The sequence below is a fragment of the Hydractinia symbiolongicarpus genome, chromosome 10, assembly GCF_029227915.1.
Source record: "Hydractinia symbiolongicarpus strain clone_291-10 chromosome 10, HSymV2.1, whole genome shotgun sequence".
Classification (NCBI taxonomy): Eukaryota; Metazoa; Cnidaria; class Hydrozoa; order Anthoathecata; family Hydractiniidae; genus Hydractinia; species Hydractinia symbiolongicarpus.
In genome coordinates this window covers 2,409,732-2,698,089 of record NC_079884.1, presented here as the reverse complement: position 1 = coordinate 2,698,089, position 288,358 = coordinate 2,409,732, and positions in this window count along the sequence as shown.

The window sequence follows — 288,358 nt, the reverse complement described above, 5'->3', positions numbered from 1 at the left end:
TGAAATGTAGTCTTTGGAACTGTTCCTATTTATTCAGCGCGTGCTAACGGCCAGGATTTGTCCCACAGTAAGAAAAGTCTTATTTATCTAAATTTTTAAATAAAGCGCTACCACAGAGCCTAATGTAATCGCTGAATTCCAGCAATCATGTCAAATTAAGAAGAATGTTTTTCCTTGGAGACCAATTGGCTCATTTATCACATTTTTAAGGTCACATTCCAGAGTCAGTTCAATTAATTCCCACAGTCAATCGTTTCACTGTTAAAAGCAATACAACTTAGTAATATCGGAAGAAAATCACTAAATACATGTTGGTACGAATATGTGACGCAACCGTTGTAACTCAAACGGATTGACACCGTTAGAAAGTCAATGAAATGCAGTTTTTGAAACTTTCTCTACTTCTTCAGCGCGTGATAACAGTTAGGATTGGTCCCACAGTGAAAAATGACTTATTTATCTTAATTTTCAAATAAAGCGCTGCCACACCGCCCAGTGTAATCGCTGAGTTCCAGAAATCATGTCAAATTAAGAAGAATGTTATTTCTTGTAGTCAAAATGGCTCATTCATCACATTCATAAAGTCAAAGTCCAAAATCAGTTCAAGTAAGTCCCACAGTTAATCATTTCAGTGTTAAAAGCAATATAACTTAGCAATATCAGAAAAATGTCACTAAATACATGTTGGTACGAATATGTGACGCAACCGTTGTAACTCAGACGGACTGATACCGTTAGAACGTCATTGAAATGTAGTTTTTGAAACAGTCTCTGCTTCTTCAACGCGCGCTAACGGCTGGGACTGGTCCCACAGTAAAAAATGACTTTTGTATCTTAATTTTTAAATGAAGCGCTGCTACAGCGCCCAGTGTAATCGCTGTATTGCAGCAATCATGTCAACTTAAGAAGAATGATATTCCTTGGAGTCCAATTCGCTCATTTATCACATTTATAAGGCCACAGTCCAGAATCAGTTCAATTAAGTCCCACAGTCAATCGTTTCACTGTTAAAAGCGACACAACTTAGTAATATCGGAAAAAAATCACTAAATACATGTTGGTACGAATGTGTGATGCAACCGTTGTAACATAAACGGATTGAGACCGTTAGAAAGTCAATGAAGTGGCGTTTTTGAAACTGTCTCTATATCTTCAGCGCGCGCTAACGGCTAGGATTGGTCACACAGTTAAAATGACCTATTTATCTAATTATTTAAATGAATCGCCACCACAGTGTCCCGTGTAATCGCTGAGTTCCGACAATCATGTCGAGTTAAGAAGAATGTTATTTCTTGGAGTTCAATTGTCTCATTTATCACATTCATAAAGTCAAAGTCCAAAATCAGTTCAAGTGAGTCCCACAGTCAATCGCTTCACTGTAAAAAGCAATACAACTTAGTTATATCGGAAGAAAATCACTAAATACATGTTGGTACGAATATGTGACGCAACCGTTGTAACTCAAACGGATTGATACCGCCACACAATCAATGAAATGTAGTTTTTGAAACTGCCTCTATGCCTTCAGCCCGAACTAACGGCTAGGAATGGTCCCACAGTAAAAAAAGACTTATTTATCTTAATTTTTTAATAAAGCGCTACCACAGCGCCCAGTGTAATCGCTGAGTTCCAGCAATCAAGTCATACTGAGAAGAATGTTATTTCTTGTAGTCAAAATGGCTCATTTATCACATTTGTAAGATCAAAGTCCAAAATCAATTCAATTAAGTCCCACAGTCAATCCATTCACTGTTGAAAGCGATACAACTTAGTAATATCAGAAAAAAATCACTAAATACATGTTGGTACGAATGTGTGACGCAACCGTTGTAACTCAAACGGATTGACACCGTTAGAAAGTCAATGAAATGGAGTTTTTGAAACTATCTCTATATCTTCAGCGCGCGCTAACGGCTAGGATTGTCCTACAGTAGAAATGACTTATTTATCTTAATTTTTTAATAAAGCGCTACCACAGAGCCTAATGTAATCACTGAATTCCAGCAATCATGTCAAATTAATAAGAATGTTATTGCTTGGAGACCAATTGGCTCATTTATCACATTCATAAGGTCACATTCCAGAGTCAGTTCATTTAATTCCCACAGTCAATCGTTTCACTGTTAAAAGTAATACAACTTAGTAATATTGGAAAAAAATCACTAAATACATGTTGGTACGAATATGTGACGCAATTGTTATAACTCAAACGGATTGACCCCGTTAGAAAATTAATGAAATGTAGTTTTTGAAACTGTCTCTATTTCTTCAGCCCGAACTAACGGCTAGGATTGGTCCCACAGTAAGAAAAGTCTTATTTATATAAAATTTTAAATAAAGCGCTACAACAGCGCTCAGTATAATCGCTGAGTTCCAGCAATCATCTCAAATTAAGAAGAATGTTATTTCTTGTAGTCAAACTGGCTCATTTATCACATTTATAAGGTCAAAGGCCAAAATCAGTTCAATTAAGTCCCACAGTCAAACCTTTCACTATTAAAAGCGATGCAACCTAGTAATATCCGAATACTATCGCTAAATACATGTTGGTACGAATATGTGACGCAACCGTTGTAACTCAAACGAATTTATACCGCTAGAAAGTCAATGAAATGTAGTCTTTGGAACTGTTCCTATTTATTCAGCGCGTGCTAACGGCCAGGATTTGTCCCACAGTAAGAAAAGTCTTATTTATCTAAATTTTTAAATAAAGCGCTACCACAGAGCCTAATGTAATCGCTGAATTCCAGCAATCATGTCAAATTAAGAAGAATGTTTTTCCTTGGAGACCAATTGGCTCATTTATCACATTTTTAAGGTCACATTCCAGAGTCAGTTCAATTAATTCCCACAGTCAATCGTTTCACTGTTAAAAGCAATACAACTTAGTAATATCGGAAGAAAATCACTAAATACATGTTGGTACGAATATGTGACGCAACCGTTGTAACTCAAACGGATTGACACCGTTAGAAAGTCAATGAAATGCAGTTTTTGAAACTTTCTCTACTTCTTCAGCGCGTGTAACAGTTAGGATTGGTCCCACAGTGAAAAATGACTTATTTATCTTAATTTTCAAATAAAGCGCTGCCACACCGCCCAGTGTAATCGCTGAGTTCCAGAAATCATGTCAAATTAAGAAGAATGTTATTTCTTGTAGTCAAAATGGCTCATTCATCACATTCATAAAGTCAAAGTCCAAAATCAGTTCAAGTAAGTCCCACAGTTAATCATTTCAGTGTTAAAAGCAATATAACTTAGCAATATCAGAAAAATGTCACTAAATACATGTTGGTACGAATATGTGACGCAACCGTTGTAACTCAGACGGACTGATACCGTTAGAACGTCATTGAAATGTAGTTTTTGAAACTGTCTCTGCTTCTTCAACGCGCGCTAACGGCTGGGACTGGTCCCACAGTAAAAAATGACTTTTGTATCTTAATTTTTAAATGAAGCGCTGCTACAGCGCCCAGTGTAATCGCTGAATTGCAGCAATCATGTCAACTTAAGAAGAATGATATTCCTTGGAGTCCAATTCGCTCATTTATCACATTTATAAGGCCACAGTCCAGAATCAGTTCAATTAAGTCCCACAGTCAATCGTTTCACTGTTAAAAGCGACACAACTTAGTAATATCGGAAAAAAATCACTAAATACATGTTGGTACGAATGTGTGATGCAACCGTTGTAACATAAACGGATTGAGACCGTTAGAAAGTCAATGAAGTGGCGTTTTTGAAACTGTCTCTATATCTTCAGCGCGCGCTAACGGCTAGGATTGGTCACACAGTTAAAATGACCTATTTATCTAAATATTTAAATGAATCGCCACCACAGTGTCCCGTGTAATCGCTGAGTTCCGACAATCATGTCGAGTTAAGAAGAATGTTATTTCTTGGAGTTCAATTGTCTCATTTATCACATTCATAAAGTCAAAGTCCAAAATCAGTTCAAGTGAGTCCCACAGTCAATCGCTTCACTGTAAAAAGCAATACAACTTAGTTATATCGGAAGAAAATCACTAAATACATGTTGGTACGAATATGTGACGCAACCGTTGTAACTCAAACGGATTGATACCGCCACACAATCAATGAAATGTAGTTTTTGAAACTGCCTCTATGCCTTCAGCCCGAACTAACGGCTAGGAATGGTCCCACAGTAAAAAAAGACTTATTTATCTTAATTTTTTAATAAAGCGCTACCACAGCGCCCAGTGTAATCGCTGAGTTCCAGCAATCAAGTCATACTGAGAAGAATGTTATTTCTTGTAGTCAAAATGGCTCATTTATCACATTTGTAAGATCAAAGTCCAAAATCAATTCAATTAAGTCCCACAGTCAATCCATTCACTGTTGAAAGCGATGCAACCTTGTAATATGAGAAAAATATCGCTACATACATGTTGGTACGAATAGGTGACGCAACCGTTGTAACTGAAGCGGATTAATACCGTTAGAAAGTCATTAAAATGTAGTTTTTGAAACTGTCTCTATTTCTTCAGCCCGAACTAACGGCTAGGATTGGTCCCACAGTAAGAAAAGTCTTATTTATATAAAATTTTAAATAAAGCGCTACAACAGAGCCGAATGTAATCGCTGAATTCCAGCAATCATGTCAAATTAAGAAGAATGTTGTTGCTTGGAGACCACTTGGCTCATTTATCACCTTTATGAGATCACAGTCCAAAGTTAGTTCAATTAAGTCCCACAGTCAACCGTTTCACTGTTAAAAGCGATGCAACCTTGTAATATGAGAAAAATATCGCTACATACATGTTGGTACGAATAGGTGACGCAACCGTTGTAACTGAAGCGGATTAATACCGTTAGAAAGTCATTAAAATGTAGTTTTTGAAACTGTCCCTATTTCTTCAGCGCGCAATAACGGTTAGGATTGGTCCCACAGTGAAGAATGAATTATTTATCAAAACTTTTAAATGACGCACTACCACAACGCCCAATGCAATTGCTAAGTTCCGGCAATCATGTCAAGTTAAGAAAATGTTATTTCTTGGATTCCATTTGTCTCATTTATCACATTTATCATGTCACAGTCCAAAGTTAGTTCAATTAATTCCCACAATCAATCGTTTCACTGTTAAAAGCGATGCAACCTAGTAATATCAGAAAAATATCGCTAAATACATGTTGATACGAATATGTGACGCAACCGTTGTAACTCAAACAGATTGACACCGTTAGAAAGTCAATGAAATGTAGTTTTTGAAACTGTCTCTATTTTCTCAATGCGCGATAACGGTTAGGATTGGTCCTACAGTAAAAATTACTTATTTATCTAAATATTTATATGAAGCGCTACCACAGGGTCCAGTGTATTCGCTGAGTTCCCACAATCATGTGAAATTAGGAAGAATGTTAATTCTTGGATTCCAATTGTCTCACTGATAACATTTATAAGGTCACAGTCCAAAATCAGTTCAACTAAGTCCCACAGTCAATCGTTTCACCGTTAAAAGCGATGCAACCTTGTAATATGAGAACAATATCGCTAAATACATGTTAGTACGAATATGTGACGCAACCGTTGTAACTGAAGCGGATTGATACCGTTAGAAAGTCATTGTATGTTGTCATATGTAGTTTTTGAAACTGTCTCTATTTCCTCAGCGCGCGATAACGGCTAGGATTTGTCCCGCAGTAAAAAATGACTTATTTATCTAAGTTTTCGAATAAAGCGCTACCACAGGGCCTAATGTAATCGCTGATTTCCAGCAATCATGTCAAATTAAAAAGAATGTTTTTCCTTGGAGAATAATTAGCTCATTTATCACCTTTATGAGGTCACAGTCCAAAGTTAGTTCAATTAAGTCCCACAGTCAACCGTTTCACTGTTAAAAGCGATGCAACCTTGTAATATGAGAAAAATATCGCTACATACATGTTGGTACGAATATGTGACGCAACCGTTGTAACTGAAGCGGATTGATACCGTTAGAAAGTCATTAAAATGTAGTTTTTGAAACTGTCGCTATTTCTTCAGCGCGCGATAACGGTTAGGATTGGTCCTACAGTGAAGAATGAATTATTTATCAAAACTTTTAAATGACGCACTACCACAGCGCCCAATGCAAATGCTGAGTTCCGGCAATCATGTCAAGTTAAGAAAATGTTATTTCTTGGAGTCCATTTGTCTCATTTATCACATTTATCATGTCACAGTCCAAAGTTAGTTCAATTAAGTCCCACAGTCAATCGTTTCACTGTTAAAAGCGATGCAACCTAGTAATATCAGAAAAATATCGCTAAATACATGTTGGTACGAATATGTGACGCAACCGTTGTAACTCAAACGGACTGATACCGCCAAGAACTTGATGAAATGTAGCTTTTGAGAATGTCTCTATTTCCTCAGCGCGAACCAACGGCTAGGATTGGTCCCACAGTAAAAAATGACTTATTTATCTTAATTTTTTAATAAAGTGCTGCTACAGCACCCAGTGTAATCGCTGATTTCCAGCAATCATATCAAATTAAAAAGAATGTTTTTCCTTGGAGAATAATTAGCTCATTTATCACATTTATAAGGTCACATTCCAGAGTCAGTTCAATTAATTCCCACAGTCAATCGCTTCACTGTTAAAAGCGATGCAACCTAGTAATGTCTGAATGCTATCGCTAAATACATGTTGGTACGAATATGTGACGCAACCGTTGTAACTGAAGCGGATTGATACCGTTAGAGAGTCATTGATATGTAGTTTTTGAAACTGTCTCTATTTCCTCAGCGCGCGATAACGGCTAGGATTTGTCCCGCAGTAAAAAATGACTTATTTATCTAAGTTTTCGAATAAAGCGCTACCACAGAGCCTAATGTAATCGCTGAATTCCAGCAATCAAGTCAAATTAAGAAGAATGTTATTTCTTTTAGTCAAAATGGCTCATTTATCTCATGTATTACGTGAAAGTCCAAATTCAGTTCAGTTAAGTCCCACAGTCAATCGTTTCACTGTTAAAAGCGATGCAACCTAGTAATATCAAAAAATATGGCTAAATACATGTTGGTACGAATATGTGAGACAACCGTTGTTATTCAAACGGATTTATAGCGCTACAAAGTCAATGAAATGTAGTCTTTGAAACTGTTCCTATTTATTCAGCGCGTGCTAACGGCCAGGATTGATCCCACAGTAAGAAAAGACTTATTTATCCAAGTTTTTAAATAAAGCGCTACCACAGGGCCTAATGTAATCGCTGATTTCCAGCAATCATGTCAAATTAAAAAGAATGTTTTTCCTTGGAGAATAATTAGCTCATTTATCACATTTATAAGGTCACATTCCAGAGTCAGTTCAATTAATTCCCACAGTCAATCGCTTCACTGTTAAAAGCGATGCAACCTAGTAATGTCTGAATGCTATCGCTAAATACATGTTAGTACGAATATGTGACGCAACCGTTGTAACTCAAACAGATTGACACCGTTAGAAAGTCAATGAAATGTAGTTTTTGGAACTGTCTCTATTTTCTCAATGCGCGATAACGGTTAGGATTGGTCCTACAGTAAAAATTACTTATTTATCTAAATATTTATATGAAGCGCTACCACAGGGTCCAGTGTATTCGCTGAGTTCCCACAATCATGTGAAATTAGGAAGAATGTTAATTCTTGGATTCCAATTGTCTCACTGATAACTTTTATAAGTTACAGTCCAAAATCAGTTGAATTAAGTCCCACAGTCAATCGTTTCACTGTTAAAAGCGATGCAACCTTGTAATATGAGAACAATATCGCTAAATACATGTTGGTACGAATATGTGACGCAACCGTTGTAACTGAAGCGGATTGATACCGTTAGAAAGTCATTGATATGTAGTTTTTGAAACTGTCTCTATTTCCTCAGCGCGCGATAACGGCTAGGATTTGTCCCGCAGTAAAAAATGACTTATTTATCTAAGTTTTCGAATAAAGCGCTACCACAGAGCCTAATGTAATCGCTGAATTCCAGCAATCAAGTCAAATTAAGAAGAATGTTATTTCTTGTAGTCAAAATGGCTCATTTATCTCATGTATTACGTGAAAGTCCAAATTCAGTTGAGTTAAGTCCCACAGTCAATCGTTTCACTGTTAAAAGCGATGCAACCTAGTAATATCAAAAAATATGGCTAAATACATGTTGGTACGAATATGTGACGCAACCGTTGTTATTCAAACGGATTTATAGCGCTACAAAGTCAATGAAATGTAGTCTTTGAAACTGTTCCTATTTATTCAGCGCGTGCTAACGGCCAGGATTGATCCCACAGTAAGAAAAGACTTATTTATCCAAGTTTTTAAATAAAGTGCTACTACAGCACCCAGTGTAATCGCTGATTTCCAGCAATCATATCAAATTAAAAAGAATGTTTTTCCTTGGAGAATAATTAGCTCATTTATCACATTTATAAGGTCACATTCCAGAGTCAGTTCAATTAATTCCCACAGTCAATCGCTTCACTGTTAAAAGCGATGCAACCTAGTAATGTCTGAATGCTATCGCTAAATACATGTTGGTACGAATATGTGACGCAACCGTTGTAACTCAAACAGATTGACACCGTTAGAAAGTCAATGAAATGTAGTTTTTGAAACTGTCTCTATTTTCTCAATGCGCGATAACGGTTAGGATTGGTCCTACAGTAAAAATTACTTATTTATCTAAATATTTATATGAAGCGCTACCACAGGGTCCAGTGTATTCGCTGAGTTCCCACAATCATGTGAAATTAGGAAGAATGTTAATTCTTGGATTCCAATTGTCTCACTGATAACATTTATAAGGTCACAGTCCAAAATCAGTTCAATTAAGTCCCACAGTCAATCGTTTCACTGTTAAAAGCGATGCAACCTTGTAATATGAGAACAATATCGCTAAATACATGTTGGTACGAATATGTGACGCAACCGTTGTAACTGAAGCGGATTGATACCGTTAGAGAGTCATTGATATGTAGTTTTTGAAACTGTCTCTATTTCCTCAGCGCGCGATAACGGCTAGGATTTGTCCCGCAGTAAAAAATGACTTATTTATCTAAGTTTTCGAATAAAGCGCTACCACAGAGCCTAATGTAATCGTTGAATTCCAGCAATCAAGTCAAATTAAGAAGAATGTTATTTCTTGTAGTCAAAATGGCTCATTTATCTCATGTATTACGTGAAAGTCCAAATTCAGTTCAGTTAAGTCCCACAGTCAATCGTTTCACTGTTAAAAGCGATGCAACCTAGTAATATCAAAAAATATGGCTAAATACATGTTGGTACGAATATGTGAGACAACCGTTGTTATTCAAACGGATTTATAGCGCTACAAAGTCAATGAAATGTAGTCTTTGAAACTGTTCCTATTTATTCAGCGCGTGCTAACGGCCAGGATTGATCCCACAGTAAGAAAAGACTTATTTATCCAAGTTTTTAAATAAAGCGCTACCACAGGGCCTAATGTAATCGCTGATTTCCAGCAATCATGTCAAATTAAAAAGAATGTTTTTCCTTGGAGAATAATTAGCTCCTTTATCACATTTATAAGGTCACATTCCAGAGTCAGTTCAATTAATTCCCACAGTCAATCGCTTCACTGTTAAAAGCGATGCAACCTAGTAATGTCTGAATGCTATCGCTAAATACATGTTAGTACGAATATGTGACGCAACCGTTGTAACTCAAACAGATTGACACCGTTAGAAAGTCAATGAAATGTAGTTTTTGGAACTGTCTCTATTTTCTCAATGCGCGATAACGGTTAGGATTGGTCCTACAGTAAAAATTACTTATTTATCTAAATATTTATATGAAGCGCTACCACAGGGTCCAGTGTATTCGCTGAGTTCCCACAATCATGTGAAATTAGGAAGAATGTTAATTCTTGGATTCCAATTGTCTCACTGATAACTTTTATAAGTTACAGTCCAAAATCAGTTGAATTAAGTCCCACAGTCAATCGTTTCACTGTTAAAAGCGATGCAACCTTGTAATATGAGAACAATATCGCTAAATACATGTTGATACGAATATGTGACGCAACCGTTGTAACTGAAGCGGATTGATACCGTTAAAAAGTCATTGATATGTAGTTTTTGAAACTGTCTCTATTTCCTCAGCGCGCGATAACGGCTAGGATTTGTCCCGCAGTAAAAAATGACTTATTTATCTAAGTTTTCGAATAAAGCGCTACCACAGAGCCTAATGTAATCGCTGAATTCAAGCAATCAAGTCAAATTAAGAAGAATGTTATTTCTTGTAGTCAAAATGGCTCATTTATCTCATGTATTACGTGAAAGTCCAAATTCAGTTCAGTTAAGTCCCACAGTCAATCGTTTCACTGTTAAAAGCGATGCAACCTAGTAATATCAAAAAATATGGCTAGATACATGTTGGTACGAATATGTGACGCAACCGTTGTTATTCAAACGGATTTATAGCGCTACAAAGTCAATGAAATGTAGTCTTTGAAACTGTTCCTATTTATTCAGCGCGTGCTAACGGCCAGGATTGATCCCACAGTAAGAAAAGACTTATTTATCCAAGTTTTTAAATAAAGCGCTACCACAGGGCCTAATGTAATCGCTGATTTCCAGTAATCATGTCAAATTAAAAAGAATGATTTTCCTTGGAGAATAATTAGCTCATTTATCACATTTATAAGGTCACAGTCCATAATCAGTTCAATTAATTCCCACAGTCAATCGTTTCACTGTTAAGAGCAATACAACTTAGTAATATCGGAAGAAAATCACTAAATACATGTTGGTACGAATATGTGACGCAACCGTTGTAACTCAAAGAGATTGACACCGTTAGAAAGTCAATAAAATGTAGTTTCTGAAACTGTCTCTATTTCCTCAATGCGCGATAACGGTTAGGATTGGTCCTACAGTAAAAATTACTTATTTATCTAAATATTTATATGAAGCGCTACCACAGGGTCCAGTGTATTCGCTGAGTTCCCACAATCATGTGAAATTAGGAAGAATGTTAATTCTTGGATTCCAATTGTCTCACTGATAACTTTTATAAGTTACAGTCCAAAATCAGTTGAATTAAGTCCCACAGTCAATCGTTTCACTGTTAAAAGCGATGCAACCTTGTAATATGAGAACAATATCGCTAAATACATGTTGGTACGAATATGTGACGCAACCGTTGTAACTGAAGCGGATTGATACCGTTAAAAAGTCATTGATATGTAGTTTTTGAAACTGTCTCTATTTCCTCAGCGCGCGATAACGGCTAGGATTTGTCCCGCAGTAAAAAATGACTTATTTATCTAAGTTTTCGAATAAAGCGCTACCACAGAGCCTAATGTAATCGCTGAATTCCAGCAATCAAGTCAAATTAAGAAGAATGTTATTTCTTGTAGTCAAAATGGCTCATTTATCTCATGTATTACGTGAAAGTCCAAATTCAGTTCAGTTAAGTCCCACAGTCAATCGTTTCACTGTTAAAAGCGATGCAACCTAGTAATATCAAAAAATATGGCTAAATACATGTTGGTACGAATATGTGACGCAACCGTTGTTATTCAAACGGATTTATAGCGCTACAAAGTCAATGAAATGTAGTCTTTGAAACTGTTCCTATTTATTCAGCGCGTGCTAACGGCCAGGATTGATTCCACAGTAAGAAAAGACTTATTTATCCAAGTTTTTAAATAAAGCGCTACCACAGGGCCTAATGTAATCGCTGATTTCCAGCAATCATGTCAAATTAAAAAGAATGTTTTTCCTTGGAGAATAATTAGCTCATTTATCACATTTATAAGGTCACAGTCCATAATCAGTTCAATTAATTCCCACAGTCAATCGTTTCACTGTTAAGAGCAATACAACTTAGTAATATCGGAAGAAAATCACTAAATACATGTTGGTACGAATATGTGACGCAACCGTTGTAACTCAAAGAGATTGACACCGTTAGAAAGTCAATAAAATGTAGTTTCTGAAACTGTCTCTATTTCCTCAATGCGCGATGACGGCTAGGATTGGTCCTACAGTAGAAATGACTTTTTGATCTAAATTTTTAAATGAAGCGCTACCACAGGGTCCAGTGTATTTGCTGAGTTCCCACAATCATGTGAAATTAGGAAGAATGTTAATTCTTGGAGTTCAATTGTCTCACTTATAACATTTATAAGGTCACAGCACAAAATCAGTTCAATTAAGTCCCACAGTCAATCTTTTCACTGTTAAAAGCGATGCAACCTTGTAATATGAGAAAAATATCGCTAAATACATGTTGGTACGAATATGTGACGCAACCGTTGTAACTGAAGCGGATTGATACCGTTAGAAAGTCATTGAAATGTAGTTTTTGAAACTGTCGCTATTTTTTCAGCGCGTGATAACGGCTAGGATTGGTCCCACAGTGAAGAATGAATTATTTATCTAAACTTTTAAATGACGCACTACCACAGAGCCCAATGCAATTGCTGAGTTCTGGCAATCACGTCAAGTTAATAAGAATGTTATTTCTTGGAGTCCAATTGTCTCATTTATCACATTTATCATGTCACAGTCCAAAGTTAGTTTAATTAAGTCCCACAGTCAATCGTTTCACTGTTAAAAGCGATGCAACCTAGTATTATCAGAAAAATATCGCTAAATACATGTTGGTACGAACATGTGACGCAACCGTTGTAACTCAAACGGACAGATATCGCCAAGAACTCAATGAAATGTAGCTTTTGAGAATGTCTCTATTTCCTCAGCGCGAACCAACGGCTAGGATTGCTCCCACAGTAAAAAATGACTTATTTATCTTAATTTTTTAATAAAGCGCTACCACAGCGGCCAGTGTAATCGCTGAGTTCCAGGAATCATGTCAAATTGAGAAGAATGTTATTCCTCGGAGACCAATTTGCTCATTTATCACATTTATAAGGTCACAGTCCAGAATCAGTTCAATTAATTCCCACAGTCAATAGTTTCACTGTTAAAAGCAATACAACTTTGTAATATTGGAAGAAAATCACTAAATACATGTTGGTATGAATATGTGACGCAACCGTTGTAACTCAAACGGATTGACACCGTTACAAAATCAATGAATTGTAGTTTTTGAAACAGTCTCTATATCATCAGCACGTGCTAACGGCTAGGATTGGTCCCACAGTAGCAATGACTTATTCATCTAAATTTTTAAATGAAGCGCTATCACAGGGTTCAGTGTATTCGCTGAGTTCCCACAATCATGTGAAATTAAGAAGAATGTTAATTCTTAGAGTCCAATTGTCTCACATATAGCATTTATAAGGTCACAGTCCAAAATCAGTTCAATTAAGTCCCACAGTCAATCGTTCCACTGTTAAAAGCGATGCAACCTTGTAAGATGAGAAAAATATCGCTAAATACATGTTGGTACGAATATGTGACGCAACCGTTGTAACTTAAGCGGATTTATACCGCTAGAAAGTCAATGAAATATAGTCATTGAAACTGTTCCTATTTATTCAGCGCGTGCTAACGGCCAGGATTGGTCCCACAGTAAGAAACGACTTATTTATCTATGTTTTTAAATAAAGCGCTACGACAGAGCCTAATGTAATCGCTGAATTCCGGCACTCACGTCAATATAAGAAGAAAGTTATTCCTTGGAGACCAATTGGCTCATTTATCACATTTATAAGGTCAAACTGGCTCATTTATCACATTTTTGAGGTCAAAGTCTAAAATCAGTTCAATTAAGTCCCACAGTCAAACGTTTCACTGTTAAAAGCGATGCAACTTAGTATTATTGGAAGAAAATCACTAAATCCATGTTGGTACAAATATGTGACCCAACCGTTGTAACTCAAACGGATTGACACCGTTAGAAAATAAATGAAATGTAGTTTTTGAAAATGTCTCTCTTTCTTCAGCGCGAACTAACGGCTACGACTGGTCCCACAGTAAAAAATGACTTATTTATACTAGTCTTTAAATATAACGCTACCACAGCGCCCAGTGAAATCGCTGAGTTCCAGCAATCATGTCAAATTAAGAAGAATGTTATTTCTTGTAGTCATATTGCCTCATTTATCACATTTAAAAGGTCAAAGTCCAAAATCAGTTCAATTAAGTCCCACTATCAAACGTTTCGCTGTTAAAAGCGATGCAACCTAGTAATATCCGAATACTAACGCTACATACATGTTGGTACAAATATGTGATGCAACTGTTGTAACTCAAACGGATTTATACCGCTAGAAAGTTCATTGAAATGTAGTCTTTGAAATTGTTCCTATTTATTCAGCGGCTGCTAAAAGCCAGGATTGGTCTCACAGTAAGAAAAGACTTATTTATCTAAGTTTTTAAATAAAACGCCACCACAGAGCCTGATGTAATCGTTGAATTCCAGCAATCATGTCAAATTAAAAAGAATGTTATTTGTTGTAGTCAAAATGGCTCATTTATCACATTTAGAAGGTCAAAGTTTAAAATCAGTCCAATTAAGTCCCACAGTCAATCGTTTCACTGTTAAAAGCGATGCAACCTTGTAATATGAGAAAAATATCGCTAAATACATGTTGGTACGAATATGTGACGCAACCGTTGTAACTGAAGCGAATTTATACGGTTAGAAATTCATTGAAATGTAGTTTCTGAAACTGTCGCTATTTCTTCAGCGCGCGATAACGGCTAGGATTGGTCCCACAGTAGAAATGACTTACTCATCTAAATTTTTAAATGAAGCGCTACCACAGGGCCTAATGTAATCGCTGAGTTCCAGCAATCATGTCAAATTAAGAAGAATGTTATTTCTTGTAATCAAAATGGCTCTTTTATCACATATATAAGGTGAAAGTCCAAAATCAATTCAGTTAAGTCCCACAGTCAATCGTTTTACTGTTGAAAGCGATACAACTTTGGAATATCGGAAAAAAATCACTAAATACATGTTGGTACGAATGTATGACGCAACTGTTGTAACTCAAACGGATTGACACCGTTAGAAAGTCATTAAATGGAGTTTTTGAAACTGTCTCTATATCATCAGCACGCGCTAACGGCTAGGATTGGTCCCACAGTAGAAACAACTTACTCATGTAAATTTTTAAATGAAGCGCTACCACAGGATCCAGTGTAATCGCTGAGTTCCAGCAGTCATGTCAAATTAAGAAAAATGTTATTTCTTGTAGTCAAAATGGCTCATTTATCACATTTATCAGGTCACAGTACAAAGTTAGTTCAATTAATCCCACAGTCAATCGATTCACTGTTACAAGCGATGCAACCTAGTAATATCTGAAAAATATCGCTACATACATGTTGGTACGAATATGTGACCCAACCGTTGTAGCTCATGCGGATTGACACTGTTAGAAAGTCAATGAAATGTAGTTTTGTAAACTGTCGCTCTTTCTTCAGCGCGCGATAACGGCTAGGATTGGTGCCACAGTAAAGACTGACTTATTTATCTAAATTTTTAAATGAAGCGCTACCACAACGCCCAATGTAATCGCTGAGTTCAGGCAATCACGTCAAATTAAGAAGAATGTTATTTCTTGTAGTCATAATGCCTCATTTATCACATTTAAAAGGTAAAAGTCCAAAATCAGTTCATATAAGTCCCACAATCAAACTTTTCGCTGTTAAAAGCGATGCAACCTAGTAATATCCGAATACTATCGCTACATACATGTTGGTACGAATATGTGACGCAACGGATTTATACCGCTAGATAGTTCATTGAAATGTAGTCTTTGAAATTGTTCCTATTTATTCAGCGGGTTCAAAAAGCCAGGATTGGTGTCACAGTAAGAAAAGACTTATTTATCTAAATTTGTAAATAAAACGCTACCACAGAGCCTGATGCAATCGCTGAGTTGCAGCAATCATGTCAAATTAAGAAGAATGTCATTTCTTGTAATCAAAATGGCTCATTTATCACATATATAAGGTGAAAGTCCAAAATCAGTTCAGTTAAGTCCCACAGTCAATCGTTTCACTGTTAGAAGCGATGCAACCTAGTAATATCTGAAAAATATCGCTACATACATGTTGGTACGAATATGTGACCCAACCGTTGTAGCTCATACGGATTGACACTGTTAGAAAGTCAATGAAATGTAGTTTTTGAAACTGTCGCTCTTTCTTCAGCGCGCGATAACGGCTAGGATTTGTCCTACAGTAGAAATGACTTATTCATCTAAATTTTTAAATGAAGCGCTACCATAGGGTCCAGTGTAATCGCTGAGTTCCAGCAATCATGTCAAATGAAGAAAAATGTTATTTCTTGTAGTCAAACTGGCTCATTTATCACATTTATGAGGTCAAAGTCTAAAATCAGTTCAATTAAGTCCCACAGTCAAACGTTTCACTGTTAAAAGCGATGCAACCTAGTAATATCTGAAAAACATCGCTAAATACATGTTGGTACAAATATGTGACCCAACCGTTGTAACTCAAACGGATTGACACCGTTAGAAAATAAATGAAATGTAGTTTTTGAAAATGTCTCTCTTTCTTCAGCGCGAACTAACGGCTAGGACTGGTCCCACAGTAAAAAATGACTTATTTATACTAGTCTTTAAATATAACGCTACCACAGCGCCCAGTATAATCGCTGAGTTCCAGCAATCATGTCAAATTAAGAAGAATGATATTTCTTGTACTCAAACTGGCTCATTTATCACATTTATGAGGTCAAAGTCTAAAATCAGTTCAATTAAGTCCCACTATCAAACGTTTCGCTGTTAAAAGCGATGCAACCTAGTAATATCCGAATACTAACGCTACACACATGTTGGTACGAATATGTGATGCAACTGTTGTAACTCAAACGGATTTATACCGCTAGAAAGTTCATTGAAATGTAGTCTTTGAAATTGTTCCTATTTATTCAGCGGCTGCTAAAAGCCAGGATTGGTCTCACAGTAAGAAAAGACTTATTTATCTAAGTTTTTAAATAAAACGCTACCACAGAGCCTGATGAAATCGTTGAATTCCAGCAATCATGTCAAATTAAAAAGAATGTTATTTCTTGTAGTCAAAATGGCTCATTTATCACACTTAGAAGGTCAAAGTTTAAAATCAGTTCAATTAAGTCCCACAGTCAATCGTTTCACTGTTAAAAGCGATGCAACCTTGTAATATGAGAAAAATATCGCTAAATACATGTTGGTACGAATATGTGACGCAACCGTTGTAACTGAAGCGGATTGATACGGTTAGAAATTCATTGAAATGTAGTTTCTGAAACTGTCGCTATTTCTTCAGCGCGCGATAACGGCTAGGATTGGTCCCACAGTAGAAATGACTTACTCATCTAAATTTTTAAATGAAGCGCTACCACAGGGCCTAATGTAATCGCTGAGTTCCAGCAATCATGTCAAATTAAGAAGAATGTTATTTCTTGTAATCAAAATGGCTCTTTTATCACATATATAAGGTGAAAGTCCAAAATCAGTTCAGTTAATCCCACAGTCAATCGATTCACTGTTAGAAGTGATGCAACCTAGTAATATCTGAAAAATATCGCTACATACATGTTGGTACGAATATGTGACCCAACCGTTGTGGCTCATACGGATTGACACTGTTAGAAAGTCAATGAAATGTAGTTTTTGAAACTGTCGCTCTTTCTTCAGCGCGCGATAACGGCTAGGATTGGTGCCACAGTAAAGACTGACTTATTTATCTAAATTTTTAAATGAAGCGCTACCACAACGCCCAATGTAATCGCTGAGTTCAGGCAATCACGTCAAATTAAGAAGAATGTTATTTCTTGTAGTCATATTGCCTCATTTCTCACATTTAAAAGGTCAAAGTCCAAAATCAGTTCAATTAAGTCCCACAATCAAACTTTTCGCTGTTAAAAGCGATGCAACCTAGTAATATCCGAATATTATCGCTACATACATGTTGGTACGAATATGTGACGCAACCGTTGTAACTCAAACGGATTTATACCGCTAAAAAGTTCATTGAAATGTAGTCTTTGAAATTGTTCCTATTTATTCAGCGGGTGCTAAAAGCCAGTATTGGTGTCACAGTAAGAAAAGACTTATTTATCTAAATTTGTAAATAAAACGCTACCACAGAGCCTGATGCAATCGCTGAGTTCCAGCAATCATGTCAAATTAAGAAGAATGTCATTTCTTCTAATCAAAATGGCTCATTTATCACATATATAAGGTGAAAGTCCAAAATCAGTTCAGTTAAGTCCCACAGTCAATCGTTTCACTGTTAGAAGCGATGCAACCTAGTAATATCTGAAAAATATCGCTACATACATGTTGGTACGAATATGTTGTTAAAAAAAGACTTATTTATCTAAATTTATAAATAAAGCGCTACCACAGAGACTAGTGTAATCGCTGAATTCCAGCAATCATGTCATATTAAGAAGAATGTTATTCCTTGGAGTCCAATTGGATCATTTATCACATTTATAAGGTCGCAGTCCAGAATCAGTTCAATTAAGACCCACAGTCAATCTTTTTACTGTTGAAATCGATGCAACCTGGTAATATCAGAAAAATATTGCTAAACACATGTTGGTACGAATATGTGACCCAACCGTTGTAGCTCATACGGATTGACACTGTTAGAAAGTCAATGAAATGTAGTTTTTGAAACTGTCGCTCTTTCTTCAGCGCGCGATAACGGCTAGGATTGGTGCCACAGTAAAGACTGACTTATTTTTCTAAATTTTTAAATGAAGCGCTACCACAACGCCCAATGTAATCGCTGAGTTCAGGCAATCACGTCAAATTAAGAAGAATGTTATTTCTTGTAGTCATATTGCCTCATTTATCACATTTAAAAGGTCAAAGTCCAAAATCAGTTCAATTAAGTCCCACAATCAAACTTTTCGCTGTTAAAAGCGATGCAACCTAGTAATATCCGAATACTATCGCTACATACATGTTGGTACGAATATGTGACGCAACGGATTTATACCGCTAGAAAGTTCATTGAAATGTAGTCTTTGAAATTGTTCCTATTTATTCAGCGGGTGCTAAAAGCCAGTATTGGTGTCACAGTAAGAAAAGACTTATTTATCTAAATTTGTAAATAAAACGCTACCACAGAGCCTGATGCAATCGCTGAGTTCCAGCAATCATGTCAAATTAAGAAGAATGTCATTTCTTGTAATCAAAATGGCTCATTTATCACATATATAAGGTGAAAGTCCAAAATCAGTTCAGTTAAGTCCCACAGTCAATCGTTTCACTGTTAGAAGCGATGCAACCTAGTAATATCTGAAAAATATCGCTACATACATGTTGGTACGAATATGTTGTTAAAAAAAGACTTATTTATCTAAATTTATAAATAAAGCGCTACCACAGAGACTAGTGTAATCGCTGAATTCCAGCAATCATGTCATATTAAGAAGAATGTTATTCCTTGGAGTCCAATTGGATCATTTATCACATTTATAAGGTCGCAGTCCAGAATCAGTTCAATTAAGACCCACAGTCAATCTTTTTACTGTTGAAATCGATGCAACCTGGTAATATCAGAAAAATATTGCTAAACACATGTTGGTACGAATATGTGACCCAACCGTTGTAGCTCATACGGATTGACACTGTTAGAAAGTCAATGAAATGTAGTTTTTGAAACTGTCGCTCTTTCTTCAGCGCGCGATAACGGCTAGGATTGGTGCCACAGTAAAGACTGACTTATTTTTCTAAATTTTTAAATGAAGCGCTACCACAACGCCCAATGTAATCGCTGAGTTCAGGCAATCACGTCAAATTAAGAAGAATGTTATTTCTTGTAGTCATATTGCCTCATTTATCACATTTAAAAGGTCAAAGTCCAAAATCAGTTCAATTAAGTCCCACAGTCAATTGTTTCACTGTTAAAAGCGATGCAACCTTGTAATATGAGAAAAATATCGCTAAATACATGTTGGTACGAATATGTGACGCAACCGTTGTAACTCAAGCGGATTGATACCGTTAAAAAGTCATTGAAATGTAGTTTTTGAAACTGTCGCTACTTCTTCAGCGCGCGATAACGGCTAGAATTGGTCCCGCAGTAAAAAAATGACTTATTTATCTACGTTTTCGAATAAAGCGCTACCACATGGCCTAATGTAATCGCTGAGTTCCAGCAATCATGTCAAATTAAGAAGAATGTCATTTCTTGTAATCAAAATGGCTCATTTATCACATATATAAGGTGAAAGTCCAAAATCAGTTCAGTTAAGTCCCACAGTCAGTCGTTTCACTGTTGAAAGCGTTACAACTTTGGAATATCGGAAAAAAATCACTAAATACATGTTGGTACGAATGTGTGACGCAACCGTTGTAACTCAAACGGATTGACACCGTTAGAAAGTCATTAAATGGAGTTTTTTAAACTGTCTCTATATCATCAGCACTCGCTAACGGCTAGGATTGGTCCCACAGTAGAAATGACTTACTCATCTAAATTTTTAAATGAAGCGCTACCACAGGGTCCAGTGTAATCGCTGAGTTCCAGCAGTCATGTCAAATTAAGAAAAATGTTTATTCTTGTAGTCAAAATGGCTCATTTATCACATTTAGAAGGTCAAAGTTCAAAATCAGTTCAATTAAGTCCCACAGTCAATCGTTTCACTATTAAAAGCGATGCAACCTAGTAATATCCGAATACTATCGCTAAATACATGTTGGTACGAATATGTGACGCAACCGTTGTAACTCAAACGGATTTATACCGCTAGAAAGTCAATGAAATGTAGTCTTTGGAACTGTTCCTATTTATTCAGCGCGTGCTAACGGCCAGGATTTGTCCCACAGTAAGAAAAGTCTTATTTATCTAAATTTTTAAATAAAGCGCTACCACAGAGCCTAATGTAATCGCTGAATTGCAGCAATCGTGTCAACTTAAAAAGAATGATATTCCTTGGAGTCCAATTCGCTCATTTATCACATTTATAAGGCCACAGTTCAGAATCAGTTCAATTAAGTCCCACAGTCAATCGTTTCACTGTTAAAAGCGACACAACTTAGTAATATCGGAAAAAAATCACTAAATACATGTTGGTACGATTAAGTGACGCAATCGTTGTAACTCAAACGGATTGATACCGCCACACAATCAATGAAAAGTAGTTTTTGAGAATGCCTCTATTTTTTCGGCGCGTGCTAACGGCCAGGATTGGTCCTACAGTAAAAAAAGACTTATTTATCTAAATTTTAAAAAACAGCGCTGCCACAGCGCCCAGTGTAATCGCTGAGTTTTGGCAATCATGTCAAATTAAGAAGAATGTTATTCCTTGGAGTCCAATTCGCTCATTTATCACATTTATAAGGTCACATTCCAGAGTCAGTTCAATTAATTCCCACAGTCAATCGTTTCACTGTTGGAAGCGATATAACTTAGTAATATCGGAAAAAAATCACTAAATACATGTTGGTACGAATGTGTGACGCAACCGTTGTAACTTAAACGGAGTGAGACCGTTAGAAAGTCAATGAAGTGGAGTTTTTGAAACTGTCTCTATATCTTCAGCGCGCGCTAATGGCTAGGATTGGTCCCACAGTAAAAATGACCTATTTATCTAAATATTAAAAGGAATCGCTACCACAGGGTCCCGTGTAATCGCTGAGTTCCGACAGTCATGTCTAGTTAAGAAGAATGTTATTTCTTAGAGTTCAATTGTCTCATTTATCACATTCATAAAGTCAAAGTCCAAAATCAGTTCAAGTAAGTCCCACAGTCAATCATTTCACTGTTAAAAGCGATGTAACTTAGCAATATCAGAAAAAAGTCACTAAATACATGTTGGTACGAATATGTGACGCAACCGTTGTAACTCAAACGGATTGATACCGCCACAAAATCAATGAAATGTAGTTTTTGAGAATGCCTCTATTTTTTCGGCGCGTGCTAACGGCCAGGATAGGTCCCACAGTAAAAAAAGACTTATTTATCTAAATTTTTAAAAACAGCGCTACCACAGAGCATAGTGTACTCGCTGAATTCCAGCAATCATGTCGAATTAAGAAGAATGTTATTTCTTGGAGTCCAATTGGCTCATTTATCGCATTTATTAGGTAACAGTCCAGAATCAGTTCAATTAAGTCCCACAGTCAATCGCTTCACTGTTGAAAGCGATACAACTCAGTAATATCGGAAAAAATCACAAAGTACATGTTGGTACGAATATGTGACGCAACCGTTGTAACTCAAACGGACTGATACTGTTAGAACGTCATTAAAATGTAGTTTTTAAAACTGTCTCTGCTTCTTCAACGCGCGCTAACGGCTAGGATTAGTCCCACAGAAAAAATGACTTTTTTATCTTAATTTTTAAATGAAGCGCTGCCACAGCGCCCAGTGTAATCGCTGAGTTTCGGCAATCATGTCAAATAAAGAAGAATGTTATTCCTTGGAGTCTAATTCGCTCATTTATCACATTTATAAGGTCACATTCCAGAGTCAGTTCAATTAATTCCCACAGTCAATCGCTTCACTGTTAAAAGCAATACAACTTAGTTATATCGGAAGAAAATCACTAAATACATGTTGGTACGAATATGTGAAGCAACCGTTGTAACTCAAACGGATTGACACCGTTAGAAAATCAATGAAATGTAGTTTTTGAAACTGCCTCTATGCCTTCAGCCCGAACTAAGGGCTAGGAATGGTCCCACAGTAAAAAAAGGCTTATTTATCTTAATTTTTTAATAAAGCGCTACCACAGCGCCCAGTGTAATCGCTGAGTTCCAGCGATCATGTCAAATTCAGAAGAATGTTATTTCTTGTAGTCAAACTGGCTCATTTATCACATTTATAAAGTCACAGTCCAGAATCAGTTCAATTAATTCCCAGAGTCAATCGTTTCACTGTTAAAAGCAATACAACTTAGTAATATTGCTAAAATATCACTAAATACATGTTGGTACGAATATGTGACGCAACCGTTGTAACTCAAACAGATTGACACCTTTAGAAAGTCAATGAAATGTAGTTTTTGAAACTGTCTCTCATTCTTCAATACGCAATAACGACTAGGATTGATCCCACAGCAAAAAATGACTTATTTTCCTAATTTTTAAATAAAGCGCTACCACAGCGCCCAGTGTAATCGCTGAGTTCCAGCAATCAAGTCATACTGAGAAGAATGTTATTTCTTGTAGTCAAAAATGGCTCATTTATCACATTTGTAAGATCAAAGTCCAAAATCAATTCAATTAAGTCCCACAGTCAATCCATTCACTGTTGAAAGCGATACAACTTAGTAATATCAAAAAAAAATCACTAAATACATGTTGGTACGAATGTGTGACACAACCGTTGTAACTTAAACGGATTGAGACCGTTAGAAAGTCAATGAAGTGGAGTTTTTGAAACTGTCTCTATATCTTCAGCGCGCGCTAACGGCTAGGATTGGTCCCACAGTTAAAATGACCTATTTATCTAAATATTTAAATGAAGCGCTGCCACAGCGCCCAGTGTAATCGCTGAGTTTCGGCAATCATGTCAAATTAAGAAGAATGTTATTCCTTGGAGTCTAATTCGCTCATTTATCACATTTATAAGGTCACATTCCAGAATCAGTGCAATTAATTCCCACAGTCAATCGCTTCACTGTTAAAAGCAATACAACTTAGTTATATCGGAAGAAAATCACTAAATACATGTTGGTACGAATATGTGACGCAACCGTTGTAACTCAAACGGATTGACACCGTTAGAAAATCAATGAAATGTAGTTTTTGAAACTGCCTCTATGCCTTCAGCCCGAACTAAGGGCTAGGAAAGGTCCCACAGTAAAAAAAGACTTATTTATCTTAATTTTTTAATAAAGCGCTACCACAGCGCCCAGTGTAATCGCTGAGTTCCAGCGATCATGTTAAATTAAGAAGAATGTTATTTCTTGTAGTCAAACTGGCTCATTTATCACATTTATAAAGTCACAGTCCAGAATCAGTTCAATTAATTCCCAGAGTCAATCGTTTCACTGTTAAAAGCAATACAACTTAGTAATATTGCTAAAATATCACTAAATACATGTTGGTACGAATATGTGACGCAACCGTTGTAACTCAAACAGATTGACACCTTTAGAAAGTCAATGAAATGTAGTTTTTGAAACTGTCTCTCATTCTTCAATGCGCAATAACGACTAGGATTGATCCCACAGCAAAAAATGATTTTTTTTCCTAATTTTTAAATAAAGCGCTACCACAGCGCCCAGTGTAATCGCTGAGTTCCAGCAATCAAGTCATACTGAGAAGAATGTTATTTCTTGTAGTCAAAAATGGCTCATTTATCACATTTGTAAGATCAAAGTCCAAAATCAATTCAATTAAGTCCCACAGTCAATCCATTCACTGTTGAAAGCGATACAACTTAGTAATATCAGAAAAAAATCACTAAATACATGTTGGTACGAATGTGTGACGCAACCGTTGTAACTCAAACGGATTGACACCTTTAGAAAGTCAATGAAATGGAGTTTTTGAAACTATCTCTATATCTTCAGCGCGCGCTAACGGCTAGGATTGGTCCTACAGTAGAAATGACTTAATTATCTTAATTTTTTAATAAAGCGCTACAACAGAGACTAATGTAATCGCTGAATTCCAGCAATCATGTCAAATTAAGAAGAATGTTATTGCTTGGAGACAAATTGGCTCATTAATCACATTCATAAGGTCACATTCCAGAGTCAGTTCATTTAATTCCCACAGTCAATCGTTTTACTGTTAAAAGTAATACAACTTAGTACTATTGGAAAAAAATCACTAAATACATGTTGGTACGAATATGTGACGCAATTGTTGTAACTCAAACGGATTGACCCCGTTAGAAAATCAATGAAATGTAGTTTTTGAAACTGTCTCTATTTCTTCAGCCCGAACTAACGGCTAGGATTGGTCCCACAGTAAGAAATGTCTTATTTATATAAAATTTTAAATAAAGCGCTACAACAGAGACTAATGTAATCGCTGAATTCCAGCAATCATGTCAAATTAAGAAGAATGTTGTTGCTTGGAGACCACTTAGCTCATTTATCACCTTTATGAGGTCACAGTCCAAAGTTAGTTCAATTAAGTCCCACAGTCAACCGTTTCACTGTTAAAAGCGATGCAACCTTGCAATATGAGAAAAATATCGCTACATACATGTTGGTACGAATATGTGACGCAACCGTTGTAACTGAAGCGGATTGATACCGTTAGAAAGTCATTAAAATGTAGTTTTTGAAACTGTCGCTATTTCTTCAGCGCGCGATAACGGTTAGGATTGGTCCCACAGTGAAGAATGAATTATTTCTCAAAACTTTTAAATGACGCACTACCACAGCGCCCAATGCAATTGCTGAGTTCCGGCAATCACGTCAAGTTAAGAAAATGTTATTTCTTGGAGTCCAATTGTCTCATTTATCACATTTATCATGTCACAGTCCAAAGTTAGTTCAATTAAGTCCCACAGTCAATCGTTTCACTGTTAAAAGCGATGCAACCTAGTAATATCAGAAAAATATCGCTAAATACATGTTGGTACGAATATGTGACGCAACCGTTGTAACTCAAACGGACTGATACCGCCAAGAACTTGATGAAAAGTAGCTTTTGAGAATGTCTCTATTTCCTCAGAGGGAACCAACGGCTAGGATTGGTCCCACAGTAAAAAATGACTTATTTGTCTTAATTTTTTAATAAAGTGCTACCAAAGCACCCAGTGTAATCGCTGAGTTCCAGCAATCATGCCAAATTAAGAAGAATGTTATTCCTTGGAGTCTAATTCGCTCATTTATCACATTTATAAGGTCACATTCCAGAGTCAGTTCAATTAATTCCCACAGTCAATCGCTTCACTGTTAAAAGCGATGCAACCTAGTAATGTCTGAATGCTATCGCTAAATACATGTTGGTACGAATATGTGACGCAACCGTTGTCACTCAAACAGATTGACACCGTTAGAAAGTCAATGAAATGTAGTTTTTGAAACTGTCTCTATTTTCTCAATGCGCGATAACGGTTAGGATTGGTCCTACAGTAAAAATTACTTATTTATCTAAATATTTATATGAAGCGCTACCGCAGGGTCCAGTGTATTCGCTGAGTTCCCACAAACATGTGAAATTGGGAAGAATGTTAATTCTTGGATTCCAATTGTCTCACTAATAACATTTATAAGGTCACAGTTCAAAATCAGTTCAATTAAGTCCCACAGTCAATCGTTTCACTGTTAAAAGCGATGCAACCTTGTAATATGAGAACAATATCGGTAAATACATGTTGGTACGAATATGTGACGCCACCGTCGTAACTGAAGCGGATTGATACCGTTGGAAAGTCATTGATATGTAGTTTTTGAAACTGTTCCTAATTATTCAGCGCGTGCTAACGGCCAGGATTGATCCTACAGTAAGAAAGGACTTATTTATCTAAGTTTTTAAATAAAGCGCTACCACAGGGCCTAATGTAATCGCTGATTTCCAGCAATCATGTCAAATTAAGAATAATATTTTTCCTTGGAGAATAATTAGCTCATTTATCACATTTATAAGGTCACAGTCCATAATCAGTTCAATTAATTCCCACAGTTAATCGTTTCACTGTTAAGAGCAATACAACTTAGTAATATCGGAAGAAAATCACTAAATACATGTTGGTACGAATATGTGACGCAACCATTGTAACTCAAAGAGATTGACACCGTTAAAAAGTCAATGAAATGTAGTTTCTGAAACTGTCTCTATTTCCTTAATGCGCGATGACGGCTAGGATTGGTCCTACAGTAGAAATGACTTTTTGATCTAAATTTTTAAATGAAGCGCTACCACAGGGTCCAGTGTATTCGCTGAGTTCCCACAATCATGTGAAATTAGGAAGAATGTTAATTCTTGGAGTTCAATTGTCTCACTTATAACATTTATAAGGTCACAGCCCAAAATCAGTTCAATTAAGTCCCACAGTCAATCTTTTCACTGTTAAAAGCGATGCAACCTTGTAATATGAGAAAAATATCGCTAAATACATGTTGGTACGAATATGTGACGCAACCGTTGTAACTGAAGCGGATTGATACCGTTAGAAAGTCATTGAAATGTAGTTTTTGAAACTGTCGCTATTTTTTCAGCTCGTGATAACGGCTAGGATTGGTCCTACAGTGAAGAATGAATTATTTATCTAAACTTTTAAATGAGGCACTACCACAGAGCCCAATGCAATTGCTGTTCTGGCAATCACGTCAAGTTAATAAGAATGTTATTTCTTGGAGTCCAATTGTCTTATTTATCACATTTATCATGTCACAGTCCAAATTCAGTTCAGTTAAGTCCCACAGTCAATCGTTTCACTGTTAAAAGCGATGCAACCTAGTAATATCAAAAAAATATCGCTAAATACATGTTGGTACGAATATGTGACGCAACCGTTGTTATTCAAACGGATTTATAGCGCTACAAAGTCAATGAAATGTAGTCTTTGAAACTGTTCCTAATTATTCAGCGCGTGCTAACGGCCAGGATTGATCCCACAGTAAGAAAAGACTTATTTATCTAAGTTTTTAAATAAAGCGCTACCACAGGGCCTAATGTAATCGCTGATTTCCAGCAATCATGTCAAATTAAGAATAATATTTTTCCTTGGAGAATAATTAGCTCATTTATCACATTTATAAGGTCACAGTCCATAATCAGTTCAATTAATTCCCACAGTCAATCGTTTCACTGTTAAGAGCAATACAACTTAGTAATATCGGAAGAAAATCACTAAATACATGTTGGTACGAATATGTGACGCAACCATTGTAACTCAAAGAGATTGACACCGTTAAAAAGTCAATGAAATGTAGTTTCTGAAACTGTCTCTATTTCCTTAATGCGCGATGACGGCTAGGATTGGTCCTACAGTAGAAATGACTTTTTGATCTAAATTTTTAAATGAAGAGCTACCACAGGGTCCAGTGTATTCGCTGAGTTCCCACAATCATGTGAAATTAGGAAGAATGTTAATTCTTGGAGTTCAATTGTCTCACTTATAACATTTATAAGGTCACAGCCCAAAATCAGTTCAATTAAGTCCCACAGTCAATCTTTTCACTGTTAAAAGCGATGCAACCTTGTAATATGAGAAAAATATCGCTAAATACATGTTGGTACGAATATGTGACGCAACCGTTGTAACTGATGCGGATTGATACCGTTAGAAAGTCATTGAAATGTAGTTTTTGAAACTGTCGCTATTTTTTCAGCTCGTGATAACGGCTAGGATAGGTCCCACAGTGAAGAATGAATTATTTATCTAAACTTTTAAATGAGGCACTACCACAGAGCCCAATGCAATTGCTGAGTTCTGGCAATCACGTCAAGTTAATAAGAATGTTATTTCTTGGAGTCCAATTGTCTTATTTATCACATTTATCATGTCACAGTCCAAAGTTAGTTTAATTAAGTCCCACAGTCAATCGTTTCACTGTTAAAAGCGATGCAACCTAGTATTATCAGAAAAATATCGCTAAATACATGTTGGTACGAATATGTGACGCAACTGTTGTAACTCAAACGGACTTATACCACTAGAAACTCAATGAAAAGTAGTCTGTGAAACTGTTCCTATTTATTCAGCGCGTTCTAACGGCCAGTATTGGTCCTACAGTAAGAAAAGTCTTATTTATCTAAATTTTTAAATGAAGCGCTACCAGAGAGCTTAATGAAATCGCTGAATTACAGCAATTACGTAAAATTAAGAAGAATGTTATTCCTTGGAGACCAATTTGCTCATTTATCACATTTATAAGGTCACAGTCCAGAATCAGTTCAATTAATTCCCACAGTCAATCGTTTCACTGTTAAAAGCAATACAACTTTGTAATATTGGAAGAAAATCACTAAATACATCTTGGTACGAATATGTGACGCAACCGTTTTAACTCAAACGGATTGACACCGTTACAAAATCAATGAATTGTAGTTTTTGAAACTGTCTCTATTTCCTAAGCGCGCGATAACGGCTAGGATTGGTCCCGCAGTAAAAAATGACTTACTTATCTAAGTTTTCGAATAAAGCGCTACCACAGAGCCTAATGTAATCGCTGAATTCCAGCAATCATGTCAAATTAAGAAGAATGTTACTTCTTGTAGTCAAAATGGCTTATTTATCACATATATAAGGTGAAAGCCCAAAATCAGTTCAGTTAGGTCCCACAGTCAATCGTTTCACTGTTAAAAGCGATGCAACCTAGTAATATCAAAAAAATATCGCTAAATACATGTTGGTACGAACATGTGACGCAACCGTTGTTATTCAAACGGATTTATAGCGCTACAAAGTCAATGAAATGTAGTCTTTGAAACTGTTCCTAATTATTCAGCGCGTGCTAACGGCCAGGATTGATCCCACAGTAAGAAAAGACTTATTTATCTAAGTTTTTAAATAAAGCGCTACCACAGGGCCTAATGTAATCGCTGATTTCCAGCAATCATGTCAAATTAAGAAGAATATTTTTCCTTGGAGAATAATTAGCTCATTTATCACATTTATAAGGTCACAGTCCATAATCAGTTCAATTAATTCCCACAGTCAATCGTTTCACTGTTAAGAGCAATACAACTTAGTAATATCGGAAGAAAATCACTAAATACATGTTGGTACGAATATGTGACGCCACCATTGTAACTCAAAGAGATTGACACCGTTAAAAATTCAATGAAATGTAGTTTCTGAAACTGTCTCTATTTCCTTAATGCGCGATGACGGCTAGGATTGGTCCCACAGTGAAGAATGAATTATTTATCTAAACTTTTAAATGACGCACTACCACAGAGCCCAATGCAATTGCTGAGTTCTGGCAATCACGTCAAGTTAAGAAGAATGTTATTTCTTGGAGTCCAATTGTCTCATTTATCACATTTATCATGTCACAGTCCAAAGTTAGTTCGATTAAGTCCCACAGTCAATCGTTTCACTGTTAAAAGCGATGCAACCTAGTAATATCAGAAAAATATCGCTAAATACATGTTGGTACGAACATGTGACGCAACCGTTGTAACTCAAACGGACAGATACCGCCAAGAACTCGATGAAATGTAGCTTTTGAGAATGTCTCTATTTCCTCAGCGCGAACCAACGGCTAGGATTGGTCCCACAGTAAAAAATGACTTATTTATCTTAATTTTTTAATAAAGCGCTATCACAGCGGCCAGTGTAATCGCTGAGTTCCAGGAATCATGTCAAATTGAGAAGAATGTTATTTCTTGCAGTGAAACTGGCTCATTTATCCCATTTATAAGGTCAAAGTCCAAAATCAGTTCAATTAAATCCCACAGTCAACCGTTTTACTATTAAAAGCGATGCAACCTAGTATTATCCGAATACTATCGCTAAATACATGTTGGTACGAATATGTGACGCAACTGTTGTAACTCAAACGGACTTATACCACTAGAAAGTCAATGAAATGTAGTCTGTGAAACTGTTCCTATTTATTCAGCGCGTGCTAACGGCCAGAATTGGTCCTACAGTAAGAAAAGACTTATTTATCTAAATTTTTAAATAAAGCGCTACCACAGAGTTTAATGAAATCGCTGAATTCCAGCAATCACGTAAAATTAAGAAGAATGTTATTCCTTGGAGACCAATTGGCTCATTTATCACATTTATAAGGTCACAGTCCAGAATCAGTTCAATTAATTCCTACAGTCAATCGTTTCACTGTTAAAAGCAATACAACTGAGTAATATTGGAAGAAAATCACTAAATACATGTTGGTACGAATATGTGACGCAACCATTGTAACTCAAAGAGATTGACACCGTTAAAAAGTCAATGAAATGTAGTTTCTGAAACTGTCTCTATTTCCTTAATGCGCGATGACGGCTAGGATTGGTCCTACAGTAGAAATGACTTTTTGATCTAAATTTTTAAATGAAGAGCTACCACAGGGTCCAGTGTATTCGCTGAGTTCCCACAATCATGTGAAATTAGGAAGAATGTTAATTCTTGGAGTTCAATTGTCTCACTTATAACATTTATAAGGTCACAGCCCAAAATCAGTTCAATTAAGTCCCACAGTCAATCTTTTCACTGTTAAAAGCGATGCAACCTTGTAATATGAGAAAAATATCGCTAAATACATGTTGGTACGAATATGTGACGCAACCGTTGTAACTGATGCGGATTGATACCGTTAGAAAGTCATTGAAATGTAGTTTTTGAAACTGTCGCTATTTTTTCAGCTCGTGATAACGGCTAGGATAGGTCCCACAGTGAAGAATGAATTATTTATCTAAACTTTTAAATGAGGCACTACCACAGAGCCCAATGCAATTGCTGAGTTCTGGCAATCACGTCAAGTTAATAAGAATGTTATTTCTTGGAGTCCAATTGTCTTATTTATCACATTTATCATGTCACAGTCCAAAGTTAGTTTAATTAAGTCCCACAGTCAATCGTTTCACTGTTAAAAGCGATGCAACCTAGTATTATCAGAAAAATATCGCTAAATACATGTTGGTACGAATATGTGACGCAACTGTTGTAACTCAAACGGACTTATACCACTAGAAACTCAATGAAAAGTAGTCTGTGAAACTGTTCCTATTTATTCAGCGCGTTCTAACGGCCAGTATTGGTCCTACAGTAAGAAAAGTCTTATTTATCTAAATTTTTAAATGAAGCGCTACCAGAGAGCTTAATGAAATCGCTGAATTACAGCAATTACGTAAAATTAAGAAGAATGTTATTCCTTGGAGACCAATTTGCTCATTTATCACATTTATAAGGTCACAGTCCAGAATCAGTTCAATTAATTCCCACAGTCAATCGTTTCACTGTTAAAAGCAATACAACTTTGTAATATTGGAAGAAAATCACTAAATACATCTTGGTACGAATATGTGACGCAACCGTTTTAACTCAAACGGATTGACACCGTTACAAAATCAATGAATTGTAGTTTTTGAAACTGTCTCTATTTCCTAAGCGCGCGATAACGGCTAGGATTGGTCCCGCAGTAAAAAATGACTTACTTATCTAAGTTTTCGAATAAAGCGCTACCACAGAGCCTAATGTAATCGCTGAATTCCAGCAATCATGTCAAATTAAGAAGAATGTTACTTCTTGTAGTCAAAATGGCTTATTTATCACATATATAAGGTGAAAGCCCAAAATCAGTTCAGTTAGGTCCCACAGTCAATCGTTTCACTGTTAAAAGCGATGCAACCTAGTAATATCAAAAAAATATCGCTAAATACATGTTGGTACGAACATGTGACGCAACCGTTGTTATTCAAACGGATTTATAGCGCTACAAAGTCAATGAAATGTAGTCTTTGAAACTGTTCCTAATTATTCAGCGCGTGCTAACGGCCAGGATTGATCCCACAGTAAGAAAAGACTTATTTATCTAAGTTTTTAAATAAAGCGCTACCACAGGGCCTAATGTAATCGCTGATTTCCAGCAATCATGTCAAATTAAGAAGAATATTTTTCCTTGGAGAATAATTAGCTCATTTATCACATTTATAAGGTCACAGTCCATAATCAGTTCAATTAATTCCCACAGTCAATCGTTTCACTGTTAAGAGCAATACAACTTAGTAATATCGGAAGAAAATCACTAAATACATGTTGGTACGAATATGTGACGCCACCATTGTAACTCAAAGAGATTGACACCGTTAAAAATTCAATGAAATGTAGTTTCTGAAACTGTCTCTATTTCCTTAATGCGCGATGACGGCTAGGATTGGTCCCACAGTGAAGAATGAATTATTTATCTAAACTTTTAAATGACGCACTACCACAGAGCCCAATGCAATTGCTGAGTTCTGGCAATCACGTCAAGTTAAGAAGAATGTTATTTCTTGGAGTCCAATTGTCTCATTTATCACATTTATCATGTCACAGTCCAAAGTTAGTTCGATTAAGTCCCACAGTCAATCGTTTCACTGTTAAAAGCGATGCAACCTAGTAATATCAGAAAAATATCGCTAAATACATGTTGGTACGAACATGTGACGCAACCGTTGTAACTCAAACGGACAGATACCGCCAAGAACTCGATGAAATGTAGCTTTTGAGAATGTCTCTATTTCCTCAGCGCGAACCAACGGCTAGGATTGGTCCCACAGTAAAAAATGACTTATTTATCTTAATTTTTTAATAAAGCGCTATCACAGCGGCCAGTGTAATCGCTGAGTTCCAGGAATCATGTCAAATTGAGAAGAATGTTATTTCTTGCAGTGAAACTGGCTCATTTATCCCATTTATAAGGTCAAAGTCCAAAATCAGTTCAATTAAATCCCACAGTCAACCGTTTTACTATTAAAAGCGATGCAACCTAGTATTATCCGAATACTATCGCTAAATACATGTTGGTACGAATATGTGACGCAACTGTTGTAACTCAAACGGACTTATACCACTAGAAAGTCAATGAAATGTAGTCTGTGAAACTGTTCCTATTTATTCAGCGCGTGCTAACGGCCAGAATTGGTCCTACAGTAAGAAAAGACTTATTTATCTAAATTTTTAAATAAAGCGCTACCACAGAGTTTAATGAAATCGCTGAATTCCAGCAATCACGTAAAATTAAGAAGAATGTTATTCCTTGGAGACCAATTGGCTCATTTATCACATTTATAAGGTCACAGTCCAGAATCAGTTCAATTAATTCCTACAGTCAATCGTTTCACTGTTAAAAGCAATACAACTGAGTAATATTGGAAGAAAATCACTAAATAAATGTTGGTACGAATATGTGACGCAACCGCTGTAACTCAAACGGATTGACACCGTTAGAAAGTCAATGAAATGTAGTTTTTGAAACTGTCTCTATTTTCTCAGCGCGCGATAACGGCTAGGATTGGTCCCGCAGTAAAAAATGACTTATTTATCTAAGTTTTCGAATAAAGCGCTACCACAAAAACTAATGTAATCGCTGAATTCCAGCAATCATGTCAAATTAAGAAGAATGTTATTTCTTGTAGTCAAAATGGCTCATTTATCACATATATAAGGTGAAAATCCAAAATCAGTTCGGTTAAGTCTCACAGTCAATCTTTTCACTGTTGAAACCGATACAACTTTGGAATATCGGAAAAAAATCACTAAAAACATGTTGGTACGAATGTGTGACGCAACCGTTGTAACTCAAACGGATTGACACCGTTACAAAGTCATTAAATGGAGTTTTTGAAACTGTCTCTATATGATCAGCACGCGCTAACGGCTAGGATTTGTCCTACAGTAGAAATGACTTATTCATCTAAATTTTTAAATGAAGCGCTACCATAGGGTCCAGTGTAACCGCTGAGTTCCAGCAATCATGTCAAATTAAGAAAAATGTTATTTCTTGTAGTCAAACTTGCTCATTTATCACATTTATGAGGTCAAAGTCTAAAATCAGTTCAATTAAGTCCCACAGTCAAACGTTTCACTGTTAAAAGCGATGCAACCTAGTAATATCTGAAAAACATCGCTAAATACATGTTAGTACATATATGTGACCCAACCGTTGTAACTCAAACGGATTCACACCGTTAGAAAGTAAATGAAATGTAGTTTTTGAAAATGTCTCTCTTTCTTCAGCGCGAACTAACGGCTAGGACTGGTCCCGCAGTAAAAAATGACTTACTTATCTAAGTTTTCGAATAAAGCGCTACCACAGAGCCTAATGTAATCGCTTAATTCCAGCAATCATGTCAATTTAAGAAGAATGTTACTTCTTGTAGTCAAAATGGCTTATTTATCACATATATAAGGTGAAAGTCCAAAATCGGTTCAGTTAAGTCCCACAGTCAATCGTTTCACTGTTGAAAGCGTTACAACTTTGGAATATCGGAAAAAAATCACTAAATACATGTTGGTACGAATGTGTGACGCAACCGTTGTAACTCAAACGGATTGACACCGTTAGAAAGTCATTAAATGGAGTTTTTGAAACTGTCTCTATATCATCAGCACGCGTTAACGGCTAGGATTGGTCCCACAGTAGAAATGACTTACTCATCTAAATTTTTAAATGAAGCGCTACCACAGGGTCCAGTGTAATCGCTGAGTTCAGGCAATCACGTCAAATTAAGAAGAATGTTATTTCTTGTAGTCATATTGCCTCATTTATCACATTTAAAAGGTCAAAGTCCAAAATCAGTTCAATTAAGTCCCACAATCAAACGTTTCGCTGTTAAAAGCGATGCAACCTAGTAATATCCGAATGCTATCGCTACATACATGTTGGTACGAATATGTGACGCAACCGTTGTAACTCAAACGGATTTATATCGCTAGAAAGTTCATTGAAATGCAGTCTTTGAAATTGTTCCTATTTATTCAGCGGGTGCTAAAAGCCAGGATTGGCCTCACAGTAAGAAAAGACTTATTTATCTAAATTTTTAAATAAAACGCTACCACGGAGCCTGATGTAATCGTTGAATTCCAGCAATCATGTCAAATTAAAAAGAATGTTATTTCTTGTAGTCAAAATGGCTCATTTATCACATTTAGAAGGTCAAAGTTCAAAATCAGTTCAATTAAGTCCCACAGTCAATCGTTTCACTGTTAAAAGCGATGCAACCTTGTAATATGAGAAAAATATCGCTAAATACATGTTGGTACGAATATGTGACGCAACCGTTGTAACTTAAGCGGATTGATACCGTTAGAAAGGCATTGAAATGTAGTTTTTGAAACTGTCGCTATTTTTTCAGCGCGCGATAACGGCTAGGATTGGTCCCACAGTGAAGAATGAATTATTTATCTAAACTTTTAAATGACGCACTACCACAGCGCCCTATGTAATTGCTGAGTTCCGGCAATCACGTCAAGTTAAGAAGAATGTTATTTCTTGCAGTCAAAATGGCTCATTTATCACATATATAAGGTGAAAGTCCAAAATCAGTTCAGTTAAGTCCCACAGTTAATCCTTTCACTGTTGAAAGCGATACAACTTTGGAATATCGGAAAAAAATCACTAAATACATGTTGGTACGAATGTGTGACGCAACTGTTGTAATTCAAACGGATTGACACCGTTAGAAAGTCATTAAATGGAGTTTTTGAAACTGTCTCTATATCATCAGCACGCGCTAACGGCTAGGATTGTTCCCACAGTAGAAATGACTTATTCATCTAAATTTTTAAATGAAGCGCTACCACAGAGTCTGATGTAATCGTTGAATTTCAGCAATCGTGTCAAATTAAAAAGAATGTTATTTCTAGTAGTCAAAAAGGCTCATTTATCACATTTAGAAGGTCAAAGTTCAAAATCAGTTCAATTAAGTCCCACAGTCAATCGTTTCACTGTTAAAAGCGATGCAACCTAGTAATATCCGAATACTATCGCTACATACATGTTGGTACGAATATGTGACGCAACCGTTGTGACTCAAACGGAATTATACCGCTAGAAAGTTCATTGAAATGTAGTTTTTGAAACTGTCGCTATTTCTTCAGCGCGCGATAACGGCTAGGATTGGTCCCGCAGTATAAAATGACTTATTTATCTAAGTTTTCGAATAAAGCGCTACCACAGGGCCTAATGTAATCGCTGAGTTCCAGCAGTCATGTCAAATTAAGAAAAATGTTATTTCTTGTAGTCAAACTGGCTCATTTATTACATTTATGAGGTCAAAGTCTAAAATCAGTTCAATTAAGTCCCACAGTCAAACGTTTCACTGTTAAAAGCGATGCAACCTAGTAATATCCGAATATTATCGCTACATAAATGTTGGTACGAATATGTGACGCAACCGTTGCAACTCAAACGGATTTATACCGCTAGAAAGTTCATTGAAATGTAGTCTTTGAAATTGTTCCTATTTATTCAGCGGGTGCTAAAAGCCAGGATTGGCGTCACAGTAAGAAAAGACTTATTTATCTAAATTTGTAAATAAAACGCTACCACAGAGCCTGATGTAATCGTTGAATTCCAGCAATCATGTCAAATTAAAAAGAATGTTATTTCTTGTAATCAAAATGGCTCATTTTTCACATATATAAGGTGAAAGTCCAAAATCAGTTCAGTTAATTCCCACAGTCAATCGTTTCACTGTTGAAAGCGATACAACTTTGAAATATCGGAAAAAAATCACTAAATACATGTTGGTACGAATGTGTGACGCAACCGTTGTAACTCAAACGGACTGACACCGTTAGAAAGTCAGTGAGAAGTAGTTTTTGAAGCTGTCGCTATTTCTTCAGCGCGCGATAACGGCTAGGATTGGTCCCACAATAAAGAATGACTTATCTATCTAATTTTTTAAATGAAGTGCTACCACACCGCCCAGTGTAATCGCTGAGTTCCGGCAATTATGTCAAATTAGGAAGAATTTTATTTTTTGGGGTCCAATTGTCTCATTTATCACATTTAGAAGGTCAAAGTTCAAACTCAGTCCAATTAAGTCCCACAGTCAATCGTTTCACTGTTAAAAGCGATGCAACCTTGTAATATGAGAAAAATATCGCTAAATACATGTTGGTACAAATATGTGACGCAACCGTTGTAACTGAAGCGGATTGATACGGTTAGAAATTCATTGAAATGTAGTTTTTAAAACTGTCGCTATTTCTTCAGCGCGCGATAACGGCTAGGATTGGTCCCGCAGTATAAAATGACTTATTTATCTAAGTTTTCGAATAAAGCGCTACCACAGGGCCTAATGTAATCGCTGAGTTCCAGCAATTATGTCAAATTAAGAAGAATTTTATTTTTTGGAGTCCAATTGTCTCATTTATCACATTTAGAAGGTCAAAGTTCAAAGTCAGTCCAATTAAGTCCCACAGTCAAACGTTTCACTGTTAAAAGCGATGCAACCTAGTAATATCCGAATATTATCGCTACATACATGTTGGTACGAATATGTGACTCAACCGTTGTAACTCGAACGGATTTATACCGCTAGAAAGTTCATTGAAATGTAGTCTTTGAAATTGTTCCTATTTATTCAGCGGGTGCTAACGGCCAGGATTGGTGTCACAGTAAGAAAAGACTTATTTATCTAAATTTGTAAATAAACCGCTACCACAGAGCCTGATGTAATCGTTGAATTCCAGCAATCATGTCAAATTAAAAAGAATGTTATTTCTTGTAGTCAAAATGGCACATTTATCACATTTATCAGGTCACAGTACAAAGTTAGTTCCACTAAGCCCCACAGTCAATCATTTCACTGTTAAAAGCTACGCAACCTAGTAATGTCAGAAAAAACATCGCTAAATACATGTTGGTACGAATATGTGACCCAACCGTTGTAACTCAAACGGACTGACACCGTTAGAAAGTCAGTGAGAAGTAGTTTTTGAAGCTGTCGCTCTTTCTTCAGCGCGCGATAGCGGCTAGGATTGGTACCACAATAAAGAATGACTTATTTATCTAATTTTTTAAATGAAGCGCTACCACAGCGCCCAGTGTAATCGCTGAGTTCCGGCAATTATGTCAAATTAAGAAGAATTTTATTTTTTGGAGTCCAATTGTCTCATTTATCACATTTATCAGGTCACAGTCCAAAGTTAGTTCAATTAATCCCACAGTCAATCGTTTCACTGTTAGAAGCGATGCAACCTATTAATATCTGAAAAACATCGCTAAATACATATTGGTACAAATATGTGACCCAAGCGTTGTAACTCAAACGGATTAACAGTGTTAGAAAGTGAATGAAATGCAGTTTTTGAAACTGTCGCTATTTCTTCAGCGCGCGATTACGGCTAGGATTGGTGCCACAGTAAAGACTGACTTATTTATCTAAATTTTTAAATAAAATGCTACCACAGAGCCCCATGTAATCGCTGAATTCCAGCAATCATGTCAAATTAAAAAGAATGTTATTTCTTGTAGTCAAAATGGCTCATTTATCACATTTAGAAGGTCAAAGTTCAAAATCAGTTCAGTTAATTCCCACAGTCAATCGTTGCACTGTTGAAAGCGATACAACTTTAGAATATCGGAAAAAAATCACTAAATACATGTTGGTACGAATGTGTGACGCAACCGTTGTAACTCAAACGGATTGACACCGTTAGAAAGTCATTAAATGGAGTTTTTGAAACTGTCTCTATATCATCAGCACGCGCTAACGGCTAGGATTGGTCCCACAGTAGAAAGAACTTACTCATCTAAATTTTTAAATGAAGCGCTACCACAGGGTCCAGTGTAATCGCTGAGTTCCAGAAGTCATGTCAAATTAAGAAAAATGTTATTTCTTGTAGTCAAACTGGCTCATTTATTACATTTATGAGGTCAAAGTCTAAAATCAGTTCAATTAAGTCCCACAGTCAAACGTTTCACTGTTAGAAGCGATGCAACCTATTAATATCTGAAAAACATCGCTAAATACATATTGGTACAAATATGTGACCCAAGCGTTGTAACTCAAACGGATTGACACCGTTAGAAAGAGAATGAAATGCAGTTTTTGAAACTGTCGCTATTTCTTCAGCGCGCGATTACGGCTAGGATTGGTGCCACTGTAAAGACTGACTTATTTATCTAAATTTTTAAATAAAACGCTACCACAGAGCCCCATGTAATCGCTGAATTCCAGCAATCATGTCAAAATAAAAAGAATGTTATTTCTTGTAGTCAAAATGGCTCATTTATCACATTTAAAAGGTCAAAGTTCAAAATCAGTTCAGTTAATTCCCACAGTCAATCGTTTCACTGTTGAAAGCGATACAACTTTAGAAAATCGGAAAAAAATCACTAAATACATGTTGGTACGAATGTGTCACGCAACCGTTGTAACTCAAAAGGATTGACACCGTTAAAAAGTCATTAAATGGAGTTTTTGAAACTGTCTCTATATCATCAGCACGCTCTAACGGCTAGGATTGGTCCCACAGTAAAGAATGACTTATGTATCTAAATTTTTTAATGAAGCGCTACCACAGCGCCCAGTGTAATCGCTGAGTTCCGGCAATTATGTCAAATTAAGAAGAATGTTATTTCTTGGAGTCCAATTGTCTCATTTATCACATTTATCAGGTCACAGTCCAAAGTTAGTTCAATTAAGTCCCACAGTCAATTGTTTCACTGTTAGAAGCGATGCAACCTAGTAATATCCGAATACTATCGCTACTTACATGTTGGTACGAATATGTGACGCAACCGTTGTAACTCAAACGGATTTATACCGCTAGAAAGTTCATTGAAATGTAGTCTTTGAAATTGTTCCTATTTATTCAGCGGGTGCTAAAAGCCAGGATTGGTCTCACAGTAAAGACTGACTTATTTATCTAAATTTTTAAATAAAACGCTACCACAGAGCCCCATGTAATCGCTGAATTCCAGCAATCATGTCAAATTAAAAAGAATGTTATTTCTTGTAGTCAAAATGGCTCATTTATCACATTTAGAAGGTCAAAGTTCAAAATCAGTTCAGTTAATTCCCACAGTCAATCGTTTCACTGTTGAAAGCGATACAACTTTAGAATATCGGAAAAAAATCACTAAATACATGTTGGTACGAATGTGTGACGCAACCGTTGTAACTCAAACGGATTGACACCGTTAGAAAGTCATTAAATGGAGTTTTTGAAACTGTCTCTATATCATCAGCACGCGCTAACGGCTAGGATTGGTCCCACAGTAGAAAGAACTTACTCATCTAAATTTTTAAATGAAGCGCTACCACAGGGTCCAGTGTAATCGCTGAGTTCCAGAAGTCATGTCAAATTAAGAAAAATGTTATTTCTTGTAGTCAAACTGGCTCATTTATTACATTTATGAGGTCAAAGTCTAAAATCAGTTCAATTAAGTCCCACAGTCAAACGTTTCACTGTTAGAAGCGATGCAACCTATTAATATCTGAAAAACATCGCTAAATACATATTGGTACAAATATGTGACCCAAGTGTTGTAACTCAAACGGATTGACACCGTTAGAAAGAGAATGAAATTCAGTTTTTGAAACTGTCGCTATTTCTTCAGCGCGCGATTACGGCTAGGATTGGTGCCACTGTAAAGACTGACTTATTTATCTAAATTTTTAAATAAAACGCTACCACAGAGCCCCATGTAATCGCTGAATTCCAGCAATCATGTCAAATTAAAAAGAATGTTATTTCTTGTAGTCAAGATGGCTCATTTATCACATTTAGAAGGTCAAAGTTCAAAATCAGTTCAGTTAATTCCCACAGTCAATCGTTTCACTGTTGAAAGCGATACAACTTTAGAAAATCGGAAAAAAATCACTAAATACATGTTGGTACGAATGTGTCACGCAACCGTTGTAACTCAAAAGGATTGACACCGTTAGAAAGTCATTAAATGGAGTTTTTGAAACTGTCTCTATATCATCAGCACGCTCTAACGGCTAGGATTGGTCCCACAGTAAAGAATGACTTATGTATCTAAATTTTTTAATGAAGCGCTACCACAGCGCCCAGTGTAATCGCTGAGTTCCGGCAATTATGTCAAATTAAGAAGAATGTTATTTCTTGGAGTCCAATTGTCTCATTTATCACATTTATCAGGTCACAGTCCAAAGTTAGTTCAATTAAGTCCCACAGTCAATTGTTTCACTGTTAGAAGCGATGCAACCTAGTAATATCCGAATACTATCGCTACTTACATGTTGGTACGAATATGTGACGCAACCGTTGTAACTCAAACGGATTTATACCGCTAGAAAGTTCATTGAAATGTAGTCTTTGAAATTGTTCCTATTTATTCAGCGGGTGCTAAAAGCCAGGATTGGTCTCACAGTAAAGACTGACTTATTTATCTAAATTTTTAAATAAAACGCTACCACAGAGCCCCATGTAATCGCTGAATTCCAGCAATCATGTCAAATTAAAAAGAATGTTATTTCTTGTAGTCAAAATGGCTCATTTATCACATTTAGAAGGTCAAAGTTCAAAATCAGTTCAGTTAATTCCCACAGTCAATCGTTTCACTGTTGAAAGCGATACAACTTTAGAATATCGGAAAAAAATCACTAAATACATGTTGGTACGAATGTGTGACGCAACCGTTGTAACTCAAACGGATTGACACCGTTAGAAAGTCATTAAATGGAGTTTTTGAAACTGTCTCTATATCATCAGCACGCGCTAACGGCTAGGATTGGTCCCACAGTAGAAAGAACTTACTCATCTAAATTTTTAAATGAAGCGCTACCACAGGGTCCAGTGTAATCGCTGAGTTCCAGAAGTCATGTCAAATTAAGAAAAATGTTATTTCTTGTAGTCAAACTGGCTCATTTATTACATTTATGAGGTCAAAGTCTAAAATCAGTTCAATTAAGTCCCACAGTCAAACGTTTCACTGTTAGAAGCGATGCAACCTATTAATATCTGAAAAACATCGCTAAATACATATTGGTACAAATATGTGACCCAAGCGTTGTAACTCAAACGGATTGACACCGTTAGAAAGAGAATGAAATGCAGTTTTTGAAACTGTCGCTTATTTCTTCAGCGCGCGATTACGGCTAGGATTGGTGCCACAGTAAAGACTGACTAATTTATCTAAATTTTTAAATAAAACGCTACCACAGAGCCCCATGTAATCGCTGAATTCCAGCAATCATGTCAAATTAAAAAGAATGTTATTTCTTGTAGTCAAAATGGCTCATTTATCACATTTAGAAGGTCAAAGTTCAAAATCAGTTCAGTTAATTCCCACAGTCAATCGTTTCACTGTTGAAAGCGATACAACTTTAGAAAATCGGAAAAAAATCACTAAATACATGTTGGTACGAATGTGTGACGCAACCGTTGTAACTCAAAAGGATTGACACCGTTAGAAAGTCATTAAATGGAGTTTTTGAAACTGTCTCTATATCATCAGCACGCTCTAACGGCTAGGATTGGTCCCACAGTAGAAATGACTTACTCATCTAAATTTTTAAATGAAGAGCTACCACAGGGTCCAGTGTAATCGCTGAGTTCCAGCAGTCATGTCAAATTAAGAAAAATGTTATTTCTTGTAGTCAAACTGGCTCATTTATTACATTTATGAGGTCAAAGTCTAAAATCAGTTCAATTAAGTCCCACAGTCAATCGTTTCTTCGTTAAAAGCGATGCAAGTTAGTAATATCGGAAGAAAATCACTAAGTACATGTTGGTACGAATATGTGACGCAACCGTTGTAACTCAAACGGATTTATACCGCTAGAAAGTTCATTGAAATGTAGCCTTTGAAATTGTTTCTATTTATTCAGCGGGTGCTAAAGGCCAGGATTGGTCTCACAGTAAGAAAAGACTTATTTATCTAAATTTTAAAATAAAACGCTACCATAGAGCCTGATGTAATCGTTAAATTCCAGCAATCATGTCAAATTAAAAAGAATGTTATTTCTTGTAGTCAAAATGGCTCATTTATCACATTTAGAAGGTCAAAGTTCAAAATCAGTTCAGTTAATTACCACAGTCAATCGTTTCACTGTTGAAAGCGATACAACTTAAGAATATCTGAGAAAAATCACTAAATACATGTTGGTACGAATGTGTGACGAACGGATGTAACTCAAACGGATTGACACCGTTAGAAAGTCAATCAAATGGAGTTTTTGAAACTGTCTCAATATCTTCAGCGCGCGATAACGGCTAGGAATGGTCCCACAGTAAAGAATGACTTATGTATCTAAATTTTTTAATGAAGCGCTACCACAGCGCCCAGTGTAATCGCTGAGTTCCGGCAATTATGTCAAATTAAGAAGAATGTTATTTCTTGGAGTCCAATTGTCTCATTTATCACATTTATCAGGTTACAGTCCAAAGTTAGTTCAATTAAGTCCCATAGTCAATTGTTTCACTGTTAGAAGCGATGCAACCTAGTAATATCCGAATACTATCGCTACATACATGTTGGTACGAATATGTGACGCAACCGTTGTAACTCAAACGGATTTATACCGCTAGAAAGTTCATTGAAATGTAGTCTTTGAAATTGTTCCTATTTATTCAGCGGGTGCTAAAAGCCAGGATTGGTCTCACAGTAAGAAAAGACTTATTTATCTAAATTTTTAAATAAAACGCTACCACCGAGCCTGATGTAATCGTTGAATTCCAGCAATCATGTCAAATTAAAAAGAATGTTATTTTTTGTAGTCAAAATGGCTCATTTATCACATTTAGAAGGTCAAAGTTCAAAATCAGTTCAATTAAGTCCCACTGTCAATCATTTCACTGTTAAAAGCTATGCAACGTTGTAATATGAGAAAAATATCGCTAAATACATGTTGGTACGAATATGTGACGCAACCGTTGTAACTTAAGCGGATTGATACCGTTAGAAAGTCATTGAACTGTAGTTTTTGAAACTGTCGCTATTGTTTCAGCGTGCGATAACGGCTAGGATTGGTACCACAGTGGAGAATGAATTATTTATCTAAACTTTTAAATGACGCACTACCACAGCGCACAATGCAATTGCTGAGTTCCGGCAATCACGTCAAGTTAAGAAGAATGTTATTTCTTGCAGTCAAAATGGCTCATTTATCACATATATAAGGTGAAAGTCCAAAATCAGTTCAGTTAAGTCCCACAGTCAATCCTTTCACTGTTGAAAGCGATACAACTTTGGAATATCGGAAAAAATCACTAAATACATGTAGGTATGAATGTGTGACGCAACCGTTGTAACTCAAACGGATTGACACCGTTAGAAAGTAATTAAATGGAGTTTTGGAAACTGTCTCTATATCATCAGCATGCGCTAACGACTAGGATTGGTCCCACAGTAGAAATGACTTACTCATCTAAATTTTTAAATGAAGCGCTACGACAGGGTCCAGTGTAATCGCTGAGTTCCAGCAGTCATGTCAAATTAAGAAAAATGTTACTTCTTGTAGTCAAACAGGCTCATTTATTACATTTATGAGGTCAAAGTCTAAAATCAGTTTAATTAAGTCCCACAGTCAAACGTTTCACTGTTAAATGCGATGCAACCTAGTAATATCCGAATACTATCGCTACATACATGTTGGTACGAACATGTGACGCAACCGTTGTAACTCAAACGGTTTTATACCGCTAGAAAGTTCATTGAAATGTAGACTTTGAAATTGTTCCTATTTATTCAGCGGGTGCTAAAAGCCAGGATTGGTCTCACAGTAAGAAAAGACTTATTTATCTAAATTTTTAAATAAAACGCTACCACAGAGCCCAGTGTAATCGCTGAATTCCAGCAATCATGTCTAATTAAAAAGAATGTTATTTCTTGTAGTCAAAATGGCTCATTTATCACATTTAGAAGGTCAAAGTTCAAAATCAGTTCAGTTAATTCCCACAGTCATTCGTTTCACTGTTGAAAGCGATACAACTTTGGAAAATCGGAAAAAAATCACTAAATACATGTTGGTACAAATGTGTGACGCAACCGTTTTAACTCAAACGGATTGACACTGTTAGAAAGTCATTAAATGGAGTTTTTGAAACTGTTTCTATATCATCAGCACGCGCTAACGGCTAGGATTGGTTCCACAGTAGAAATGACTTACTCATCTAAATTTTTAAATGAAGCGCTACCACAGGGTCCAGTGTAATCGCTGAGTTCCAGCAGTCATGTCAAATTAAGAAAAATGTTATTTCTTGTATTCAAACTGGCTCATTTATTATATTTATGAGGTCAAAGTCTAAAATCAGTTCAATTAAGTCCCACAGTCAAACGTTTCACTGTTAAAAGCGATGCAACCTAATAATATCCGAATATTATGGCTACATACATGTTGGTACGAATATGTGACGCAACTGTTGTAACTCAAACGGATTTATACCGCTAGAAAGTTCATGGAAATGTAGTCTTTGAAATTGTTCCTATTTATTCAGCGGGTGCTAACGGCCAGGATTGGTGTCAGAGTAAGAAAAGACTTATTTATCTAAATTTGTAAATAAAACGCTACCACAGAGCCTGATGTAATCGTTGAATTCCAGCAATCATGTCAAATTAAGAAGAATGTTATTTCTTGTAATCAAAATGGCTCATTTATCACATATATAAGGTGAAAGTCCAAAATCAGTTCAGTTAATTCCCACAGTCAATCGTTTCACTGTTGAAAGCGATACAACTTTGGAATATTGGAAAAAAATCACTAAATACATGTTGGTACGAATATGTGACGCAACCGTTGTAACTCAAACGGATTTATACCGCTAGAAAGTTCATTGAAATGTAGTCTTTGAAATTGTTCCTATTTATTCAGCGGGTGCTAAAAGCCAGCATTGGTCTCACAGTAAGAAAAGACCTATTTATCTAAATTTTTAAATAAAACGCTACCACAGAGCCTGATGTAATCGTTGAATTCCAGCAATCATGTCAAATTAAAAAGAATGTTATTTCTTGTAGTCAAAATGGCTCATTTATCACATTTAGAAGGTCAAAGTTTAAAATCAGTTCAATTAAGTCCCACAGTCAATCATTTCACTGTTGAAAGCGATACAACTTAAGAATATCTGAAAAAAATCACTAAATACATGTTAGTACGAATGTGTGACGCACGGTTGTAACTCAAACGGATTGACACCGTTAGAAAGTCAATCAAATGGAGTTTTTGAAACTGTCTCTATATCTTCAGCGCGCGATAAGGGCTAGGAATGGTCCCACAGTAAAGAATGACTTATGTATCTATATTTTTTAATGAAGGGCTACCACAGCGCCCAGTGTAATCGCTGAGTTCCGCAATTATGTCAAATTAAGAAGAATGTTATTTCTTGGAGTCCAATTGTCTCATTTATCACATTTATCAGGTCACAGTCCAACGTTAGTTCAATTAAGTCCCACAGTCAATTGTTTCACTGTTAGAAGCGATGTAACCTAGTAATATTCGAATACTATCGCTACATACATGTTGGTACGAATATGTGACGCAACCGTTGTAACTCAAACGGATTAATACCGCTAGAAAGTTCATTGAAATGTAGTCTTTGAAATTGTTCCTATTTATTCAGCGGGTGCTAAAAGCCAGGATTGGTCTCACAGTAAGAAAAGACTTATTTATCTAAATTTTTAAATAAAAAGCTACCACAGAGCCTGATGTAATCGTTGAATTCCAGCAATCATGTCGAATTAAAAGGAATGTTATTTCTTGTAGTCAAAATGGCTCAATTATCACATTTAGAAGGTCAAAGTTCAAAATCAGTTCAATTAAGTCCCACAGTCAATCGTTTCACTGTTAAAAGCGATGCAACCTTGTAATATGAGAAAAATATCGCTAAATACATGTTGGTACGAATATGTGACGCAAAACTGAAGCGGATTGATACGGTTATAAATTCATTGAAATGTAGTTTTTGAAACTGTCGCTATTTCTTCAGCGCGCGATAACGGCTAGGATTGGTCCCGCAGTAAAAAATGACTTATTTATCTAAGTTTTCAAATAAAGCGCTACCACAGGGCCTACTGTAATCGCTGAGTTGCTGCAATCATGTCAAATTAAGAAGAATGTTATTTCTTGTAGTCATATTGCCTCATTTATCACATTTAAAAGGTCAACGTCCAAAATCAGTTCAATTAAGTCCCACAATCAAACGTTTCGCTGTTAAAAGCGATGCAACCTAGTAATATCCGAACACTATCGCTACATAGATGTTGGTACGAATATGTGACGCAACCGTTGTAACTCAAACGGATTTATACCGCTAGAAAATTCATTGAAATGTAGTCTTTGAAATTGTTCCTATTTATTCAGCGGGTGCTAACGGCCAGGATTGGTCTCACAGTAAGAAAAGACTAATTTATCTAAATTTTTAAATCAAGCGCTACCACGGAGCCTGATGTAATCGTTGAATTCCAGCAATCATGTCAAATTAAAAAGAATGTTTTTTCTTGTAGTCAAAATGGCTCATTTATCACATTTAGAAGGTCAAAGTTCAAAATCAGTTCAAATAAGTCCCATAGTCAATCGTTTCACTGTTGAAAGCGATACAACTTAAGAATATCTCAAAAAAATCACTAAATACATGTTGGTACGAATGTGTGACGCACGGTTGTAACTCAAACGGATTGACACCGTTAGAAAGTCAATCAAATGGAGTTTTTGAAACTGTCTCTATATCTTCAGCGCGCGATAAGGGCTAGGAATGGTCCCACAGTAAAGAATGACTCATGTATCTAAATTTTTTAATGAAGGGCTACCACAGCGCCCAGTGTAATCGCTGAGTTCCGGCAATTATGTCAAATTAAGAAGAATGTTATTTCTTGGAGTCCAATTGTCTCATTTATCACATTTATCAGGTCACAGTCCAAAGTTAGTTCAATTAAGTCCCACAGTCAATTGTTTCACTGTTAGAAGCGATGCAACCTAGTAATATCCGAATACTATCGCTACATACATATTGGTACGAATATGTGACGCAACCGTTGTAACTCAAACGGATTTATACCGCTAGAAAGTTCATTGAAATGTAGTCTTTGAAATTGTTCCTATTTATTCAGCGGGTGCTAAAAGCCAGGATTGGTCTCACAGTAAGAAAAGACTTATTTATCTAAATTTTTAAATAAAAAGCTACCACAGAGCCTGATGTAATCGTTGAATTCCAGCAATCATGTCAAATTAAAAAGAATGTTTTTTCTTGTAGTCAAAATGGCTCATTTATCACATTTAGAAGGTCAAAGTTCAAAATCAGTTCAAATAAGTCCCATAGTCAATCGTTTCACTGTTGAAAGCGATACAACTTAAGAATATCTCAAAAAAATCACTAAATACATGTTGGTACGAATGTGTGACGCACGGTTGTAACTCAAACGGATTGACACCGTTAGAAAGTCAATAAAATGGAGTTTTTGAAACTGTCTCTATATTTTCAGCGCGCGATAAGGGCTAGGAATGGTCCCACAGTAAAGAATGACTTATGTATCTAAATTTTTTAATGAAGGGCTACCACAGCGCCCAGTGTAATCGCTGAGTTCCGGCAATTATGTCAAATTAAGAAGAATGTTATTTCTTGGAGTCCAATTGTCTCATTTATCACATTTATCAGGTCACAGTCCAAAGTTAGTTCAATTAAGTCCCACAGTCAATTGTTTCACTGTTAGAAGCGATGCAACCTAGTAATATCTGAAAAATATCGCTAAATACATGTGGGTACGAAAATGTGACACAACCGTTGTAACTCAAACGGATTGACACTGTTAGAAAGTCAATGAAATGTAGTTTTTGAAACTGTTTCTATTTCTTCAGCGCGCGATAAGGGCTAGGATTGGTGCCACAGTAAAAACTGACTTATTAATCTAAATTTTCAAATGAAGTGCTACCACAGCGCCCAATGTAATCCCTGAGTTTAGGCAATCAGGTCAAATTAAGAAGAATGTTATTTCTTGGAGTCAAATTGTCTCATTTATCACATTTATCAGTTCACAATTCAAAGTTAGTTCAATTAAGTCCCACAGTCAATCGTTTCACTGTTAAAAGCGAGTCAAGCTAGTAATATCTGAAAAACATCGCTAAATACATGTTGGTACAAATATGTGACCCAACCGTTGTAACTCAAACGGATTTATACCGCTAGAAAGTTCATTGAAATGTAGTCTTTGAAATTGTTCCTATCTATTCAGCGGTTGCTAACGGCCAGAATTGGTCTCACAGTAAGAAAAGACTTATTTATCTAAATTTTTAAATAAAACGCTACCACAGAGCCTGATGTAATCGTTGAATTCCAGCAATCATGTCAAGTTAAAAAGAGTGTTATTTCTTGTAGTCAAAATGGCTCATTTATCACATTTAGAAGGTTAAAGTTCAAAATCAGTTCAATAAAGTCCCACAGTCAATCGTTTCACTTTTGAAAGTGATACAACTTAGGAATATCTGAAAAAAAATCACTAAATACATGTTGGTACGAATATGTGACCCAACTGTTGTAACTCAAACGGATTGACACCGTTAGAAAGTCAATGAAATGTAGTTTTTGAAACTGTCTCTACTTGTTCAACGCAAACTAACGGCTAGGATTGGTCGCACAGTAAAAAATGACTTATTTATCTTAATTTTTAAATAAAGCGCTACCACAGCGCCCAGTGTAATCGCTGAGTTCCAGCAATCATGTCAAGTTAAGGAGAATGTTATTTCTTGTAGTCAAATTGGCTCACTTATTACATTTATAAGGTCAAAGTCAAAAATCAGTTCAATTAAGTCCCGCAGTCAAACGTTTCACTGTCAAAAGCGATGCAACCTAGTAATATCCGTATACTATCGATAAGTACATGTTGGTACGAATATGTGACGCAACTGGTGTAACTGAAGCGGATTGATACTTTTAGAAAAACAATGAAATGTAGTTTGTGAAACTGTCGCTATTTCTTCAGCGCGTGATAACGGCTAGGATTGGTCCCACAGTAAAAAATGACTTATTTATCTTAATTTTTAAATAAAGCGCTACCACAGCGCCCAGTGTAATCGCTGAGTTCCAGCAATCATGTCAGGTTAAGAAGATTGTTATTTCTTGTAGTCAAATTGGCTCATTTATTACATTTATAAGGTCAAAGTCCAAAATCAGTTCAATTAAGTCCCGCAGTCAAACGTTTCACTGTCAAAAGCGATGCAACCTAGTAATATCCGAATACTATCGATAAGTACATGTTGGTACGAATATGTGACGAAACTGGTGTAACTGAAGCGGATTGATACTTTTAGAAAAACAATGAAATGTAATTTGTTTAACTGTCGCTATTTCTTCAGCGCGTGATAACGGCTAGGATTGGTCCCACAGTAAAGAATGACTTATTTATCTAAATTTTTAAATGAAGCGCTACCACAGCGCCCAATGTAATCGCTGAGGTGAGGCAATCACGTCAAATTAAGAAGAATGTTATTTCTTGGAGTCCAATTGTCTCATTTATCACATTTAACAGGTCACAGTTCAAAATCAGTTCAAATAAGTCCCATAGTCAATTTTTCACTGTTGAAAGCGATACAACTTAAGAATATCTGAAAAAAATCACTAAATACATGTTGGTACGAATGTGTGACGCACGGTTGTAACTCAAACGGATTGACACCGTTAGAAAGTCAATCAAATGGAGGTTTTGAAACTGTCTCTATATCTTCAATGCGTGATAACGGCTAGGAATGGTCCCACAGTAAAGAATGACTTATGTATCTAAATTTTTTAATGAAGCGCTACCACAGCGCCCAATCTAATCGCTGAGTTCAGGCAATCAGGTCAAATTAAGAAGAATGTTATTTCTTGGAGTCAAATTTTCTCATTTATCACATTTATCAGGTCACAGTCCAAAGTTAGTTCAATTAAGTCCCACAGTCAATCGTTTCACTGTTAAGAGCGATGCAACCTAGTAATATCAGACAAAATATCGCTACATACATGTTGGTACGAATATGTGACCCAACCGTTGTAACTCAAACGGACTGACACCGTTAAAAAGTCAGTGAGATGTAGTTTTTGAAAATGTCTCTATTTCTTCAGCGCGAACTAACGGCTAGGACTTGTCCCACGGTATAAAATGACTTATTTATATTAGTTTTTAAATAAAGCTTTACCACAGCGCCCAGGGTAATCGCTGAGTTCCAGCAATCATGTCAAATTAAGAAGAATGTTATTTCTTGTAGTCATATTGCCTCATTTATCACATTTATAAGGTCAAAGTCCAAAATCAGTTCAATTAAGTCCCACAATCAAACGTTTCACTGTTAAAAGCGATGCAACCTAGTAATATCCGAATACTATCGCTAAATACATGTTGGTACGAATATGTGACGCAGCCGTTGTAACTCAAACGGATTTATACCGCTGGAAAGTTCATTGAAATGTAGTCTTTGAAATCGTTCCTATTTATTCAGCGGGTGCTAACGGCCAGAATTAGTCTCACAGTAAGAAAAGACTTATTTATCTAAATTTTTATATAAACCGCTACCACAGAGCCTGATGTAATCGTTGAATTCCAGCAATCATGTCAAATTAAAAAGAAAGTTATTTCTTGTAGTCAAAATGCCTCATCTATCACATTTTCAAGGTCAAAGTTCAAAATCAGTTCAATTAAGTCCCAAAGTCAATCGTTTCACTGTTGAAAGCGATACAACTTAGGAATATCTGAAAAAAATCACTAAATACATGTTGGTACAAATGTGTGACGCAACCGTTGTAACTCAAACGGATTGACATCGTTAGAAAGTCAATGAAATGGAGTTTTTGAAACTGTCTCTATGTATTCAGAGCGCGCTAACGGCTAAGATTGGTCCCACAGTAAAGAATGACTTATTTATCTAAATTTTTAAATGAAGCGCTACCACAGCGCCCAGTGTAATCGCTGAGTTCCTGCAATCATGTCAAATTAAGAAGAATGTTATTTCTTGGAGTTCAATTGTCTCACTTATAACATTTATAAAGTCACAGTCCAAAATCAGTTCAATTAAGTCCCAGAGTCAATCGTTTCACTGTTAAAAGCGATGCAACATAGTATTATCAGAAAAAATATCGCTAAATACATGTTGGTACGAATATGTGACACAACTGTTGTAACCTAAAGGGATTGACACCGTTAGAAAGTCAGTGAGATGTAGTTTTTGAAACTGTCTCTATTTCTTCAGCGCACCATAACGGATAGGATTGGTTCCACAGTAAAGAATGACTTATTTATCTAAATTTTTAAATGAAGCGCTACCACAGCGCCCAATGTAATCGCTGAGTTGAGGCAATCACGTCAAATTAAGAAGAATGTTATTTCTTGGAGTCCAATTGTCTCATTTATCACATTTAACAGGTCACAGTCCAAAGTTAGTTCAATTAAGTCCCACAGCCAAAAGTTTCACTGTTAAAAGCGATGCAACCTAGTAATATCCGAATACTATCGCTAAGTACATGTTGGTACGAATATGTCACCCAACCGTTGCAACTCAAACGGACTGACACCGTTAGACAGTCAGTGAGATGTAGTTTTTGAAACTGTCGCTATTTCTTCAGCGCGCCATAACGGCTAGGATTGGTGCCACAGTAAAGAATGATTTATTTATCTAAATTTTTAAATGAAGCGCTACCACCGCGACCAGTGTAATCGCTGAGTTCCTGCAATCATGTCGAATTAAGAAGAATGTTATTTCTTGGAGTCCAATTGTCTCACTTATAATATTTATAAGGTCACAGTCCAAAATCAGTTCAATGAAGTCCCAGAGTCAATCGTTTCACTGTCAAAAGCGATGCAACCTAGTAATATCAGAAAAAATATCGCTAAATACATGTTGGTACGAATATGTGACCCAACTGTTGTAACTCAAACGGATTGACACCGTTAGAAAGTCAATGAAATGTAGTTTTTGAAACTGTCTCTATTTCTTCAACGCGAACTAACGGCTAGGATTGGTCCCACAGTAAAAAATGACTTATTTATCTTAATTTTTAAATAAAGCGCTACCACAGCGCCCAGTATGATCGCTGAGTTCCAGCAATCATGTCAGGTTAAGAAGATTGTTATTTCTTGTAGTCAAATTGTCTCATTTATTACATTTATAAGGTCAAAGTCCAAAATCAGTTCAATTAAGTCCCGCAGTCAAACGATTCACTGTCAAAAGCGATGCAACCTAGTAATATCCGAATACTATCGGTAAGTTCATGTTGGTACGAATATGTGACGCAACTGTTGTAACTGAAGTGGATTGATACTGTTAGAAAAACAATGAAATGTAGTTTTTGAAACTGTCGCTATTTCTTCAGCGCGTGATAACGGCTAGGATTGGTCCCACAGTAAAGAATGACTTATTCATCTCATTTTTTAAATGAAGCGCTACCACAGCGCCAATGTAATCGCTGAGTTAATGCAATCATGTCAAGTTAAGAAGAATGTTATTTCTTGTAGTCAAACTGGCTCATTTATCACATTTATAAGGTCAAAGTCCAAAATCAGTTCAATTAAGTCCCACAGTCAAACGTTTCACTGTTATAAGAGAGGCAACCTAGTAATATCCGAATACAATCGCTAAATACATTTTGGTACGAATATGTGACGCAACCGTTGTAACTCAAACGGATTTATACCGCTAGAACGTTCATTGAAATGTAGTCTTTGAAATTGTTCCTATTTATTCAGCGGGTGCTAACGGCCAGAATTGGTCCCACAGTAAAGAATGACTTATTTATCTTAATTTTTAAATGAAGCGCTTCCACAGCGCCCAATGTAATCGCTGAGTTCAGGCAATCACGTGAAATTAAGAAGAATGTTATTTCTTGGAGTCCAATTGTCTCACTTATAACATTTATAAGGTCACAGTCCAAAATCAGTTCAATGAAGTCCCAGAGTCAATCGTTTCACTGTCAAAAGCGATGCGACCTAGTAATATCAGAAAAAATATCGCTAAATACATGTTGGTACGAATATGTGACCCAACTGTTGTAACTCAAACGGATTGACACCGTTAGAAAGTCAATGAAATGTAGTTTTTGAAACTGTCTCTATTTCTTCAACGCGAACTAACGGTTAGGATTGGTCCCACAGTAAAAAATGACTTATTTATCTTAATTTTTAAATAAAGCGCTACCACAGCGCCCAGTGTGATCGCTGAGTTCCAGCAATCATGTCAGGTTAAGAAGATTGTTATTTCTTGTAGTCAAACTGGCTCATTTATCTCATTTATAAGGTCAAAGTCCAAAATCAGTTCAATTAAGTCCCACAGTCAAACGTTTCACTGTTATAAGAGAGGCAACCTAGTAATATCCGAATACAATCGCTAAATACATTTTGGTACGAATATGTGACGCAACCGTTGTAACTCAAACGGATTTATACCGCTAGAACGTTCATTGAAATGTAGTCTTTGAAATTGTTCCTATTTATTCAGCGGGTGCTAACGGCCAGAATTGGTCCCACAGTAAAGAATGACTTATTTATCTTAATTTTTAAATGAAGCGCTGCCACAGCGCCCAATGTAATCGCTGAGTTCAGGCAATCACGTCAAATTAAGAAGAATGTTATTTCTTGGAGTCCAATTGTCTCACTTATAACATTTATAAGGTCACAGTCCAAAATCAGTTCAATGAAGTCCCAGAATCAATCGTTTCACTGTCAAAAGCGATGCGACCTAGTAATATCAGAAAAAATATCGCTAAATACATGTTGGTACGAATATGTGACGCCACTGTTGTAACTGAAGTGGATTGATACTGTTAGAAAAACAATGAAATGCAGTTTTTGAAACTGTCGCTATTTCTTCAGCGCGTGATAACGGCTAGGATTGGTCCCCCAGTAACGAATGACTTATTCATCTAATTTTTTAAATGAAGCGCTACCACAGCGCCAATGTAATCGCTGAGTTAAGGCAATCATGTCAAGTTAAGTAGAATGTTATTTCTTGTAGTCAAACTGGCTCATTTATCACATTTATAAGGTCAAAGTCCAAAATCAGTTCAATTAAGTCCCACAGTCAAACGTTTCACTGTTATAAGCGATGCAACCTAGTAATATCCAAATACAATCGCTAAATACATTTTGGTACGAATATGTGACGCAACCGTTGTAACTCAAACGGATTTATACCGCTAGAAAGTTCATTGAATTGTAGTCTTTGAAATTGTTCCTATTTATTCAGCGGGTTCTAACGGCCAGAATTGGTCTCACAGTAAAAAAAGACTGATTTATCTAAATTTTTAAATAAAACGCTACCACAGAGCCTGATGTAATCGTTGAATTCCAGCAATCATGTCAAATTAAAAAGAATGTTATTTCTTGTAGTCAAAATGGCTCATTTATCACATTTAGAAGGTCAAAGTTCAAAATCAGTTCAATTAAGTCCCACAGTCAATCGTTTAACTGTTGAAAGCGATACAACTGAGGAATATCTGAAAAAAATCACTAAATACATGTTGGTACGAATGTGTGACGCAACCGCTGTAACTCAAACGGATTGACACCGTTAGAAAGTCAATGAAATGGAGTTTTTGAAACTGTCTCTATTTCTTCAGCGCGCGATAACGGCTAGGATTGGTCCCACAGTAAAGAATGACTTATTTATCTTAATTTTTAAATGAAGCGCTGCCACAGCGCCCAATGTAAATGCTGAGTTCAGGCAATCACGTCAAATTAAGAAGAATGTTATTTCTTGGAGTCCAATTGTCTCATTTATCACATTTAGCACGTCACAGTCCAAAGTTAGTTCAATTAAGTCCCAGAGTCAATCGTTTCACTGTTAAAAGCGATGCAACATAGTAATATCAGAAAAAATATCGCTAAATACTTGTTGGTACGAATAAGTGACCCAACTGTTGTAACCTAAACGGATTGACACCGTTAGAAAGTCAGTGAGATGTAGTTTTTGAAACTGTCGCTATTTTTTCAGCGCGCAAAAACGGCTAGGATTGGTTCCACAGTAAAGAATGACTTATTTATCTAAATTTTTAAATGAAGCGCTACCACAGCGCCCAATGTAATCGCTGAGTTGAGGCAATCACGTCAAATTAAGAAGAATGTTATTTCTTGGAGTCCAATTGTCTCATTTATCACATTTAACACGTCACAGTCCAAAGTTAGTTCAATTAAGTCCCACAGTCAAACGTTTCACTGTCAAAAGCGATGCAACCTAGTAATATCCGATTACTATCGATAAGTTCATGTTGGTACGAATATGTGACGCAACTGTTGTAACTGAAGTGGATTGATACTGTTAGAAAAACAATGAAATGCAGTTTTTGAAACTGTCGCTATTTCTTCAGCGCGTGATAACGGCTAGGATTGGTCCCACAGTAAAGAATGACTTATTCATCTAATTTTTTAAATGAAGCGCTACCACAGCGCCAATGTAATCGCTGAGTTAAGGCAATCATGTCAAGTTAAGAAGAATGTTATTTCTAGTAGTCAAACTGGCTCATTTATCACATTTATAAGGTCAAAGTCCAAAATCAGTTCAATTAAGTCCCACAGTCAAACGTTGCACTGTTATAAGCGATGCAACCTAGTAATATCCGAATACAATCGCTAAATACATTTTGGTACGAATATGTGACGCAACCGTTGTAACTCAAACGGATTTATACCGCTAGAAAGTTCATTGAAATGTAGCCTTTGAAATTGTTCCTATTTATTCAGCGGGTTCTAACGGCCAGAATTGGTCTCACAGTAAAAAAAGACTTATTTATCTAATTTTTTAAATAAAACGCTACCACAGAGCCTGATGTAATCGTTGAATTCCAGCAATCATGTCAAATTAAAAAGAATGTTATTTCTTGTAGTCAAAATGGCTCATTTATCACATTTAGAAGGTCAAAGTTCAAAATCAGTTCAATTAAGTCCCACAGTCAATCGTTTAACTGTTGAAAGCGATACAACTGAGGAATATCTGAAAAAAATCACTAAATACATGTTGGTACGAATGTGTGACGCAACCGCTGTAACTCAAACGGATTGACACCGTTAGAAAGTCAATGAAATGTAGTTTTTGAAACTGTCTCTATTTCTTCAGTGCGCGATAACGTCTAGGATTGGTCCCACAGTAAAGAATGACTTATTTATCTTAATTTTTATATGAAGCGCTGCCACAGCGCCCAATGTAATCGCTGAGTTCAGGCAATCACGTCAAATTAAGAAGAATGTTATTTCTTGCAGTCCAATTGTCTCATTTATCACATTTAACACGTCACAGTCCAAAGTTAGTTCAATTAAGTCCCAGAGTCAATCGTTTCACTGTTAAAAGCGATGCAACATAGTAATATCAGAAAAAATATCGCTAAATACTTGTTGGTACGAATAAGTGACCCAACTGTTGTAACCTAAACGGGTTGACACCGTTAGAAAGTCAGTGAGATGTAGTTTTTGAAACTGTCGCTATTTCTTCAGCGCGCAAAAACGGCTAGGATTGGTTCCACAGTAAAGAATGACTTATTTATCTAAATTTTTAAATGAAGCGCTACCACAAAGCCTGATGTAATCGCTGATTTCCCACAATCATGTCAAATTAAAAAGATTGTTATTTCTTGGAGTCCAATTATCTCACTTATAACATTTATAAGGTCACAGATCAAAATCAGTTCAATTAATTCCCACAGTCAATTGTTTCAATGTTGAAAGCGAAACAACTTAGTAATCTCGGAAGAAAATCACTAAATACATGTTGGTACGAATGTGTGACGCAACCGTTGTAGCTCAAACGGACTGACACCGTTAGAAAGTCAGTGAGATGTAGTTTTCGAAACTGTCGCTATTTCTTCAGCGCACGATAACGGCTAGGATTGGTCCCACAGTAAAAAATGATTTATTTATCTAAATTTTTAAATGAAGCGCTACCACAGAGACCAGTGTAATTGCTGAGTTCCTGCAATCATGTCAAATTAAGAAGAATGTTATTTCTTGTAGTCAAATTGGCTCATTTATTACATTTATCAGGTCAAAGTCCAAAATCAGTTTAATTAAGTCCCGCAGTCAAACGTTTCACTGTCAAAAGCGATGCAATCTATTAATATCCGAATAATATCGATAAGTACGTGTTGGTACGAATATGTGACGCAACTGTTGTAACTGAAGCGGATTGATACTGTTAGAAAGTCAATGAAATGTAGTTTTTGAAACTGTCGCTATTTCTTCAGCGCGCGATAACGGCTAGGATTGGTCCCACTGTAAAGAATGACTTAATTATCTAAATTTTTAAATGAAGCGCTACTACATCGCCCAATGTAATCGCTGAGTTCAGGCAATCACGTCAAATTAAGAAGAATGTTATTTCTTGGAGTCCAATTGTCTCATTTATCACATTTAACACGTCACAGTCCAAAGTTATTTCAATTAAGTCCCACAGTCAAACGTTTCACTGTTAAAACCGATGCAACCTAGTAATATCCGAATACTATCGCTAAGTACATGTTGGTACGAATATGTGGCCCGACCGTGGTAACTCAAACGGATTTATACCGCTAGAATGTTCATTGAAATGTAGTCTTTGAAATTGTTCCTATCTATTCAGCGGGTGCTAACGGCCAGAATTAGTCTCACAGTAAGAAAAGACTTATTTATCTAAATTTTTTAAAAAAACGCTACCACAGAGTCTGATGTAATCGTTGAATTCCAGCAATCATGTCAAGTTAAAAAGAAAGTTATTTCTTGTAGTCAAAATGCCTCATTTATCACATTTACAAGGTCAAAGTTCAAAATCAGTTTAATTAAGTCCCACAGTCAATTGTTTCACTGTTGAAAGCGATACAACTTAGGAATATCTGAAAAAAATCTCTAAATACATGTTGGTACGAATGTGTGACGCAACTGTTGTAACTCAAACGGATTTATACCGCTAGAAAGTTCATCGAAATGTAGTCTTTGGAGCTGTTCCTATTTATTCAGCGGGTGCTAACGGCCAGGATGAATCCCACAGTAAGAAAATATTTATTTATCTAAATTTTTAAATAAAGCGCTACCACAGAGCCTGATGTAATCGCTGATTTCCCACAATCATGTCAAATTAAAAAGATTGTTATTTCTTGGAGTCCAATTATATCACTTATAACATTTATAAGGTCACAGATCAAAATCAGTTCAATTAATTCCCACAGTCAATTGTTTCACTGTTGAAAGCGAAACAACTTAGTAATATCGGAAGAAAATCACTAAATACATGTTGGTACGAATGTGTCACGCAACCGTTGTAGCTCAAACGGACTGACACCATTAGAAAGTCAGTGAGATGTAGTTTTTGAAACTGTCGCTATTTCGTCAGCGCGCGATAACGGCTATAATTGGTCCCACAGTAAAAAATGACTTATTTATCTAAATTTTTAAATGAAGCGCTGCCACAGCGCCCAATGTAATCGCTAAGTTCAGGCAATCACGTCAAATTAAGAAGAATTTTATTTCTTGGAGTCCAATTTTCTCATTTATCACATTTAACAGGTCACAGTCCAAAGTTAGTTCAATTAAGTCCCGCAATCAAACGTTTCACTGTCAAAAGCGATGCAACCTATTAATATCCGAATACTATCGATAAGTACATGTTGGTACGAATATGTGACGCAACTGTTGTAACTGAAGCGGATTAATACTGTTAGAAAGTCAATGAAATGTAGTTTTTGAAACTGTCGCTATTTCTTCAGCGCGCGATAACGGCTAGGATTGGTCCCACAGTAAAGAATGACTTAATTATCTGAATTTTTAAATGAAGCGCTACCACAGCGCCCAATGTAATCGCTGAGTTCAGGCAATCACGTCAAATTAAGAAGAATGTTATTTCTTGGAGTCCCATTGTCTCATTTATCACATTTAACAGGTCACAGTCCAAAGTTAGTTCAATTAAGTCCCACAGTCAATCGTTTCACTGTTAAAAGCGATGCAACATAGTAATATCAGAAAAAATATCACTAAATAAATGTTGGTACGAATATGTGACCCAACCGTTGTAATTCAAACGGACTGACACCGTTAGAAAGTCAGTAAGATGTAGTGTTTGAAACTGTCCCTATTTATTTAGCGGGTGCTAACGGCCAGGATGAATCCCACAGTAAGAAAAGATTTATTTATCTAAATTTTTAAATAAAGCGCTACCACAGAGCCTGATGTAATCGCTGATTTCCCACAATCATGTCAAATTAAAAAGATTGTTATTTCTTGGAGTCCAATTATCTTACTTATAACATTTATAAGGTCACAGATCAAAATCAGTTCAATTAATTCCCACAGTCAATTGTTTCACTGTTGAAAGCGAAACAACTTAGTAATATCGGAAGAAAATCACTAAATACATGTTGGTACGAATGTGTGACGCAACCGTTGTAGCTCAAACGGACTGACACCGTTAGAAAGTCAGTGAGATGTAGTTTTTGAAACTGTCGCTATTTCTTCAGCGCGCGATAACGGCTAGGATTGGTCCCACAGTAAAGAATGATTTATTTATCTAAATTTTTAAATGAAGCGCTACCACAGCGACCAGTGTAACCGCTGAGTTCCTGCAATCATGTCAAATTAAGAAGAATGTTATTTCTTGGAGTCCAATTGTCTCATTTATCACATTTAACACGTCACAGTCCAAAGTTAGTTCAATTAAGTCCCACAGTCAAACGTTTCACTGTTAAAAGCGATGCAACCTAGTAATATCCGAATACTATCGCTAAGTACATGTTGGTATGAATATGTCACGCAACCGTTGTAGCTCAAACGGACTGACACCGTTAGAAAGTCAGTGAGATGTAGTTTTTGAAACTGTCGCTATTTCGTCAGCGCGCGACAACGGCTCAGATTGGTCCCACAGTAAAGAATGACTTATTTATCTAAATTTTTAAATGAAGCGCTGCCACAGCGCCCAATGTAATCGCTAAGTTCAGGCAATCACGTCAATTTAAGAAGAATGTTATTTCTTGGAGTCCAATTTTCTCATTTATCACATTTAACAGGTCACAGTCCAAAGTTAGTTCAATTAAGTCCCGCAGTCAAACGTTTCACTGTCAAAAGCGATGCAAACTATTAATATCCGAATACTATCGATAAGTACATGTTGGTACGAATATGTTACGCAACTGTTGTAACTGAAGCGGATTGATACTGTTAGAAAGTCAATGAAATGTAGTTTTTGAAACTGTCGCTATTTCTTCAGCGCGCGATAACGGCTAGGATTGGTCCCACAGTAAAGAATGATTTAATTATCTGAATTTTTAAATGAAGCGCTACCACAGCGCCCAATGTAATCGCTGAGTTCAGGCAATCACGTCAAATTAAGAAGAATGTTATTTCTTGGAGTCCCATTGTCTCATTTATCACATTTAACAGGTCACAGTCCAAAGTTAGTTCAATTAAGTCCCACAGTCAATCGTTTCACTGTTAAAAGCGATGCAACATAGTAATATCAGAAAAAATATCGCTAAATAAATGTTGGTACGAATATGTGACCCAACCGTTGTAATTCAAACGGACTGACACCGTTAGAAAGTCAGTGAGATGTAGTGTTTGAAACTGTCCCTATTTATTCAGCGGGTGCTAACGGCCAGGATGAATCCCACAGTAAGAAAAGATTTATTTATCTAAATTTTTAAATAAAGCGCTACCACAGAGCCTGATGTAATCGCTGATTTCCCACAATCATGTCAAATTAAAAAGATTGTTATTTCTTGGAGTCCAATTATCTTACTTATAACATTTATAAGGTCACAGATCAAAATCAGTTCAATTAGTTCCCACAGTCAATTGTTTCACTGTTGAAAGCGAAACAACTTAGTAATATCGGAAGAAAATCACTAAATACATGTTGGTACGAATGTGTGACGCAACCGTTGTAGCTCAAACGGACTGACACCGTTAGAAAGTCAGTGAGATGTAGTTTTTGAAACTGTCGCTATTTCTTCAGCGCGCGATAACGGCTAGGATTGGTCCCACAGTAAAGAATGATTTATTTATCTAAATTTTTAAATGAAGCGCTACCACAGCGACCAGTGTAACCGCTGAGTTCCTGCAATCATGTCAAATTAAGAAGAATATTATTTCTTGGAGTCCAATTGTCTCACTTTTAACATTTATAAGGTCACAGTCCAAAATCAGTTCAATTAAGTCCCAGAGTCAATCGTTTCACTGTTAAAAGCGATGCAACCTAGTACTATCTGAAACGTATCGCAAATTACATGTTGGTAGGAATATGTGACCCAACCGTTGTAACTCGAACGGACTGACACCGTTAGAAAGTCAATGAAATGTAGTTTTTGAAACTGTCTCTATTTCCTCAGCGCAAACTAACGGCTAGGATTGGTCCCACAGTAAAAAATGACTTATTTATCTTAATTTTTTAATAAAGCGCTACCACAGCGCCCAGTGTAATCGCTGAGTTCCAGCAATCATGTCAAGTTAAGAAGAATGTTATTTCTTGTAGTCAAATTGGCTCATTTATTACATTTGACAGGTCAAAGTCCAAAATCAGTTCAATTAAGTCCCGCAGTCAAACGTTTCACTGTCAAAAGCGATGCAACCTATTAATATCCGAATACTATCGATAAGTACGTGTTGGTACGAATATGTGACGCAACTGTTGTAACTGAAGCGGATTGATACTGTTAGAAAGTCAATGAAATGTAGTTTTTGAAACTGTCGCTATTTCTTCAGCGCGCGATAACGGCTAGGATTGGTCCCACAGTAAAGAATGACTTAATTATCTAAACTTTTAAATGAAGCGCTACCACAGCGACCAATGTAATCGCTGAGTTCAGGCAATCACGTCAAATTAAGAAGAATGTTATTTCTTGGAGTCCAATTGTCTCATTTATCACATTTAACACGTCACAGTCCAAAGTTAGTTCAATTAAGTCCCACAGTCAAACGTTTCACTGTTAAAAGCGATGCAACCTAGTAATATCCGAATACTATCGCTAAGTACATGTTGGTACGAATATGTCACCCAACCGTTGTAACTCTAACGGACTGACACCGTTAGACAGTCAGTGAGATGTAGTTTTTGAAACTGTCGCTATTTCTTCAGCGCGCAATAACGGCTAGGATTGGTGCCACAGTAAAGAATGATTTATTTATCTAAATTTTTAAATGAAGCGCTACCACAGCGACCAGTGTAATCGCTGAGTTCCTGCAATCATGTCAAATCAAGAAGAATGTTATTTCTTGGAGTCCAATTGTCTCACTTATAACATTTATAAGGTCACAGATCAAAATCAGTTCAATTAATTCCCACAGTCAATTGTTTCACTGTTGAAAGCGAAACAACTTAGTAATATCGGAAGAAAATCACTAAGTACATGTTGGTACGAATGTGTCACGCAACCGTTGTAGCTCAAACGGACTGACACCGTTAGAAAGTCAGTGAGATGTAGTTTTTGAAACTGTCGCTATTTCGTCAGCGCGCGATAACGGCTCAGATTGGTCCCACAGTAAAGAATGACTTATTTATCTAAATTTTTAAATGAAGCGCTGCCACAGCGCCCAATGTAATCGCTAAGTTCAGGCAATCACGTCAATTTAAGAAGAATGTTATTTCTTGGAGTCCAATTTTCTCATTTATCACATTTAACAGGTCACAGTCCAAAGTTAGTTCAATTAAGTCCCGCAGTCAAACGTTTCACTGTCAAAAGCGATGCAACCTATTAATATCCGAATACTATCGATAAGTACATGTTGGTACGAATATGTTACGCAACTGTTGTAACTGAAGCGGATTGATACTGTTAGAAAGTCAATGAAATGTAGTTTTTGAAACTGTCGCTATTTCTTCAGCGCGCGATAACGGCTAGGATTGGTCCCACAGTAAAGAATGATTTAATTATCTGAATTTTTAAATGAAGCGCTACCACAGCGCCCATTGAAATCGCTGAGTTCAGGCAATCACGTCAAATTAAGAAGAATGTTATTTCTTGGAGTCCCATTGTCTCATTTATCACATTTAACAGGTCACAGTCCAAAGTTAGTTCAATTAAGTCCCACAGTCAATCGTTTCACTGTTAAAAGCGATGCAACATAGTAATATCAGAAAAAATATCGCTAAATAAATGTTGGTACGAATATGTGACCCAACCGTTGTAATTCAAACGGACTGACACCGTTAGAAAGTCAGTGAGATGTAGTGTTTGAAACTGTCCCTATTTATTCAGCGGGTGCTAACGGCCAGGATGAATCCCACAGTAAGAAAAGATTTATTTATCTAAATTTTTAAATAAAGCGCTACCACAGAGCCTGATGTAATCGCTGATTTCCCACAATCATGTCAAATTAAAAAGATTGTTATTTCTTGGAGTCCAATTGTCTCACTTATAACATTTATAAGGTCACAGTCCAAAATCAGTTCAATTAAGTCCCAGAGTCAATCGTTTCACTGTTAAAAGCGATGCAACCTAGTACTATCAGAAACGTATCGCAAATTACATGTTGGTACGAATGTGTGACGCAACCGTTGTAGCTCAAACGGACTGACACCATTAGAAAGTCAGTGAGATATAGTTTTTGAAACTGTCGCTATTTCGTCAGCGCGCGATAACGGCTAAGATTGGTCCCACAGTAAAGAATGACTTATTTATCTAAATTTTTAAATGAAGCGCTGCCACAGCGCCCAATGTAATCGCTAAGTTCAGGCAATCACGTCAAATTAAGAAGAATGTTATTTCTTGGAGTCCAATTGTCTCATTTATCACATTTAACAGGTCACAGTCCAAAGTTAGTTCAATTAAGTTCCACAGTCAATCGTTTCACTGTCAAAAGCGATGCAATCTATTAATATCCGAATACTATCGATAAGTACGTTTTGGTACGAATATGTGACGCAACTGTTGTAACTGAAGCGGATTGATACTGTTAGAAAGTCAATGAAATGTAGTTTTTGAAACTGTCGCTATTTCTTCAGCGCGCGATAACGGCTAGGATTGGTCCCACTGTAAAGAATGACTTAATTATCTAAATTTTTAAATGAAGCGCTACCACAGCGCCCAATGTAATCGCTGAGTTCAGGCAATCACGTCAAATTAAGAAGAATGTTATTTCTTGGAGTCCAATTGTCTCATTTATCACATTTAACACGTCACAGTCCAAAGTTAGTTCAATTAAGTCCCACAGTCAAACGTTTCACTGTTAAAAGCGATGCAACCTAGTAATATCCGAATACTATCGCTAAGTACATGTTGGTACGAATATGTCACCCAACCGTTGTAATTCAAACGGACTGACACCGTTAGACAGTCAGTGAGATGTAGTTTTTGAAACTGTCGCTATTTCTTCAGCGCGCGATAACGGCTAGGATTGGTGCCACAGTAAAGAATGATTTATTTATCTAAATTTTTAAATGAAGCGCTACCACAGCGACCAGTGTAATCGCTGAGTTCCTGCAATCATGTCAAATTAAGAAGAATGTTATTTCTTGGAGTCCAATTGTCTCACTTATAACATTTATAAGGTCACAGTCCAAAATCAGTTCAATTAAGTCCAAGAGTCAATCGTTTCACTGTTAAAAGCGATGCAACCTAGTACTATCAGAAACATATCGCAAAATACATGTTGGTATAAATATGTGGCCCGACCGTGGTAACTCAAACGGATTTATACCGCTAGAAAGTTCATTGAAATGTAGTCTTTGAAATTGTTCCTATCTATTCAGCGGGTGCTAACGGCCAGAATTAGTCTCACAGTAAGAAAAGACTTATTTATCTTAATTTTTAAAAAAAACGCTACCACAGAGTCTGATGTAATCGTTGAATTCCAGCAATCATGTCAAGTTAAAAAGAAAGTTATTTCTTGTAGTCAAAATGCCTCATTTATCACATTTACAAGGTCAAAGTTCAAAATCAGTTTAATTAAGTCCCACAGTCAATTGTTTCACTGTTGAAAGCGATACAACTTAGGAATATCTGAAAAAAATCTCTAAATACATGTTGGTACGAATGTGTGACGCAACTGTTGTAACTCAAACGGATTTATACCGCTAGAAAGTTCATCGAAATGTAGTCTTTGGAGCTGTTCCTATTTATTCAGCGGGTGCTAACGGCCAGGATGAATCCCACAGTAAGAAAATATTTATTTATCTAAATTTTTAAATAAAGCGCTACCACAGAGCCTGATGTAATCGCTGATTTCCCACAATCATGTCCAATTAAAAAGATTGTTATTTCTTGGAGTCCAATTATATCACTTATAACATTTATAAGGTCACAGATCAAAATCAGTTCAATTAATTCCCACAGTCAATTGTTTCACTGTTGAAAGCGAAACAACTCAGTAATATCGGAAGAAAATCACTAAATACATGTTGGTACGAATGTGTCACGCAACCGTTGTAGCTCAAACGGACTGACACCGTTAGAAAGTCAGTGAGATGTAGTTTTTGAAACTGTCGCTATTTCGTCAGCGCGCGATAACGGCTAAGATTGGTCCCACAGTAAAGAATGACTTATTTATCTAAATTTTTAAATGAAGCGCTGCAACAGCGCCCAATGTAATCGCTAAGTTCAGGCAATCACGTCAAATTAAAAAGATTGTTATTTCTTGGAGTCCAATTATCTTACTTATAACATTTATAAAGTCACTCATCAAAATCAGTTCAATTAATTCCCACAGTCAATTGTTTCACTGTTGAAAGCGAAACAATTTAGTAATATCGGAAGAAAATCACTAAATACATGTTGGTACGAATGTGTGACGCAACCGTTGTAGCTCAAACGGACTGACACCGTTAGAAAGTCAGTGAGATGTAGTTTTTGAAACTGTCGCTATTTCTTCAGCGCGCGATAACGGCTAGGATTGGTCCCACAGTAAAGAATGATTTATTTATCTAAATTTTTAAATGAAGCGCTACCACAGCGACCAGTGTAACCGCTGAGTTCCTACAATCATGTCAAATTAAGAAGAATGTTATTTCTTGGAGTCCAATTGTCTCACTTATAACATTTATAAGGTCACAGTCCAAAATCAGTTCAATTAAGTCCCAGAGTCAATCGTTTCACTGTTAAAAGCGATGCAACCTAGTACTATCAGAAACGTATCGCAAATTACATGTTGGTAGGAATATGTGACCCAACCGTTGTAACTCAAACGGACTGACACCGTTAGAAAGTCAATGAAATGTAGTTTTTGAAACTTTCTCTATTTCCTCAGCGCAAACTAACGGCTAGGATTGGTCCCACAGTAAAAAATGACTTATTTATCTTAATTTTTTAATAAAGCGCTACCACAGCGCCCAGTGTAATCGCTGAGTTCCAGCAATCATGTCAAGTTAAGAAGAATGTTATTTCTTGTAGTCAAATTGGCTCATTTATTACATTTGACAGGTCAAGGTCCAAAATCAGTTCAATTAAGTCCCGCAGTCAAACGTTTCACTGTCAAAAGCGATGCAACCTATTAATATCCGAATACTATCGATAAGTACGTGTTGGTACGAATATGAGACGCAACTGTTGTAACTGAAGCGGATTGATACTGTTAGAAAGTCAATGAAATGTAGTTTTTGAAACTGTCGCTATTTCTTCAGCGCGCGATAACGGCTAGGATTGGTCCCACAGTAAAGAATGATTTAATTATCTAAATTTTTAAATGAAGCGCTACCACAGCGACCAATGTAATCGCTGAGTTCAGGCAATCACGTCAAATTAAGAAGAATGTTATTTCTTGGAGTCCAATTGTCTCATTTATCACATTTAACACGTCACAGTCCAAAGTTAGTTCAATTAAGTCCCGCAGTCAAACGTTTCACTGTCAAAAGCGATGCAACCTATTAATATCCGAATACTATCGATAAGTACGTGTTGGTACGAATATGTCACCCAACCGTTGTAACTCTAACGGACTGACACCGTTAGACAGTCAGTGAGATGTAGTTTTTGAAACTGTCGCTATTTCTTCAGCGCGCAATAACGGCTAGGATTGGTGCCACAGTAAAGAATGATTTATTTATCTAAATTTTTAAATGAAGCGCTACCACAGCGACCAGTGTAATCGCTGAGTTCCTGCAATCATGTCAAATCAAGAAGAATGTTATTTCTTGGAGTCCAATTGTCTCACTTATAACATTTATAAGGTCACAGATCAAAATCAGTTCAATTAATTCCCACAGTCAATTGTTTCACTGTTGAAAGCGAAACAACTTAGTAATATCGGAATAAAATCACTAAATACATGTTGGTACGAATGTGTCACGCAACCGTTGTAGCTCAAACGGACTGACACCGTTAGAAAGTCAGTGAGATGTAGTTTTTGAAACTGTCGCTATTTCGTCAGCGCGCGATAACGGCTCAGATTGGTCCCACAGTAAAGAATGACTTATTTATCTAAATTTTTAAATGAAGCGCTGCCACAGCGCCCAATGTAATCGCTAAGTTCAGGCAATCACGTCAATTTAAGAAGAATGTTATTTCTTGGAGTCCAATTTTCTCATTTATCACATTTAACAGGTCACAGTCCAAAGTTAGTTCAATTAAGTCCCGCAGTCAAACGTTTCACTGTCAAAAGCGATGCAACCTATTAATATACGAATAATATCGATAAGTACATGTTGGTACGAATATGTTACGCAACTGTTGTAACTGAAGCGGATTGATACTGTTAGAAAGTCAATGAAATGTAGTTTTTGAAACTGTCGCTATTTCTTCAGCGCGCGATAACGGCTAGGATTGGTCCCACAGTAAAGAATGATTTAATTATCTGAATTTTTAAATGAAGCGCTACCACAGCGCCCAATGTAATCGCTGAGTTCAGGCAATCACGTCAAATTAAGAAGAATGTTATTTCTTGGAGTCCCATTGTCTCATTTATCACATTTAACAGGTCACAGTCCAAAGTTAGTTCAATTAAGTCCCACAGTCAATCGTTTCACTGTTAAAAGCGATGCAACATAGTAATATCAGAAAAAATATCGCTAAATAAATGTTGGTACGAATATGTGACCCAACCGTTGTAATTCAAACGGACTGACACCGTTAGAAAGTCAGTGAGATGTAGTGTTTGAAACTGTCCCTATTTATTCAGCGGGTGCTAACGGCCAGGATGAATCCCACAGTAAGAAAAGATTTATTTATCTAAATTTTTAAATAAAGCGCTACCACAGAGCCTGATGTAATCGCTGATTTCCCACAATCATGTCAAATTAAAAAGATTGTTTTTTCTTGGAGTCCAATTATCTTACTTATAACATTTATAAGGTCACAGATCAAAATCAGTTCAATTAATTCCCACAGTCAATTGTTTCACTGTTGAAAGCGAAACAACTTAGTAATATCGGAAGAAAATCACTAAATACATGTTGGTACGAATGTGTGACGCAACCGTTGTAGCTCAAACGGACTGACACCGTTAGAAAGTCAGTGAGATGTAGTTTTTGAAACTGTCGCTATTTCTTCAGCGCGCGATAACGGCTAGGATTGGTCCCACAGTAAAGAATGATTTATTTATCTAAATTTTTAAATGAAGCGCTACCACAGCGACCAGTGTAACCGCTGAGTTCCTGCAATCATGTCAAATTAAGAAGAATGTTATTTCTTGGAGTCCAATTGTCTCACTTATAACATTTATAAGGTCACAGTCCAAAATCAGTTCAATTAAGTCCCAGAGTCAATCGTTTCACTGTTAAAAGTGATGCAACCTAGTACTATCAGAAACGTATCGCAAATTACATGTTGGTAGGAATATGTGACCCAACCGTTGTAACTCAAACGGACTGACACAGTTAGAAAGTCAATGAAATGTAGTTTTTGAAACTGTCTCTATTTCCTCAGCGCAAACTAACGGCTAGGATTGGTCCCACAGTAAAAAATGACTTATTTATCTTAATTTTTTAATAAAGCGCTAGCACAGCGCCCAGTGTAATCGCTGAGTTCCAGCAATCATGTCAAGTTAAGAAGAATGTTATTTCTTGTAGTCAAATTGGCTCATTTATTACATTTGACAGGTCAAAGTCCAAAATCAGTTCAATTAAGTCCCGCAGTCAAACGTTTCACTGTCAAAAGCGTTGCAACCTATTAATATCCGAATACTATCGATAAGTACGTGTTGGTACGAATATGTGACGCAACTGTTGTAACTGAAGCGGATTGATACTGTTAGAAAGTCAATGAAATGTAGTTTTTGAAACTGTCGCTATTTGTTCAGCGCGCGATAACGGCTAGGATTGGTCCCACAGTAAAGAATGACTTAATTATCTAAATTTTTAAATGAAGCGCTACCACAGCGACCAATGTAATCGCTGAGTTCAGGCAATCACGTCAAATTAAGAAGAATGTTATTTCTTGGAGTCCAATTGTCTCATTTATCACATTTAACACGTCACAGTCCAAAGTTAGTTCAATTAAGTCCCACAGTCAAACGTTTCACTGTTAAAAGCGATGCAACCTAGTAATATCCGAATACTTTCGCTAAGTACATGTTGGTACGAATATGTCACCCAACCGTTGTAACTCTAACGGACTGACACCGTTAGACAGTCAGTGAGATGTAGTTTTTGAAACTGTCGCTATTTCTTCAGCGCGCAATAACGGCTAGGATTGGTGCCACAGTAAAGAATGATTTATTTATCTAAATTTTTAAATGAAGCGCTACCACAGCGACCAGTGTAATCGCTGAGTTCCTGCAATCATGTCAAATCAAGAAGAATGTTATTTCTTGGAGTCCAATTGTCTCACTTATAACATTTATAAGGTCACAGTCCAAAATCAGTTCAATTAAGTCCCAGAGTCAATCGTTTCACTGTTAAAAGCGATGCAACCTAGTACTATCAGAAACATATCGCAAAATACATGTTGGTATAAATATGTGACCCAACCGTGGTAACTCAAACGGATTTATACCGCTAGAAAGTTCATTGAAATGTAGTCTTTGAAATTGTTCCTATCTATTCAGCGGGTGCTAACGGCCAGAATTAGTCTCACAGTAAGAAAAGACTTATTTATCTAAATTTTTAAATAAAACGCTACCACAGAGCCTGATGTAATCGTTGAATTCCAGCAATCATGTCAAGTTAAAAAGAAAGTTATTTCTTGTAGTCAAAATGCCTCATTTATCACATTTACAAGATCAAAGTTCAAAATCTGTTTAATTAAGTCCCACAGTCAATTGTTTCACTGTTGAAAGCGATACAACTTAGGAATATCTGAAAAAAATCTCTAAATATATGTAGGTACGAATGTGTGACGCAACTGTTGTAACTCAAACGGATTTATACCGCTAGAAAGTTCATCGAAATGTAGTCTTTGGAGCTGTTCCTATTTATTCAGCGGGTGCTAACGGCCAGGATGAATCCCACAGTAAGAAAAGATTTATTTATCTAAATTTTTAAATAAAGCGCTACCACAGAGCCTGATGTAATCGCTGATTTCCCACAATCATGTCAAATTAAAAAGATTGTTATTTCTTGGAGTCCAATTATCTCACTTATAACATATATAAGGTCACAGATCAAAATCAGTTCAATTAATTCCCACAGTCAATTGTTTCACTGTTGAAAGCGAAACAACTTAGTAATATCGGAAGAAAATCACTAAATACATGTTGGTACGAATGTGTGACGCAACCGTTGTAGCTCAAACGGACTGACACCGTTAGAAAGCCAGTGAGATGTAGTTTTTGAAACTGTCGCTATTTCGTCAGCGCGCGATAACGGCTAAGATTGGTCCCACAGTAAAGAATGATTTATTTATCTAAATTTTTAAATGAAGCGCTGCCACAGCGCCCAATGTAATCGCTAAGTTCAGGCAATCACGTCAAATTAAGAAGAATGTTATTTCTTGGAGTCCAATTGTCTCATTTATCACATTTAACAGGTCACAGTCCAAAGTTAGTTCAATTAAGTCCCACAGTCAATCGTTTCACTGTTAAAAGCGATGCAACATAGTAATATCAGAAAAAATATCGCTAAATAAATGTTGGTACGAATATGTGACCCAACCGTTGTAATTCAAACGGACTGACACCGTTAGAAAGTCAGTGAGATGTAGTGTTTGAAACTGTCCCTATTTATTCAGCGGGTGCTAACGGCCAGGATGAATCCCACAGTAAGAAAAGATTTATTTATCTAAATTTTTAAATAAAGCGCTACCACAGAGCCTGATGTAATCGCTGATTTCCCACAATCATGTCAAATTAAAAAGATTGTTTTTTCTTGGAGTCCAATTATCTTACTTATAACATTTATAAGGTCACAGATCAAAATCAGTTCAATTAATTCCCACAGTCAATTGTTTCACTGTTGAAAGCGAAACAACTTAGTAATATCGGAAGAAAATCACTAAATACATGTTGGTACGAATGTGTGACGCAACCGTTGTAGCTCAAACGGACTGACACCGTTAGAAAGTCAGTGAGATGTAGTTTTTGAAACTGTCGCTATTTCTTCAGCGCGCGATAACGGCTAGGATTGGTCCCACAGTAAAGAATGATTTATTTATCTAAATTTTTAAATGAAGCGCTACCACAGCGACCAGTGTAACCGCTGAGTTCCTGCAATCATGTCAAATTAAGAAGAATGTTATTTCTTGGAGTCCAATTGTCTCACTTATAACATTTATAAGGTCACAGTCCAAAATCAGTTCAATTAAGTCCCAGAGTCAATCGTTTCACTGTTAAAAGTGATGCAACCTAGTACTATCAGAAACGTATCGCAAATTACATGTTGGTAGGAATATGTGACCCAACCGTTGTAACTCAAACGGACTGACACCGTTAGAAAGTCAATGAAATGTAGTTTTTGAAACTGTCTCTATTTCCTCAGCGCAAACTAACGGCTAGGATTGGTCCCACAGTAAAAAATGACTTATTTATCTTAATTTTTTAATAAAGCGCTAGCACAGCGCCCAGTGTAATCGCTGAGTTCCAGCAATCATGTCAAGTTAAGAAGAATGTTATTTCTTGTAGTCAAATTGGCTCATTTATTACATTTGACAGGTCAAAGTCCAAAATCAGTTCAATTAAGTCCCGCAGTCAAACGTTTCACTGTCAAAAGCGTTGCAACCTATTAATATCCGAATACTATCGATAAGTACGTGTTGGTACGAATATGTGACGCAACTGTTGTAACTGAAGCGGATTGATACTGTTAGAAAGTCAATGAAATGTAGTTTTTGAAACTGTCGCTATTTGTTCAGCGCGCGATAACGGCTAGGATTGGTCCCACAGTAAAGAATGACTTAATTATCTAAATTTTTAAATGAAGCGCTACCACAGCGACCAATGTAATCGCTGAGTTCAGGCAATCACGTCAAATTAAGAAGAATGTTATTTCTTGGAGTCCAATTGTCTCATTTATCACATTTAACACGTCACAGTCCAAAGTTAGTTCAATTAAGTCCCACAGTCAAACGTTTCACTGTTAAAAGCGATGCAACCTAGTAATATCCGAATACTTTCGCTAAGTACATGTTGGTACGAATATGTCACCCAACCGTTGTAACTCTAACGGACTGACACCGTTAGACAGTCAGTGAGATGTAGTTTTTGAAACTGTCGCTATTTCTTCAGCGCGCAATAACGGCTAGGATTGGTGCCACAGTAAAGAATGATTTATTTATCTAAATTTTTAAATGAAGCGCTACCACAGCGACCAGTGTAATCGCTGAGTTCCTGCAATCATGTCAAATCAAGAAGAATGTTATTTCTTGGAGTCCAATTGTCTCACTTATAACATTTATAAGGTCACAGTCCAAAATCAGTTCAATTAAGTCCCAGAGTCAATCGTTTCACTGTTAAAAGCGATGCAACCTAGTACTATCAGAAACATATCGCAAAATACATGTTGGTATAAATATGTGACCCAACCGTGGTAACTCAAACGGATTTATACCGCTAGAAAGTTCATTGAAATGTAGTCTTTGAAATTGTTCCTATCTATTCAGCGGGTGCTAACGGCCAGAATTAGTCTCACAGTAAGAAAAGACTTATTTATCTAAATTTTTAAATAAAACGCTACCACAGAGCCTGATGTAATCGTTGAATTCCAGCAATCATGTCAAGTTAAAAAGAAAGTTATTTCTTGTAGTCAAAATGCCTCATTTATCACATTTACAAGATCAAAGTTCAAAATCTGTTTAATTAAGTCCCACAGTCAATTGTTTCACTGTTGAAAGCGATACAACTTAGGAATATCTGAAAAAAATCTCTAAATATATGTAGGTACGAATGTGTGACGCAACTGTTGTAACTCAAACGGATTTATACCGCTAGAAAGTTCATCGAAATGTAGTCTTTGGAGCTGTTCCTATTTATTCAGCGGGTGCTAACGGCCAGGATGAATCCCACAGTAAGAAAAGATTTATTTATCTAAATTTTTAAATAAAGCGCTACCACAGAGCCTGATGTAATCGCTGATTTCCCACAATCATGTCAAATTAAAAAGATTGTTATTTCTTGGAGTCCAATTATCTCACTTATAACATATATAAGGTCACAGATCAAAATCAGTTCAATTAATTCCCACAGTCAATTGTTTCACTGTTGAAAGCGAAACAACTTAGTAATATCGGAAGAAAATCACTAAATACATGTTGGTACGAATGTGTGACGCAACCGTTGTAGCTCAAACGGACTGACACCGTTAGAAAGTCAGTGAGATGTAGTTTTTGAAACTGTCGCTATTTCGTCAGCGCGCGATAACGGCTAAGATTGGTCCCACAGTAAAGAATGATTTATTTATCTAAATTTTTAAATGAAGCGCTGCCACAGCGCCCAATGTAATCGCTAAGTTCAGGCAATCACGTCAAATTAAGAAGAATGTTATTTCTTGGAGTCCAATTGTCTCATTTATCACATTTAACAGGTCACAGTCCAAAGTTAGTTCAATTAAGTTCCACAGTCAATCGTTTCACTGTTAAGAGCGATGCAACCTAGTAACATCAGAAAAAAAATCTCTAAATACATGTTGGTACAAATGTGTGACGCAACTGTTGTAACTCAAACGGATTTATACCGCTAGAAAGTTCATCGAAATGTAGTCTTTGGAGCTGTTCCTATTTATTCAGCGGGTGCTAACGGCCAGGATGAATCCCACAGTAAGAAAAGATTTAATTATCTAAATTTTTAAATAAAGCGCTACCACAGAGCCTGATGTAATCGCTGATTTCCCACAATCATGTCAAATTAAAAAGATTGTTATTTCTTGGAGTCCAATTATCTCACTTATAACATTTATAAGGTCACAGATCAAAATCAGTTCAATTAATTCCCACAGTCAATTGTTTCACTGTTGAAAGCGAAACAACTTAGTAATATCGGAAGAAAATCACTAAATACATGTTGGTACGAATGTGTGACGCAACCGTTGTAGCTCAAACGGACTGACACCGTTAGAAAGTCAGTGAGATGTAGTTTTTGAAACTGTCGCTATTTCGTCAGCGCGCGATAACGGCTAAGATTGGTCCCACAGTAAAGAATGACTTATTTATCTAAATTTTTGAATGAAGCGCTGCCACAGCGCCTAGTGTAATTGCTCAGTTCCAGCAATCATGTCAAGTTAAGAAGAATGTTATTTCTTGTAGTCAAATTGGCTCATTTATTACATTTATCAGGTAAAAGTCCAAAATCAGTTCAATTAAGTCCCGCAGTCAAACGTTTCACTGTCAAAAGCGATGGAACCTTTTAATATCCGAATACTATCGATAAGTACATGTTGGTACGAATATGTGACGCAACTGTTGTAACTGAAGCGGATTGATACTGTTAGAAAGTCAATGAAATGTAGTTTTTGAAACTGTCGCTATTTCTTCAGCGCGCGATAACGGCTAGGATTGGTCCCACAGTAAAGAATGACTTAATTATCTGAATTTTTAAATGAAGCGCTACCACAGTGCCCAATGTAATCGCTGAGTTCAGGCAATCACGTCAAATTAAGAAGAATGTTATTTCTTGGAGTCCCATTGTCTTCATTATCACATTTAACAGGTCACAGTCCAAAGTTAGTTCAATTAAGTCCCACAGTCAATCGTTTCACTGTTAAGAGCGATGCAACATAGTAATATCAGAAAAAATATCGCTAAATACATGTTGGTACGAATATGTGACCCAACCGTTGTAATTCAAACGGACTGACACCGTTAGAAAGTCAGTGAGATGTAGTGTTTGAAACTGTCCCTATTTCTTCAGCGGGTGCTAACGGCCAGGATTAATTCCACAGTAGTAAAAGATTTATTTATCTAAATTTTTAAATAAAGCGCTACCACAGAGCCTGATGTAATCGCTGATTTCCCACAATCATGTCAAATTAAAAAGATTGTTATTTCTTGGAGTCCAATTATCTCACTTATAACATTTATAAGGTCACAGATCAAAATCAGTTCAATTAATTCCCACAGTCAATTGTTTCACTGTTGAAAGCGAAACAACTTAGTAATATCGGAAGAAAATAACTAAATACATGTTGGTACGAATGTGTGACGCAACCGTTGTAGCTCAAACGGACTGACACCGTTAGAAAGTCAGTGAGATGTAGTTTTTGAAACTGTCGCTATTTCGTCAGCGCGCGATAACGGCTAAGATTGGTCCCACAGTAAAGGATGACTTATTTATCTAAATTTTTAAATGAAGCGCTGCCACAGCGCCCAATGTAATCGCTAAGTTCAGGCAATCACGTCAAACTAAGAAGAATGTTATTTCTTGGAGTCCAATTGTCTCATTGAGCCTGATGTAATCGCTAATTTCCCACATTCATGTCAAATTAAAAAGAATGTTATTTCTTGGAGTCCAATTGTCTCACTTATAACACTTATAAGGTCACAGATCAAAATCAGTTCAATTAAATCCCACAGTCAATTGTGTCACTGTTGAAAGCGATACAACTTAGTAATATCGGAAGAAACTCACTAAATATATGTTGGTACGAATGTGTGACGCAACCGTTGTAACTCAAACGGACTGACACCGTTAGAAAGTCAGTGAGATGTAGTTTTTGAAACTGTCGCTATTTCTTCAGTGCGCAATAACGGCTAGGATTGGTCCCACAGTAAAGAATGACTTTTTTATCTAAATTTTTAAATGAAGCGCTACCACAGCGCCCCGAGTAATCGCTGAGTTCCGGCAATTATGTCAAATTAAGAAGAATGTTATTTCTTGGAGTCCAATTGTCTCATTTATCACATTTAACAGGTCACAGTACAAAGTGAGTTCAATTAAGTCCCACAGTCAATCGTTTCACTGTTAAAAGCGATGCAACATAGTAATATCGGAAGAAAATCACTAAATACATGTTGGTACGAATGTGTGACGCAACCGTTGTAGCTCAAACGGACTGACACCGTTAGAAAGTCAGTGAGATGTAGTTTTTGAAACTGTCGCTATTTCGTCAGCGCGCGATAACGGCTAAGATTGGTCCTACAGTAAAGAATGACTTATTTATCTAAATTTTTAAATGAAGCGCTGCCACAGCGCCCAATGTAATCGCTAAGTTCAGGCAATCACGTCAAATTAAGAAGAATGTTATTTCTTGGAGTCCAATTGTCTCATTTATCACATTTAACAGGTCACAGTCCAAAGTTAGTTCAATTAAGTTCCACAGTCAATCGTTTCACTGTTAAAAGCGATGCAACCTAGTAACATCAGAAAAAAAATCTCTAAATACATGTTGGTACAAATGTGTGACGCAACTGTTGTAACTCAAACGGATTTATACCGCTAGAAAGTTCATCGAAATGTAGACTTTGGAGCTGTTCCTATTTATTCAGCGGGTGCTAACGGCCAGGATGAATCCCACAGTAAGAAAAGATTTATTTATCTAAATTTTTAAATAAAGCGCTACCACAGAGCCTGATGTAATCGCTGATTTCCCACAATCATGTCAAATTAAAAAGATTGTTATTTCTTGGAGTCCAATTATCTCACTTATAACATTTATAAGGTCACAGATCAAAATCAGTTCAATTAATTCCCACAGTCAATTGTTTCACTGTTGAAAGCGAAACAACTTAGTAATATCGGAAGAAAATCACTAAATACATGTTGGTACGAATGTGTGACGCAACCGTTGTAGCTCAAACGGACTGACACCGTTAGAAAGTCAGTGAGATGTAGTTTTTGAAACTGACGCTATTTCGTCAGCGCGCGATAACGGCTAAGATTGGTCCCACAGTAAAGAATGACTTATTTATCTAAATTTTTAAATGAAGCGCTGCCACAGCGCCCAGTGTAATCGCTCAGTTCCAGCAATCATGTCAAGTTAAGAAGAATGTTATTTCTTGTAGTCAAATTGGCTCATTTATTACATTTATCAGGTAAAAGTCCAAAATCAGTTCAATTAAGTCCCGCAGTCAAACGTTTCACTGTCAAAAGCGATGGAACCTATTAATATCCGAATACTATCGATAAGTACATGTTGGTACGAATATGTGACGCAACTGTTGTAACTGAAGCGGATTGATACTGTTAGAAAGTCAATGAAATGTAGTTTTTGAAACTGTCGCTATTTCTTCAGCGCGCGATAACGGCTAGGATTGGTCCCACAGTAAAGAATGACTTAATTATCTGAATTTTTAAATGAAGCGCTACCCCAGCGCCCAATGTAATCGCTGAGTTCAGGCAATCACGTCAAATTAAGAAGAATGTTATTTCTTGGAGTCCCATTGTCTCATTTATCACATTTAACAGGTCACAGTCCAAAGGTAGTTCAATTAAGTCCCACAGTCAATCGTTTCACTGTTAAAAGCGATGCAACATAGTAATATCAGAAAAAATATCGCTAAATACATGTTGGTACGAATATGTGACCCAACCGTTGTAATTCAAACGGACTGACACCGTTAGAAAGTCAGTGAGATGTAGTGTTTGAAACTGTCCCTATTTCTTCAGCGGGTGCTAACGGCCAGGATTAATCCCACAGTAGGAAAAGATTTATTTATCTAAATTTTTAAATAAAGCGCTACCACAGAGCCTGATGTAATTGCTAATTTCCCACATTCATGTCAAATTAAAAAGAATGTTATTTCTTGGAGTCCAATTGTCTCACTTATAACACTTATAAGGTCACAGATCAAAATCAGTTCAATTAAATCCCACAGTCAATTGTTTCACTGTTGAAAGCGATACAACTTAGTAATATCGGAAGAAAATCACTAAATACATGTTGGTACGAATGTGTGACGCAACCGTTGTAACTCAAACGGACTGACACCGTTAGAAAGTCAGTGAGATGTAGTTTTTGAAACTGTCGCTATTTCTTCAGTGCGCAATAACGGCTAGGATTGGTCCCACAGTAAAGAATGACTTTTTTATCTAAATTTTTAAATGAAGCGCTACCACAGCGCCCCGAGTAATCGCTGAGTTCCGGCAATTATGTCAAATTAAGAAGAATGTTATTTCTTGGAGTCCAATTGTCTCATTTATCACATTTAACAGGTCACAGTCCAAAGTTAGTTCAATTAAGTCCCACAGTCAATCGTTTCACTGTTAAAAGCGATGCAACATAGTAATATCAGAAAAAATATCGCTAAATGCATGTTGGTACGAATATGTGACCCAACCGTTGTAATTCAAAAGGACTGACACCGTTAGAAAGTCAGTGAGATGTAGGTTTTGAAACTGTCGCTATTTCTTCAGCGCGCACTAACGGCTAGGATTGGTCCCACAGTAAAAAATGATTTATTTATCTAAATTTTTAAATGAAGCGCTGCCACAGCGCCCAATGTAATCGCTGAGATCAGGCAATCACGTCAAATTAAGAAGAGTGTTATTTCTTGGAGTCCAATTGTCTCACTTATAACATTTATAAGGTCACAGTCCAAAATCAGTTCAATTAAGTCCCAGAGTCAATCGTTTTACTGTTAAAAGCGATGCAACATAGTAATATCAGAAAAAATATCGCTAAATATTTGTTGGTACGAATATGTGACCCAACTGTTGTAACCTATACGGATTGACACCGTTAGAAAGTCATTGAGATGTAGTTTTTGAAACTGTCGCTATTTCTTCAGCGCGCAATAACGGCTAGGATTTGTTCCACAGTAAAGAATGACTTATTTATCTAAATTTTTAAATGAAGCGCTACCACAGCGCCCAATGTAATCGCTGAGTTGAGGCAATCAGGTCAAATTAAGAAGAATGTTATTTCTTGGAGTCCAATTGTCTCATTTATCACATTTAACACGTCACAGTCCAAAGTTAGTTCAATTAAGTCCCACAGTCAAACGTTTCACTGTTAAAAGCGATGCGACCTAGTAATATCCGAATACTATCGCTAAGTATATGTTGGTACGAATATGTCACCCAACCGTTGTAACTCAAACGGACTGACACCGTTAGACAGTCAGTGAAATGTAGTTTTTGAAACTGTCGCTATTTCTTCAGCGCGCGATAACGGCTAGGATTGGTGCCACAGTAAAGAATGATTTATTTATCTAAATTTTTAAATGAAGCGCTACCACAGCGACCAGTGTAATCGCTAAGTTCCTGCAATCATGTCAAATTAAGAAGAATGTTATTTCTTGGAGTCCAATTGTCTCACTTATAACATTTATAAGGTCACAGTCCAAAATCAGTTCAATTAAGTCCCAGAGTCAATCGTTTCACTGTTAAAAGCGATGCAACCTAGTACTACCAGAAACATATCGCAAAATACATGTTGGTATAAATATGTGACCCAACCGTGGTAACTCAAACGGATTTATACCGCTAGAAAGTTCATTGAAATGTAGTCTTTGAAATTGTTCCTATCTATTCAGCGGGTGCTAACGGCCAGAATTGGTCTCACAGTAAGAAAAGACTTATTTATCTAAATTTTTAAATAAAACGCTACCACAGAGCCTGATGTAATCGTTGAATTCCAGCAATCATGTCAAGTTAAAAAGAAAGTTATTTCTTGTAGTTAAAATGCCTCATTTATCACATTTACAAGGTCAAAGTTCACAATCAGTTTAATTAAGTCCCACAGTCAATTGTTTCACTGTGGAAAGCGATACAACTTAGTAATATTTGAAAAAAATCTCTAAATACATGTTGGTACGAATGTGTGACGCAACTGTTGTAACTCAAACGGATTTATACCGCTAGAAAGTTCATCGAAATGTAGTCTTTGGAGCTGTTCCTATTTATTCAGCGGGTGCTAACGGCCAGGATGAATCCCACAGTAAGAAAAGATTTATTTATCTAAATTTTTAAATAAAGCGCTACCACAGAGCCTGATGTAATCGCTGATTTCCCACAATCATGTCAAATTAAAAAGATTGTTATTTCTTGGAGTCCAATTATCTCACTTATAACATTTATAAGGTCACAGATCAAAATCAGTTCAATTAATTCCCACAGTCAATTGTTTCACTGTTGAAAGCGAAACAACTTAGTAATATCGGAAGAAAATCACTAAATACATGTTGGTACGAATGTGTGACGCAACCGTTGTAGCTCAAACGGACTGACACCGTTAGAAAGTCAGTGAGATGTAGTTTTTGAAACTGTCGCTATTTTTTCGGCGCGCGATAACGGCTAGGATTGGTCCCACAGTAAAGAATGATTTATTTATCTAAATTTTTAAATGAAGCGCTACCACAGCGACCAGTGTAATCGCTGAGTTCCTGCAATCATGTCAAATTAAGAAGAATGTTATTTCTTGGAGTCCAATTGTCTCACTTATAACATTTATAAGGTCACAGTCCAAAATCAGTTCAATTAAGTCCCAGAGTCAATCGTTTCACTGTTAAAGCGATGCAACCTAGTACTATCAGAAACGTATCGCAAATTACATGTTGGTAGGAATATGTGACCCAACCGTTGTAACTCAAACGGACTGACACCGTTAGAAAGTCAATGAAATGTAGTTTTTGAAACTGTCTCTATTTCTTCAACGCAAGCTAACGGCTAGGATTGGTCCCACAATAAAAAATGAATTATTTATCTTAATTTTTTAATAAAGCGCTACCACAGCGCCCAGTGTAATCGCTGAGTTCCAGCAATCATGTCAAGTTAAGAAGAATGTTATTTCTTGTAGTCACATTGGCTCATTTATTACATTTATCAGGTCAAAGTCCAAAATCAGTTCAATTAAGTCCCGCAGTCAAACGTTTCACTGTCAAAAGCGATGCAACCTATTAATATCCGAATACTATCGATAAGTACGTGTTGGTACGAATGTGTGACGCAACCGTTGTAGCTCAAACGGACTGACACCGTTAGAAAGTCAGTGAGATGTAGTTTTTGAAACTGTCGCTATTTCGTCAGCGCGCGATAACGGCTAAGATTGGTCCCACAGTAAAGAATGACTTATTTATCTAAATTTTTAAATGAAGCGCTGCCACAGCGCCCAATGTAATCGCTAAGTTCAGGCAATCACGTCAAATTAAGAAGAATGTTATTTCTTGGAGTCCAATTGTCTCATTTATCACATTTAACAGGTCACAGTCCAAAGTTAGTTTAATTAAGTCCCACAGTCAATCGTTTCACTGTTAAGAGCGATGCAACCTAGTAACATCAGAAAAAATATCGCTACATACATGTTGGTACGAATATGTCACCCAACCGTTGTAACTCAAACGGACTGACACCGTTAGACAGTTAGTGAGATGCAGTTTTTGAAACTGTCGCTATTTCTTCAGCGCGCGATAACGGCTAGGATTGGTCCCACAGTAAAGAATGATTTATTTATCTAAATTTTTAAATGAAGCGCTACCACAGCGACCAGTGTAATCGCTGAGTTCCTGCAATCATGTCAAATTAAGAAGAATGTTACTTCTTGGAGTCCAATTGTCTCACTTATAACATTTATAAGGTCACAGTCCAAAATCAGTTCAATTAAGTCCCAGAGTCAATCGTTTCACTGTTAAAAGCGATGCAACCTAGTACTATCAGAAACGTATCGCAAATTTCATGTTGGTATAAATATGTGACCCAACCGTTGTAACTCAAACGGACTGACACCGTTAAAAAGACAATGAAATGTAGTCTTTGAAATTGTTCCTATCTCTTCAGCGGGTGCTAACTGCCAGAATTAGTCTCACAGTAAGAAAAGACTTATTTATCTTAATTTTTTAATAAAGCGCTACCACAGCGCCCAGTGTAATCGCTCAGTTCCCGCAATCATGTCAAGTTAAGAAGAATGTTATTTCTTGTAGTCAAATTGGCTCATTTATTACATTTATCAGGTAAAAGTCCAAAATCAGTTCAATTAAGTCCCGCAGTCAAACGTTTCACTGTCAAAAGCGATGCAACCTATTAATATCCGAATACTATCGATAAGTACATGTTGGTACGAATATGTGACGCAAGTGTTGTAACTGAAGCGGATTGATACTGTTAGAAAGTCAATGAAATGTAGTTTTTGAAATGTCGCTATTTCTTCAGCGCGCGATAACGGCTAGGATTGGTCCCACAGTAAAGAATGACTTAATTATCTAAATTTTTAAATGAAGCGCTACCACAGCGCCCAATGTAATCGCTGAGTTCAGGCAATCACGTCAATATAAGAAGAATGTTATTTCTTGGAGTCCCATTGTCTTATTTATCACATTTAACAGGTCACAGTCCAAAGTTAGTTCAATTAAGTCCCACAGTAAAATCGTTTCACTGTTAAAAGCGATGCAACATAGTAATATCAGAAAAAATATCGCTGAATACATGTTGGTACGAATATGTGACCCAACCGTTGTAATTCAAACGGACTGACACCGTTAGAAAGTCAGTGACATGTAGTGTTTGAAACTGTCGCTATTTCTTCAGCGCGCAATAACGGCTAGGATTGGTCCCACAGTAAAGAATGACTTATTTATCTAAATTTTTAAATGAAGCGCTACCACAGCGCCCAATGTAATCGCTGAGTTGAGGCAATCACGTCAAATTAAGAAGAATGTTATTTCTTGGAGTCCAATTGTCTCATTTATCACATTTAACACGTCACAGTCCAAAGTTAGTTCAATTAAGTCCCACAGTCAAACGTTTCACTGTCAAAAGCGATGCAACCTATTAATATCCGAATACTATCGATAAGTACATGTTGGTACGAATATGTGACGCAACTGTTGTAACTGAAGCGGATTGATACTGTTAGAAAGTCAATGAAATGTAGTTTTTGAAACTGTCGCTATTTCTTCAGCGCGCGATAACGGCTAGGATTGGTCCCACAGTAAAGAATGACTTAATTATCTAAATTTTTAAATGAAGCGCTACCACAGCGCCCAATGTAATCGCTGAGTTCAGGCAATCACGTCAATAAAAGAAGAATGTTATTTCTTGGAGTCCCAATGTCTTATTTATCACATTTAACAGGTCAAAGTCCAAAGTTAGTTCAATTAAGTCCCACAGTCAATCGTTTCACTGTTAAAAGCGATGCAACATAGTAATATCAGAAAAAATATCGCTGAATACATGTTGGTACGAATATGTGACGCAACCGTTGTAATTCAAACGGACTGACACCGTTAGAAAGTCAGTGACATGTAGTGTTTGAAACTGTCGCTATTTCTTCAGCGCGCAATAACGGCTAGGATTGGTCCCACAGTAAAGAATGACTTATTTATCTAAATTTTTAAATGAAGCGCTACCACAGCGCCCAATGTAATCGCTGAGTTCAGGCAATCACGTCAATATAAGAAGAATGTTATTTCTTGGAGTCCCATTGTCTTATTTATCACATTTAACAGGTCACAGTCCAAAGTTAGTTCAATTAAGTCCCACAGTAAAATCGTTTCACTGTTAAAAGCGATGCAACATAGTAATATCAGAAAAAATATCGCTGAATACATGTTGGTACGAATATGTGACCCAACCGTTGTAATTCAAACGGACTGACACCGTTAGAAAGTCAGTGACATGTAGTGTTTGAAACTGTCGCTATTTCTTCAGCGCGCAATAACGGCTAGGATTGGTCCCACAGTAAAGAATGACTTATTTATCTAAATTTTTAAATGAAGCGCTACCACAGCGCCCAATGTAATCGCTGAGTTGAGGCAATCACGTCAAATTAAGAAGAATGTTATTTCTTGGAGTCCAATTGTCTCATTTATCACATTTAACACGTCACAGTCCAAAGTTAGTTCAATTAAGTCCCACAGTCAAACGTTTCACTGTCAAAAGCGATGCAACCTATTAATATCCGAATACTATCGATAAGTACATGTTGGTACGAATATGTGACGCAACTGTTGTAACTGAAGCGGATTGATACTGTTAGAAAGTCAATGAAATGTAGTTTTTGAAACTGTCGCTATTTCTTCAGCGCGCGATAACGGCTAGGATTGGTCCCACAGTAAAGAATGACTTAATTATCTAAATTTTTAAATGAAGCGCTACCACAGCGCCCAATGTAATCGCTGAGTTCAGGCAATCACGTCAATAAAAGAAGAATGTTATTTCTTGGAGTCCCAATGTCTTATTTATCACATTTAACAGGTCAAAGTCCAAAGTTAGTTCAATTAAGTCCCACAGTCAATCGTTTCACTGTTAAAAGCGATGCAACATAGTAATATCAGAAAAAATATCGCTGAATACATGTTGGTACGAATATGTGACGCAACCGTTGTAATTCAAACGGACTGACACCGTTAGAAAGTCAGTGACATGTAGTGTTTGAAACTGTCGCTATTTCTTCAGCGCGCAATAACGGCTAGGATTGGTCCCACAGTAAAGAATGACTTATTTATCTAAATTTTTAAATGAAGCGCTACCACAGCGCCCAATGTAATCGCTGAGTTGAGGCAATCACGTCAAATTAAGAAGAATGTTATTTCTTGGAGTCCAATTGTCTCATTTATCACATTTAACACGTCACAGTCCAAAGTTAGTTCAATTAAGTCCCACAGTCAAACGTTTCACTGTTAAAAGCGATGCGACCTAGTAATATCCGAATACTATCGCTAAGTACATGTTGGTACGAATATGTCACCCAACCGTTGTAACTCAAACGGACTGACAACGTTAGACAGTCAGTGAAATGTAGTTTTTGAAACTGTCGCTATTCCTTCAGCGCGCGATAACGGCTAGGATTGGTGCCACAGTAAAGAATGATTTATTTATCTAAATTTTTAAATGAAGCGCTACCACAGCAACCAGTGTAATCGCTGAGTTCCTGCAATCATGTCAAATTAAGAAGAATGTTATTTCTTGGAGTCCAATTGTCTCACTTATAACATTTATAAGGTCACAGTCCAAAATCAGTTCAATTAAGTCCCAGAGTCAATCGTTTCACTGTTAAAAGCGATGCAACCTAGTACTACCAGAAACATATCGCAAAATACATGTTGGTATAAATATGTGACCCAACCGTGGTAACTCAAACGGATTTATACCGCTAGAAAGTTCATTGAAATGTAGTCTTTGAAATTGTTCCTATCTATTCAGCGGGTGCTAACGGCCAGAATTGGTCTCACAGTAAGAAAAGACTTATTTATCTAAATTTTTAAATAAAACGCTACCACAGAGCCTGATGTAATCGTTGAATTCCAGCAATCATGTCAAGTTAAAAAGAAAGTTATTTCTTGTAGTCAAAATGCCTCATTTATCACATTTACAAGGTCAAAGTTCAAAATCAGTTTAATTAAGTCCCACAGTCAATTGTTTCACTGTTGAAAGCGATACAACTTAGTAATATTTGAAAAAAATCTCTAAGTACATGTTGGTACAAATGTGTGACGCAACTGTTGTAACTCAAACGGATTTATACCGCTAGAAAGTTCATCGAAATGTAGTCTTTGGAGCTGTTCCTATTTATTCAGCGGATGCTAACGGCCAGGATGAATCCCACAGTAAGAAAAGATTTATTTATCTAAAATTTAAATAAAGCGCTACCACAGAGCCTGATGTAATCGCTGATTTCCCACAATCATGTCAAATTAAAAAGATTGTTATTTCTTGGAGTCCAATTATCTCACTTATAACATTTATAAGGTCACAGATCAAAATCAGTTCAATTAATTCCCACAGTCAATTGTTTCACTGTTGAAAGCGAAACAACTTAGTAATATCGGAAGAAAATCACTAAATACATGTTGGTACGAATGTGTGACGCAACCGTTGTAGCTCAAACGGACTGACACCGTTAGAAAGTCAGTGAGATGTAGTTTTTGAAACTGTCGCTATTTTTTCGGCGCGCGATAACGGCTAGGATTGGTCCCACAGTAAAGAATGATTTATTCATCTAAATTTTTAAATGAAGCGCTACCACAGCGACCAGTGTAATCGCTGAGTTCCTGCAATCATGTGAAATTAAGAAGAATGTTATTTCTTGGAGTCCAATTGTCTCACTTATAACATTTATAAGGTCACAGTCCAAAATCAGTTCAATTAAGTCCCAGAGTCAATCGTTTCACTGTTAAAAGCGATGCAACCTAGTACTATCAGAAACGTATCGCAAATTACATGTTGGTAGGAATATGTGACCCAACCGTTGTAACTCAAACGGACTGACACCGTTAGAAAGTCAATGAAATGTAGTTTTTGAAACTGTCTCTATTTCTTCAACGCAAGCTAACGGCTAGGATTGGTCCCACAATAAAAAATGACTTATTTATCTTAATTTTTTAATAAAGCGCTACCACAGCGCCCAGTGTAATCGCTGAGTTCCAGCAATCATGTCAAGTTAAGAAGAATGTTATTTCTTGTAGTCAAATTGGCTCATTTATTACATTTATCAGGTCAAAGTCTAAAATCAGTTCAATTAAGTCCCGCAGTCAAACGTTTCACTGTCAAAAGCGATGCAACCTATTAATATCCGAATACTATCGATAAGTACGTGTTGGTACGAATGTGTGACGCAACCGTTGTAGCTCAAACGGACTGACAGCGTTAGAAAGTCAGTGAGATGTAGTTTTTGAAACTGTCGCTATTTCGTCAGCGCGCGATAACGGCTAAGATTGGTCCCACAGTAAAGAATGACTTATTTATCTAAATTTTTAAATGAAGCGCTGCCACAGCGCCCAATGTAATCGCTAAGTTCAGGCAATCACGTCAAATTAAGAAGAATGTTATTTCTTGGAGTCCAATTGTCTCAATTATCACATTTAACAGGTCACAGTCCAAAGTTAGTTTAATTAAGTCCCACAGTCAATTGTTTCACTGTTAAGAGCGATGCAACCTAGTAACATCAGAAAAAATATCGCTACATACATGTTGGTACGAATATGTCACCCAACCGTTGTAACTCAAACGGACTGACACCGTTAGACAGTTAGTGAGATGTAGTTTTTGAAACTGTCGCTATTTCTTCAGCGCGCGATAACGGCTAGGATTGGTCCCACAGTAAAGAATGATTTATTTATCTAAATTTTTAAATGAAGCGCTACCACAGCGACCAGTGTGATCGCTGAGTTCCTGCAATCATGTCAAATTAAGAAGAATGTTACTTCTTGGATTTCAATTTTCTCACTTATAACATTTATAAGGTCACAGTCCAAAATCAGTTCAATTAAGTCCCAGAGTCAATAGTTTCACTGTTAAAAGCGATGCAACCTAGCACTATCAGAAACGTATCGCAAATTACATGTTGGTATAAATAAGTGACCCAACCGTTGTAACTCAAACGGACTGACACCGTTAAAAAGTCAATGAAATGTAGTCTTTGGAATTGTTCCTATCTATTCAGCGGGTGCTAACGGCCAGAATTAGTCTCACAGTAAGAAAAGACTTATTTATCTTAATTTTTTAATAAAGCGCTACCACAGCGCCCAGTGTAATCGCTCAGTTCCAGCAATCATGTCAAGTTAAGAAGAATGTTATTTCTTGTAGTTAAATTGGCTCAATTATTACATTTATCAGGTAAAAGTCCAAAATCAGTTCAATTAAGTCCCGCAGTCAAACGTTTCACTGTCAAAAGCGATGCAACCTACTAATATCCGAATACTATCGATAAGTACATGTTGGTACGAATATGTGACGCAACTGTTGTAACTGAAGCGGATTGATACTGTTAGAAAGTCAATGAAATGTAGTTTTTGAAACTGTCGCTATTTCTTCAGCGCGCGATAACGGCTAGGATTGGTCCCACAGTAAAGAATGACTTAATTATCTGAATTTTTAAATGAAGCGCTACCACAGCGCCCAATGTAATCGCTGAGTTCAGGCAATCACGTCAATATAAGAAGAATGTTATTTCTTGGAGTCCAATTGTCTCAATTATCACATTTAACAGGTCACAGTCCAAAGTTAGTTTAATTAAGTCCCACAGTCAATTGTTTCACTGTTAAGAGCGATGCAACCTAGTAACATCAGAAAAAATATCGCTACATACATGTTGGTACGAATATGTCACCCAACCGTTGTAACTCAAACGGACTGACACCGTTAGACAGTTAGTGAGATGTAGTTTTTGAAACTGTCGCTATTTCTTCAGCGCGCGATAACGGCTAGGATTGGTCCCACAGTAAAGAATGATTTATTTATCTAAATTTTTAAATGAAGCGCTACCACAGCGACCAGTGTGATCGCTGAGTTCCTGCAATCATGTCAAATTAAGAAGAATGTTACTTCTTGGATTTCAATTTTCTCACTTATAACATTTATAAGGTCACAGTCCAAAATCAGTTCAATTAAGTCCCAGAGTCAATAGTTTCACTGTTAAAAGCGATGCAACCTAGCACTATCAGAAACGTATCGCAAATTACATGTTGGTATAAATAAGTGACCCAACCGTTGTAACTCAAACGGACTGACACCGTTAAAAAGTCAATGAAATGTAGTCTTTGGAATTGTTCCTATCTATTCAGCGGGTGCTAACGGCCAGAATTAGTCTCACAGTAAGAAAAGACTTATTTATCTTAATTTTTTAATAAAGCGCTACCACAGCGCCCAGTGTAATCGCTCAGTTCCAGCAATCATGTCAAGTTAAGAAGAATGTTATTTCTTGTAGTTAAATTGGCTCAATTATTACATTTATCAGGTAAAAGTCCAAAATCAGTTCAATTAAGTCCCGCAGTCAAACGTTTCACTGTCAAAAGCGATGCAACCTACTAATATCCGAATACTATCGATAAGTACATGTTGGTACGAATATGTGACGCAACTGTTGTAACTGAAGCGGATTGATACTGTTAGAAAGTCAATGAAATGTAGTTTTTGAAACTGTCGCTATTTCTTCAGCGCGCGATAACGGCTAGGATTGGTCCCACAGTAAAGAATGACTTAATTATCTGAATTTTTAAATGAAGCGCTACCACAGCGCCCAATGTAATCGCTGAGTTCAGGCAATCACGTCAATATAAGAAGAATGTTATTTCTTGGAGTCCCATTGTCTTATTTATCACATTTAACAGGTCACAGTCCAAAGTTAGTTCAATTAAGTCCCACAGTCAATCGTTTCACTGTTAAAAGCGATGCAACATAGTAATATCAGAAAAAATATCGCTGAATACATGTTGGTACGAATATGTGACCCAACCGTTGTAATTCAAACGGACTGACACCGTTAGAAAGTCAGTGAGATGTAGTGTTTGAAACTGTCCCTATTTCTTCAGCGGGTGCTAACGACCAGGATTAATCCCACAGTAGGAAAAGATTTATTTATCTAAATTTTTAAATAAAGCGCTACCACAGAGCCTGATGTAATCGCTAATTTCCCACATTCATGTCAAATTAAAAAGAATGTTATTTCTTGGAGTCCAATTGTCTCACTTATAACACTTATAAGGTCACAGATCAAAATCAGTTCAATTAAATCCCACAGTCAATTGTTTCACTGTTGAAAGCGATACAACTTAGTAATATTGGAAGAAAATCACTAAATACATGTTGGTACGAATGTGTGACGCAACCGTTGTAACTCAAACGGACTGACACCGTTAGAAAGTCAGTGAGATGTAGTTTTTGAAACTGTCGCTAATTCTTCAGCGCGCAATAACGGCTAGGATTGGTCCCACAGTAAAGAATGACTTTTTTATCTAAATTTTTAAATGAAGCGCTACCACAGCGCCCCAAGTAATTGCTGAGTTCCGGCAATTATGTCAAATTAAGAAGAATGTTATTTCTTGGAGTCCAATTGTCTCATTTATCACATTTAACAGGTCACAGTCCAAAGTTAGTTCAATTAAGTCCCACAGTCAATCGTTTCACTGTTAAAAGCGATGCAACATAGTAATATCAGAAAAAATATCGCTAAATGCATGTTGGTACAAAAATGTGACCCAACCGTTGTAATTCAAAAGGACTGACACCGTTAGAAAGTCAGTGAGATGTAGTTTTTGAAACTGTCGCTATTTCTTCAGCGCGCACTAACGGCTAGGATTGGTCCCACAGTAAAAAATGATTTATTTATCTAAATTTTTAAATGAAGCGCTACCACAGCGACCAGTGTAATCGCTGAGTTCCTGCAATCATGCCAAATTAAGAAGAATGTTATTTCTTGGAGTCCAATTGTCTCACTTATAACATTTATAAGGTCACAGTCCAAAATCAGTTCAATTAAGTCCCAGAGTCAATCGTTTCACTGTTAAAAGCGATGCAACCTAGTACTATCAGAAACATATCGCAAATTACATGTTAATAGAAACATGTGACCCAACCGTTGTAACTTAAACGGACTGATACTGTTAGAAAGTCAATGAAATGTAGTTTTTGAAACTGTTGCTATTTCTTCAGCGCGCGATAACGACTAGGATTGGTCCCACAGTAAAGAACGACTTAATTATCTAAATTTTTAAATGAAGCGCTACTACAGCGCCCAATGTAATCGATGAGTTCAGGCAATCACGTCAAATTAAGAAAAATGTTATTTCTTGGACTCCCATTGTCTCATTTATCACATTTAACAGGTCACAGTCCAAAGTTAGTTCAATTAAGTCCCACAGTCAAACGCTTCACTGTTAAAAGCGATGCAACATAGTAATATCATAAAAAATATCGGTAAATACATGTTGGTACGAATAGGTGACGCAACTGTTGAAACTTAAACGGACTGATACTGTTAGAAAGGCAATGAAATGTAGTTTTTGAAACTGTTGCTATTTCTTCAGCGCGCGATAACGACTAGGATTGGTCCCACAGTAAAGAACGACTTAAATTATCTAAATTTTTAAATGAAGCGCTACTACAGCGCCCAATGTAATCGATGAGTTCAGGCAATCACGTCAAATTAAGAAGAATGTTATTTCTTGGAGTCCCATTGTCTCATTTATCACATTTAACAGGTCACAGTCAAAAGTTAGTTCAATTAAGTCCCGCAGTCAAACGTTTCACTGTCAAAAGCGATGCAACATAGTAATATCATAAAAAATATCGGTAAATACATGTTGGTACGAATAGGTGACGCAACTGTTGAAACTTAAACGGACTGATACTGTTAGAAAGGCAATGAAATGTAGTTTTTGAAACTGTTGCTATTTCTTCAGCGCGCGATAACGACTAGGATTGGTCCCACAGTAAAGAACGACTTAAATTATCTAAATTTTTAAATGAAGCGCTACTACAGCGCCCAATGTAATCGATGAGTTCAGGCAATCACGTCAAATTAAGAAGAATGTTATTTCTTGGACTCCCATTGTCTCATTTATCACATTTAACAGGTCACAGTCCAAAGTTAGTTCAATTAAGTCCCACAGTCAAACGCTTCACTGTTAAAAGCGATGCAACATAGTAATATCATAAAAAATATCGGTAAATACATGTTGGTAGGAATATGTGACCCAACCGTTGTAATTCAAACGGACGGACACCGTTGGAAAGTCAGTGAGATGTAGTTTTTGAAACTGTCCCTATTTCTTCAGCGCGAAGTAACGGCTAGGATTGGTCCCACAGTAAAAAATGACTTATTTATCTAAATTTTTAAATGAAGCGCTACCACAGCGCCCAATGTAATCGCTGAGTTCAGGCAATCACGTCAAATTAAGAAGAATGTTATTTCTTGGAGTCCCATTGTCTCATTTATCACATTTAACAGGTCACAGTCAAAAGTTAGTTCAATTAAGTCCCGCAGTCAAACGTTTCACTGTCAAAAGCGATGCAACCTATTAATATCCGAATACTATCGATAAGTACATGTTGGTACGAATAGGTGACGCAACTGTTGAAACTGAAGCGGATTGATACTGTTAGAAAGTCAATGAAATGTAGTTTTTGAAACTGTCGCAATTTCTTCAGCGCGCGATAACGGGTAGGATTGGTCCCACAGTAAAAAATGACTTATTTATCTTAATTTTTAAATAAAGCGCTACCACAGCACCCAGTGCAATCGCTGAGTTCCGGCAATCATGTCAAGTTAAGAAGAATGTTATTTCTTGTAGTCAAACTGGCTCATTTATCACATTTATAAGGTCAAAGTCCAAAATCAGTTCAATTAAGTCCCACAGTCAAACGTTTTACTGTTAAAAGCGATGCAACCTAGTAATACCCGAATGCTATCGCTAAGTACATGTTGGTATGAATATGTGACGCAACTGTTGTAACTCACACGGATTTATACCGCTAGAAAGTTCATCGAAATGTAGTCTTTGGAGCTTTCCTATTTATTCAGCGGATGCTAACGGCCAGGATTAATCCCACAGTAGGAAAAGATTTATTTATCTAAATTTTTAAATAAAGCGCTACCACAGAGCCTGATGTAATCGCTAATTTCCCACATTCATGTCAAATTAAAAAGAATGTTACTTCTTGGAGTCCAATTGTCTCACTTATAACATTTATCAGGTCAAAGTCCAAAGTTACTTCAATTAAGTACCACAGTCAATCGTTTCACTGTTAGAAGCGATGCAACCTAGTATTATCTGACAAATATCGCTAAATTTATGTTGGTACGAATATGTGACCCAACCGTTGTAACTCAAACTGATTGACACTGTTAGAAAGTCATTGAAACGTAGTTTTTGAGACTGTCTCTATTTCTTCAGCGCGCACTAACGGCTAGGATTGGCCCCACAGTAAAGAATGACTTATTCATCTAAACTTTTAAATGAAGCGCTACCACAGCGCCCAGTGTAATCGCTGAGTTCTGGCAATCATGTCAAATTAAGAAGAATGTTATACCTTGGAGTCCAATTGGCTCTTTTATCACATTTATAAGGTCAAAGTCCAAAATCAGTACAATTAAGTCACACAATCAAACGTTTCACTTTTAGAAGCGATGCAACCTAGTAATATCCGAATACTATCGCTAAATACATGTTGGTACGAATATGTGACGCAACCGTTGTAACTCAAACGAACTGACACCGTTAGAAAGTCAATGAAATGTAGTTTTTGAAACTGTCGCTATTTCTTCAGCGCGCGATAACGGCAAGGATTGGTCCCACAGTAAAGAATGACTTATTCATCTAAATTTGTAAATAAGCGCTACCACAGAGCCTGATGTAATCGCTGAATTCCAGCAATCATGTCAAATTAAAAAGAATGTTTTTCCTTGGAGACCAATTGGCTCATTTATCACATTTATAAGCTCACAGTCCAGAATCAGTTCAATTAAGTCCCACAGTCAATCGTTTTACTCTTGAAAGCGATACAACTTAGTAATGTCGAAAAAAAGTCACTAAATACATGTTGGTACGAATGTTTGGCGCAACCGTTGTAACTCAAACGGATTGACACCGTTAGAAATTCAATGAAATGGAGTTTTTGAAACTGTCTCTATATTTTCAGCGCGCGCTAACGGCTAGCATTGGTTCCACAGTAAGAAAAGACCTATGTATCTAAATTTTTAAATAAAGCGCTACCACAGAGTCTAATGTAATCGCTGAGTTCAGGCAATCACGTCAAATTAAGAAGAATGTTATTTCTTGGAGTCCCATTGTCTCATTTATCACATTTAACAGGTCACAGTCAAAAGTTAGTTCAATTAAGTCCCGCAGTCAAACGTTTCACTGTCAAAAGCGATGCAACCTATTAATATCCGAATACTATTGATAAGTACATGTTGGTACGAATAGGTGACGCAACTGTTGAAACTGAAGCGGATTGATACTGTTAGAAAGTCAATGAAATGTAGTTTTTGAAACTGTCGCAATTTCTTCAGCGCGCGATAACGGCTAAGATTGGTCCCACAGTAAAAAATGACTTATTTATCTTAATTTTTAAATAAAGCGCTACCACAGCACCCAGTGCAATCGCTGAGTTCCGGCAATCATGTCAAGTTAAGAAGAATGTTATTTCTTGTAGTCAAACTGGCTCATTTATCACATTTATAAGGTCAAAGTCCAAAATCAGTTCAATTAAGTCCCACAGTCAAACGTTTTACTGTTAAAAGCGATGCAACCTAGTAATACCCGAATGCTATCGCTAAGTACATGTTGGTATGAATATGTGACGCAACTGTTGTAACTCACACGGATTTATACCGCTAGAAAGTTCATCGAAATGTAGTCTTTGGAGCTTTCCTATTTATTCAGCGGGTGCTAACGGCCAGGATTAATCCCACAGTAGGAAAAGATTTATTTATCTAAATTTTTAAATAAAGCGCTACCACAGAGCCTGATGTAATCGCTAATTTCCCACATTCATGTCAAATTAAAAAGAATGTTACTTCTTGGAGTCCAATTGTCTCACTTATAACATTTATCAGGTCAAAGTCCAAAGTTAGTTCAATTAAGTCCCACAGTCAATCGTTTCACTGTTAGAAGCGATGCAACCTAGTATTATCTGACAAATATCGCTAAATTTATGTTGGTACGAATATGTGACCCAACCGTTGTAACTCAAACTGATTGACACTGTTAGAAACTCATTGAAACGTAGTTTTTGAGACTGTCTCTATTTCTTCAGCGCGCACTAACGGCTAGGATTGGCCCCACAGTAAAGAATGACTTATTCATCTAAACTTTTAAATGAAGCGCTACCACAGCGCCCAGTGTAATCGCTGAGTTCTGGCAATCATGTCAAATTAAGAAGAATGTTATACCTTGGAGTCCAATTGGCTCTTTTATCACATTTATAAGGTCAAAGTCCAAAATCAGTACAATTAAGTCAAACAATCAAACGTTTCACTTTTAGAAGCGATGCAACCTAGTAATATCCGAATACTATCGCTAAATACATGTTGGTACGAATATGTGACGCAACCGTTGTAACTCAAACGAATTGACACCGTTAGAAAGTCAATGAAATGTAGTTTTTGAAACTGTCGCTATTTCTTCAGCGCGCGATAACGGCAAGGATTGGTCCCACAGTAAAGAATGACTTATTCATCTAAATTTGTAAATAAGCGCTACCACAGAGCCTGATGTAATCGCTGAATTCCAGCAATCATGTCAAATTAAAAAGAATGTTTTTCCTTGGAGACCAATTGGCTCATTTATCACATTTATAAGCTCACAGTCCAGAATCAGTTCAATTAAGTCCCACAGTCAATCGTTTTACTCTTGAAAGCGATACAACTTAGTAATGTCGAAAAAAAGTCACTAAATACATGTTGGTACGAATGTTTGGCGCAACCGTTGTAACTCAAACGGATTGACACCGTTAGAAATTCAATGAAATGGAGTTTTTGAAACTGTCTCTATATTTTCAGCGCGCGCTAACGGCTAGCATTGGTTCCACAGTAAGAAAAGACCTATGTATCTAAATTTTTAAATAAAGCGCTACCACAGAGTCTAATGTAATCGCTGAATTCCAGCAATCATGTCAAATTAAGAAGAATATTATTCCTTGGAGACTTGGCTCATTTATCATATTATAAGGTCACAGTCCAGAATCAGTTCAATCTATTCCCACCGTCAATCGCTTCACAGTTGAAAGCGATAAAACTTAGTAATATCGGAAGAAAATCACTAAATACATGTTGGTACGAATGTGGGACGCAACCGTTGTAACGCAAACGGAATGACACCGTTAAAAAGTCAATGAAATGGATTTTTGAAACTGTCTCTATATTTTCAGCGCCCGCTAACGGCTAGGATTGGTCCCACAGTAAAGAATGACTTATTCATCTAAATTTTTAAATGAATCGCTACCACAGGGTCCAGTGTAATCGCTGAATTCCAGCAATCATGTCAAATTAAAAAGAATGTTATTTCTTGTAGTCAAAATGGCTCATTTATCACATTTATAAGGTCAAAGTCCAAAATCAGTTCAATTAAGTCCCGCAGTCAAACGTTTCACTTTTAGAAGCGATGCAACCTAGTAATATCCGAATACTATCGCTAAATACATGTTGGTACGAATATGTGACGCAACCGTTGTAACTCAAACGAATTGACACCGTTAGAAAGTCAGTGAGATGTATTTTTGGATACTGTCCCTATTTCGTCAGGGCGAAGTAACGGCTAGGATTGGTCCCACAGTAGGAAAAGATTTATTTATCTAAATGTTTAAATAAAGCGCTACCACAGACCCTAATATAATCGTTGAATTCCAGCAATCATGTCAAATTAAAAAGAATGTTTTTCCTTGGAGACCAATTGGCTCATTTATCACATTTATAAGCTCACAGTCCAGAATCAGTTCAATTAAGTCCCACAGTCAATCGTTTTACTCTTGAAAGCGATACAACTTAGTAATGTCGAAAAAAAGTCACTAAATACATGTTGGTACGAATGTTTGGCGCAACCGTTGTAACTCAAACGGATTGACACCGTTAGAAATTCAATGAAATGGAGTTTTTGAAACTGTCTCTAAATTTTCAGCGCGCGCTAACGGCTAGCATTGGTTCCACAGTAAGAAAAGACCTATGTATCTAAATTTTTAAATAAAGCGCTACCACAGAGTCTAATGTAATCGCTGAATTCCAGCAATCATGTCAAATTAAGAAGAATATTATTCCTTGGAGACTTGGCTCATTTATCATATTATAAGGTCACAGTCCAGAATCAGTTCAATCTATTCCCACCGTCAATCGCTTCACAGTTGAAAGCGATAAAACTTAGTAATATCGGAAGAAAATCACTAAATACATGTTGGTACGAATGTGGGACGCAACCGTTGTAACGCAAACGGAATGACACCGTTAAAAAGTCAATGAAATGGATTTTTGAAACTGTCTCTATATTTTCAGCGCCCGCTAACGGCTAGGATTGGTCCCACAGTAAAGAATGACTTATTCATCTAAATTTTTAAATGAATCGCTACCACAGGGTCCAGTGTAATCGCTGAATTCCAGCAATCATGTCAAATTAAAAAGAATGTTATTTCTTGTAGTCAAAATGGCTCATTTATCACATTTATAAGGTCAAAGTCCAAAATCAGTTCAATTAAGTCCCGCAGTCAAACGTTTCACTTTTAGAAGCGATGCAACCTAGTAATATCCGAATACTATCGCTAAATACATGTTGGTACGAATATGTGACGCAACCGTTGTAACTCAAACGAATTGACACCGTTAGAAAGTCAGTGAGATGTATTTTTGGATACTGTCCCTATTTCGTCAGGGCGAAGTAACGGCTAGGATTGGTCCCACAGTAGGAAAAGATTTATTTATCTAAATGTTTAAATAAAGCGCTACCACAGACCCTAATATAATCGTTGAATTCCAGCAATCATGTCAAATTAAAAAGAATGTTATTTCTTGTAGTCAAAATGGCTCATTTATCACATTTAGAAGGTCAAAGTTCAAAATCAGTTCAATTAAATCCCACAGTCAATCGTTTTACTGTTGAAAGCGATACAACTTAGGAATATCTGAAAAAAATCACTAAATACATGTTGGTACGAATGTGTGACGCAACCGTTGTAACTCAAACGGATTGACACCGTTAGGAAGTCAATGAAATAGAGTTATTGAAACTGTCTCTATATCTTCAGCGCGCGCTAACGGCTAAGATTGGTCCCACAGTAAAGAATGACTTATTTATCTAAATTTTTAAATGAAGCGCTACCACAGCGCCCAGTGTAATCGCTGAGTTCCTGCAATCATGTCAAATTAAGAAGAATGTTATTTCGTGGAGTCCAATTGTCTCACTTATAACATTTATAAGGTCACAGTCCAAAATCAGTTCAATTAAGTCCCAGAGTCAGTCGTTTCACTGTTAAAATCGATGCAACCTAGTAATATCAGAAAAATATCGCTAAATACATGTTGGTATGAATATGTGACCCAACTGTTGTAACCTAAACGGATTGACACCGTTAGAAAGTCAGTGAGATGTAGTTTTTGAAACTGTCGCTATTTCTTCAGCGCGTTATAACGGGTAGGATTGGTCCCACAGTAAAGAATGACTTTTTTATCTAAATTTTTAAATGAAGCGCTCCCACAGCGCCCAATGTAATCGCTGAGTTCAGGCAATCACGTGAAATTAAGAAGAATGTTATTTCTTGGAGTCCAATTGTCTCATTTATCACATTTAACAGGTCAAAGTCCAAAATCAGTTCAATTAAGTCCCACAATCAAACGTTTCCCTGTTAAAAGCGATGCAACCTAGTAATATCCGAATACTATCGCTAAATACATGTTGGTACGAATATGTGACGCAGCTGTTGCAACTCAAACGGATTTATACCGCTGGAAAGTTCATTGAAATGTAGTCTTTGAAATTGTTCCTATTTATTTAGCGGGTGCTAAAAGCCAGAATTGGTCTCACAGTAAGAAAAGACTTATTTATCTAAATTTTTAAATAAAACGCTACCACAGAGCCTGATGTAATTGTTGAATTCCAGCAATCATGTCAAATTAAAAAGAATGTTATTTCTTGTAGTCAAAATGGCTCATTTATCACATTTAGAAGGTCAAAGTTCAAAATCAGTTCAATTAAATCCCACAGTCAATCGTTTTACTGTTGAAAGCGATACAACTTAGGAATATCTGAAAAAAATCACTAAATACATGTTGGTACGAATGTGTGACGCAACCGTTGTAACCCAAACGGATTGACACCGTTAGGAAGTCAATGAAATAGAGTTATTGAAACTGTCTCTATATCTTCAGCGCGCGCTAACGGCTAAGATTGGTCCCACAGTAAAGAATGACTTATTTATCTAAATTTTTAAATGAAGCGCTACCACAGCGCCCAGTGTAATCGCTGAGTTCCTGCAATCATGTCAAATTAAGAAGAATGTTATTTCGTGGAGTCCAATTGTCTCACTTATAACATTTATAAGGTCACAGTCCAAAATCAGTTCAATTAAGTCCCAGAGTCAGTCGTTTCACTGTTAAAATCGATGCAACCTAGTAATATCAGAAAAATATCGCTAAATACATGTTGGTATGAATATGTGACCCGACTGTTGTAACCTAAACGGATTGACACCGTTAGAAAGTCAGTGAGATGTAGTTTTTGAAACTGTCGCTATTTCTTCAGCGCGTTATAACGGGTAGGATTGGTCCCACAGTAAAGAATGACTTTTTTATCTAAATTTTTAAATGAAGCGCTCCCACAGCGCCCAATGTAATCGCTGAGTTCAGGCAATCACGTCAAATTAAGAAGAATGTTATTTCTTGGAGTCCAATTGTCTCATTTATCACATTTAACAGGTCAAAGTCCAAAATCAGTTCAATTAAGTCCCGCAGTCAAACGTTTCACTGTCAAAAGCGATGCTACCTATTAATATCCGAATACTATCGATAAGTACATGTTGGTACGAATATGTGACGCAACTGTTGTAACTGAAGCGGATTGATAATGTTAGAAAGTCAATGAAATGTAGTTTTTGAAACTGTCGCTATTTCTTCAGCGCGCGATAAGGGCTAGGATTGGTCCCACAGTAAAGAATGACTTAATTATCTAAATTTTTAAATGAAGAGCTACCACAGCGCCCAATGTAATCGCTGAGTTCAGGCAATCACGTCAAATTAAAAAGAATGTTATTTCTTCTAGTCCCTTTGTCTCATTTATCACATTTAACAGGTCACAGTCCAAAGTTAGTTCAATTAAATCCCACAGTCAATCGTTTTACTGTTAAAAGCGATGCAACATAGTAATATCAGAAAAAATATCGCTAAATACAGGTTGGTACGAATATGTGACCCAACCGTTGTAATTCAAACGGACTGACACCGTTAGAAAGTCAGTGAGATGTATTTTTGGATACTGTCCCTATTTCGTCAGCGCGAAGTAACGGCTAGGATTGGTCCCACAGTAGGAAAAGATTTATTTATCTAAATTTTTAAATAAAGCGCTACCACAGACCGTGATGTAATCGTTAATTTCCCACAATCATGTCAAATTAAAAAGAATGTTATATCTTGGAGTCCAATTGTCTCACTTATAACATTTATAAGGTCACAGTCTAAAGTTTGTTCAATTAAGTCCCACAGTCAATCGTTTCACTGTTAAAAGCGATGCATCATAGTAATATCAGAAAAAATATCGCTAAATACATGTTGGTACGAATATGTGACCCAACTGTTGTAATTCAAATGGACTGACACCGTTAGAAAGACAGTGAGATGTAGTTTTTGAGACTGTCTCTATTTCTTCAGCGCGCACTAACGGCTAGGATTGGTCCCACAGTAAAGAATGATATATTCATCTAAATTTTTAAATGAAGCGCTACCACAGCGCCCAGTGTAATCGCTGAGTTCCTGCAATCATGTCAAATTAAGAAGAATGTTATTTCGTGGAGTCCAATTGTCTCACTTATAACATTTATAAGGTCACAGTCCAAAATCAGTTCAATTAAGTCCCAGAGTCAGTCGTTTCACTGTTAAAATCGATGCAACCTAGTAATATCAGAAAAATATCGCTAAATACATGTTGGTATGAATATGTGACCCGACTGTTGTAACCTAAACGGATTGACACCGTTAGAAAGTCAGTGAGATGTAGTTTTTGAAACTGTCGCTATTTCTTCAGCGCGTTATAACGGGTAGGATTGGTCCCACAGTAAAAAATGACTTTTTTATCTAAATTTTTAAATGAAGCGCTCCCACAGCGCCCAATGTAATCGCTGAGTTCAGGCAATCACGTCAAATTAAGAAGAATGTTATTTCTTGGAGTCCAATTGTCTCATTTATCACATTTAACAGGTCAAAGTCCAAAATCAGTTCAATTAAGTCCCGCAGTCAAACGTTTCACTGTCAAAAGCGATGCTACCTATTAATATCCGAATACTATCGATAAGTACATGTTGGTACGAATATGTGACCCAACCGTTGTAATTCATACGGACTGACACCGTTAGAAAGTCAGTGAGATGTATTTTTGGATACTGTCCCTATTTCGTCAGCGCGAAGTAACGGCTAGGATTGGTCCCACAGTAGGAAAAGATTTATTTATCTAAATTTTTAAATAAAGCGCTACCACAGACCCTGATGTAATCGTTAATTTCCCACAATCATGTCAAATTAAAAAGAATGTTATATCTTGGAGTCCAATTGTCTCACTTATAACATTTATAAGGTCACAGTCTAAAGTTTGTTCAATTAAGTCCCACAGTCAATCGTTTCACTGTTAAAAGCGATGCATCATAGTAATATCAGAAAAAATATCGCTAAATACATGTTGGTACGAATATGTGACCCAACTGTTGTAATTCAAATGGACTGACACCGTTAGAAAGACAGTGAGATGTAGTTTTTGAGACTGTCTCTATTTCTTCAGCGCGCACTAACGGCTAGGATTGGTCCCACAGTAAAGAATGATATATTCATCTAAATTTTTAAATGAAGCGCTACCACAGCGCCCAGTGTAATCGCTGAGTTCCGGCAATCATGTCAAATTAAGAAGAATGTTATACCTTGGAGTCCAATTGGCTCTTTTATCACATTTATAAGGTCAAAGTCCAAAATCAGTACAATTAAGTCCCACAGTCAAACGTTTCACTTTTAGAAGCGATGCAACCTAGTAATATCGAAAGAAAATCACTAAACACATGTTGGTACGAATGTGTGACGCGACCGTTGTAACTCAAACGGACTGACACCGTTAGAAAGTCAGTGAGATGTAGTTTTTGAAACTGTCGCTATTTCTTCAGCGCGCGATAACGGCTAGGATTGGTCCCACAGTAAAGAATGACTTTTTATCTAAATTTTTAAATGAAGCGCTACCACAGCGCCCCGTGTAATCGCTGATTTCCCACAATCATGTCAAACTAAAAAGAATGTTATTTCTTGGAGTCAAACTTGCTCATTTATCACATTTATAATGTCAAAGTTCAAAACCAGTTCAATTAAGTCCCACAGTCAAACGTTTCACTGTTAGAAGCGATGCAGCATAGTAATATCCGAATACTATCGCTAAATACATGTTGGTACGAATATGTGACGGAACCGTTCTAACTCAAACGGATTTGCACCGCTAGAACGTTCCTTGAAATGTAGTCTTTGAAACTGTTCTTATTTATTCAGCGCGTGCTAACGGCCAGGATTGGTCCCACAGTAAGAAAAGACTTATTTATCTAAGCTTGTAAATAAAGCGCTACCCCAGAGCCTGATGTAATCGCTAATTTCCCACATTCATGTCAAATTAAAAAGAATGTTATTTCTTGGAGTCCAATTGTCTCATTTATCACATTTAACAGGTCACTGTCCAAAATCAGTTCAATTAAGTCCCACAGTCAAACGTTTCACTGTTAAAAGCGATGCAACTTAGTAATGTCGAAAAAAAGTCACTAAATACATGTTGGTACGAATGTGTGACGCAACCGTTGTAACTCAAACGGATTGACACTGTTAGAAATTCAATGAAATGGAGTTTTTGAAACTGTCTCTATATTTTCAGCGCGCGCTAACGGCTAGCATTGGTCCCACAGTAAGAAAAGACCTATGTATCTAAATTTTTAAATAAAGCGCTACCACAGAATCTAATGTAATCGCTGAATTCCAGCAATCATGTCAAATTAAGAAGAATGTTATTCCTTGGAGACTTGGCTCATTTATCATATTTTAAGGTCACAGTCCAGAATCAGTTCAATCTATTCCCACCGTCAATCGTTTCACAGTTGAAAGCGATAAAACTTAGTAATATCGGAAGAAAATCACTAAATACATGTTGGTACGAATGTGGGACGCAACCGTTGTAACGCAAACGGAATGACACCGTTAGAAATTCAATGAAATGGATTTTTGAAACTGTCTCTATATTTTCAGCGCGCGCTAACGGCTAGGATTGGTCCCACCGTAAAAATGACTTATTTATCTAAATTTTTAAATGAATCGCTACCACAGGGTCCAGTGTAATCGCTGAATTCCAGCAATCATGTCAAATTAAAAAGAATGTTATTTCTTGTAGTCAAAATGGCTCATTTATCACATTTATAAGGTCAAAGTCCAAAATCAGTTCAATTAAGTCCCGCAGTCAAACGTTTCACTGTCAAAAGCGATGCAACCTAGTAATATCCGAATACTATCGATAAGTACATGTTGGTACGAATATGTGACGCAACTGTTGTAACTGAAGCGGATTGATACTGTTCGAAAAACAATAAAATGTAGTTTTTGGAACTGTCGCCATTTCTTCAGCGCGTGATAACGGCTAGGATTGGTCCCACAGTAAAGAATGACTTATTCATCTAATTTTTTAAATGAAGCGCTACCACAGCGCCCAATGTAATCGCTGAGTTGAGGCAATCATGTCAAGTTAAGAAGAATGTTATTTCTTGTAGTCAAACTGGCTCATTTATCACATTTATAAGGTCACAGTCCAAAATCAGTTCAATTAAGTCCCAGAGTCAGTCATTTCACTGTTAAAATCGATGCAACCTAGTAATATCAGAAAAATATCGCTAAATACATGTTGGTATGAATATGTGACCCAACTGTTGTAACCTAAACGGATTGACACAGTTAGAAAGTCAGTGAGATGTAGTTTTTGAAACTGTCGCTATTTCTTCAGCGCGCGATAAGGGCTAGGATTGGTCCCACAGTAAAGAATGACTTAATTATCTAAATTTTTAAATGAAGAGCTACCACAGCGCCCAATGTAATCGCTGAGTTCAGGCAATCACGTCAAATTAAGAAGAATGTTATTTCTTCTAGTCCCATTGTCTCATTTATCACATTTAACAGGTCACAGTCCAAAGTTAGTTCAATTAAATCCCACAGTCAATCGTTTTACTGTTAAAAGCGATGCAACATAGTAATATCAGAAAAAATATCGCTAAATGCATGTTGGTACGAATATGTGACCCAACCGTTGTAATTCAAAAGGACTGACACCGTTAGAAAGTCAGTGAGATGTAGGTTTTGAAACTGTCGCTATTTCTTCAGCGCGCACTAACGGCTAGGATTGGTCCCACAGTAAAAAATGATTTATTTATCTAAATTTTTAAATGAAGCGCTACCACAGCGACCAGTGTAATCGCTGAGTTCCTGCAATCATGCCAAATTAAGAAGAATGTTTTTTCTTGGAGTCCAATTGTCTCACTTATAACATTTATAAGGTCACAGTCCAAAATCAGTTCAATTAAGTCCCAGAGTCAATCGTTTCACTGTTAAAAGCGATGCAACCTAGTACTATCAGAAACATATCGCAAATTACATGTTGGTAGGAACATGTGACCCAATCGTTGTAACTCAAACGGACTGACACCGTTAGAAAGTCAATGAAATGTAGTTTTTAAAACTGTCTCTATTTCTTCAACGCAAACTAACGGCTAGGATTGGTCCCACAGTAAAAAATGACTTATTTATCTTAATTTTTAAATAAAGCGCTACCACAGCGCCCAGTGTAATCGCTCAGTTCCAGCAATCATGTCAAGTTAAGAAGAATGTTATTTCTTGTAGTCAAATTGGCTCATTTATTACATTTATCTGGTCAAAGTCCAAAATCAGTTCAATTAAGTCCCGCAGTCAAACGTTTCACTGTCAAAAGCGATGCAACCTATTAATATCCGAATACTATCGATAAGTACATGTTGGTACGAATATGTGACGCAACTGTTGTAACTGAAGCGGATTGATACTGTTCGAAAAACAATAAAATGTAGTTTTTGGAACTGTCGCCATTTCTTCAGCGCGTGATAACGGCTAGGATTGGTCCCACAGTAAAGAATGACTTATTCATCTAATTTTTTAAATGAAGCGCTACCACAGCGCCCAATGTAATCGCTGAGTTGAGGCAATCATGTCAAGTTAAGAAGAATGTTATTTCTTGTAGTCAAACTGGCTCATTTATCACATTTATAAGGTCACAGTCCAAAATCAGTTCAATTAAGTCCCAGAGTCAGTCATTTCACTGTTAAAATCGATGCAACCTAGTAATATCAGAAAAATATCGCTAAATACATGTTGGTATGAATATGTGACCCAACTGTTGTAACCTAAACGGATTGACACAGTTAGAAAGTCAGTGAGATGTAGTTTTTGAAACTGTCCCTATTTCTTCAGCGCGCGATAAGGGCTAGGATTGGTCCCACAGTAAAAAATGACTTATTTATCTTAATTTTTAAATAAAGCGCTACCACAGCGCCCAATGTAATCGCTGAGTTCAGGCAATCACGTCAAATTAAGAAGAATGTTATTTCTTGGAGTCCCATTGTCTCATTTATCACATTTAACAGGTCACAGTCAAAAGTTAGTTCAATTAAGTCCCGCAGTCAAACGTTTCACTGTCAAAAGCGATGCAACCTATTAATATCCGAATACTATCGATAAGTACATGTTGGTACGAATAGGTGACGCAACTGTTGAAACTGAAGCGGATTGATACTGTTAGAAAGTCAATGAAATGTAGTTTTTGAAATTGTCGCAATTTCTTCAGCGCGCGATAACGGCTAGGATTGGTCCTACAGTAAAAAATGACTTATTTATCTTAATTTTTAAATAAAGCGCTACCACAGCACCCAGTGTAATCGCTGAGTTCCGGCAATCATGTCAAGTTAAGAAGAATGTTATTTCTTGTAGTCAAACTGGCTCATTTATCACATTTATAAGGTCAAAGTCCAAAATCAGTTCAATTAAGTCCCACAGTCAAACGTTTCACTGTTAAAAGCGATGCAACCTAGTAATATCCGAATGCTATCGCTAAGTACATGTTGGTATGAATATGTGACGCAACTGTTGTAACTCAAACGGATTTATACCGCTAGAAAGTTCATCGAAATGTAGTCTTTGGAGCTTTCCTATTTATTCAGCGGGTGCTAACGGCCAGGATTAATCTCACAGTAGGAAAAGATTTATTTATCTAAATTTTTAAATAAAGCGCTACCACAGAGCCTGATGTAATCGCTAATTTCCCACATTCATGTCAAATTAAAAAGAATGTTACTTCTTGGAGTCCAATTGTCTCACTTATAACATTTATCAGGTCAAAGTCCAAAGTTACTTCAATTAAGTCCCACAGTCAATCGTTTCACTGTTAGAAGCGATGCAACCTAGTATTATCTGACAAATATCGCTAAATTTATGTTGGTACGAATATGTGACCCAACCGTTGTAACTCAAACTGATTGACACTGTTAGAAAGTCATTGAAACGTAGTTTTTGAGACTGTCTTCTTCTTCTTCTTAATTTATTTAACGTCGGAGAAATAACTATGTACATATAGCTTCCTGATATAAAAAAATAAATAAATACATACTTATAAATATACAGGAAACTAATCAAATCCGACAAAAATTTGTTTATGGTTTTATGAAAAATGTATAAAAATTAAGAAAAAATATTTAAATAGACCGAGTGACTGAAATCATACTCCTTTAGTTTCGTTTTAAATTTTTTAAGGCTGTTACAACTTTTCAATTCGGAAGGTAAAGTATTCCAAATTTTAGGCCCCAATGAGCGAAGACATTTTTCCCCAAAATTTTTTGTATTAAAGTTCAATGTTTTAAGATTATTTAAATATTGACTTCGTACTGGCCTGTTTGTTTCGCTGCGTTGAAAGATGTCTAACATAAATGGCGGATTTAAATTATTAAGAGATTTAAAAATCTCTATACATAGATTTCGTATTCGCATAATTTTCATGTAGTTACTTTTGTTCTTGGTAGAAATGTACCTTTCTTTTCTCTCTGAATATCCGCTATCTACAAATTTTAGGGCTCGCTTATGGAGTTTTTCGACCCTAGAAAGTGATTTTGAAGATGAGAAATTCCAAATAAGTGGACAGTAGTTAAAGTTTGAATACACAAAACTTTCTGCTAAGACACTCTTAGCTTTAAAAGGAAGTATGTTTTTAAATCTATACAAAGCATTTAGTTGCGCAGATGCTTTCTTGCAAACCTCATTTAAGTGCTGATCAAATCTAAGGTTATTGTCAATTTTAACTCCTAACAGTTTGACTGTGTCTTGCGAATATATGTTTTTATCTCCGATTCTTATCAGTTTACTACTTGTGTTTTCTATCCTATCTTTGCTGATTATAATGCATTGAAATTTGTCAGGGTTAGCAATCATTTTATTTTCATGTAGCCATGCTAACGCCTGCTCAGACTCACCTTCTAAAATTTTAATGAGGTTTGGAATTGAATTGGAAAAGCTTGACAATGTATTATCATCAGCATAGTTGTGTAGGTCACTTCTGGTTATAAAAAGAAAAATATCGTTAAGAAAAATATTAAAAATTATCGGGCCTAAGATTGATCCTTGCGGCACGCCTGAAAGAATCATTTGGAAAAGACTGTAGTGTCCGTTTATACGAGTAGATTGTTCTCTATTTGTTAGGTATGACAGGACAAATTTCAGGGCATTAATTTCAAATCCATATGCCTCAAGTTTAGCGATTAGTAAATCATGTGGCACACAATCGAATGCTTTTGATAGATCCATTAAGACTGCACCAACCACGTAATTCTTATCAAGTTTTTTTTTCCATTCTTCTAGTAAACGAATTAAGACATGCTGTGTGTTATAGTTTTTCCGATAGGCTGACAAAAATATTGAAAGTTTCGATTCTATGAAAGACATGATTTGATCCTTCATTATGTTTTCATAGAATTTTGAAAATACATTCAACACACTGACAGGTCTAAAATTTTTAATGCTATGTTTGTCTTTGCCTCCTTTGTCAAGAGGTGCTACCGTTGCACGTTTGGCTCCATCGGGAAAAATATTCAATTTTATGCTGCTGTTTATAGCATTTTTCAATGGGCCAATCAGATATTCACTAGCTAACTTCACAAGCTTTGGGTGTATTTTGTCTCTACCTGGAGAGGAATTTATGTTTAAATTAGTAAAAAGTTTTTTGATTGTGTTGTCATCTACCTCCTCAAAGTTAAAAAAATTTATATTTTCGTTGCAGGCTTTAATTTTGACAATACTCGGATGACTCTCGTATGTTTTAATTATCTCATTAATTAGTCTCTCTTTGTCTAAGGAATTTCGATAATCAATTGATATTGGCTTGGTTCCACTACTTTTTTCTACAATGTTAATATAGTGTTCATTAAATAATTCAGCAAGCTCACTGTCATTGGTTATCTGAGCACCATCTTTGATAATCATAATGTTATCATTGTTCAAACCACTTTTATTGGTTATAAACGGCTTAATAGTTTTCCAAAAAGTTTTATTTTCTACAATCCCAGAATCTATAACATTTTTAAAATACATTTTTATGGCTTTCTTTCTGAGTCCAACACACTTATTTCGTTGTTTTTTATAGTTAATCTTGTTTTCTTCAGTAGGATCTTTATTGTATCGGTTTTTAAATCTTGACCTGGTATAAATGGCTTGCCTAAGTTCTTTATTCATAAAAGGTGCTTCATTTCCCCTGAGCAGTTTCTGTTTTAACGGGGCATGCTTTTCAATAATAGAACTAAACGTTTTTGTCAAGTGGTCGTAATTTGAAGCAGGGTCATTTTCATTAAAATCAAAACGTGTATTCCTAACATCAGAAAGAAACTTTCTCTTATCAAACTTTCTGTTACTTCTATAAACAATTAGTTTTGGTTTCAATCTTACCAGATGAGATCTTAGGAAAGTTGTAATCATCAGATGATGGTCACTGAGTCCAGTCTCAGTAACCATAGTGTTTTGAAAAGACCTTTGTTTATTTGTTAAAATAACATCAATTGATGTTCCTTGTTCACTTGCAAAACATGTTTTGTCTTTGACTAAGTTTTTTAGGTCTCTATTTCTTCAGCGCGCACTAACGGCTAGGATTGTCCCCACAGTAAAGAATGACTTATTCATCTAAACTTTTAAATGAAGCGCTACCCCAGCGCCCAGTGTAATCGCTGAGTTCTGGCAATCATGTCAAATTAAGAAGAATGTTATACCTTGGAGTCCAATTGGCTCTTTTATCACATTTATATGGTCAAAGTCCAAAATCAGTACAATTAAGTCCCACAATCAAACGTTTCATTTTTTAGAAGCGATGCAACCTAGTAATATCCGAATACTATCGCTAAATACATGTTGGTACGAATATGTGACGCAACCGTTGTAACTCAAACGAATTGACACCGTTAGAAAGTCAATGAAATGTAGTTTCTGAAACTGTCGCTATTTCTTCAGCGCGCGATAACGGCAAGGATTGGTCCCACAGTAAAGAATGACTTATTCATCTAAACTTGTAAATAAGCGCTACCACAGAGCCTGATGTAATCGCTGATTTCCCACAATCATGTCAAACTAAAAAGAATGTTATTTCTTGGAGTCAAACTTGCTCATTTATCACATTTATAAGGTCAAAGTTCAAAACCAGTTCAATTAAGTCCCACAGTCAAACGTTTCACTGTTAGAAGCGATGCAGCATAGTAATATCCGAATACTATCGCTAAATACATGTTGGTACGAATATGTGACGCAACCGTTGTAACTCAAACGAATTGACAACGTTAGAAAGTCAATGAAATGTAGCTTTTGAAACTGTCGCTATTTCTTCAGCGCGCGATAACGGCAAGGATTGGTCCCACAGTAAAGAATGACTTATTCATCTAAACTTGTAAATAAGCGCTACCACAGAGCCTGATGTAATCGCTGATTTCCCACAATCATGTCAAACTAAAAAGAATGTTATTTCTTGGAGTCAAACTTGCTCATTTATCACATTTATAAGGTCAAAGTTCAAAACCAGTTCAATTAAGTCCCACAGTCAAACGTTTCACTGTTAGAAGCGATGCAGCATAGTAATATCCGAATACTATCGCTAAATACATGTTGGTACGAATATGTGACGGAACCGTTCTAACTCAAACGAATTTGCACCGCTAGAACGCTCCTTGAAATGTAGTCTTTGAAACTGTTCTTATTTATTCAGCGCGTGCTAACGGCCAGGATTGGCCCCACAGTAAAGAATGACTTATTCATCTAAATTTTTAAATGAAGCGCTACCACAGCGCCCAGTGTAATCGCTGAGTTCTGGCCATCATATCAAATTAAGAAGAATGTTATACCTTGGAGTCCAATTGGCTCTTTAATCACATTTATAAGGTCAAAGTCCAAAATCAGTACAATTAAGTCCCACAATCAAACGTTTCACATTTAGAAGCGATGCAACCTAGTAATATCCGAATACTATCGCTAAATACATGTTGGTACGAATATGTGACGCAACCGTTGTAACTCGAAAGAATTGACACCGTTAGAAAGTCAATGAAATGTAGTTTTTGAAACTGTCGCTATTTCTTCAGCGCGCAATAACGGCAAGGATTGGTCCCACAGTAAAGAATGACTTATTCATCTAAATTTGTAAATAAGCGCTACCACAGAGCCTGATGTAATCGCTGAATTCCAGCAATCATGTCAAATTAAAAAGGAAGTTTTTTCCTTGGAGACCAATTGGCTCATTTATCACATTTATAAGCTCACAGTCCAGAATCAGTTCAATTAAGACCCACAGTCAATCGTTTTACTCTTGAAAGCGATACAACTTAGTAATGTCGAAAAAAAGTCACTAAATACATGTTGGTACGAATGTGTGGCGCAACCGTTGTAACTCAAACGGATTGACACCGTTAGAAATTCAATGAAATGGAGTTTTTGAAACTGTCTCTATATTTTCAGCGCGCGCTAACGGCTAGCATTGGTCCCACAGTAAGAAAAGACCTATGTATCTAAATTTTTAAATAAAGCGCTACCACAGAGTCTAATGTAATCGCTGAATTCCAGCAATCATGTCAAATTAAGAAGAATGTTATTCCTTGGAGACTTGGCTCATTTATCATATTATAAGGTCACAGGCCAGAATCAGTTCAATCTATTCCCACCGTCAATCGCTTCACAGTTGAAAGCGATAAAACTTAGTAATATCGGAAGAAAATCACTAAATACATGTTGGTACGAATGTGGGACGCAACCGTTGTAACGCAAACGGAATGACACCGTTAGAAAGTCAATGAAATGGATTTTTGAAACTGTCTCTATATTTTCAGCGCCCGCTAACGGCTAGGATTGGTCCCACAGTAAAAATAACTTATTTATCTAAATTTTTAAATTAATCGCTTCCACAGGGTCCAGTGTAATCGCTGAATTCCAGCAATCATGTCAAATTAAAAAGAATGTTATTTGTTGTAGTCAAAATGGCTCATTTATCACATTTATAAGGTCAAAGTCCAAAATCAGTTCAATTAAGTCCCGCAGTCAAACGTTTCACTGTCAAAAGCGATGCAACCTAGTAATATCCGAATACTATCGATAAGTACATGTTGGTACGAATATGTGACGCAACTGTTGTAACTGAAGCGGATTGATACTGTTCGAAAAACAATGAAATGTAGTTTTTGGAACTGTCGCCATTTCTTCAGCGCGTGATAACGGCTAGGATTGGTCCCACAGTAAAGAATGTTTTATTCATCTAATTTTTTAAATGAAACGCTACCACCGCGCCCAATGTAATCGCTGAGTTGAGGCAATCATGTCAAGTTAAGAAGAATGTTATTTCTTGTAGTCAAACTGGCTCATTTATCACATTTATAAGGTCACAGTCCAAAATCAGTTCAATTAAGTCCCAGAGTCAGTCGTTTCACTGTTAAAATCGATGCAACCTAGTAATATCAGAAAATTATCGCTAAATACATGTTGGTATGAATATGTGACCCAACTGTTGTAACCTAAACGGATTGACACCGTTAGAAAGTCAGTGAGATGTAGTTTTGGAAACTGTCGCTATTTCTTCAGCGCGTAATAACGGGTAGGATTGGTCCCACAGTAAAGAATGACTTTTTTTATCTAAATTTTTAAATGAAGCGCTCCCACAGCGCCCAATGTAATCGCTGAGTTCAGGCAATCACGTCAAATTAAGAAGAATGTTATTTCTTCTAGTCCCATTGTGTCATTTATCACATTTAACAGGTCACAGTCCGAAGTTAGTTCAATTAAATCCCACAGTCAATCGTTTTACTGTTAAAAGCGATGCAACATAGTAATATCAGAAAAAATATCGCTAAATACATGTTGGTACGAATATGTGACCCAACCGTTGTAATTCAAACGGACTGACACCGTTAGAAAGTCAGTGAGATGTATTTTTGGATACTGTCCCTATTTCGTCAGCGCGAAGTAACGGCTAGGATTGGTCCCACAGTAGGAAAAGATTTATTTGTCTAAATTTTTAAATAAAGCGCTACCACAGAGCCTGATGTAATCGTTAATTTCCCACAATCATGTCAAATTAAAAAGAATGTTATATCTTGGAGTCCAATAGTCTCACTTATAACATTTATAAGGTCACAGTCTAAAGTTTGTTCAATTAAGTCCCACAGTCAATCGTTTCACTGTTAGAAGCGATGCAACCTAGTATTGTCTGACAAATATCGCTAAATTTATGTTGGTACGAATATGTGACCCAACCGTTGTAACTCAAACTGATTGACACTGTTAGAAAGTCATTGAAACGTAGTTTTTGAGACTGTCTCTATTTCTTCAGCGCGCACTAACGGCTAGGATTGGTCCCACAGTAAAGAATGACTTATTCATCTAAATTTTAAATGAAGCGCTACCACAGCGCCCAGTGTAATCGCTGAGTTCCGGCAATCATGTCAAATTAAGAAGAATGTTATACCTTGGAGTCCAATTGGCCCTTTTATCACATTTATAAGGTCAAAGTCCAAAATCAGTACAATTAAGTCCCACAGTCAAGCGTTTCACTTTTAGAAGCGATGCAACCTAGTAATATCGGGAGAAAATCACTAAACACATGTTGGTACAAATGTGTGGCGCAACCGTTGTAACTCAAACGGATTGACACCGTTAGAAAGTCAATGAAATGGAGTTTTTGAAACTGTCTCTATTTCTTCAGCGCTCAATAACGGCAAGGATTGGTCCCACAGTAAAGAATGACTTATTCATCTAAATTTGTAAATAAGCGCTACCACAGAGCCTGATGTAATCGCTGAATTCCAGCAATCATGTCAAATTAAAAAGAATGTTTTTCCTTGGAGACCAATTGGCTCATTTATCACATTTATAAGCTCACAGTCCAGAATCAGTTCAATTAAGACCCACAGTCAATCGTTTTACTCTTGAAAGCGATACAACTTAGTAATGTCGAAAAAAAGTCACTAAATACATGTTGGTACGAATGTGTGGCGCAACCGTTGTAACTCAAACGGATTGACACCGTTAGAAATTCAATGAAATGGAGTTTTTGAAACTGTCTCTATATTTTCAGCGCGCTCTAACGGCTAGCATTGGTCCCACAGTAAGAAAAGACCTATGTATCTAAATTTTTAAATAAAGCGCTACCACAGAGTCTAATGTAATCGCTGAATTCCAGCAATCATGTCAAATTAAGAAGAATGTTATTCCTTGGAGACTTGGCTCATTTATCATATTATAAGGTCACAGTCCAGAATCAGTTCAATCTATTCCCACCGTCAATCGCTTCACAGTTGAAAGCGATAAAACTTAGTAATATCGGAAGAAAATCACTAAATACATGTTGGTACGAATGTGGGACGCACCGTTGTAACGCAAACGGAATGACACCGTTAGAAAGTCAATGAAATGGATTTTTGAAACTGTCTCTATATTTTCAGCGCCCGCTAACGGCTAGGATTGGTCCCACAGTAAAAATAACTTATTTATCTAAATTTTTAAATGAATCGCTTCCACAGGGTCCAGTGTAATCGCTGAATTCCAGCAATCATGTCAAATTAAAAAGAATGTTATTTCTTGTAGTCAAAATGGCTCATTTATCACATTTATAAGGTCAAAGTCCAAAATCAGTTCAATTAAGTCCCGCAGTCAAACGTTTCACTGTCAAAAGCGATGCAACCTAGTAATATCCGAATACTTTCGATAAGTACATGTTGGTACGAATATGTGACGCAACTGTTGTAACTGAAGCGGATTGATACTGTTCGAAAAACAATGAAATGTAGTTTTTGGAACTGTCGCCATTTCTTCAGCGCGTGATAACGGCTAGGATTGGTCCCACAGTAAAGAATGACTTATTCATCTAATTTTTTAAATGAAACGCTACCACCGCGCCCAATGTAATCGTTGAGTTGAGGCAATCATGTCAAGTTAAGAAGAATGTTATTTCTTGTAGTCAAACTGGCTCATTTATCACATTTATAAGGTCACAGTCCAAAATCAGTTCAATTAAGTCCCAGAGTCAGTCGTTTCACTGTTAAAATCGATGCAACCTAGTAATATCAGAAAATTCTCGCTAAATACATGTTGGTATGAATATGTGACCCAACTGTTGTAACCTAAACGGATTGACACCGTTTGAAAGTCAGTGAGATGTAGTTTTTGAAACTGTCGCTATTTCTTCAGCGCGTAATAACGGGTAGGATTGGTCCCACAGTAAAGAATGACTTTTTTATCTAAATTTTTAAATGAAGCGCTCCAACAGCGCCCAATGTAATCGCTGAGTTCAGGCAATCACGTCAAATTAAAAAGAATGTTATTTCTTGGAGTCCAATTGTCTCATTTATCACATTTAACAGGTCAAAGTCCAAAATCAGTTCAATTAAGTCCCGCAGTCAAACGTTTCACTGTCAAAAGCGATGCTACCTATTAATATCCGAATACTATCGATAAGTACATGTTGGTACGAATATGTGACGCAACTGTTGTAACTGAAGCGGATTGATACTGTTAGAAAGTCAATGAAATGTAGTTTTTGAAACTGTCGCTATTTCTTCAGCGCGCGATAAGGGCTAGGATTGGTCCCACAGTAAAGAATGACTTAATTATCTAAATTTTTAAATGAAGAGCTACCACAGCGCCCAATGTAATCGCTGAGTTCAGGCAATCACGTCAAATTAAGAAGAATGTTATTTCTTCTAGTCCCATTGTCTCATTTATCACATTTAACAGGTCACAGTCCGAAGTTAAATCAATTAAATCCCACAGTCAATCGTTTTACTGTTAAAAGCGATGCAACATAGTAATATCAGAAAAAATATCGCTAAATACATGTTGGTACGAATATGTGACCCAACCGTTGTAATTCAAACGGACTGACACCGTTAGAAAGTCAGTGAGATGTATTTTTGGATACTGTCCCTATTTCGTCAGCGCGAAGTAACGGCTAGGATTGGTCCCACAGTAGGAAAAGATTTATTTGTCTAAATTTTTAAATAAAGCGCTACCACAGAGCCTGATGTAATCGTTAATTTCCCACAATCATGTCAAATTAAAAAGAATGTTATATCTTGGAGTCCAATAGTCTCACTTATAACATTTATAAGGTCACAGTCTAAAGTTTGTTCAATTAAGTCCCACAGTCAATCGTTTCACTGTTAAAAGCGATGCATCATAGTAATATCAGAAAAAATATCGCTAAATACATGTTGGTACGAATATGCGACCCAACTGTTGTAATTCAAATGGACTGACACCGTTAGAAAGACAGTGAGATGTAGTTTTTGGAACTATCGCTATTTTTTTAGCGCGCGATAACGGCTAGGATTGGTCCCACAGTAAAGAATGACTTATTCATCTAAATTTTTAAATGAAGCACTACCACAGCGCCCAGTGTAATCGCTGAGCTCCGGCAATCATGTCAAGTTAAGAAGAATGTTATTTCTTGGAGTCCAATTGTCTCATTTATCACATTTATCAGGTCAAAGTCCAAAGTTACTTCAATTAAGTCCCACAGTCAATCGTTTCACTGTTAGAAGCGATGCAACCTAGTATTATCTGACAAATATCGCTAAATTTATGTTGGTACGAATATGTGACCCAACCGTTGTAACTCAAACTGATTGACACTGTTAGAAAGTCATTGAAACGTAGTTTTTGAGACTGTCTCTATTTCTTCAGCGCGCACTAACGGCTAGGATTGGTCCCACAGTAAAGAATGACTTATTCATCTAAATTTTTAAATGAAGCGCTACCACAGCGCCCAGTGTAATCGCTGAGTTCCGGCAATCATGTCAAATTAAGAAGAATGTTATACCTTGGAGTCCAATTGGCCCTTTTATCACATTTATAAGGTCAAAGTCCAAAATCAGTACAATTAAGTCCCACAGTCAAGCGTTTCACTTTTAGAAGCGATGCAACCTAGTAATATCGGGAGAAAATCACTAAACACATGTTGGTACGAATGTGTGACGCAACCGTTGTAACTCAAAACGGACTGACACCGTTAGAAAGTCAGTGAGATGTAGTTTTTGAAACTGTCGCTATTTCTACAGCGCGCGATGACGCCTAGGATTGGTCCCACAGTAAAGAATGACTTATTCATCTAAATTTTTAAATGAAGCGCTACCACAGCGCCCAGTGTAATCGCTGAGTTCCGGCAATCATGTCAAATTAAGAAGAATGTTATACCTTGGAGTCCAATTGGCTCTTTTATCACATTTATAAGGTCAAAGTCCAAAATCAGTACAATTAAGTCCCACAGTCAAACGTTTCACTTTTAGAAGCGATGCAACCTAGTAATATCGGAAGAAAATCACTAAACACATGTTGGTACGAATGTGTGACGCAACCCTTGTAACTCAAACGGACTGACACCGTTAGAAAGTCAGTGAGATGTAGTTTTTGAAACTGTCGCTATTTCTTCAGCGCGCGATAACGGCTAGGATTGGTCCCACAGTAAAGAATGACTTTTTATCTAAATTTTTAAATGAAGCGCTTCCACAGCGCCCCGTGTAATCGCTGAGTTCCGGCAATTATGTCAAATTAAGAAGAATGTTATTTCTTGGAGTCCAATTGGCTCATTTATCACATTTAACAGGTCACAGTCTAAAGTTTGTTCAATTAAGTCCCACAGTCAATCGTTTCACTGTTAAAAGCGATGCATCATAGTAATATCAGAAAAAATATCGCTAAATACATGTTGGTACGAATATGTGACCCAACTGTTGTAATTCAAACGGACTGACACTGTTAGAAAGACAGTGAGATGTAGTTTTTGAAACTTTCGCTATTTGTTCAGCGCGCGATAACGGCTAGGATTGGTCCCACAGTAAAGATTGACTTATTCATCTAAATTTTTAAATGAAGCGCTACCACAGCGCCCAGTGTAATCGCTGAGCTCCGGCAATCATGCAAAGTTAAGAAGAATGTTATTTCTTGGAGTCCAATTGTCTCATTTATCACATTTATCAGGTCAAAGTCCAAAGTTACTTCAATTAAGTCCCACAGTCAATCGTTTCACTGTTAGAAGCGATGCAACCTAGTATTATCTGACAAATATCGCTAAATTTTATGTTGGTACGAATATGTGACCCAACCGTTGTAACTCAAACTGATTGACACTGTTAAAAAGTCATTGAAACGTAGTTTTTGAGACTGTCTCTATTTCTTCAGCGCGCACTAACGGCTAGGATTTGTCCCACAGTAAAGAATGAATTATTCATCTAAATTTTTAAATGAAGCGCTACCACAGCGCCCAGTGTAATCGCTGAGTTCCGGCAATCATGTCAAATTAAGAAGAATGTTATACCTTGGAGTCCAATTGGCCCTTTTATCACATTTATAAGGTCAAAGTCCAAAATCAGTACAATTAAGTCCCACAGTCAAGCGTTTCACTTTTAGAAGCGATGCAACCTAGTAATATCGGGAGAAAGTCACTAAACACATTTTGGTACGAATGTGTGACGCAACCGTTGTAACTCAAAACGGACTGACACCGTTAGAAAGTCAGTGAGATGTAGTTTTTGAAACTGTCGCTATTTCTTCAGCGCGCGATGACGCCTAGGATTGGTCCCACAGTAAAGAATGACTTATTCATCTAAATTTTTAAATGAAGCGCTACCACAGCGCACAGTGTAATCGCTGAGTTCCGGCAATTATGTCAAATTAAGAAGAATGTTATTTCTTGGAGTCCAATTGGCTCATTTATCACATTTAACAGGTCACAGTCTAAAGTTTGTTCAATTAAGTCCCACAGTCAATCGTTTCACTGTTAAAAGCGATGCATCATAGTAATATCAGAAAAAATATCGCTAAATACATGTTGGTACGAATATGTGACCCAACTGTTGTAATTCAAACGGACTGACACCGTTAGAAAGACAGTGAGATGTAGTTTTTGAAACTGTCGCTATTTTTTCAGCGCGCGATAACGGCTAGGATTGGTCCCACAGTAAAGATTGACTTATTCATCTAAATTTTTAAATGAAGCGCTACCACAGCGCCCAGTGTAATCGCTGAGCTCTGGCAATCATGCAAAGTTAAGAAGAATGTTATTTCTTGGAGTCCAATTGTCTCATTTATCACATTTATCAGGTCAAAGTCCAAAGTTACTTCAATTAAGTCCCACAGTCAATCGTTTCACTGTTAGAAGCGATGCAACCTAGTATTATCTGACAAATATCGCTAAATTTTATGTTGGTACGAATATGTGACCCAACCGTTGTAACTCAAACTGATTGACACTGTTAGAAAGTCATTGAAACGTAGTTTTTGAGACTGTCTCTATTTCTTCAGCGCGCACTAACGGCTAGGATTTGTCCCACAGTAAAGAATGAATTATTCATCTAAATTTTTAAATGAAGCGCTACCACAGCGCCCAGTGTAATCGCTGAGTTCCGGCAATCATGTCAAATTAAGAAGAATGTTATACCTTGGAGTCCAATTGGCTCTTTTATCACATTTATAAGGTCAAAGTCCAAAATCAGTACAATTAAGTCCCACAGTCAAACGTTTCACTTTTAGAAGCGATGCAACCTAGTAATATCCGAATACTATCGCTAAATACATGTTGGTACGAATATGTGACGCAACCGTTGTAACTCAAACGAATTGACACCGTTAGAAAGTCAATGAAATGTAGTTTTTGAAACTGTCGCTATTTCTTCAGCGCGCGATAACGGCAAGGATTGGTCCCACAGTAAAGAATGACTTATTCATCTAAATTTGTAAATAAGCGCTACCACAGAGCCTGATGTAATCGCTGATTTCCCACAATCTTGTCAAACTAAAAAGAATGTTATTTCTTGGAGTCAAACTTGCTCATTTATCACATTTATAATGTCAAAGTTCAAAATTAGTTCAATTAAGTCCCACAGTGAAACGTTTCACTGTTAGAAGCGATGCAGCATAGTAATATCCGAATACTATCGCTAAATACATGTTGGTACGAATATGTGACGGAACCGTTCTAACTCAAACGGATTTGCAACGCTAGAACGTTCCTTGAAATGTAGTCTTTGAAACTGTTCTTATTTATTCAGCGCGTGCTAACGGCCAGGATTGGTCCCACAGTAAGAAAAGACTTATTTATCTAAGCTTGTAAATAAAGCGCTACCCCAGAGCCTGATGTAATCGCTGAATTCCGGCAATCATGTCTAATTAAAAAGAATGTTATTCCTTGGAGACCAATTGGCTCATTTATCACATTTATAAGCTCACAGTCCAGAATCAGTTCAATTAAGTCCCACAGTCAATCGTTTTACTCTTGAAAGCGATACAACTTAGCAATGTCGAAAAAAAGTCATTAAATACATGTTGGTACGAATGTGTGGCGCAACCGTTGTAACTCAAACGGATTGACACCGTTAGAAATTCAACAAAATGGAGTTTTTGAAACTGTCTCTATATTTTCAGCGCGCGCTAACGGCTAGGATTGGTCCCACAGTAAAAATAACTTATTTATCTAAATTTTTAAATGAATCGCTACCACAGGGTCCAGTGTAATCGCTGAATTCCAGCAATCATGTCAAATTAAAAAGAATGTTATTTCTTGTAGTCAAAATGGCTCATTTATCACATTTATAAGGTCAAAGTCCAAAATCAGTTCAATTAAGTCCCGCAGTCAAACGTTTCACTGTCAAAAGCGATGCAACCTAGTAATATCCGAATACTATCGATAAGTACATGTTGGTACGAATATGTGACGCAACTGTTGTAACTGAAGCGGATTGATACTGTTAGAAAAACAATGAAATGTAGTTTTTGGAACTGTCGCCATTTCTTCAGCGCGTGATAACGGCTAGGATTGGTCCCACAGTAAAGAATGACTTATTCATCTAATTTTTTAAATGAAGTGCTACCACAGCGCCCAATGTAATCGCTGAGTTGAGGCAATCATGTCAAGTTAAGAAGAATGTTATTTCTTGTAGTCAAACTGGCTCATTTATCACATTTATAAGGTCAAAGTCCAAAATTAGTTCAATTAAGTCCAACAATCAAACGTTTCCCTGTTAAAAGCGATGCAACCTAGAAATATCCGAATACTATCGCTAAATACATGTTGGTACGAATATGTGACGCAGCCGTTGCAACTCAAACGGATTTATACCGCTGGAAAGTTCATTGAAATGTAGTCTTTGAAATTGTTCCTATTTATTTAGCGGGTGCTAACGGCCAGAATTGGTCTCACAGTAAGAAAAGACTTATTTATCTAAATTTTTAAATAAAACCATACCACAGAGCCTGATGTAATCGTTGAATTCCAGCAATCATGTCAAATTAAAAAGAATGTTATTTCTTGGAGTCCAATTGTCTCATTTATCACATTTAACTGGTCAAAGTCAAAAATCAGTTCAATTAAGTCCCACAGTCAATCGTTTTACTGTTAAAAGCGATGCAACATAGTAATATCAGGAAAAATATCGCTAAAAACATGTTGGTACGAATATGTGACCCAACCGTTGTAATTCAAACGGACTGACACCGTTAGAAAGTCAGTGAGATGTATTTTTGGATACTGTCCCTATTTCGTCAGCGCGAAGTAACGGCTAGGATTGGTCCCACAGTAGGAAAAGATTTATTTATCTAAATTTTTAAATAAAGCGCTACCACAGAGCCTGATGTAATCGTTATTTTCCCACAATCATGTCAAATTAAATAGAATGTTATTTCTTGGAGTCTAATTGTCTCACTTATAACATTTATAAGGTCGCAGATCAAAATCAGTTCAATTAATTCCCATAGTCAATTGTTTCACTGTTGAAAGCGATACAACTTAGTAATATCGGAAGAAAATCACTAAACACATGTTGGTACGAATGTGTGACGCAACCGTTGTAATTCAAACGGACTGACACCGTTAGAAAGTCAGTGACATGTAGTTTTTGAAACTGTCGCTATTTCTTCAGCGCGCGATAACGGCTAGGATTGGTCCCACAGTAAAGAATGACTTTTTATCTAAATTTTTAAATGAAGCGCTACCACAGCGCCCCGTGTAATCGCTGAGTTCCGGCAATTACGTCAAATTAAGAAGAATGTTATACCTTGGAGTCCAATTGGCTCTTTTATCACATTTATAAGGTCAAAGTCCAAAGTTACTTCAATTAAGTCCCACAGTCAAACGTTTCACTTTTAGAAGCGATGCAACCTAGTAATATCCGAATACTATCGCTAAATACATGTTGGTACGAATGTGTGGCGCAACCGTTGTAACTCAAACAGATTGACACCGTTAGAAATTCAACGAAATGGAGTTTTTGAAACTGTCTCTATATTTTCAGCGCGCGCTAACGGCTAGGATTGGTCCCACAGTAAAAATAACTTATTTATCTAAATTTTTAAATGAATCACTACCACAGGGTCCAGTGTAATAGCTGAATTCCAGCAATCATGTCAAATTAAAAAGAATGTTATTTCTTGTAGTCAAAATGGCTCATTTATCACATTTATAAGGTCAAAGTCCAAAATCAGTTCAATTAAGTCCCGCAGTCAAACGTTTCACTGTCAAAAGCGATGCAACCTAGTAATATCCGAATACTATCGATAAGTACATGTTGGTACGAATATGTGACGCAACTGTTGTAACTGAAGCGGATTGATACTGTTAGAAAAACAATGAAATGTAGTTTTTGGAACTGTCGCCATTTCTTCAGCGCGTGATAACGGCTAGGATTGGTCCCACAGTAAAGAATGACTTATTCATCTAATTTTTTAAATGAAGTCCTACCACAGCGCCCAATGTAATCGCTGAGTTGAGGCAATCATGTCAAGTTAAGAAGAATGTTATTTCTTGTAGTCAAACTGGCTCATTTATCACATTTATAAGGTCAAAGTCCAAAATCAGTTCAATTAAGTCCAACAATCAAACGTTTCCCTGTTAAAAGCGATGCAACCTAGTAATATCCGAATACTATCGCTAAATACATGTTGATACGAATATGTGACGCAGCCATTGCAACTCAAACGGATTTATACCGCTGGAAAGTTCATTGAAATGTAGTCTTTGAATATGTTCCTATTTATTTAGCGGGTGCTAACGGCCAGAATTGGTCTCACAGTAAGAAAAGACTTATTTATCTAAATTTTTAAATAAAACGCTACCACATAGCCTGATGTAATCGTTGAATTCCAGCAATCATGTCAAATTAAAAAGAATGTTATTTCTTGTAGTCAAAATGGCTCATTTATCACATTTAGAAGGTCAAAATTCAAAATCAGTTCAATTAAATCCCACAGTCAATCGTTTTACTGTTGAAAGCGATACAACTTAGGAATATCTGAAAAAAATCACTAAATACATGTTGGTACGAATGTGTGACGCAACCGTTGTAACTCAAACGGATTGACACCGTTAGGAAGTCAATGAAATGGAGTTATTGAAACTGTCTCTATATCTTCAGCGCGCGCCAACGGCTAAGATTGGTCCCACAGTAAAGAATGACTTATTTATCTAAATTTTTAAATGAAGCGCTACCACAGCGCCCAGTGTAATCGCTGAGTTCCTGCAATCATGTCAAATTAAGAAGAATGTTATTTCTTGGAGTCCAATTGTCTCACTTATAACATTTATAAGGTCACAGTCCAAAATCAGTTCAATTAAGTCCCAGAGTCAATCGTTTCACTGTTAAAATCGATGCAACCTAGTAATATCAGAAAAATATCGCTAAATACATGTTGGTATGAATATGTGACCCAACTGTTGTAACCTAAACGGATTGACACCGTTAGAAAGTCAGTGAGATGTAGTTTTTGAAACTGTCGCTATTTCTTCAGCGCGTAATAACGGGTAGGATTGGTCCCACAGTAAAGAATGACTTTTTTATCTAAATTTTCAAATGAAGCGCTCCCACAGCGCCCAATGTAATTGCTGAGTTCAGGCAATCACGTCAAATTAAGAAGAATGTTATTTCTTGGAGTCCAATTGTCTCATTTATCACATTTAACAGGTCAAAGTCCAAAATCAGTTCAATTAAGTCCCACAGTCAATCGTTTTACTGTTAAAAGCGATGCAACATAGTAATATCAGAAAAAATATCGCAAAATACATGTTGGTACGAATATGTGACCCAACCGTTGTAATTCAAACGGACTGACACCGTTAGAAAGTCAGTGAGATGTATTTTTGGATACTGTCCCTATTTCGTCAGCGCGAAGTAACGGCTAGGATTGGTCCCACAGTAGGAAAAGATTTATTTATCTAATTTTTTAAATAAAGCGCTACCACAGAGCCTGATGTAATCGTTATTTTCCCACAATCATGTCAAATTAAAAAGAATGTTATTTCTTGGAGTCCAATTGTCTCACTTATAACATTTATAAGGTCGCAGATCAAAATCAGTTCAATTAATTCCCACAGTCAATTGTTTCACTGTTGAAAGCGATACAACTTAGTAATATCGGAAGAAAATCACTAAACACATGTTGGTACGATTGTGTGACGCAACCGTTGTAACTCAAACGGACTGACACCGTTAGAAAGTCAGTGACATGTAGTTTTTGAAACTGTCGCTATTTCTTCAGCGCGCGATAACGGCTAGGATTGGTCCCACAGTAAAGAATGACTTTTTATCTAAATTTTTAAATGAAGCGCTACCACAGCGCCCAGTGTAATCGCTGAGTTCCGGCAATCATGTCAAATTAAGAAGAATGTTATACCTTGGAGTCCAATTGGCTCTTTTATCACATTTATAAGGTCAAAGTCCAAAATCAGTACAATTAAGTCCCACAGTCAAACGTTTCACTTTTAGAAGCGATGCAACCTAGTAATATCCGAATACTATCGCTAAATACATGTTGGTACGAATATGTGACGCAACCGTTGTAACTCAAACGAATTGACACCGTTAGAAAGTCAATGAAATGTAGTTTTTGAAACTGTCGCTATTTCTTCAGCGCGCGATAACGGCAAGGATTGGTCCCACAGTAAAGAATGACTTATTCATCTAAATTTGTAAATAAGCGCTACCACAGAGCCTGATGTAATCGCTGATTTCCCACAATCATGTCAAACTAAAAAGAATGTTATTTCTTGGAGTCAAACTTGCTCATTTATCACATTTATAATGTCAAAGTTCAAAACCAGTTCAATTAAGTCCCACAGTCAAACGTTTCACTGTTAGAAGCGATGCAGCATAGTAATATCCGAATACTATCGCTAAATACATGTTGGTACGAATATGTGACGGAACCGTTCTAACTCAAACGGATTTGCACCGCTAGAACGTTCCTTGAAATGTAGTCTTTGAAACTGTTCTTATTTATTCAGCGCGTGCTAACGGCCAGGATTAGCCCACAGTAAGAAAAGACTTATTTATCTAAGCTTGTAAATAAAGCGCTACCCCAGAGCCTGATGCAATCGCTGAATTCCGGCAATCATGTCTAATTAAAAAGAATGTTATTCCTTGGAGACCAATTGGCTCATTTATCACATTTATAAGCTCACAGTCCAGAATCTGTTCAATTAAGTCCCACAGTCAATCGTTTTACTCTTGAAAGCGATACAACTTAGCAATGTCGAAAAAAAGTCATTAAATACATGTTGGTACGAATGTGTGGTGCAACCGTTGTAACTCAAACGGATTGACACCGTTAGAAATTCAATGAAATGGAGTTTTTGAAACTGTCTCTATATTTTCAGCGCGCGCTAACGGCTAGCATTGGCCCCACAGTTAGAAAAGACCTATGTATCTAAATTTTTAAATAAAGCGCTACCACAGAGTCTAATGTAATCGCTGAATTCCAGCAATCATGTCAAATTAAGAAGAATGTTATTCCTTGGAGACTTGGCTCATTTATCATATTATAAGGTCACAGTCCAGAATCAGTTCAATCTATTCCCACCGTCAATCGCTTCACAGTTGAAAGCGATAAAACTTAGTAATATCGGAAGAAAATCACTAAATACATGTTGGTACGAATGTGGGACGCAACTGTTGTAACGCAAACGAATTGACACCGTTAGAAAGTCAATGAAATGTAGTTTTTGAAACTGTCGCTATTTCTTCAGCGCGCGATAACGGCAAGGATTGGTCCCACAGTAAAGAATGACTTATTTATCTAAATTTTTAAATGAAGCGCTACCACAGCGCCCAATGTAATCGCTGAGTTGAGGCAATCACGTCAAATTAAGAAGAATGTTATTTCTTGGAGTCCAATTGTCTCATTTATCATATTTAACAGGTCAAAGTCCAAAGTTAGTTCAATTAAGTCCCACAGTCAATCGTTTCACTGTTAAAAGCGATGCAACCTAGTAATATCCGAATACTATCGATAAGTACATGTTGGTACGAATATGTGACGCAACTGTTGTAACTGAAGCGGATTGATACTGTTAGAAAAACAATGAAATGTAGTTTTTGGAACTGTCGCCATTTCTTCAGCGCGTGATAACGGCTAGGATTGGTCCCACAGTAAAGAATGACTTATTCATCTAATTTTTTAAATGAAGTCCTACCACAGCGCCCAATGTAATCGCTGAGTTGAGGCAATCATGTCAAGTTAAGAAGAATGTTATTTCTTGTAGTCAAACTGGCTCATTTATCACATTTATAAGGTCAAAGTCCAAAATCAGTTCAATTAAGTCCAACAATCAAACGTTTCCCTGTTAAAAGCGATGCAACCTAGTAATATCCGAATACTATCGCTAAATACATGTTGATACGAATATGTGACGCAGCCATTGCAACTCAAACGGATTTATACCGCTGGAAAGTTCATTGAAATGTAGTCTTTGAATATGTTCCTATTTATTTAGCGGGTGCTAACGGCCAGAATTGGTCTCACAGTAAGAAAAGACTTATTTATCTAAATTTTTAAATAAAACGCTACCACAGAGCCTGATGTAATCGTTGAATTCCAGCAATCATGTCAAATTAAAAAGAATGTTATTTCTTGTAGTCAAAATGGCTCATTTATCACATTTAGAAGGTCAAAATTCAAAATCAGTTCAATTAAATCCCACAGTCAATCGTTTTACTGTTGAAAGCGATACAACTTAGGAATATCTGAAAAAAATCACTAAATACATGTTGGTACGAATGTGTGACGCAACCGTTGTAACTCAAACGGATTGACACCGTTAGGAAGTCAATGAAATGGAGTTATTGAAACTGTCTCTATATCTTCAGCGCGCGCTAACGGCTAAGATTGGTCCCACAGTAAAGAATGACTTATTTATCTAAATTTTTAAATGAAGCGCTACCACAGCGCCCAGTGTAATCGCTGAGTTCCTGCAATCATGTCAAATTAAGAAGAATGTTATTTCTTGGAGTCCAATTGTCTCACTTATAACATTTATAAGGTCACAGTCCAAAATCAGTTCAATTAAGTCCCAGAGTCAATCGTTTCACTGTTAAAATCGATGCAACCTAGTAATATCAGAAAAATATCGCTAAATACATGTTGGTATGAATATGTGACCCAACTGTTGTAACCTAAACGGATTGACACCGTTAGAAAGTCAGTGAGATGTAGTTTTTGAAACTGTCGCTATTTCTTCAGCGCGTAATAACGGGTAGGATTGGTCCCACAGTAAAGAATGACTTTTTTATCTAAATTTTCAAATGAAGCGCTCCCACAGCGCCCAATGTAATTGCTGAGTTCAGGCAATCACGTCAAATTAAGAAGAATGTTATTTCTTGGAGTCCAATTGTCTCATTTATCACATTTAACAGGTCAAAGTCCAAAATCAGTTCAATTAAGTCCCACAGTCAATCGTTTTACTGTTAAAAGCGATGCAACATAGTAATATCAGAAAAAATATCGCAAAATACATGTTGGTACGAATATGTGACCCAACCGTTGTAATTCAAACGGACTGACACCGTTAGAAAGTCAGTGAGATGTATTTTTGGATACTGTCCCTATTTCGTCAGCGCGAAGTAACGGCTAGGATTGGTCCCACAGTAGGAAAAGATTTATTTATCTAATTTTTTAAATAAAGCGCTACCACAGAGCCTGATGTAATCGTTATTTTCCCACAATCATGTCAAATTAAAAAGAATGTTATTTCTTGGAGTCCAATTGTCTCACTTATAACATTTATAAGGTCGCAGATCAAAATCAGTTCAATTAATTCCCACAGTCAATTGTTTCACTGTTGAAAGCGATACAACTTAGTAATATCGGAAGAAAATCACTAAACACATGTTGGTACGATTGTGTGACGCAACCGTTGTAACTCAAACGGACTGACACCGTTAGAAAGTCAGTGACATGTAGTTTTTGAAACTGTCGCTATTTCTTCAGCGCGCGATAACGGCTAGGATTGGTCCCACAGTAAAGAATGACTTTTTATCTAAATTTTTAAATGAAGCGCTACCACAGCGCCCAGTGTAATCGCTGAGTTCCGGCAATCATGTCAAATTAAGAAGAATGTTATACCTTGGAGTCCAATTGGCTCTTTTATCACATTTATAAGGTCAAAGTCCAAAATCAGTACAATTAAGTCCCACAGTCAAACGTTTCACTTTTAGAAGCGATGCAACCTAGTAATATCCGAATACTATCGCTAAATACATGTTGGTACGAATATGTGACGCAACCGTTGTAACTCAAACGAATTGACACCGTTAGAAAGTCAATGAAATGTAGTTTTTGAAACTGTCGCTATTTCTTCAGCGCGCGATAACGGCAAGGATTGGTCCCACAGTAAAGAATGACTTATTCATCTAAATTTGTAAATAAGCGCTACCACAGAGCCTGATGTAATCGCTGATTTCCCACAATCATGTCAAACTAAAAAGAATGTTATTTCTTGGAGTCAAACTTGCTCATTTATCACATTTATAATGTCAAAGTTCAAAACCAGTTCAATTAAGTCCCACAGTCAAACGTTTCACTGTTAGAAGCGATGCAGCATAGTAATATCCGAATACTATCGCTAAATACATGTTGGTACGAATATGTGACGGAACCGTTCTAACTCAAACGGATTTGCACCGCTAGAACGTTCCTTGAAATGTAGTCTTTGAAACTGTTCTTATTTATTCAGCGCGTGCTAACGGCCAGGATTAGCCCACAGTAAGAAAAGACTTATTTATCTAAGCTTGTAAATAAAGCGCTACCCCAGAGCCTGATGCAATCGCTGAATTCCGGCAATCATGTCTAATTAAAAAGAATGTTATTCCTTGGAGACCAATTGGCTCATTTATCACATTTATAAGCTCACAGTCCAGAATCTGTTCAATTAAGTCCCACAGTCAATCGTTTTACTCTTGAAAGCGATACAACTTAGCAATGTCGAAAAAAAGTCATTAAATACATGTTGGTACGAATGTGTGGTGCAACCGTTGTAACTCAAACGGATTGACACCGTTAGAAATTCAATGAAATGGAGTTTTTGAAACTGTCTCTATATTTTCAGCGCGCGCTAACGGCTAGCATTGGCCCCACAGTTAGAAAAGACCTATGTATCTAAATTTTTAAATAAAGCGCTACCACAGAGTCTAATGTAATCGCTGAATTCCAGCAATCATGTCAAATTAAGAAGAATGTTATTCCTTGGAGACTTGGCTCATTTATCATATTATAAGGTCACAGTCCAGAATCAGTTCAATCTATTCCCACCGTCAATCGCTTCACAGTTGAAAGCGATAAAACTTAGTAATATCGGAAGAAAATCACTAAATACATGTTGGTACGAATGTGGGACGCAACTGTTGTAACGCAAACGAATTGACACCGTTAGAAAGTCAATGAAATGTAGTTTTTGAAACTGTCGCTATTTCTTCAGCGCGCGATAACGGCAAGGATTGGTCCCACAGTAAAGAATGACTTATTTATCTAAATTTTTAAATGAAGCGCTACCACAGCGCCCAATGTAATCGCTGAGTTGAGGCAATCACGTCAAATTAAGAAGAATGTTATTTCTTGGAGTCCAATTGTCTCATTTATCATATTTAACAGGTCAAAGTCCAAAGTTAGTTCAATTAAGTCCCACAGTCAATCGTTTCACTGTTAAAAGCGATGCAACATAGTAATATCAGAAAAAAATATTGCTAAATACATGTTGGTACGAATATGTGACCCAACCGTTGTAATTCAAACGGTCTGATACCGTTAGAAATTCAGTGAAATGTAGTTTTTGAAACTGTCCCTATTTCTTTAGCGCGAAGTAACGGCTAGGATTGGTCCCACAGTAAAAAATGTCTTATTTATCTTAATTTTTAAATAAAGCGCTACCACAGCGCCCAGTGTAATCGCTGAGTTCCGGCAATCATGTCAAGTTAAGAAGAATGTTATTTCTTGTAGTCAAACTGGCTCATTTATCACATTTACAAGGTCAAAGTCCAAAATCAGTTCAATTAAGTCCCACAGTCAAACGTTTCACTGTTAAAAGCGATGAAACCTAGTAATATCCGAATACTATCGATAAGTACATGTTGGTACGAATATGTGACGCAACTGTTGTAACTGAAGCGGATTGATACTGTTAGAAAGTCAATGAAATGTAGTTTTTGAAACTGTCGCTATTTCTTCAGCGCGCGATAACGGCTAGGATTGGTCCCACAGTAAAGAATGACTTAATTATCTAAATTTTTGAATGAAGCGCTACCACAGCGCCCAATGTAATCGCTGAGTTCAGGCAATCACGTCAAATTAAGAAGAATGTTATTTCTTGAAGTCCCATTGTCTCATTTATCACATTTAACAGGTCACAGTCAAAAGTTAGTTCAATTAAGTCCCACAGTCAATCGTTTCACTGTTAAAAGCGATGCAACATAGTAATATCAGAAAAAATGTCGCTAAATACATGTTGGTACGAATATGTGACCCAACCGTTGTAATTCAAACGGACTGACACCGTTAGAAAGTCAGTGAGATGTAGTTTTTGAAACTGTCGCTATTTCTTCAGCGCGCACTAACGGCTAGGATTGGTCCCACATTAAAATGAAGCGCTACCACAGCGCCCAGTGTAATTGCTGAGTTCCGGCAATCATGTCAAATTAAGAAGAATGTTATACCTTGGAGTCCAATTGGCTGATTTATCACATTTATAAGGTCAAATCCAAAATCAGTACAATTAAGTCCCACAGTCAAACGTTTCACTGTCAAAAGCGATGCAACCTAGTAATATCCGAATACTATCGATAAGTACATGTTGGTACGAATATGTGACGCAACTGTTGTAACTGAAGCGGATTGATACTGTTAGAAAGTCAATGAAATGTAGTTTTTGAAACTGTCGCTATTTCTTCAGCGCGCAATAACGGCTAGGATTGGTCCCACAGTAAAGAATGACTTAATTATCTAAATTTTTAAATGAAGCGCTACCACAGCGCCCAATGTAATCGCTGAGTTCAGGCAAATACGTCAAATTAAGAAGAATGTTATTTCTTGAAGTCCCATTGTCTCATTTATCACATTTAACAGGTCACAGTCAAAAGTTAGTTCAATTAAGTCCCACAGTCAATCGTTTCACTGTTAAAAGCGATGCAACATAGTAATATCAGAAAAAATGTCGCTAAATACATGTTGGTACGAATATGTGACCCAACCGTTGTAATTCAAACGGACTGACACCGTTAGAAAGTCAGTGAGATGTAGTTTTTGAAACTGTCCCTATTTCTTCAGCGCGAAGTAACGGCTAGGATTGGTCCCACAGTAAAAAATGACTTATTTATCTTAACTTTTAAATTAAGCGCTACCACAGCGCCCAGTGTAATCGCTGAGTTCCGGCAATCATGTCAAGTTAAGAAGAATGTCATTTCTTGTAGTCAAACTGGCTCATTTATCACATTTATAAGGTCAAAGTTCAAAATCAGTTCAATTAAGTCCCACAGTCAAACGTTTCACTGTTAAAAGCGATGCAACCTAGTAATATCCGAATGCTATCGCTAAGTACATGTTGGTATGAATATGTGACGCAACTGTTGTAGTTCAAACGGATTTATACCGCTAGAAAGTTCATCGAAATGTAGTCTTTGAAGCTTTCCTATTTATTCAGCGGGTGCTAACGGCCAGGATTAATCCCACAGTAGGAAAAGAGTTATTTATCTAAATTTTTAAATAAAGCGCTACCACAGAGCCTGATGTAATCGCTAATTTCCCACATTCATGTCAAATTAAAAAGAATGTTATTTCTAGAAGTCCAATTGTCTCACTTATAACATTTATAAGGTCACAGATCAAAATCAGTTCAATTAAATCCCACAGTCAATTGTTTCACTGTTGAAAGCGATACAACTTAGTAATATCGGAAGAAAATCACTAAATACATGTTGGTACGAATGTGTGACGCAACCGTTGTAACTCAAACGGACTGACACCGTTAGAAAGTCAGTGAGATGTAGTTTTTGAAAATGTCGCTACTTCTTCAGCGCGCAATAACGGCTAGGATTGGTCCCACAGTAAAGAATGACTTTTTTATCTAAATTTTTAAATGAAGCGCTACCACAGCGTCCCGAGTAATCGCTGAGTTCCGGCAATTATGTCAAATTAAGAAGAATGTTATTTCTTGGAGTCCAATTGTCTCATTTATCACATTTAACAGGTCACAGTCCAAAGTTAGTTCAATTAAGTCCCACAGTCAATCGTTTCACTGTTAAAAGCGATGCAACATAGTAATATCAGAAAAAATATCGCTAAATACATGTTGGTACGAATATGTGACCCAAACGTTGTAATTCAAACGGACTGACACCGTTAGAAAGTCAGTGAGATGTAGTTTTTGAAACTGTCGCTATTTCTTCAGCGCGCACTAACGGCTAGGATTGGTCCCACATTAAAATGAAGCGCTACCACAGCGCCCAGTGTAATTGCTGAGTTCCGGCAATCATGTCAAATTAAGAAGAATGTTATACCTTGGAGTCCAATTGGCTGATTTATCACATTTATAAGGTCAAATCCAAAATCAGTACAATTAAGTCACGCAGTCAAACGTTTCACTTTTAGAAGCGATGCAACCTGGTAATATCCGAATACTATCACTAAATACATGTTGGTACGAATATGTAACGCAACCGTTGTAACTCAAACGGATTGACACCGTTAGAAAGTCAATGAAATGTAGTTTTTGAAACTGTCGCTATTTCTTCAGCGCGCGATATTGGCTAGGAGTGGTCCCACAGTAAAGAATGACTTATTCATCTAAATTTGTAAATAAAGCGCTACCACAGCGCCCAATGTAATCGCTGAGTTCAGGCAATCACGTCAAATTAAGAAGAATGTTATTTCTTGGAGTCCAATTGTCTCATTTATCATATTTAACAGGTCAAAGTCCAAAATCAGTTCAATTAAGTCCCGCAGTCAAACGTTTCACTGTCAAAGGCGATGCTACCTATTAATATTCGAATACTATCGATAAGTACATGTTGGTACGAATAATTTGACGCAACTGTTGTAACTGAAGCGGATTGAAACTGTTAGAAAGTCAATGAAATGTTGTTTTTGAAACTGTCGCTATTTCTTCAGCGCGCGATAACGGCTAGGATTGGTCCCACAGTAAAGAATGACTTAATTATCTAAATTCTTAAATGAAGCGCTACCACAGCGCCCAATGTAATCGCTGAGTTCAGGCAATCACGTCAAATTAAGAAGAATGTTATTTCTTCTAGTCCCATTGTCTCATTTATCACATTTAACAGGTCACAGTCCAAAGTTGGTTCAATTAAGTCCCACAGTCAATCGTTTCACTGTTAAAAGCGATGCAACATAGTAATATCAGAAAAAATATCGCTAAATACATGTTGGTACGAATATGTGACCCAACCGCTGTAATTCAAACGGACTGACACCGTTAGAAAGTCAGTGAGATGTATTTTTGGATACTGTCCCTATTTCGTCAGCGCGAAGTAACAGCTAGGATTGGTCCCACAGTAGGAAAAGATTTATTTATCTAAATTTTTAAATAAAGCGCTACCACAGAGCCTGACGTAATCGTTAATTTCCCACAATCATGTCAAACTAAAAAGAATGTTATTTCTTGGAGTCCAATTGTCTTACTTATAACATTTATAAGGTCACAGTGCAAAATCAGTTCAATTATCTCCCACAGTCAATTGTTTCACTGTTGAAAGCGATACAACTTAGTACTATCGGAAGGAAATCACTAAATACATGTTGGTACGAATGTGTGACGCAACCGTTGTAACTCAAACAGATTGACACCGTTGGAAAGTGAATGAAATGTAGTTTTTAAAACTGTCGCCATTTCCTCAGCGCGCGATAACGGCTAGGATTGGTCCCACAGTAAAGAATGACTTATTTATCTAAATTTTTAAATGAAGCGCTCCCACAGCGCCCAATGTAATTGCTGAGTTCAGGCAATCACGTCAAATTAAGAAGAATGTTATTTCTTGGAGTCCAATTGCCTCATTTATCACATTTAACAGGTCAAAGTCCAAAATCAGTTCAATTAAGTCCCGCAGTCAAACGTTTCACTGTCAAAGGCGATGCTACCTATTAATATCCGAATATAATCGATAAGTACATGTTGGTACGAATGTGTGACGCAACCGTTGTAACTCAAACGGACTGACACCGTTAGAAAGTCAGTGAGATGTAGTTTTTGAAACTGTCGCTATTTCTTCAGCGCGGGATAACGGCTAGGATTTGTCCCACAGTAAAAAATGACTTTTTATCTAAATTTTTAAATGAAGCGCTACCACAGCGCCCCGTGTAATCGCTGAGTTCCGGCAATTATGTCAAATTAAGAAGAATGTTATTTCTTGGAGTCCAATTGTCTCATTTATCACATTTAACAGGTCACAGTCTAAAGTTAGTTCAATTAAGTCCCACAGTCAATCGTTTCACTGTTAAAAGCGATGCATCATAGTAATATCAGAAAAAATATCGCTAAATACATGTTGGTACGAATATGTGACCCAACTGTTGTAATTCAAACAGACTGGCACCGTTAGAAAGTCAGTGAGATGTAGGTTGTGAAACTGTCACTATTTATTCAGCGCGCGATAACGGCTAGGATTGGTCCCACCGTAAAAATGACTTATTTATCTAAATTTTTAAATGAATCGCTACCACAGGGTCCAGTGTAATCGCTGAATTCCAGCAATCATGTCAAATTAAAAAGAATGTTATTTCTTGTAGTCAAAATGGCTCATTTATCACATTTATAAGGTCAAAGTCCAAAATCAGTTCAATTAAGTCCCGCAGTCAAACGTTTCACTGTGAAAAGCGATGCAACCTAGTAATATCCGAATACTATGGATAAGTACATGTTGGTACGAATATGTGACGCAACTGTTGTAACTGAAGCGGATTGATACTGTTAGAAAAACAATGAAATGTAGTTTTTGAAACTGTCGCTATTTCTTCAGCGCGTGATAACGGCTAGGATTGGTCCTTCAGTAAAGAATAACTTATTCATCTAATTTTTTAAATGAAGCGCTACCACAGCGCCCACTGTAATCGCTGAGTTGAGGCAATCATGTCAAGTTAAGAAGAATGTTAGTTCTTGTAGTCAAACTGGCTCATTTATCACATTTATAAGGTCAAAGTCCAAAATCAGTTCAATTAAGTTTCACAATCAAACGTTTCCCTGTTAAAAGCGATGCAACCTAGTAATATCCGAATGCTATCGCTAAATACATGTTGGTACGAATATGTGACGCAGCCGTTGCAACTGAAACGGATTTATACCGCTGGAAAGTTCATTGAAATGTAGTCTTTGAAATTGTTCCTATTTATTTAGCGGGTGCTAACGGCCAGCATTGGTCTCACAGTAAGAAAAGACCTATTTATCTAAGTTTTTAAATAAAACGCTACCACAGAGCCTGATGTAATCGTTGAATTCCAGCAATCATGTCAAATTAAAAAGAATGTTATTCCTTGGAGACCAATTGGCGCATTTATCACATTTATAAGCTCACAGTCCAGAATCAGTTCAATCTATTCCCACCGTCAATCGTTTCACAGTTGAAAGCGATAAAACTTAGTAATATCGGAAGAAAATCACTAAATACATGTTGGTACGAATGTGGGACGCAACCGTTGTAACGCAAACGGAATGACACCGTTAGAAAGTCAATGAAATGGATTTTTGAAACTGTCTCTATATTTTCAGCGCGCGCTAACGGCTAGGATTGGTCCCACCGTAAAAATGACTTATTTATCTAAATTTTTATATGAATCGCTACCACAGGGTCCAGTGTAATCGCTGAATTCCAGCAATCATGTCAAATTAAAAAGAATGTTATTTCTTGTAGTCAAAATGGCTCATTTATCACATTTATAAGGTCAAAGTCCAAAATCAGTTCAATTAAGACCCGCAGTCAAACGTTTCACTGTGAAAAGCGATGCAACCTAGTAATATCCGAATACTATCGCTAAATACATGTTGGTACGAATATGTGACGCAGCCGTTGCAACTCAAACGGATTTATACCGCTGGAAAGTTCATTGAAATGTAGTCTTTGAAATTGTTTCTATTTATTTAGCGGGTTCTAACGGCCAGAATTGGTCTCACAGTAAGAAAAGACTTATTTATCTAAATTTTTAAATAAAACGCTACCACAGAGCCTGATGTAATCGTTGAATTCCAGCAATCATGTCAAATTAAAAAGAATGTTATTTCTTGTAGTCAAGATGGCTCATTTATCACATTTAGAAGGTCAAAGTTCAAAATCAGTTCAATTAAGTCCCACAGTCAATCGTTTAACTGTTGAAAGCGATACAACTTAGGAATATCTGAAAAAAATCACTAAATACATGTCGGTACGAATGTGTGACGCAAGCGTTGTAACTCAAACGGATTGACACCGTTAGCAAGTCAATGAAATGGAGTTTGTGAAACTGTCTCTATTTCTTCAGCGAGCGATAACGGCTAGGATTGGTCCCACAGTAAAGAATGACTTATTTATCTAAATTTTTAAATGAAGCGCTGCCACAGCGCCCAGTGTAATCGCTGAGTTCAGGCAATTACGTCAAATTAAGAAGAATGTTATTTCTTGGAGTCCAATTGTCTCATTTATCACATTTAACAGGTCACAGTCCAAAGTTAGTTCAATTAAGTCCCACAGTCAATCGTTTCACTGTTAAGATCGATGCAACCTAGTAATATCAGAAAAAATTTCGCTACATACATGTTGATACGAATATGTGACCCAACCGTTGTAACTCAAACGGACTGACACCGTTAAAAAGTCAGTGAGATGTAGTTTTTGAAAATGTCTCTATTTCTTCAGCGCGAACTAACGGCTAGGACTGGTCCCACGGTATAAAATGACTTATTTATATTAGTTTTTAAATAAAGCGCTACCACAGCGCCCAGGGTAATCGCTGAGTTCCAGCAATCATGTCAAATTACGAAGAATGTTATTTCTTGTAGTCATATTGCCTCATTTATCACATTCATAAGGTCAAAGTCCAAAATCAGTTCAATTAAGTCCCACAATCAAACGTTTCACTGTTAAAAGCGATGCAACCTAGTAATATCCGAATACTATCGCTAAATACATGTTGGTACGAATATGTGACGCAGCCGTTGCAACTCAAACGGATTTATACCGCTGGAAAGTTCATTGAAATGTAGTCTTTGAAATTGTTCCTATTTATTCAGTGGTTGCTAATGGCCAGAATTGGTCTCACAGTAAGAAAAGACTTATTTATCTAAATTTTTAAATAAAACGCTACCACAGCGCCCAATGTAATCGCTGAGTTGAGGCAATCACGTCAAATTAAGAAGAATGTTATTTCTTGGAGTCCAATTATCTCATTTATCACATTTAACAGGTCAAAGTCCAAAGTTAGTTCAATTAAGTCCCACAGTCAAACGTTTAACTGTTGAAAGCGATACAACTTAGGAATATCCGAATACTATCGCTAAATACATGTTGGTACGAATATGTGACGCAACTCTTGTAACTCAAACGGATTTATACCGCTAGAAAGTTCATCGAAATGTAGTCTTTGGAGCTGTTCCTATTTATTCAGCGGGTGCTAACGGCCAGGATTAATCCCACAGTAAGAAAAGATTTATTTATCTAAATTTTTAAATAAAGCGCTACCACAGAGCCTGATGTAATCGTTGAATTCCAGCAATCATGTCAAATTAAAAAGATTGTTATTTCTTGGAGTCCAATTATCTCACTTATAACATTTATAAGGTCACAGATCAAAATCAGTTCAATTAATTCCCACAGTCAATTTTTTCACTGTTGAAAGCGACACAACTTAGTAATATCGGAAGAAAATCACTAAATACATGTTGGTACGAATGTGTGACGCAACCGTTGTAGCTCAAACGGACTGACACCGTTAGAAAGTCAGTGAGATGTAGTTTTTGAAACTTTCGCTATTTCGTCATCTCGCGATAACGGCTAAGATTGGTCCCACAGTAAAGAATGACATATTTATCTAAATTTTTAAATGAAGCGCTGCCACAGCGCCCAATGTAATCGCTAAGTTCAGGCAATCACGTCAAATTAAAAAGAATGTTATTTCTTGGAGTCCAATTGTCTCATTTATCACATTTAACAGGTCACAGTCCAAAGTTAGTTTAATTAAGTCCCACAGTCAATCGTTTCACTGTTAACAGCGATGCAACCTAGTAACATCAGAAAAAATATCGCTACATACATGTTGGTACGAATATGTCACCCAACCGTTGTAACTCAAACGGATTTATACCGCTGGAAAGTTCATTGAAATGTAGTCTTTGAAATTGTTCCTATTTATTCAGCGGGTGCTTACGGCCAGAATTGGTCTCACAGTAAGAAAAGACTTATTTATCTAAATTTTTAAATAAAACGCTACCACAGAACCTGATGTAATCGTTGAATTCCAGCAATCATGTCAAATTAAAAAGAAAGTTATTTCTTGTAGTCAAAATGCCTCATTTATCACATTTACAAGGTCAAAGTTCAAAATCAGTTCAATTAATTCGAACAGTCAATTGTTTCAGTGTTGAAAGCGATACAACTTAGTAATATCTGAAAAAAATTACTAAATACATGTTGGTACGAATGTGTGACGCAACCGTTGTAACTCAAACGGATTGACACCGTTAGGAAGTCATTGAAATGTAGTCTTTGAAATTGTTCCTATTTATTCCGCGGGTGCTAACGGCCAGAATTGGTCTCACAGTAAGAAAAGACTTATTTATCTAAATTTTTAAATAAAACGCTACCACAGAGCCTAATGTAATCGTTGAATTCCAGCAATCATGTCAAATTAAAAAGAAAGTTATTTCTTGTAGTCAAAATTCCTCATTTATCACATTTACAAGGTCAAAGTTCAAAATCAGTTCAATTAGGTCCCACAGTCAATCGTTTCACTGTTGAAAGCGATACAACTTAGGAATATCTGAAAAAAATCACTAAATACATGTTGGTACGAATGTGTGACGCAACCGTTGTAACTCAAACGGATTGACACCGTTAGGAAGTCAATGAAATGGAGTTTTTGAAACTGTCTCTATATCTTCAGCGCGCGCTAACGGCTAAGATTGGTCCCACAGTAAAGAATGACATATTTATCTAAATTTTTAAATGAAGCGCTACCACAGCGCCCAGTGTAATCGCTGAGTTCCTGCAATCATGTCAAGTTAAGAAGAATCTTATTTCTTGGAGTCCAATTGTCTCACTTATAACATTTATAAGGTCACAGTCCAAAATCAGTTCAATTAAGTCCCAGAGTCAATCGTTTCACTGTTAAAATCGATGCAACCTAGTAATATCAGAAAAATATCGCTAAATACATGTTGGTACGAATATGTGACCCAACTGTTGTAACCTAAACGGATTGACACCGTTAGAAAGTCAGTGAGATGTAGTTGTTGAAACTCTCGCTATTTCTTCAGCGCCAAATAAAGGCTAGGATTGGTCCCACAGTAAAGAATGACTTATTTATCTAAATCTTTAAATGAAGCGCTACCACAGCGCCCAATGTAATCGCTGAGTTGAGGCAATCACGTCAAATTAAGAAGAATGTTATTTCTTGGAGTCCAATTATCTCATTTGTCACATTTAACAGGTCAAAGTCCAAAGTTAGTTCAATTAAGTCCCACAGTCAAACGTTTCACTGTTAAAAGCGAGGCAACCTAGTAATATCCGAATACTCTCGCTAAGTACATGTTGGTACGAATATGTGACGCAACTCTTGTAACTCAAACGGATTTATACCACTAGAAAGTTCATCGAAATGTAGTCTTTGGAGTTGTTCCTATTTATTCAGCGGGTGCTAACGGCCAGGATTAATCCCACAGTAAGAAAAGATTTATTTATCTAAATTTTTAAATAAAGCGCTACCACAGAGCCTGATGTAATCGCTGATTTCCCACAATCATGTCAAATTAAAAAGATTGTTATTTCTTGGAGTCCAATTATCTCACTTATAACATTTATAAGGTCACAGATCAAAATCAGTTCAATTAATTCCCACAGTCAATTGTTTCACTGTTGAAAGCGACACAACTTAGTAATATCGGAAGAAAATCACTAAATACATGTTGGTACGAATGTGTGACGCAACCGTTGTAGCTCAATCGGTCTGACACCGTTAGAAAGTCAGTGAGATGTAGTTTTTGAAACTTTCGCTATTTCGTCATTTCGCGATAACGGCTAGGATTGGTCCCACAGTAAATAATGACTTATTTATCTAAATTTTTAAATGAGGCGCTGCCACAGCGCCCAATGTAATCGCTAAGTTCAGGCAATCACGTCAAATTAAGAAGAATGTTATTTCTTGGAGTCCAATTGTCTCATTTATCACATTTAACAGGTCACAGTCCAAAGTTAGTTTAATTAAGTCCCACAGTCAATCTTTTCACTGTTAACAGCGATGCAACCTAGTAACATCAGAAAAAATATCGCTACATACATGTTGGTACGAATATGTCACCCAACCGTTGTAACTCAAACGGATTTATACCGTTGGAAAGTTCATTGAAATGTAGTCTTTGAAACTGTTCCTATTTATTCAGCGGGTGCTAACGGCCAGAATTGGTCTCACAGTAAGAAAAGACTTATTTATCTAAATTTTTAAATAAAACGCTACCACAGAGCCTGATGTAATCGTTGAATTCCAGCAATCATGTCAAATTAAAAAGAAAGTTATTTCTTGTAGTCAAAATGCCTCATTTATCACATTTACAAGGTCAAAGTTCAAAATCAGTTCAATTAATTCGAACAGTCAATTGTTTCACTGTTGAAAGCGATACAACTTAGTAATATCTGAAAAAAATCACTAAATACATGTTGGTACGAATGTGTGACGCAACCGTTGTAACTCAAACGGATTGACACCGTTAGGAAGTCATTGAAATGTAGTCTTTGAAATTGTTCCTATTTATTCAGCGGGTGCTAACGGCCAGAATTGGTCTCACAGTAAGAAAAGACTTATTTATCTAAATTTTTAAATAGAACGCTACCACAGAGCCTAATGTAATCGTTGAATTCCAGCAATCATGTCAAATTAAAAAGAAAGTTATTTCTTGCAGTCAAAATTCCTCATTTATCACATTTACAAGGTCAAAGTTCAAAATCAGTTCAATTAGGTCCCACAGTCAATCGTTTCACTGTTGAAAGCGATACAACTTAGGAATATCTGAAAAAAATCACTAAATACATGTTGGTACGAATGTGTGACGCAACCGTTGTAACTCAAACGGATTGACACCGTTAGGAAGTCAATGAAATGGAGTTTTTGAAACTGTCTCTATATCTTCAGCGCGCGCTAACGGCTAAGATTGGTCCCACAGTGAAGAATGACATATTTATCTAAATTTTTAAATGAAGCGCTACCACAGCGCCCCGTGTAATCGCTGAGTTCCTGCAATCATGTCAAGTTAAGAAGAATCTTATTTCTTGGAGTCCAATTGTCTCACTTATAACATTTATAAGGTCACAGTCCAAAATCAGTCCAATTAAGTCCCAGAGTTAATCGTTTCACTGTTAAAATCGATGCAACCTAGTAATATCAGAAAAATATCGCTAAATACATGTTGGTACGAATATGTGACCCAACTGTTGTAACCTAAACGGATTGACACCGTTAGAAAGTCAGTGAGATGTAGTTGTTGAAACTCTCGCTGTTTCTTCAGCGCGAAATAAAGGCTAGGATTGGTCCCACAGTAAAGAATGACTTATTTATCTAAATTTTTAAATGAAGCGCTACCACAGCGCCCAATGTAATCGCTGAGTTGAGGCAATCACGTCAAATTAAGAAGAATGTTATTTCTTGGAGTCCAATTATCTCATTTGTCACATTTAACAGGTCAAAGTCCAAAGTTAGTTCAATTAAGTCCCACAGTCAAACGTTTCACTGTTAAAAGCGAGGCAACCTAGTAATATCCGAATAATCTCGCTAAGTACATGTTGGTACGAATATGTGACGCAACTCTTGTAACTCAAACGGATATATACCGCTAGAAAGTTCATCGAAATGTAGATTTTGGAGCTGTTCCTATTTATTCAGCGGGTGCTAACGGCCAGGATTAATCCCACAGTAAGAAAAGATTTATTTATCTAAATTTTTAAATAAAGCGCTACCACAGAGCCTGATGTAATCGCTGATTTCCCACAATCATGTCAAATTAAAAAGATTGTTATTTCTTGGAGTCCAATTATCTCACTTATAACATTTATAAGGTCACAGATCAAAATCAGTTCAATTAATTCCCACAGTCAATTGTTTCACTGTTGAAAGCGACACAACTTAGTAATATCGGAAGAAAATCACTAAATACATGTTGGTACGAATGTGTGACGCAACCGTTGTAGCTCAAACGGTCTGACACCGTTAGAAAGTCAGTGAGATGTAGTTTTTGAAACTTTCGCTATTTCGTCATTTCGCGATAACGGCTAGGATTGGTCCCACAGTAAATAATGACTTATTTATCTAAATTTTTAAATGAGGCGCTGCCACAGCGCCCAATGTAATCGCTAAGTTCAGGCAATCACGTCAAATTAAGAAGAATGTTATTTCTTGGAGTCCAATTGTCTCATTTATCACATTTTACAGGTCACAGTCCAAAGTTAGTTTAATTAAGTCCCACAGTCAATCGTTTTACTGTTAACAGCGATGCAACCTAGTAACATCAGAAAAAATATCGCTACATACATGTTGGTACGAATATGTCACCCAACCGTTGTAACTCAAACGGACTGACACCGTTAGACAGTCAGTGAGATGTAGTTTTTGAAACTGTCCCTATTTCTTCAGCGCGCAATAACGGCTAGGATTGGTCCCACAGTAAAGAATGATTTATTTATCTAAATTTTTAAATAAAGCGCTACCAAAGAGCCTGATGTAATCGCTGATTTGCCACAATCATGTCAAACTAAAAAGAATGTTATTTCTTGGAGTCCAATTTTCTTACTTATAACATTTATAAGGTCACAGTGCAAAATCAGTTCAATTAATTCGAACAGTCAATTGTTTCACTGTTGAAAGCGATACAACTTAGTAATATCGGAAGGAAATCACTAAATACATGTTGGTACGAATGTGTGACGAAACTGTTGTAACTCAAACAGATTGACACCGTTAGGAAGTCAATGAAATGGAGTTTTTGAAACTGTCTCCATATCTTCAGCGCGCGCTAACGGCTAAGATTGGTCCCACAGTGAAGAATGACATATTTATCTAAATTTTTAAATGAAGCGCTACCACAGCGCCCCGTGTAATCGCTGAGTTCCTGCAATCATGTCAAGTTAAGAAGAATCTTATTTCTTGGAGTCCAATTGTCTCACTTATAACATTTATAAGGTCACAGTCCAAAATCAGTTCAATTAAGTCCCAGAGTCAATCGTTTCACTGTTAAAATCGATGCAACCTAGTAATATCAGAAAAATATCGCTAAATACATGTTGGTACGAATATGTGACCCAACTGTTGTAACCTAAACGGATTGACACCGTTAGAAAGTCAGTGAGATGTAGTTGTTGAAACTCTCGCTATTTCTTCAGCGCGAAATAAAGGCTAGGATTGGTCCCACAGTAAAGAATGACTTATTTATCTAAATTTTTAAATGAAGCGCTCCCACAGCGCCCAATGTAATCGCTGAGTTCAGGCAATCACGTCAAATTAAGAAGAATGTTATTTCTTGGAGTCCAATTGTCTCATTTATCACATTTAACAGGTCAAAGTCCAAAATCAGTTCAATTAAGTCCCGCAGTCAAACGTTTCACTGTCAAAAGCGATGCAACCTATTAATATCCGAATACTATCGATAAGTACATGTTGGTACGAATATGTGATGCAACTGTTGTAACTGAAGCGGATTGATACTGTTAGAAAGTCAATGAAATGTAGTTTTTGAAACTGTCCCTATTTCTTCAGCGCGAAGTAACGGCTAGGATTGGTCCCACAGTAAAAAATGACTTATTTATCTAAATTTTTAAATGAAGCGCTACCACAGCGCCCAATGTAATCGCTGAGTTCCAGCAATCACGTCAAATTAAGAAGAATGTTATTTCTTGTAGTCCAATTATCTCATTTGTCACATTTAACAGGTCAAAGTCCAAAGTTAGTTCAATTAAGTCCCACAGTCAAACGTTTCACTGTTAAAAGCGAGGCAACCTAGTAATATCCGAATACTCTCGCTAAGTACATGTTGGTACGAATATGTGACGCAACTGTTGTAACTGAAGCGGATTGATACTGTTAGAAAGTCAATGAAATGGAGTTTTTTAAACTGTCCCTATTTTTTCAGCGCGAAGTAACGGCTAGGATTGGTCCCACAGTAAAAAATGACTTATTTATCTAAATTTTTAAATGAAGCGCTACCACAGCGCCCAATGTAATCGCTGAGTTCCAGCAATCACGTCAAATTAAGAAGAATGTTATTTCTTGGAGTCCAATTATCTCATTTGTCACATTTAACAGGTCAAAGTCCAAAGTTAGTTCAATTAAGTCCCACAGTCAAACGTTTCACTGTTAAAAGCGAGGCAACCTAGTAATATCCGAATACTCTCGCTAAGTACATGTTGGTACGAATATGTGACGCAACTCTTGTAACTCAAACGGATTTATACCGCTAGAAAGTTCATCGAAATGTAGTCTTTGGAGCTGTTCCTATTTATTCAGCGGGTGCTAACGGCCAGGATTAATCCCACAGTAAGAAAAGATTTATTTATCTAAATTTTGAAATAAAGCGCTACCACAGAGCCTGATGTAATCGCTGATTTCCCACAATCATGTCAAATTAAAAAGATTGTTATTTCTTGGAGTCCAATTATCTCACTTATAACATTTATAAGGTCACAGATCAAAATCAGTTCAATTAATTCCCACTGTCAATTGTTTCACTGTTGAAAGCGACACAACTTAGTAATATCGGAGGAAAATCACTAAATACATGTTGGTACGAATGTGTGCCGCAACCGTTGTAGCTCAAACGGTCTGACACCGTTAGAAAGTCAGTGAGATGTAGTTTTTGAAACTTTCGCTATTTCGTCATTTCGCGATAACGGCTAGGATTGGTCCCACAGTAAATAATGACTTATTTATCTAAATTTTTAAATGGATGCTGCCACAGCGCCCAATGTAATCGCTAAGTTCAGGCAATCACGTCAAATTAAGAAGAATGTTATTTCTTGGAGTCCAATTGTCTCATTTATCACATTTAACAGGTCACAGTCCAAAGTTAGTTTAATTAAGTCCCACAGTCAATCGTTTTACTGTTAACAGCGATGCAACCTAGTAACATCAGAAAAAATATCGCTACATACATGTTGGTACGAATATGTCACCCAACCGTTGTAACTCAAACGGACTGACACCGTTAGACAGTCAGTGAGATGTAGTTTTTGAAACTGTCCCTATTTCTTCAGCGCGCAATAACGGCTAGGATTGGTCCCACAGTAAAGAATGATTTATTTATCTAAATTTTTAAATAAAGCGCTACCAAAGAGCCTGATGTAATCGCTGATTTCCCACAATCATGTCAAACTAAAAAGAATGTTATTTCTTGGAGTCCAATTTTCTTACTTATAACATTTATAAGGTCACAGTGCAAAATCAGTTCAATTAATTCGAACAGTCAATTGTTTCACTGTTGAAAGCGATACAACTTAGTAATATCGGAAGGAATCACTAAATACATGTTGGTACGAATGTGTGACGAAACTGTTGTAACTCAAACAGATTGACACCGTTGGAAAGTCAATGAAATGTAGTTTTTAAAACTGTCGCCATTTCCTCAGCGCGCGATAACGGCTAGGATTGGTCCCACAGTAAAAAATGACTTATTTATATTAATTTTTAAATAAAGCGCTACCACAGCGCCCAGTGTAATCGCTGAGTTCCAGCAATCATGTCAAGTTAAGAAGAATGTTATTTCTTGTAGTCAAACTGGCTCATTTATCACATTTATAAGGTCAAAGTCCAAAATCAGTTCAATTAAGTCCCACAGTCAAACGTTTCACTGTTAAAAGCGATGCAACCTAGTATTATCCGAATACTATCGCTAAGTACATGTTGGTACGAATATGTGACGCAACTGTTGTAACTGAAGCGGATTGATACTGTTAGAAAGTCAATGAAATGTAGTTTTTTAAACTGTCCCTATTTCTTCAGCGCGAAGTAACGGCTAGGATTGGTCCCACAGTAAAAAATGACTTATTTATATTAATTTTTAAATAAAGCGCTACCACAGCGCCCAGTGTAATCGCTGAGTTCCAGCAATCATGTCAAGTTAAGAAGAATGTTATTTCTTGTAGTCAAACTGGCTCATTTATCACATTTATAAGGTCAAAGTCCAAAATCAGTTCAATTAAGTCCCACAGTCAAACGTTTCACTGTTAAAAGCGATGCAACCTAGTAATATCCGAATACTATCGCTAAGTACATGTTGGTATGAATATGTTACGCAACAGTTGTAACTCAAACGGATTTATACCGCTAGAAAGTTCACCGAAATGTAGTCTTTGGAGCTTTCCTATTTATTGAGCGGGTGCTAACGGCCAGGATTAATCCCACAGTAGGAAAAGATTTATTTATCTAAATTTTTAAATAAAGCGCTACCAAAGAGCCTGATGTAATCGCTGATTTCCCACAATCATGTCAAACTAAAAAGAATGTTATTTCTTGGAGTCCAATTTTCTTAATTATAACATTTATAAGGTCACAGTGCAAAATCAGTTCAATTAATTCGAACAGTCAATTGTTTCACCGTTGAAAGCGATACAACTTAGTAATATCGGAAGGAAATCACTAAATACATGTTGGTACGAATGTGTGACGAAACTGTTGTAACTTAAACAGATTGACACCGTTGGAAAGTCAATGAAATGTAGTTTTTAAAACTGTCGCCATTTCCTCAGCGCGCGATAACGGCTAGGATTGGTCCGACAGTAAAGAATGACTTATTTATCTAAATTTTTAAATGAAACGCTCCAACAGCGCCCAATGTAATCGCTGAGTTCAGGCAATCACGTCAAATTAAGAAGAATGTTATTTCTTGGAGTCCAATTGTCTCATTTATCAAATTTACCAGGTCAAAGTCCAAAATCAGTTCAATTAAGTCCCGCATTCAAACGTTTCACCGTCAAAAGCGATGCAACCTATTAATATCCGAATACTATCGATAAGTAAATGTTGGTACGAATATGTGACGCAACTGTTGTAACTGAAGCGGATTGATACTGTTAGAAAGTCAATGAAATGTAGTTTTTGAAACTGTCGCTATTACTTCAGCGCGCGATAACGGCTAGGATTGGTCCCACAGTAAAGAATGACTTAATTATCTAAATTTTTAAATGAAGCGCTACCACAGAGCCTGATGTAATCGCTAATTTCCCACAATCATGTCAACTTAAAAAATATGTTATTTCTTGGAGTCCAATTGTCTCACTTATAAACATTTATAATGTCACAGATCAAAATCAGTTCAATTAATTCCCACAGTCAATTGTTTCACTGTTGAAAGCGATACAACTTAGTAATATCGGAAGAAAATCACTAAATACATTTTGGTACGAATTTGTGACGCAACCGTTGTAACTCAAACTGACTGACACCGTTAGAAAGTCAGTGAGATGTAGTTTTTGAAACTGTCGCTATTTCTTCAGCGCGCGATAAAGGCTAGGATTGGTCCCACAGTAAAGAATGACTTTTTTATCTAAATTTTTAAATGAAGCGCTACCACAGCGCCCCGTGTAATCGCTGAGTTCCGGCAATTATGTTAAATTATGAAGAATGTTACTTCTTGGAGTCCAATTGTCTCATTTATCACATTTAACAGGTCACAGTCCAAAGTAAGTTCAATTAAGTCCCACAGTCAATCGTTTCACTGTTATAAGCGTTGCATCATAGTAATATCAGAAAAAATATCGCTAAATACATGTTGGTACGAATATGTGACCCAACCGTTGTAATTCAAACGGACTGACACCGTTAGAAAGTCAGTGTGATGTAGTTTTTGAAACTGTCGCTATTTCTTCAGCGCGCGATAACGGCTAGGATTGGTCCCACAGTAAAGAATGACTTATTTATCTAAATTTTTAAATGAAGTGCTACCACAGCGCCCAGTGTAATCGCTGAGCTCGGGCAATCATGTCAAGTTAAGAAGAATGATATTTTTTGGAGTCCAATTGTCTCATTTATCACATTTATCAGGTCAAAGTCCAAAGTTACTTCAATTAAGTCCCACAGTCAATCGTTTCACTGTTAGAAGCGATGCAACCTAGTATTATCTGACAAATATCGATAAATACATGTTGGTACGAATATGTGACCCAACCGTTGTAACTCAAACTGATTGACACTGTTAGAAAGTAAATGAAATGCAGTTTTTGAAACTGTCGCTATTTCTTCAGCGCGCGATAACGGCTAGGATTGGTGCCACAGTAAAGGATGACTTAATTATCTAAATTTTTGAATGAAGCGCTACCACAGCGCCCAATGTAATCGCTGAGTTCAGGCAATCACGTGAAATTAAAAAGAATGTTATTTCTTCTAGTCCCATTGTCTCATTTATCACATTTAAGAGGTCACAGTCCAAAGTTAGTTCAATTAAGTCCCACAGTCAAACATTTCACTGTTAAAAGCGATACAACTTAGTAATATCGGAACAAAATCACTAAATACATGTTGGTACGAATGTGTGACGCAACCGTTGTAACTCAAACGGACTGACACCGTTAGAAAGTCAGTGAGATGTAGTTTTTGAAACTGTCGCTATTTCTTCAGCGCGCGATAACGGCTAGGATTGGTCCCACAGTAAAGAATGACTTTTTTATCTAAATGTTTAAATGAAGCGCTACCACAGCGCCCCGTGTAATCGCTCAGTTGCGGCAATTATGTCAAATTAAGAAGAATGTTATTTCTTGGAGTCCAATTGACTCATTTATCACATTTAACAGGTCACAGTCCAAAGTTAGTTCAATTAAGTCCCACAGTCAATCGTTTCACTGTTAAATGCGATGCATCATAGTAATATCAGAAAAAATATCGCTAAATACATGTTGGTACGAGTTTGTGACCCAACCGTTGTAATTCAAACGGACTGACACCGTTAGAAAGTCAGTGAGATGTAGTTTTTGAAACTGTCGCTATTTCTTCAGCGCGCGAAAACGGCTAAGATTGGTCCCACAGTAAAGAATGACTTATTTATATAAATTTTTAAATGAAGCGCTGCCACAGCGCCCAGTATAATCGCTGAGCTCCGGAAATCATGTCAAGTTAAGAAGAATGTTATTTCTTGGAGTCCAATTGTCTCATTTATCACATTTATCAGGTCAAAGTCCAAAGTTACTTCAATTAAGTCCCACAGTCAATCGTTTCACTGTTAGAAGCGATGCAACCTAGTATTATCTGACAAATATCGCTAAATACATGTTGGTACGAATATGTGACCCAACCGTTGTAACTCAAACTGATTGACACTGTTAGAAAGTCAATGAAACGTAGTTTTTGAGACTGTCTCTATTTCTTCAGCGCGCACTAACGGCCAGGATTGGTCCCACAGTAAAGAATGATTATTCATCTAAATTTGTAAATAAGCGCTACCACAGAGCCTGAAGTAATCGCTGATTTCCCACAATCATGTCAAACTAAAAAGAATGTTATTTCTTGGAGTCAAACTGGCTCATTTATCACATTTATAAGGTCAAAGTCCAAAACCAGTTCAATTAAGTCCCACAGTCAAACGTTTCACTGTTAGAAGCGATGCAGCATAGTAATATCCGAATACTATCGCTAAATACATGTTGGTACGAATGTGTGACGCAACCGTTGTAACTCAAACGGATTGACACCGTTAGAAATTCAATGAAATGGAGTTTTTGAAACTGTCTCTATATTTTCAGCGCGCGCTAACGGCTAGCATTGGTCCCACAGTAAGAAAACACCTATGTATCTAAATTTTTAAATACAGCGCTACCACAGAGCCTAATGTAATCGCTGAGTTCCAGCAATCATGTCAAATTAAAAAGAATGTTTTTTTTGTAGTCAAAATGGCTCATTTATCACATTTAAAAGGTCAAAGTCCAAAATCAGCTCAATTAAGTACCACCGTCAGTCGTTTCACTGTTAAAAGAGATGCAATCTCGTAATATGAGAAAAAATATCGCTAAACACATGTTGGTACAAATATGTGACCCAACCGTTGTAACTCAACGGACTTACACCGTTAGAAAATCAGTGAGATGTAGTTTTTGAAACTGTCGCTATTTTTTCAGCGAGCGATAACGGCTAGAATTGGTACCACAGTAAAGAATGACTTATTCATCTAATTTTTTAAATGAAGCGCTACCACAGCGCCCATTGTAATCGCTGAGCTCCGGCAATCCTGTCAAGTTAAGAAGAATGTGATTTCTTGGAGTCCAATTGGCTCATTTATCACATTTATAAGGTCAAAGTCCAAAACCAGTTCAATTAAGTCCCACAGTCAAACGTTTCACTGTTAGAAGCGATGCAGCATAGTAATATCCGAATACTATCGCTAAATACATGTTGGTACGAATATGTGACGGAACCGTTCTAACTCAAACGGACTTGCACAGCTAGAGCGTTCCTTGAAATGTAGTCTTTAAAACTGTTCCTATTTATTCAGCGCGTGCAAACGGCTAGGATTGGTCCCACAGTAAGAAAAGACTTATTTATCTAAGCTTGTAAATAAAGCGCTACCCCAGAGCCTGATGTAATCGCTGAATTCCAGCAATCATGTCAAATTAAAAAGAATGTTATTCTTTAGAGACCAATTGGCTCATTTATCACATTTATAAGCTCACCGTCCAGAATTAGTTCAATTAAGTCCCACAGTCAATCGTTTCACTCTTGAAAGCGATACAACTTAGTAATGTCGAAAAAAAGTCACTAAATACATGTTGGTACAAATGTGTGACGCAACCGTTGGAACTCAAACGGATTGACACCGTTAGAAATTCAATGAAATGGAGTTTCTGAAACTGTCTCTATATTTTCAGCGCGCTCTAACGGCTAGCATTGGTCCCACAGTAGGAAAAGACCTATGTATCTAAATTTTTAAATAAAGCGCTACCACAGAGTCTAATGTTATCGCTGAATTCCAGCAATCATGTCAAATTAAGAAGAATGTTATTCTTTGGAGACTTGGCTCATTTATCATATTATAAGGTCACAGTCCAGAATCAGTTCAATCTATTCCCACCGTCAATCGTTTCACTGTTGAAAGCGATAGAACTTAGTAATATCGGAAGAAAATCACTAAATGCATGTTGGTACGAATGTGGGACGCAACCGTTGTAACTCAAACGGATTGACACCGTTAGAAAGTCAATGAAATCGATTTTTGAAACTGTCTCTATATTTTCAGCGCGCGCTAACAGCTAGGATTAGTCCCACAGTAAAAATGTCTTATTTATCTAAATTTTTAAATGAATCGCTACCACAGGGTCCAGTGTAATCGCTGAATTCCAGCAATCATGTCAAATTAAAAAGAATGTTATGTCTTGTAGTTAAAATGGCTCATTTATCACATTTATAAGGTCAAAGTCCAAAATCAGTTCAATTAAGTCCCGCAGTCAAACGTTTCACTGTCAAAAGCGATGGAACCCTAGTAATATCCGAATACTATCGATAAGTACATGTTGGTACGAATATGTGACGTAACTGTTGTAACTGAAGCGGATTGATACTGTTAGAAAAACAATGAAATGTAGTTTTTGAAACTGTCGCTATTTCTTCAGCGCGTGATAACGGCTAGGATTGGTCCCACAGTAAAGAATGACTTATTCATCTAATTTTTTAAATGAAGCGCTACCACAGCGCCCAATGTAATCGCTGAGTTGAGGCAATCATGTCAAGTTAAGAAGAATGTTATTTCTTGTAGTCAAACTGGCTCATTTATCACATTTATCAGGTCAAAGTCCAAAGTTACTTCAATTAAGTCCCACAGTCAATCGTTTCACTGTTAGAAGCGATGCAACCTAGTATTATCTGACAAATATCGCTAAATACATGTTGGTACGAATATGTGACCCAACCGTTGTAACTCAAACTGGTTGACACTGTTAGAAAGTCAATGAAACGTAGTTTTTGAGACTGTCTCTATTTCTTCAGCGCGCACTAACGGCTAGGATTGGTCCCACAGTAAAGAATGACTTATTCATCTAAATTTTTAAATGAAACGCTACCACAGCGCCCAGTGTAATGGCTGCGTACCGGCAATCATGTCAAATTAAAAAGAATGTTATGTCTTGTAGTTAAAATGGCTCATTTATCACATTTATAAGGTCAAAGTCCAAAATCAGTTCAATTAAGTCCCGCAGTCAAACGTTTCACTGTCAAAAGCGATGCAACCTAGTAATATCCGAATACTATCGATAAGTACATGTTGGTACGAATATGTGACGTAACTGTTGTAACTGAAGCGGATTGATACTGTTAGATAAACAATAAAATGTAGTTTTTGAAACTGTCGCTATTTCTTAAGCGCATGATAACGGCTAGGATTAGTCCCACAGTAAAGAATGACTTATTCATCTAATTTTTTAAATGAAGCGCTACCACAGCGCCCAATGTAATCGCTGAGTTGAGGCAATCATGTCAAGTTAAGAAGAATGTTATTTCTTGTAGTCAAACTGGCTCATTTATCACATTTATCAGGTCAAAGTCCGAAGTTACTTCAATTAAGTCCCACAGTCAATCGTTTCACTGTTAGAAGCGATGCAACCTAGTATTATCTGACAAATATCGCTAAATACATGTTGGTACGAATATGTGACCCAACCGTTGTAACTCAAACTGGTTGACACTGTTAGAAAGTCAATGAAACGTAGTTTTTGAGACTGTTTCTATTTCTTCAGCGCGCACTAACGGCTAGGATTGGTCCCACAGTAAGGGATGACTTATTCATCTAAATTTTTAAATGAAGCGCTACCACAGCGCCAATGTAATGGCTGCGTACCGGCAATCATGTCAAATTAAGAAGAATGTTATACTTTGGAGTCCAATTGGCTCATTTATCACATTTATAAGGTCAAAGTTCAAAATCAGTACAATTAAGTCCCACAATCAAACGTTTCACATTTAGAAGCGATGCAACCTAGTGATATCCGAATACTATCGCTAAATACATGTTGGTACGAATATGTGACGCAACCGTTGTAACTGAAACGGATTGACACCGTTAGAAAGTCAATGAAATGTAGTTTTTGAAACTGTTGCTATCTTTTCAGCGCGCGATAACGGCTAGCATTGGTCCCACAGTAAAGAATGACTTATTCATCTAACTTTGTAAATAAGCGCTACAACAGAGCCTGATGTAATCGCTGATTTCCCACAATCATGTTAAACTGAAAAGAATGTTATTTCTTGGAGTCAAACTGGCTCATTTATCACATTTATAAGGTCAAAGTCCAAAACCAGTTCAATTAAGTCCCACAGTCAAACGTTTCACTGTTAGAAGCGATGCAGCATAGTAATATCCGAAAACTATCGCTAAATACATGTTGGTACGAATATGTGACGGAACCGTTCTAACTCAAACGGATTTGCACCGCTAGAACGTTCCTTGAAATGTAGTCTTTGAAACTGTCGCTATTTCTTCAGCGCGTGATAACGGCTAGGATTGGTCCCACAGTAAAGAATTACTTATTCATCTAATTTTTTAAATGAAGCGCTACCACAGCGCCCAATGTAATCGCTGAATTGAGGCAATCATGTCAAGTTAAGAAGAATGTTATTTCTTGTAGTCAAACTGGCTCATTTATCACATTTATCAGGTCAAAGTCCAAAGTTACTTCAATTAAGTCCCACAGTCAATCGTTTCACTGTTAGAAGCGATGCAACCTAGTATTATCTGACAAATATCGCTAAATACATGTTGGTACGAATATGTGACCCAACCGTTGTAACTCAAACTGGTTGACACTGTTAGAAAGTCAATGAAACGTAGTTTTTGAGACTGTCTCTATTTCTTCAGCGCGCACTAACGGCTAGGATTGGTCCCACAGTAAAGAATGACTTATTCATCTAAATTTTTAAATGAAGCGCTACCACAGCGCCCAGTGTAATGGCTGCGTACCGGCAATCATGTCCAATTAAGAAGAATGTTATACCTTGGAGTCCAATTGGCTCATTTATCACATTTTTAAGGTCAAAGTCCAAAATCGGTACAATTAAGTCCCACAGTCAAACGTTTCACATTTAGAAGCGAAGCAACCTAGTAATATCCGAATGCTATCGCTAAATACATTTTGGTACGAATATGTGACGCAACCATTGTAACTCAACCGGATTTATACCGCTAGAAAGTTCATTGAAATGTAGTCTTTGAAATTGTTCCTATTTATTCAGCGGGTGCTAACGGCCAGAATTGGTCTCACAGTAAGAAAAGACTTATTTATCTAAATTTTTAAATAAAACGCTACCACAGAGCCTGATGTAATCGTTGAGTTCAGGCAATCACGTCAAATTAAGAAGAATGTTATTTCTTGGAGTCCAATTATCTCACTTATAACATTTATAAGGTCACAGATCAAAATCAGTTCAATTAAGTCCCACAGTCAATTGTTTCACTGTTGAAAGCGATACAACTTAGTAATATCGGAAGAAAATCACTAAATACATGTTGGTACGAATGTGTGACGCAACTGTTGTAACTCAAACGGATTGACACCGTTAGAAAGTCAATGAAATGGATTTTTTGAAACTGTCTCTATTTCTTCAGCGCGCGATAACGGCTAGGATTGGTCCCACAGTAAAGAATGACTTATTCATCTAACTTTGTAAATAAGCGCTACAACAGAGCCTGATGTAATCGCTGATTTCCCACAATCATGTTAAACTGAAAAGAATGTTATTTCTTGGAGTCAAACTGGCTCATTTATCACATTTATAAGGTCAAAGTCCAAAACCAGTTCAATTAAGTCCCACAGTCAAACGTTTCACTGTTAGAAGCGATGCAGCATAGTAATATCCGAAAACTATCGCTAAATACATGTTGGTACGAATATGTGACGGAACCGTTCTAACTCAAACGGATTTGCACCGCTAGAACGTTCCTTGAAATGTAGTCTTTGAAACTGTTTCTATTTATTCAGCGCGTGCTAACGGCCAGGATTGGTCCCACAGTAAGAAAAGACTTATTTATCTAAGCTTGTAAATAAAGCGCTACCCCAGAGCCTGATGTAATCGCTGAATTCCAGCAATCATGTCAAATTAAAAAGAATGTTATTCCTTGGAGACCAATTGGCTCATTTATCACATTTATAAGCTCACAGTCCAGAATCAGTTCAATTAAGTCCCACAGTCAATCGTTTCACTCTTGAAAGCGATACAACTTAGTAATGTCGAAAAAAAGTCACTAAATACATGTTGGTACGAATGCGTGACGCAACCGTTGTAACTCAAACTGGTTGACACTGTTAGAAAGTCAATGAAACGTAGTTTTTGAGACTGTCTCTATTTCTTCAGCGCGCACTAACGGCTAGGATTGGTCCCACAGTAAGGAATGACTTATTCATCTAAATTTTTAAATGAAGCGCTACCACAGCGCCCAGTGTAATGGCTGCGTACCGGCAATCATGTCAAATTAAGAAGAATGTTATACTTTGGAGTCCAATTGGCTCATTTATCACATTTATAAGGTCAAAGTCCAAAATCAGTACAATTAAGTCCCACAGTCAAACGTTTCACAGTTAGAAGCGATGCAACCTAGTAATATCCGAATACTATCGCTAAATACATGTTGGTACGAATATGTGACGCAACCGTTGTAACTGAAACGGATTGACACCGTTAGAAAGTCAATGAAACGTAGTTTTTGAAACTGTCGCTATCTTTTCAGCGCGCGATAACGGCTAGCATTGGTCCCACAGTAAAGAATGACTTATTCATCTAACTTTGTAAATAAGCGCTACAACAGAGCCTGATGTAATCGCTGATTTCCCACAATCATGTTAAACTGAAAAGAATGTTATTTCTTGGAGTCAAACTGGCTCATTTATCACATTTATAAGGTCAAAGTCCAAAACCAGTTCAATTAAGTCCCACAGTCAAACGTTTCACTGTTAGAAGCGATGCAGCATAGTAATATCCGAATACTATCGCTAAATACATGTTGGTACGAATATGTGACGGAACCGTTCTAACTCAAACGGATTTGCACCGCTAGAACGTTCCTTGAAATGTAGTCTTTGAAACTGTTTCTATTTATTCAGCGCGCGCTAACGGCCAGGATTGGTCCCACAGTAAGAAAAGACTTATTTATCTAAGCTTGTAAATAAAGCGCTACCCCAGAGCCTGATGTAATCGCTGAATTCCAGCAATCATGTCAAATTAAAAAGAATGTTATTCCTTGGAGACCAATTGGCTCATTTATCACATTTATAAGCTCACAGTCCAGAATCAGTTCAATTAAGTCCCACAGTCAATCGTTTCACTCTTGAAAGCGATACAACTTAGTAATGTCGAAAAAAAGTCACTAAATACATGTTGGTACGAATGCGTGACGCAACCGTTGTAACTTAAACGGATTGACACCGTTAGAAATTCAATGAAATGGAGTTTTTGAAACTGTCTCTATATTTTCAGCGCGCGCTAACGGCTAGCATTGGTCCCACAGTAAGAAAAGACCTATGTATCTAAATTTTTAAATAAAGCGCTACCACAGAGTCTAATGTAATCGCTGAATTCCAGCAATCATGTCAAATTAAGAAGAATGTTATTCCTTGGAGACTTGGCTCATTTATCATATTATAAGGTCACAGTCCAGAATCAGTTCAATCTATTCCCACCGTCAATCGTTTCACTGTTGAAAGCGATAGAACTTAGTAATATCCGAATACTATCGATAAGTACATGTTGGTACGAATATGTGACGTAACTGTTGTAACTGAAGCGGATTGATACTGTTAGAAAAACAATGAAATTTAGTTTTTGAAACTGTCGCTATTTCTTCAGCGCGTGATAACGGCTAGGATTGGTCCCACAGTAAAGAATTACTTATTCATCTAATTTTTTAAATGAAGCGCTACCACAGCGCCCAATGTAATCGCTGAATTGAGGCAATCATGTCAAGTTAAGAAGAATGTTATTTCTTGTAGTCAAACTGGCTCATTTATCACATTTATCAGGTCAAAGTCCAAAGTTACTTCAATTAAGTCCCACAGTCAATCGTTTCACTGTTAGAAGCGATGCAACCTAGTATTATCTGACAAATATCGCTAAATACATGTTGGTACGAATATGTGACCCAACCGTTGTAACTCAAACTGGTTGACACTGTTAGAAAGTCAATGAAACGTAGTTTTTGAGACTGTCTCTATTTCTTCAGCGCGCACTAACGGCTAGGATTGGTCCCACAGTAAAGAATGACTTATTCATCTAAATTTTTAAATGAAGCGCTACCACAGCGCCCAGTGTAATGGCTGTGTACCGGCAATCATGTCAAATTAAGAAGAATGTTATACCTTGGAGTCCAATTGGCTCATTTATCACATTTTTAAGGTCAAAGTCCAAAATCGGTACAATTAAGTCCCACAGTCAAACGTTTCACATTTAGAAGCGAAGCAACCTAGTAATATCCGAATACTATCGCTAAATACATTTTGGTACGAATATGTGACGCAACCATTGTAACTCAACCGGATTTATACCGCTAGAAAGTTCATTGAAATGTAGTCTTTGAAATTGTTCCTATTTATTCAGCGGGTGCTAACGGCCAGAATTGGTCTCACAGTAAGAAAAGACTTATTTATCTAAATTTTTAAATAAAACGCTACCACAGAGCCTGATGTAATCGTTGAGTTCAGGCAATCACGTCAAATTAAGAAGAATGTTATTTCTTGGAGTCCAATTATCTCACTTATAACATTTATAAGGTCACAGATCAAAATCAGTTCAATTAAGTCCCACAGTCAATTGTTTCACTGTTGAAAGCGATACAACTTAGTAATATCGGAAGAAAATCACTAAATACATGTTGGTACGAATGTGTGACGCAACTGTTGTAACTCAAACGGATTGACACCGTTAGAAAGTCAATGAAATGGATTTTTTGAAACTGTCTCTATTTCTTCAGCGCGCGATAACGGCTAGGATTGGTCCCACAGTAAAGAATGACTTATTTATCTAAATTTTTAAATGAAGCGCTGCCACAGCGCCCAATGTAATCGCTGAGTTCAGGCAATCCCGTCAAATTAAGAAGAATGTTATTTCTTGGAGTCCAATTGTCTCATTTATCACATTTAACAGGTCACAGTCCAAAGTTAGTTCAATTAATTCCCACAGTCAATCGTTTCACTGTTAAGAGCGATGCAACCTAGTAATATCAGAAAAAATATAGCTACATACATGTTGGTACGAATATGTGACCCAACCGTTGTAACTCAAACGGACTGACACCGTTAAAAAGTCAGTGAGATGTAGTTTTTGAAAATGTCTCTATTTCTTCAGCGCGAACTAACGGCTAGGATTGGTCCCACGGTATAGAATGACTTATTTTTATTAGTTTTTAAATAAAGCGCTACCACAGCGCTCAGGGTAATCGCTGAGTTCCAGCAATCATGTCAAATTAAGAAGAATGTTATTTCTTGTAGTTATATTGCCTCATTTATCACATTTATTAGGTCAAAGTCCAAACTCAGTTCAATTAAGTCCCACAATCAAACGTTTCACTGTTAAAAGCGATGCAACCTAGTAATATCCGAATACTATCGCTAAATACATGTTGGTACGAATATGTGACGCAGCCGTTGCAACTCAAACGGATTTATACCGCTGGAAAGTTCATTGAAATGTAGTCTTTGAAATTGTTCCTATTTATTCAGCGGGTGCTAACGGCCAGAATTGATCTCACAGTAAGAAAATACTTATTTATCTAAATCTTTAATAAAAACGCTACCACAGAGCCTGATGTAATCGTTGAATTCAAGCAATCATGTCAAATTAAAAAGAAAGTTATTTCTTGTAGTCAAAATGCCTCATTTATCACATTTACAAGGTCAAAGTTCAAAATCAGTTCAATTAAGTCCCACAGTCAATCGTTTCACTGTTGAAAGCGATACAACTTAGGAATATCTGAAAAAAATCACTAAATACATGTTGGTACGAATGTGTGACGCAACCGTTGTAACTCAAACGGATTGACACCGTTAGAAAGTCAATGAAATGGAGTTTTTGAAACTGTCTCTATATCTTCAGCGCGCGCTAACGGCTAAGATTAGTCACACAGTAAAGAATGACTTATTCATCTAAATTTTTAAATGAAGCACTACCACAGCGCCCAGTGTAATGGCTGAGTTCCTGCAATCATGTCAAATTAAGAAGAATGTTATTTCATGGAGTCCAATTGTCTCACTTATAACATTTATAAGGTCACAGTCCAAAATCAGTTCAATTAAGTACCAGAGTCAATCGTTTCACTGTTAAAATCGATGCAACCTAGTAATATCAGAAAAATATCGCTTAATACATGTTGGTACGAATATGTGACGCAACTGTTGTAACTCAAACGCGTTTATACCGCTAGAAAGTTCATCAAAATGTAGTCTTTGGAGCTGTTCCTATTTATTCAGCGGGTGCTAACGGCCAGGATTATTCCCACAGTAAGAAAAGATTTATTTATCTAAATTTTTAAATAAAGCGCTACCACAGAGCCTGATGTAATCGCTGATTTCCCACAATCATGTCAAATTAAAAAGATTGTTATTTCTTGGAGTCCAATTATCTCACTTATAACATTTATAAGGTCAAAGTTCAAAATCAGTTCAATTAAGTCCCACAGTCAATCGTTTAACTGTTGAAAGCGATACAACTTAGGAATATCTGAAAAAAATCACTAAATACATGTTGGTACGAATGTGTGACGCAACCGTTGTAACTCAAACGGATTGACACCGTTAGAAAGTCAATGAAATGGAGTTTTTGAAACTGTCTCTATTTCTTCAGCGCGCGATAACGGCTAGGATTGGTCCCACAGTAAAGAATGACTTATTTATCTAAATTTTTAAATGAAGCGCTGCCACAGCGCCCAATGTAATCGCTGAGTTCCAGCAATCATGTCAAATTAAGAAGAATGTTATTTCTTGTAGTCATATTGCCTCATTTATCACATTTATAAGGTCAAAGTCCAAACTCTGTTCAATTAAGTCCCACAATCAAACGTTTCACTGTTAAAAGCGATGCAACCTAGTATTATCTGACAAATATCGATAAATACATGTTGGTACGAATATGTGACCCAACCGTTGTAACTCAAACTGATTGACACTGTTAGAAAGTCAATGAAATGTAGTTTTTGAAACTGTCGCTATATCTTCAACGCGCGATAACGGCTAGGATTGGTGCCACAGTAAAGAATGACTTAATTATCTAAATTTTTAAATGAAGCGCTACCACAGCGCCCAATGTAATCGCTGAGTTCAGGCAATCACGTGAAATTAAGAAGAATGTGATTTCTTCTAGTCCCATTGTCTCATTTATCACATTTAACAGGTCACAGTCCAAAGTTAGTTCAATTAAGTCCCACAGTCAATCGTTTCACTGTTAAAAGCGATACAACTTAGTAAAATCGGAACAAAATCACTAAATACATGTTGGTACGAATGTGTGACGCAACCGTTGTAACTCAAACGGACTGACACCGTTAGAAAGTCAGTGAGATGTAGTTTTTGAAACTGTCGCTATTTCTTCAGCGCGCGATAACGGCTAGGATTGGTCCCACAGTAAAAAATGACTTTTTTATCTAAATTTTTAAATGAAGCGCTACCACAGCGCCCCGTGTAATCGCTGAGTTCCGGCAATTATGTCAAATTAAGAAGAATGTTATTTCTTGGAGTCCAATTGTCTCATTTATCACATTTAACAGGTCACAGTCCAAAGTTAGTTCAATTAAGTCCCACAGTCAATCGTTTCACTGTTAAATGCAATGCATCATAGTAATATCAGAAAAAATATCGCTAAATACATGTTGGTACGAATTTGTGACCCAACCGTTGTAATTCAAACGGACTGACACCGTTAGAAAGTCAGTGAGATGTAGTTTTTGAAACTGTCGCTATTTCTTCAACGCGCGAAAACGGCTAGGACTGGTCCCACAGTAAAGAATGACTTATTTATCTAAATTTTTAAATGAAGCGCTACCACAGCGCCCAGTGTAATCGCTGAGCTTCGGAAATCATGTCAAGTTAAGAAGAATGTTATTTCTTGGAGTCCAATTGTCTCATTTATCACATTTATCAGGTCAAAGTCCAAAGTTACTTCAATTAAGTCCCACAGTCAATCGTTTCACTGTTAGAAGCGATGCAACCTAGTATTATCTGACAAATATCGCTAAATACATGTTCGTACGAATATTTGACCCAACCGTTGTAACTCAAACTGATTGACACTGTTAGAAAGTCAATGAAACGTAGTTTTTGAGACTGTCTCTATTTCTTCAGCGCACACTAACGGCTAGGATTGGTCCCACAGTAAAGAATGACTTATTCATCTAAATTTGTAAATAAGCGCTACCACAGAGCCTGATGTAATCGCTGATTTCCCACAATCATGTTAAACTAAAAAGAATGTTATTTCTTGGAGTCAAACTGGCTCATTTATCACATTTATAAGGTCAAAGTCCAAAACCAGTTCAATTAAGTCCCACAGTCAAACGTTTCACTGTTAGAAGCGATGCAGCATAGTAATATCCGAATACTATCGCTAAATACATGTTGGTACGAATATGTGACGGAACAGTTCTAACTCAAACGGATTTGCACCGCTAGAACGTTCCTTGAAATGTAGTCTTTGAAACTGTTCCTATTTATTCAGCGCGTGCTAACAGCCAGGATTGGTCCCACAGTAAGAAAAGACTTATTTATCTAAGCTTGTAAATAAAGCGCTACCACAGACCCTGATGTAATCGCTGAATTCCAGCAATCATGTCAAATTAAAAAGAATGTTATTCCTTGGAGAACAATTGGCTCATTTATCACATTTATAAGCTCACAGTCCAGAATCAGTTCAATTAACTCCCACAGTCAATTGTTTCACTCTTGAAAGCGATACAACTTAGTAATGTCGAAAAAAAGTCACTAAATACATGTTGGTACGAATGTGTGACGCAACCGTTGTAACTCAAACGGATTAACACCGTTAGGATTTTAATGAAATGGAGTTTTTGTAACTGTCTCTATATTTTCAGCGCGCGCTAACGGCTAGCATTGGTCCCACAGTAAGAAAAGACCTATGTATCTAAATTTTTAAATAAAGCGCTACCACAGAGCCTAATGTAATTGCTGAATTCCAGCAATCATGTCAAATTAGAAAGAATGTTATTCCTTGGAGACTTGGCTCATTGATCATATTATAAGGTCACACTCCAGAATCAGTTCAATCTATTCCCACAGTCAATCGTTTCACTGTTGAAAGCGATAGAACTTAGTAATATCGGATGAAAATCACTAAATACATGTTGGTACGAATGTGGGACGCAACCGTTGTAACTGAAACGGATTGACACCGTTAGAAAGTCAATGAAACGTAGTTTTTGAAACTGTCGCTATCTTTTCAGCGCGCGATAACGGCTAGCATTGGTCCCACAGTAAAGAATGACTTATTCATCTAACTTTGTAAATAAGCGCTACAACAGAGCCTGATGTAATCGCTGATTTCCCACAATCATGTTAAACTGAAAAGAATGTTATTTCTTGGAGTCAAACTGGCTCATTTATCACATTTATAAGGTCAAAGTCAAAAACCAGTTCAATTAAGTCCCACAGTCAAACGTTTCACTGTTAGAAGCGATGCAGCATAGTAATGTCGAAAAAAAGTCACTAAATACATGTTGGTACGAATGCGTGACGCAACCGTTGTAACTTAAACGGATTGACACCGTTAGAAATTCAATGAAATGGAGTTTTTGAAACTGTCTCTATATTTTCAGAGCGCGCTAACGGCTAGCATTGGTCCCACAGTAAGAAATGACCTATGTATCTAAATTTTTAAATAAAGCGCTACCACAGAGTCTAATGTAATCGCTGAATTCCAGCAATCATGTCAAATTAAGAAGAATGTTACTTCTTGTAGTCAAAATGTCTCATTTATCATACTTATAAGGTCAAAGTCCAGAATCAGTTCAATCTATTCCCACCGTCAATCGTTTCACTGTTGAAAGCGATAGAACTTAGTAATATCCGAATACTATCAATAAGTACATGTTGGTACGAATATGTGACGTAACTGTTGTAACTGAAGCGGATTGATACTGTTAGAAAAACAATGAAATGTAGTTTTTGAAACTGTCGCTATTTCTTCAGCGCGTGATAACGGCTAGGATTGGTCCCACAGTAAAGAATTACTTATTCATCTAATTTTTTAAATGAAGCGCTACCACAGCGCCCAATGTAATCGCTGAATTGAGGCAATCATGTCAAGTTAAGAAGAATGTTATTTCTTGTAGTCAAACTGGCTCATTTATCACATTTATCAGGTCAAAGTCCAAAGTTACTTCAATTAAGTCCCACAGTCAATCGTTTCACTGTTAGAAGCGATGCAACCTAGTATTATCTGACAAATATCGCTAAATACATGTTGGTACGAATATGTGACCCAACCGTTGTAACTCAAACTGGTTGACACTGTTAGAAAGTCAATGAAACGTAGTTTTTGAGACTGTCTCTATTTCTTCAGCGCGCACAAACGGCTAGGATTGGTCCCACAGTAAAGAATGACTTATTCATCTAAATTTTTAAATGAAGCGCTACCACAGCGCCCAGTGTAATGGCTGCGTACCGGCAATCATGTCAAATTAAGAAGAATGTTATACCTTGGAGTCCAATTGGCTCATTTATCACATTTTTAAGGTCAAAGTCCAAAATCAGTACAATTAAGTCCCACAGTCAAACGTTTCACATTTAGAAGCGAAGCAACCTAGTAATATCCGAATACTATCGCTAAATACATTTTGGTACGAATATGTGACGCAACCATTGTAACTCAACCGGATTTATACCGCTAGAAAGTTCATTGAAATGTAGTCTTTGAAATTGTTCCTATTTATTCAGCGGGTGCTAACGGCCAGAATTGGTCTCACAGTAAGAAAAGACTTATTTATCTAAATTTTTAAATAAAACGCTACCACAGAGCCTGATGTAATCGTTGAGTTCAGGCAATCACGTCAAATTAAGAAGAATGTTATTTCTTGGAGTCCAATTATCTCACTTATAACATTTATAAGGTCACAGATCAAAATCAGTTCAATTAAGTCCCACAGTCAATTGTTTCACTGTTGAAAGCGATACAACTTAGTAATATCGGAAGAAAATCACTAAATACATGTTGGTACGAATGTGTGACGCAACCGTTGTAACTCAAACGGATTGACACCGTTAGAAAGTCAATGAAATGGATTTTTTGAAACTGTCTCTATTTCTTCAGCGCGCGATAACGGCTAGGATTGGTCCCACAGTAAAGAATGACTTATTTATCTAAATTTTTAAATGAAGCGCTGCCACAGCGCCCAATGTAATCGCTGAGTTCAGGCAATCACGTCAAATTAAGAAGAATGTTATTTCTTGTAGTCATATTGCCTCATTTATCACATTTATAAGGTCAAAGTCCAAACTCAGTTCAATTAAGTCCCACAATCAAACGTTTCACTGTTAAAAGCGATGCAACCTAGTAATATCCGAATACTATCGCTAAATACATGTTGGTACGAATATGTGACGCAGCCGTTGCAACTCAAACGGATTTATACCGCTGGAAAGTTCATTGAAATGTAGTCTTTGAAATTGTTCCTATTTATTCAGCGGGTGCTAACGGCCAGAATTGATCTCACAGTAAGAAAATACTTATTTATCTAAATCTTTAATAAAAACGCTACCACAGAGCCTGATGTAATCGTTGAATTCCAGCAATCATGTCAAATTAAAAAGAAAGTTATTTCTTGTAGTCAAAATGCCTCATTTATCACATTTACAAGGTCAAAGTTCAAAATCAGTTCAATTAAGTCCCACAGTCAATCGTTTCACTGTTGAAAGCGATACAACTTAGGAATATCTGAAAAAAATCACTAAATACATGTTGGTACGAATGTGTAACGCAACCGTTGTAACTCAAACGGATTGACACCGTTAGAAAGTCAATGAAATGGAGTTTTTGAAACTGTCTCTATATCTTCAGCGCGCGCTAACGGCTAAGATTGGTCCCACAGTAAAGAATGACTTATTCATCTAAATTTTTAAATGAAGCACTACCACAGCGCCCAGTGTAATCGCTGAGTTCCTGCAATCATGTCAAATTAAGAAGAATGTTATTTCATGGAGTCCAATTGTCTCACTTATAACATTTATAAGGTCACAGTCCAAAATCAGTTCAATTAAGTCCCAGAGTCAATCGTTTCACTGTTAAAATCGATGCAACCTAGTAATATCAGAAAAATATCGCTTAATACATGTTGGTACGAATATGTGACGCAACTGTTGTAACTCAAACGGATTTATACCGCTAGAAAGTTCATCAAAATGTAGTCTTTGGAGCTGTTCCTATTTATTCAGCGGGTGCTAACGGCCAGGATTATTCCCACAGTAAGAAAAGATTTATTTATCTAAATTTTTAAATAAAGCGCTACCACAGAGCCTGATGTAATCGCTGATTTCCCACAATCATGTCAAATTAAAAAGATTGTTATTTCTTGGAGTCCAATTATCTCACTTATAACATTTATAAGGTCAAAGTTCAAAATCAGTTCAATTAAGTCCCACAGTCAATCGTTTAACTGTTGAAAGCGATACAACTTAGGAATATCTGAAAAAAATCACTAAATACATGTTGGTACGAATGTGTGACGCAACCGTTGTAACTCAAACGGATTGACACCGTTAGAAAGTCAATGAAATGGAGTTTTTGAAACTGTCTCTATTTCTTCAGCGCGCGATAACGGCTAGGATTGGTCCCACAGTAAAGAATGACTTATTTATCTAAATTTTTAAATGAAGCGCTGCCACAGCGCCCAATGTAATCGCTGAGTTCAGGCAATCACGTCAAATTAAGAAGAATGTTATTTCTTGGAGTCCAATTGTCTCATTTATCACATTTAACAGGTCACAGTCCAAAGTTAGTTCAATTAATTCCCACAGTCAATCGTTTCACTGTTAAGAGCGATGCAACCTAGTAATATCAGAAAAAATATAGCTACATACATGTTGGTACGAATATGTGACCCAACCGTTGTAACTCAAACGGACTGACACCGTTAAAAAGTCAGTGAGATGTAGTTTTTGAAAATGTCTCTATTTCCTCAGCGCGAACTAACGGCTAGGATTGGTCCCACGGTATAGAATGACTTATTTTTATTAGTTTTTAAATAAAGCGCTACCACAGCGCTCAGGGTAATCGCTGAGTTCCAGCAATCATGTCAAATTAAGAAGAATGTTATTTCTTGTAGTCATATTGCCTCATTTATCACATTTATAAGGTCAAAGTCCAAACTCAGTTCAATTAAGTCCCACAATCAAACGTTTCACTGTTAAAAGCGATGCAACCTAGTAATATCCGAATACTATCGCTAAATACATGTTGGTACGAATATGTGACGCAGCCGTTGCAACTCAAACGGATTTATACCGCTGGAAAGTTCATTGAAATGTAGTCTTTGAAATTGTTCCTATTTATTCAGCGGGTGCTAACGGCCAGAATTGATCTCACAGTAAGAAAATACTTATTTATCTAAATCTTTAATAAAAACGCTACCACAGAGCCTGATGTAATCGTTGAATTCCAGCAATCATGTCAAATTAAAAAGAAAGTTATTTCTTGTAGTCAAAATGCCTCATTTATCACATTTACAAGGTCAAAGTTCAAAATCAGTTCAATTAAGTCCCACAGTCAATCGTTTCACTGTTGAAAGCGATACAACTTAGGAATATCTGAAAAAAATCACTAAATACATGTTGGTACGAATGTGTAACGCAACCGTTGTAACTCAAACGGATTGACACCGTTAGAAAGTCAATGAAATGGAGTTTTTGAAACTGTCTCTATATCTTCAGCGCGCGCTAACGGCTAAGATTGGTCCCACAGTAAAGAATGACTTATTCATCTAAATTTTTAAATGAAGCACTACCACAGCGCCCAGTGTAATCGCTGAGTTCCTGCAATCATGTCAAATTAAGAAGAATGTTATTTCATGGAGTCCAATTGTCTCACTTATAACATTTATAAGGTCACAGTCCAAAATCAGTTCAATTAAGTCCCAGAGTCAATCGTTTCACTGTTAAAATCGATGCAACCTAGTAATATCAGAAAAATATCGCTTAATACATGTTGGTACGAATATGTGACGCAACTGTTGTAACTCAAACGGATTTATACCGCTAGAAAGTTCATCAAAATGTAGTCTTTGGAGCTGTTCCTATTTATTCAGCGGGTGCTAACGGCCAGGATTATTCCCACAGTAAGAAAAGATTTATTTATCTAAATTTTTAAATAAAGCGCTACCACAGAGCCTGATGTAATCGCTGATTTCCCACAATCATGTCAAATTAAAAAGATTGTTATTTCTTGGAGTCCAATTATCTCACTTATAACATTTATAAGGTCAAAGTTCAAAATCAGTTCAATTAAGTCCCACAGTCAATCGTTTAACTGTTGAAAGCGATACAACTTAGGAATATCTGAAAAAAATCACTAAATACATGTTGGTACGAATGTGTGACGCAACCGTTGTAACTCAAACGGATTGACACCGTTAGAAAGTCAATGAAATGGAGTTTTTGAAACTGTCTCTATTTCTTCAGCGCGCGATAACGGCTAGGATTGGTCCCACAGTAAAGAATGACTTATTTATCTAAATTTTTAAATGAAGCGCTGCCACAGCGCCCAATGTAATCGCTGAGTTCAGGCAATCACGTCAAATTAAGAAGAATGTTATTTCTTGGAGTCCAATTGTCTCATTTATCACATTTAACAGGTCACAGTCCAAAGTTAGTTCAATTAATTCCCACAGTCAATCGTTTCACTGTTAAGAGCGATGCAACCTAGTAATATCAGAAAAAATATAGCTACATACATGTTGGTACGAATATGTGACCCAACCGTTGTAACTCAAACGGACTGACACCGTTAAAAAGTCAGTGAGATGTAGTTTTTGAAAATGTCTCTATTTCCTCAGCGCGAACTAATGGCTAGGATTGGTCCCACGGTATAGAATGACTTATTTTTATTAGTTTTTAAATAAAGCGCTACCACAGCGCTCAGGGTAATCGCTGAGTTCCAGCAATCATGTCAAATTAAGAAGAATGTTATTTCTTGTAGTCATATTGCCTCATTTATCACATTTATAAGGTCAAAGTCCAAACTCAGTTCAATTAAGTCCCACAATCAAACGTTTCACTGTTAAAAGCGATGCAACCTAGTAATATCCGAATACTATCGCTAAATACATGTTGGTACGAATATGTGACGCAGCCGTTGCAACTCAAACGGATTTATACCGCTGGAAAGTTCATTGAAATGTAGTCTTTGAAATTGTTCCTATTTATTCAGCGGGTGCTAACGGCCAGAATTGATCTCACAGTAAGAAAATACTTATTTATCTAAATCTTTAATAAAAACGCTACCACAGAGCCTGATGTAATCGTTGAATTCCAGCAATCATGTCAAATTAAAAAGAAAGTTATTTCTTGTAGTCAAAATGCCTCATTTATCACATTTACAAGGTCAAAGTTCAAAATCAGTTCAATTAAGTCCCACAGTCAATCGTTTCACTGTTGAAAGCGATACAACTTAGGAATATCTGAAAAAAATCACTAAATATATGTTGGTACGAATGTGTGACGCAACCGTTGTAACTCAAACGGATTGACACCGTTAGAAAGTCAATGAAATGGAGTTTTTGAAACTGTCTCTATTTCTTCAGCGCGCGATAACGGCTAGGATTGGTCCCACAGTAAAGAATGACTTATTTATCTAAATTTTGAAATGAAGCGCTGCCACAGCGCCCAATGTAATCGCTGAGTTCAGGCAATCACGTCAAATTAAGAAGAATGTTATTTCTTGGAGTCCAATTGTCTCATTTATCACATTTAACAGGTCACAGTCCAAAGTTAGTTCAATTAATTCCCACAGTCAATCGTTTCACTGTTAAGAGGGATGCAACCTAGTAATATCAGAAGAAATATAGCTACATACATGTTGGTACGAATATGTGACCCAATCGTTGTAACTCAAACGGACTGACACCGTTAAAAAGTCATTGAGATGTAGTTTTTGAAAATGCCTCTATTTCTTCAGCGCGAACTAACGGCTAGGATTGGTCCCACGGTATAGAATGACTTATTTTTATTAGTTTTTAAATAAAGCGCTACCACAGCGCTCAGGGTAATCGCTGAGTTCCAGCAATCATGTCAAATTAAGAAGAATGTTATTTCTTGTAGTCATATTGCCTCATTTATCACATTTATAAGGTCAAAGTCCAAACTCAGTTCAATTAAGTCCCACAATCAAACGTTTCACTGTTAAAAGCGATGCAACCTAGTATTATCTGACAAATATCGATAAATACATGTTGGTACGAATATGTGACCCAACCGTTGTAACTCAAACTGATTGACACTGTTAGAAAGTCAATGAAATGTAGTTTTTGAAACTGTCGCTATATCTTCAACGCGCGATAACGGCTAGGATTGGTGCCACAGTAAAGAATGACTTAATTATCTAAATTTTTAAATGAAGCGCTACCACAGCGCCCAATGTAATCGCTGAGTTCAGGCAATCACGTGAAATTAAGAAGAATGTGATTTCTTCTAGTCCCATTGTCTCATTTATCACATTTAACAGGTCACAGTCCAAAGTTAGTTCAATTAAGTCCCACAGTCAATCGTTTCACTGTTAAAAGCGATACAACTTAGTAAAATCGGAACAAAATCACTAAATACATGTTGGTACGAATGTGTGACGCAACCGTTGTAACTCAAACGGACTGACACCGTTAGAAAGTCAGTGAGATGTAGTTTTTGAAACTGTCGCTATTTCTTCAGCGCGCGATAACGGCTAGGATTGGTCCCACAGTAAAGAATGACTTTTTTATCTAAATTTTTAAATGAAGCGCTACCACAGCGCCCCGTGTAATCGCTGAGTTCCGGCAATTATGTCAAATTAAGAAGAATGTTATTTCTTGGAGTCCAATTGTCTCATTTATCACATTTAACAGGTCACAGTCCAAAGTTAGTTCAATTAAGTCCCACAGTCAATCGTTTCACTGTTAAATGCAATGCATCATAGTAATATCAGAAAAAATATCGCTAAATACATGTTGGTACGAATTTGTGACCCAACCGTTGTAATTCAAACGGACTGACACCGTTAGAAAGTCAGTGAGATGTAGTTTTTGAAACTGTCGCTATTTCTTCAGCGCGCGAAAACGGCTAGGACTGGTCCCACAGTAAAGAATGACTTATTTATCTAAATTTTTAAATGAAGCGCTACCACAGCGCCCAGTGTAATCGCTGAGCTTCGGAAATCATGTCAAGTTAAGAAGAATGTTATTTCTTGGAGTCCAATTGTCTCATTTATCACATTTATCAGGTCAAAGTCCAAAGTTACTTCAATTAAGTCCCACAGTCAATCGTTTCACTGTTAGAAGCGATGCAACCTAGTATTATCTGACAAATATTGCTAAATACATGTTCGTACGAATATGTGACCCAACCGTTGTAACTCAAACTGATTGACACTGTTAGAAAGTCAATGAAACGTAGTTTTTGAGACTGTCTCTATTTCTTCAGCGCACACTAACGGCAAGGATTTGTCCCACAGTAAAGAATGACTTATTCATCTAAATTTGTAAATAAGCGCTACCACAGAGCCTGATGTAATCGCTGAATTCCAGCAATCATGTCAAATTAAAAAGAATGTTATTCCTTGGAGACCAATTGGCTCATTTATCACATTTATAAGCTCACAGTTCAGAATCAGTTCAATTAACTCCCACAGTCAATCGTTTCACTCTTGAAAGCGATACAACTTAGTAATGTCGAAAAAAAGTCACTAAATACATGTTGGTACGAATGTGTGACGCAACCGTTGTAACTCAAACGGATTAACACCGTTAGGATTTTAATGAAATGGAGTTTTTGTAACTGTCTCTATATTTTCAGCGCGCGCTAACGGCTAGCATTGGTCCCACAGTAAGAAAAGACCTATGTATCTAAATTTTTAAATAAAGCGCTACCACAGAGCCTTATGTAATTGCTGAATTCCAGCAATCATGTAAAATTAGAAAGAATGTTATTCCTTGGAGACTTGGCTCATTGATCACATTATAAGGTCACACTCCAGAATCAGTTCAATCTATTCCCACAGTCAATCGTTTCACTGTTGAAAGCGATAGAACTTAGTAATATCGGATGAAAATCACTAAATACATGTTGGTACGAATGTGGGACGCAACCGTTGTAACGCAAACGGATAGACACCGTTAGAAAGTCAATGAAATGGATTTTTGAAACTGTCTCTATATTTTCAGCGCGGGCTAACGGCTAGGATTGGTCCCACAGTAAAAATGACTTATTTATCTAAATTTTTAAATGAATCGCTACCACAGGGTGCAGTGTTATCGCTGAATTCCAGCAATCATGTCAAATTAAAAAGAATGTTTTTTTTGTAGTCAAAATGGCTCATTTATCACATTTATAAGGTCAAAGTCCAAAATCAGTTCAATTAAGTCCCGCAATCAGTCGTTTCACTGTTAAAAGAGATGCAACCTAGTAATATGAGAAAAAATATCGCTAAACACATGTTGGTACGAACATGTGACCCAACCGTTGTAACTCAAACGGACTTACACCGTTAGAAAATCAGTGAGATGTAGTTTTTGAAACTGTCGCTATTTTTTCAGCTAGCGATAACGGCTAGGATTGGTACCACAGTAAAGAATGACTTATTCATCTAAATTTTTAAATGAAGCGCTACCACAGCGCCCATTGTAATCGCTGAGCTCCGGCAATCCTGTCAAGTTAAGAAGAATGTGATTTCTTGGAGTCCAATTGTCTCATTTATCACATTTATCAGGTCAAAGTCCAAAGTTACTTCAATTAAGTCCCACAGTCAATCGTTTCACTGTTAGAAGCGATGCAACCTAGTATTATCTGACAAATATTGCTAAATACATGTTCGTACGAATATGTGACCCAACCGTTGTAACTCAAACTGATTGACACTGTTAGAAAGTCAATGACACGTAGTTTTTGAGACTGTCTCTATTTCTTCAGCGCACACTAACGGCAAGGATTGGTCCCACAGTAAAGAATGACTTATTCATCTAAATTTGTAAATAAGCGCTACCACAGAGCCTGATGTAATCGCTGATTTCCCACAATCATGTTAAACTAAAAAGAATGTTATTTCTTGGAGTCAAACTGGCTCATTTATCACATTTATAAGGTCAAAGTCCAAAACCAGTTCAATTAAGTCCCACAGTCAAACGTTTCACTGTTAGAAGCGATGCAGCATAGTAATATCCGAATACTATCGCTAAATACATGTTGGTACGAATATGTGACGGAACAGTTCTAACTCAAACGGATTTGCACCGCTAGAACGTTCCTTGAAATGTAGTCTTTGAAACTGTTCCTATTTATTCAGCGCGTGCTAACAGCCAGGATTGGTCCCACAGTAAGAAAAGACTTATTTATCTAAGCTTGTAAATAAAGCGCTACCACAGACCCTGATGTAATCGCTGAATTCCAGCAATCATGTCAAATTAAAAAGAATGTTATTCCTTGGAGACCAATTGGCTCATTTATCACATTTATAAGCTCACAGTCCAGAATCAGTTCAATTAACTCCCACAGTCAATCGTTTCACTCTTGAAAGCGATACAACTTAGTAATGTCGAAAAAAAGTCACTAAATACATGTTGGTACGAATGTGTGACGCAACCGTTGTAACTCAAACGGATTAACACCGTTAGGATTTTAATGAAATGGAGTTTTTGTAACTGTCTCTATATTTTCAGCGCGCGCTAACGGCTAGCATTGGTCCCACAGTAAGAAAAGACCTATGTATCTAAATTTTTAAATAAAGCGCTACCACAGAGCCTAATGTAATTGCTGAATTCCAGCAATCATGTAAAATTAGAAAGAATGTTATTCCTTGGAGACTTGGCTCATTGATCACATTATAAGGTCACACTCCAGGATCAGTTCAATCTATTCCCACAGTCAATCGTTTCACTGTTGAAAGCGATAGAACTTAGCAATATCGGATGAAAATCACTAAATACATGTTGGTACGAATGTGGGACGCAACCGTTGTAACGCAAACGGATAGACACCGTTAGAAAGTCAATGAAATGGATTTTTGAAACTGTCTCTATATTTTCAGCGCGCGCTAACGGCTAGGATTGGTCCCACAGTAAAAATGACTTATTTATCTAAATTTTTAAATGAATCGCTACCACAGGGTGCAGTGTTATCGCTGAATTCCAGCAATCATGTCAAATTAAAAAGAATGTTTTTTTTGTAGTCAAAATGGCTCATTTATCACATTTATAAGGTCAAAGTCCAAAATCAGTTCAATTAAGTCCCGCAATCAGTCGTTTCACTGTTAAAAGAGATGCAACCTAGTAATATGAGAAAAAATATCGCTAAACACATATTGGTACGAACATGTGACCCAACCGTTGTAACTCAAACGGACTTACACCGTTAGAAAATCAGTGAGATGTAGTTTTTGAAACTGTCGCTATTTTTTCAGCTAGCGATAACGGCTAGGATTGGTCCAACAGTGAGAAAAGACTTATTTATCTAAGCTTGTAAATAAAGCGCTACCCCAGAGCCTGATGTAATCGCTGAATTCCAGCAATCATGTCAAACTAAAAAGAATGTTATTCCTTGGAGACTTGGCTCATTTATCATATTATAACCTCACAGTCCAGAATCAGTTCAATCTATTCCCACCGTCAATCGTTTGACTGTTGAAAGCGATAGAACTTAGTAATATCGGAAGAAAATCACTAAATGCATGTTGGTACGAATGTGGGACGCAACCGTTGTAACTCAAACGGATTGACACCGTTAGAAAGTCAATGAAATGGATTTTTGAAACTGTTTCTATATTTTCAGCGTGCGCTAACGGCTAGGATTGGTCCCACAGTAAAGAATGACTTTTTGATCTAATTTTTTAAATGAAGCGCTACCACAGCGCCCAATGTAATCGCTGAGTTGAGGCAATCATGTCAAGTTAAGAAGAATGTTATTTTTTGTAGTCAAACTGGCTCATTTATCACATTTATCAGGTCAAAGTCCAAAGTTACTTCAATTAAGTCCCACAGTCAATCGTTTCACTGTTAGAAGAGATGCAACCTAGTATTATCTGACAAATATCGCTAAATACATGTTGGTACGAATATGTGACCCAACCGTTGTAACTCAAACTGGTTGACACTGTTAGAAATTCAATGAAATGTAGTTTTTGAAACTGTCGCTATTTTTTCAGCGCGCGATAACGGCTAGGATTGATCCCACAGTAAAGAATGACTTATTCATCTAACTTTGTAAATAAGCGCTACCACAGAGCCTGATGTAATCGCTGATTTCCCACAATCATGTCAAACTAAAAAGAATGTTATTTCTTGGAGTCAAACTGGCTCATTTATCACATTTATAAGGTCAAAGTCCAAAACCAGTTCAATTAAGTCCCACAGTCAAACGTTTCACTGTTAGAAGCGATGCAGCATAGTAATGTCGAAAAAAAGTCACTAAATACATGTTGGTACGAATGTGTGACGCAACCGTTATAACTCAAACGGATTGACACCGTTAGAAATTCAATGAAATGGAGTTTTTGAAACTTTCTCTATATTTTCAGCGCGCGCTAACGGCTAGCATTGGTCCCACAGTAAGAAAAGACCTATGTATCTAAATTTTTAAATAAAGCGCTACCACAGAGTCTAATGTAATCGCTGAATTCCAGCAATCATGTCAAATTAAGAAGAATGTTATTCCTTGGAGACTTGGCTCATTTATCATATTATAAGGTCACAGTCCAGAATCAGTTCAATCTAATCCCACCGTCAATCGTTTCACTGTTGAAAGCAATAGAACTTAGTAATATCGAAGGAAAATCACTAATTACATGTTGGTACGAATGTGGGACGCAACCGTTGTAACGCAAACGGATTGACACCGTTAGAAAGTTAATGAAATGGATTTTTGAAACTGTGTCTATATTTTCAGCGCGCGCTAACGGCTAGGATTGGTCCCACAGTAAAAATGACTTACTTATCTAAATCTTTAAATGAATCGCTACCACAGGGTCCAGTGTAATCGCTGAATTCCAGCAATCATGTCAAATTGAAAAGAATGTTATTTCTTGTAGTCAAAATGGCACATTTATCACATTTATAAGGTCAAAGTCCAAAATCAGTTCGTTTAAGTCCCGCAGTCAAACGTTTCACTGTCAAAAGCGATGCAACCTAGTAATATCCGAATACTATCGATAAGTACATGTTGGTACGAATATGTGACGCAACTGTTGTAACTGAAGCGGATTGATACTGTTAGAAAAACAATGAAATGTAGTTTTTGAAACTGTCGCTATTTCTTCAGCGCGTGATAACGGCTAGGATTGGTCCCACAGTAAAGAATGACTTATTCATCTAATTTTTTAAATGAAGCGCTACCACAGCGCCCAATGTAATCGCTGAGTTGAGGCAATCATGTCAAGTTCAGAAGAATGTTATTTCTTGTAGTCAAACTGGCTCATTTATCACATTTACCAGGTCAACGTCCAAAATCTGTTCAATTAAGTCTCACAGGCAAATGTTTCACTGTTATAAGCGATGCAGCCTAGTAATATCCAAATACAATCGCTAAATACATTTTGGTACGAATATGTGACGCAACCGTTGTAACTCAAACGGATTTATACCGCTAGAAAATTCATTGAAATGTAGTCTTTGAAATTGTTCCTATTTATTCAGCGGGTGCTAACGGCCAGAATTGGTCTCACAGAAAGAAAAGACTTATTTATCTAAATTTTTAAATAAAACGCTACCACAGAGCCTGATGTAATCGTTGAAATCCAGCAATCATGTCAAATTAAAAAGAATGTTATTTCTTGTAGTCAAAATGGCTCATTCATCACATTTAGAAGGTCAAAGTTCAAAATCAGTTCAATTAAATCCCACAGTCAATCGTTTAACTGTTGAAAGCGATACAACTTAGGAATATCTGAAAAAAATCACTAAATACATGTTGGTACGAATGTGTGACGCAACCGTTGTAACTCAAACGGATTGACACCGTTAGAAAGTCAATGAAATGGCGTTTTTGAAACTGTCTCTATTACTTCAGCGCGCGATAACGGCTAGGATTGGTCCCACAGTAAAGAATGACTTATTTATCTAAATTTTTAAATGAAGCGCTGCCACAGCGCCCAAAGTAATCGCTGAGTTCAGGCAATCACGTCAAATTAAGAAGAATGTTGTTTCTTGGAGTCCAATTGTCTCATTTATCACATTTAACAGGTCACAGTCCAAAGTTAGATCAATTAAGTCCCACAGTCAATCGTTTCACTGTTAAGAGCGATGCAACCTAGTATTATCAGAAAAAATATCGCTACATACATGTTGGTACGAATATGTGACCCAACCGTTGTAACACAAACGGACTGACACCGTTAAAAAGTCAGTGAGATGTAGTTTTTGAAAATGTCTCTATTTCTTCAGCGCGAACTAACGGCTAGGACTGGTCCCACGGTATAAAATGACTTATTTATATTAGTTTTTAAATAAAGCGCTACCACAGCGCCCAGGGTAATCGCTGAGTTCCAGCAATCATGTCAAATTAAGAAGAGTGTTATTTCTTGTAGTCATATTGCCTCATTCATGACATTTATAAGGTCAAAGTCCAAAATCAGTTCAATTAAGTCCCACAATCAAACGTTTCACTGTTAAAAGCGATGCAGCAGAGTAATATCCGAATACTATCGCTAAATACATGTTGGTACGAATATGTGACGCAGCCGTTGCAACTCAAACGGATTTATACCGCTGGAAAGTTCATTGAAATGTAGTCTTTGAAATTGTTCCTATTTATTCAGCGGGTGCTAACGGCCAGAATTGATCTCACAGTAAGAAAAGACTTATTTATCTAAATTTTTAAATAAAACGCTACCACAGAGCCTGATGTAATCGTTGAGTTCAGGCAATCACGTCAAATTAAGAAGAATGTTATTTCTTGGAGTCCAATTATCTTACTTATAACATTTATAAGGTCACAGATCAAAATCAGTTCAATTAAGTCCCACAGTCAAATTGTTTCACTGTTGAAAGCGATACAACTTAGTAATATCGGAAGAAAATCACTAAATACATGTTGGTACGAATGTGTGACGCAACCGTTGTAACTCAAACGGATTGACACCGTTAGAAAATCAATGAAATGGATTTTTTGAAACTTTCTCTATTTCTTCAGCGTGCGATAACGGCTAGGATTGGTCCCACAGTAAAGAATGACTTATTTATCTAAATTTTTAAATGAAGCGCTGCCACAGCGCCCAATGTAATCGCTGAGTTCAGGCAATCACGTAAAATTAAGAAGAATGTTATTTCTTGGAGTCTAATTGTCCCATTTATCACATTTAACAGGTCACAGTCCAAAGTTAGTTCAATTAATTCCCACAGTCAATCGTTTCACTGTTAAGAGCGATGCAACCTAGTATTATCAGAAAAAATATTGCTACATACATGTTCGTACGAATATGTGACCCAACCGTTGTAACTCAAACGGACTGACACCGTTAAAAAGTCAGTGAGATGTAGTTTTTGAAAATGTCTCTATTTCTTCAGCGCGAACTAACGGCTAGGACTGGTCCCACGGTATAAAATGACTTATTTTTATTAGTTTTTAAATAAAGCGCTACCTCAGCGCCCAGGGTAGTCGCTGAGTTCCAGCAATCATGTCAAATTAAGAAGAATGTTATTTCTTGCAGTCATATTGCCTCATTTATCACATTTATAAGGTCAAAGTCCAAACTCAGTTCAATTAAGTCCCACAATCAAACGTTTCACTGTTAAAAGCGATGCAACCTAGTAATATCCGAATACTATCGCTAAATACATGTTGGTACGAATATGTGACGCAGTCGTTGCAACTCAAACGGATTTATACCACTGGAAAGTTCCTTGAAATGTAGTCTTTGAAATTGTTCCTATTTATTCAGCGGGTGCTAACGGTTAGAATTGATCTCACAGTAAGAAAATACTTATTTATCTAAATTTTTAAATAAAACGCTACCACAGAGCCTGATGTAATCGTTGAATTCCAGCAATCATGTCAAATTAAAAAGAAAGTTATTTCTTGTAGTCAAAATGCCTCATTTATCACATTTACAAGGTCAAAGTTCAAAATCAGTTCAATTAAGTCCCACAGTCAATCGTTTAACTGTTGAAAGCGATACAACTTAGGAATATTTAAAAAAATAACTAAATACATGTTGGTATGAAAGTGTGACGCAACCGTTGTAACTCAAACGGATTGACAACGTTAGAAAGTCAATGAAATGGAGTTTTTAAAACTGTCTCTATATCTTCAGCGCGCACTCACGGCTAAGATTGGTCCCACAGTAAAGAATGACTTACTCATCTAAATTTTTAAATGAAGCACTACCACAGCGCCCAGTGTAATCGCTGAGTTCCTGCAATCATGTCAAATTAAGAAGAATGTTATTCCTTGGAGACTTGGCTCATTTATCATATTATAAGGTCACAGTCCAGAATCAGTTCAATCTATTCCCACCGTCAATCGTTTCACTGTTGAAAGCGATAGAACTTAGTAATATCGAAGGAAAATCACTAATTACATGTTGGTACGAAAGTGTGGAGTTTTTGAAACTGTCTCTATATCTTTAGCGCGCGCTAACGGCTAAGATTGGTCCCACGGTAAAGAATGACTTATTTATCTAAATTTTTAAATGAAGCGCTACCACAGCGCCCAGTGTAATCGCTGAGTTCCTGCAATCATGTCAAATTAAGAAGAATGTTATTTCTTGGAGTCCAATTGTCTCACTTATAAATTTATAAGGTCACAGTCCAAAATCAGTTCAATTAAGTCCCAGAGTCAATCGTTTCACTGTTAAAAGCGATGCAACCTAGTACTATCAGAAACATATCGCAAAATACATGTTGGTACGAATAAGTGACGCAGCCGTTGCAACTCAAACGGATTTATACCGCTGGAAAGTTCATTGAAATGTAGTCTTTGAAATTGTTCCTATTTATTCAGCGGGTGCTAACGGCCAGAATTGGTCTCACAGTAAGAAAAGACTTATTTATCTAAATTTTTAATAAAACGCTACCACAGAGCCTGATGTAATCGTTGAATTCCAGCAATCATGTCAAATTAAAAAGAAAGTTATTTCTTGTAGTCAAAATGCCTCATTTATCACATTTACAAGGTCAATGTTCAAAATCAGTTCAATTAAGTCCCACAGTCAATCGTTTCACTGTTGAAAGCGATACAACTTTGGAATATCTGAAAAAAATCACTAAATACATGTTGGTACGAAAGTGTGATGCAGCCGTTGTAACTTAAACGGATTGACACCGTTAGGAACTCAATGAAATGGAGTTTTTGAAACTGTCTCTATATCTTTAGCGCGCGCTAACGGCTAAGATTGGTCCCACGGTAAAGAATGACTTATTTATCTAAATTTTCACATGAAGCGCTACAACAGCGCCCAGTGTAATCGCTGAGTTCCTGCAATTATGTCAAATTAAGAAGAATGTTATTTCTTGGAGTCCAATTGTCTCACTTATAAATTTATAAGGTCACAGTCCAAAATCAGTTCAATTAAGTCCCAGAGTCAATCGTTTCACTGTTAAAAGCGATGCAACCTAGTACTATCAGAAACATATCGCAAAATACATGTTGGTACGAATATGTGACGCAGCCGTTGCAACTCAAACGGATTTATACCGCTGGAAAGTTCATTGAAATGTAGTCTTTGAAATTGTTCCTATTTATTCAGCGGGTGCTAACGGCCAGAATTGGTCTCACAGTAAGAAAAGACTTATTTATCTAAATTTTTAAATAAAACGCTACCACAGAGCCTGATGTAATCGTTGAATTCCAGCAATCATGTCAAATTAAAAAGAAAGTTATTTCTTGTAGTCAAAATGCCTAATTTATCACATTTACAAGGTCAAAGTTCAAAATCAGTTCAATTAAGTCCCACAGTCAATCGTTTCACTGTTGAAAGCGATACAACTTTGGAATATCTGAAAAAAATTACTAAATACATGTTGGTACGAATGTGTGACGCAACCGTTGTAACTTAAACGGATTGACACCGTTAGGAAGTCAATGAAACGGAGTTTTTGAAACTGTCTCTATATCTTTAGCGCGCGCTAACGGCTAAGATTGGTCCCACGGTAAAAAATGACTTATTTATCTAAATTTTTAAATGAAGCGCTACCACAGCGCCCAGTGTAATCGCTGAGTTCCTGCAATCATGTCAAATTAAGAAGAATGTTATTTCTTGGGGTCCAATTGTCTCACTTATAAATTTATAAGGTCACAGTCCAAAATCAGTTCAATTAAGTCCCAGAGTCAATCGTTTCACTGTTAAATGCGATGCAACCTAGTACTATCAGAAACATATCGCAAAATACATGTTGGTACGAATAAGTGACGCAGCCGTTGCAACTCAAACGGATTTAAACCGCTAGAAAGTTCATTGAAATGTAGTCTTTGAAATTGTTCCTATTTATTTCAGCGGGTGCTAACGGCCAGAATTGGTCTCACAGTAAGAAAAGACTTATTTATCTAAATTTTTAAATAAAACGCTACCACCGAGCCTGATGTAATCGTTGAATTCCAGCAATCATGTCAAATTAAAAAGAAAGTTATTTCTTGTAGTCAAAATGCCTCATTTATCACATTTACAAGGTCAAAGTTCAAAATCAGTTCAATTAAGTCCCACAGTCAATCGTTTCACTGTTGAAAGCGATACAACTTTGGAATATCTGAAAAAAATCACTAAATACATGTTGGTGCGAATGTGTGACGCAACCGTTGTAACTTAAACGGATTGACACCGTTAGGAAGTCAATGAAACGGAGTTTTTGAAACTGTCTCTATATCTTTAGCGCGCGCCTACGGCTAAGATTGGTCCCACGGTAAAAAATGACTTATTTATCTAAATTTTTAAATGAAGCGCTACCACAGCGCCCAGTGTAATCGCTGAGTTCCTGCAATCATGTCAAATTAAGAAGAATGTTATTTCTTGGAGTCCAATTGTCTCACTTATAAATTTATAAGGTCACAGTCCAAAATCAGTTCAATTAAGTCCCAGAGTCAATCGTTTCACTGTTAAAAGCGATGCAACCTAGTACTATCAGAAACATATCGCAAAATACATGTTGGTACGAATAAGTGACGCAGCCGTTGCAACTCAAACGAATTTATACCGCTGGAAAGTTCATTGAAATGTAGTCTTTGAAATTGTTCCTATTTATTCAGCGGGTGCTAACGGCCAGAATTGGTCTCACAGTAAGAAAAGACTTATTTATCTAAATTTTTAAATAAAACGCTACCACAGAGCCTGATGTAACCGTTGAATTCCAGCAATCATGTCAAATTAAAAAGAAAGTTATTTCTTATAGTCAAAATGCCTCATTTATCACATTTACAAGGTCAAAGTTCAAAATCAGTTCAATTAAGTCCCACAGTCAATCGTTTCACTGTTGAAAGCGATACAACTTTGGAATATCTGAAAAAAATCACTAAATACATGTTGGTACGAATGTGTGACGCAACCGTTGTAACTTAAACGGATTGACACCGTTAGGAAGTCAATGAAATGGAGTTTTTGAAACTGTCTCTATATCTTTAGCGCGCGCTAACGGCTAAGATTGGTCCCACGGTAAAGAATGACTTATTTATCTAAATTTTTAAATGAAGCGCTACCACAGCGCCCAGTGTAATCGCTGAGTTCCAGCAATCATGTCAAGTTAAGAAGAATGTTATTTCTTGTAGTCAGACTGGCTCATTTATTACATTTATCAGGTCAAAGTCGAAAATCAGTTCAATTAAGTCCCGCAGTCAAACGTTTCACTGTCAAAAGCGATGCATCCTATTAATATCCGAATACTATCGATAAGTACATGTTGGTACGAATATGTGACGCAACTGTTGTAACTGAAGTGAATTGATACTGTTAGAAAGTCAATGAAATGTAGTTTTTGAAACTGTCGCTATTTATTCAGCGCACGATAACGGCTAGGATTGGTTCCACAGTAAAAAATGACCTAATTATCTAAATTTTTAAATGAAGCGCTACCACAGCGCCCAATGTAATCGCTAAGTTCAGGCAATCACGTCAAATTAAGAACAATGTTATTTCTTGGAGTCCCATTGTCTCATTTATCACATTTAACAGGTCACAGTCCAAAGTTAGTTCAATTAAGTCCCACAGTCAATCGTTTCACTGTTAAAAGCGATGCAACATTATCAGAAAAAATATCGCTAAATACATGTTGGTACGAATATGTGACCCAACCGTTGTATTTCAAACGGACTGACACCGTTAGAAAGTCAGTGAGATGTAGTTTTTGAAACTGTCCCTATTTCTTCAGCGCGAAGTAACGGCTAGGATTGGTCCCACATTAAAAAATAACTTATTTATCTTAATTTTTAAATAAAGTGCTACCACAGCGCCCAGTGTAATCGCTGAGTTCCAGCAATCATGTCAAGTTAAGAAGAATGTTATTTCTTGTAGTCAAACTGGCTCATTTATCACATTTATAAGGTCAAAGTCCAAAATCAGTTCAATTAATTCCCACAGTCAAACGTTTCACTGTTAAAAGCGATGCAACCTAGTAATATCCGAATACTATCGCTAAGAACATGTTGGTATGAATATGTGACGCAACTGTTGTAACTCAAACGGATTTATACCGCTAGAAAGTTCATCGAAATGTAGTCTTTGGAGCTTTCCTATTTATTCAGCGGGTGCTAACGACCAGGATTAATCCCACAGTAGGAAAAGATTTATTTATCTAAATTTTTAAATAAAGCGCTACCACAGAGCCTGATGTAATCGCTGATTTCCCACAATCATGTCAAACTAAAAAGAATGTTATTTCTTGGAGTCCAATTGTCTTACTTATAACATTTATAAGGTCACAGTGCAAAATCAGTTCAATTAATTCCTACAGTCAATTGTTTCACTGTTGAAAGCGATACAACTTAGTAATATCGGAAGGAAGTCACTAAATACATGTTGGTACGAATGTGTGACGCAACTGTTGTAACTCAAACGGATTGACACCGTTGGAAAGTCAATGAAATGTAGTTTTTAAAACTGTCGCCATTTCCTCAGCGCGCGATAACGGCTAGGATTGGTCCCACAGTAAAGAATGACTTAATTATCTAAATTTTTAAATGAAGCGCTACCACAGCGCCCAATGTAATCGCTGAGTTCAGGCAATCACGTCAAATTAAGAAGAATGTTATTTCTTGGAGTCCAATTGTCTCACTTATAACATTTATAAGGTCACAGTCCAAAATCAGTTCAATTAAGTCCCAGAGTCATTTCACTGTTAAAATCGATGCAACCTAGTAATATCAGAAAAAATATCGCTACATACATGTTGGTACGAATATGTCACCCAACCGTTGTAACTCAAACGGACTGACACCGTTAGACAGTCAGTGAGATGTAGTTTTTGAAACTGTCGCTATTTCTTCAGCGCGCGATAACGGCTAGGATTGGTCCCACAGTAAAGAATGACTTAATTATCTAAATTTTTAAATGAAGCGCTACCACAGCGCCCAATGTAATCGCTGAGTTCAGGCAATCACGTCAAATTAAGAAGAATGTTATTTCTTGGAGTCCAATTGTCTCATTTATAACATTTATAAGGTCCCAGTCCAAAATCAGTTCAATTAAGTCCCAGAGTCAATCGTTTCACTGTTAAAAGCGATGCAACCTAGTACTATCAGAAACATATCGCAAAATACATGTTAGTAGGAATATGTGACCCAACCGTTGTATTTCAAACGGACTGACACCGTTAGAAAGTCAGTGAGATGTAGTTTTTGAAACTGTCCCTATTTCTTCAGCGCGAAGTAACGGCTAGGATTGGTCCCACATTAAAAAATAACTTATTTATCTTAATTTTTAAATAAAGCGCTACCACAGCGCCCAGTGTAATCGCTGAGTTCCAGCAATCATGTCAAGTTAAGAAGAATGTTATTTCTTGTAGTCAAACTGGCTCATTTATCACATTTATAAGGTCAAAGTCCAAAATCAGTTCAATTAAGTCCCACAGTCAAACGTTTCACTGTTAAAAGCGATGCAACCTAGTAATATCCGAATACTATCGCTAAGAACATGTTGGTATGAATATGTGACGCAACTGTTGTAACTCAAACGGATTTATACCGCTAGAAAGTTCATCGAAATGTAGTCTTTGGAGCTTTCCTATTTATTCAGCGGGTGCTAACGACCAGGATTAATCCCACAGTAGGAAAAGATTTATTTATCTAAATTTTTAAATAAAGCGCTATCACAGAGCCTGATGTAATCGCTGATTTCCCACAATCATGTCAAAGTAAAAAGAATGTTATTTCTTGGAGTCCAATTGTCTTACTTATAACATTTATAAGGTCACAGTGCAAAATCAGTTCAATTAATTCCTACAGTCAATTGTTTCACTGTTGAAAGCGATACAACTTAGTAATATCGGAAGGAAGTCACTAAATACATGTTGGTACGAATGTGTGACGCAACTGTTGTAACTCAAACGGATTGACACCGTTGGAAAGTCAATGAAATGTAGTTTTTAAAACTGTCGCCATTTCCTCAGCGCGCGATAACGGCTAGGATTGGTCCCACAGTAAAGAATGACTTAATTATCTAAATTTTTAAATGAAGCGCTACCACAGCGCCCAATGTAATCGCTGAGTTCAGGCAATCACGTCAAATTAAGAAGAATGTTATTTCTTGGAGTCCAATTGTCTCACTTATAACATTTATAAGGTCACAGTCCAAAATCAGTTCAATTAAGTCCCAGAGTCATTTCACTGTTAAAATCGATGCAACCTAGTAATATCAGAAAAAATATCGCTACATACATGTTGGTACGAATATGTCACCCAACCGTTGTAACTCAAACGGACTGACACCGTTAGACAGTCAGTGAGATGTAGTTTTTGAAACTGTCGCTATTTCTTCAGCGCGCGATAACGGCTAGGATTGGTCCCACAGTAAAGAATGACTTAATTATCTAAATTTTTAAATGAAGCGCTACCACAGCGCCCAATGTAATCGCTGAGTTCAGGCAATCACGTCAAATTAAGAAGAATGTTATTTCTTGGAGTCCAATTGTCTCACTTATAACATTTATAAGGTCACAGTCCAAAATCAGTTCAATTAAGTCCCAGAGTCAATCGTTTCACTGTTAAAAGCGATGCAACCTAGTACTATCAGAAACATATCGCAAAATACATGTTAGTAGGAATATGTGACCCAACCGTTGTAACTCAAACGGATTGACACTGTTAGAAAGTCAATGATATGTAGTTTTTGAAACTGTCTCTATTTCTTCAACGCTAACTAACGGCTAGGATTGGTCCCACAGTAAAAAATGACTTATTTATCTTAATTTTTAAATAAAGCGCTACCACAGCGCCCAGTGTAATCGCTGAGTTCCAGCAATCATGTCAAGTTAAGAAGAATGTTATTTCTTGTAGTCAGACTGGCTCATTTATTACATTTATCAGGTCAAAGTCGAAAATCAGTTCAATTAAGTCCCGCAGTCAAACGTTTCACTGTCAAAATCGATGCATCCTATTAATATCCGAATACTATCGATCAGTACATGTTGGTACGAATATGTGACGCAACTGTTGTAACTGAAGTGAATTGATACTGTTAGAAAGTCAATGAAATGTAGTTGTTGAAACTGTCGCTATTTATTCAGCGCGCGATAACGGCTAGGATTGGTCCCACAGTAAAAAATGACCTAATTATCTAAATTTTTAAATGAAGCGCTACCACAGCGCCCAATGTAATCGCTAAGTTCAGGCAATCACGTCAAATTAAAAAGAATGTTATTTCTTGGAGTCCCATTGTCTCATTTATCACATTTAACAGGTCACAGTCCAAAGTTAGTTCAATTAAGTCCCACAGTCAATCGTTTCACTGTTAAAAGCGATGCAACATTATCAGAAAAAATATCGCTAAATACATGTTGGTACGAATATGTGACCCAACCGTTGTATTTCAAACGGACTGACACCGTTAGAAAGTCAGTGAGATGTAGTTTTTGAAACTGTCCCTATTTCTTCAGCGCGAAGTAACGGCTAGGATTGGTCCCACATTAAAAAATAACTTATTTATCTTAATTTTTAAATAAAGCGCTACCACAGCGCCCAGTGTAATCGCTGAGTTCCAGCAATCATGTCAAGTTAAGAAGAATGTTATTTCTTGTAGTCAAACTGGCTCATTTATCACATTTATAAGGTCAAAGTCCAAAATCAGTTCAATTAAGTCCCACAGTCAAACGTTTCACTGTTAAAAGCGATGCAACCTAGTAATATCCGAATACTATCGCTAAGAACATGTTGGTATGAATATGTGACGCAACTGTTGTAACTCAAACGGATTTATACCGCTAGAAAGTTCATCGAAATGTAGTCTTTGGAGCTTTCCTATTTATTCAGCGGGTGCTAACGACCAGGATTAATCCCACAGTAGGAAAAGATTTATTTATCTAAATTTTTAAATAAAGCGCTATCACAGAGCCTGATGTAATCGCTGATTTCCCACAATCATGTCAAAGTAAAAAGAATGTTATTTCTTGGAGTCCAATTGTCTTACTTATAACATTTATAAGGTCACAGTGCAAAATCAGTTCAATTAATTCCTACAGTCAATTGTTTCACTGTTGAAAGCGATACAACTTAGTAATATCGGAAGGAAGTCACTAAATACATGTTGGTACGAATGTGTGACGCAACTGTTGTAACTCAAACGGATTGACACCGTTGGAAAGTCAATGAAATGTAGTTTTTAAAACTGTCGCCATTTCCTCAGCGCGCGATAACGGCTAGGATTGGTCCCACAGTAAAGAATGACTTAATTATCTAAATTTTTAAATGAAGCGCTACCACAGCGCCCAATGTAATCGCTGAGTTCAGGCAATCACGTCAAATTAAGAAGAATGTTATTTCTTCTAGTCCCATTGTCTCATTTATCACATTTAACAGGTCAACGTCCAAAGTTAGTTCAATTAAGTCCCAGAGTCAATCGTTTCACTGTTAAAAGCGATGCAACATAGTAATATCAGAAAAAATATCGCTAAATACATGTTGGTACCAATATGTGACCCAACCGTTTTAATTCACACGGACTGACACCGTTAGAAAGTCAGTGAGATGTATTTTTGGAAACTGTCCCTATTTCTTCAGCGCGAAGTAACGGCTAGGATTGGTCCCACAGTAGAAAAAGATTTATTTTTCTAAATTTTTAAATAAAGCACTGCCACAGAGCCTGATGTAATCGCTAATTTCCCACAATCATGTCAAATTAAAAAGAATGTTATTTCTTGGAGTCCCATTGTCTCATTTATCACATTTAACAGGTCACAGTCCAAAGTTAGTTCAATTAAGTCCCACAGTCAATCGTTTCACTGTTAAAAGCGTTGCATCATAGTAATATCAGAAAAAATATCGCTAAATATATGTTGGTACGAATATGTGACCCAACCGTTGTAATTCAAACGGACTGACACCGTTAGAAAGTCAGTGAGATGTAGTTTTTGAAACTGTTGCTATTTCTTCAGCGCGCGATAACGGCTAGGATTGGTCCCACAGTAAAGAATGACTTATTTATCTAAATTTTTAAATGAAGCGCTACCACAGCGCCCAATGTAATCGCTGAGTTCAGGCAATCATGTAAAATTAAGAAGAATGTTATTTCTTCTAGTCCCATTGTCTCATTTATCACAATTAACAGGTCAACGTCCAAAGTTAGTTCAATTAAGTCCCAGAGTCAATCGTTTCACTGTTAAAAGCGATGCAACATAGTAATATCAGAAAAAATATCGCTAAATACATGTTGGTACCAATATGTGACCCAACCGTTTTAATTTACACGGACTGACACCGTTAGAAAGTCAGTGAGATGTATTTTTGGAAACTGTCCCTATTTCTTCAGCGCGAAGAAACAGCTAGGATTGGTCCCACAGTAGAAAAAGATTTATTTTTCAAAATTTTTAAATAAAGCACTGCCACAGAGCCTGATGTAATCGCTAATTTCCCACAATCATGTCAAATTAAAAAGAATGTTATTTCTTGGAGTCCAATTGTCTCACTTATAACATTTATAAGGTCACAGATCAAAATCAGTTCAATTAATTCCCACAGTCAATTGTTTCACTGTTGAAAGCGATACAACTTAGTAATATCGGAAGAAAATCACTAAATACATGTTGGTACGAATGTGTGACGCAACCATTGTAACTCAAGCGGACTGACACCGTTAGAAAGTCAGTGAGATGTAGTTTTTGAAACTGTCGCTATTTCTTCAGCGCGCGATAACGGCTAGGATTGGTCCCACAGTAAAGAATGACTTATTTATCTAAATTTTTAAATGAAGCGCTACCACAGCGCCCAGTGTAATCGCTGAGTTCCGGCAATCATGTCAAGTTAAGAAGAATGTTATTTTTTGGAGTCCAATTGTTTTATTTATCACATTTATCAGGTCAAAGTACAAAGTTACTTCAATTAAGTCCCACAGTCAATCGTTTCACTGTTAGAAGCGATGCAACCTAGTATTATCTGACAAATATCGCTAAATACATGTTGGTACGAATATGTGACCCAACCGTTGTAACTCAAACTGATTGACACTGTTAGAAAGTCAATGAAATGTAGTTTTTGAAACTGTCGCTATTTCTTCAGCGCGCGATAACGGCTAGGATTGGTCCCACAGTAAAGAATGACTTAGTTATCTAAATTTTTAAATGAAGCGCTGCCACAGCGCCCAATGTAATCGCTGAGTTCAGGCAATCACGTCAAATTAAGAGGAATGTTATTTCTTCAAGTCCCATTGTCTCATTTATCACATTTAACAGGTCACAATCCAAAGTTAGTTCAATTAAGTCCCACAGTCAATCGTTTCACTGTTAAAAGCGATACAACTTAGTAATATCGGAAGAAAATCACTAAATACATGTTGATACGAATGTGTGACGCAAACGTTGTAACTCAAACGGACTGACACCGTTAGAAAATCAGTGAGAGGTAGTTTTTGAAATTGTCGCTATTTCTTCAGCGCGCGATAACGGCTAGGATTGGTCCCACAGTAAAGAATGACTTTTTTATGTAATTTTTTAAATGAAGCGCTACCACAGCGCCCCGTGTAATCGCTGAGTTCCGGCATTTATGTCAAATTAAGAAGAATGTTATTTCTTGGTGTCCAATTGTCTCATTTATCACATTTAACAGGTCACAGTCCAAAGTTAGTTCAATTAAGTCCCACAGTCAATCGTTTCACTGTTAAAAGCGTTACATCATAGTAATATCAGAAAAAATATCGCTAAATACATGTTGGTACGAATATGTTACCCAGCCGTTGTAATTCAAACGGGGTGACACCGTTAGAAAGTCAGTGAGATGTAGTTTTTGAAACTGTTGCTATTTCTTCATGGCGCGATAACGGCTAGGATTGGTCCCACAGTAAAGAATGACTTATTTATCTAAATTTTTAAATGAAGCGCTACCACAGCGCCCAGTGTAATCGCTGAGTTCCGGCAATCATGTCAAGTTAAGAAGAATGTTATTTTTTGGAGTCCAATTGTTTTATTTATCACATTTATCAGGTCAAAGTACAAAGTTACTTCAATTAAGTCCCACAGTCAATCGTTTCACTGTTAGAAGCGATGCAACCTAGTATTATCTGACAAATATCGCTAAATACATGTTGGTACGAATATGTGACCCAACCGTTGTAACTCAAACTGATTGACACTGTTAGAAAGTCAATGAAATGTAGTTTTTGAAACTGTCGCTATTTCTTCAGCGCGCGATAACGGCTAGGATTGGTCCCACAGTAAAGAATGACTTAATTATCTAAATTTTTAAATGAAGCGCTGCCACAGCGCCCAATGTAATCGCTGAGTTCAGGCAATCACGTCAAATTAAGAAGAATGTTATTTCTTCAAGTCCCATTGTCTCATTTATCACATTTAACAGGTCACAATCCAAAGTTAGTTCAATTAAGTCCCGCAGTCAATCGTTTCACTGTTAAAAGCGATACAACTTAGTAATATCGGAAGAAAATCACTAAATACATGTTGGTACGAATGTGTGACGCAAACGTTGTAACTCAAACGGACTGACACCGTTAGAAAATCAGTGAGAGGTAGTTTTTGAAACTGTCGCTATTTCTTCAGCGCGCGATAACGGCTAGGATTGGTCCCACAGTAAAGAATGACTTTTTTATGTAAATTTTTAAATGAAGCGCTACCACAGCGCCCCGTGTAATCGCTGAGCTCCGGCAATTATGTCAAATTAAGAAGAATGTTATTTCTTGGTGTCCAATTGTCTCATTTATCACATTTAACAGGTCACAGTCCAAAGTTAGTTCAATTAAGTCCCACAGTCAATCGTTTCACTGTTAAATGCGATGCATCATAGTAATATCAGAAAAAATATCGCTAAATACATGTTGGTACGAATATGTTACCCAACCGTTGTAATTCAAACGGACTGACACCGTTAGAAAGTCAGTGAGATGTAGTTTTTGAAACTGTTGCTATTTCTTCATGGCGCGAAAACGGCTAGGATTGGTCCCACAGTAAAGAATGACTTATTTATCTAAATTTTTAAATGAAGCGCTACCACAGCGCCCAGTGTAATCGCTGAGTTCCGGCAATCATGTCAAGTTAAGAAGAATGTTATTTTTTGGAGTCCAATTGTTTCATTTATCACATTTATCAGGTCAAAGTCCAAAGTTACTTCAATTAAGTCCCACAGTCAATCGTTTCACTGTTAGAAGCGATGCAACCTAGTAATATCTGACAAATATCGCTAAATACATGTTGGTACGAATATGTGACCCAACCGTTGTAACTCAAACTGATTGACACTGTTAGAAAGTCAATGAAATGTAGTTTTTAAAACTGTCGCTATTTCTTTAGCGCGCGATAATGGCTAGGATTGGTCCCACAGTAAAGAATGACTTAATTATCTAAATTTTTAAATGAAGCGCCACCACAGCGCCCAATGTAATCGCTGAGTTCAGGCAATCACGTCAAATTAAGAAGAATGTTATTTCTTCTAGTCCCATTGTCTCATTTATCACATTTAACAGGTCACAATCCAAAGTTAGTTCAATTAAGTCCCACAGCCAATCGTTTCACTGTTAAAAGCGATACAACTTAGTAATATCGGAAGAAAATCACTAAATACATGTTGGTACGAATGTGTGACGCAACCGTTGTAATTCAAACGGACTGACACCGTTAGAAAGTCAGTGAGATGTAGTTTTTGAAACTGTTGCTATTTCTTCAGCGCGCGATAACGGCTAGGATTGGTCCCACAGTAAAGAATGACTTATTTAACTAAATTTTTAAATGAAGCGCTACCACAGCGCCCCGTGTAGTCGCTGAGTTCCGGCAATTATGTCAAATTAAGAAGAATGTTAGTTCTTGGAGTCCAATTGTCTCATTTATCCCATTTAACAGGTCACAGTCCAAAGTTAGTTCAATTAAGTCCCACAGTCAATCGTTTTACTGTTTGAAGCGATGCAACCTAGTATTATCTGACAAATATCGCTAAATACATGTTGGTACAAATATGTGACCCAACCGTTGTAACTCAAACTGATTGACACTGTTAGAAAGTCAATGAATTTTAGTTTTTGAAACTGTCGCTATTTCTTCAGCGCGCGATAACGGCTAGGATTGGTCCCACAGTAAAGAATGACTTAATTATCTAAATTTTTAAATGAAGCACTACCACAGCGCCCAATGTAATCGCTGAGTTCAGGCAATCTCGTCAAATTAAGAAGAGTGTTATTTCTTCTAGTCCCATTGTCTCATTTATCACATTTAACAGGTCACAGTCCAAAGTTAGTTCAATTAAGTCCCACAGTCAATCGTTTCACTGTTAAAAGCGATACAACTTAGTAATATCGGAATAAAATCACTATATACATGTTGGTACGATTGTGTGACGTTACCGTTGTAACTCAAACGGACTGACACCGTTAGAAAGTCAGTGAGATGTAGTTTTTGAAACTGTCGCTATTTCTTCAGCGCGCGATAACGGCTAGGATTGGTCCCACAGTAAAGAATGACTTAATTATCTAAATTTTTAAATGAAGCACTACCACAGCGCCCAATGTAATCGCTGAGTTCAGGCAATCTCGTCAAATTAAGAAGAATGTTATTTCTTTTAGTCCCATTGTCTCATTTATCACATTTAACAGGTCACAGTCCAAAGTTAGTTCAATTAAGTCCCACAGTCAATCGTTTCACTGTTAAAAGCGATACAACTTAGTAATATCGGAAGAAAATCACTATATACATGTTGGTACGATTGTGTGACGCAACCGTTGTAACTCAAACGGACTGACACCGTTAGAAAGTCAGTGAGATGTAGTTTTTGAAACTGTCGCTATTTCTTCAGCGTGCGATAACGGCTAGGATTGGTCCCACAGTAAAGAATGACTTTTTTATCTAAATTTTTAAATGAAGCGCTACCACAGCGCCCCGTGTAATCGCTGAGTTCCGGCAATTATGTCAAATTAAGAAGAATGTTATTTCTTGGAGTCCAATTGTCTCATTTATCACATTTAACAGGTCACAGTCCAAAGTTAGTTCAATTAAGTCCCACAGTCAATCGTTTCACTGTTAAATGCGATGCATCATAGTAAAATCAGAAAAAATATCGCTAAATACATGTTGGTACGAATATGTGACCCAACCGTTGTAATTCAAACGGACTGACACCGTTAGAAAGTCAGTCAGATGTAGTTTTTGAAACTGTCGCTATTTCTTCAGCGCGTGCTAACGGCCAGGATTGGTCCCGCAGTAAGAAAAGACTTATTTATCTAAATTTTTAAATAAAGCGCTACCACAGAGCCTAATGTAATCGCTGAATTCCAGCAATCATGTCAAGTTATGAAGAATGTTATTTTTTGGAGTCCAATTGTTTCATTTATCACATTTATCAGGTCAAAGTCCAAAGTTACTTCAATTAAATCCCACAGTCAATCGTTTTACTGTTAGAAGCGATGCAACCTAGTATTATCTGACAAATATCGCTAAATACATGTTGGTACAAATATGTGACCCAACCGTTGTAACTCAAACTGATTGACACTGTTAGAAAGTCAATGAATTTTAGTTTTTGAAACGGTCGCTATTTCTTCAGCGTGCGATAACGGCTAGGATTGGTCCCACAGTAAAGAATGACTTAATTATCTAAATTTTTAAATGAAGCACTACCACAGCGCCCAATGTAATCGCTGAGTTCAGGCAATCTCGTCAAATTAAGAAGAATGTTATTTCTTGGAGTCCAATTGTCTCATTTATCACATTTAACAGGTCACAGTCCAAAGTTAGTTCAATTAAGTGCCACAGTCAATCGTTTCACTGTTAAATGCGATGCATTATAGTAATATCAGAAAAATTGTCGCTAAATTCATGTTGGTACGAATATGTGACCCAATTGTTGTAATTCAAACGGACTGACACCGTTAGAAAGTCAGTGAGATGTAGTTTTTGAAACTGCCGCTACTTCTTCAGCGCGCACTAATGGCTAGGATTGGTCCCACAGTAAAGAATGACTTATTCATCTAAATTTGTAAATAAGCGCTACCACAGAGCCTGATGTCATCGCTGATTTCCCACAATCATGTCAAACTAAAAAGAATGTTATTTCTTGGAGTCAAACTGGCTCATTTATCACATTTATAAGGTCAAAGTCCAAAACCAGTTCAATTAAGTCCCACAGTCAAACGTTTCACTGTTAGAAGCGATGCAGCATAGTAATATCCGAATACTATAGCTAAATACATGTTGGTACGAATATGTGACGCAACCATTGTAACTCAAACGGATTTGCACCGCTAGAACGTTTCTTGAAATGTAGTCTTTGAAACTGTTCCTATTTATTCAGCGCGTGCTAATGCCCAGGATTGGTCCCACAGTAAGAAAAGACTTATTTATCTAAACTTGTAAATAAAGCGCTACCACAGAGCCTGATGTAATCGCTGAATTCCAGCAATCATGTCAAATTAAAAAGAATGTTATTCCTTGGAGACCAATTGGCTCATTTATCACATTTATAAGCTCACAGTCCAGAATCAGTTCAATTAAGTCCCACAGTCAATCGTTTCACTCTTGAAAGCGATACAACTTAGTAATGTCGAAAAAAAGTCACTAAATACATGTTGGTACGAATGTGTGACGCAACCGTTGTAACTCAAACGGATTGACACCGTTAGAAATTCAATGAAATGGAGTTTTTGAAACTGTCTCCATATTTTCAGCGCGCGCTAACGGCTAGCATTGGTCCCACAGTAAGAAAAGACCTATGCATCTAAACTTGTAAATAAAGCGCTACCACAGAGCCTGATGTAATCGCTGAATTCCAGCAATCATGTCAAATTAAAAAGAATGTTATTCCTTGGAGACTAATTGGCTCATTTATCATATTATAAGGTCACAGTCCAGAATCAGTTCAATCTATTCCCACAGTCAATCGTTTCACTGTTAAAAGCAATACAACTTAGTAATATTGGAAAAATCATTAAATACATGTTGGTACGAATATGTGACGCAACCGTTGTAACTCAAACGGATTGACACCGTTAGAAAGTCAATGAAATTCATTTTTGAAACTGTCTCTATATTTTCAGCGCGCGCTAACGGCTAGGATTGGTCCCACAGTAAAAATGACTTATTAATCTAAATTTTTAAATGAATCGCTACCACAGGGTCCAGTGTTATCGCTGAATTCCAGCAATCATGTCAAATTAAAGAGAATGATGTTTCTTGTAGTCAAAATGGCTCATTTATCACATTTATAAGGTCAAAGTCCAAAATAAGTTCAATTAAGTCCCGCAGTCAGTCGTTTCACTGTTAAAAGGGATGCAACCTAGTAATATGAGAAAAAATATCGCTAAACACATGTTGGTGCGAATATGTGACCCAACCGTTGTAACTTAAACGGACTGACACCGTTAGAAAGTCAGTGAGATGTAGTTTTTTAAACTGTCGCTATTTCCTCAGCGCGCAATAACAGCTAGGATTGGTCCCACAGTAAAGAATGAGTTATTTATCTAAACTTTTAAATGAAGCGCTACCACAGCGCCATTGTAATCGCTGAGTTCCAGTAGTCATGTCAAGTTAAGGAGAATGTTATTTCTTTTAGTCAAACTGGCTCATTTATCACATTTATAAGGTCAAAGTTTAAAATCAGTTCAATTAAGTCCCACAGTCAAACGTTTCACTGTTAGAAGCGATGCAACCTAGTATTATCTGACAAATATCGCTAAATACATGTTGGTACGAATATGTGACCCAACCGTTGTAACTCAAACTGATTGACACTGTTAGAAAGTCAATGAAACGTAGTTTTTGAGACTGTCTCTATTTCTTCAGCGCGCACTAACGGCTAGGATTGGTCCCACAGTAAAGAATGACTTATTCATCTAAATTTGTAAATAAGCGCTACCACAGAGCCTGATGTAATCGCTGATTTCCCACAATCATGTCAAACTAAAAAGAATGTTATTTCTTGGAGTCAAACTGGCTCATTTATCACATTTATAAGGTCAAAGTCCAAAACCAGTTCAATTAAATCCCACAGTCAAACGTTTCACTGTTAGGAGCGATGCAGCATAGCAATATCCGAATACTATCGCAAAATACATGTTGGTACGAATATGTGACGCAACCATTGTAACTCAAACGGATTTGCACCGCTAGAACGTTTCTTGAAATGTAGTCTTTGAAACTGTTACTATTTATTCAGCGCGTGCTAACGCCCAGGATTGGTCCCACAGTAAGAAAAGACTTATTTATCTAAGCTTTTAAAAAAGGCGCTGCCACAGAGCCTGATGTAATCGCTGAATTCCAGCAATCATGACAAGTTAAGAAGAATGTTATTTCTTGTAGTCAAAATGGCTCATTTATCACAATTATAAGGTCAAAGTCCAAAATCAGTTCAATAAAGTCCAACAATCAATCGTTTCACTGTTGAAAGCGATACAACTTAGGAATATCGAAAAAAAATCACTAAATACATGTTGGCACGAATGTGTGACGCAACCGTTGTAACTCAAACGGATTGACAAAGTTAGAAAATCAATGAAATGTAGTTTTTGAAACTGTCTCTATTTCTTCAACGCGAACTAACGGCTAGGATTGGTCCCACAGTAAAAAATAACTTATTTGTCTTAATTTTTAAATAAACCGCAACCACAGCGCCCAGTGTAATTGCTTAGTTCCAGCAATCATGTCAAATTAAGAAGAATGTTATTTCTTGTAGTCAAAGTGGCTCATTTATCACATTTATAAGGTCAAAGTCCAAAATCAGTTCAATTAAGTCCCACAGTCAAACGTTTCACTGTTAAAAGCGGTGCAACCTAGTAATATCCGAATTCTATCGCTAAATACATGTTGGTACAAATATGTGACGCAACTGTTGTAACTGGAACGGATATATACCGCTAGAAAGTTCATTGAAATGTAGTCTTTGAAACTGTTCCTATTTATTTAGCGGGTGCTAACGGCCAGGATTGGTCCCACAGTGAAAAATGACTTATTTATCTTTATTTTTAAATAAAGTGCAACCACAGCGCCTAGTGCAATTGCTGAGTTCCAGCAATCATGTCAAATTAAGAAGAATGTTATTTCTTGCAGTCAAAATGGCTCATTTATCACATTTGTAAGGTCAAAGTCCAAAATCAGTTCAATTAAGTCCCACAGTCAAACGTTTCACTGTTAAAAGCGGTGCAACCTAATAATATCCGAATACTATCGCTAAATACATGTTGGTACGAATATGTGACGTAACCGTTGCAACTCAAACGGATTTATACCGCTAGAAAGTTCATTGAAATGTAGTCTTTGAAACTGTTCCTATTTATTCCGCGGGTCCTAACGGCCAGGATTGGTCCCACAGTAAGAAACGACTTATTTATCTAAGCTTTTAAATAAAGCGCTACCACAGAGCCTGATGTATTCGCTGAATTCCAGCAATCATGTCAAATTAAGAAGAATGTTATTTCTTGTAGTCAAAATGGCTCATTTATCACATTTATAAGGTCAAAGTCCAAAATCAGTTCAATTAAGTCTCACAGTCAATCGGCTCACTGTTAAAAGCGATGCAACTTAGTAACATCCGAATACTATCGCTAACTACATGTTTGTACGAATATGTGACGCAACCGTTGTAACTCAAACGGATTGACACCGTTAGAAAGTCAATGAAATGTAGTTTGTGAAACTGTCTCTATTTCTTCAGCGCGAACTAACGGCTAGGATTGGTCCCACAGTAAAAACTGATTTATTTATCTTATTTTTTAAATAAACCGCAACCACAGCGCCCAGTGTAATTTCTGAGTTCCAGCAATCATGTCAAATTAAGAAGAATGTTATTTCTTGTAGTCAAAGTGACTCATTTATCACATTTATAAGGTCAAAGTCCAAAATCAGTTCAACTAAGTCCCACAGGCAAACGTTTCACTGTTAAAAGCGGTGCAACCTAGTAATATCCGAATTCTATCGCTAAATACATGTTGGTACGAATATGTGACGCAACTGTTGTAACTGAAACGGATTTATACCGCTAGAAAGTTCATTGAAATGTAGTCTTTGAAACTGTTCCTATTTATTCAGCGGGTGCTAACGGCCAGGATTGGTCCCACAGTAAGAAAAGACTTATTTATCTAAGCTTTTAAAAAAGGCGCTGCCACAGAGCCTGATGTAATCGCTGAATTCCAGCAATCATGACAAGTTAAGAAGAATGTTATTTCTTGTAGTCAAAATGGCTCATTTATCACAATTATAAGGTCAAAGTCCAAAATCAGTTCAATAAAGTCCAACAATCAATCGTTTCACTGTTGAAAGCGATACAACTTAGGAATATCGAAAAAAAATCACTAAATACATGTTGGCACGAATGTGTGACGCAACCGTTGTAACTCAAACGGATTGACAAAGTTAGAAAATCAATGAAATGTAGTTTTTGAAACTGTCTCTATTTCTTCAACGCGAACTAACGGCTAGGATTGGTCCCACAGTAAAAAATAACTTATTTGTCTTAATTTTTAAATAAACCGCAACCACAGCGCCCAGTGTAATTGCTTAGTTCCAGCAATCATGTCAAATTAAGAAGAATGTTATTTCTTGTAGTCAAAGTGGCTCATTTATCACATTTATAAGGTCAAAGTCCAAAATCAGTTCAATTAAGTCCCACAGTCAAACGTTTCACTGTTAAAAGCGGTGCAACCTAGTAATATCCGAATTCTATCGCTAAATACATGTTGGTACAAATATGTGACGCAACTGTTGTAACTGGAACGGATATATACCGCTAGAAAGTTCATTGAAATGTAGTCTTTGAAACTGTTCCTATTTATTTAGCGGGTGCTAACGGCCAGGATTGGTCCCACAGTGAAAAATGACTTATTTATCTTTATTTTTAAATAAAGTGCAACCACAGCGCCTAGTGCAATTGCTGAGTTCCAGCAATCATGTCAAATTAAGAAGAATGTTATTTCTTGCAGTCAAATTGGCTCATTTATCACATTTGTAAGGTCAAAGTCCAAAATCAGTTCAATTAAGTCCCACAGTCAAACGTTTCACTGTTAAAAGCGGTGCAACCTAATAATATCCGAATACTATCGCTAAATACATGTTGGTACGAATATGTGACGTAACCGTTGCAACTCAAACGGATTTATACTGCTAGAAAGTTCATTGAAATGTAGTCTTTGAAACTGTTCCTATTTATTCCGCGGGTCCTAACGGCCAGGATTGGTCCCACAGTAAGAAACGACTTATTTATCTAAGCTTTTAAATAAAGCGCTACCACAGAGCCTGATGTATTCGCTGAATTCCAGCAATCATGTCAAATTAAGAAGAATGTTATTTCTTGTAGTCAAAATGGCTCATTTATCACATTTATAAGGTCAAAGTCCAAAATCAGTTCAATTAAGTCTCACAGTCAATCGGCTCACTGTTAAAAGCGATGCAACTTAGTAACATCCGAATACTATCGCTAAATACATGTTTGTACGAATATGTGACGCAACCGTTGTAACTCAAACGGATTGACACCGTTAGAAAGATAATGAAATGGAGTTTTTGAAAGTGTCTCCCGTATTTTCAGCGTGCGCTAACGGCTAGGATTGGTCCCACAGTAAAAATGACTTATTTATCTAAATTTTTGAATGATTCGCTACCACAGGGTCCAGTGTAATCGCTGAGTTCCCACAATCATGTAAAATTAGGAAGAATGTTATTTCTTGGAGTCCAATTGTCTCACTTATAACATTTATAAGGTCACAGTCCAAAATCAGTTCAATTAAGTCCAACAGTCAAACGTTTCACTGTTAAAAGCGATGCAACCTAGTAATATCAGAAAAATATCGCTAAATACATGTTGATACGAATATGTGACGCAACCGTTGTAACTCAAACAGAATGATACCGCCAAAAAGTCGATCAAATGCAGTTTTTGAGAATGTCTCTATTTCTTCAGCGCGCACTAACGGCTAGGATTGGTCCCACAGTAAAAATGACTTATTTATCTAAATTTTTAAATGAATCGTTACCACAGGGTCCAGTGTAATCGCTGAGTTCCCACAATCATGTCAAATTGGGAAGAATGTTATTACTTGGAGTCCAATCGTCTCACTTATAACATTTATAAGGTCACAGTCCAAAGTCATTTTAATTAAGTCCAACAGTCAAACGTTTCACTGTTAAAAGCGATGCAACTTAGTAACATCCGAATACTATCGCTAAATACATGTTTGTACGAATATGTGACGCAACCGTTGTAACTCAAACGGATTGACACAGTTAGAAAGTCAATGAAATGTACCGCTAGAAAGTCATTGAAATGTAGTCTTTGAAACTGTTCCTATTTATTCAGCGCGTGCTAACGGCCAGGATTGGTCCCACAGTAAAAAAAGACTTTTTTATCTAACTTTTTTAATAAAGTGCTACCACAGAGCCTAATGTAATCGCTGAATTCCAGCACTCACGTCAAATTAAGAAGAAAGTTATTCCTTGGAGACCAATTGGCTCATTTATCACATTTATGAGGTCAGCGTCCAAAATCAGTTCAATTAATTCCCACAGTTAATCGTTTCACTGTTAAAAGGAATACAACTTAGTAATATTGGAAGAAAATCACTAAATACATGTTGGTACGAATATGTGACGCAACCGTTGTAACTCAAACAGATTTATGCCACTGGAAAGTCAATGAAATGTAGTTTTTGAAACAGTCTCTATTTCTTCAATGCGCGATAAGGGCTAGGATTTGTCCCACAGTAAAGAATGACTTATTTATCTTAATTTTTTTTACAAAGCGCTACCACAGCGCCCAGTGTAATCGCTGAGTTCCAGCAATCATGTCAAATTAAGAAGAATGTTATTTCTTGTAGTCAAACTGGCTCATTTATCACATTTATAAGGTCAAAGTCCATAATCAGTTCAATTATGTCCCACAGTCAAACGTTTCACTGTTGAAATCGATGCAAACTAGTAATATCCGAATACTATCGCTAAATACATGTTGGTACGAATATGTGACGCAACCGTTGTAACTCAAACGGATTTATACCGCTAGAAAGTCAATGAAATGTAATCTTTGAAACTGTTCCTATTTATTCAGCGCGTGCTAACGGCCAGGATTGGCCCCACAGTAAAAAAAGACTTATTTATCTAAGCTTTTTAAAAAGGCGCTGCCACAGAGCCTGATGTAATCGCTGAATTCCAGCAATCATGACAAGTTAAGAAGAATGTTATTTCTTGTAATCAAAATGGCTCATTTATCATAATTATAAGGTCAAAGTCCAAAATCAGTTCAATAAAGTCAAACAGTCAATCGTTTCACTGTTGAAGGCAATACAACTTAGGAATATCGAAAAAAAATCACTAAATACATGTTGGCACGAATGTGTGACGCAACCGTTGAAACTCAAACGGATTGACAAAGTTAGAAAATCAATGAAATGTAGTTTTTGAAACTGTCTCTATTTCTTCAGCGCGAACTAACGGCTAGGATTGGTCCCACAGTAAAAAATAACTTATTAGTCTTAATTTTTAAAAAAACCGCAACCACAGCGCCCAGTGTAATTGCTGAGTTCCAGCAATCATGTCAAATTAAGAAGAATGTTATTTCTTGTAGTCAAAGTGGCTCATTTATCACATTTATAAGGTCAAAGTCCAAAATCAGTTTAATTAAGTCCCACAGTCAAACGTTTCACTGTTAAAAGCGGTGCAACCTAGTAATATCCGAATTCTATCGCTAAATACATGTTGGTACGAATATGTGACGCAACTGTTGTAACTGAAACGGATTTATACCGCTAGAAAGTTCATTGAAATGTAGTCTTTGAAACTGTTCCTATTTACTCAGCGGGTGCTAACGGCCAGGATTGGTCCCACAGTGAAAAATCACTTATTTATCTTTATTTTTAAATAAAGTGCAACCACAGCGCCTGGTGCAATTGCTGAGTTCCAGCAATCATGTCAAATTAAGAAGAATGTTATTTCTTGCAGTCGAATTTGCTCACTTATCAAATTTGTAAGGTCAAAGTCCAAAATCAGTTCTATTAATTCCCACAGTCAAACGTTTCACTGTTAAAAGCGGTGCAACCTAGTAATATCCGAATACTATCGCTAAATACATGTTGGTACGAATATGTCACGTAACCGTTGCAACTCAAACGGATTTATACCGCTAGAAAGTTCATTGAAATGTAGTCTTTGAAACTGTTCCTATTTATTCCGCGGGTGCTAACGGCCAGGATTGGTCCCACAGTAAGAAAAGACTTATTTATCTAAGCTTTTAAATAAAGCGCTACCACAGAGCCTGATGTATTCGCTGAATTCCAGCAATCATATCAAATTAAGAAGAATGTTATGTCTTGTAGTCAAAATGGCTCATTTATCACATTTATAAGGTCAAAGTCCAAAATCAGTTCAATTAAGTCTCACAGTCAATCGGTTCACTGTTGAAAGCGATACAACTTAGAAATATCGGAAAAAAATCACTAAATACATGTTGGTACGAATGTGTGACGCACGGTTGTAACTCAAAAGGATTGACACCGTTAGAAAGTTAATGAAATGGAGTTTTTGAAACTGTCTCCCGTATTTTCAGCGCGCGCTAACGGCTAGGATTGGTCCCACAGTAAAAATGACTTATTTATCTAAATTTTTAAATGAATCGTTACCACAGCGTCCAGTGTAATCGCTGAGTTCACACAATCATGTCAAATTGGGAAGAATGTTATTTCTTGGAGTCCAATCGTCTCACTTATAACATTTATAAGGTCACAGTCCAAAATCATTTTAATTAAGTCCAACAGTCAAACGTTTCACTGTTAAAAGCGATGCAACTTAGTAACATCCTAATACTATCGCTAAATACATGTTTGTACGAATATGTGACGCAACCGTTTTAACTCAAACGGATTGACACAGTTAGAAAGTCAATGAAATGTACCGCTAGAAAGTCATTGAAATGTAGTCTTTGAAACTGTTCCTATTTATTCAGCGCGTGCTAACGGCCAGGATTGGTCCCACAGTAAAAAACGACTTATTTATCTAAGCTTTTAAATAAAGCGCTACCACAGAGCCTGATATATTCGCTGAATTCCAGCAATCATATCAAATTAAGAAGAATGTTATGTCTTGTAGTCAAAATGGCTCATTTATCACATTTATAAGGTCAAAGTCCAAAATCAGTTCAATTAAGTCTCACAGTCAATCGGTTCACTGTTGAAAGCGATACAACTTAGAAATATCGGAAAAAAATCACTAAATACATGTTGGTACGAATGTGTGACGCACGGTTGTAACTCAAAAGGATTGACACCGTTAGAAAGTTAATGAAATGGAGTTTTTGAAACTGTCTCCCGTATTTTCAGCGCGCGCTAACGGCTAGGATTGGTCCCACAGTAAAAATGACTTATTTATCTAAATTTTTAAATGAATCGTTACCACAGCGTCCAGTGTAATCGCTGAGTTCACACAATCATGTCAAATTGGGAAGAATGTTATTTCTTGGAGTCCAATCGTCTCACTTATAACATTTATAAGGTCACAGTCCAAAATCATTTTAATTAAGTCCAACAGTCAAACGTTTCACTGTTAAAAGCGATGCAACTTAGTAACATCCTAATACTATCGCTAAATACATGTTTGTACGAATATGTGACGCAACCGTTTTAACTCAAACGGATTGACACAGTTAGAAAGTCAATGAAATGTACCGCTAGAAAGTCATTGAAATGTAGTCTTTGAAACTGTTCCTATTTATTCAGCGCGTGCTAACGGCCAGGATTGGTCCCACAGTAAAAAAAGACTTATTTATCTAACTTTTTTAATAAAATGCTACCACAGAGCCTAATGTAATCGCTGAATTCCAGCACTCACGTCAAATTAAGAAGAAAGTTATTCCTTGGAGACCAATTGGCTCATTTATGACATTTATGAGGTCACAGTCCAAAATCAGTTCAATTAATTTCCACAGTCAATCGTTTCACTGTTAAAAGGAATACAACTTAGTAATATTGGAAGAAAATCACTAAATACATGTTGGTACGAATATGTGACGCAACCGTTGTAACTCAAACAGATTTATGGCGCTGGAAAGTCAATGAAAAGTACTTTTTGAAACAGTCTCTATTTCTTCAATGCGCGATAAGGGCTAGGATTTGTCCCACAGTAAAGAATGACTTATTTATCTTAATTTTTTTAACAAAGCGCTACCACAGCACCCAGTGTAATCGCTGAGTTCCAGCAATCATGTCAAATTAAGAAGAATGTTATTTCTTGTAGTCAAACTGGCTCATTTATCACATTTATAAGGTCACAGTCCAAAATCATTTTAATTAAGTCCAACAGTCAAACGTTTCACTGTTAAAAGCGATGCAACTTAGTAACATCCGAATACTATCGCTAAATACATGTTGGTACGAATATGTGACGCAACCGTTGTAACTCAAACGGATTTATACCGCTAGAAAGTCAATGAAATGTAATCTTTGAAACTGTTCCTATTTATTCAGCGCGTGCTAACGGCCAGGATTGGTCCCACAGTAAGAAAAGACTTATTTATCTAAGCTTTTTAAAAAGGCGCTGCCACAGAGCCTGATGTAATCGCTGAATTCTAGCAATCATGACAAGTTAAGAAGAATGTTAATTCTTGTAATCAAAATGGCTCATTTATCACAATTATAAGGTCAAAGTCCAAAATCAGTTCAATAAAGTCAAACAGTCAATCGTTTCACTGTTGAAAGCGATACAACTTAGGAATATCGAAAAAAAATCACTATATACATGTTGGCACGAATGTGTGACGCAACCGTTGTAACTCAAACGGATTGACAAAGTTAGAAAATCAATGAAATGTAGTTTTTGAAACTGTCTCTATTTCTTCAGCGCGAACTAACGGCTAGGATTGGTCCCACAGTAAAAAATAACTTATTTGTCTTAACTTTTTAAATAAACCGCAACCACAGCGCCCAGTGTAATTGCTGAGTTCCAGCAATCATGTCAAATTAAGAAGAATGTTATTTCTTGTAGTCAAAGTGGCTCATTTATCACATTTATAAGGTCAAAGTCCAAAATCAGTTCAATTAAGTCCCACAGTCAAACGTTTCACTTTAAAAGCGGTGCAACCTAGTAATATCCGAATTCTATCGCTAAATACATGTGGGTACGAATATGTGACGCAACTGTTGTAACTGAAACGGATTTATACCGCTAGAAAGTTCATTGAAATGTAGTCTTTGAAACTGTTCCTATTTACTCAGCGGGTGCTAACGGCCAGGATTGGTCCCACAGTGAAAAATGACTTATTTATCTTTATTTTTAAATAAAGTGCAACCACAGCGCCTAGTGCAATTGCTGAGTTCCAGCAATCATGTCAAATTAAGAAGAATGTTATTTCTTGCAGTCAAATTGGCTCATTTATCAAATTTGTAAGGTCAAAGTCCAAAATCAGTTCTATTAAGTCCCACAGTCAAACGTTTCACTGTTAAAAGCGGTGCAACCTAGTAATATCCGAATACTATCGCTAAATACATGTTGGTATGAATATGTGACGTAACCGCTGCAACTCAAACGGATTTATACCGCTAGAAAGTTCATTGAAATGTAGTCTTTGAAACTGTTCCTATTTATTCCGCGGGTGCTAACGGCCAGGATTGGTCCCACAGTAAGAAAAGACTTATTTATCTAAGCTTTTAAATAAAGCGCTACCACAGAGCCTGATGTATTCGCTGAATTCCAGCAATCATATCAAATTAAGAAGAATGTTATTTCTTGTAGTCAAAATGGCTCATTTATCACATTTATAAGGTCAAAGTCCAAAATCAGTTCAATTAAGTCTCACAGTCAATCGGTTCACTGTTGAAAGCGATACAACTTAGAAATATCGGAAAAAATCACTAAAGACATGTTGCTACGAATGTGTGACGCACGGTTGTAACTCAAAAGGATTGACACCGTTAGAAAGTTAATGAAATGGAGTTTTTGAAACTGTCTCCCGTATTTTCAGCGCGCGCTAACGGCTAGGATTGGTCCCAGAGTAAAAATGACTTATTTATCTAAATTTTTAAATGATTCGCTACCACAGGGTCCAGTGTAATCGCTGAGTTCTCACAATCATGTAAAATTAGGAAGAATGTTATTTCTTGGAGTCCAATTGTCTCACTTATAACATTTATAAGGTCACAGTCCAAAATCAGTTCAATTAAGTCCAACAGTCAAACGTTTCACTGTTAAAAGCGATGCAACCTAGTAATATCAGAAAAATATCGCTAAATACATGTTGATACGAATATGTGACGCAACCGTTGTAACTCAAACAGAATGATACCGCCAAAAAGTCGATCAAATGCAGTTTTTGAGAATGTCTCTATTTCTTCAGCGCGCACTAACGGCTAGGATTGGTCCCACAGTAAAAATGACTTATTTATTTAAATTTTTAAATGAATCGTTACCACAGGGTCCAGTGTAATCGCTGAGTTCCCACAATCATGTCAAATTGGGAAGAATGTTATTTCTTGGAGTCCAATCTTCTCACTTATAACATTTATAAGGTCACAGTCCAAAATCATTTTAATTAAGTCCAACAGTCAAACGTTTCACTGTTAAAAGCGATGCAACTTAGTAACATCCGAATACTATCGCTAAATACATGTTTGTACGAATATGTGACGCAACCGTTGTAACTCAAACGGATTTACACAGTTAGAAAGTCAATGAAATGTACCGCTAGAAAGTCATTGAAATGTAGTCTTTGAAACTGTTCCTATTTATTCAGCGCGTGCTAACGGCCAGAATTGGTCCCACAGTAAAAAAAGACTTATTTATCTAACTTTTTTAATAAAGTGCTACCACAGAGCCTAATGTAATCGCTGAATTCCAGCACTCACGTCAAATTAAGAAGAAAGTTATTCCTTGGAGACCAATTGGCTCATTTATCATATTTATGAGTTCACAGTCCAGAATCAGTTCAATTAATTCCCACAGTCAATCGTTTCACTGTTAAATGGAATACAACTTAGTAATATTGGAAGAAAATCACTAAATACATGTTGGTACGAATATGTGACGTAATCGTTGTAACTCAAACAGATTTATGCCGCTGGAAAGTCAATGAAATGTAGTTTTTGAAACAGTCTCTATTTCTTCAATGCGCGATAAGGGCTGGGATTTGTCCCACAGTAAAGAATGACTTATTTATCTTAATTTTTTAACAAAGCGCTACCACAGCGCCCAGTGTAATCGCTGAGTTCCAGCAATCATGTCAAATTAAGAAGAATGTTATTTCTTGTAGTCAAATTGGCTCATTTATCACATTTATAAAGTCAAAGTCCAAAATCAGTCCAATTAAGTCCCACAGTCAAACGCTTTACTGTTAAAAGCGATGCAACATAGTAATATCCGAATACTATCGCTAAATACATGTTGGTACGAATATGTGACGCAACCGTTGTAACTCAAACGTATTATGCCGCTAGAAAGTCAATGAAATGTAGTCTTTGAAACAGATCCTATTTATTCAGCGCGTGCTAACGGCCAGGATTGGTCCCACAGTAAGAAAAGTCTTATTTATCTAAAATTTTAAATAAAGCGCAACAACAGAGCCTAATGTAATCGCTGAATTCCAGCAATCATGTCAAATTAAGAAGAATGTTATTGCTTGGAGACCAATTGGCTCGTTTATCACATTTATGAGGTCACAGTCCAAAATCAGTTCAATTAATTTCCACAGTCAATCGTTTCACTGTTAAAAGGAATACAACTTAGTAATATTGGAAGAAAATCACTAAATACATGTCGGTACGAATATGTGACGCAACCGTTGTAACTCAAACAGATTTATGGCGCTGGAAAGTCAATGAAATGTAGTCTTTGAAACAGATCCTATTTATTCAGCGCGTGCTAACGGCCAGGATTGGTCCCACAGTAAGAAAAGTCTTATTTATCTAAAATTTTAAATAAAGCGCTACAAAAGAGCCTAATGTAATCGCTGAATTCCAGCAATCATGTCAAATTAAGAAAAATGTTATTGCTTGGAGACCAATTGGCTCATTTATCACATTTATGAGGTCACAGTCCAGAATCAGTTCAATTAATTCCCACAGTCAATCGTTTCACTGTTAAAAGCAATACAACTTAGTAATATCGGAAGAAAATCACTAAATACATGTTGGTACGAATATGTGACGCAACCGTTGTAACTCAAACGGATTTATGCCGCTAGAAAGTCATTAAAATGTAGTATTTGATACAGTCTCTATTTCTTCAATGCGCAATGACGGCTAGGATTGGTCCCACAGTAAAAAATGACTTATTTATCTGAATTTTTTAATAAAGCGCCACCATAGCACCCAGTGTAATAGCTGAGTTCCAGCAATTATGTCAAATTAAGAAGAATGTTATTTCTTGTAGTCAAACTGGCTCATTTATCACATTTATAAGGTCAAAGTCCAAAATCAGTTCAATTATGTCCCACAGTCAAACGTTTCACTGTTAAAATCGATGCAAACTAGTAATATCCGAATACTATCGCTAAATACATGTTGTTTTAAATATGTGACGCAACCGTTGTATCTCAAACGGATTTATACCGCTAGAAAGTCAATGAAATGTAGTCTTTGAAACTGTTACTATTTATTCAGCGCGTGCTAACGGCCAGGATTGGTCCCACAGTAAGAAAAGACATATTTATCTAAATTTTTTAATAAAGCGCTACCACAGAGCCTAATGTAATCGCTGAATTCCAACACTCACGTCAAATTAAGAAGAAAGTTATTCCTTGGAGACCAATTGGCTCATTTGTCACATTTATGAGGTCACAGTCCAGAATCAGTTCAATTAATTCCCACAGTCAATCGTTTCACTGTTAAGAGGAGTACAACTTAGCAATATTGGAATAAAATCACTAAATACATGTTGGTACGAATATGTGACGCAACCGTTGTAACTCAAACAGATTTATGCCGCTAGAAAGTCAATGAAATGTAGTTTTTGAAACAGTCTCTATTTCTTCAATGCGCGATAAGGGCTAGGATTTGTCCCACAGTAAAAAATGACTTATTTATCTGAATTTTTTGATAAAGCGCTACCATTGCGCCCAGTGTAATCGCTGAGTTCCAGCAATCATGTCAAATTAAGAAGAATGTTATTTCTTGTAGTCAAACTGGCTCATTTATCACATTTATAAGGTCAAAGTCCATAATCAGTTCAATTATGTCCCACAGTCAAACGTTTCACTGTTGAAATCGATGCAAACTAGTAATATCTGAATACTATCGCTAAATACATGTTGGTACGAATATGTGACGCAACCGTTGTAACTCAAACGGATTTATACCGCTAGAAAGTCAATGAAATGTAGTCTTTGAAACTGTTCCTATTTATTCAGCGCGTGCTAACGGCCAGGATTGGTCCCACAGTAAGCAAAGACTTATTTATCTAAATTTTTTAATAAAGCGCTACCACAGAGCCTAATGTAATCGTTGAATTCCAGGACTCACGTCAGATTAAGAAGAAAGTTATTCCTTGGAGACCAATTGGCTCATTTATCACATTTATAAAGTCACAGTCTAGAATCAGTTCAATTAATTCCCACAGTCAATCGTTTCACTGTTAAAAGCAATACAACTTAGTAATATTGGAAAAAATCAATAAATACATGTTGGTACGAATATGTGACGCAACCGTTGTAACTCAAACAGATTTATGCCGCTGGAAAGTCAATGAAATGTAGTTTTTGAAACAGTCTCTACTTCTTCAATGCGCGATAAGGGCTAGGGTTTGTCCCACAGTAAAGAATGACTTATTTATCTTAATTTTTTTAACAAAGCGCTACCACAGCGCCCAGTGTAATCGCTGAATTCCAGCAATCATGTCAAATTAAGAAGAATGTTATTTCTTGTAGTCAAACTGGCGCATTTATCACATTTATAAGGTCAAAGTCCATAATCAGTTCAATTATGTCCCACAGTCAATCGTTGCACTGTTAAAAGCAATACAACTTCGTAATATTGGAAGAAAATCACTAAATACATGTTGGTACGAATATGTGACGCAACCGTTGTAACTTAAACGGATTTATGCCGCTAGAAAGTCAATAAAATGTAGTATTTGATACAGTCTCTATTTCTTCAATGCGCAATAACGGCTAGGATTGGTCCCACAGTAAAAAATGACTTATTTATCTGAATTTTTTAATAAAGCGCCACCATAACACCCAGTGTAATAGCTGAGTTCCAGCAATCATGTCAAATTAAGAAGAATGTTATTTCTTGTAGTCAAACTGGCTCATTTATAACATTTATAAGGTCAAAGTCCAAAATTAGTTCAATTATGTCCCACAGTCAAACGTTTCACTGTTAAAATCGATGCAAACTAGTAATATCCGAATACTATCGCTAAATACATGTTGTTTTAAATATGTGACGCAACCGTTGTAACTCAAACGGCTTTATACCGCTAGAAAGTCAATGAAATGTAGTCTTTGAAACTGTTCCTATTTATTCAGCGCGTGCTAACGCCCAGGATTGGTCCTACAGTAAGAAAAGACTTATTTATCTAAACTTTTTAATAAAGCGCTATCACAGAGCCTAATGTAATCGCTGAATTCCAGCACTCACGTCAAATTAAGAAGAAAGTTATTCCTTGGAGCCCAATTGGCTCATTTATCACATTTATGAGGTCGCAGTCCAGAATCAGTTCAATTAATTCCCACAGTCAATCGTTTCACTGTTAAGAGGAGTACAACTTAGTAATATTGGAAGAAAATCACTAAATACATGTTGGTACGAATATGTGACGCAACCGTTGTAACTCAAACGGATTTATGCCGATAGAAAGTCAATAAAATGTAGTTTTTGATACAGTCTCTATTTCTTCAATGCGCAATAACGGCTAGGATTGGTCCCACAGTAAAAAATGACTTATTTATACGAATTTTTTAATAAAGCGCCACCATAGCGCCGGAAAAATCACTAAATACATGTCGGTACGAATTTGTGACACAACCGTTGTAACTCAAACGTATTGTGCCGCTAGAAAGTCAATGAAATGTAGTTTTTGAAACAGTCTCTATTTCTTCAATGCGAGATAAGGGCTAGGATTTGTCCCACAGTAAAAAATGACTTATTTATCTGAATTTTTTAATAAAGCGCTACCATTGCGCCCAGTGTAATCGCTGAGTTCCAGCAATCATGTCAAATTAAGAAGAATGTTATTTCTTGTAGTCTAACTGGCTCATTTATCACATTTATAAGGTCAAAGTCCAAAATCAGTTCAATTGTGTCCCACAGTCAAACGTTTCACTGTTAAAATCGATGCAAACTAGTAATATCCGAATACTATCGCTAAATACATGTTGGTATGAATATGTGACGCAACCGTTGTAACTCAAACTGATTTATACCGCTAGAAAGTCAATGAAATTTAGTCTTTGAAACTGTTCCTATTTATTCAGCGCGTGCTAACGGCCAGGATTGGTCCCACAGTAAGAAAAGACTTATTTATCTAAATTTTTTAATAAAGCGCTACCACAGAGCCTAATGTAATCGCTGAATTCCAGAAATCATGTCAAATTAAGAAGAATGTTATTGCTTGGAGACCAATTGGCTCATTTATCACATTTATGAGGTCACAGTCCAGAATCAGTTCAATTAATTCCCACAGTCAATCGTTTCACTGTTAAAAGCAATACAACTTAGTAATATTGGAAGAAAATCACTAAATACATGTTGGTACGAATATGTGACGCAACCGTTGTAACTCAAACGGATTTATGCCGCTAGAAAGTCAATGAAATGTAGTTTTTGAAACAGTCTCTATTTCTTCAATGCGCGATAACGGCTAGGATTGGTCCCACAGAAAAAAATGACTTATTTATCTAAAATTTTAAATAAAGCGCTACAACAGAGCCTAATGTAATCGCTGAATTCCAGCAATCATGTCAAATTAAGAAGAATGTTATTGCTTGGAGACCAATTGGCTCATTTATCACATTTATGAGGTCACAGTCCAGAATCAGTTCAATTAATTCCCACAGTCAATCGTTTCACTGTTAAAAGCAATATAACTTAGTAATATTGGAAGAAAATCACTAAATACATGTTGGTACGAATATGTGACGCAACCGTTGTAACTCAAACGGATTGACACCGTCAGAAAGTCAATGAAATGCAGTTTTTGCAACTGTATCTATTGCTTCAGCGCGAACTAACGGCCAGGATTGGTCCCACAGTAAGAAAAGTCTTATTTATCTAAAATTTTAAATAAAGCGCTACAACAGAGCCTAATGTAATCGCTGAATTCCAGCAATCATGTCAAATTAAGAAGAATGTTATTGCTTGGAGACCAATTGGCTCATTTATCACATTTATGAGGTCACAGTCCAGAATCAGTTCAATTAATTCCCACAGTCAATCGTTTCACTGTTAAAAGCAATACAACTTAGTAATATTGGAAGAAAATCTCTAAATACATGTTGGTACGAATATGTGACGCAACCGTTGTAACTCAAACGGATTGACACCGTTAGAAAGTCAATGAAATGCAGTTTTTGCAACTGTCTCCATTTCTTCAGCGCGAACTAACGGCTAGGATTGGTCCCACAGTAAAGAATGACTTATTTATCTTAATTTTTTTAACAAAGCGCTACCACAGCGCCCAGTGTAATCGCTGAGTTCCAGCAATCATGTCAAACTAAGAAGATTGTTATTTCTTGTAGTCAAATTGGCTAATTTATCACATTTATAATGTCAAAGTCCAAAATCAGTTCAATTAAGTCCCACAGTCAAACGTTTCACTGTTAAAAGCGATGGAACCTAGTAATATCCGAATACTATCGCTAAATACATGTTGGTACGAATATGTGACTCAACCGTTGTAACTCAAACGGATTTATAACGCTAAAAAGTCAATGAAATGTAGTCTTTGAAACTGTTCTTATTTATTCAGCGAGTGCTAACGGCGAGGATTGGTCCCACAGTAAGAAAAGACTTATTTATCTAAATATTTTAATAAAGCGGTACCACAGAGCCTAATGTAATCGCTGAATTCCAGCACTCACATCAAATTAAGAAGAAAGTTATTCCTTGGAGACCAATTGGCTCATTTATCACATTTATAAAGTCACAGTCCAGAATCAGTTCAATTAATTCCCACAGTCAATCGTTTCACTGTTAAAAGCAATACAACTCAGTAATATTGGAAAAAATCACTAAATACATGTTGGTACGAATATGTGACGCAACCGTTGTAACTCAAACGGATTGACACCGTCAGAAAGTCAATGAAATGCAGTTTTTGCAACTGTATCTATTGCTTCAGCGCGAACTAACGGCCAGGATTGGTCCCACAGTAAGAAAAGTCTTATTTATCTAAAATTTTAAATAAAGCGCTACAACAGAGCCTAATGTAATCGCTGAATTCCAGCAATCATGTCAAATTAAGAAGAATGTTATTGCTTGGAGACCAATTGGCTCATTTATCACATTTATGAGGTCACAGTCCAGAATCAGTTCAATTAATTCCCACAGTCAATCGTTTCACTGTTAAAAGCAATACAACTTAGTAATATTGGAAGAAAATCTCTAAATACATGTTGGTACGAATATGTGACGCAACTGTTGTAACTCAAACGGATCGACACCGTTAGAAAGTCAATGAAATGCAGTTTTTGCAACTGTCTCCATTTCTTCAGCGCGAACTAACGGCTAGGATTGGTCCCACAGTAAAGAATGACTTATTTATCTTAATTTTTTTAACAAAGCGCTACCACAGCGCCCAGTGTAATCGCTGAGTTCCAGCAATCATGTCAAACTAAGAAGATTGTTATTTCTTGAAGTCAAATTGGCTCATTTATCACATTTATAATGTCAAAGTCCAAAATCAGTTCAATTAAGTCCCACAGTCAATCGTTTCACTGTTAAAAGCAATACAACTTAGTAATATTGGAAAAAATCACTAAATACATGTTGGTACGAATATGTGACGCAACCGTTGTAACTCAAACGTATTATGCCGCTAGAAAGTCAATGAAATGCAGTCTTTGAAACAGATCCTATTCATTCAGCGCGTGCTAACGGCCAGGATTGGTCCCACAGTAAGAAAAGTCTTATTTATCTAAAATTTTAAATAAAGCACTACAACAGAGCCTAACGTAATCGCTGAATTCCAGTAATCATGTCAAGTTAAGAAGAATGTTATTGCTTTGAGACCAATTGGCTCATTTATCACATTTATGAGATCACAGTCCAGAATCAGTTCAAATAATTCCCACAGTCAATCGTTTTACTGTTAAAAGCAATATAACTTAGTAATATTGGAAGAAAATCACTAAATACATGTTGGTACGAATATGTGACGCAACCGTTGTAACTCAAACGGATTTATACCGCTAGAAAGTCAATGGAAGGTAGTTTTTGATACAGTCTCTATTTTTTCAATGCGCAATAACGGCTAGGATTGGTCCCACAGTAAAAAAGAATTATTTATCTGAATTTTTTAATAAAGCGCCACCATAGCGCCCAGTGTAATCGCTGAGTTCCAGCAATCATGTCAAATTAAGAAGAATGTTATTCCTTGGATAAAAATTGGCTCAGTTATCACATTTATAACGTCAAAGTCTAAAATCAGTTCAATTATGTCCCACAGTCAAACGTTTCACTGTTAAAATCGATGCAAACTAGTGTTATCCGAATACTATCGCTAAATACATGTTGGTATGAATATGTGACGCAACCGTTGTAACTCAAACGGATTTATACCGCTAGAAAGTCAATGAAATGTAGTCTTTGAAACTGTTCCTATTTATTCAGCGCGTGCTAACGGCCAGGATTGGTCCCACAGTAAGAAAAGTTTATTTATCTAATTTTTTTAATAAAGGTCTACCACAGAGCCTAATGTAATCGCTGAATTCAAGCACTCACGTCAAATTAAGAAGAAAGTTATTCCTTGGAGACCAATTGGCTCATTTATCACATTTATAAAGTCACAGTCCAGAATCAGTTCAATTAATTCCCACAGTCAGTCGTTTCACTGTTAAAAGCAAAACAACTTAGTAATATTGGAAGAAAATCACTAAATACATGTTGGTACGAATATGTGACGCAACCGTTGTAACTCAAACGGATTTATACCGCTAGAAAGTCAATGGAATGTAGTTTTTGATACAGTCTCTATTTTTTCAATGCGCAATAACGGCTAGGATTGGTCCCACAGTAAAAAAAGAATTATTTATCTGAATTTTTTAATAAAGCGCCACCATAGCGCCCAGTGTAATCGCTGAGTTCCAGCAATCATGTCAAATTAAGAAGAATGTTATTCCTTGGATAAAAATTGGCTCATTTATCACATTTATAACGTCAAAGTCTAAAATCAGTTCAATTATGTCCCACAGTCAAACGTTTCACTGTTAAAATCGATGCAAACTAGTGTTATCCGAATACTATCGCTAAATACATGTTGGCATGAATATGTGACGCAACCGTTGTAACTCAAACGGATTTATACCGCTAGAAAGTCAATGAAATGTAGTCTTTGAAACTGTTCCTATTTATTCAGCGCGTGCTAACGGCCAGGATTGGTCCCACAGTAAGAAAAGTTTATTTATCTAATTTTTTTAATAAAGGTCTACCACAGAGCCTAATGTAATCGCTGAATTCAAGCACTCACGTCAAATTAAGAAGAAAGTTATTCCTTGGAGACCAATTGGCTCATTTATCACATTTATAAAGTCACAGTCCAGAATCAGTTCAATTAATTCCCACAGTCAATCGTTTCACTGTTAAAATCAATACAACTTAGTAATATTAGAAAAAATCACTAAATACATGTCGGTACGAATATGTGACGCAACCGTTGTAACTCAAACGCATTATGCCGCTAGAAAGGCAATGGAATGTAGTCTTTGAAACAGATCCTATTTATTCAGCGCGTGCTAACGGCCAGGATTGGTCCAACAGTAAGAAAAGTCTTATTTATCTAAAATTTTAAATAAAGCGCTACCATAGCGCCCAGTGTAATCGCTGAGTTCCAGCAATCATGTCAAATTAAGAAGAATGTTATTTCTTGTAGTCAAACTGGCTCATTTATCACATTTATAAGGTCAAAGTCCAAAATCAGTTCAATTATGTCCCACAGTCAAACGTTTCACTGTTAAAATCGATGCAAACTAGTAATACCCGAATACTATCGCTAAATACATGTTGGTATGAATATGTGACGCAACCGTTGTAACTCAAACGGATTTATACCGCTAGAAAGTCAATGAAATGTAGTCTTTGAAACTGTTCCTCTTTATTCAGCGCGTGCTAACGGCCAGGATTGGTCCCACAGTAAGAAAAGACTTATTTATCTAAATTTTTTAATAAAGCGCTACCACAGAGCCTAATGTAATCGCTGAATTCCAGCACTCACGTCAAATTAAGAAGAAAGTTATTCCTTGGACACCAATTGGCTCATTTATCACATTTATAAAGTCACAGTCCAGTATCAGTTCAATTATTTCCCACAGTCAATCGTTTCACTGTTAAAAGCAATACAACTTAGTAATATTGGAAAAAATCACTAAATACATGTTGGTACGAATATGTGACGCAACCGTTGTAACTCAAACGGATTGACACCGTTAGAAAGTCAATGAAATGCATTTTTTGCAACTGTCTCTATTTCTTCAGCGCGAACTAACGGCTAGAATTGGTCTCACAGTAAAGAATGACTTATTTATCTTAATTTTTTTAACAAAGCGCTACCTCAGCGCCCAGTGTAATCGCTGAGTTCCAGCAATGATGTCAAATTAAGAAGACTGTTATTTCTTGTAGTCAAATTGGCTTATTTATCACATTTATAATGTCAAAGTCCAAAATCAGTTCAATTAAGTCCCACAGTCAAACGTTTCACTGTTAAAAGCGATGCAACCTAGTAATATCCGAATACTATCGCTAAATACATGTTGGTACGAATATGTGACGCAACCGTTGTAACTCAAACGGATTTATACCGCTAGAAAGTCAATGAAATGTAGTCTTTGAAACTGTTCCTATTTATTCAGCGCGTGCTAACGGCCAGGATTGGTCCCACAGTAAGAAAAGTTTATTTATCTAATTTTTTTAATAAAGGTCTACCACAGAGCCTAATGTAATCGCTGAATTCAAGCACTCACGTCAAATTAAGAAGAAAGTTATTCCTTGGAGACCAATTGGCTCATTTATCACATTTATAAAGTCACAGTCCAGAATCAGTTCAATTAATTCCCACAGTCAGTCGTTTCACTGTTAAAAGCAATACAACTTAGTAATATTGGAAGAAAATCACTAAATACATGTTGGTACGAATATGTGACGCAACCGTTGTAACTCAAACGGATTTATACCGCTAGAAAGTAAATGGAATGTAGTTTTTGATACAGTCTCTATTTTTTCAATGCGCAATAACGGCTAGGATTGGTCCCACAGTAAAAAAAGAATTATTTATCTGAATTTTTTAATAAAGCGCCACCATAGCGCCCAGTGTAATCGCTGAGTTCCAGCAATCATGTCAAATTAAGAAGAATGTTATTCCTTGGATAAAAATTGGCTCATTTATCACATTTATAACGTCAAAGTCTAAAATCAGTTCAATTATGTCCCACAGTCAAACGTTTCACTGTTAAAATCGATGCAAACTAGTGTTATCCGAATACTATCGCTAAATACATGTTGGCATGAATATGTGACGCAACCGTTGTAACTCAAACGGATTTATACCGCTAGAAAGTCAATGAAATGTAGTCTTTGAAACTGTTCCTATTTATTCAGCGCGTGCTAACGGCCAGGATTGGTCCCACAGTAAGAAAAGTTTATTTATCTAATTTTTTTAATAAAGGTCTACCACAGAGCCTAATGTAATCGCTGAATTCAAGCACTCACGTCAAATTAAGAAGAAAGTTATTCCTTGGAGACCAATTGGCTCATTTATCACATTTATAAAGTCACAGTCCAGAATCAGTTCAATTAATTCCCACAGTCAATCGTTTCACTGTTAAAAGCAATACAACTTAGTAATATTAGAAAAAATCACTAAATACATGTCGGTACGAATATGTGACGCAACCGTTGTAACTCAAACGCATTATGCCGCTAGAAAGGCAATGGGATGTAGTCTTTGAAACAGATCCTATTTATTCAGCGCGTGCTAACGGCCAGGATTGGTCCCACAGTAAGAAAAGTCTTATTTATCTAAAATTTTAAATAAAGCGCTACCATAGCGCCCAGTGTAATCGCTGAGTTCCAGCAATCATGTCAAATTAAGAAGAATGTTATTTCTTGTAGTCAAACTGGCTCATTTATCACATTTATAAGGTCAAAGTCCAAAATCAGTTCAATTATGTCCCACAGTCAAACGTTTCACTGTTAAAATCGATGCAAACTAGTAATACCCGAATACTATCGCTAAATACATGTTGGTATGAATATGTGACGCAACCGTTGTAACTCAAACGGATTTATACCGCTAGAAAGTCAATGAAATGTAGTCTTTGAAACTGTTCCTCTTTATTCAGCGCGTGCTAACGGCCAGGATTGGTCCCACAGTAAGAAAAGACTTATTTATCTAAATTTTTTAATAAAGCGCTACCACAGAGCCTAATGTAATCGCTGAATTCCAGCACTCACGTCAAATTAAGAAGAAAGTTATTCCTTGGACACCAATTGGCTCATTTATCACATTTATAAAGTCACAGTCCAGTATCAGTTCAATTATTTCCCACAGTCAATCGTTTCACTGTTAAAAGCAATACAACTTAGTAATATTGGAAAAAATCACTAAATACATGTTGGTACGAATATGTGACGCAACCGTTGTAACTCAAACGGATTGACACCGTTAGAAAGTCAATGAAATGCATTTTTTGCAACTGTCTCTGTTTCTTCAGCGCGAACTAACGGCTAGAATTGGTCTCACAGTAAAGAATGACTTATTTATCTTAATTTTTTTAACAAAGCGCTACCTCAGCGCCCAGTGTAATCGCTGAGTTCCAGCAATGATGTCAAATTAAGAAGACTGTTATTTCTTGTAGTCAAATTGGCTTATTTATCACATTTATAATGTCAAAGTCCAAAATCAGTTCAATTAAGTCCCACAGTCAATCGTTTCACTGTTAAAAGCAATACAACTTAGTAATATTGGAAAAAATCACTAAATACATGTTGGTACGAATATGTGACGCAACCGTTGTAACTCAAACGTATTATGCCGCTAGAAAGTCAATGAAATGCAGTCTTTGAAACAGATCCTATTCATTCAGCGCGTGCTAACGGCCAGGATTGGTCCCACAGTAAGAAAAGTCTTATTTATCTAAAATTTTAAATAAAGCACTACAACAGAGCCTAACGTAATCGCTGAATTCCAGTAATCATGTCAAGTTAAGAAGAATGTTATTGCTTTGAGACCAATTGGCTCATTTATCACATTTATGAGATCACAGTCCAGAATCAGTTCAAATAATTCCCACAGTCAATCGTTTTACTGTTAAAAGCAATATAACTTAGTAATATTGGAAGAAAATCACTAAATACATGTTGGTACGAATATGTGACGCAACCGTTGTAACTCAAACGGATTTATACCGCTAGAAAGTCAATGGAAGGTAGTTTTTGATACAGTCTCTATTTTTTCAATGCGCAATAACGGCTAGGATTGGTCCCACAGTAAAAAAGAATTATTTATCTGAATTTTTTAATAAAGCGCCACCATAGCGCCCAGTGTAATCGCTGAGTTCCAGCAATCATGTCAAATTAAGAAGAATGTTATTCCTTGGATAAAAATTGGCTCAGTTATCACATTTATAACGTCAAAGTCTAAAATCAGTTCAATTATGTCCCACAGTCAAACGTTTCACTGTTAAAATCGATGCAAACTAGTGTTATCCGAATACTATCGCTAAATACATGTTGGTATGAATATGTGACGCAACCGTTGTAACTCAAACGGATTTATACCGCTAGAAAGTCAATGAAATGTAGTCTTTGAAACTGTTCCTATTTATTCAGCGCGTGCTAACGGCCAGGATTGGTCCCACAGTAAGAAAAGTTTATTTATCTAATTTTTTTAATAAAGGTCTACCACAGAGCCTAATGTAATCGCTGAATTCAAGCACTCACGTCAAATTAAGAAGAAAGTTATTCCTTGGAGACCAATTGGCTCATTTATCACATTTATAAAGTCACAGTCCAGAATCAGTTCAATTAATTCCCACAGTCAGTCGTTTCACTGTTAAAAGCAAAACAACTTAGTAATATTGGAAGAAAATCACTAAATACATGTTGGTACGAATATGTGACGCAACCGTTGTAACTCAAACGGATTTATACCGCTAGAAAGTCAATGGAATGTAGTTTTTGATACAGTCTCTATTTTTTCAATGCGCAATAACGGCTAGGATTGGTCCCACAGTAAAAAAAGAATTATTTATCTGAATTTTTTAATAAAGCGCCACCATAGCGCCCAGTGTAATCGCTGAGTTCCAGCAATCATGTCAAATTAAGAAGAATGTTATTCCTTGGATAAAAATTGGCTCATTTATCACATTTATAACGTCAAAGTCTAAAATCAGTTCAATTATGTCCCACAGTCAAACGTTTCACTGTTAAAATCGATGCAAACTAGTGTTATCCGAATACTATCGCTAAATACATGTTGGCATGAATATGTGACGCAACCGTTGTAACTCAAACGGATTTATACCGCTAGAAAGTCAATGAAATGTAGTCTTTGAAACTGTTCCTATTTATTCAGCGCGTGCTAACGGCCAGGATTGGTCCCACAGTAAGAAAAGTTTATTTATCTAATTTTTTTAATAAAGGTCTACCACAGAGCCTAATGTAATCGCTGAATTCAAGCACTCACGTCAAATTAAGAAGAAAGTTATTCCTTGGAGACCAATTGGCTCATTTATCACATTTATAAAGTCACAGTCCAGAATCAGTTCAATTAATTCCCACAGTCAATCGTTTCACTGTTAAAATCAATACAACTTAGTAATATTAGAAAAAATCACTAAATACATGTCGGTACGAATATGTGACGCAACCGTTGTAACTCAAACGCATTATGCCGCTAGAAAGGCAATGGAATGTAGTCTTTGAAACAGATCCTATTTATTCAGCGCGTGCTAACGGCCAGGATTGGTCCAACAGTAAGAAAAGTCTTATTTATCTAAAATTTTAAATAAAGCGCTACCATAGCGCCCAGTGTAATCGCTGAGTTCCAGCAATCATGTCAAATTAAGAAGAATGTTATTTCTTGTAGTCAAACTGGCTCATTTATCACATTTATAAGGTCAAAGTCCAAAATCAGTTCAATTATGTCCCACAGTCAAACGTTTCACTGTTAAAATCGATGCAAACTAGTAATACCCGAATACTATCGCTAAATACATGTTGGTATGAATATGTGACGCAACCGTTGTAACTCAAACGGATTTATACCGCTAGAAAGTCAATGAAATGTAGTCTTTGAAACTGTTCCTCTTTATTCAGCGCGTGCTAACGGCCAGGATTGGTCCCACAGTAAGAAAAGACTTATTTATCTAAATTTTTTAATAAAGCGCTACCACAGAGCCTAATGTAATCGCTGAATTCCAGCACTCACGTCAAATTAAGAAGAAAGTTATTCCTTGGACACCAATTGGCTCATTTATCACATTTATAAAGTCACAGTCCAGTATCAGTTCAATTATTTCCCACAGTCAATCGTTTCACTGTTAAAAGCAATACAACTTAGTAATATTGGAAAAAATCACTAAATACATGTTGGTACGAATATGTGACGCAACCGTTGTAACTCAAACGGATTGACACCGTTAGAAAGTCAATGAAATGCATTTTTTGCAACTGTCTCTATTTCTTCAGCGCGAACTAACGGCTAGAATTGGTCTCACAGTAAAGAATGACTTATTTATCTTAATTTTTTTAACAAAGCGCTACCTCAGCGCCCAGTGTAATCGCTGAGTTCCAGCAATGATGTCAAATTAAGAAGACTGTTATTTCTTGTAGTCAAATTGGCTTATTTATCACATTTATAATGTCAAAGTCCAAAATCAGTTCAATTAAGTCCCACAGTCAAACGTTTCACTGTTAAAAGCGATGCAACCTAGTAATATCCGAATACTATCGCTAAATACATGTTGGTACGAATATGTGACGCAACCGTTGTAACTCAAACGGATTTATACCGCTAGAAAGTCAATGAAATGTAGTCTTTGAAACTGTTCCTATTTATTCAGCGCGTGCTAACGGCCAGGATTGGTCCCACAGTAAGAAAAGTTTATTTATCTAATTTTTTTAATAAAGGTCTACCACAGAGCCTAATGTAATCGCTGAATTCAAGCACTCACGTCAAATTAAGAAGAAAGTTATTCCTTGGAGACCAATTGGCTCATTTATCACATTTATAAAGTCACAGTCCAGAATCAGTTCAATTAATTCCCACAGTCAGTCGTTTCACTGTTAAAAGCAATACAACTTAGTAATATTGGAAGAAAATCACTAAATACATGTTGGTACGAATATGTGACGCAACCGTTGTAACTCAAACGGATTTATACCGCTAGAAAGTAAATGGAATGTAGTTTTTGATACAGTCTCTATTTTTTCAATGCGCAATAACGGCTAGGATTGGTCCCACAGTAAAAAAAGAATTATTTATCTGAATTTTTTAATAAAGCGCCACCATAGCGCCCAGTGTAATCGCTGAGTTCCAGCAATCATGTCAAATTAAGAAGAATGTTATTCCTTGGATAAAAATTGGCTCATTTATCACATTTATAACGTCAAAGTCTAAAATCAGTTCAATTATGTCCCACAGTCAAACGTTTCACTGTTAAAATCGATGCAAACTAGTGTTATCCGAATACTATCGCTAAATACATGTTGGCATGAATATGTGACGCAACCGTTGTAACTCAAACGGATTTATACCGCTAGAAAGTCAATGAAATGTAGTCTTTGAAACTGTTCCTATTTATTCAGCGCGTGCTAACGGCCAGGATTGGTCCCACAGTAAGAAAAGTTTATTTATCTAATTTTTTTAATAAAGGTCTACCACAGAGCCTAATGTAATCGCTGAATTCAAGCACTCACGTCAAATTAAGAAGAAAGTTATTCCTTGGAGACCAATTGGCTCATTTATCACATTTATAAAGTCACAGTCCAGAATCAGTTCAATTAATTCCCACAGTCAATCGTTTCACTGTTAAAAGCAATACAACTTAGTAATATTAGAAAAAATCACTAAATACATGTCGGTACGAATATGTGACGCAACCGTTGTAACTCAAACGCATTATGCCGCTAGAAAGGCAATGGGATGTAGTCTTTGAAACAGATCCTATTTATTCAGCGCGTGCTAACGGCCAGGATTGGTCCCACAGTAAGAAAAGTCTTATTTATCTAAAATTTTAAATAAAGCGCTACCATAGCGCCCAGTGTAATCGCTGAGTTCCAGCAATCATGTCAAATTAAGAAGAATGTTATTTCTTGTAGTCAAACTGGCTCATTTATCACATTTATAAGGTCAAAGTCCAAAATCAGTTCAATTATGTCCCACAGTCAAACGTTTCACTGTTAAAATCGATGCAAACTAGTAATACCCGAATACTATCGCTAAATACATGTTGGTATGAATATGTGACGCAACCGTTGTAACTCAAACGGATTTATACCGCTAGAAAGTCAATGAAATGTAGTCTTTGAAACTGTTCCTCTTTATTCAGCGCGTGCTAACGGCCAGGATTGGTCCCACAGTAAGAAAAGACTTATTTATCTAAATTTTTTAATAAAGCGCTACCACAGAGCCTAATGTAATCGCTGAATTCCAGCACTCACGTCAAATTAAGAAGAAAGTTATTCCTTGGACACCAATTGGCTCATTTATCACATTTATAAAGTCACAGTCCAGTATCAGTTCAATTATTTCCCACAGTCAATCGTTTCACTGTTAAAAGCAATACAACTTAGTAATATTGGAAAAAATCACTAAATACATGTTGGTACGAATATGTGACGCAACCGTTGTAACTCAAACGGATTGACACCGTTAGAAAGTCAATGAAATGCATTTTTTGCAACTGTCTCTATTTCTTCAGCGCGAACTAACGGCTAGAATTGGTCTCACAGTAAAGAATGACTTATTTATCTTAATTTTTTTAACAAAGCGCTACCTCAGCGCCCAGTGTAATCGCTGAGTTCCAGCAATGATGTCAAATTAAGAAGACTGTTATTTCTTGTAGTCAAATTGGCTTATTTATCACATTTATAATGTCAAAGTCCAAAATCAGTTCAATTAAGTCCCACAGTCAAACGTTTCACTGTTAAAAGCTATGCAACCTAGTAATATCCGAATACTATCGCTAAATACATGTTGGTACGAATATGTGACGCAACCGTTGTAACTCAAACGGATTTATAACGCTAAAAAGTCAATGAAATGTAGTCTTTGAAACTGTTCTTATTTATTCAGCGAGTGCTAACGGCCAGGATTTGTCCCACAGTAAGAAAAGACTTATTTATCTAAATTTTTTAATAAAGCGCTACCACAGAGCCTAATGTAATCGCTGAATTCCAGCACTCACATCAAATTAAGAAGAAAGTTATTCCTTTGAGACCAATTGGCTCATTTATCACATTTATAAAGTCACAGTCCAGAATCAGTTCAATTAATTCCCACAGTCAATCGTTGCACTGTTAAAAGCAATACAACTTAGTAATATTGGAAAAAATCACTAAATACATGTTGGTACGAATATGTGACGCAACCGTTGTAACTCAAACGGATTGACACCGTTAGAAAGTCAATGAAATGCAGTTTTTGCAACTGTATCTATTGTTTCAACGGGAACTAACGGCCAGGATTGGTCCCACAGTAAGAAATGTCTTATTTATCTAAAATTTTAAATAAAGCGCTACAACAGAGCCTAATGTAATCGCTGAATTCCAGCAATCATGTCAAATTAAGAAGAATGTTATTGCTTGGAGACCAATTGGCTCATTTATCACATTTATGAGGTCACAGTCCAGAATCAGTTCAATTAATTCCCACAGTCAATCGTTTCAGTGTTAAAAGCAATACAACTTAGTAATATTGGAAGAAAATCACTAAATACATGTTGGTACGAATATGTGACGCAACCGTTGTAACTCAAACGGATTGACACCGTTAGAAAGTCAATGAAATGCAGTTTTTGCAACTGTCTCCATTTTTTCATCGCGAACTAACGGCTAGGATTGGTCCCACAGTAAAGAATGACTTATTTATCTTAATTTTGTTAACAAAGCGCTACCACAGCGCCCAGTGTAATCGCTAAGTTCCAGCAATCATGTCAAACTAAGAAGATTGTTATTTCTTGAAGTCAAATGGGCTCATTTATCACATTTATAATGTCAAAGTCCAAAATCAGTTCAATTAAGTCCCACAGTCAAACGTTTCACTGTTAAAAGCGACGAAACATAGTAATATCCGGATACTATCGCTAAATACATGTTGGTACGAATATGTGACGCAACCGTTGTAACTCAAACATATTATGCCGCTAGAAAGTCAATGAAATGCAGTCTTTGAAACAGATCCTATTCATTCAGCGCGTGCTAACGGCTAGGATTGGTCCCACAGTAAGAAAAGTCTTATTTATCTAAAAATTTTTAATAAAGCACTACAACAGAGCCCAACGAAATCGCTGAATTCCAGCAATCATGTCAAATTAAGAAGAATGTTATTGCTTTGAGACCAATTGGCTCATTTATCACATTTATGAGATCACAGTCCAGAATCAGTTCAATTAATTCCCACAGTCAATCGTTTTACTGTTAAAGGCAATATAACTTAGTAATATTGGAAGAAAATTACTAAATACATGTTGGTACGAATATGTGACGCAACCGTTGTAACTGAAACGGATTTATACCGCTAGAAAGTCAATGAAATGTAGTTTTTGATACAGTCTCTATTTTTTCAATGCGCAATAACGGCTAGGATTGGTCCCACAGTAAAAAATGACTTATTTATCTGAATTTTTTAATAAAGCGCCACCATAGCGCCCAGTGTAATCGCTGAGTTCCAGCAATCATGTCAAATTAAGAAGAATGTTATTCCTTCGATAAAAATTGGCTCATTTATCACATTTATAACGTCAAAGTCTAAAATCAGTTCAATTATGTCCCACAGTCAAACGTTTCACTGTTAAAATCGATGCAAACTAGTGTTATCCGAATACTATCGCTAAATACATGTTGGTATGAATATGTGACGCAACCGTTGTAACTCAAACGGATTTATACCGCTAGAAAGTCAATGAAATGTAGTCTTTGAAACTGTTCCTCTTTATTCAGCGCGTGCTAACGGCCAGGATTGGTCCCACAGTAAGAAAAGACTTATTTATCTAAATTTTTTAATAAAGCGCTACCACAGAGCCTAATGTAATCGCTGAATTCCAGCACTCACGTCAAATTAAGAAGAAAGTTATTCCTTGGAAACCAATTGGCTCATTTATCACATTTATGAGGTCACAGTCCAGAATCAGTTCAATTAATTCCCACAGTCAATCGTTTCACTGTTAAAAGCAATACAACTTAGTAATATTGGAAGAAAATCACTAAATACATGTTGGAACGAACATGTGAGGCAACCGTTGAAACTCAAACGGATTTATGCCGCTAGAAAGTCAATGAAATGTAGTTTTTGAAACAGTCTCTAATTCTTCAATGCGCGATAACGGCTAGGATTGGTCGCACAGTAAAAAATGACTTATTTATCTGAATTTTTTAATAAAGCGCTACCATAGCGCCCAGTGTAATCGCTGAGTTCCAGCAATCATGTCAAATTAAGAAGAATGTTATTTCTTGTAGTCAAACTGGCTCACTTATCACATTTATAAGGTCAAAGTCCAAAATCAGTTCAATTAATTCCCATAGTCAATCGTTTCACTGTTAAAAGCAATACAACTTAGTAAAATTGGAAAAAATCACTAAATACATGTTGGTACGAATATGTGACGCAACTGTTGTAACTCAAAACGGATTGACACCGTTAAAAAGTTATTGAAATGCAGTTTTTGCAACTGTCTCTATTTCTTCAGCGCGAACTAACGGCCAGGATTGGTCCCACAGTAAGAAAAGTCTTATTTATCTAAAATTTTAAATAAAGCGCTACAACAGAGCCTAATGTAATCGCTGAATTCCAGCAATCATGTCAAATTAAGAGGAATGTTATTGCTTGGAGACCAATTGGCTCATTTATCACATTTATGAGGTCACAGTCCAGAATCACTTCAATTAATTCCCACAGTCAATCGTTTCACTGTTAAAAGCAATACAACTTAGTAATATTGGAAGAAAATCACTAAATACATGTTGGTACGAATATGTGAGGCAACCGTTGAAACTCAAACGGATTTATCCGCTAGAAAGTCAATGAAATGTAGTTTTTAAAACAGTCTCTAATTCTTCAATGCGCGATAACGGCTAGGATTGGTCAAACAGTAAAAAATGACTTATTTATTTGAATTTTTTAATAAAGCGCTACCATAGCGCCCAGTGTAATCGCTGAGTTCCAGCAATCATGTTAAATTAAAAAGAATGTTATTTCTTGTAGCCAAACTGGCTCATTTATCACATTTATGAGGTCACAGTCCAGAATAAGTTCAATTAATTCCCACAGTCAATCGTTTCACTGTTAAAAGCAATACAACTCAGTAATATTGGAAGAAAATCACTAAATACATGTTGGTACGAATATGTGAGGCAACCGTTGAAACTCAAACGGATTTATGCCGCTAGAAAATCAATGAAATGTAGTTTTTGAAACAGTCTCTAATTCTTCAATGCGCGATAACGGCTAGGATTGTTCCCACAGTAAAAAATGACTAATTTATCTGAATTTTTTAATAAAGCGCTACCATAGCGCCCAGTGTAATCGCTGAGTTCCAGCAATCATGTCAAATTAAGAAGAATGTTATTCCTTCGATAAAAATTGGCTCATTTATCACATTTATAACGTCAAAGTCTAAAATCAGTTCAATTATGTCCCACAGTCAAACGTTTCACTGTTAAAGTCGATGCAAACTAGTGTTATCCGAATACTATCGCTAAATACATGTTGGTATGAATATGTGACGCAACCGTTGTAACTCAAACGGATTTATACCGCTAGAAAGTCAATGAAATGTAGTCTTTGAAACTGTTCCTATTTATTCAGCGCGTGCTAACGGCCAGGATTGGTCCCACAGTAAGAAAAGTTTATTTATCTAATTTTTTTAATAAAGGTCTACCACAGATCCTAATGTAATCGCTGAATTCAACCACTAACGTCAAATTAAGAAGAAAGTTATTCCTTGGAGACCAATTGGCTCATTTATCACATTTATAAAGTCACAGTCCAGAATCAGTCCAATTAATTCCCACAGTCAATCGTTTCACTGTTAAAAGCAATACAACTTAGTAATATTGGAAAAAATCACTAAATACATGTCGGTACGAATATGTGACGCAACCGTTGTAACTCAAACGGATTGACACCGTTAGAAAGTCAATAAAATGCAGTTTTTGCAACTGTATCTATTGCTTCAGCGCAAACTAACGGCCAGGATTGGTCCCACAGTAAGAAAAGTCTTATTTATCTACATTTTTTAATAAAGCGCTACCACCGAGCCTAATGTAATCGCTGAATTCCCGCAATCATGTCAAATTAAGAAGAATGTTCTTGCTTGGAAACCAATTGGCTCATTTATCACATTTATGAGGTCACAGTCCAGAATCAGTTCAATTAATTCCCACAGTCAATCGTTTCACTGTTAAAAGCAATACAACTTAGTAATATTGGAAGAAAATCACTAAATACATGTTGGAACGAACATGTGAGGCAACCGTTGAAACTCAAACGGATTTATGCCGCTAGAAAGTCAATGAAATGTAGTTTTTGAAACAGTCTCTAATTCTTCAATGCGCGATAACGGCTAGGATTGGTCGCACAGTAAAAAATGACTTATTTATCTGAATTTTTTAATAAAGCGCTACCATAGCGCCCAGTGTAATCGCTGAGTTCCAGCAATCATGTCAAATTAAGAAGAATGTTATTTCTTGTAGTCAAACTGGCTCACTTATCACATTTATAAGGTCAAAGTCCAAAATCAGTTCAATTAATTCCCATAGTCAATCGTTTCACTGTTAAAAGCAATACAACTTAGTAAAATTGGAAAAAATCACTAAATACATGTTGGTACGAATATGTGACGCAACTGTTGTAACTCAAAACGGATTGACACCGTTAAAAAGTTATTGAAATGCAGTTTTTGCAACTGTCTCTATTTCTTCAGCGCGAACTAACGGCCAGGATTGGTCCCACAGTAAGAAAAGTCTTATTTATCTAAAATTTTAAATAAAGCGCTACAACAGAGCCTAATGTAATCGCTGAATTCCAGCAATCATGTCAAATTAAGAGGAATGTTATTGCTTGGAGACCAATTGGCTCATTTATCACATTTATGAGGTCACAGTCCAGAATCACTTCAATTAATTCCCACAGTCAATCGTTTCACTGTTAAAAGCAATACAACTTAGTAATATTGGAAGAAAATCACTAAATACATGTTGGTACGAATATGTGAGGCAACCGTTGAAACTCAAACGGATTTATCCGCTAGAAAGTCAATGAAATGTAGTTTTTAAAACAGTCTCTAATTCTTCAATGCGCGATAACGGCTAGGATTGGTCAAACAGTAAAAAATGACTTATTTATTTGAATTTTTTAATAAAGCGCTACCATAGCGCCCAGTGTAATCGCTGAGTTCCAGCAATCATGTTAAATTAAGAAGAATGTTATTTCTTGTAGCCAAACTGGCTCATTTATCACATTTATGAGGTCACAGTCCAGAATAAGTTCAATTAATTCCCACAGTCAATCGTTTCACTGTTAAAAGCAATACAACTTAGTAATATTGGAGGAAAATCACTAAATACATGTTGGTACGAGCATGTGACGCAACCGTTGTAACTCAAACGGATTTATGCCGCTAGAAAGTCGATGAAATGTAGTTTTTGAAACAGTCTCTATTTGTTCAATGCGCGATAACGGCTAGGAATGGTCCCACAGTAAAAAATGAATTATTTATCTGAATTTTTTAATAAAGCGCTACCATAGCGCCCAGTGTAATCGCTGAGTTCCAGCAATCATGTCAATTTAAGAAGAATGTTGTTTCTTGTAGTCAAACTGGCTCATTTATCACATTTATAAGGTCAAAGTTCAAATCAGTTCAATTATGTCCCACAGTCAAACGTTTCAATGTTAAAATCGATGCAAACTGGTGATATCCGAATACTATCGCTAAATACATGTTGGTACGAATATGTGACGCAACCGTTGTAACTCAAACGGATTTATACCGCTAGAATGTCAATGAAATGTAGTCTTTGAAACTGTTCCTATTTATTCAGCGCGTGCTAACGGCCAGGATTGGTCCCACAGTAAGAAAAGACTTATTTAACTAAGTTTTTAAATAAAGCGCTACGACAGAGCCTAATGTAATGGCTGAATTCCAGAACTCACGTCAAATTAAGAAGAAAGTTAATCTTTGGATACCAATTGGCTCATTTATCACATTTATAAAGTCACAGTCCAGAATCAGTTTAATTAATTCCCACAGTCAATCGTTTCACTGTTGAAAGCAATACAACTTAGTAATATTGGAAAAAATCACTAAATACATGTTGGTATGAATATGTGACGCAACCGTTGTAACTAAAACGGATTGACACCGTTAGAAAGTCAATGAAATGTAGTTTTTGAAACTGTCTCTATTTCTTCAATGCGCGATAACGGCTAGGATTGGTCCCACAGTAAAAAATGACTTATTTATCTGAATTTTTTAATAAAGCGCTACCATAGCGCCCAGTGTAATCGCTGAGTTCCAGCAATGATGACAAATTAAGAAGAATGTTATTTCTTGTAGTCAAACTGGCTCATTAATCACATTCATAAGGTCAAAGTCCAAAATCAGTTCAATTATGTCCCACAGTCAAACGTTTCACTGTTAAAATCGATGCAAACTGGTAACATCCGAATACTATCGCTAAATACATGTTGGTGCGAATAGGTGACGCAACCGTTGTAACTCAAACGGATTTATACCGCTAGAATGTCAATGAAATTTAGTCTTTGAAACTGTTCCTATTTTTTCAGTGCGTGCTAACGGCCAGGATTGGTCCCACAGTAAGAAAAGACTTATTTATCTAAGTTTTTAAATAAAGCGCTACGACAGAGCCTAATGTAATCACTGAAATCCAGCACTCACGTCAAATTAAGAAGAAAGTTATTCCTTGGATACCAATTGGCTCATTCATGACATTTATAAAGTCACAGTGCAGAATCAGTTCAATTAATTCCCACAGTCAATTGTTTCACTGTTAAAAGCAATACAACTTAGTAATATTGGAAAAAATCACTAAATACATGTTGGTACGAATATGTGACGCAACCGTTGTAACTCAAACGGATTGACACCGTTAGAAAGTCAATAAAATGAAGTTTTTGATACTGTCTCTATTTCTTCAGCGCGCGATAACGGCTAGGATTGGTCCCACAGTAAAAAATGACTTACTTAACTTAATTTTTAAATAAAACGATACCACAGCGCCAAGTGTAATCACTTAGTTCCAGCAATCATGTCAAATTAAGAAGAATGTTATTTCTTGTAGTCAAACTGGCTCATTTGTCACATTTATCAGGTCACAGTCCAAAGTTAGTTCAATTAAGTCCCACAGTCAACCGTTTCACTGTTAGAAGCGATGCAACCTAGTAATATTAGAAAAATATCGCTAAATACATGTGGGGACGAATATGTGACGCAACCGTTGTAACTCAGTTCAATTAAATCCCCCAGTCAAACGTTTCACTGTTAAAAGTGATGCAACCTAGTAATATCCGAATACTATCGCTAAATACATGTTGGTACGAGTATGTGACGCAACCGTTGTAACTCAAACGGATTTATGCCGCTAAAAAGTCAATGAAATGTAATCTTTGAAACAGTTCCTATTTATTCTGCGCGACTTATTTATCTAAGTTTTTAAATAAAGCGCTACGACATAGCCTAATGTAATTGCTGAATTCCTGCAATCATGTCAAATTAAGAAGAATGTTATTCCTTGGAGACCAATTGGCTCATTTATCACATCTATGAGGTCACAGTCCAAAATCAGTTCAATTAATTCCTACAGTCAACCGTTTCACTGTTAAAAGCCATACAACTTAGTAATATCGGAAGAAAATCACTAAATACATGTTGGTACGAATATGTGACGCAACCGTTGTAACTCAAACGGATTAACACCGTTAGAAAGTCATTGAAATGCAGTTTTTGCAACTGTCTCTATTTCTTCAGCGCGAACTAACGGCCAGGATTGGTCCCACAGGAAGAAAAGTCTTATTTATCTAAAATTTTAAATAAAGCGCTACAACAGAGCCTAATGTAATCGCTGAATTCCAGCAATCATGTCAAATTAAGAAGAATGTTATTGCTTGAAGACCAATTGGCTCATTGATCACATTTATGAGGTCACAGTCCAGAATAAGTTCAATTAATTCCCACAGTCAATCGTTTCACTTTTAAAAGCAATACAACTTAGTAATAATGGAGAAAAATCACTAAATACATGTTGGTACGAACATGTGACGCAACCGTTGTAAATCAAACGGATTTATGCCGCTAGAAAGTCGATGAAATGTAGTTTTTGAAACAGTCTCTATTTGTTCAATGCGCGATAACGGCTAGGAATGGTCCCACAGTAAAAAATGAATTATTTATCTGAATTTTTTAATAAAGCGCTACCATAGCGCCCAGTGTAATCGCTGAGTTCCAGCAATCATGTCAAATTAAGAAGAATGTTGTTTCTTGTAGTCAAACTGGCTCATTTATCACATTTATAAGGTCAAAGTTCAAATCAGTTCAATTATGTCCCACAGTCAAACGTTTCAATGTTAAAATCGATGCAAACTGGTGATATCCGAATACTATCGCTAAATACATGTTGGTACGAATATGTGACGCAACCGTTGTAACTCAAACGGAATTATACCGCTAGAATGTCAATGAAATGTAGTCTTTGAAACTGTTCCTATTTATTCAGCGCGTGCTAACGGCCAGGATTGGTCCCACAGTAAGAAAAGACTTATTTAACTAAGTTTTTAAATAAAGCGCTACGACAGAGCCTAATGTAATGGCTGAATTCCAGAACTCACGTCAAATTAAGAAGAAAGTTAATCTTTGGATACCAATTGGCTCATTTATCACATTTATAAAGTCACAGTCCAGAATCAGTTTAATTAATTCCCACAGTCAATCGTTTCACTGTTGAAAGCAATACAACTTAGTAATATTGGAAAAAATCACTAAATACATGTTGGTATGAATATGTGACGCAACCGTTGTAACTAAAACGGATTGACACCGTTAGAAAGTCAATGAAATGTAGTTTTTGAAACTGTCTCTATTTCTTCAATGCGCGATAACGGCTAGGATTGGTCCCACAGTAAAAAATGACTTCTTTATCTGAATTTTTTAATAAAGCGCTACCATAGCGCCCAGTGTAATCGCTGAGTTCCAGCAATGATGACAAATTAAGAAGAATGTTATTTCTTGTAGTCAAACTGGCTCATTAATCACATTCATAAGGTCAAAGTCCAAAATCAGTTCAATTATGTCCCACAGTCAAACGTTTCACTGTTAAAATCGATGCAACCTAGTAATATCAGAAAAATATCGCTAAATACATGTGGGGACGAATATGTGACGCAACCGTTGTAACTCAGTTCAATTAAATCCCCCAGTCAAACGTTTCACTGTTAAAAGTGATGCAACCTAGTAATATCCGAATACTATCGCTAAATACATGTTGGTACGAGTATGTGACGCAACCGTTGTAACTCAAACGGATTTATGCCGCTAAAAAGTCAATGAAATGTAGTCTTTGAAACAGTTCCTATTTATTCTGCGCGACTTATTTATCTAAGTTTTTAAATAAAGCGCTACGACATAGCCTAATGTAATTGCTGAATTCCTGCAATCATGTCAAATTAAGAAGAATGTTATTCCTTGGAGACCAATTGGCTCATTTATCACATCTATGAGGTCACAGTCCAAAATCAGTTCAATTACTTCCTACAGTCAACCGTTTCACTGTTAAATGCCATACAACTTAGTAATATCGGAAGAAAATCACTAAATACATGTTGGCACGAATATGTGACGCAACCGTTGTAACTCAAACGGATTAACACCGTTAGAAAGTCAATGAAATGTAGTGTTTGATACTGTCTCTATTTCTTCAGCGCGCGATAACGGCTAGGATTGGTCCCACAGTAAGAAAATACTTATTTATATAATTTTTTAATAAAGCGCTACCACAGAGCCTAATGTAATCGCTGAATTCCAGCACTCACGTCAAATTAAGAAGAAAGTTATTCCTTGGAGACCAATTGGCTCATTTATGACATTTATAAAGTCACAGTCCAGAATCAGCTCAATTAATTCCCACAGTCAATCGTTTCACTGTTAAAAGCAATACAACTTAGTAATATTGGAAAAAATCACTAAATACATGTTGGTACGAATATGTGACGCAACCGTTGTAACTCAAACAGATTGACACCGTTAGAAAGTCAATGAAATGTAGTTTTTGAAACTGTCTCTATTTCTTCAGCGCGAACTAACGGCTAGGATTGGTCTCACAGTAAAGAATGACTTATTTATCTTAATTTTTTAATAAAGCGCTACCACAGAGCCTAATGTAATCGTTGAATTCCAGCACTTACGTCAAATTAAGAAGAAAGTTATTTCTTGGGCACCAATTGGCTCATTTATCACATTTATGAGGTCACAGTCCAGAATCAGTTCAATTAAGTCCCACAGTCAAACGTTTCACTGTTAAAATCGATGCAAACTAGTAATATCCGAATACTATCGCTAAATACATGTTGGTACGAATATGTCACGCAACCGTTGTAACTCAAACGGATTTATACCGCTAGAAAGTCAATGAAATGTAGTCTTTGAAACTGTTCCTATTTATTCAGCGCGTGCTAACGGCCAGGATTGGTCCCACAGTAAGAAAAGACTTATTTATCTACATTTTTTAATAAAGCGCTACCACCGAGCCTAATATAATCGCTGAATTCCAGCAATCATGTCAAATTAAGAAGAATGTTATTGCTTGGAGACCAATTGACTCATTTATCACATTTATGAGGTCACAGTCCAGAATCAGTTCAATTAAATCCCACAGTCAATCGTTTCACTGTTAAAAGCAATACAACTTAGTAATATTGGCAGAAAATCACTAAATACATGTTGGTACCAATATGTGAGGGAACCGTTGAAACTCAAACGGATTTATGCCGCTACAAAGTCAATGAAATGTAGTTTTTGAAACAGCCTCTAATTCTTCAATGCGCGATAACGGCTAGGATTGGTCCCACAGTAAAAAATGACTTATTTATCTGAATTTTTTAATAAAGCGCTACCATAGCGCCCAGTGTAATCGCTGAGTTCCAGCAATCATGTCAAATTAAGAAGAATATTATTTCTTGTAGTCAAACTGGCTCATTTATCACATTTATAAGGTCAAAGTTCAAAATCAGTTCATTTATGTCCCACAGTCAAACGTTTCACTGTTAAAATCGATGCAAACTAGTAATATCCGAATACTATCGCTAAATACATGTTGGTACGAATATGTGACGCAACCGTTGTAACTCAAACGGATTTATACCGCTAGAAAGTCAATGAAATGTAGTTTTTGAAACTGTTCCTATTTATTCAGAGCGTGCTAACGGCCAGGATTGGTCCCACAGTAAGAAAAGACTTATTTATCTAAATTTTTTAATAAAGCGCTACCACAGAGCCTAATGTAATCGCTGAATTCCAGCACTCACGTCAAATTAAGAAGAAAGTTATTCCTTGGAGACCAATTGGCTCATTTATCACATGTATAAAGTCACAGTCCAGAATCAGTTCAATTAATTCCCACAGTCAATCTTTTCACTGTTAAAAGCAATACAACTTAGTAATATTGGAAAAAATCACTAAATACATGTTGGTACGAATATGTGACGCAACCGTTGTAACTCAAACGGATTGACACCGTTAGAAAGTTAATGAAATGCAGTTTTTGCAACTGTCTCTATTTCTTCAGCGCAAACTAACGGCTAGGATTGGTCCCACAGTAAAGAATGACTTATATATCTTAGTTTTTTTAACAAAGCGCTACTACAGCGACCAGTGTAATCGCTGAGTTCCAGCAATCATGTCAAATTAAGAAGACTGTTATTTATTGTAGTCAAACTGGCTCATTTATCACCTTTATAAGGTCAAAGTTTAATAGCAGTTCAATTAAATACCCCAGTCAAACGTTTTACTGTTAAAAACGATGCAAACTAGTAATATCCGAATACTATCGCTAAATACATGTTGGTACGAATATGTGACGCAACCGTTGTAACTCAAACGGAATTATACCGCTAGAAAGTCAATGAAATGTAGTCTTTGAAACTGATCCTATTTATTCAGCGCGTGCTAACGGCCAGGATTGGTCCCACAGTAAGAAAAGACTTATTTATCTAAATTTTTTAATAAAGCGCTACCACAGAGCCTAATGTAATCGTTGAATTCCAGCACTTACGTCAATTTAAGAAGAAAGTTATTGCTTGGGCACCAATTGGCTCATTTATCACATTTATGAGGTCACAGTCCAGAATCAGTTCAATTAAGTCCCACAGTCAAACGTTTCACTGTTAAAATCGATGCAAACTAGTAATATCCGAATACTATCGCTAAATACATGTTGGTACGAATATGTCACGCAACCGTTGTAACTCAAACGGATTTATACCGCTAGAAAGTCAATGAAATGTAGCCTTTGAAACTGTTGCTATTTCTTCAGCGCGTGCTAACGGCCAGGATTGGTCCCACAGTAAGAAAAGACTTATTTATCTACATTTTTTAATAAAGCGCTGCCACCGAGCCTAATGTAATCGCTGAATTCCAGCAATCATGTCAAATTAAGAAGAATGTTATTGCTTGGACACCAATTGGCTCATTTACCACATTTATGAGGTCACAGTCCAGAATCAGTTCAATTTATTCCCACAGTCAATCGTTTCACTGTTAAAAGCAATACAATTTAGTAATATTGGCAGAAAATCACTAAATCCATGTTGGTACCAATATGTGAGGGAACCGTTGAAACTCAAACGGATTTTTGCCGCTAGAAAGTCAATGAAATGTAGTTTTTGAAACAGTCTCTAATTCTTCAATGCGCGATAACGGCTAGGATTGGTCCCACAGTAAAAAATGACTTATTTATCTGAATTTTTTAATAAAGCGCTACCATAGCGCCCAGTGTAATCGCTGAGTTCCAGCAATCATGTCAAATTAAGAAGAATATTATTTCTTGTAGTCAAACTGGCTCATTTATCACATTTATAAGGTCAAAGTTCAAAATCAGTTCAATTATGTCCCACAGTCGAACGTTTCACTGTTAAAATCGATGCAAACTAGTAATATCCGAATACTATCGCTAAATACATGTTAGTACGAATATGTGACGCAACCGTTGTAACTCAAACGGATTTATAACGCTAAAAAGTCAATGAAATGTAGTCTTTGAAACTGTTCTTATTTATTCAGCGAGTGTTAACGGCCAGGAATGGTCCCACAGTAAGAAAGGACTTATTTATCTAATTTTTTAAATAAAGCGCTACGACATAGCCTAATGTAAGCGCTGAATTCCTGCAATCACGTCAAATTAAGAAGAAAGTTATTCCTTGGAGACCAATTGGCTCATTTATCACATTTATAAAGTCACAGTCCAGAATCAGCTCAATTAATTCCCACAGTCAATCGTTTCACTGTTAAAAGCAATACAACTTAGTAATATTGGAAAAAATCACTAAATACATGTTGGTACGAATATGTGACGCAACCGTTGTAACTCAAACGGATTGACACCGTTAGAAAGTCAATGAAATGTAGTTTTTGAAACTGTCTCTATTTCTTCAGCGCGAACTAACGGCTAGGATTGGTCTCACAGTAAAGAATGACTTATTTATCTTAATTTTTTTAACAAAGCGCTACTACAGCGACCAGTGTAATCGCTGAGTTCCAGCAATCATGTCAAATTAAGAAGACTGTTATTTATTGTAGTCAAACTGGCTCATTTATCACCTTTATAAGGTCAAAGTTTAATAGCAGTTCAATTAAATACCCCAGTCAAACGTTTTACTGTTAAAAACGATGCAAACTAGTAATATCCGAATACTATCGCTAAATACATGTTGGTACGAATATGTGACGCAACCGTTGTAACTCAAACGGAATTATATCGCTAGAAAGTCAATGAAATGTAGTCTTTGAAACTGATCCTATTTATTCAGCGCGTGCTGACGGCCAGGATTGGTCCCACAGTAAGAAAAGACTTATTTATCTAAATTTTTTAATAAAGCGCTACCACAGAGCCTAATGTAATCGTTGAATTCCAGCACTTACGTCAAATTAAGAAGAAAGTTATTGCTTGGGCACCAATTGGCTCATTTATCACATTTATGAGGTCACAGTCCAAAATCAGTTCAATTAAGTCCCACAGTCAAACGTTTCACTGTTAAAATCGATGCAAACTAGTAATATCCGAATACTATCGCTAAATACATGTTGGTACGAATATGTCACGCAACCGTTGTAACTCAAACGGATTTATACCGCTAGAAAGTCAATGAAATGTAGCCTTTGAAACTGTTCCTATTTCTTCAGCACGTGCTAACGGCCAGGATTGGTCCCACAGTAAGAAAAGACTTATTTATCTACATTTTTTAATAAAGCGCTACCACCGAGCCTAATGTAATCGCTGAATTCCAGCAATCATGTCAAATTAAGAAGAATGTTATTGCTTGGACACCAATTGGCTCATTTATCACATTTATGAGGTCACAGTCCAGAATCAGTTCAATTTATTCCCACAGTCAATCGTTTCACTGTTAAAAGCAATACAATTTAGTAATATTGGCAGAAAATCACTAAATCCATGTTGGTACCAATATGTGAGGGAACCGTTGAAACTCAAACGGATTTATGCCGCTAGAAAGTCAATGAAATGTAGTTTTTGAAACAGTCTCTAATTCTTCAATGCGCGATAACGGCTAGGATTGGTCCCACAGTAAAAAATGACTTATTTATCTGAATTTTTTAATAAAGCGCTACCATAGCGCCCAGTGTAATCGCTGAGTTCCAGCAATCATGTCAAATTAAGAAGAATATTATTTCTTGTAGTCAAACTGGCTCATTTATCACATTTATAAGGTCAAAGTTCAAAATCAGTTCAATTATGTCCCACAGTCAAACGTTTCACTGTTAAAATCGATGCAAACTAGTAATATCCGAATACTATCGCTAAATACATGTTGGTACGAATATGTGACACAACCGTTGTAACTCAAACGGATTTATGCCGCTAGAAAGTCAATGAAATGTAGTCTTTGAAACTGTTCCTATTTATTCAGCGCGTGCTAACGGCCAGGATTGGTCCCACAGTAAGAAAAGACTTATTTATCTAAATTTTTTAATAAAGCGCTACCACAGAGCCTAATGTAATCGCTGAATTACAGCACTCACGTCAAATTAAGAAGAAAGTTATTCCTTGGAGACTAATTGGCTCATTTATCACATGTATAAAGTCACAGTCCAGAATCAGTTCAATTAATTCCCACAGTCAATCGTTTCACTGTTAAAAGCAATACAACTTAGTAATATTGGAAAAAATCACTAAATACATGTTGGTACGAATATGTGACGCAACCGTTGTAACTCAAACGGATTGACACCGTTAGAAAGTTAATGAAATGCAGTTTTTGCAACTGTCTCTATTTCTTCAGCGCAAACTAACGGCTAGGATTGGTCCCACAGTAAAGAATGACTTATATATCTTAATTTTTTTAAACAAAGCGCTACCACAGTACCCAGTGCAATCGCTGAGTTCCAGCAATGATGTCAAATTAAGAAGACTGTTATTTCTTGTAGTCAAATTGGCTCATTCATCACATTTATAATGTCAAAGTCCAAAATGAGTTCAATTAAGTCCCACAGTCAAACGTTTCACTCTTAAAAGCGATGCAACCTTGTAATATCCGAATACTATCGCTAAATACATGTTAGTACGAATATGTGACGCAACCGTTGTAACTCAAACGGATTTATAACGCTAAAAAGTCAATGAAATGTAGTCTTTGAAACTGTTCTTATTTATTCAGCGAGTGTTAACGGCCAGGAATGGTCCCACAGTAAGAAAAGACTTATTTATCTAATTTTTTTAATAAAGCGCTAGCACAGAGCCTAATGTAATCGCTGAATTCCAGCACTCACGTCAAATTAAGAAGAAAGTTTTCCTTGGAAACCAATTGGCTCATTTATCACATTTATAAAGTCACAGTCCAGAATCAGTTCATTTAATTCCCACAGTCAATCGTTTCACTGTTAAAAGCAATACAACTTAGTAATATTGGAAAAAATCACTAAATACATGTTGGTACGAATATGTGACGCAACCGTTGTAACTCAAACGGATTTATACCGCTAGAATGTCAATGAAATGTAGTCTTTAAAAGTGTTCCTATTTATTCAGCGCGACTTATTTATCAAAGTTTTTAAATAAAGCGCTACGACATAGCCTAATGTAAGCGCTGAATTCCTGCAATCATGTCAAATTAAGAAGAATGTTATTCCTTGGAGACCAATTGGCTCATTTATCACATTTATGAGGTCACAGTCCAAAATCAGTTCAATTAATTCCCACAGTCAATCGTTTCACTGTTAAAAGCAATACAACTTAGTAATATTGGAAGAAAATCACTAAATACATGTTGGTACGAATATGTGAGGCAACCGTTGAAACTCAAACGGATTTATCCGCTAGAAAGTCAATGAAATGTAGTTTTTGAAACTGTTCCTATTTATTCAGCGCGACTTATTTATCTAAGTTTTTAAATAAAGCGCTACGACATAGCCTAATGTAATCGCTGAATTCCTGCAATCATGTCAAATTAAGAAGAATGTTATTTCTTGTAGTCAAACTGGCTCATTTATCACATTCATAAGGTCAAAGTCCAAAATCAGTTCAATTATGTCCCACAGTCAAACGTTTCAATGTTAAAATCGATGCAAACTGGTAATATCCGAATACTATCGCTAAATACATGATGGTGCGAATATGTGATGCAAACGTTGTAACTCAAACGGATTTATACCGCTAGAATGTCAATGAAATGTAGTCTTTGAAAATGTTCCTATTTATTCAGCGCGACTTATTTATCAAAGTTTTTAAATAAAGCGCTACGACATAGCCTAATGTAAGCGCTGAATTCCTGCAATCACGTCAAATTAAGAAGAATGTTATTCCTTGGAGACCAATTGGCTCATTTATCACATTTATGAGGTCACAGTCCAAAATCAGTTCAATTAATTCCCACAGTCAATCGTTTCACTGTTAAAAGCAATACAACTTAGTAATATTGGAAAAAATCACTAAATACATGTTGGTACGAATATGTGACGCAACCGTTGTAACTCAAACGGATTGACACCGTTAGAAAGTTAATGAAATGCAGTTTTTGCAACTGTCTCTATTTCTTCAGCGCAAACTAACGGCTAGGATTGGTCCCACAGTAAAGAATGACTTATATATCTTAATTTTTTTAAACAAAGCGCTACCACAGTGCCCAGTGTAATCGCTGAGTTCCAGCAATGATGTCAAATTAAGAAGACTGTTATTTCTTGTAGTCAAATTGGCTCATTCATCACATTTATAATGTCAAAGTCCAAAATCAGTTCAATTAAGTCCCACAGTCAAACGTTTCACTCTTAAAAGCGATGCAACCTAGTAATATCCGAATACTATCGCTAAATACATGTTAGTACGAATATGTGACGCAACCGTTGTAACTCAAACGGATTTATAACGCTAAAAAGTCAATGAAATGTAGTCTTTGAAACTGTTCTTATTTATTCAGCGAGTGTTAACGGCCAGGAATGGTCCCACAGTAAGAAAAGACTTATTTATCTAATTTTTTTAATAAAGCGTTACCACAGAGCCTAATGTAATCGTTGAATTCCAGCACTCACGTCAAATTAAGAAGAAAGTTTTCCTTGGAGACCAATTGGCTCATTTATCACATTTATAAAGTCACAGTCCTGAATCAGTTCAATTAATTCCCACAGTCAATCGTTTCACTGTTAAAAGCAATACAACTTAGTAATATTGGAAAAAATCACTAAATACATGTTGGTACGAATATGTGACGCAACCGTTGTAACTCAAACGGATTGACACCGTTAGAAAGTTAATGAAATGCAGTTTTTGCAACTGTCTCTATTTCTTCAGCGCAAACTAACGGCTAGGATTGGTCCCACAGTAAAGAATGACTTATAAAACTTAATTTTTTTAAACAAAGCGCTACCACAGTGCCCAGTGTAATCGCTGAGTTCCAGCAATGATGTCAAATTAAGAAGACTGTTATTTCTTGTAGTCAAATTGGCTCATTCATCACATTTATAATGTCAAAGTCCAAAATGAGTTCAATTAAGTCCCATAGTCAAACGTTTCACTCTTAAAAGCGATGCAACCTAGTAATATCCGAATACTATCGCTAAATACATGTTAGTACGAATATGTGACGCAACCGTTGTAACTCAAACGGATTTATAACGCTAAAAAGTCAATGAAATGTAGTCTTTGAAACTGTTCTTATTTATTCAGCGAGTGTTAACGGCCAGGAATGGTCCCACAGTAAGAAAAGACTTATTTATCTAATTTTTTTAATAAAGCGCTACCACAGAGCCTAATGTAATCGCTGAATTCCAGCACTCACGTCAAATTAAGAAGAAAGTTTTCCTTAGAGACCAATTGGCTCATTTATCACATTTATAAAGTCACAGTCCTGAATCAGTTCAATTAATTCCCACAGTCAATCGTTTCACTGTTAAAAGCAATACAACTTAGTAATATTGGAAAAAATCACTAAATACATGTTGGTACGAATATGTGACGCAACCGTTGTAACTCAAACGGATTTATACCGCTAGAATGTCAATGAAATGTAGTCTTTAAAAGTGTTCCTATTTATTCAGCGCGACTTATTTATCAAAGTTTTTAAATAAAGCGCTACGACATAGCCTAATGTAAGCGCTGAATTCCTGCAATCATGTCAAATTAAGAAGAATGTTATTCCATGGAGACCAATTGGCTCATTTATCACATTTATGTGGTCACAGTCCAAAATCAGTTCAATTAATTCCCACAGTCAAACGTTTCAATGTTAAAAGCAATACAACTTAGTAATATCGGAAGAAAATCACTAAATACATGTTGGTACGAATATGTGACGCAACCGTTGTAACTCAAATGGATTGACACGGTTAGAAAGTCAATGAAATGTAGTTTTTGATACTGTCTCTACTTCTTCAGCGCGCGATAACGGCTAGGATTGGTCCCACAGTAAAAAATGACTTACTTAACTTAATTTTTAAATAAAACTCTGCCACAGCGCCCAGTGTAATCACTTAGTTCCTGCAATCATGTCAAATTAAGAAGACTGTTATTTCTTGTAGTCAAACTGGCTCATTTATCACCTTTATAAAGTCAAAGTCCAAGAGCAGTTCAATTAAATCCCCCAGTCAAACGTTTCACTGTTAAAAGCGATGCAACCTAGTAACATCCGAATACTATCGCTAAATACATGTTGCTACAAGTATGTGACGCAACCGTTGTAACTCAAACGGATTTATCCGCTAGAAAGACAATGAAATGTAGTTTTTGAAACTGTTCCTATTTATTCAGCGCGACTTATTTATCTAAGTTTTTAAATAAAGCGCTACGACATGGCCTAATGTAATCGCTGAATTCCTGCAATCATGTCAAATTAAGAAGAATGTTATTCCTTGGAGACCAATTGGCTCATTTATCACAGTTAAAAGGTCACAGTCCAAAATCAGTTCAATTAATTCCCACAGTCAAACGTTTCAATGTTAAAAGCAATACAACTTAGTAATATCGGAAGAAAATCACTAAATACATGTTGGTACGAATATGTGACGCAACCGTTGTAACTCAAATGGATTGACACGGTTAGAAAGTCAATGAAATGTAGTTTTTGATACTGTCTCTACTTCTTCAGCGCGCGATAACGGCTAGGATTGGTCCCACAGTAAAAAATGACTTACTTAACTTAATTTTTAAATAAAACTCTGCCACAGCGCCCAGTGTAATCACTTAGTTCCTGCAATCATGTCAAATTAAGAAGACTGTTATTTCTTGTAGTCAAACTGGCTCATTTATCACCTTTATAAAGTCAAAGTCCAAGAGCAGTTCAATTAAATCCCCCAGTCAAACGTTTCACTGTTAAAAGCGATGCAACCTAGTAACATCCGAATACTATCGCTAAATACATGTTGCTACGAGTATGTGACGCAACCGTTGTAACTCAAACGGATTTATCCGCTAGAAAGTCAATGAAATGTAGTTTTTGAAACTGTTCCTATTTATTCAGCGCGACTTATTTATCTAAGTTTTTAAATAAAGCGCTACGACATAGCCTAATGTAATCGCTGAATTCCTGCAATCATGTCAAATTAAGAAGAATGTTATTCCTTGGAGACCAATTGGCTCATTTATCACAGTTAAAAGGTCACAGTCCAAAATCAGTTCAATTAATTTCCACAGTCAATCGTTTCACTGTTAAAAGCAATACAACTTAGTAATATCGGAAGAAAATCACTAAATACATGTTGGTACGAATATGTGACGCAACCGTTGTAACTCAAACGGATTGACACCGTTAGAAAGTCAATGAAATGTAGTTTTTGATACTGTCTCTATTTCTTCATCGCGCGATAACGGCTAGGATTAGTCCCGCAGTAAAAAATGACATACTTAACTTAATTTTTAAATAAAGCGCTACCACAGCGCCCAGTGTAATCACTGAGTTCCAGCAATCATGTCAAATTAAGAAGAATGTTATTTCTTGGAGTCCAATTTTCTCATTTATCACATGTATCAGGTCACAGTCCAAAGTTAGTTCAATTAAGTCCCACAGTCAATCGTTGCACTGTTGAAAGCGATACAACTTAGTAATATTGGAAAAAATCACTAAATACATGTTGGTACGAATATGTGACGCAACCGTTGTAACTCAAACGGATTTATAACGCTGAAAAGTCAATGAAATGTAGTCTTTGAAACTGTTCTTATTTATTCAGCGCGCGATAACGGCTAGGATTGGTCCCACAGTAAGAAAAGACTTATTTATCTAAATTTTTTAATAAAGCGCTACCACAGAGCCTAAGGTAATCGCGGAATTCCAGCTCTTACGTCAAATTAAGAAGAAATTTATTCCTTGGAGACCAATTGGCTCATTTATCACATTTATTATTCTTATTATTATTATTATTATTATTATTAAACATATATTTGGCATCCATAATTTACAAATGGTTCTTCTGCCTACAAAAAAATAAAAACTATAAAAATCTATAAAATCTATAAGATCAGTAAAAAAATATATTGAATCTAAGTGCATAATGAAATAAATGGGCTCACAGAGTACGAAATGGTGCCGGTAGAGTAAGTAGACACATTGAACAAGAAAAGAAAAAAAAAAAAAAAAAAGAAGAGACTAATTAAAAATAAATAAATGATGGCACCGATGTAAGGACACACAAAAAAAAAGAACTATAATGAAAAGATGGGGGGAAATAGGTAGCCTACATGCATAGAGTTATTCACATTATTTGGATAAAAGTTTGCACAAAGCACTATCGTGTAAAAATAATTTGACTTTATTGATAAATTCTTTATGGTTGACAGCGGAACGAATTTATAAAGTCACAGTCCAGAATCAATTTATAAAGTCACAGTCCAGAATCAGTTCAATTAATTTCCACAGTCAATCGTTTCACTGTTGAAAGCAATACAACTTAGTAATATTGGAAGAAAATCACTAAATACATGTTGGTACGAATATGTGAGGCAACCGTTGAAACTCAAACGGATTTTTGCCGCTAGAAAGTCAATGAAATGTAATTTTTAAAACAGTCTCTAATTCTTCAATGCGCGATAACGGCTAGGATTGGTCCCACAGTAAAAAATGAGTTACTTATCTGAATTTTTTAATAAAGCGCTACCATAGCGCCCAGTGTAATCGCTGAGTTCCAACAATCATGTCAATTTAAGAAGAATGTTATTTCTTGTAGTCATTTATACCGCTAGAAAGTCAATAAAATGTAGTCTTTGAAACTGATCTTATTTATTCTGCGCGACTTATTTATCTAAGTTTTTAAATAAAGGGCTACGACAGAGCCTAATGTAATCGCTGAATTCCAGCACTCACGTCAAACTAAGAAGAAAGTTATTCCTTGGAGACCAATTGGCTCATTTATCACATTTATAAAGTCACAGTCCAGAATCAGTTCAATTAATTCCCACAGTCAATCTTTTCACTGTTAAAAGCAATACAACTTAGTAATATTGGAAAAAATCACTAAATACATGTTGGTATGAATATGTGACGCAACCGTTGTAACTCAAACGGATTGACACCGTTAGAAAGTCAATGAAATGTAGTTTTTGAAACTGTCTCTATTTCTTCAATGCGCGATAACGGCTAGGATTGGTCCCGCAGTAAAAAATGACTTATTTATCTGAATTTTTTAATAAAACGCTACCATAGCGCCCAGTGTAATCGCTGAGTTCCAGCAATCATGTCAAATTAAGAAGAATGTTATTTCTTGTAGTCAAACTGGCTCATTTATCACATTTATAAGGTCAAAGTCCAAAATCAGTTCAATTATGTCCCACAGTCAAACGTTTCAATGTTTAAATCGATGCAAACTGGTAATATCCGAATACTATCGCTAAATACATGTTGGTACGAATATGTGGCGCAACCGCTGTAACTCAAACGAATTTATAACGCTAAAAAGTCAATGAAATGTAGTCTTTGAAACTGTTCTTATTTATTCTGCGCGACTTATTTATCTAAGTTTTTAAATAAAGCGCTACAACAGAGCCTAATGTAATCGCTGAATTCCAGCACTCACGTCAAATTAAGAAGAAAGTTACTCCTTGGAGACCAATTGGCTCATTTATCACGTTCATAAAGTCACAGTCCAGAATCAGTACAATTAATTCCGACAGTCAATCGTTTCACTGTTGAAAGCAATACAACGTAGTAATATTGGAAAAAATCACTAAATACATGTTGGTACGAATATGTGACGCAACCGTTGTAACTCAAACGGATTGACACCGTTAGAAAGTCAATGAAATTTAGTTTTTGAAACTGTCTCTATTTCTTCAATGCGCGATAACGGCTAGGATTGGTCTCGCAGTAAAAATTGATTTATTTATCTGAATTTTTTAATAAAGCGCTACCACAGCGCCCAGTGTAATCACTGAGTTCCAGCAATCATGTCAAATTAAGAAGAATGTTACTTCTTGTAGTCAAAATGTCTCCTTTATAACATTTATATTGTCAAAGTCCAAAATCAATTCAATTAAGTCCCACAGTCAACCGTTGCACTGTTGAAAGCGTTACAACTTAGTAATATCGGAAAAACATCACTAAATACATGTTGGTACGAATATGTGACGCAACCGTTGTAACTCAAACGGATTGACACCGTTAGAAAGTCAATGAAATGTAGTTTTTGAAACTGTCTCTATTTTTTCAGCGCGAACTAACGGCTAGGATTGGTCCCACAGTAAAGAATGACTTATTTATCTTAATTATTTTAACAAAGCTCTACCACAGCGCCCAGTGTAATCGCTGAGTTCCAGCAATCATGTCAAATTAAGAAGACTGTTATTTCTTGTAGTCAAACTGGCTCATTTGTCACCTTTATAAGGTCAAAGTCCAAGAGCAGTTCAATTAAATCCCCCAGTCAAACGTTTAACTGTTAAAAGCGATGCAACCTAGTAATATCCGAATACTTTCGCTAAGAACATATTGGTACGAATATGTGACGCAACCGTTGTAACTCAAACGGATTTATAACGCTAAAAAGTCAATGAAATGTAGTCTTTGAAACTGATCTTATTTATTCTGCGCGACTTATTTATCTAAGTTTCTAAATAAAGGGCCACGACAGAGCCTAATGTTATCGCTGAATTCCAGCACTCACGTCAAACTAAGAAGAAAGTTATTCCTTGGAGACCAATTGGCTTATTTATCACATTTATAAAGTCACAGTCCAGAATCAGTTCAATTAATTCCCACAGTCAATCGTTTCACTGTTGAAAGCAATACAACTTAGTAATATTGGAAAAAATCACTAAATACATGTTGGTATGAATATGTGACGCAACCGTTGTAACTCAAACGGATTGACACCGTTAGAAAGTCAATGAAATGTAGTTTTTGAAACTGTCTCTATTTCTTCAATGCCCGATAACGGCTAGGATTGATCCCGCAGTAAAAAATGACTTATTTATCTGAATTTTTTAATAAAGTGCTACCACAGCGCCCAGTGTAATCACTGAGTTCCAGCAATCATGTCAAATTAAGAAGAATGTTACTTCTTGTAGTCAAAATGTCTCCTTTATAACATTTATAAGGTCAAAGTCCAAAATCAGTTCAATTAAGTCCCACAGTCAATCGTTGCACTGTTGAAAGCGATACAACTTAGTAATATCGGAAAAACATCACTAAATATATGTTGGTACGAATGTGTGATGCAACCGTTGTAACCCAAACGTATTGACACCGTTAGAAAGTCAATGAAATGGAGATTTTGAAACTGTCTGTAAATCTTCAGCGCGCGCTAACGGCTAGGATTGGTCCCACAGTAGAAATGACTTATTTGTCAAACTTTTTAAATGAAGCGCTACCACAGCACCCAGTGTAATCACTGAGTTCCAGCAATTATTTCAAATTAAGAAGAATGTTACTTCTTGTAGTCAAAATGTCTCCTTTATAACATTTATATTGTCAAAGTCCAAAATCAATTCAATTAAGTCCCACAGTCAATCGTTGCACTGTTGAAAGCGATACAACTTAGTAATATCGGAAAAAAATCACTAAATACATGTTGGTACGAATGTGTGATGCAACCGTTGTAACTCAAACGGATTGACACCGTTAGAAAGTCAATGAAATGTAGTTTTTGAAACTGTCTCTATTTCTTCAATGCCCGATAACGGCTAGGATTGGTTCCGCAGTAAAAAATGACTTATTTATCTGAATTTTTTAATAAAGTGCTACCACAGCGCCCAGTGTAATCACTGAGTTCCAGCAATAATGTCAAATTAAGAAGAATGTTACTTCTTGTAGTCAAAATGTCTCCTTTATAACATTTATAAGGTCAAAGTCCAACATCAGTTCAATTAAGTCCCACAGTCAATCGTTGCACTGTTGAAAGCGATACAACTTAGTAATATCGGAAAAACATCACTAAATATATGTTGGTACGAATGTGTGATGCAACCGTTGTAACCCAAACGTATTGACACCGTCAGAAAGTCAATGAAATGAAGATTTTGAAACTGTCTGTATATCTTCAGCGCGCGCTAACGGCTAGGATTGGTCCCACAGTAGAAATGACTTATTTATCAAACTTTTTAAATGAAGCGCTACCACAGCACCCAGTGTAATCACTGAGTTCCAGCAATTATTTCAAATTAAGAAGAATGTTACTTCTTGTAGTCAAAATGTCTCCTTTATAACATTTATATTGTCAAAGTCCAAAATCAATTCAATTAAGTCCCACAGTCAATCGTTGCACTGTTGAAAGTGATACAACTTAGTAATATCGGAAAAAAATCACTAAATACATGTTGGTACGAATGTGTGGTGCAACCGTTGTAACTCAAACGGATTTAAACCGTTAGAAAGTCTATGAAATGGAGATTTTGAAACTGTCTCTATATCTTCAGCGCGCGCTAACGGCTAGGATTGGTCCAACAGTAGAAATGACTTATTTATCTAAATATTTAAATGAAGCGCGACCACAGGGTCCAGTGTATTCGCTGAGTTCCGGCAATTATGTCAAATTAAGAAGAATGTTATTTCTTCGAGTCAAATTGTCTCATTTATCACATTTATCAGATCACAGTCCAAATTTAGTTCAGTTAAGTACCACATTAAATCGTTTCACTGTTAGAAGCGATGCAACCTAGTAATATCAGAAAAATATCGCTAAATACATGTGGGGACGAATATGTCACGCAACCGTTGTAACTCAAACGGATTGACACCGTTAGAAAGTCAATGAAATGTAGTTTTTGAAACTGTCTCTATTTCTTCAATGCCCGATAACGGCTAGGATTGGTTCCGCAGTAAAAAATGACTTATTTATCTGAATTTTTTAATAAAGTGCTACCACAGCGCCCAGTGTAATCACTGAGTTCCAGCAATAATGTCAAATTAAGAAGAATGTTACTTCTTGTAGTCAAAATGTCTCCTTTATAACATTTATATTGTCAAAGTCCAAAATCAATTCAATTAAGTCCCACAGTCAATCGTTGCACTGTTGAAAGTGATACAACTTAGTAATATCGGAAAAAAATCACTAAATACATGTTGGTACGAATGTGTGATGCAACCGTTGTAACTCAAACGGATTTAAACCGTTAGAAAGTCTATGAAATGGAGATTTTGAAACTGTCTCTATATCTTCAGCGCGCGCTAACGGCTAGGATTGGTCCAACAGTAGAAATGACTTATTTATCTAAATATTTAAATGAAGCGCGACCACAGGGTCCAGTGTATTCGCTGAGTTCCGGCAATTATGTCAAATTAAGAAGAATGTTATTTCTTCGAGTCAAATTGTCTCATTTATCACATTTATCAGATCACAGTCCAAATTTAGTTCAGTTAAGTACCACAGTCAATCGTTTCACTGTTAGAAGCGATGCAACCTAGTAATATCAGAAAAATATCGCTAAATACATGTGGGGACGAATATGTCACGCAACCGTTGCAATTCAAATGGACTGATACCGTTAGAAATTCATTGATATTTAGTTTTTAAAACTGTCTCTGTTTCTTCAGCGCGCGATAACGGCTAGTATTGGTCCCAGAGTGCAAAATGACTTATTTATCTTAGTTTTTAAATGAAGCGCTACCACAGCACCCAGTGTAATCACTGAGTTCCAGCAATCATTTTAAATTAAGAAGAATGTTACTTCTTGTAGTCAAAATGTCTCCTTTATAACACTTATATGTTCAAAGTCCAAAATCAATTCAATTATGTCCCACAGTCAATCGTTGCACTGTTGAAAGCGATACAACTTAGTAATATCGGAAAAAAATCACTAAATACATGTTGGTACGAATGTGTGATGCAACCGTTGTAACTCAAACGGATTTAGACCGTTAGAAAGTCAATGAAATGGAGATTTTGAAACTGTCTCTATATCTTCAGCGCGCGCTAACGGCTAGGATTGGTCCAACAGTAGAAATGACTTATTTATCTAAATATTTAAATGAAGCGCGACCACAGGGTCCAGTGTAATCGCTGAGTTCCGGCAATTATGTCAAATTAAGAAGAATGTTATTTCTTCGAGTCAAATTGTCTCATTTATCACATTTATCAGATCACAGTCCAAATTTAGTTCAATTAAGTACCACAGTCAATCGTTTCACTGTTAGAAGCGATGCAACCTAGTAATATCAGAAAAATATCGCTAAATACATGTGGGGACGAATATGTCACGCAACCGTTGTAATTCAAACGGACTGATACCGTTAGAAATTCATTGATATTTAGTTTTTAAAACTGTCTCTGTTTCTTCAGCGCGCGATAACGGCTAGTATTGGTCCCAGAGTGCAAAATGACTTATTTATCTTAGTTTTTAAATGAAGCGCTACCACAGCACCCAGTGTAATCACTGAGTTCCAGCAATCATTTTAAATTAAGAAGAATGTTACTTCTTGTAGTCAAAATGTCTCTTTTATAACACTTATATGTTCAAAGTCCAAAATCAATTCAATTAAGTACCACAGTCAATCGTTTCACTGTTAGAAGCGATGCAACCTAGTAATATCAGAAAAATATCGCTAAATACATGTGGGGACGAATATGTCACGCAACCGTTGTAATTCAAACGGACTGATACCGTTAGAAATTCATTGATATTTAGTTTTTAAAACTGTCTCTGTTTCTTCAGCGCGCGATAACGGCTAGTATTGGTCCCAGAGTGCAAAATGACTTATTTATCTTAGTTTTTAAATGAAGCGCTACCACAGCACCCAGTGTAATCACTGAGTTCCAGCAATCATTTTAAATTAAGAAGAATGTTACTTCTTGTAGTCAAAATGTCTCCTTTATAACACTTATATGTTCAAAGTTCAAAATCAATTCAATTAAGTCCCACAGTCAATCGTTGCACTGTTGAAAGCGATACAACTTAGTAATATCGGGAAAAAATCACTAAATACATGTTGGTACGAATGTGTGATGCAACCGTTGTAACTCAAACGGATTTAGACCGTTAGAAAGTCAATGAAATGGAGATTTTGAAACTGTCTCTATATCTTCAGCGCGCGCTAACGGCTAGGATTGGTCCAACAGTAAAAATGAGTTATTTATCTAAATATTTAAATGAAGCGCGACCACAGGGTCCTGTGTAATCGCTGAGTTCCGGCAATTATGTCAAATTAAGAAGAATGTTATTTCTTCGAGTCAAATTGTCTCATTTATCACATTTATCAGATCACAGTCCAAATTTAGTTCAATTAAGTACCACAGTCAATCGTTTCACTGTTAGAAGCGATGCAACCTAGTAATATCAGAAAAATATCGCTAAATACATGTGGGGACGAATATGTCACGCAACCGTTGTAATTCAAACGGACTGATACCGTTAGAAATTCATTGATATTTAGTTTTTAAAACTGTCTCTGTTTCTTCAACGCGCGATAACGGCTAGTATTGGTACCAGAGTGCAAAATGACTTATTTATCTTAGTTTTTAAATGAAGCGCTACCACAGCACCCAGTGTAATCACTGAGTTCCAGCAATCATTTTAAATTAAGAAGAATGTTACTTCTTGTAGTCAAAATGTCTCCTTTATAACACTTATATGTTCAAAGTCCAAAATCAATTCAATTAAGTCCCACAGTCAATCGTTGCACTGTTGAAAGCGATACAACTTAGTAATATCGGAAAAAAATCACTAAATACATGTTGGTACGAATGTGTGATGCAACCGTTGTAACTCAAACGGATTTAGACCGTTAGAAAGTCAATGAAATGGAGATTTTGAAACTGTCTCTATATCTTCAGCGCGCGCTTACGGCTAGGATTGGTCCCACAGTAAAAAATGACTTATTTATCTTAATTTTTAAATAAAGAATCAATCATGTCAAATAAAGAAGAATGTTATTCCTTGGAGACCAATCGGCTCATTTATCACATTTATAAGGTCACAGTCCAAAATCAGTTCAATTAATTCCCACAGTCAATCGTTTCACTGTTAAAAGCAATACAACTTAGTAATATCGGAAGAAAATCATTAAATACATGTTGGTACGAAGATGTGACGCAACCGTTGTACCTCAAACGGATTGACACCGTTAGAAAGTTAATGAAATGTAGTTTTTGAAACTGTCTCTATTTCTTTAGCGCGCGATAACGGCTAGGATTGGTCCCACAGTAAAAAATGACTTATTTATCTTAATTTTTAAATAAAGCGCTACCACAGCGCCCATTGTAATCACTGAGTTCCAGCAATCATGTCAAATTAAGAAGAATGTTACTTCTTGTAGTCAAAATGTCTCATTTATCATACTTATAAGGTCAAAGTCCAAAATCAGTTCAATTAAGTCCCACAGTCAATCGATTCACTGCTGAAAACGATACAACTAAGTAATATCGGAAAAAAATCACTAAATACATGTTGGTACGAATGTGTGATGCAACCGTTGTAACTCAAACGGATTGACACCGTTAGGAAGTCAATGAAATAGAGATTTTGAAACTGTCTCTATATCTTCACCGCGCGCTAACGGCTAGGATTGGTCCCAAAGTAGAAATGACTTATTTATCTAAATTGTTAAATGAAGCGCTACCACAGGGTCCAGTGTATTCGCTGAGTTCCCACAATCATGTCAAATTAAAAAGAATGTTATTTCTTTGAGTCCAATTGTCTCACTTATAACATTAAGAAGGTCACAGTACAAAATCAGTTCAATTAAGTCCCACAGTGAATAGTTTCACTGGTAAAAGCGATGCAACCTAGTAATATGAGATAAATATCGCTAAATACATGCTGGTACGAATATGCGACGCAACTGTTGTAACTGCAGCGGATTGATACCGTTAGAAAGTCAATGAAATGGAGTTTTTAAAACTGTCTCTATATCTTCAGCGCGCGCTAACGGCTAGGATTGGTCCCACAGTAAAAAATGACTTACTTAACTTAATTTTTAAATAAAGCGCTACCACAGCGTCCAGTGTAATCGTTGAATTCCTGCAATCATGTCAAATTAAGAAGAATGTTATTCCTTGGAGACCAATTGGCTCATTTATCACATTTATGAGGTCACAGTCCAAAATCAGTTCAATTAATTCCCACAGTCAATCGTTTCACTGTTAAAAGCAATACAACTTAGTAATATTGGAAGAAAATCACTAAATACATGTTGGTACGAATATGTGAGGCAACCGTTGAAACTCAAACGGATTTATCCGCTAGAAAGTCAATGAAATGTAGTTTTTGAAACTGTTCCTATTTATTCAGCGCGACTTATTTATCTAAGTTTTTAAATAAAGCGCTACGACATAGCCTAATGTAATCGCTGAATTCCTGCAATCATGTCAAATTAAGAAGAATGTTATTTCTTGTAGTCAAACTGGCTCATTTATCACATTCATAAGGTCAAAGTCCAAAATCAGTTCAATTATGTCCCACAGTCAAACGTTTCAATGTTAAAATCGATGCAAACTGGTAATATCCGAATACTATCGCTAAATACATGATGGTGCGAATATGTGATGCAAACGTTGTAACTCAAACGGATTTATACCGCTAGAATGTCAATGAAATGTAGTCTTTGAAACTGTTCCTATTTATTCAGCGCGACTTATTTATCAAAGTTTTTAAATAAAGCGCTACGACATAGCCTAATGTAAGCGCTGAATTCCTGCAATCACGTCAAATTAAGAAGAATGTTATTCCTTGGAGACCAATTGGCTCATTTATCACATTTATGAGGTCACAGTCCAAAATCAGTTCAATTAATTCCCACAGTCAATCGTTTCACTGTTAAAAGCAATACAACTTAGTAATATTGGAAAAAATCACTAAATACATCTTGGTACGAATATGTGACGCAACCGTTGCAACTCAAACGGATTGACACCGTTAGAAAGTTAATGAAATGCAGTTTTTGCAACTGTCTCTATTTCTTCAGCGCAAACTAACGGCTAGGATTGGTCCCACAGTAAAGAATGACTTATATATCTTAATTTTTTTAAACAAAGCGCTACCACAGTGCCCAGTGTAATCGCTGAGTTCCAGCAATGATGTCAAATTAAGAAGACTGTTATTTCTTGTAGTCAAATTGGCTCATTCATCACATTTATAATGTCAAAGTCCAAAATGAGTTCAATTAAGTCCCACAGTCAGACGTTTCACTCTTAAAAGCGATGCAACCTAGTAATATCCGAATACTATCGCTAAATACATGTTAGTACGAATATGTGACGCAACCGTTGTAACTCAAACGGATTTATAACGCTAAAAAGTCAATGAAATGTAGTCTTTGAAACTGTTCTTATTTATTCAGCGAGTGTTAACGGCCAGGAATGGTCCCACAGTAAGAAAAGACTTATTTATCTAATTTTTTTAATAAAGCGCTACCACAGAGCCTAATGTAATCGCTGAATTCCAGCACTCACGTCAAATTAAGAAGAAAGTTTTCCTTGGAGACCAATTGGCTCATTTATCACATTTATAAAGTCACAGTCCTGAATTAGTTCAATTAATTCCCACAGTCAATCGTTTCACTGTTAAAAGCAATACAACTTAGTAATATTGGAAAAAATCACTAAATACATGTTGGTACGAATATGTGACGCAACCGTTGTAACTCAAACGGATTTATACCGCTAGAATGTCAATGAAATGTAGTCTTTAAAAGTGTTCCTATTTATTCAGCGCGACTTATTTATCAAAGTTTTTAAATAAAGCGCTACGACATAGCCTAATGTAAGCGCTGAATTCCTGCAATCATGTCAAATTAAGAAGAATGTTATTCCTTGGAGACCAATTGGCTCATTTATCACATTTATGAGGTCACAGTCCAAAATCAGTTCAATTAATTCCCACAGTCAAACGTTTCAATGTTAAAAGCAATACAACTTAGTAATATCGGAAGAAAATCACTAAATACATGTTGGTACGAATATGTGACGCAACCGTTGTAACTCAAATGGATTGACACGGTTAAAAAGTCAATGAAATGTAGTTTTTGATACTGTCTCTATTTCTTCAGCGCGCGATAACGGCTAGGATTGGTCCCACAGTAAAAAATGACTTACTTAACTTAATTTTTAAATAAAACTCTGCCACAGCGCCCAGTGTAATCACTTAGTTCCTGCAATCATGTCAAATTAAGAAGACTGTTATTTCTTGTAGTCAAACTGGCTCATTTATCACCTTTATAAAGTCAAAGTCCAAGAGCAGTTCAATTAAATCCCCCAGTCAAACGTTTCACTGTTAAAAGCGATGCAACCTAGTAACATCCGAATACTATCGCTAAATACATGTTGCTACGAGTATGTGACGCAACCGTTGTAACTCAAACGGATTTATCCGCTAGAAAGTCAATGAAATGTAGTTTTTGAAACTGTTCCTATTTATTCAGCACGACTTATTTATCTAAGTTTTTAAATAAAGCGCTACGACATAGCCTAATGTAATCGCTGAATTCCTGCAATCATGTCAAATTAAGAAGAATGTTATTCCTTGGAGACCAATTGGCTCATTTATCACAGTTAAAAGGTCACAGTCCAAAATCAGTTCAATTAATTTCCACAGTCAATCGTTGCACTGTTGAAAGCGATACAACTTAGTAATATTGGAAAAAATCACTAAATACATGTTGGTACGAATATGTGACGCAACCGTTGTAACTCAAACGGATTTATAACGCTGAAAAGTCAATGAAATGTAGTCTTTGAAACTGTTCTTATTTATTCAGCGAGTGCTAACGGCCAGGATTGGTCCCACAGTAAGAAAAGACTTATTTATCTAAATTTTTTAATAAAGCGCTACCACAGAGCCTAAGGTAATCGCGGAATTCCAGCTCTTACGTCAAATTAAGAAGAAATTTATTCCTTGGAGACAAATTGGCTCATTTATCACATTTATAAAGTCACAGTCCAGAATCAGTTCAATTAATTCCCACAGTCAATCGTTTCACTGTTGAAAGCAATACAACTTAGTAATATTGGAAGAAAATCACTAAATACATGTTGGTACGAATATGTGAGGCAACCGTTGAAACTCAAACGGATTTTTGCCGCTAGAAAGTCAATGAAATGTAGTTTTTAAAACAGTCTCTAATTCTTCAATGCGCGATAACGGCTAGGATTGGTCCCACAGTAAAAAATGACTTACTTATCTGAATTTTTTAATAAAGCGCTACCATAGCGCCCAGTGTAATCGCTGAGTTCCAGCAATCATGTCAAATTAAGAAGAATGTTATTTCTTGTAGTCATTTATACCGCTAGAAAGTCAATAAAATGTAGTCTTTGAAACTGATCTTATTTATTCTGCGCGACTTATTTATCTAAGTTTTTAAATAAAGGGCTACGACAGAGCCTAATGTAATCGCTGAATTCCAGCACTCACGTCAAACTAAGAAGAAAGTTATTCCTTGGAGACCAATTGGCTCATTTATCACATTTATAAAGTCACAGTCCAGAATCAGTTCAATTAATTCCCACAGTCAATCGTTTCACTGTTAAAAGCAATACAACTTAGTAATATTGGAAAAAATCACTAAATACATGTTGGTATGAATATGTGACGCAACCGTTGTAACTCAAACGGATTGACACCGTTAGAAAGTCAATGAAATGTAGTTTTTGAAACTGTCTCTATTTCTTCAATGCGCGATAACGGCTAGGATTGGTCCCGCAGTAAAAAATGACTTATTTATCTGAATTTTTTAATAAAGCGCAACCATAGCGCCCAGTGTAATCGCTGAGTTCCAGCAATCATGTCAAATTAAGAAGAATGTTATTTCTTGTAGTCAAACTGGCTCATTTATCACATTTATAAGGTCAAAGTCCAAAATCAGTTCAATTATGTCCCACAGTCAAACGTTTCAATGTTAAAATCGATGCAAACTGGTAATATCCGAATACTATCGCAAAATACATGTTGGTACGAATATGTGGCGCAGCCGTTGTAACTCAAACGGATTTATACCGCTAGAATGTCAATGAAATGTAGTCTTTTAAACTGTTCCTATTCATTCAGCGCGTGCTAACGGCCAGCATTGGTCCCACAGTAAGAAAAGACTTATTTATCTAAGTTTTTAAATAAAGCGCTACGACAGAGCCTAATGTAATCGCTGAATTCCAGCACTCACGTCAAATTAAGAAGAAAGTTATTCCTTGGATACCATTTGGGTCATTTATGACATTTATAAAGTCACAGTCCAGAATCAGTTCAATTTATTCCCACAGTCAATCGTTTCACTGTTCAAAGCAATACAACTTAGTAATATTGGAAAAATCACTAAATACATGTTGGTACGAATATGTGACGCAACCGTTGTAACTCAAACGGATTGACACCGTTAGAAAGTCAATGAAATCTAGTTTTTGAAACTGTCTCTATTTTTTCAGCGCGAACTAACGGCTAGGATTGGTCCCACAGTAAAGAATGACTTATTTATCTTAATTATTTTAACAAAGCTCTACCACAGCGCCCAGTGTAATCGCTGAGTTCCAGCAATCATGTCAAATTAAGAAGACTGTTATTTCTTGTAGTCAAACTGGCTCATTTGTCACCTTTATAAGGTCAAAGTCCAAGAGCAGTTCAATTAAATCCCCCAGTCAAACGTTTAACTGTTAAAAGCGATGCAACCTAGTAATATCCGAATACTTTCGCTAAGAACATATTGGTACGAATATGTGACGCAACCGTTGTAACTCAAACGGATTTATAACGCTAAAAAGTCAATGAAATGTAGTCTTTGAAACTGATCTTATTTATTCTGCGCGACTTATTTATCTAAGTTTTTAAATAAAGGGCTACGACAGAGCCTAATGTTATCGCTGAATTCCAGCACTCACGTCAAACTAAGAAGAAAGTTATTCCTTGGAGACCAATTGGCTTATATATCACATTTATAAAGTCACAGTCCAGAATCAGTTCAATTAATTCCCACAGTCAATCGTTTCACTGTTGAAAGCAATACAACTTAGTAATATTGGAAAAAATTACTAAATACATGTTGGTATGAATATGTGACGCAACCGTTGTAACTCAAACGGATTGACACCGTTAGAAAATCAATGAAATGTAGTTTTTGAAACTGTCTCTATTTCTTCAATGCCCGATAACGGCTAAGATTGGTCCCGCAGTAAAAAATGACTTATTTAGCTGAATTTTTTAATAAAGTGCTACCACAGCGCCCAGTGTAATCACTGAGTTCCAGCAATCATGTCAAATTAAGAAGAATGTTACTTCTTGTAGTCAAAATGTCTCCTTTATAACATTTATAAGGTCAAAGTCCAAAATCAGTTCAATTAAGTCCCACAGTCAATCGTTGCACTGTTGAAAGCGATACAACTTAGTAATATCGGAAAAACATCACTAAATATATGTTGGTACGAATGTGTGATGCAACCGTTGTAACCCAAACGTATTGACACCGTTAGAAAGTCAATGAAATGGAGATTTTGAAACTGTCTGTATATCTTCAGCGCGCGCTAACGGCTAGGATTGGTCCCACAGTAGAAATGACTTATTTATCAAACTTTTTAAATGAAGCGCTACCACAGCACCCAGTGTAATCACTGAGTTCCAGCAATTATTTCAAATTAAGAAGAATGTTACTTCTTGTAGTCAAAATGTCTCCTTTATAACATTTATATTGTCAAAGTCCAAAATCAATTCAATTAAGTCCCACAGTCAATCGTTGCACTGTTGAAAGCGATACAACTTAGTAATATCGGAAAAAAATCACTAAATACATGTTGGTACGAATGTGTGATGCAACCGTTGTAACTCAAACGGATTGACACCGTTAGAAAGTCAATGAAATGTAGTTTTTGAAACTGTCTCTATTTCTTCAATGCCCGATAACGGCTAGGATTGGTCCCGCAGTAAAAAATGACTTATTTATCTGAATTTTTTAATAAAATGCTACCACAGCGCCCAGTGTAATCACTGAGTTCCAGCAATAATGTCAAATTAAGAAGAATGTTACTTCTTGTAGTCAAAATGTCTCCTTTATAACATTTATAAGGTCAAAGTCCAAAATCAGTTCAATTAAGTCCCACAGTCAATCGTTGCACTGTTGAAAGCGATACAACTTAGTAATATCGGAAAAACATCACTAAATATATGTTGGTACGAATGTGTGATGCAACCGTTGTAACCCAAACGTATTGACACCGTTAGAAAGTCAATGAAATGAAGATTTTGAAACTGTCTGTATATCTTCAGCGCGCGCTAACGGCTAGGATTGGTCCCACAGTAGAAATGACTTATTTATCAAACTTTTTAAATGAAGCGCTACCACAGCACCCAGTGTAATCACTGAGTTCCAGCAATTATTTCAAATTAAGAAGAATGTTACTTCTTGTAGTCAAAATGTCTCCTATATAACATTTATGTTGTCAAAGTCCAAAATCAATTCAATTAAGTCCCACAGTCAATCGTTGCACTGTTGAAAGTGATACAACTTAGTAATATCGGAAAAAAATCACTAAATACATGTTGGTACGAATGTGTGATGCAACCGTTGTAACTCAAACGGATTTAGACCGTTAGAAAGTCTATGAAATGGAGATTTTGAAACTGTCTCTATATCTTCAGCGCGCGCTAACGGCTAGGATTGGTCCAACAGTAGAAATGACTTATTTATCTAAATATTTAAATGAAGCGCGACCACAGGGTCCAGTGTATTCGCTGAGTTCCGGCAATTATGTCAAATTAAGAAGAATGTTATTTCTTCGAGTCAAATTGTCTCATTTATCACATTTATCAGATCACAGTCCAAATTTAGTTCAGTTAAGTACCACAGTCAATCGTTTCACTGTTAGAAGCGATGCAACCTAGTAATATCAGAAAAATATCGCTAAATACATGTGGGGACGAATATGTCACGCAACCGTTGTAATTCAAACGGACTGATACCGTTAGAAATTCATTGATATTTAGTTTCTAAAACTGTCTCTGTTTCTTCAGCGCGCGATAACGGCTAGTATTGGTCCCAGAGTGCAAAATGACTTATTTATCTTAGTTTTTAAATGAAGCGCTACCACAGCACCCAGTGTAATCACTGAGTTCCAGCAATCATTTTAAATTAAGAAGAATGTTACTTCTTGTAGTCAAAATGTCTCCTTTATAACACTTATATGTTCAAAGTCCAAAATCAATTCAATTAAGTCCCACAGTCAATCGTTGCACTGTTGAAAGCGATACAACTTAGTAATATCGGAAAAAAATCACTAAATACATGTTGGTACGAATGTGTGATGCAACCGTTGTAACTCAAACGGATTTAGACCGTTAGAAAGTCAATGAAATGGAGATTTTGAAACTGTCTCTATATCTTCAGCGCGAGCTAACGGCTAGGATTGGTCCAACAGTAGAAATGACTTATTTATCTAAATATTTAAATGAAGCGCGACCACAGGGTCCAGTGTAATCGCTGAGTTCCGGCAATTATGTCAAATTAAGAAGAATGTTATTTCTTCGAGTCAAATTGTCTCATTTATCACATTTATCAGATCACAGTCCAAATTTAGTTCACTTAAGTACCACAGTCAATCGTTTCACTGTTAGAAGCGATGCAACCTAGTAATATCAGAAAAATATCGCTAAACACATGTGGGGACGAATATGTCACGCAACCGTTGTAATTCAAACGGACTGATACCGTTAGAAATTCATTGATATTTAGTTTTTAAAACTGTCTCTGTTTCTTCAGCGCGCGATAACGGCTAGTATTGGTCCCAGAGTGCAAAATGACTTATTTATCTTAGTTTTTAAATGAAGCGCTACCACAGCACCCAGTGTAATCACTGAGTTCCAGCAATCATTTTAAATTAAGAAGAATGTTACTTCTTGTAGTCAAAATGTCTCCTTCATAACACTTATGTGTTCAAAGTCAAAAATCAATTCAATTAAGTCCCACAGTCAATCGTTGCACTGTTGAAAGCGATACAACTTAGTAATATCGGGAAAAAATCACTAAATACATGTTGGTACGAATGTGTGATGCAACCGTTGTAACTCAAACGGATTTAGACCGTTAGAAAGTCAATGAAATGGAGATTTTGAAACTGTCTCTATATCTTTAGCGCGCGCTAACGGCTAGGATTGGTCCAACAGTAAAAATGACTTATTTATCTAAATATTTAAATGAAGCGCGACCACAGGGTCCTGTGTAATCGCTGAGTTCCGGCAATTATGTCAAATTAAGAAGAATGTTATTTCTTCGAGTCAAATTGTCTCATTTATCACATTTATCAGATCACAGTCCAAATTTAGTTCAATTAAGTACCACAGTCAATCGTTTCACTGTTAGAAGCGATGCAACCTAGTAATATCAGAAAAATATCGCTAAATACATGTGGGGACGAATATGTCACGCAACCGTTGTAATTCAAACGGACTGATACCGTTAGAAATTCATTGATATTTAGTTTTTAAAACTGTCTCTGTTTCTTCAACGCGCGATAACGGCTAGTATTGGTCCCAGAGTGCAAAATGACTTATTTATCTTAGTTTTTAAATGAAGCGCTACCACAGCACCCAGTGTAATCACTGAGTTCCAGCAATCATTTTAAATTAAGAAGAATGTTACTTCTTGTAGTCAAAATGTCTCCTTTATAACACTTATATGTTCAAAGTCCAAAATCAATTCAATTAAGTCCCACAGTCAATCGTTGCACTGTTGAAAGCGATACAACTTAGTAATATCGGAAAAAAATCACTAAATACATGTTGGTACGAATGTGTGATGCAACCGTTGTAACTCAAACGGATTTAGACCGTTAGAAAGTCAATGAAATGGAGATTTTGAAACTGTCTCTATATCTTCAGCGCGCGCTTACGGCTAGGATTGGTCCCACAGTAAAAAATGACTTATTTATCTTAATTTTTAAATAAAGAATCAATCATGTCAAATAAAGAAGAATGTTATTCCTTGGAGACCAATCGGCTCATTTATCACATTTATAAGGTCACAGTCCAAAATCAGTTCAATTAATTCCCACAGTCAATTGCTTCACTGTTAAAAGCAATACAACTTAGTAATATCGGAAGAAAATCATTAAATACATGTTGGTACGAAGATGTGACGCAACCGTTGTACCTCAAACGGATTGACACCGTTAGAAAGTTAATGAAATGTAGTTTTTGAAACTGTCTCTATTTCTTTAGCGCGCGATAACAGCTAGGATTGGTCCCACAGTAAAAAATGACTTATTTATCTTAATTTTTAAATAAAGCGCTACCACAGCGCCCATTGTAATCACTGAGTTCCAGCAATCATGTCAAATTAAGAAGAATGTTACTTCTTGTAGTCAAAATGTCTCATTTATCATACTTATAAGGTCAAAGTCCAAAATCAGTTCAATTAAGTCCCACAGTCAATCGATTCACTGCTGAAAACGATACAACTAAGTAATATCGGAAAAAAATCACTAAATACATGTTGGTACGAATGTGTGATGCAACCGTTGTAACTCAAACGGATTGACACCGTTAGAAAGTCAATGAAATGGAGATTTTGAATCTGTCTCTATATCTTCACCGTGCGCTAACGGCTAGGATTGGTCCCAAAGTAGAAATGACTTATTTATCTAAATTGTTAAATGAAGCGCTACCACAGGGCCAGTGTATTCGCTGAGTTCCCACAATCATATCAAATTAAAAAGAATGTTATTTCTTTGAGTCCAATTGTCTCACTTATAACATTAAGAAGGTCACAGTACAAAATCAGTTCAATTAAGTCCCACAGTGAATCGTTTCACTGGTAAAAGCGATGCAACCTAGTAATATGAGATAAATATCGCTAAATACATGCTGGTACGAATATGCGACGCAACTGTTGTAACTGAAGCGGATTGATACCGTTAGAAAGTCAATGAAATGGAGTTCTTAAAACTGTCTCTATATCTTCAGCGCGCGCTAACGGCTAGGATTGGTCCCACAGTAAAAAATGACTTACTTAACTTAATTTTTAAATAAAGCGCTACCACAGCGTCCAGTGTAATCACTGAGTTCCAGCAATCATTTCAAATTAAGAAGAATGTTACTTCTTGTAGTCAAAGTGTCTCCTTTATAACATTTATATTGTCAAAGTCCAAAATCAATTCAATTAAGTCCCACAGTCAACCGTTGCACTGTTGAAAGCGTTACAACTTAGTAATATCGGAAAAAAATCACTAAATACATGTTGGTACGAATGTGTGATGCAACCGTTGTAACTCAAACGGATTTAGACCGTTAGAAAGTCAATGAAATGGAGATTTTGAAACTGTCTCTATATCTTCAGCGCGCGCTAACGGCCAGGATTGGTCCCACAGTAAGAAAAGACTTATTTATCTAAGTTTTTAAATAAAGCGCTACGACAGAGCCTAATGTAATCGCTGAATTCCAGCACTCACGTCAAATTAAGAAGAAAGTTATTCCTTGGATACCAATTGGGTCATTTATGACATTTATAAAGTCACAGTCCAGAATCAGTTCAATTTATTCCCACAGTCAATCGTTTCACTGTTAAAAGCAATACAACTTAGTAATATTGGAAAAATCACTAAATACATGTTGGTACGAATATGTGACGCAACCGTTGTAACTCAAACGGATTGACACCGTTAGAAAGTCAATAAAATGTAGTTTTTGAAACTGTCTCTATTTTTTCAGCGCGAACTAACGGCTAGGATTGGTCCCACAGTAAAGAATGACTTATTTATCTTAATTATTATAACAAAGCTCTACCACAGCGCCCAGTGTAATCGCTGAGTTCCAGCAATCATGTCAAATTAAGAAGACTGTTATTTCTTGTAGTCAAACTGGCTCATTTGTCACCTTTATAAGGTCAAAGTCCAAGAGCAGTTCAATTAAATCCCCCAGTCAAACGTTTAACTGTTAAAAGCGATGCAACCTAGTAATATCCGAATACTTTCGCTAAGAACATATTGGTACGAATATGTGACGCAACCGTTGTAACTCAAACGGATTTATAACGCTAAAAAGTCAATGAAATGTAGTCTTTGAAACTGATCTTATTTATTCTGTGCGACTTATTTATCTAAGTTTTTAAATAAAGGGCTACGACAGAGCCTAATGTAATCGCTGAATTCCAGCACTCACGTCAAACTAAGAAGAAAGTTATTCCTTGGAGACCAATTGGCTTATTTATCACATTTATAAAGTCACAGTCCAGAATCAGTTCAATTAATTCCCACAGTCAATCGTTTCACTGTTAGAAGCGATGCAACCTAGTAATATCAGAAAAATATCGCTAAATACATGTGGGGACGAATATGTCACGCAACCGTTGTAATTCAAACGGACTGATACCGTTAGAAATTCATTGATATTTAGTTTTTAAAACTGTCTCTGTTTCTTCAACGCGCGATAACGGCTAGTATTGGTCCCAGAGTGCAAAATGACTTATTTATCTTAGTTTTTAAATGAAGCGCTACCACAGCACCCAGTGTAATCACTGAGTTCCAGCAATCATTTTAAATTAAGAAGAATGTTACTTCTTGTAGTCAAAATGTCTCCTTTATAACACTTATATGTTCAAAGTCCAAAATCAATTCAATTAAGTCCCACAGTCAATCGTTGCACTGTTGAAAGCGATACAACTTAGTAATATCGGAAAAAAATCACTAAATACATGTTGGTACGAATGTGTGATGCAACCGTTGTAACTCAAACGGATTTAGACCGTTAGAAAGTCAATGAAATGGAGATTTTGAAACTGTCTCTATATCTTCAGCGCGCGCTTACGGCTAGGATTGGTCCCACAGTAAAAAATGACTTATTTATCTTAATTTTTAAATAAAGAATCAATCATGTCAAATAAAGAAGAATGTTATTCCTTGGAGACCAATCGGCTCATTTATCACATTTATAAGGTCACAGTCCAAAATCAGTTCAATTAATTCCCACAGTCAATTGCTTCACTGTTAAAAGCAATACAACTTAGTAATATCGGAAGAAAATCATTAAATACATGTTGGTACGAAGATGTGACGCAACCGTTGTACCTCAAACGGATTGACACCGTTAGAAAGTTAATGAAATGTAGTTTTTGAAACTGTCTCTATTTCTTTAGCGCGCGATAACAGCTAGGATTGGTCCCACAGTAAAAAATGACTTATTTATCTTAATTTTTAAATAAAGCGCTACCACAGCGCCCATTGTAATCACTGAGTTCCAGCAATCATGTCAAATTAAGAAGAATGTTACTTCTTGTAGTCAAAATGTCTCATTTATCATACTTATAAGGTCAAAGTCCAAAATCAGTTCAATTAAGTCCCACAGTCAATCGATTCACTGCTGAAAACGATACAACTAAGTAATATCGGAAAAAAATCACTAAATACATGTTGGTACGAATGTGTGATGCAACCGTTGTAACTCAAACGGATTGACACCGTTAGAAAGTCAATGAAATGGAGATTTTGAATCTGTCTCTATATCTTCACCGTGCGCTAACGGCTAGGATTGGTCCCAAAGTAGAAATGACTTATTTATCTAAATTGTTAAATGAAGCGCTACCACAGGGCCAGTGTATTCGCTGAGTTCCCACAATCATATCAAATTAAAAAGAATGTTATTTCTTTGAGTCCAATTGTCTCACTTATAACATTAAGAAGGTCACAGTACAAAATCAGTTCAATTAAGTCCCACAGTGAATCGTTTCACTGGTAAAAGCGATGCAACCTAGTAATATGAGATAAATATCGCTAAATACATGCTGGTACGAATATGCGACGCAACTGTTGTAACTGAAGCGGATTGATACCGTTAGAAAGTCAATGAAATGGAGTTCTTAAAACTGTCTCTATATCTTCAGCGCGCGCTAACGGCTAGGATTGGTCCCACAGTAAAAAATGACTTACTTAACTTAATTTTTAAATAAAGCGCTACCACAGCGTCCAGTGTAATCACTGAGTTCCAGCAATCATTTCAAATTAAGAAGAATGTTACTTCTTGTAGTCAAAGTGTCTCCTTTATAACATTTATATTGTCAAAGTCCAAAATCAATTCAATTAAGTCCCACAGTCAACCGTTGCACTGTTGAAAGCGTTACAACTTAGTAATATCGGAAAAAAATCACTAAATACATGTTGGTACGAATGTGTGATGCAACCGTTGTAACTCAAACGGATTTAGACCGTTAGAAAGTCAATGAAATGGAGATTTTGAAACTGTCTCTATATCTTCAGCGCGCGCTAACGGCCAGGATTGGTCCCACAGTAAGAAAAGACTTATTTATCTAAGTTTTTAAATAAAGCGCTACGACAGAGCCTAATGTAATTGCTGAATTCCAGCACTCACGTCAAATTAAGAAGAAAGTTATTCCTTGGAGACAAATTGGCTCATTTATCACATTTATAAAGTCACAGTCCAGAATCAGTTCAATTAATTCCCACAGTCAATCGTTTCACTGTTGAAAGCAATACAACTTAGTAATATTGGAAGAAAATCACTAAATACATGTTGGTACGAATATGTGAGGCAACCGTTGAAACTCAAACGGATTTTTGCCGCTAGAAAGTCAATGAAATGTAGTTTTTAAAACAGTCTCTAATTCTTCAATGCGCGATAACGGCTAGGATTGGTCCCACAGTAAAAAATGACTTACTTATCTGAATTTTTTAATAAAGCGCTACCATAGCGCCCAGTGTAATCGCTGAGTTCCAGCAATCATGTCAAATTAAGAAGAATGTTATTTCTTGTAGTCATTTATACCGCTAGAAAGTCAATAAAATGTAGTCTTTGAAACTGATCTTATTTATTCTGCGCGACTTATTTATCTAAGTTTTTAAATAAAGGGCTACGACAGAGCCTAATGTAATCGCTGAATTCCAGCACTCACGTCAAACTAAGAAGAAAGTTATTCCTTGGAGACCAATTGGCTCATTTATCACATTTATAAAGTCACAGTCCAGAATCAGTTCAATTAATTCCCACAGTCAATCGTTTCACTGTTAAAAGCAATACAACTTAGTAATATTGGAAAAAATCACTAAATACATGTTGGTATGAATATGTGACGCAACCGTTGTAACTCAAACGGATTGACACCGTTAGAAAGTCAATGAAATGTAGTTTTTGAAACTGTCTCTATTTCTTCAATGCGCGATAACGGCTAGGATTGGTCCCGCAGTAAAAAATGACTTATTTATCTGAATTTTTTAATAAAGCGCAACCATAGCGCCCAGTGTAATCGCTGAGTTCCAGCAATCATGTCAAATTAAGAAGAATGTTATTTCTTGTAGTCAAACTGGCTCATTTATCACATTTATAAGGTCAAAGTCCAAAATCAGTTCAATTATGTCCCACAGTCAAACGTTTCAATGTTAAAATCGATGCAAACTGGTAATATCCGAATACTATCGCAAAATACATGTTGGTACGAATATGTGGCGCAGCCGTTGTAACTCAAACGGATTTATACCGCTAGAATGTCAATGAAATGTAGTCTTTTAAACTGTTCCTATTCATTCAGCGCGTGCTAACGGCCAGCATTGGTCCCACAGTAAGAAAAGACTTATTTATCTAAGTTTTTAAATAAAGCGCTACGACAGAGCCTAATGTAATCGCTGAATTCCAGCACTCACGTCAAATTAAGAAGAAAGTTATTCCTTGGATACCATTTGGGTCATTTATGACATTTATAAAGTCACAGTCCAGAATCAGTTCAATTTATTCCCACAGTCAATCGTTTCACTGTTCAAAGCAATACAACTTAGTAATATTGGAAAAATCACTAAATACATGTTGGTACGAATATGTGACGCAACCGTTGTAACTCAAACGGATTGACACCGTTAGAAAGTCAATGAAATGTAGTTTTTGAAACTGTCTCTATTTTTTCAGCGCGAACTAACGGCTAGGATTGGTCCCACAGTAAAGAATGACTTATTTATCTTAATTATTTTAACAAAGCTCTACCACAGCGCCCAGTGTAATCGCTGAGTTCCAGCAATCATGTCAAATTAAGAAGACTGTTATTTCTTGTAGTCAAACTGGCTCATTTGTCACCTTTATAAGGTCAAAGTCCAAGAGCAGTTCAATTAAATCCCCCAGTCAAACGTTTAACTGTTAAAAGCGATGCAACCTAGTAATATCCGAATACTTTCGCTAAGAACATATTGGTACGAATATGTGACGCAACCGTTGTAACTCAAACGGATTTATAACGCTAAAAAGTCAATGAAATGTAGTCTTTGAAACTGATCTTATTTATTCTGCGCGACTTATTTATCTAAGTTTTTAAATAAAGGGCTACGACAGAGCCTAATGTTATCGCTGAATTCCAGCACTCACGTCAAACTAAGAAGAAAGTTATTCCTTGGAGACCAATTGGCTTATTTATCACATTTATAAAGTCACAGTCCAGAATCAGTTCAATTAATTCCCACAGTCAATCGTTTCACTGTTGAAAGCAATACAACTTAGTAATATTGGAAAAAATTACTAAATACATGTTGGTATGAATATGTGACGCAACCGTTGTAACTCAAACGGATTGACACCGTTAGAAAATCAATGAAATGTAGTTTTTGAAACTGTCTCTATTTCTTCAATGCCCGATAACGGCTAAGATTGGTCCCGCAGTAAAAAATGACTTATTTAGCTGAATTTTTTAATAAAGTGCTACCACAGCGCCCAGTGTAATCACTGAGTTCCAGCAATCATGTCAAATTAAGAAGAATGTTACTTCTTGTAGTCAAAATGTCTCCTTTATAACATTTATAAGGTCAAAGTCCAAAATCAGTTCAATTAAGTCCCACAGTCAATCGTTGCACTGTTGAAAGCGATACAACTTAGTAATATCGGAAAAACATCACTAAATATATGTTGGTACGAATGTGTGATGCAACCGTTGTAACCCAAACGTATTGACACCGTTAGAAAGTCAATGAAATGGAGATTTTGAAACTGTCTGTATATCTTCAGCGCGCGCTAACGGCTAGGATTGGTCCCACAGTAGAAATGACTTATTTATCAAACTTTTTAAATGAAGCGCTACCACAGCACCCAGTGTAATCACTGAGTTCCAGCAATTATTTCAAATTAAGAAGAATGTTACTTCTTGTAGTCAAAATGTCTCCTTTATAACATTTATATTGTCAAAGTCCAAAATCAATTCAATTAAGTCCCACAGTCAATCGTTGCACTGTTGAAAGCGATACAACTTAGTAATATCGGAAAAAAATCACTAAATACATGTTGGTACGAATGTGTGATGCAACCGTTGTAACTCAAACGGATTGACACCGTTAGAAAGTCAATGAAATGTAGTTTTTGAAACTGTCTCTATTTCTTCAATGCCCGATAACGGCTAGGATTGGTCCCGCAGTAAAAAATGACTTATTTATCTGAATTTTTTAATAAAATGCTACCACAGCGCCCAGTGTAATCACTGAGTTCCAGCAATAATGTCAAATTAAGAAGAATGTTACTTCTTGTAGTCAAAATGTCTCCTTTATAACATTTATAAGGTCAAAGTCCAAAATCAGTTCAATTAAGTCCCACAGTCAATCGTTGCACTGTTGAAAGCGATACAACTTAGTAATATCGGAAAAACATCACTAAATATATGTTGGTACGAATGTGTGATGCAACCGTTGTAACCCAAACGTATTGACACCGTTAGAAAGTCAATGAAATGAAGATTTTGAAACTGTCTGTATATCTTCAGCGCGCGCTAACGGCTAGGATTGGTCCCACAGTAGAAATGACTTATTTATCAAACTTTTTAAATGAAGCGCTACCACAGCACCCAGTGTAATCACTGAGTTCCAGCAATTATTTCAAATTAAGAAGAATGTTACTTCTTGTAGTCAAAATGTCTCCTATATAACATTTATATTGTCAAAGTCCAAAATCAATTCAATTAAGTCCCACAGTCAATCGTTGCACTGTTGAAAGTGATACAACTTAGTAATATCGGAAAAAAATCACTAAATACATGTTGGTACGAATGTGTGATGCAACCGTTGTAACTCAAACGGATTTAGACCGTTAGAAAGTCTATGAAATGGAGATTTTGAAACTGTCTCTATATCTTCAGCGCGCGCTAACGGCTAGGATTGGTCCAACAGTAGAAATGACTTATTTATCTAAATATTTAAATGAAGCGCGACCACAGGGTCCAGTGTATTCGCTGAGTTCCGGCAATTATGTCAAATTAAGAAGAATGTTATTTCTTCGAGTCAAATTGTCTCATTTATCACATTTATCAGATCACAGTCCAAATTTAGTTCAGTTAAGTACCACAGTCAATCGTTTCACTGTTAGAAGCGATGCAACCTAGTAATATCAGAAAAATATCGCTAAATACATGTGGGGACGAATATGTCACGCAACCGTTGTAATTCAAACGGACTGATACCGTTAGAAATTCATTGATATTTAGTTTCTAAAACTGTCTCTGTTTCTTCAGCGCGCGATAACGGCTAGTATTGGTCCCAGAGTGCAAAATGACTTATTTATCTTAGTTTTTAAATGAAGCGCTACCACAGCACCCAGTGTAATCACTGAGTTCCAGCAATCATTTTAAATTAAGAAGAATGTTACTTCTTGTAGTCAAAATGTCTCCTTTATAACACTTATATGTTCAAAGTCCAAAATCAATTCAATTAAGTCCCACAGTCAATCGTTGCACTGTTGAAAGCGATACAACTTAGTAATATCGGAAAAAAATCACTAAATACATGTTGGTACGAATGTGTGATGCAACCGTTGTAACTCAAACGGATTTAGACCGTTAGAAAGTCAATGAAATGGAGATTTTGAAACTGTCTCTATATCTTCAGCGCGAGCTAACGGCTAGGATTGGTCCAACAGTAGAAATGACTTATTTATCTAAATATTTAAATGAAGCGCGACCACAGGGTCCAGTGTAATCGCTGAGTTCCGGCAATTATGTCAAATTAAGAAGAATGTTATTTCTTCGAGTCAAATTGTCTCATTTATCACATTTATCAGATCACAGTCCAAATTTAGTTCACTTAAGTACCACAGTCAATCGTTTCACTGTTAGAAGCGATGCAACCTAGTAATATCAGAAAAATATCGCTAAACACATGTGGGGACGAATATGTCACGCAACCGTTGTAATTCAAACGGACTGATACCGTTAGAAATTCATTGATATTTAGTTTTTAAAACTGTCTCTGTTTCTTCAGCGCGCGATAACGGCTAGTATTGGTCCCAGAGTGCAAAATGACTTATTTATCTTAGTTTTTAAATGAAGCGCTACCACAGCACCCAGTGTAATCACTGAGTTCCAGCAATCATTTTAAATTAAGAAGAATGTTACTTCTTGTAGTCAAAATGTCTCCTTTATAACACTTATGTGTTCAAAGTCAAAAATCAATTCAATTAAGTCCCACAGTCAATCGTTGCACTGTTGAAAGCGATACAACTTAGTAATATCGGGAAAAAATCACTAAATACATGTTGGTACGAATGTGTGATGCAACCGTTGTAACTCAAACGGATTTAGACCGTTAGAAAGTCAATGAAATGGAGATTTTGAAACTGTCTCTATATCTTTAGCGCGCGCTAACGGCTAGGATTGGTCCAACAGAAAAAATGACTTATTTATCTAAATATTTAAATGAAGCGCGACCACAGGGTCCTGTGTAATCGCTGAGTTCCGGCAATTATGTCAAATTAAGAAGAATGTTATTTCTTCGAGTCAAATTGTCTCATTTATCACATTTATCAGATCACAGTCCAAATTTAGTTCAATTAAGTACCACAGTCAATCGTTTCACTGTTAGAAGCGATGCAACCTAGTAATATCAGAAAAATATCGCTAAATACATGTGGGGACGAATATGTCACGCAACCGTTGTAATTCAAACGGACTGATACCGTTAGAAATTCATTGATATTTAGTTTTTAAAACTGTCTCTGTTTCTTCAACGCGCGATAACGGCTAGTATTGGTCCCAGAGTGCAAAATGACTTATTTATCTTAGTTTTTAAATGAAGCGCTACCACAGCACCCAGTGTAATCACTGAGTTCCAGCAATCATTTTAAATTAAGAAGAATGTTACTTCTTGTAGTCAAAATGTCTCCTTTATAACACTTATATGTTCAAAGTCCAAAATCAATTCAATTAAGTCCCACAGTCAATCGTTGCACTGTTGAAAGCGATACAACTTAGTAATATCGGAAAAAAATCACTAAATACATGTTGGTACGAATGTGTGATGCAACCGTTGTAACTCAAACGGATTTAGACCGTTAGAAAGTCAATGAAATGGAGATTTTGAAACTGTCTCTATATCTTCAGCGCGCGCTTACGGCTAGGATTGGTCCCACAGTAAAAAATGACTTATTTATCTTAATTTTTAAATAAAGAATCAATCATGTCAAATAAAGAAGAATGTTATTCCTTGGAGACCAATCGGCTCATTTATCACATTTATAAGGTCACAGTCCAAAATCAGTTCAATTAATTCCCACAGTCAATTGCTTCACTGTTAAAAGCAATACAACTTAGTAATATCGGAAGAAAATCATTAAATACATGTTGGTACGAAGATGTGACGCAACCGTTGTACCTCAAACGGATTGACACCGTTAGAAAGTTAATGAAATGTAGTTTTTGAAACTGTCTCTATTTCTTTAGCGCGCGATAACAGCTAGGATTGGTCCCACAGTAAAAAATGACTTATTTATCTTAATTTTTAAATAAAGCGCTACCACAGCGCCCATTGTAATCACTGAGTTCCAGCAATCATGTCAAATTAAGAAGAATGTTACTTCTTGTAGTCAAAATGTCTCATTTATCATACTTATAAGGTCAAAGTCCAAAATCAGTTCAATTAAGTCCCACAGTCAATCGATTCACTGCTGAAAACGATACAACTAAGTAATATCGGAAAAAAATCACTAAATACATGTTGGTACGAATGTGTGATGCAACCGTTGTAACTCAAACGGATTGACACCGTTAGAAAGTCAATGAAATGGAGATTTTGAATCTGTCTCTATATCTTCACCGTGCGCTAACGGCTAGGATTGGTCCCAAAGTAGAAATGACTTATTTATCTAAATTGTTAAATGAAGCGCTACCACAGGGCCAGTGTATTCGCTGAGTTCCCACAATCATATCAAATTAAAAAGAATGTTATTTCTTTGAGTCCAATTGTCTCACTTATAACATTAAGAAGGTCACAGTACAAAATCAGTTCAATTAAGTCCCACAGTGAATCGTTTCACTGGTAAAAGCGATGCAACCTAGTAATATGAGATAAATATCGCTAAATACATGCTGGTACGAATATGCGACGCAACTGTTGTAACTGAAGCGGATTGATACCGTTAGAAAGTCAATGAAATGGAGTTCTTAAAACTGTCTCTATATCTTCAGCGCGCGCTAACGGCTAGGATTGGTCCCACAGTAAAAAATGACTTACTTAACTTAATTTTTAAATAAAGCGCTACCACAGCGTCCAGTGTAATCACTGAGTTCCAGCAATCATTTCAAATTAAGAAGAATGTTACTTCTTGTAGTCAAAGTGTCTCCTTTATAACATTTATATTGTCAAAGTCCAAAATCAATTCAATTAAGTCCCACAGTCAACCGTTGCACTGTTGAAAGCGTTACAACTTAGTAATATCGGAAAAAAATCACTAAATACATGTTGGTACGAATGTGTGATGCAACCGTTGTAACTCAAACGGATTTAGACCGTTAGAAAGTCAATGAAATGGAGATTTTGAAACTGTCTCTATATCTTCAGCGCGCGCTAACGGCCAGGATTGGTCCCACAGTAAGAAAAGACTTATTTATCTAAGTTTTTAAATAAAGCGCTACGACAGAGCCTAATGTAATCGCTGAATTCCAGCACTCACGTCAAATTAAGAAGAAAGTTATTCCTTGGATACCAATTGGGTCATTTATGACATTTATAAAGTCACAGTCCAGAATCAGTTCAATTTATTCCCACAGTCAATCGTTTCACTGTTAAAAGCAATACAACTTAGTAATATTGGAAAAATCACTAAATACATGTTGGTACGAATATGTGACGCAACCGTTGTAACTCAAACGGATTGACACCGTTAGAAAGTCAATAAAATGTAGTTTTTGAAACTGTCTCTATTTTTTCAGCGCGAACTAACGGCTAGGATTGGTCCCACAGTAAAGAATGACTTATTTATCTTAATTATTATAACAAAGCTCTACCACAGCGCCCAGTGTAATCGCTGAGTTCCAGCAATCATGTCAAATTAAGAAGACTGTTATTTCTTGTAGTCAAACTGGCTCATTTGTCACCTTTATAAGGTCAAAGTCCAAGAGCAGTTCAATTAAATCCCCCAGTCAAACGTTTAACTGTTAAAAGCGATGCAACCTAGTAATATCCGAATACTTTCGCTAAGAACATATTGGTACGAATATGTGACGCAACCGTTGTAACTCAAACGGATTTATAACGCTAAAAAGTCAATGAAATGTAGTCTTTGAAACTGATCTTATTTATTCTGTGCGACTTATTTATCTAAGTTTTTAAATAAAGGGCTACGACAGAGCCTAATGTAATCGCTGAATTCCAGCACTCACGTCAAACTAAGAAGAAAGTTATTCCTTGGAGACCAATTGGCTTATTTATCACATTTATAAAGTCACAGTCCAGAATCAGTTCAATTAATTCCCACAGTCAATCGTTTCACTGTTAGAAGCGATGCAACCTAGTAATATCAGAAAAATATCGCTAAATACATGTGGGGACGAATATGTCACGCAACCGTTGTAATTCAAACGGACTGATACCGTTAGAAATTCATTGATATTTAGTTTTTAAAACTGTCTCTGTTTCTTCAACGCGCGATAACGGCTAGTATTGGTCCCAGAGTGCAAAATGACTTATTTATCTTAGTTTTTAAATGAAGCGCTACCACAGCACCCAGTGTAATCACTGAGTTCCAGCAATCATTTTAAATTAAGAAGAATGTTACTTCTTGTAGTCAAAATGTCTCCTTTATAACACTTATATGTTCAAAGTCCAAAATCAATTCAATTAAGTCCCACAGTCAATCGTTGCACTGTTGAAAGCGATACAACTTAGTAATATCGGAAAAAAATCACTAAATACATGTTGGTACGAATGTGTGATGCAACCGTTGTAACTCAAACGGATTTAGACCGTTAGAAAGTCAATGAAATGGAGATTTTGAAACTGTCTCTATATCTTCAGCGCGCGCTTACGGCTAGGATTGGTCCCACAGTAAAAAATGACTTATTTATCTTAATTTTTAAATAAAGAATCAATCATGTCAAATAAAGAAGAATGTTATTCCTTGGAGACCAATCGGCTCATTTATCACATTTATAAGGTCACAGTCCAAAATCAGTTCAATTAATTCCCACAGTCAATTGCTTCACTGTTAAAAGCAATACAACTTAGTAATATCGGAAGAAAATCATTAAATACATGTTGGTACGAAGATGTGACGCAACCGTTGTACCTCAAACGGATTGACACCGTTAGAAAGTTAATGAAATGTAGTTTTTGAAACTGTCTCTATTTCTTTAGCGCGCGATAACAGCTAGGATTGGTCCCACAGTAAAAAATGACTTATTTATCTTAATTTTTAAATAAAGCGCTACCACAGCGCCCATTGTAATCACTGAGTTCCAGCAATCATGTCAAATTAAGAAGAATGTTACTTCTTGTAGTCAAAATGTCTCATTTATCATACTTATAAGGTCAAAGTCCAAAATCAGTTCAATTAAGTCCCACAGTCAATCGATTCACTGCTGAAAACGATACAACTAAGTAATATCGGAAAAAAATCACTAAATACATGTTGGTACGAATGTGTGATGCAACCGTTGTAACTCAAACGGATTGACACCGTTAGAAAGTCAATGAAATGGAGATTTTGAATCTGTCTCTATATCTTCACCGTGCGCTAACGGCTAGGATTGGTCCCAAAGTAGAAATGACTTATTTATCTAAATTGTTAAATGAAGCGCTACCACAGGGCCAGTGTATTCGCTGAGTTCCCACAATCATATCAAATTAAAAAGAATGTTATTTCTTTGAGTCCAATTGTCTCACTTATAACATTAAGAAGGTCACAGTACAAAATCAGTTCAATTAAGTCCCACAGTGAATCGTTTCACTGGTAAAAGCGATGCAACCTAGTAATATGAGATAAATATCGCTAAATACATGCTGGTACGAATATGCGACGCAACTGTTGTAACTGAAGCGGATTGATACCGTTAGAAAGTCAATGAAATGGAGTTCTTAAAACTGTCTCTATATCTTCAGCGCGCGCTAACGGCTAGGATTGGTCCCACAGTAAAAAATGACTTACTTAACTTAATTTTTAAATAAAGCGCTACCACAGCGTCCAGTGTAATCACTGAGTTCCAGCAATCATTTCAAATTAAGAAGAATGTTACTTCTTGTAGTCAAAGTGTCTCCTTTATAACATTTATATTGTCAAAGTCCAAAATCAATTCAATTAAGTCCCACAGTCAACCGTTGCACTGTTGAAAGCGTTACAACTTAGTAATATCGGAAAAAAATCACTAAATACATGTTGGTACGAATGTGTGATGCAACCGTTGTAACTCAAACGGATTTAGACCGTTAGAAAGTCAATGAAATGGAGATTTTGAAACTGTCTCTATATCTTCAGCGCGCGCTAACGGCCAGGATTGGTCCCACAGTAAGAAAAGACTTATTTATCTAAGTTTTTAAATAAAGCGCTACGACAGAGCCTAATGTAATTGCTGAATTCCAGCACTCACGTCAAATTAAGAAGAAAGTTATTCCTTGGATACCAATTGGGTCATTTATGACATTTATAAAGTCACAGTCCAGAATCAGTTCAATTTATTCCCACAGTCAATCGTTTCACTGTTAAAAGCAATACAACTTAGTAATATTGGAAAAATCACTAAATACATGTTGGTACGAATATGTGACGCAACCGTTGTAACTCAAACGGATTGACACCGTTAGAAAGTCAATAAAATGTAGTTTTTGAAACTGTCTCTATTTTTTCAGCGCGAACTAACGGCTAGGATTAGTCCCACAGTAAAGAATGACTTATTTATCTTAATTATTATAACAAAGCTCTACCACAGCGCCCAGTGTAATCGCTGAGTTCCAGCAATCATGTCAAATTAAGAAGACTGTTATTTCTTGTAGTCAAACTGGCTCATTTGTCACCTTTATAAGGTCAAAGTCCAAGAGCAGTTCAATTAAATCCCCCAGTCAAACGTTTAACTGTTAAAAGCGATGCAACCTAGTAATATCCGAATACTTTCGCTAAGAACATATTGGTACGAATATGTGACGCAACCGTTGTAACTCAAACGGATTTATAACGCTAAAAAGTCAATGAAATGTAGTCTTTGAAACTGATCTTATTTATTCTGTGCGACTTATTTATCTAAGTTTTTAAATAAAGGGCTACGACAGAGCCTAATGTAATCGCTGAATTCCAGCACTCACGTCAAACTAAGAAGAAAGTTATTCCTTGGAGACCAATTGGCTTATTTATCACATTTATAAAGTCACAGTCCAGAATCAGTTCAATTAATTCCCACAGTCAATCGTTTCACTGTTGAAAGCAATACAACTTAGTAATATTGGAAAAAATCACTAAATACATGTTGGTATGAATATGTGACGCAACCGTTGTAACTCAAACGGATTGACACCGTTAGAAAGTCAATGAAATGTAGTTTTTGAAACTGTCTCTATTTCTTCAATTCCCGATAACGGCTAGGATTGGTCCCGCAGTAAAAAATGACTTCTTTATCTGAATTTTTTAATAAAGTGCTACCACAGCGCCCAGTGTAATCACTGAGTTCCAGCAATAATGTCAAATTAAGAAGAATGTTACTTCTTGTAGTCAAAATGTCTCCTTTATAACATTTATAAGGTCAAAGTCCAAAATCAGTTCAATTAAGTCCCACAGTCAATCGTTGCACTGTTGAAAGCGATACAACTTAGTAATATCGGAAAAACATCACTAAATATATGTTGGTACGAATGTGTGATGCAACCGTTGTAACCCAAACGTATTGACACCGTTAGAAAGTCAATGAAATGGAGATTTTGAAACTGTCTGTATATCTTCAGCGCGCGCTAACGGCTAGGATTGGTCCCACAGTAGAAATGACTTATTTATCAAACTTTTTAAATGAAGCGCTACCACAGCACCCAGTGTAATCACTGAGTTCCAGCAATTATTTCAAATTAAGAAGAATGTTACTTCTTGTAGTCAAAATGTCTCCTTTATAACATTTATATTGTCAAAGTCCAAAATCAATTCAATTAAGTCCCACAGTCAATCGTTGCACTGTTGAAAGCGATACAACTTAGTAATATCGGAAAAAAATCACTAAATACATGTTGGTACGAATGTGTGATGCAACCGTTGTAACTCAAACGGATTGACACCGTTAGAAAGTCAATGAAATGTAGTTTTTGAAACTGTCTCTATTTCTTCAATGCCCGATAACGGCTAGGATTGGTCCCGCAGTAAAAAATGACTTATTTATCTGAATTTTTTAATAAAGTGCTACCACAGCGCCCAGTGTAATCACTGAGTTCCAGCAATAATGTCAAATTAAGAAGAATGTTACTTCTTGTAGTCAAAATGTCTCCTTTATAACATTTATAAGGTCAAAGTCCAAAATCAGTTCAATTAAGTCCCACAGTCAATCGTTGCACTGTTGAAAGCGATACAACTTAGTAATATCTGAAAAACATCACTAAATATATGTTGGTACGAATGTGTGATGCAACCGTTGTAACCCAAACGTATTGACACCGTTAGAAAGTCAATGAAATGAAGATTTTGAAACTGTCTGTATATCTTCAGCGCGCGCTAACGGCTAGGATTGGTCCCACAGTAGAAATGACTTATTTATCAAACTTTTTAAATGAAGCGCTACCACAGCACCCAGTGTAATCACTGAGTTCCAGCAATTATTTCAAATTAAGAAGAATGTTACTTCTTGTAGTCAAAATGTCTCCTATATAACATTTATATTGTCAAAGTCCAAAATCAATTCAATTAAATCCCACAGTCAATCGTTGCACTGTTGAAAGTGATACAACTTAGTAATATCGGAAAAAAATCACTAAATACATGTTGGTACGAATGTGTGATGCAACCGTTGTAACTCAAACGGATTTAGACCGTTAGAAAGTCTATGAAATGGAGATTTTGAAACTGTCTCTATATCTTCAGCGCGCGCTAACGGCTAGGATTGGTCCAACAGTAGAAATGACTTATTTATCTAAATATTTAAATGAAGCGCGACCACAGGGTCCAGTGTATTCGCTGAGTTCCGGCAATTATGTCAAATTAAGAAGAATGTTATTTCTTCGAGTCAAATTGTCTCATTTATCACATTTATCAGATCACAGTCCAAATTTAGTTCAGTTAAGTACCACAGTCAATCGTTTCACTGTTAGAAGCGATGCAACCTAGTAATATCAGAAAAATATCGCTAAATACATGTGGGGACGAATATGTCACGCAACCGTTGTAATTCAAACGGACTGATACCGTTAGAAATTCATTGATATTTAGTTTCTAAAACTGTCTCTGTTTCTTCAGCGCGCGATAACGGCTAGTATTGGTCCCAGAGTGCAAAATGACTTATTTATCTTAGTTTTTAAATGAAGCGCTACCACAGCACCCAGTGTAATCACTGAGTTCCAGCAATCATTTTAAATTAAGAAGAATGTTACTTCTTGTAGTCAAAATGTCTCCTTTATAACACTTATATGTTCAAAGTCCAAAATCAATTCAATTAAGTCCCACAGTCAATCGTTGCACTGTTGAAAGCGATACAACTTAGTAATATCGGAAAAAAATCAGTAAATACATGTTGGTACGAATGTGTGATGCAACCGTTGTAACTCAAACGGATTTAGACCGTTAGAAAGTCAATGAAATGGAGATTTTGAAACTGTCTCTATATCTTCAGCGCGAGCTAACGGCTAGGATTGGTCCAACAGTAGAAATGACTTATTTATCTAAATATTTAAATGAAGCGCGACCACAGGGTCCAGTGTAATCGCTGAGTTCCGGCAATTATGTCAAATTAAGAAGAATGTTATTTCTTCGAGTCAAATTGTCTCATTTATCACATTTATCAGATCACAGTCCAAATTTAGTTCACTTAAGTACCACAGTCAATCGTTTCACTGTTAGAAGCGATGCAACCTAGTAATATCAGAAAAATATCGCTAAACACATGTGGGGACGAATATGTCACGCAACCGTTGTAATTCAAACGGACTGATACCGTTAGAAATTCATTGATATTTAGTTTTTAAAACTGTCTCTGTTTCTTCAGCGCGCGATAACGGCTAGTATTGGTCCCAGAGTGCAAAATGACTTATTTATCTTAGTTTTTAAATGAAGCGCTACCACAGCACCCAGTGTAATCACTGAGTTCCAGCAATCATTTTAAATTAAGAAGAATGTTACTTCTTGTAGTCAAAATGTCTCCTTTATAACACTTATATGTTCAAAGTCAAAAATCAATTCAATTAAGTCCCACAGTCAATCGTTGCACTGTTGAAAGCGATACAACTTAGTAATATCGGGAAAAAATCACTAAATACATGTTGGTACGAATGTGTGATGCAACCGTTGTAACTCAAACGGATTTAGACCGTTAGAAAGTCAATGAAATGGAGATTTGGAAACTGTCTCTATATCTTTAGCGCGCGCTAACGGCTAGGATTGGTCCAACAGTAAAAATGACTTATTTATCTAAATATTTAAATGAAGCGCGACCACAGGGTCCTGTGTAATCGCTGAGTTCCGGCAATTATGTCAAATTAAGAAGAATGTTATTTCTTCGAGTCAAATTGTCTCATTTATCACATTTATCAGATCACAGTCCAAATTTAGTTCAATTAAGTACCACAGTCAATCGTTTCACTGTTAGAAGCGATGCAACCTAGTAATATCAGAAAAATATCGCTAAATACATGTGGGGACGAATATGTCACGCAACCGTTGTAATTCAAACGGACTGATACCGTTAGAAATTCATTGATATTTAGTTTTTAAAACTGTCTCTGTTTCTTCAACGCGCGATAACGGCTAGTATTGGTCCCAGAGTGCAAAATGACTTATTTATCTTAGTTTTTAAATGAAGCGCTACCACAGCACCCAGTGTAATCACTGAGTTCCAGCAATCATTTTAAATTAAGAAGAATGTTACTTCTTGTAGTCAAAATGTCTCCTTTATAACACTTATATGTTCAAAGTCCAAAATCAATTCAATTAAGTCCCACAGTCAATCGTTGCACTGTTGAAAGCGATACAACTTAGTAATATCGGAAAAAAATCACTAAATACATGTTGGTACGAATGTGTGATGCAACCGTTGTAACTCAAACGGATTTAGACCGTTAGAAAGTCAATGAAATGGAGATTTTGAAACTGTCTCTATATCTTCAGCGCGCGCTTACGGCTAGGATTGGTCCCACAGTAAAAAATGACTTATTTATCTTAATTTTTAAATAAAGAATCAATCATGTCAAATAAAGAAGAATGTTATTCCTTGGAGACCAATCGGCTCATTTATCACATTTATAAGGTCACAGTCCAAAATCAGTTCAATTAATTCCCTCAGTCAATTGCTTCACTGTTAAAAGCAATACAACTTAGTAATATCGGAAGAAAATCATTAAATACATGTTGGTACGAAGATGTGACGCAACCGTTGTACCTCAAACGGATTGACACCGTTAGAAAGTTAATGAAATGTAGTTTTTGAAACTGTCTCTATTTCTTTAGCGCGCGATAACAGCTAGGATTGGTCCCACAGTAAAAAATGACTTATTTATCTTAATTTTTAAATAAAGCGCTACCACAGCGCCCATTGTAATCACTGAGTTCCAGCAATCATGTCAAATTAAGAAGAATGTTACTTCTTGTAGTCAAAATGTCTCATTTATCATACTTATAAGGTCAAAGTCCAAAATCAGTTCAATTAAGTCCCACAGTCAATCGATTCACTGCTGAAAACGATACAACAAAGTAATATCGGAAAAAAATCACTAAATACATGTTGGTACGAATGTGTGATGCAACCGTTGTAACTCAAACGGATTGACACCGTTAGAAAGTCAATGAAATGGAGATTTTGAATCTGTCTCTATATCTTCACCGTGCGCTAACGGCGAGGATTGGTCCCAAAGTAGAAATGACTTATTTATCTAAATTGTTAAATGAAGCGCTACAACAGGGCCAGTGTATTCGCTGAGTTCCCACAATCATATCAAATTAAAAAGAATGTTATTTCTTTGAGTCCAATTGTCTCACTTATAACATTAAGAAGGTCACAGTACAAAATCAGTTCAATTAAGTCCCACAGTGAATCGTTTCACTGGTAAAAGCGATGCAACCTAGTAATATGAGATAAATATCGCTAAATACATGCTGGTACGAATATGCGACGCAACTGTTGTACCTGAAGCGGATTGATACCGTTAGAAAGTCAATGAAATGGAGTTCTTAAAACTGTCTCTATATCTTCAGCGCGCGCTAACGGCTAGGATTGGTCCCACAGTAAAAAATGACTTACTTAACTTAATTTTTAAATAAAGCGCTACCACAGCGTCCAGTGTAATCACTGAGTTCCAGCAATCATTTCAAATTAAGAAGAATGTTACTTCTTGTAGTCAAAATGTCTCCTTTATAACATTTATATTGTCAAAGTCCAAAATCAATTCAATTAAGTCCCACAGTCAACCGTTGCACTGTTGAAAGCGTTACAACTTAGTAATATCGGAAAAAAATCACTAAATACATGTTGGTACGAATGTGTGATGCAACCGTTGTAACTCAAACGGATTTAGACCGTTAGAAAGTCAATGAAATGGAGATTTTGAAACTGTCTCTATATCTTCAGCGCGCGCTAACGGCCAGGATTGGTCCCACAGTAAGAAAAGACTTATTTATCTAAGTTTTTAAATAAAGCGCTACGACAGAGCCTAATGTAATCGCTGAATTCCAGCACTCACGTCAAATTAAGAAGAAAGTTATTCCTTGGATACCAATTGGGTCCATTATGACATTTATAAAGTCACAGTCCAGAATCAGTTCAATTTATTCCCACAGTCAATCGTTTCCCTGTTAAAAGCAATACAACTTAGTAATATTGGAAAAATCACTAAATACATGTTGGTACGAATTTGTGACGCAACCGTTGTAACTCAAACGGATTGACACCGTTAGAAAGTCAATGAAATGTAGTTTTTGAAACTGTCTCTATTTTTTCAGCGCGAACTAACGGCTAGGATTGGTCCCACAGTAAAGAATGACTTATTTATCTTAATTATTATAACAAAGCTCTACCACAGCGCCCAGTGTAATCGCTGAGTTCCAGCAATCATGTCAAATTAAGAAGACTGTTATTTCTTGTAGTCAAACTGGCTCATTTGTCACCTTTATAAGGTCAAAGTCCAAGAGCAGTTCAATTAAATCCCCCAGTCAAACGTTTAACTGTTAAAAGCGATGCAACCTAGTAATATCCGAATACTTTCGCTAAGAACATATTGGTACGAATATGTGACGCAACCGTTGTAACTCAAACGGATTTATAACGCTAAAAAGTCAATGAAATGTAGTCTTTGAAACTGATCTTATTTATTCTGCGCGACTTATTTATCTAAGTTTTTAAATAAAGGGCTACGACAGAGCCTAATGTAATCGCTGAATTCCAGCACTCACGTCAAACTAAGAAGAAAGTTATTCCTTGGAGACCAATTGGCTTATTTATCACATTTATAAAGTCACAGTCCAGAATCAGTTCAATTAATTCCCACAGTCAATCGTTTCACTGTTGAAAGCAATACAACTTAGTAATATTGGAAAAAATCACTAAATACATGTTGGTATGAATATGTGACGCAACCGTTGTAACTCAAACGGATTGACACAGTTAGAAAGTCAATGAAATGTAGTTTTTGAAACTGTCTCTATTTCTTCAATGCCCGATAACGGCTAGGATTGGTCCCGCAGTAAAAAATGACTTATTTATCTGAATTTTTTAATAAAGTGCTACCACAGCGCCCAGTGTAATCACTGAGTTCCAGCAATAATGTCAAATTAAGAAGAATGTTACTTCTTGTAGTCAAAATGTCTCCTTTATAACATTTATAAGGTCAAAGTCCAAAATCAGTTCAATTAAGTCCCACAGTCAATCGTTGCACTGTTGAAAGCGATACAACTTAGTAATATCGGAAAAACATCACTAAATATATGTTGGTACGAATGTGTGATGCAACCGTTGTAACCCAAACGTATTGACACCGTTAGAAAGTCAATGAAATGGAGATTTTGAAACTGTCTGTATATCTTCAGCGCGCGCTAACGGCTAGGATTGGTCCCACAGTAGAAATGACTTATTTATCAAACTTTTTAAATGAAGCGCTACCACAGCACCCAGTGTAATCACTGAGTTCCAGCAATTATTTCAAATTAAGAAGAATGTTACTTCTTGTAGTCAAAATGTCTCCTTTATAACATTTATATTGTCAAAGTCCAAAATCAATTCAATTAAGTCCCACAGTCAATCGTTGCACTGTTGAAAGTGATACAACTTAGTAATATCGGAAAAAAATCACTAAATACATGTTGGTACGAATGTGTGATGCAACCGTTGTAACTCAAACGGATTTAGACCGTTAGAAAGTCAATGAAATGGAGATTTTGAAACTGTCTCTATATCTTCAGCGCGCGCTAACGGCTAGGATTGGTCCAACAGTAGAAATGACTTATTTATCTAAATATTTAAATGAAGCGCGACCACAGGGTCCAGTGTATTCGCTAAGTTCCGGCAATTATGTCAAATTAAGAAGAATGTTATTTCTTCGAGTCAAATTGTCTCATTCATCACATTTATCAGATCACAGTCCAAATTTAGTTCAGTTAAGTACCACAGTCAATCGTTTCACTGTTAGAAGCGATGCAACCTAGTAATATCAGAAAAATATCGCTAAATACATGTGGGGACGAATATGTCATGCAACCGTTGTAATTCAAACGGACTGATACTGTTAGAAATTCATTGATATTTAGTTTTTAAAACTGTCTCTGTTTCTTCAGCGCGCGATAACGGCTAGTATTGGTCCCAGAGTGCAAAATGACTTATTTATCTTAGTTTTTAATTGAAGCGCTACCACAGCACCCAGTGTAATCACTGAGTTCCAGCAATCATTTTAAATTAAGAAGAATGTTACTTCTTGTAGTCAAAATGTCTCCTTTATAACACTTATATGTTCAAAGTCCAAAATCAATTCAATTATGTCCCACAGTCAATCGTTGCACTGTTGAAAGCGATACAACTTAGTAATATCGGAAAAAAATCACTAAATACATGTTGGTACGAATGTGTGATGCAACCGTTGTAACTCAAACGGATTTAGACCGTTAGAAAGTCAATGAGATGGAGATTTTGAAACTGTCTCTATATCTTCAGCGCGCGCTAACGTCTAGGAATGGTCCAACAGTAGAAATGACTTATTTATCTAAATATTTAAATGAAGCGCGACCACAGGGTCCAGTGTAATCGCTGAGTTCCGGCAATTATGTCAAATTAAGAAGAATGTTATTTCTTCGAGTCAAATTGTCTCATTTATCACATTTATCAGATCACAGTCCAAATTTAGTTCAATTAAGTACCACAGTCAATCGTTTCACTGTTAGAAGCGATGCAACCTAGTAATATCAGAAAAATATCGCTAAATACATGTGGGGACGAATATGTCACTCAACCGTTGTAATTGAAACGGACTGATACCGTTAGAAATTCATTGATATTTAGTTTTTAAAACTGTCTCTGTTTCTTCAGCGCGCGATAACGGCTAGTATTGGTCCCAGAGTGCAAAATGACTTATTTATCTTAGTTTTTAAATGAAGCGCTACCACAGCACCCAGTGTAATCACTGAGTTCCAGCAATCATTTTAAATTAAGAAGAATGTTACTTCTTGTAGTCAAAATGTCTCCTTTATAACACTTATATGTTCAAAGTCCAAAATCAATTCAATTAAGTCCCACAGTCAATCGTTGCACTGTTGAAAGCGATACAACTTAGTAATATCGGGAAAAAATCACTAAATACATGTTGGTACGAATGTGTGATGCAACCGTTGTAACTCAAACGGATTTAGACCGTTAGAAAGTCAATGAAATGGAGATTTTGAAACTGTCTCTATATCTTCAGCGCGCGCTAACGGCTAGGATTGGTCCAACAGTAAAAATGACTTATTTATCTAAATATTTAAATGAAGCGCGACCACAGGGTCCTGTGTAATCGCTGAGTTCCGGCAATTATGTCAAATTAAGAAGAATGTTATTTCTTCGAGTCAAATTGTCTCATTTATCACATTTATCAGATCACAGTCCAAATTTAGTT